The 266311-nt window shown below is 47.0% G+C and overlaps 68 protein-coding genes across 68 annotated transcripts; 39 read left to right on the plus strand and 29 right to left on the minus strand.

Moving 5' to 3' along the window:
- Nucleotides 1-542: 542 nt before the first annotated feature.
- ATNIH1004_009333 (class I SAM-dependent methyltransferase) lies at nucleotides 543-2105 on the minus strand (the record flags this gene model as incomplete). Its single annotated transcript, XM_033573925.1, has 9 exons — nucleotides 543-1228; nucleotides 1280-1305; nucleotides 1357-1475; nucleotides 1522-1557; nucleotides 1607-1651; nucleotides 1696-1702; nucleotides 1750-1803; nucleotides 1851-1885; nucleotides 1944-2105. 9 exons carry the CDS (start codon nucleotides 2103-2105, stop codon nucleotides 543-545), a joined length of 1170 nt encoding a protein of 389 aa, XP_033424477.1.
- Nucleotides 2106-8837: 6732 nt separating this feature from the next.
- Nucleotides 8838-9932, minus strand: ATNIH1004_009334 (uncharacterized protein; the record flags this gene model as incomplete). Its single annotated transcript, XM_033573926.1, has 1 exon — nucleotides 8838-9932. The coding sequence occupies one exon, from the start codon at nucleotides 9930-9932 to the stop codon at nucleotides 8838-8840; it is 1095 nt and encodes a 364-aa protein (XP_033424478.1).
- Nucleotides 9933-18333: 8401 nt separating this feature from the next.
- Nucleotides 18334-19224, plus strand: ATNIH1004_009335 (EXPERA domain-containing protein; the record flags this gene model as incomplete). The annotated part of the gene is made up of 4 exons (XM_033573927.1): nucleotides 18334-18559; nucleotides 18616-18779; nucleotides 18852-19086; nucleotides 19142-19224. 4 exons carry the CDS (start codon nucleotides 18334-18336, stop codon nucleotides 19222-19224), a joined length of 708 nt encoding a protein of 235 aa, XP_033424479.1.
- Nucleotides 19225-20987: 1763 nt separating this feature from the next.
- Nucleotides 20988-24332, minus strand: optB (small oligopeptide transporter, OPT family; the record flags this gene model as incomplete). The annotated part of the gene is made up of 20 exons (XM_033573928.1): nucleotides 20988-21125; nucleotides 21179-21431; nucleotides 21485-21514; nucleotides 21562-21712; nucleotides 21760-21824; nucleotides 21870-22000; nucleotides 22050-22074; nucleotides 22119-22221; nucleotides 22266-22308; nucleotides 22351-22394; nucleotides 22439-22824; nucleotides 22871-22993; nucleotides 23040-23124; nucleotides 23172-23221; nucleotides 23267-23425; nucleotides 23471-23576; nucleotides 23620-23675; nucleotides 23719-23729; nucleotides 23773-23935; nucleotides 23980-24332. 20 exons carry the CDS (start codon nucleotides 24330-24332, stop codon nucleotides 20988-20990), a joined length of 2475 nt encoding a protein of 824 aa, XP_033424480.1.
- A 2358-nt stretch (nucleotides 24333-26690) lies between these two features.
- Nucleotides 26691-28354, plus strand: ATNIH1004_009337 (uncharacterized protein; the record flags this gene model as incomplete). Its single annotated transcript, XM_033573929.1, has 2 exons — nucleotides 26691-27077; nucleotides 27143-28354. 2 exons carry the CDS (start codon nucleotides 26691-26693, stop codon nucleotides 28352-28354), a joined length of 1599 nt encoding a protein of 532 aa, XP_033424481.1.
- A 909-nt stretch (nucleotides 28355-29263) lies between these two features.
- ATNIH1004_009338 (putative ABC transporter) lies at nucleotides 29264-34470 on the plus strand (the record flags this gene model as incomplete). Its single annotated transcript, XM_033573930.1, has 10 exons — nucleotides 29264-30850; nucleotides 30894-31136; nucleotides 31184-31273; nucleotides 31317-32044; nucleotides 32090-32247; nucleotides 32298-32495; nucleotides 32541-32651; nucleotides 32695-32940; nucleotides 32988-33818; nucleotides 33890-34470. 10 exons carry the CDS (start codon nucleotides 29264-29266, stop codon nucleotides 34468-34470), a joined length of 4773 nt encoding a protein of 1590 aa, XP_033424482.1.
- A 5243-nt stretch (nucleotides 34471-39713) lies between these two features.
- ATNIH1004_009339 (uncharacterized protein) lies at nucleotides 39714-40160 on the plus strand (the record flags this gene model as incomplete). The annotated part of the gene is made up of 1 exon (XM_033573931.1): nucleotides 39714-40160. One exon carries the CDS (start codon nucleotides 39714-39716, stop codon nucleotides 40158-40160), a length of 447 nt encoding a protein of 148 aa, XP_033424483.1.
- A 1672-nt stretch (nucleotides 40161-41832) lies between these two features.
- On the plus strand, nucleotides 41833-43539 carry ATNIH1004_009340 (inorganic phosphate transporter; the record flags this gene model as incomplete). Its single annotated transcript, XM_033573932.1, has 1 exon — nucleotides 41833-43539. The coding sequence occupies one exon, from the start codon at nucleotides 41833-41835 to the stop codon at nucleotides 43537-43539; it is 1707 nt and encodes a 568-aa protein (XP_033424484.1).
- Nucleotides 43540-44107: 568 nt separating this feature from the next.
- ATNIH1004_009341 (flavin monoamine oxidase family protein) lies at nucleotides 44108-45814 on the plus strand (the record flags this gene model as incomplete). Its single annotated transcript, XM_033573933.1, has 1 exon — nucleotides 44108-45814. The coding sequence occupies one exon, from the start codon at nucleotides 44108-44110 to the stop codon at nucleotides 45812-45814; it is 1707 nt and encodes a 568-aa protein (XP_033424485.1).
- A 44-nt stretch (nucleotides 45815-45858) lies between these two features.
- On the minus strand, nucleotides 45859-46638 carry ATNIH1004_009342 (sulfurtransferase; the record flags this gene model as incomplete). The annotated part of the gene is made up of 1 exon (XM_033573934.1): nucleotides 45859-46638. The coding sequence occupies one exon, from the start codon at nucleotides 46636-46638 to the stop codon at nucleotides 45859-45861; it is 780 nt and encodes a 259-aa protein (XP_033424486.1).
- A 470-nt stretch (nucleotides 46639-47108) lies between these two features.
- Nucleotides 47109-53753, minus strand: ATNIH1004_009343 (uncharacterized protein; the record flags this gene model as incomplete). The annotated part of the gene is made up of 5 exons (XM_033573935.1): nucleotides 47109-48905; nucleotides 48956-51457; nucleotides 51511-52086; nucleotides 53414-53484; nucleotides 53531-53753. The coding sequence occupies 5 exons, from the start codon at nucleotides 53751-53753 to the stop codon at nucleotides 47109-47111; spliced, it is 5169 nt and encodes a 1722-aa protein (XP_033424487.1).
- Nucleotides 53754-55726: 1973 nt separating this feature from the next.
- Nucleotides 55727-56443, minus strand: ATNIH1004_009344 (uncharacterized protein; the record flags this gene model as incomplete). Its single annotated transcript, XM_033573936.1, has 1 exon — nucleotides 55727-56443. The coding sequence occupies one exon, from the start codon at nucleotides 56441-56443 to the stop codon at nucleotides 55727-55729; it is 717 nt and encodes a 238-aa protein (XP_033424488.1).
- A 1919-nt stretch (nucleotides 56444-58362) lies between these two features.
- ATNIH1004_009345 (uncharacterized protein) lies at nucleotides 58363-58929 on the minus strand (the record flags this gene model as incomplete). Its single annotated transcript, XM_033573937.1, has 1 exon — nucleotides 58363-58929. One exon carries the CDS (start codon nucleotides 58927-58929, stop codon nucleotides 58363-58365), a length of 567 nt encoding a protein of 188 aa, XP_033424489.1.
- A 1642-nt stretch (nucleotides 58930-60571) lies between these two features.
- Nucleotides 60572-66546, plus strand: MCD4_2 (GPI ethanolamine phosphate transferase 1; the record flags this gene model as incomplete). The annotated part of the gene is made up of 14 exons (XM_033573938.1): nucleotides 60572-60727; nucleotides 60885-61217; nucleotides 61295-61426; nucleotides 61489-61504; nucleotides 61551-61646; nucleotides 61736-61968; nucleotides 62996-63179; nucleotides 63259-64841; nucleotides 64898-65085; nucleotides 65144-65261; nucleotides 65336-65444; nucleotides 65519-65641; nucleotides 65710-66185; nucleotides 66397-66546. The coding sequence occupies 14 exons, from the start codon at nucleotides 60572-60574 to the stop codon at nucleotides 66544-66546; spliced, it is 3897 nt and encodes a 1298-aa protein (XP_033424490.1).
- Nucleotides 66547-70560: 4014 nt separating this feature from the next.
- ATNIH1004_009347 (putative C6 transcription factor) lies at nucleotides 70561-72502 on the plus strand (the record flags this gene model as incomplete). Its single annotated transcript, XM_033573939.1, has 3 exons — nucleotides 70561-71499; nucleotides 71560-71849; nucleotides 71896-72502. 3 exons carry the CDS (start codon nucleotides 70561-70563, stop codon nucleotides 72500-72502), a joined length of 1836 nt encoding a protein of 611 aa, XP_033424491.1.
- A 1889-nt stretch (nucleotides 72503-74391) lies between these two features.
- ATNIH1004_009348 (NADP-dependent oxidoreductase) lies at nucleotides 74392-75408 on the minus strand (the record flags this gene model as incomplete). Its single annotated transcript, XM_033573940.1, has 1 exon — nucleotides 74392-75408. The coding sequence occupies one exon, from the start codon at nucleotides 75406-75408 to the stop codon at nucleotides 74392-74394; it is 1017 nt and encodes a 338-aa protein (XP_033424492.1).
- A 506-nt stretch (nucleotides 75409-75914) lies between these two features.
- ATNIH1004_009349 (cupin domain-containing protein) lies at nucleotides 75915-76400 on the minus strand (the record flags this gene model as incomplete). The annotated part of the gene is made up of 2 exons (XM_033573941.1): nucleotides 75915-76308; nucleotides 76375-76400. The coding sequence occupies 2 exons, from the start codon at nucleotides 76398-76400 to the stop codon at nucleotides 75915-75917; spliced, it is 420 nt and encodes a 139-aa protein (XP_033424493.1).
- A 4225-nt stretch (nucleotides 76401-80625) lies between these two features.
- Nucleotides 80626-82541, minus strand: ATNIH1004_009350 (RING finger protein; the record flags this gene model as incomplete). The annotated part of the gene is made up of 5 exons (XM_033573942.1): nucleotides 80626-81059; nucleotides 81968-82123; nucleotides 82172-82300; nucleotides 82352-82394; nucleotides 82473-82541. The coding sequence occupies 5 exons, from the start codon at nucleotides 82539-82541 to the stop codon at nucleotides 80626-80628; spliced, it is 831 nt and encodes a 276-aa protein (XP_033424494.1).
- Nucleotides 82542-87030: 4489 nt separating this feature from the next.
- ATNIH1004_009351 (uncharacterized protein) lies at nucleotides 87031-88546 on the minus strand (the record flags this gene model as incomplete). The annotated part of the gene is made up of 2 exons (XM_033573943.1): nucleotides 87031-88459; nucleotides 88512-88546. 2 exons carry the CDS (start codon nucleotides 88544-88546, stop codon nucleotides 87031-87033), a joined length of 1464 nt encoding a protein of 487 aa, XP_033424495.1.
- A 481-nt stretch (nucleotides 88547-89027) lies between these two features.
- ATNIH1004_009352 (uncharacterized protein) lies at nucleotides 89028-90413 on the minus strand (the record flags this gene model as incomplete). The annotated part of the gene is made up of 1 exon (XM_033573944.1): nucleotides 89028-90413. One exon carries the CDS (start codon nucleotides 90411-90413, stop codon nucleotides 89028-89030), a length of 1386 nt encoding a protein of 461 aa, XP_033424496.1.
- A 2240-nt stretch (nucleotides 90414-92653) lies between these two features.
- Nucleotides 92654-96285, minus strand: ATNIH1004_009353 (uncharacterized protein; the record flags this gene model as incomplete). Its single annotated transcript, XM_033573945.1, has 9 exons — nucleotides 92654-92961; nucleotides 93706-93935; nucleotides 94361-94384; nucleotides 94448-94603; nucleotides 94650-94995; nucleotides 95048-95577; nucleotides 95656-95867; nucleotides 95920-96205; nucleotides 96269-96285. The coding sequence occupies 9 exons, from the start codon at nucleotides 96283-96285 to the stop codon at nucleotides 92654-92656; spliced, it is 2109 nt and encodes a 702-aa protein (XP_033424497.1).
- A 3147-nt stretch (nucleotides 96286-99432) lies between these two features.
- On the minus strand, nucleotides 99433-99859 carry ATNIH1004_009354 (uncharacterized protein; the record flags this gene model as incomplete). The annotated part of the gene is made up of 2 exons (XM_033573946.1): nucleotides 99433-99679; nucleotides 99729-99859. 2 exons carry the CDS (start codon nucleotides 99857-99859, stop codon nucleotides 99433-99435), a joined length of 378 nt encoding a protein of 125 aa, XP_033424498.1.
- A 3511-nt stretch (nucleotides 99860-103370) lies between these two features.
- Nucleotides 103371-104824, plus strand: ATNIH1004_009355 (uncharacterized protein; the record flags this gene model as incomplete). Its single annotated transcript, XM_033573947.1, has 3 exons — nucleotides 103371-103499; nucleotides 103553-103967; nucleotides 104211-104824. 3 exons carry the CDS (start codon nucleotides 103371-103373, stop codon nucleotides 104822-104824), a joined length of 1158 nt encoding a protein of 385 aa, XP_033424499.1.
- A 3054-nt stretch (nucleotides 104825-107878) lies between these two features.
- On the plus strand, nucleotides 107879-110006 carry ATNIH1004_009356 (uncharacterized protein; the record flags this gene model as incomplete). Its single annotated transcript, XM_033573948.1, has 3 exons — nucleotides 107879-108226; nucleotides 109467-109565; nucleotides 109620-110006. The coding sequence occupies 3 exons, from the start codon at nucleotides 107879-107881 to the stop codon at nucleotides 110004-110006; spliced, it is 834 nt and encodes a 277-aa protein (XP_033424500.1).
- A 562-nt stretch (nucleotides 110007-110568) lies between these two features.
- Nucleotides 110569-111921, minus strand: ATNIH1004_009357 (uncharacterized protein; the record flags this gene model as incomplete). Its single annotated transcript, XM_033573949.1, has 6 exons — nucleotides 110569-110890; nucleotides 110947-110986; nucleotides 111097-111263; nucleotides 111408-111641; nucleotides 111739-111815; nucleotides 111886-111921. 6 exons carry the CDS (start codon nucleotides 111919-111921, stop codon nucleotides 110569-110571), a joined length of 876 nt encoding a protein of 291 aa, XP_033424501.1.
- Nucleotides 111922-115821: 3900 nt separating this feature from the next.
- Nucleotides 115822-116964, plus strand: PAC1 (WD40 repeat domain-containing protein; the record flags this gene model as incomplete). Its single annotated transcript, XM_033573950.1, has 1 exon — nucleotides 115822-116964. The coding sequence occupies one exon, from the start codon at nucleotides 115822-115824 to the stop codon at nucleotides 116962-116964; it is 1143 nt and encodes a 380-aa protein (XP_033424502.1).
- Nucleotides 116965-118574: 1610 nt separating this feature from the next.
- Nucleotides 118575-119159, plus strand: ATNIH1004_009359 (uncharacterized protein; the record flags this gene model as incomplete). The annotated part of the gene is made up of 1 exon (XM_033573951.1): nucleotides 118575-119159. One exon carries the CDS (start codon nucleotides 118575-118577, stop codon nucleotides 119157-119159), a length of 585 nt encoding a protein of 194 aa, XP_033424503.1.
- A 428-nt stretch (nucleotides 119160-119587) lies between these two features.
- Nucleotides 119588-120925, minus strand: ATNIH1004_009360 (kinesin family protein; the record flags this gene model as incomplete). The annotated part of the gene is made up of 1 exon (XM_033573952.1): nucleotides 119588-120925. One exon carries the CDS (start codon nucleotides 120923-120925, stop codon nucleotides 119588-119590), a length of 1338 nt encoding a protein of 445 aa, XP_033424504.1.
- Nucleotides 120926-121175: 250 nt separating this feature from the next.
- Nucleotides 121176-122138, plus strand: ptyA (putative tyrosine/serine protein phosphatase; the record flags this gene model as incomplete). The annotated part of the gene is made up of 2 exons (XM_033573953.1): nucleotides 121176-121701; nucleotides 121819-122138. The coding sequence occupies 2 exons, from the start codon at nucleotides 121176-121178 to the stop codon at nucleotides 122136-122138; spliced, it is 846 nt and encodes a 281-aa protein (XP_033424505.1).
- Nucleotides 122139-124148: 2010 nt separating this feature from the next.
- Nucleotides 124149-125744, minus strand: ATNIH1004_009362 (ankyrin repeat domain-containing protein; the record flags this gene model as incomplete). Its single annotated transcript, XM_033573954.1, has 1 exon — nucleotides 124149-125744. One exon carries the CDS (start codon nucleotides 125742-125744, stop codon nucleotides 124149-124151), a length of 1596 nt encoding a protein of 531 aa, XP_033424506.1.
- A 1544-nt stretch (nucleotides 125745-127288) lies between these two features.
- On the plus strand, nucleotides 127289-128109 carry ATNIH1004_009363 (uncharacterized protein; the record flags this gene model as incomplete). Its single annotated transcript, XM_033573955.1, has 5 exons — nucleotides 127289-127298; nucleotides 127462-127500; nucleotides 127568-127760; nucleotides 127846-127932; nucleotides 127986-128109. 5 exons carry the CDS (start codon nucleotides 127289-127291, stop codon nucleotides 128107-128109), a joined length of 453 nt encoding a protein of 150 aa, XP_033424507.1.
- Nucleotides 128110-128716: 607 nt separating this feature from the next.
- ATNIH1004_009364 (uncharacterized protein) lies at nucleotides 128717-129094 on the plus strand (the record flags this gene model as incomplete). The annotated part of the gene is made up of 1 exon (XM_033573956.1): nucleotides 128717-129094. The coding sequence occupies one exon, from the start codon at nucleotides 128717-128719 to the stop codon at nucleotides 129092-129094; it is 378 nt and encodes a 125-aa protein (XP_033424508.1).
- A 1224-nt stretch (nucleotides 129095-130318) lies between these two features.
- ATNIH1004_009365 (ABC transporter ATP-binding protein) lies at nucleotides 130319-134399 on the plus strand (the record flags this gene model as incomplete). The annotated part of the gene is made up of 7 exons (XM_033573957.1): nucleotides 130319-130590; nucleotides 130643-130697; nucleotides 130758-131359; nucleotides 131424-131850; nucleotides 131907-132062; nucleotides 132116-132677; nucleotides 132727-134399. The coding sequence occupies 7 exons, from the start codon at nucleotides 130319-130321 to the stop codon at nucleotides 134397-134399; spliced, it is 3747 nt and encodes a 1248-aa protein (XP_033424509.1).
- Nucleotides 134400-138996: 4597 nt separating this feature from the next.
- Nucleotides 138997-139725, plus strand: ATNIH1004_009366 (uncharacterized protein; the record flags this gene model as incomplete). Its single annotated transcript, XM_033573958.1, has 1 exon — nucleotides 138997-139725. The coding sequence occupies one exon, from the start codon at nucleotides 138997-138999 to the stop codon at nucleotides 139723-139725; it is 729 nt and encodes a 242-aa protein (XP_033424510.1).
- A 617-nt stretch (nucleotides 139726-140342) lies between these two features.
- ATNIH1004_009367 (uncharacterized protein) lies at nucleotides 140343-141355 on the minus strand (the record flags this gene model as incomplete). The annotated part of the gene is made up of 3 exons (XM_033573959.1): nucleotides 140343-140438; nucleotides 140559-141040; nucleotides 141112-141355. 3 exons carry the CDS (start codon nucleotides 141353-141355, stop codon nucleotides 140343-140345), a joined length of 822 nt encoding a protein of 273 aa, XP_033424511.1.
- A 2878-nt stretch (nucleotides 141356-144233) lies between these two features.
- On the minus strand, nucleotides 144234-149385 carry ATNIH1004_009368 (uncharacterized protein; the record flags this gene model as incomplete). The annotated part of the gene is made up of 12 exons (XM_033573960.1): nucleotides 144234-144441; nucleotides 144494-144868; nucleotides 144987-145070; nucleotides 145124-145670; nucleotides 146287-146601; nucleotides 146660-146822; nucleotides 146979-147634; nucleotides 147689-147922; nucleotides 147984-148269; nucleotides 148335-148540; nucleotides 148590-149118; nucleotides 149170-149385. 12 exons carry the CDS (start codon nucleotides 149383-149385, stop codon nucleotides 144234-144236), a joined length of 3819 nt encoding a protein of 1272 aa, XP_033424512.1.
- Nucleotides 149386-154156: 4771 nt separating this feature from the next.
- ags3 (alpha-1,3-glucan synthase Ags3) lies at nucleotides 154157-161503 on the plus strand (the record flags this gene model as incomplete). The annotated part of the gene is made up of 4 exons (XM_033573961.1): nucleotides 154157-154519; nucleotides 154567-154742; nucleotides 154794-161402; nucleotides 161455-161503. The coding sequence occupies 4 exons, from the start codon at nucleotides 154157-154159 to the stop codon at nucleotides 161501-161503; spliced, it is 7197 nt and encodes a 2398-aa protein (XP_033424513.1).
- A 7039-nt stretch (nucleotides 161504-168542) lies between these two features.
- Nucleotides 168543-169051, plus strand: ATNIH1004_009370 (uncharacterized protein; the record flags this gene model as incomplete). Its single annotated transcript, XM_033573962.1, has 3 exons — nucleotides 168543-168575; nucleotides 168649-168711; nucleotides 168755-169051. The coding sequence occupies 3 exons, from the start codon at nucleotides 168543-168545 to the stop codon at nucleotides 169049-169051; spliced, it is 393 nt and encodes a 130-aa protein (XP_033424514.1).
- Nucleotides 169052-169197: 146 nt separating this feature from the next.
- Nucleotides 169198-170354, minus strand: ATNIH1004_009371 (uncharacterized protein; the record flags this gene model as incomplete). Its single annotated transcript, XM_033573963.1, has 5 exons — nucleotides 169198-169415; nucleotides 169468-169532; nucleotides 169592-169977; nucleotides 170039-170149; nucleotides 170208-170354. 5 exons carry the CDS (start codon nucleotides 170352-170354, stop codon nucleotides 169198-169200), a joined length of 927 nt encoding a protein of 308 aa, XP_033424515.1.
- A 660-nt stretch (nucleotides 170355-171014) lies between these two features.
- Nucleotides 171015-172870, minus strand: ATNIH1004_009372 (cytochrome P450; the record flags this gene model as incomplete). Its single annotated transcript, XM_033573964.1, has 5 exons — nucleotides 171015-171202; nucleotides 171265-171366; nucleotides 171426-171724; nucleotides 171793-171914; nucleotides 171965-172870. 5 exons carry the CDS (start codon nucleotides 172868-172870, stop codon nucleotides 171015-171017), a joined length of 1617 nt encoding a protein of 538 aa, XP_033424516.1.
- A 2158-nt stretch (nucleotides 172871-175028) lies between these two features.
- Nucleotides 175029-175410, plus strand: ATNIH1004_009373 (uncharacterized protein; the record flags this gene model as incomplete). The annotated part of the gene is made up of 3 exons (XM_033573965.1): nucleotides 175029-175058; nucleotides 175178-175233; nucleotides 175284-175410. The coding sequence occupies 3 exons, from the start codon at nucleotides 175029-175031 to the stop codon at nucleotides 175408-175410; spliced, it is 213 nt and encodes a 70-aa protein (XP_033424517.1).
- A 1071-nt stretch (nucleotides 175411-176481) lies between these two features.
- Nucleotides 176482-178178, plus strand: MT1 (Sphingolipid C9-methyltransferase 1; the record flags this gene model as incomplete). The annotated part of the gene is made up of 4 exons (XM_033573966.1): nucleotides 176482-176601; nucleotides 176660-177783; nucleotides 177838-177946; nucleotides 177996-178178. The coding sequence occupies 4 exons, from the start codon at nucleotides 176482-176484 to the stop codon at nucleotides 178176-178178; spliced, it is 1536 nt and encodes a 511-aa protein (XP_033424518.1).
- Nucleotides 178179-179456: 1278 nt separating this feature from the next.
- Nucleotides 179457-180150, plus strand: ATNIH1004_009375 (uncharacterized protein; the record flags this gene model as incomplete). Its single annotated transcript, XM_033573967.1, has 3 exons — nucleotides 179457-179652; nucleotides 179709-179756; nucleotides 179816-180150. 3 exons carry the CDS (start codon nucleotides 179457-179459, stop codon nucleotides 180148-180150), a joined length of 579 nt encoding a protein of 192 aa, XP_033424519.1.
- A 3295-nt stretch (nucleotides 180151-183445) lies between these two features.
- ATNIH1004_009376 (uncharacterized protein) lies at nucleotides 183446-184156 on the plus strand (the record flags this gene model as incomplete). The annotated part of the gene is made up of 1 exon (XM_033573968.1): nucleotides 183446-184156. The coding sequence occupies one exon, from the start codon at nucleotides 183446-183448 to the stop codon at nucleotides 184154-184156; it is 711 nt and encodes a 236-aa protein (XP_033424520.1).
- Nucleotides 184157-185883: 1727 nt separating this feature from the next.
- ATNIH1004_009377 (DUF895 domain membrane protein) lies at nucleotides 185884-187625 on the plus strand (the record flags this gene model as incomplete). Its single annotated transcript, XM_033573969.1, has 4 exons — nucleotides 185884-186162; nucleotides 186254-186568; nucleotides 186625-187247; nucleotides 187319-187625. 4 exons carry the CDS (start codon nucleotides 185884-185886, stop codon nucleotides 187623-187625), a joined length of 1524 nt encoding a protein of 507 aa, XP_033424521.1.
- Nucleotides 187626-189971: 2346 nt separating this feature from the next.
- ATNIH1004_009378 (uncharacterized protein) lies at nucleotides 189972-191759 on the plus strand (the record flags this gene model as incomplete). Its single annotated transcript, XM_033573970.1, has 3 exons — nucleotides 189972-190324; nucleotides 190390-190622; nucleotides 190690-191759. 3 exons carry the CDS (start codon nucleotides 189972-189974, stop codon nucleotides 191757-191759), a joined length of 1656 nt encoding a protein of 551 aa, XP_033424522.1.
- A 2419-nt stretch (nucleotides 191760-194178) lies between these two features.
- On the plus strand, nucleotides 194179-195607 carry ATNIH1004_009379 (uncharacterized protein; the record flags this gene model as incomplete). The annotated part of the gene is made up of 8 exons (XM_033573971.1): nucleotides 194179-194205; nucleotides 194266-194431; nucleotides 194490-194539; nucleotides 194597-194813; nucleotides 194864-194914; nucleotides 194974-194997; nucleotides 195050-195157; nucleotides 195219-195607. The coding sequence occupies 8 exons, from the start codon at nucleotides 194179-194181 to the stop codon at nucleotides 195605-195607; spliced, it is 1032 nt and encodes a 343-aa protein (XP_033424523.1).
- Nucleotides 195608-195815: 208 nt separating this feature from the next.
- Nucleotides 195816-196424, minus strand: ATNIH1004_009380 (GNAT family N-acetyltransferase; the record flags this gene model as incomplete). Its single annotated transcript, XM_033573972.1, has 2 exons — nucleotides 195816-196183; nucleotides 196220-196424. The coding sequence occupies 2 exons, from the start codon at nucleotides 196422-196424 to the stop codon at nucleotides 195816-195818; spliced, it is 573 nt and encodes a 190-aa protein (XP_033424524.1).
- Nucleotides 196425-196751: 327 nt separating this feature from the next.
- On the minus strand, nucleotides 196752-197498 carry NAT3_2 (N-terminal acetyltransferase; the record flags this gene model as incomplete). The annotated part of the gene is made up of 2 exons (XM_033573973.1): nucleotides 196752-197202; nucleotides 197272-197498. The coding sequence occupies 2 exons, from the start codon at nucleotides 197496-197498 to the stop codon at nucleotides 196752-196754; spliced, it is 678 nt and encodes a 225-aa protein (XP_033424525.1).
- Nucleotides 197499-197848: 350 nt separating this feature from the next.
- On the plus strand, nucleotides 197849-198408 carry ATNIH1004_009382 (E3 ubiquitin-protein ligase RNF103; the record flags this gene model as incomplete). The annotated part of the gene is made up of 2 exons (XM_033573974.1): nucleotides 197849-197919; nucleotides 197967-198408. The coding sequence occupies 2 exons, from the start codon at nucleotides 197849-197851 to the stop codon at nucleotides 198406-198408; spliced, it is 513 nt and encodes a 170-aa protein (XP_033424526.1).
- Nucleotides 198409-198722: 314 nt separating this feature from the next.
- ATNIH1004_009383 (uncharacterized protein) lies at nucleotides 198723-202816 on the minus strand (the record flags this gene model as incomplete). The annotated part of the gene is made up of 6 exons (XM_033573975.1): nucleotides 198723-200649; nucleotides 201102-201898; nucleotides 202126-202236; nucleotides 202320-202543; nucleotides 202614-202691; nucleotides 202741-202816. 6 exons carry the CDS (start codon nucleotides 202814-202816, stop codon nucleotides 198723-198725), a joined length of 3213 nt encoding a protein of 1070 aa, XP_033424527.1.
- A 1646-nt stretch (nucleotides 202817-204462) lies between these two features.
- ATNIH1004_009384 (uncharacterized protein) lies at nucleotides 204463-204921 on the minus strand (the record flags this gene model as incomplete). Its single annotated transcript, XM_033573976.1, has 3 exons — nucleotides 204463-204572; nucleotides 204614-204807; nucleotides 204872-204921. The coding sequence occupies 3 exons, from the start codon at nucleotides 204919-204921 to the stop codon at nucleotides 204463-204465; spliced, it is 354 nt and encodes a 117-aa protein (XP_033424528.1).
- Nucleotides 204922-205304: 383 nt separating this feature from the next.
- ATNIH1004_009385 (uncharacterized protein) lies at nucleotides 205305-205821 on the plus strand (the record flags this gene model as incomplete). Its single annotated transcript, XM_033573977.1, has 2 exons — nucleotides 205305-205323; nucleotides 205421-205821. 2 exons carry the CDS (start codon nucleotides 205305-205307, stop codon nucleotides 205819-205821), a joined length of 420 nt encoding a protein of 139 aa, XP_033424529.1.
- A 729-nt stretch (nucleotides 205822-206550) lies between these two features.
- Nucleotides 206551-207006, plus strand: ATNIH1004_009386 (uncharacterized protein; the record flags this gene model as incomplete). Its single annotated transcript, XM_033573978.1, has 1 exon — nucleotides 206551-207006. One exon carries the CDS (start codon nucleotides 206551-206553, stop codon nucleotides 207004-207006), a length of 456 nt encoding a protein of 151 aa, XP_033424530.1.
- A 490-nt stretch (nucleotides 207007-207496) lies between these two features.
- On the plus strand, nucleotides 207497-207801 carry ATNIH1004_009387 (uncharacterized protein; the record flags this gene model as incomplete). Its single annotated transcript, XM_033573979.1, has 2 exons — nucleotides 207497-207537; nucleotides 207609-207801. The coding sequence occupies 2 exons, from the start codon at nucleotides 207497-207499 to the stop codon at nucleotides 207799-207801; spliced, it is 234 nt and encodes a 77-aa protein (XP_033424531.1).
- A 1774-nt stretch (nucleotides 207802-209575) lies between these two features.
- On the plus strand, nucleotides 209576-210988 carry ATNIH1004_009388 (cytochrome and DOMON domain-containing protein; the record flags this gene model as incomplete). Its single annotated transcript, XM_033573980.1, has 1 exon — nucleotides 209576-210988. One exon carries the CDS (start codon nucleotides 209576-209578, stop codon nucleotides 210986-210988), a length of 1413 nt encoding a protein of 470 aa, XP_033424532.1.
- A 954-nt stretch (nucleotides 210989-211942) lies between these two features.
- ATNIH1004_009389 (uncharacterized protein) lies at nucleotides 211943-213929 on the plus strand (the record flags this gene model as incomplete). Its single annotated transcript, XM_033573981.1, has 4 exons — nucleotides 211943-211976; nucleotides 212037-212315; nucleotides 212359-212401; nucleotides 213536-213929. The coding sequence occupies 4 exons, from the start codon at nucleotides 211943-211945 to the stop codon at nucleotides 213927-213929; spliced, it is 750 nt and encodes a 249-aa protein (XP_033424533.1).
- Nucleotides 213930-215937: 2008 nt separating this feature from the next.
- ATNIH1004_009390 (uncharacterized protein) lies at nucleotides 215938-216715 on the plus strand (the record flags this gene model as incomplete). Its single annotated transcript, XM_033573982.1, has 3 exons — nucleotides 215938-215966; nucleotides 216012-216410; nucleotides 216478-216715. The coding sequence occupies 3 exons, from the start codon at nucleotides 215938-215940 to the stop codon at nucleotides 216713-216715; spliced, it is 666 nt and encodes a 221-aa protein (XP_033424534.1).
- Nucleotides 216716-217892: 1177 nt separating this feature from the next.
- On the plus strand, nucleotides 217893-221243 carry ATNIH1004_009391 (cation-translocating P-type ATPase; the record flags this gene model as incomplete). Its single annotated transcript, XM_033573983.1, has 1 exon — nucleotides 217893-221243. The coding sequence occupies one exon, from the start codon at nucleotides 217893-217895 to the stop codon at nucleotides 221241-221243; it is 3351 nt and encodes a 1116-aa protein (XP_033424535.1).
- Nucleotides 221244-223207: 1964 nt separating this feature from the next.
- ATNIH1004_009392 (uncharacterized protein) lies at nucleotides 223208-224908 on the plus strand (the record flags this gene model as incomplete). The annotated part of the gene is made up of 7 exons (XM_033573984.1): nucleotides 223208-223338; nucleotides 223383-223593; nucleotides 223643-223954; nucleotides 224030-224051; nucleotides 224120-224264; nucleotides 224348-224499; nucleotides 224553-224908. The coding sequence occupies 7 exons, from the start codon at nucleotides 223208-223210 to the stop codon at nucleotides 224906-224908; spliced, it is 1329 nt and encodes a 442-aa protein (XP_033424536.1).
- Nucleotides 224909-226271: 1363 nt separating this feature from the next.
- On the minus strand, nucleotides 226272-228801 carry ATNIH1004_009393 (glycoside hydrolase family 18 protein; the record flags this gene model as incomplete). The annotated part of the gene is made up of 8 exons (XM_033573985.1): nucleotides 226272-226496; nucleotides 226535-226593; nucleotides 226642-227247; nucleotides 227296-227565; nucleotides 227676-227712; nucleotides 228075-228131; nucleotides 228333-228429; nucleotides 228767-228801. The coding sequence occupies 8 exons, from the start codon at nucleotides 228799-228801 to the stop codon at nucleotides 226272-226274; spliced, it is 1386 nt and encodes a 461-aa protein (XP_033424537.1).
- A 3172-nt stretch (nucleotides 228802-231973) lies between these two features.
- On the plus strand, nucleotides 231974-232597 carry ATNIH1004_009394 (glycoside hydrolase family 43 protein; the record flags this gene model as incomplete). The annotated part of the gene is made up of 1 exon (XM_033573986.1): nucleotides 231974-232597. One exon carries the CDS (start codon nucleotides 231974-231976, stop codon nucleotides 232595-232597), a length of 624 nt encoding a protein of 207 aa, XP_033424538.1.
- Nucleotides 232598-234068: 1471 nt separating this feature from the next.
- On the minus strand, nucleotides 234069-234383 carry ATNIH1004_009395 (uncharacterized protein; the record flags this gene model as incomplete). The annotated part of the gene is made up of 1 exon (XM_033573987.1): nucleotides 234069-234383. The coding sequence occupies one exon, from the start codon at nucleotides 234381-234383 to the stop codon at nucleotides 234069-234071; it is 315 nt and encodes a 104-aa protein (XP_033424539.1).
- Nucleotides 234384-243663: 9280 nt separating this feature from the next.
- On the plus strand, nucleotides 243664-243904 carry ATNIH1004_009396 (uncharacterized protein; the record flags this gene model as incomplete). Its single annotated transcript, XM_033573988.1, has 2 exons — nucleotides 243664-243787; nucleotides 243846-243904. 2 exons carry the CDS (start codon nucleotides 243664-243666, stop codon nucleotides 243902-243904), a joined length of 183 nt encoding a protein of 60 aa, XP_033424540.1.
- A 7510-nt stretch (nucleotides 243905-251414) lies between these two features.
- On the minus strand, nucleotides 251415-252175 carry ATNIH1004_009397 (uncharacterized protein; the record flags this gene model as incomplete). The annotated part of the gene is made up of 2 exons (XM_033573989.1): nucleotides 251415-251969; nucleotides 252017-252175. 2 exons carry the CDS (start codon nucleotides 252173-252175, stop codon nucleotides 251415-251417), a joined length of 714 nt encoding a protein of 237 aa, XP_033424541.1.
- A 2179-nt stretch (nucleotides 252176-254354) lies between these two features.
- On the minus strand, nucleotides 254355-256848 carry ATNIH1004_009398 (uncharacterized protein; the record flags this gene model as incomplete). The annotated part of the gene is made up of 4 exons (XM_033573990.1): nucleotides 254355-255517; nucleotides 255571-256104; nucleotides 256168-256756; nucleotides 256828-256848. The coding sequence occupies 4 exons, from the start codon at nucleotides 256846-256848 to the stop codon at nucleotides 254355-254357; spliced, it is 2307 nt and encodes a 768-aa protein (XP_033424542.1).
- A 4689-nt stretch (nucleotides 256849-261537) lies between these two features.
- ATNIH1004_009399 (uncharacterized protein) lies at nucleotides 261538-261909 on the plus strand (the record flags this gene model as incomplete). The annotated part of the gene is made up of 1 exon (XM_033573991.1): nucleotides 261538-261909. The coding sequence occupies one exon, from the start codon at nucleotides 261538-261540 to the stop codon at nucleotides 261907-261909; it is 372 nt and encodes a 123-aa protein (XP_033424543.1).
- Nucleotides 261910-262940: 1031 nt separating this feature from the next.
- Nucleotides 262941-264506, plus strand: ATNIH1004_009400 (uncharacterized protein; the record flags this gene model as incomplete). Its single annotated transcript, XM_033573992.1, has 1 exon — nucleotides 262941-264506. The coding sequence occupies one exon, from the start codon at nucleotides 262941-262943 to the stop codon at nucleotides 264504-264506; it is 1566 nt and encodes a 521-aa protein (XP_033424544.1).
- Between the last annotated feature and the right edge of the window lie 1805 nt (nucleotides 264507-266311).

The raw sequence follows: 266311 nt of genomic DNA on the forward strand, positions 1-266311 counted from the left end.
CTGTGGAAAATAGTATCTGTCGGAGTCGATTTCGCTGGGCTTGGCCTGTTATCACCCGATCTGGAGAGGAGACCCTAAGGGGAGATTGAATTCGGGTGGAGTGAAGATCTACGAGGAATATTACAAGACGATCGAGTCGTTGGTGTCGGAGGAGAATCTTCTGCATTATCATGTGCGAGAAGTTTGGGGACCTATGTGTACATTCCTGAGACAGCCGGTTCCGTAAGTGCCTATGCCTAGTGGGAATACGAAGCGCGAATTGCGGTTGAGACGTGAGGGGTTTACGAAATTGGATATGAAAGAGTGTGCGATGATGGTAGGTGTTGCGGCTTATCATCTTTTGGGATGGGGTGTACAGGGTTGTGAGATCACTAATGTGGTAATAAATGTTGATTTGTGGTGCTGTGTTGTAGTAATTGTGAACATTACCACCTTGCAGAATAAATAGAATAAATAAATACAGCGAAACTGACGCTCGGTCATGACAATGCGAGGCTACTACACCCGGGATATCTACCATAAATCATTAAATTGCGTGGTCATCATGTCGATGCTGAAGCCGACTCCGGCTTCTGTCCATACACAATATGCACCTTGGAGTAAAGATGGTTGGACAAGTCGCGCAATTCATTGCGCATCCCCGCCACCAGCGCCTCAATCTCAACGCGCTCCCACCCCAACACACGCGTAAACAACGCGTAGCAGTACGGTCCAAGTGCTTCGAACATGTTGACCTGGTGGTATCGGCCGACGTCCTTGAGTTTGGGGTCTTTCGGCCAGGGACTCTGTGGCACCTGATACATTCTTAATACGTACGCCTCTGCAAATGGAAGGGACCTTACTTTGTATATGTCCTCGCGGACGTTGACAAATCCGGCTTTCTCCATCTTCTCCTTCCAGTGGACTACAGTGGTCATATCCTTGCCGTACATCTTGGATGCCGCATGCATGTTCTTGACTCCCTCGAGGAGACAAGGAGCCCGCAAATGTGTTTCGTCGTCCGAGTAGGTGTTGACTTCTAACGAGGCGATCTCGAAGTAACCGTTCGGGTTTAGATTTTCGTACGCCTGTCTGAACAGCCGGTCGTGATCGCCGATACAGCCCTCCAGCTCGCGGCCGTGGATATAGTCAAAGGGTTGACTATAGGACCAGTTCTGCTCGAAGTCGTCGATCTCGAAGCGGCAGTTAGGAGGGATCCAAGACGGTTGAATTGGGCTGAGATCATTTCCTACGGAGGGTTAGCGCAAGCAGACACTCCGTATTGCATTCCTCAGCCTACCGATCACTAGCGACTCGGGGTGTGCACTGGCGAAGTTAGAAGTGTCCTGAATTATATTGAACGGAGAGGCATCTCACTCTGCGAAATCAATAGCCCAGATGCCCGTGCCCGTACCGATATCCAACACACGTGCTGGATTGTTGACCGGCGCGCGACACAGTTCACCTTTCAGTAACATGCGGTAGATGTGATGGCTCTGGTACATTATAAGTATGAACGCTTCCCGACTGCGAAAAACTCACCAGATCGAGACGATCTTGTTCTTGCTCGTCATTCGGCTAGCAAAAATTAGACTACGATTAAACATAGACAGTTCTCAGTGCGTACCAAGAGGTATGTGCCTTCATGGTACGAATGATATCTGCGACCGTTCTACGCTCTTAGCATGATCTTCTAACACAAATCGAGGACAATACCTCATATCTAACAAGTCAGTAAAGCCCTCAAGCTATAGAGCAACAAAAACTTACTGGTAGTTCATAGCGCTCGACGTGATGCTGGTAGTGTAACTGGCATCGCCCAGTCTAGAGCTGTCAGCGCCTGATGCGGCCCAACGCACAGTCACACTTACGAGCCGGCATAGACGGAATCGCCATCGTCAAAGTCCTACAGAGAGGATGGTAAGTCCAATCCGGTGATGCCGCGGCAGAAGGATGGGACCAACTTCGGGTTCGATAAATGCCGGATCGTGTTCCTCCTGTTGATGGAGTTCTGGCTGAGGATGTTCTGGCTCAGGGCGTTCCGATTCATGGCGTTCTGGCTGAGGGCGTTCTGGCTCAGCGCGTGGCGACGCGGGAGTTCTACGTTCCTCTTCGTCGGCAGTCATTCTTGTCGGAGATCCGATATGAAGAATGGATCGAATTTGGAGAAGAGGGGAAGGGAAGTTAGAAAAGAAAAGGAAAGAAAAATACAATGTTTAAGTAAAATGGGGAGAAATTTATTATTTGAGGTATGGAGAAATTAGTTCATTAAAATCCTCGGAAAACGTAGGGAGGAACAAGGAAGGGTATATTTTTAAAGATCAACCACACAAAACCCTGCAGAAAGAACAAAAAGACTAATTCTTAATAATAATGCTGGCTGGCCGTTGAACAGATGGTGACTGCTCCGTAGAAAAGACCTGGCCCACTGCTGCTAGTCTCGGGCTCTATCGAATTGCAGTGACCTTGTTTCGGCGGATGCAGCAGCGGATGCCGCGGCGGTCGGTGATCGCTCCTCGTTGGGGCTTGGACAGGCACCGTTGGCGTTAGTCGTATGCCCTAGCATTGGCTGGTCCTGTCCGTGTGGGAATGCCTGGGTTAGAAATGGCCAGTCCTCTCGCAGGGAATCAATCTCCAGAATCAGAAGAAAGGAATTTCTAGCCATGGATGACGCAAGGGAGACTGCATCCCCCCTCTCACTCCAACTCGGCCACATCAAGCAAGAGGCTGCCAGAAGTACGGAAGCCACGATGATCTACATTACGTTTGGATGGACTATAAGTACTATCGAGCGGACCCGTCCATGCATCTGTCCATGTGGCAGTGGGGGAGGGGACTGTTCTGATACTTGTAAATTTTGGGTTTCTTCACGAAGGAACTCTGGGCATCTTTCGGGGAATCGATGGTCCATCGGGGAATCCCATCGAAACCCCGATTACACAGCAGTCAGATGTGCTTGCAGGACGTACACAGGTATGTGTTTTCGAACCAGCTTCCGAAGTTTCTCCGTCCATGCAGGACACCAATAGAAACTACCGCAAACTGGCCACGATCAAAAGTACGGATGTGGACGAGGATACACCGCCACTGGTTGGAGCGCTGCGTATGCAGGTCGTCCTCTTGAGTAACTACGGGTGGGTCGCAGCCTCGGTTATGACATGACTCGGTGAGCGGCATCTCCCTAGTCCAGCATACTCACTCTTTTCTGTTTTGCTATCTGTCTGTCATCCGAATAGCCTATGGGGCGTTTACTAGTGCTTATGAATCGACGGATTCAATGGCCTAGAACTGGAATGGTGCAGACACTATTTAGTATCTGTACTCCGTACTTTCTTTCATAGAAAAGAGTCTACATCATGCGACACATACAGAGGACTTAGTACAGAGTAGATGTATCATATCATTCAGACCGACCCACTATGCCTTCCGCATTCTTCGAGAATTTGGATACGTAAGCCCGATCGGAACTTAACAGAGGACGATCGAGCGAAAAAAAGACTTGCTCCATACGGAGTATGTACATAGTATGTTCCTATTAGCGCCTTCCAGTGCCCCCACCGCCTTCGGGATGGGGGTGCACCACACTGGTAGCCTAATTCACACCGGAAACCCAAATTTGATACTATTCGCACTATCTATCGTCTTTCCCCCTTAGTATCTATCCAAAAATTCTGATTTGCTTGTTGTGCTGCCATCGCTGAATCAGGTAATACAGAATCTATTATTGTAGAGGGTTATGGTGGTGGCTGGCTGTAACTATGGTTTTCTCTGTTGCTTATTTAACCTTTTTTTCTCAGGCCACCAATAACTTATTTGTTGTGATATGATATTATCCAACCTTGACTGGCTTGTCTAGCATCGCCATCTAGAACGGCTTAAGAGATCCTCACTACGAGCCATAACGCCATTAGTAGTAGTCTCGTAGTCTCCGTCTCCCTCCTCGTTATAACGTCAATTTTTCTTTTTCTCAGCATCCTTCTCCATCCTAGCCTTGATAGATCGATTGGCATCTTTTGTACTATGTATACCAGAATCTCCGAGCCTTGGAATCTGCCGCTTAGTGATTTGGGCTTCGGGGGGCTTGTATCTGTCTTATTTTACCGACTGTATCGCTCATCATAGAAAGCTCCTCGTGCTGCTGTTTTTCGGTAATGATAGAACGCTCGTTGTAGACTTCGCTGAAGCTTTGGAGTAAGGTTATTAGTAGTGAATATCTTTAAAAGTTTTCTCTGATTTTTTTTTAAGGTTAGGCGCTCTTCAGAGGTGTATTCTCAACGCTAGAAGAAGAGAGGCTTGTTAGTGGTGTGCACCATAAAAAATACGCGTATTCGCAAGTATCGATCCTCCATAGAATTAGGTCTCTGATTCAAAAACATCTCGCGTTTATAAAGGCAAGGTAAACAACCGAAGAACGTAAACTAACTAACATAGGAAATATAAGCGATCTGATGGTGTTGTATCATCAACAACATTTAACCAAGAAAGGTGGGTGCGTATATCAATATTACTATTTGTCGACGTGGTGTAACCTCCCCATACGGGCGAAGATCTGGTGTGGAGAGCTCTGGAACTGGTGGAAGAGTATCCTGAAACCTTTGGGATAATAGCAGATCTATCTGGAGGATATACACCACGTTCTTTAATTAAATTCCGGATGATCCGCTGGTTAAATGTCTTTTTTCGGACGGTAATAGTAATACTATCCGCCAAGTAATCTATCTGCCTTACTCCCGGGTATTTCACCCACTGAGCAATAAGGATATTTTGCTTGCGAAAATTCTGTTTATATGCAAAGAAAGGCTTGCTATTAAAAGGTTAGCAAATTATAAGTTGTAACAGGCTGAAAATAAAGAAAAATGGTAAATTCCTTGTAGAGTTATAAAAATTCGACAGTTTTATAAAACTTATAGCTGTTAAATATTAACACATGTTGTTTATCTCTTTTTATCCGATTTTTAGTTGTCCTATAAAACATTTAAAGCTATCTGATAGCAATTTTATCATTAATATATCCCTTCAGAGAAGTGGCCGTTTAATATAGTCGTAGTTCGGGATAGTTATACTAGCATTTTATAAACTTAGCCCTTATAAAGGTAAATAGTGGCTTGTTATAGCCAAGCTCAGGATCTTAACTATTCCACTGGACTAAAAGACCACTATATCTGATTCCTAAGCATCTTACATAGTGGCACACTGTAATATTAGGTGACGCACCAGACCTAACATAGCTCTATTATCCAACTATCAGCAGCAATGCGCCCGATAGCCGTGATATTTTTAGTATAATTAAATTAAGCAAGGTCAGGGTATATTCCCCTTGTTTTAATAGCCTTCCAAGATCTTCCCTGGCTAGGTTGGAAGCCACATTTATCAAAGTTATATACATGATAACTTGGGAGGTCCTTGACTATATTCGCAAGCTAATTATACCAATACTGTAGATATCTAATATTCTTAATATTAATATGCTTTTTTATGCTTTGTCTTCTAAATCACAGGGCGTAATTTTAGGTGTGCTGGTAGTCTTTTTTGAAGTAATATAGCCATATCTTGCTAACAGTGTGATCTAACCCAGACTGCAGTACAACCTAATCCGCCCACTTTGCTAGTATATTAGGATTAATAGGGAGATATAAATTACGGATACAAGCAACCTATTGGACTAAGGCTTCCTCTTAATTATTATTAAGGCCTTGATGATAGGCTTTTGAGCGCTGCGAACCTGTTTTCCCCGGCAAACCTGGCCACAAACACGCAGTGTCTCGTACGGGATGCCATATTTCCGCGTGGTCTTTGATAATTTTTTTTTCCAGCATACGCGGCTTCACAGGCCTTAATAACACGTAATCCGTCTATTTTTGAAGCTTTTGGCAAGGTGGGTGGATAGGAATAACGTCAAGAACATGGATGGTGGGAAATTTGGGTTTCTGGTGCGAATTGGACTACCAGTGTGGTGCACCCCCATCCCGAAGGCAGTGGGGGTACTGGAAGGCACTAACATACCCATATGAAATGACGGAAGCTGAAAACTGATGGGAATTGAATGATTCTTGAGCGGCAAATTGTCTGAAGCAAGTGTACATATTGCAGGCCATAATGAACAGACTGTGTATTGTGATTTCGACAAAACTGTAAGCCCACATATTCTTCTCCCATTTTACTAAATATTCTTTCCGTTATTAACATTTTTTATTTGTCCCGCTTTCTTTTTGTACTCTTCTTTTCTTTGTCATTTGCTGACCATGGGCAAATTTATGGAGCTAGGATCGGTATTTTTATTCCTGTTGCGGAAATACTATAATCCGCCCGGCTTGACCGGATCCTTGACAGGCGAATTTTACCTATGAATCTTTTGTTAATTAGTTGAGTATTTAAGAGGAACATCTTTAGTCGAGCACCCGAGATAGGAATGCAAGAGACTCATTTGGTTGAGATACTCTGATTCCTGGTGTATCTACAGATGACATATACTTCCTAATTAAGCTAATGATCGGTGTGTAGCGGATATAGCTCCCTGCACACTGCCTTCCCCTGAATTCCACAACATTGGTTATGAGCTCAGGCTTGCAGCGTCAATTTAACTACCAGCCCTCTGCACCTCGGGAGCTTATATTGGATTACAAACCCTATCTAAGCACGCAGGGTAAGCTATTAATCAACGTGTGTATCCTCAATATCCAGAACGGGTGGCTAGGACCGATCAAATTACTTACCAATTGGAGTTGGGCAATATTACCACTACGGCCGAAACGATTAGATGTTGGAGAGGGCTTGTGGTCCCCGGACAGGACGATTTATATCAAGCCCGGAGAATAATGAGGAGCTAGAGGGAGAATCAGGATTCCCACAAGAGGATTTATTGGAACTACCTGAAACCCAGAAGAACTAAGAATTCCCGATCCAGAGGAGATTCTAGAACCAGGCGAATTCTTAGAAGAAGAAGAGGGACCTGAAGAATCTATACAGACTGAGCAAGAATCTAGGATAGAAGTCAGCGAGGTTAGTTAGACCCTGCCAAAACCGCTCACTGGTAGGACCAAAACCCAAGCCGCGGGCCACCCACAACAAGCCCGTTTTTGCATAATTTTTCCAATTAGGACACTTTGGGTTGTATAAATCTGCTGATTCATTCAGATAGATTTTTTATGTACATATGTATTGGTCTGTTTGATTTTTATTGCTATGTTTGACATGGTTGACTACACGTGTGTAGTACACCACGACCTCGTACCCGCCCACGGGTAATTGGGTGAGGACCAAAGCCCGTTTCTTGGCGAGTAATTACTGGACCACGACGGGTAACCCGCGAGCGCTGTTGAGGCCTAATCCTTGTGATCAATGCAGACGGAATTAGCAGTCAGAATGGCAACTGATATAACAAGGCCTAAAGTGGCGAAAGCAGTCAAATTAGTATCATTTGATCTGCCAAAACTTACCAGAGAGAATGTCCGAACGTGGAAATCAAAGGTGCAGCGACTCTGCAAGATCCAAAGGATGTTGGACAGTGGTAGAAGAGACTCAGAAACGGTTAGATAAACCTGAGGAGTTAGGACAACTGCTTGAGAATGAGATATGGGCTTCCCAAGATGAAATTGCGCAGCATTATATCACTGAGAATATTCAGCAGAGTGATATGACTACGGTACGAGACTATCAGAGCTCAGGGGAGATATGGACTTATCTTATGGAAAAATATGAAAAGGCAGCCAAGCACGATAATATGGTGCTTCTACAGAGGATAACGACATGGAAAAAGGATCCTAAGATGGATTTGGAAACATCACTGCAAGAATTAGAGCAATGGAATGCAGATCTATATGGGTTGAGCAACAAGAAACATAAGTTTGATAAAGAATTGGTCTTAATGATGTTTCTAAATGGATTATCTCAGGAATATGGATTATCCGGGACGCTCTAATTGCAAACGCAACCGTGGAGAGAAGATAACCCTATCCCGATTGGGAATAGGGGCTATCTACTAATCAAAAATAGATAGTTGGAGTGTCTGCAAACCGGATTAAAAAAGAAAATGCCATAATTGCGGCAAGCCAGGCCATTGGAGACATGAATGCAGAGGTCCAAAGAGGGACCAAGATGCCTTAGGTAGTCATGGAATAGGTAAGAACCGTGGACGGAAGGGCTAGAAAAAGGAGTCCCAGAAAGACAAAGCAAGATCTGCAGAGGCAAAGGACTCAGATAGCGAGCTACCTAGTGAGATTGAGTCCGCAGGTGAAAAGGCTATAGGCTGCAACTGAATGAGCAGATCAGCAACCGATTTATGCATCTAATTGATCAGGACGATCAGGAGCAGGCCTACTGCATGAAGGACGAGTTATCTAGGTTTGTCAAGCACGCTACGCACCACCGCAAAGGCCGGCGGTTATTCCAACCATTATTTTACTTGCGGGATAGCTGGTTAGGCGTCCCGTCAGACTTACTTCGCCCAACAGATACCCCGGGGTCAATATCGAATCCAACGTTGAGGGGAATTTATCCCCGCGCATGACATCGAGTTCAGCCGACCGGGTTGCGAAGGACCGCCCATTGGAAAACGAATGCTCATTCTTTGGGAGACGTAACGGATTTTGTCAGTGTCTGGAAATACTGAGCTCATTAGCCTGACATGTTTTTGGGTTGCGGAGCTGGCCGCGACCTTAGATCAACATCTCCGCCTTGATGAAACCATACTGTTTTGCTTTAAATGAATTACACAGGATCTGCACAGATGGATTGCCTTAAGGCTCTATCCGTCGTACGTTCAATTAATGACAAAAATAGCAGAGTAACCTCTCTTCATCCTGTCAGGGTTTATGATAACTTGTCTGGTCATAGTTCTATGCCGCCTCCCGTGCGCATGCTTATGATCTTGGCTTCCAATCTAGGTCCCATTTTCCACCCTTGGGCTGCTCAAAGGATGCATCGCTGGGCTTCCAATCTAAGTCCCATTTTCCGCCCTCGGGCTGCTCAAAGGATGCACCGCTGGGCTTCCAGTGAGGAGTATCCCATTTTCCACCTTCACGCTGTCCGGAAGAGGATCCACCAGCTGGCTTCCAGTCCGGTGTATCCCATTTTCCACCTTCGCGCTGCCCGGATAAAGATCCACCAGCAGGCTTCCAGTCCGGAGTATCCCATTTTCCACCTTCACGCTGCTCCGATGAGGATCCACCAGCTGGCTTCCAGTCCGGAGTATCCCATTTTCCACCTTCACGCTGCTCCGATGAGGATCCACCAGCTGGCTTCCAGTCCGGAGTATCCCATTTTCCACCTTCACGCTGTCCGGATGAGGATCCACCAGCTGGCTTCCAGTCCGGAGTATCCCATTTTCCACCTTCACGCTGCTCCGATGAGGATCCACCAGCTGGCTTCCAGTCCGGAGTATCCCATTTTCCACCTTCACGCTGTCCGGAAGAGGATCCACCAGCTGGCTTCCAGTCCGGGGTATCCCATTTTCCACCCTCGCGCCGGCCAGACGAACTATCAGACGATGTCCCCTTATCTCCCTGCCATGTTCCGTCTGGCTGACGAGAGGAAGATCCATCAGCTTTCTGCCAGCGAGGGGTGTCCCAGTTTCCACCTCCCTGGCCAGAACCATCAGATGATGTCCCCTCCTCTCTTTGCCTTGTTTCACCTCGCTGACGGGAGGAAGATCCATCAGCTTTCTGCCAGCGAGGGGTGTCCCAGTTTCCACCGTCGCGCTGGCCAGAACCATCAGATGATGTCCCTTCCTCTCTTTGCCTTGTTTCACCTCGCTGACGGGAGGAAGATCCATCAGCTTTCTGCCAGCGAGGGGTGTCCCAGTTTCCACCGTCGCGCTGGCCAGAACCATCAGATGATGTCCCTTTCTCTCTCTGCCCTGTTCCGCCTCGCTGACGGGAGGAAGATCCATCAGCCGCCTCCCAGTGAGGGGTATCCCATCTTCCACCTTCGCGCTGGGCAGACGATTCGTCAGGCATGATGCAATTGTGGCCGTCAAATTCAGTCCCTACAGGACAGCATTTGACCTTTCCAGAGGTAGGGTCTGTTGCTGGAACTATGTTGTCGAGAGTGTACTTTGATTGTTGAAGGATAGCCTGACTAGGTGAATTGCCCGAAACGTGGTCAGCCTGGAAAGCTATAAACACGAGTATTAGTCCGATAGCTTGTTGTAGGGTCAGCATTATGTATAAGAAAGTAATATAACAAAATAGATACAAGGATCGCGTATGGAACATCTCGGATATTCATAGCACAAGAGGTTTACAAATGGGAATCTACTTATAGCTGGGATGAGGTAGCTCTATGAATCATCATGAATTGTACCTTCCTCTTGGTAACGTCATGTATATCATCATTGATTCTTCACCGCGATTCGAACGGGGCCTAGAATTATATTACAATCTCCGATTGCGACGATTATCTGGTCGGTCGCATCCAGCGAACTGACTGAAGCATTATTTCATTCATGATGTTATAAACTTAGTTATATTTCGCCACTTCTGTGTTATCTATAATGGAGAGTGTTATAGACAACTCCACAGGTCAATATATGTAGGACTGGATCTACGGAATCAAACAAATGATTGGATACCAGGAGAAAGACGTTCTGTACAGTATCAAGTTCAATCACTTGCTGTAAAAAATAGTTCTTGAATTTTCTCTATTAAATACGATAGTCAGCAAAACCTCCAGGGGCTCTTGCAGGAGAATGGGTTTGTCATACAAGAAATGGAGAGAGAGTGTAATGGAATCACCGTGATAAATCAAAGGAAAAGTATGCTCCATACCTTGTAGCATCACCCCTCCCAGACAACCTACTTCTTGTGAAACTCGATTAAGTTACTCTGCATACCTCCATTTCATGGTAATTATAATGTCTGTTCTTGGCAGAATACCGCCATTACGGCTAAGGTTAAAACTGAATTGGGGGGTGCCAAGGGAAAATGATCTATGACGCGCCTCCCTTTTCCGGACGACGGGAATGCATCTTAGTGACTAGCTGACAGATACATACGGACGAGAGTACTATGGTAACCATTTACTGTAAAGTCTCTTTGCGCCAACATTGCATATTTTTACAGCAGCTATATGACATGCATTCTGTATTTATTTCCGGGAAAGCAACACCACCATTTCTTCCCATTCTCCATTTCTTCAAATAACACAGAATATTCCTTGTGGACTTATCTGGCAGGACCTTTTCGGATATGAACGTCTATCAGAAGACACCCTTCTCGTCTCTGTTGGATTAATATGCTCCATAGGAGACAGATTGCCGAAAGGGCGAACATGCATCATGAGAGATACGCCGAAGTCAATTAGGAATCCCTTCAGCTATACGTCTGTGATGTTCTAGAATGGAGTCGGATTCTTCGGGTAGCTTATTGCTGCGGAGGTAAATTGGAGAACCGTGGCTACAGTCGGTGTTTGCAGTGAGCATGTTTAATCTATGACACCGGCAAATCCTGTTGCGGAAGTGAGAGGGAAGTCAATGATCCAAACGGTCCCGTTAACTCAAAACTCAACGATTCAATAGTGCTGTAAGCGAGAAAGTAAGAATATATATATAGCCTGTCCTTCAATTGATGATTGACTGTAGATACACAATCCCACTCCTTTACCCTTATAAAAGGATATTCCCTCTTCCAAATCAAGTAAATTTTCTCCAAGGACAGAGAAAAATCCAACGGTATGCCCTTCCCCTTTTCATTTTATTTTTATTTATTTATTTATTTTTTAAACAAAAATGACGAACCCCTGATAACATTGCCATTCAGAAAATGAAGGTCACTCTTGCCCCACTTGTTCTACTCCTCGCATCAGCCTCAGCCGTGAGGGTTAGTCAACAAGAAGCAAGAGACTGGACCCAATGCACCCATCGCTTGCTTGACCGGCTTGACAACGGTGAAGATGGCAATAAGCTATCTTGCTCCCACCTTCAGTGTCTACAGGACGTTGCGGAGACTTATCACCGAGGAGGCATGCTTGCCGAACTCTCCTCCGTCTTAAACGCTGTCTGTACAATTCGTGGCTTGCCGATAATTAACAGGTTCGGTTAGGCGACACACTATATAAAATTAATCCGGGTTTTTTTCTCTGCGTTACTGCAGTTTTTTCCTGGATCCGCGTTCGAGAGGAAAGGTGGTTCCGATTCACGGTTATATGTACGCTAGTCAAGATAACTTGCCTGGAATGCTGTAAGGCTTTGTTCGTGAATTAAAACGGCATATGAGATTGTTGCCATAGTTTCTACGGCATGACCCACGTATTCCGCCGGTCTTCGCATGCAAATTCCGTAGATCGCAACCTTTAGCCATCGTAGCCGTTATCGCCTCCGACTATTTGAAACTTACCGCGAGATGTGACACACTTGACATCTTGTAATGAAACAGTAGTGCGTGGTGACTACACTGACTGGTTAAAAAGTGCACAAAGCTACTCCATACTCTCAACATATGACAAGCATGGCGGGTCAGCTATCACGTGGGGACTACTGTAAAATCAGAGAGAAGCAGGCCGCTGCTTTTCGTTAACAAATACTATCACTAACCTTACGGTATTTGTCAGACCTATAAGTTGTTAACATGCCGACAGTCCCGTTCTCCTGGAGGAAAAAACATCAACCAAACTGACCGCCTTGAAGCCGGGGACGACTGAGAACTGGAATATAACCAGTATCTATGAGGTTGGATATTGTCACTGGCCAATGGGTTTTGAGCGTGGCGCCCACGAGAATGGCTTCGGTATCTATTGGAGATTCTTAGAATACTAGGAAACCTGAACTGATTGGCGGGAAGAATGACATTAACATCTAATAAGCTAGCGTTGGGATTGAAGCGCTAATTACTGAACAAAAAAGCGCTTTTTGAATGATAGACGACATCTTGTTCTACGCATTGTCTATTGCTGGGAAGGGGCATTTTAAAAATGCTGCCTCGAGAGATAGGGGCCAATCGCCATATTCCATATTCATGTGTCGCGTCTCGCGCTTCCGTTTCTGACTAGGTGAAATACCCTTAGTGGTATTCGTCGGGTTTGCAGCATTGCCGGCTCAAAGTCAATGAATATCAACTGACCATTTTCCTCGCTCTATATCATATTTCCGGGCATTGGGTCTCCATTAAGCTCGCCTGTATTGTGAATCGCCTGCGAGGAATTCTCAGCTTGTTGAACTAGTTCGCAGCGATCGAGGTCATGCCACCTTGCAAGGGTTCTTCCACCGTAACCCATGAATATCAGATAGACAATCTCGGCGATTCCGTTATAAGACTAATGGGTAGAGAAGTCACAGACTGCCAAGGAGCACTGTGACGCATGCCCTTGGATTGAGGTGAGATGCGAATGGGTACACGAGCTCTTCTGTTTCGTTCCTTCCACAAACTCGGCCGCCGCACCTTTTTCCGCAAAGGTATACTACCCATGTGCCCACATGGTTACTTTAAAAAAACGCCATACGTATCCCGTGAATGTGCAGCGATTTGCACCTCAGCTGTGAATGAAGCGGTGGATTATCGCTGAAGAGCTGCCGGTCCAGCCGTCGAAAATTGTAAGTCAATGAGACGAGTTGCTTGGTCAAGTCATTGGCTCATGGAGAGAGCCCTCTAGCGAATCAAGTAAAGCCACCGCTAAGACACAAGTACATCTTAGCCACATAGCAGGAATGCTGCCTTGGTCACTTTGTTCGTGGGACAGCGAGGCTAGACTGAGCATCAAGAGTATACGGGTACAGACGTAACTCCCACTGCATAGCAATGTCTCGCAGGTTTGGGACCACTAGTAAAGCAACAAGGCAGGGAAGAGATGCCAAAGATGCTGCTGTCCATCTGTTGTGCTTCTTCTAGGCTTCGATACGATGGTTCAACGAGCCCTTTTGTTTTTCGCTTGAAATCAATCAATCTTAGTATGGTCTATCGCTGTCTTTTACAGCCTCACACCGTTGAACAAGAAGACAAACGGTTCGCCAGGTACATAAAGGAAATTAAAAAATAGGGGGCCTTTTTTTATCTCTATTTTCAGCTCTACTTCGGTGGGCAGTGTAGTCGCCCACCATGCATATCAAGAGGAACCCACTCCCTTGGCGTTTTGATCTAGTATACTACTCCACCATATCATTATGTCACTCTGGTTTGCCCTATGAGTAACTGCGGCTGGGTCTGGTTTACTGCTTAACTCTTGTGTCGTAGACGATGCGGGTCAGAACATTCTTGAAGGAATTAATGCTAGGTAGGACTTGGAGGTGCAAGAAGAACACACGATCGTCGGGAAGGCATAAGACTGTAGAGAGAAGAGAAAGGTCTTCTCTGGAAAGGTATACAGATTAGTGATAACTAGGTCACCTATCGAATTGAAGAAATCAGCTTATCATGCTCTATATTTTAAACGTTCAATATAGGGGTTTAGATAAATTTTCTAGACTAAGAAGCCCACGATGTGAAACCCATGAACATAGGCATCGTAGAGGGGGAAGGAAAAAAAAAAAAGACAGGGTCAATCGGACTATTCCCCACCTGAAATTTCGACTCGCAGGTGCAGCAGAAGGAATAATAACCACAACTCCCTGTTCCATTGATGATGCCATCTCTTTGCTGGGGGTAAAGAAGAAGACAAAAGCGTTATGAGCAAAAATTGATACTGGTGGAACTCTAGCGTGGTGCATTTTATTGAGACTACCTTACTCAAGCTACTCAACCCTCTGCCCAGCCCCTGCTCAGTGAGCAAAAATTTGTGAAGAGTGAGTACTAAATTGGAAAGGAAAAACAGGTTTCTAGAAAATCAAGTACATACTCAAAGAGAAGTTCCTGCATTTAATTGGTAATTCACTGGTCTACAAATGAATATAATTATTATTTTCATTTCCAGATTGTTTCTGGAAATTGAGCTTATCACGGCGTCCTCCCTTTTGTCTTTGTGAATGATCCACGACTGCTTTAGTCTAAATAATATCAAATAGGGGTATTCTACATTGCTTAAGCGAATATCTACAATCTATAAATCTAATCTATATACTAACAAGTGATTACGACGCCCCGTCAGCCGCAGCTCTTATAGCACCCCCTTCGTTAATGGAAACTCATCATGTAGTCGTTCATGGCTCCACGTTGCATTCTCAGCCCCGTGTGATACCTTCTTGGCATAACTGGAGATCATTTGCATTCGATCATTCCATCTAGCGGCCTCCGAGTCCTAGTGCTCCAGTGTAACCGACAGCACAGTGTGCGCAGTAGTGGTCAGAGAGTTGGTAGATGTGCGCAGATAATACCAACACAGAGTTCGACAACCGTCCACAGTGCTGCTTCCATGACAGAGTCTGCGATGTGTTAGTTATGGCCCCAGGACGGAGTCGAATAACGTACAGGATGTATCTTGTTCCTGTACGAGTTTGAGCGTTGCGACCCGCATGATACTAGCAAAGCAGACACTTCAACTGGTAAATTTGGATCGCCTTATATTTCAAGAAGCTAAGGTAGATACTCACAATCCGCCGAGGAGGAATATACCCAGGATAGTGAGCCTGTGTGAGACGAAGCTGGAGCTGAAGAACCATCGGAATCGGCATTGTCAGGATGATCACGCCAATGAGGAGATTGGATATAGAGTTTCCGAAGAAAAATTGTTTCGCGCCAATACATGTTCCATGTTGCGTTTTATCCCAGTTCAGTGAGTTCGGATGACATTGGACCATACGGTGATAAATACTGCCACGCACCATGCGCAAGCTAGTCTACCGACGATCCAGCTAGCGATTCGGAACTTGCCTACAGCAAAGATTCGACGGTAGAAAAGGAGGGGTGGAGATTGTGATCGTTGGGACTAGGAGGGTGTAGGAGATTTCGTTGGCGAAGAAACGCTGGCTCTGTTAGATAAAATTTTGCAGTGAGAATAAAATGTTAAATAGGTATATGTTGGCTCACTTTTTGAAAAAAGATTTCTTCCTCTGTAGCCAGCTCGTCCATGTGTTTCCCTAATTCACCGTTGCCATAAGAATTTGGAATCATCTGAAGTTGCTTATATGGAAGGACAAATTAAGACAAGATTTACGTGATTCTTAACTATCCGATTGCCTATGGTTTGTTCTACCTAATCCTTCTATAATTGTACCACAACTGTATCATGATCTTATCCTATATTAAAATTCTCTTCTAGAATTTAATAAACTAACCAAATAATATGAATGATTATTATTATGCCCTACATAACTTGTATAAATACTCTGTATCTTGATGAATGATTCAACTGCACGTGGCATTCGGAAACCCACATCCACCAATCCCAACCCGGTTAGTCTCAGGCCTCCGTCTGCCCCTTTACAGCGAGAACACATTCCACAATACTCAATAGACAGATAATGAGACTCCGCATATTGCACCTAACCTTGGCCTCATCCTGCCTGTCCCTCCTAGGACTTGGTGAGTAGTCTTCCTTTCCATATATCCCTCCCCCTAACGCGACAACAGGACTCTTTCTATATTTAAGACACGACCCTCCCGACCCAAACCCGGTCGCATATTGCGCCGACTGTCTCGATTATGCCAATGGCATCAACAGAATGATTAACCGTGCTGCCAACAGTGTTGACGGTGTTCGGGGCAACAAGCAGTACTTCCGGTATGCCTGTGATTGGAACTGTCGTGATGAATTGTTGACTTCGGGCCACTGTTTGAAGTATCGCCGAGCTTTTCTGAAGCATTCGGATCGGTACATGTTCGCTGTCGAGGATCCTCCCATGGCTTGCCAGGGTATCAGGGCTTGCCCGTGACTGTCTAGCTTTTCTTTTCTTTTCTTTTCTTTTCTTTTCTTTTCTTTTCTTTCTTTCTTTCTTTCTGTTTTTTTGCTGAGCGAGCATGCATTGTGGTGAGTTCCAGCAACTCGTATTTCTTCCAATCATTGGCAGTTCTTGGATTCTTCCATCAACTCGAGCTCTTCGATCTGCAGCGCCTCGTAAGCGCGAGACCACAGTTCGAAGTCGTCGCCCAAGGGAAGAGGGGCAGAAGCCGTTGGCTGAGAGGAGGGGCCCTGGAGTGACATTTGGAGGCAATGAAGCAGACAACACAACCTGCCCAGGAGGCTATGCGAGGGTCGTTATGTTTAAGGATGTTCTAACAGTCCACAAACTGGTGGTTATGTAGTTAAAAAGGACGCTCCACCGCCCTACGGAGTGATAATAGATACGTCTAGCACAAGTTTTCATCCGAAAATGACGAAGATAATAGTATCAACGCCGTTCGATACACCTGCCTTTGTCTTTTTCTCGCCAGTCTCAGCTCGCAAAACAGGTGTCCATCATTGATTTATTAGGAAAGTCAAATCGCCGCAGGAGGGTGTCGCTGGCTGTCTGAGTGATCATCGGCCGAGGTTAACTTCGCGAGTTCTGGGAGTAAATCGTGTCGCTGAGTTGGCAATATTCAGACTTCAACACCAGGGGACCAATAGTGGAGGGAGTTCGCTAAATCCATGCATTCTGCTAGGAGAGCTTAGTGAAAGGCATCTTGCATCATAAGAAACAACACATGCAACCTGGAAATTTGCGCGGGGCAGTTGGGACAAGATTCTTCCCTGCCTCCTTGTTCCCGATGAGGAGGAGATCTTGATCAAGTGGATATGATTTTTTGCTTTCGAGGTCTCTAGTCACTTGAAACCTCAGCTGAGCCCACCAGAGGCTGCCACTTTGAGCAGCGGGACGACAGCTTCGATTTCCTCGTTGTGTTACGACTGCGGCGCAACGCGGAAATGAGGCGATCCTATTGGCAAGTCAACGCCAGTCAACGCCAGAAAACTATCTGACGTGCAGCCCAAAAGGAGGGCACACGGACCCCGCTGGATAACAGCTGTTCTGGACAGCCACCACGAACTTCCAAGAACTTGAATACGTTACGCATCTTGCTTACTTTGCCTTGGCGCAGATCTCAGCATGAAGTATAAAAATAGATGAGAAATACTAAAAACTATACCTCAGTAGCGAAAATTATGGTTCTCGCCGGAAGCTTCTAGTTATATAAAATGATATATTGCGAGTAATGTTATTCACACTCCAAAAAGTACTAGAAAATATTAATTGATCATGCAAAATCCCTCCAATAATACCCCTGTATTTTAAATTCGTGGATTGATGCAAGAGATGATCTGCAATTGAGTCTCTACTGGAATCAATAGTCTCGATCTATCGCTTCAAGAAGGGAGAGAATGAACTGATCCGGCTTGTGCGGCACCGGCAGCCGGCTGGGTCCCGCGGAGTCCGGGGTTGCTCCTCTCGGTTATCGGTAGACCAGTCGCTATGAGGCAGAATATTTAAGACGAATTAACAGACCACAGCCATATGCAGTCAACCGATCAAAATTCATATCCATTTATACGTTTTCATACCATATCTCGGTCGGCACAATGGGCAATACAGTCCAGCTCAACACATCCAATTCAATCCACAGCTACTATCCCTTGGGGACAAATCTGCCACATTATGTCGCAAACCAGGACGGCACCTTATCGCTCATTGTGCAGTTCGGCGCTCTCTGGGCAGCGGCCATCGGAATAGCATACATTATTATCCGTCGTGTGCGACCGACAGCAAGTACATCCGATCAGGGCGCGTTTCTCTGGATGTGTTTAAGTATGTTTCCCCCGCATCGCAGACGTCGGATCGTAAGCTAATGCGAGGGTAAACAGCGGGATTTATCCATCTATTCTTCGAGGCGTACTTCGTGGTGAACCATGCTACGCTTGCAGGCTCGGGGACTCTGTTCGGCCAGCTGTGGAAGGAATACTCCCTTTCTGATTCTCGCTATCTTACGTCAGATACCTTCCTTGTTTGCATGGAGGCTGTTACTGCTGTATGCCCTTTTCTCCCTACAAAACCTGATTCGTACCCATCCAAGGGGATGGTTTCACTAATGTTGGAACAGTTCGCCTGGGGCCCATTGGCTTTCTTCATTGCGTACTGCATCGCAGTACGACATCCTGCGCGCTACGCCCTACAGTTGATTATCTCCACTGGACAGATCTACGGTGCTGTGCTGTATTACACTACGAGCTTGTTGGATCTCTACGACAACGGTGTGGAGTTTTGTCGTCCGGAGGGGTATTATTTCTGGTTCTATTATTTCTTCATGAACTTCATATGGATGGCCGTCGGGTCTTGTGAGTATTTTTTTTGCCCTGGTGCGTCGTGCCGGTACTAACTTGGGTTATACAGATTTTGCAGTGGATAGTGTCCGGGAGATTACGAGGGCGTTCAGAAGTCTAGGTGAGATGGAAGGAGGTAAAAAGGGAAAGTAAATATGGGCACTAGGCGCATTGGATTGGTTGGTTAATGGATGACCCGAGCATTACCAGTTGAGATTACCGTAAACTGGCCGGTAGGGTTATCATTTTTATTGTTAGTTGGATGATATCTAGACTGCGGCAAAACCGCGGTTTTGGATATCACTTTGAAAACCACAACCACAACCGCAAGAAAACCGCACTAGCATAACTCTCGCTTCTTTAACTAATTCTGGTATATTAGGTGACACTTATGCAGCTTACATACTCTTGTTTTTAATTTGACAATACACCTGTTCTGGTTAATACAGTAAGCCCGGTTAGTGTCACGATCCTCCGAATTGGAAACATTCGACGCAGAAAACCGCTGCGCCAGGAGCAAAAGACTAGGATTCAAGGACAGCGTCCTTGAACTGTTCTTGCTTTATATAGTTAGGTCGTACAGCGCCGTCACAATGGTCTCCCACTTCCGGATATGCCAATTGAGGAGAAGACGCAGGCGCGGTTAGGGAGGGTTCGGAAGAGGCCTAAGCTACCTGAGGGATTTGAGATTGATAAGATGTAATATTAGAGACTTAGGAAAGAAATTGAATTTGGTCTAAAAGTGTATTTTCAAGGTTTTAAATTAAGAGACATAGGTATCTATTACATACTAAATACTCCAAAAAATACTGCGAAAAGTGCACAATTTATGCATTCATGGGAAAGTCACGAGTTTCAGCATGTTTGTAATGTTTACATATCCATGGATAACCGCAAAAACCGCGGTTTTCCAAAGTGAAAACCACAACCGCCCACAGTGCGGTTTGCGGTTGTGGTTTGGTTATCCGCGGTTGTCCATGGTTTTGCCGCAGTCTAATGATATCGATTTATGTACAGTATGGGCTGATGGTTGATATATAAAATATCACTGCTGGGCTATAGACCTAGATAATTTATTAAACCTAGTTTAAATGTGTAGATGTATACCAAATAGTATTTTAATTTTCTTTCAGAAATAAGACCACATACACGATTTGATCCACTGCAAGGCTTTGCCCGAGATTAGAGTTGTTTGGGACGGGTTCGGGCGGATGGGATTTAGGCTTTTATGTTTTTAGAGATATAATACTAAAAATTATAGTTAATAACAAGAATTACAATTTGCAAGGATATCCATCTATTTACTGTGTTATACAAAGATAGCATGAATTTACGCATCGAGTACGACGTGCAAATACATACTAAGTTTTACCTTTGAAGAGCTCTGCAATCCAACTAAATATAGATAGTTTGGTGCGGCTTTGGCGGGACAAACCATACTACTGAGGATGAAATTCGCCAGCGTCTATACTAACTGATCACTTTATACCATGTTGTATATGAAGATGCTTCAGGCCAGGTGGAAAACTGGGCTGGAGCTGCTGAATTAATGGAGGTTGATTATTGTCGACCAAAGTGGGCCAATATTACCCATTATTCAGCTTCCGCTCGGTCCGACTTTATTCCTTTATTTTTTCACCTTTTTTATCCAGCTCTCCCAGATAGGTTCAGATAGACAAGAGACCTTAAGAGACCTCATTCTTCAATGCAGATCCATATTATGATTATATGATCGGTGATACTAGCTCATACGCGTATTTAGCTGACCGACAATTATTAACACGTAATCAATCTGACCTCTCTGACCTCCTTGACCTTTCTAATATTTTAATAACTCTTTCCATAAGCTGCCTAATCCTACAAACCTGTTTAGCCTTCAAGCGGACTGCCTACGTCCCTCCGTCCATTCTATTCCCTTACCACCAATTAACAATTAACACAACTGTCCCAAACTGCATTGTAACATTGCTGTCGTCTTTTAGCTCAGCCCCTAGCCGCTCTAGCTGTTGCAGTGAGCTTTCCATGTCGACCTCCGCATCCTCCTCCGTGACCTTCTAGGTTGCTACTACTACCACTCGTCTGGCCCGAACTTTCCCCCCTCTCCAACCTTCTTCTTATATGCGGTAGCCTGCGAATCCATAGTCAAATACGGCGCTGTATTCCCCCACCACTTGGGAATCGACACACCCGGCAAAGTAATCGCAAAGAAAATCACAATCGTAGACAATACCAGGCCGGAATCCAGCCCCGCGGCCGTGATATAGTTATACGTATGCCACCAGCCGGACCACCGACGACGGATCCAGTAGTTGAATAGAAGACCAAAAATAGCCCACGTGGAAAAACTCAGCGGGGTCGCTCTGTCTAGTTAGTACAGTATATGTGTATGTGTAGATCGAGGTAAAAGACGTACGGAGGAAGCCAGGACATTGCCCCTAACATGCTATTGATTTATTAGATGCAGCGTAAATTGAATAGGAGAAGACCTACACAGGCGCATTTAGGAATCGAATCGGTGATCGTGGCCACACTCGCACAGCGAGGTAGAATACCACTGGGAGAAGAGCACCGACGAGCCAGAACCATTGGATGGATGTGTATAACCCCCCCGGACCGAACATGCGGTTGGGACCAATGACACCTGGATTGTCAGTAATACTAATTACAGTCGGAGAATGGTTTGCTTACCCCAGACAATACTAGATGAGAAAAAGGTTTTCCCGTTCGGACAGGTGAAATGTGCGGATTGATGACTTTCTTGTGAGATAATATAGGATATGTAAGTACAGATGACTTACGGCATGCAGACTTGATCAATGTTTCCTAGTGTCCAGTTCATCACAGCGATCTGGACAAAAGCGGCCCAGATGGTGGCGGCTACCTGGCAGGTGAAGACCACGCGGGGTGGGACTTTCATGTAGTGTGCTAGCTGGAGGGGGTCAGTATTTAGATCTATTCGGTATTGTTGGTGTACTTACCTTCAGATCCTGGCAGTAGTATTGACTATCAAGGTCAGCAGTGGTATGATCGGTAAAGGAGTGACTCACGCTTGTCCGAGAGTGATGGTGCTGAAGACTTTAAATACCATCACTCCGATAGGCCGTCCGGGGATTATGAAACCAGCCAGAAAGGGGGAGAGCACGTTGAGCGCTAGAATTATCAGAAAGAAGAAATTAATTGATGGAGTAACGTACATAATGTTACGTTGGTAATTGCCAGAATCATACATGTTGGGATCTATCTTGTTAGCCTAGCTTTGCCAATAACATGAATACTTACGATAAACACTATGGCGATAATAATCGACACGAAGAAAGCCCACCCTATCCGAATTAGTCTTGTCATCGTCTCAGTGGCGAATACATACATGGAAGCTGTGAATCGTATCCCAGAACCCCGGCTAACCCGAATGCCACCGAGACTAAAAACAGCGCTGCGTACCACCAGTCCGGTGCCTCGCGATATTTCTTCATCAGCTGCAGGTGGACATCCGGCTCTTGGTCCCGTGCGGCTCTGAATCGATACCAAATCTCCTTGTGGTGGAATAGGATGATGTGCACAAGGGCCGCTGTCAGTCCCGCGAAGGAGAGCCCGTAGTTCAAGGCGAACGAAGGAGCCAGGAACATAGGTGAGTAGTGTTTGTATTTCTGCTCGTCGAAGGTAAAGCCCGGTCCGAGGATGCGAGACACATCGTAGGGTTTTTGTCTATTGTCGTAGGTGGTCGGTGTGTTCATGGGGAGATAATCAGAGTACCTAGTTTGGTTTGTTAGACAGGTAGATTCACGGAAGATTAACGTACAGAGCTCCAGTGTAGGTGATGCCGATGATAGAAAGTATAACAAATACGATCAGCCCAATAAGCGTGTTGAGATGCGCATGCCACGGGGCCAGCAATGGGTCCATGAGATATGCAGAGACGTATCTGGCGAGTCAGTGTCCGTTAGCAATCAATGCAATATACAACTCACGTCCAGTCAAAGGTGATTGGTATCAAAGACAGCCCAGTATATCCTCCGAAGAGCTGGTTTAGGACGACATTGTTGGGTTTTATCCCTGGATGGTCAGTGTGAATCGAACGACGGATGCGAAATAATGCGTACAAGTAATAAAGGCGAAAACAGACAGTCCCTGCCATATCACCGCCGGAATCCTACATCATCAGTTTCTGATCAAGCTCAGGAGTGATGCAACATACCAATACCAGGCAAAAGCTCCCACCATCACATACAGGAAGTATCGATACCTCGAAATCTTCCATCCGTTCGTTTGCGACGCATCCGACATACTCTTATCATGTAAAGCGTAGAACAGAGACGAGTTGGAAAACATACCGGGCCAAATCATCGCCGCGGGCCTGCGAGAGTCAGAAGGTCCGTCTAGCTGGCTGCTACATACATACCAGACGAGAAATCGCCGGAACATCCCAGCGAGCGAGATGCCAATCAACTGGCTGCTCAAAGTAAAGAGAAGTTGGAATCCCCATCCAATGTCCAGATTATACAGCGCTGATCTATCAGTAAATACTTTGCAGGAGTAGCAAGGACGTACGTTTTGCTTTGAGAGCCAGCAAGGCATCGGTGCTGTATGCATAGCCAATGGACACACTGCAAGGGTTAGTATTAATCAGAGGTGGGTTTGAATCACTACTTTGCCATAATCTAAAAGGTCAGCCAACGCTATGCAATCCTCAGGTACACCTACTGTGATCACTGTATGTTCCTTGATGGTAAAAGGACCGGTGTTCAACGTCCATCGTACGCCACATGTATGAAACACTCTTGTTGGCATCACCCGCGCCCACAAGCAGCCAAAGGGATACACCAGCAACTGCACCACAATGGCGGGGAAGGAGATTGCAGGGTTCCTACTGTCGTCAGCATAGTCCAGCCCAATCGACTAAAGACACACCGCATGCTGAGAAACATATTCAATCCACTACCCAGCGTCACGAATATCATCCCGAGAACCCACGCGCGAACGGTATTGGCGACCTCTCCATTGTCGGTATTCCTCACGGCTGCACGGACGGATTCATACGGCGAGTCGTCTAGAACTGGCTTGTCTACTTCGGCGGCTTTTTCCTGGTCCTCGGATTTAGATGCCTCGATGGCGTCGATGTTCTCCTGTGGGAGGTTGGGGTCCCATCTACGGGCATTAATTTTTTGTAGATCATCAACAACTTCATCGGGGGGGTTGTTATAACTCTTGGCTATTTCGGCCTGTGGCTCAATGCCTGTGATGGATGATATTTTGGTAGCCATTCTGACGTCGCCACTGCATCTAACCGGGATCGACTGGTTGACTACTCCCTATATATATTACCGTGACCACCTTGCATTTGATCACCATTCACCACTCTATCTCTCGCGCAAAAATACCACTAAATAGTGTAACATCGGGCCGACTGCGCCAGATTCAACAAATTTCCCCGCACCGCATGGCTTGATTATCTACAATTCACCCCTCGCTAGCGTGGCACCATAAACAGATCAGCTGTTTCGCTTGATAAAATAAACCCCCTGATTCGCCCCTTGTAATCAACGACGAGATTATTCCTTTAGGATCAACGATGACTGTATGCACTACGATAGTGATATCTTTGTACCGACCTATAACTACTTATTCATCGTCACACCGAAACTTTCCGGATCCCCCAACTGTTCACAAAGGCCGACGAAGCAAGGCCTTATCCCCTCTTCGACCAAGCAGATCTATCGCGGATCTCTCAACAACACACCCGTTATCAAGCACAATCGCCTTATCATAGTCCGCAGTAATATTAAACCGATGCGCAATAGTTAACACTGTCATGCTAGTAGTGATACTCGTGCGAAGACAATTTAAATCAGCGTATCGGTTTCATGATCAATTGATACCGTTGCCTCGTCCAGAATAAGAACTTGCGATCGTCGAAGGAGAGCCAGTGCAATACACACTAGTTATTGCGACCCATGGAAAGCACGATGGCCGGATGATCCAGACCGACTAACCGGGGTGAGTCGAAGATAAAATGCCAACGCCATTAATGGCGGGCGATTTGGCCGTAATCTGCTTCCAGGCCACGAATTAGTGCCATCGATAATGTAATCTTGACTGCTCCGGTGCGTGTAACCACCGCAATACGCTCGCCACGTTCGACTTCTAATGTACTATTCTTCAGGACTAGCTACGTATGACAGATAGCTGCACGATCTATAGACAAGGTCCTGTAAAGGCTAAAAATAGGTCAGGGCGAGACTGGCAACACCAGGGCGGATAGATTCTCGCTTCCACAGGCAGACTCATTACTGCTCCTCACGCTCCCTGCAACATTAAATCACACTTAACAAAGTAATATAGCCGACAGAGGCGTGGAAGAGAGTCGACCGCGTCATGGTGGAATTCTTGGGAGAACCGCGCTGTCCTGCTCGCCATTCACACCATCAAAATCTTCCACTTGAGAGCAGTCCGGTATGCTTTCCGTATAAGGTCACTCATCCAGGAAGAGGGATAATCCATATAGAGAGTCGACTACGATGAGACCAAACAAGAGTCATATCGCACGAAAGGTGAGGACCTCCAGTCGTGCAAAGTGCCGGCTGTGCTCGTATGCATATGGGGGTTGCTCACTGTATTATCAGCCACGGCTAAAATATGCCAATTACAGTATTTTGCCAGCGGTCATTGATGGACGAAAGAAGCTGCAAAGCAAGGGAGATTGAGCTGGTCACGATGGGAATCAAAGTACTCAAATAGTCGTATTGGATACACGAGGAAACTCGGCCGTCGTCCAAGAATGGGGGCCGACCAAGACGGCTATAATGATAATAATAATAGGGAAATTATGAATAGGAAGTCGGGGTAAACTCAAGGGATTCAAGGGCGAATAATAAAGCCTTTGCTGTAGTGCTATAGTCTTTCCATTACACAGGCTGATTCATCCCTAGTTCAATGGAATCAATATTGTATCGATGTATCTACGAGGCCAGTAGTCTACTGATTTTGATTTCTTTCATTCTTTATTCCTCTGTTTTGCCTTCTCGGAGTTTATAGCTGCTCTTGGTATTGCTATTATTTCTACTATCATCCGGCCGCCCATGTAAAATTGGGCATAGAGGATGATAGGCTACTTTGGGGCCAACTAGCTCAAAGAGTCCTAAATCTAATGAACTTAGATGGTTTTAACGGATTTTAAGTGCTTTTTAATAACCTGGGGGCCTTCTTATAGCATTCTGACCCTTACTATATGCTACTTACTAACTACAGGGCACTCTGGCCGCTGATGACCCTCGAAGAGCCCCTTCAGGGAGCTATAATAAGGCATAATACAATCTCTCTCTGTTTGTTTCCCTCCTTAGTGTTGGGATACTATGGTCTGGGTGGATAGAGTAGCAAGGACTAGCGCAAGCCCAAACCTATTCCCCCCGCACCGCAAGGCTTGTTCTCTCGCAGCACGAAAAGAGACTGTCGATTTCACTTGATAAGAGAAATCCCCTGATTCGTTCTTGTAGAATCAGGATGATTCTAATGTCGCATGACCAGAGAGATTTGCTAGCACCCAATTTAATAATCGGTGCTAGTCCCCTTCACCCTTTCTTTGTCCAGAACAAGCGTACCAAAGTAACAGGAACAGATTCATCATGGTCTCTACCTACGCCCACAATTCTTCCATGCGCGATAGAATCGAGCGTGTCACTCGAGACCTAGAAGAAATCTCCAACATACTATCCATCCATGTATCGCCCCTGCGAACAGGACGTTTACGACGGTTCTTCACCGAGGAACTTGCATCTCTCCGCAGCGAGCCATTCGATGCATACGATCAAGAAAGTAAAGTGGATTACCTACTGCTTCAGAACTACCTGGAGAGACGGCTGCGCACCCTGGTCCTGAACACAGAGCGAGACGAGAGAGCACGTCCTCTTCTTCCCTTTGCCGCGGCGCTGGTCGATCTGTGTGAATCTCGCGCAGCGGTTCGTCCTCTCGTGCCGAAGGACACGGCGCAGGTTCTCTCCCAGACGCAAAAGGTAATAACGACAGTGATCAAGACTGTGCAGGAGGCCCCGAGGGATATTCCCATGGATAGATCCAGTGCGTTTCACGCGGCAAAAAAACCATCGATGCTTTGAGAGAGCATCTGAAAGAGTGGTTCGGGTTTTATAAAGGCTACGATCCCCTGTTTGACTGGTGGGTAGTACATCCATACGGAGTGGTCGATAGCAGTCTGGAGAGTCTGTCGTCTACGATTCGAGAGAAACTCGTCGGGATAAAACCAGGAGACGAAGATGCGATCGTGGGTGAGCCGATCGGACGGGGAGCTTTGCTTCTCGAGCTTCACACGGAGATGATCCCGTACACGCCAGAGGAGATCCTCGCGATCGGGGAGAGAGAATTCGACTGGTGCATCGCGGAAATGAAACACGCATCGAATGCCATGGGGTTCGGCGACGATTGGAAACAAGCCCTCGAGGAGGTCAAAAACGACTACGTCGAGCCGGGGAACCAGACGCAGCTGGTGCGGGATCTCGCCCGCGAAGCCATTGCCTTCGTGGAGAATCACAACCTCGTCACCGTCCCGTCGATCGCCAAAGAAACCTGGCAAATGTTCATGATGTCGCCGGAGAAGCAGAAAACAAACCCGTTCTTCCTTGGGGGCGACTCGATCATCGTATCCTATCCGACGGATACGATGGACCACGAGAGAAAGATGATGAGCATGCGCGGGAACAATATTCATTTCTCGCGCGCGACCGTCTTCCACGAGCTGATCCCGGGCCATCGATTGCAGTTTTATATGACTTCGAGATATCGTTCGTATCGCCAGCTATTTCACACACCTTTCTGGATCGAGGGCTGGTCCCTCTACTGGGAGATGATCCTGTGGGATGACCCCCGGTTCCAGAAGACGTCACATAACCGCATTGGGATACTCTTCTGGCGACTTCATCGCTGCGCCCGAATCATTTTCTCCGTGAACTTCCACCTGGGTCGAATGACGGCGCAGGAGTGCATCGATCTGCTCGTTGACCAGGTCGGACATGAACGCGCCACGGCAGAAGGCGAGGTGCGACGGTCGCTAGCGGGGGATTATTCCCCATTATATCAGGCGGGATACATGCTAGGAGCGTTACAGATTTCTGCACTGCGTAGGGAGATCGTGGACACTGGAGTGGTGGCGGAGATCGACTTCCACGACCGATTTCTGAAGGAAAATGGGATGCCCATTGAGCTGGTCAGGGCCCTGATGGAGGAAATTCCACTGAGCAGGGATTATTCCCCCTCCTGGAGATTCTACCAGCTATAGGCCCTGGAAATGTATCTGCCTGATATGTGAGACAGCCAAGGAGCAATACATGGTTTCCTGTCGTGTTTGTCGATCGGTACTAATATTAGCACTATTGGTTAGCTTTCCAGGGGGATTTCCCCCGCTTTCCCAACAGGCAGCCATTTCGTTCACGGAGCTTATATATGATCCGATAATTGTATTCGACACATGAAATTGCACCGACCATCTAACTAGCACTTATCTGATCGGCGTCGAACTTGTACGACAGATTAAGCTGTGTCAGCTTGGTGGGTCGAGAGGCTCAGCCACGCTTAGTACTATATGGATTTGTAATGAGGAAATGGAGAGAATATACATAAACTCCACTGGAGTAAAGGGTGCCATCCTATGTACTCCGAAGGGCGTTGAGAGGAAGGAAAAGTTTCATACTGAGAGCTTGGCAAGATCAACCTGCTGATGCTTAGCTTGGATTGTCATCTTGGCGGTTTCACATGGTTCTGACATGGGACCGTGGTGGGACAGATATTACGGGGCGCCTCTTAACATTGCATTCAGTCATAAATGACCAATAAATTGATTAGAGACAAGGATAGCCCTATCCTACACCAGAATACTCCGTACTTTATCTCCGAATCAGCGTGCACAGCCCCCGATCTTCGTTCAGGGACCAAAGAAAGGATAGGCGCTCCACTAAGAAACGGCGTCTCCACCGACAAATTAGTTCGTGGAGCCAACCATTAGCTAAAAAGTCGCTGTGATGGCCGTAGGGTCACTTGGCATGCTGCGAAGGAACGCTGCCAGCCAGTCAGGCCAGTCATTCAGGGGATCGCGTATGGAGATGTCTCAATGGGTTTCAGTTTATTTAATTGCATCAATCTCCGGGCATGGGATGGGAAGATTCATGCCTGTCCATTCAACCTCAGCAATATGGTCAGTCCTCTGCAATGGCGTCGAATCTACCATCAAACCCTAACCCTGGTTCATAAGAACCTGCTGGTGTTCTACAAATCGCCTGTAGTCACTTTGATACGGGCGTTTATCGTCCCTATTGCCATTACGATTATTTTCTGCTTTCTGAAAGAAATCAAGAACGAGAATGAAGCGTCCTACGGTATCTCCCACAAGGGACAGCCCGTCATGGATCTTCCAGACGCCGTTGCAGCCAGTTCCTCCCAGCGACTGGTGTTTGTCATGAATAACATTCAGAGCCCGGATCTGAATGGTTCGTTGAACGCCATCTTCAGAGAGCCTGGAATGGGCCAGTTCGACATCCAGGTCGTCAATGACCCGCGGTCTCTGGTGGATGTCTGTCGACAGTCCATCCACGGCACGAGCAATTGCTTCGCCTCGGTCATCTTCACCGCGTTCAATAAAACCAACGTCGAGTATTCAATCGGTCTGGACGCGGATCCCATGTACAACACTCCCTACAGCTATGCCCCCGGACAATCCATATTCTCGCAACGTCTGCTGCCGCTGCAGTGGGCTTTGGATTCACATCTCGGGGGTTTTGAATCAGCACTGAAACCCACGGAGAAGATGTGGAATGGATATTTCGAAGAAGATGGATCCAGTCCTTTTAAAACAGGCGCGGAAGTGTACTGGTTGACGATTGTTCAGTACTTTGCGGCTACACTGTTCGTCTTCATCCTCCTGGCTGCAACGCATCACATGAGCAGCGCCGTGGCAGGAGAGAGACAGAACTCAGTGGCAGAGCTGCTCATGGCACAGGGAGTCAGGACGACCCCTCGCGTGTTGTCGAATCTGATCTCTTTCTTCATCCTATACGCCCCCGGTGTCATCATCTGCTCGATCCTGCTCGGTGAGATCCTATTCAAACATACCTCGACCGGCATCATGTTCATCCTCATGCTGCTCGCCTGCTTGTCCTTCATCGTCAGCGCACATTTCATCGGTTCGTTTTTCGCAAAGGCTTCGTTAGCCGGTCTCTGCGCTTCCATCTTGACTTTCGCGCTCGGTCTGGTAACCGTCAGTCAGAACTTGACTGATTTTAAAAATCCCGCCCAAAACATCGCTCTCTCCCTTCTGTTCCCCCCCTACGCATGGGCCAGCGTGATCCATGACATCGCGACTTTAGAGAACGTCCAGCATGGCTTCCCCGATCCGATGCTGTCACGCGAAGGGGAGAGCATCGACGGAGGTCTGTTCTTCCTGTTCTTCATCCTGCAGATTCTCTTCTACGGCAGCGGCACGTTCCTCGTGGAACACTTCCGATGGGGGGTCCCGCGTCAGCGCGAATGGACAGAAAACTCGGACGAGATCGCCCTTCGTCTCGGACATCTCACAAAGACTTTTGATCGCGGGAAAAAGGTGGCTGTGGAGGATCTCAACGTCGAAGTGCGCAAGGGCTCCGTTACCTTCTTGCTGGGTCCCAATGGCAGTGGGAAAACTACCACGTTGAAGTGTATCTCGGGGATGTTGACGGTCGATCGGGGATCGAGTATTCAGTTTAGTAGTGACGGACATTCGTTTGGCTTGTGTCCGCAGAATAACGTGAGTTTTTCCTCCTTACATTCAAATTAGGCTAATGGTGTAGGTTCTCTGGGACCCTCTGAGTGTTAGTGAGCATGTTCTGATCTGGGCTAAGCTCAAGACCGCAGGGAGCGATGCGTCCGCGTCTACGGACGTCGACGACGTGATTGCTGAGTGTGGTCTAACGGGGAAAGCCCATGCAGCATCACAAACGCTCAGTGGAGGTCAGAAGCGTCGGTTGCAGTTAGCTATTGCTTTCTCGGGAGGATCGAAAGTGTGCTGTATTGACGAGGCATCCAGTGGACTGGTGAGTTGTTCCTCGTGGTTGAGGATGTCGCTAAAAAATCATAATAGGACCCTCTATCACGTCGCAATATCTGGAATATCATCCAAGAAGGACGTCAACATCGTACGACAGTTCTCACAACTCATTTTCTCGACGAGGTCAGTATTCTCCTGTGTATTGAGTCTACCACTGACCATCTAGGCCGACGTCCTTGCCGACCATATCGTGATTATGTGCAAGGGCCGCCTCGTCTGCCAGGGATCCAGCACCGCTCTGAAGGCCCAATACGGTGACAATTACAGAATCCGTGTCGGCGACGGAGAGGAAATCGCCTGGCGGGCAACGACCTCTACCGAAGCGACCAAAAAAGTTCTGGAACTGGAACGTCTCCAAGACGATCAATCCTGCCACGTCACCTTCCCCACGCTCGAACAGGTCTTTCTCAAGACAACTTCGCAGTTCGGCACTGCTGTGAACACCCTCGGCGGAGACGGTATGGTGGGTGATAGCGAACCCATCCAGGAGGACTCGACCGCGATCGAGGACAAGATTCTGGCTCTCGAAAGCGAGTATAACGGAGAGGACCTCAATCTGGACGTTCGAAGGTCCGTCGGAGTCGTCCGCCAGATCTGGGTTCTGTTCCAGAAACGATATCGCCTCCTACTGCAACCCTCTGGGATGATTGTTTATGCTGTGAACTTGCTCATTCCGATCATCGTCGCTGCCGCGTTGACCGGTTTCATGTATAAGTGGGATGCGCTGGTGACCTGCGAGCAGAGCTATCAGGCGTATATCAATCCCACCGGGCTGGCAATGCCTCCACTGGAGAATCCGACAACATACTCGATGTCCGCCGACCCTGGCGCTATCCTGGGCCCACAGACGGCGTTCTCAGGAGCCACGCAGGACGCGCTGTATGCCCAGAGCATGTAAGGAGGTCCATCACTCTTAGTGTACGGAGCTGACTGTTGCAGTGCACCGACGGGAGAGAAGAGTGTTAGGAAATTTGTCAACAGCGAGGACGCCTTTAACACTGCGATGGACAACTCCACCGGTCAGGCTGGATTTGGCCTGTACGCTCCTTCGCATGATAATGCGATTTTCTACCATTCTGCCAGTCCCTACGATTCTCGTGAGTAACTTTCCAACCCTAATTTGGATTGAACTAAGTATTTATGCTAGGATCGGTCCTGTCGGCCTTCAGTCTGATAACAAATCGTATTGCCAACTCTACGTCCAAGAATCAAGCCAGGCAGGTTTCAACAGATCTCCGACTCATGCGCCATGTTCGTCCTGTCCATGACTGGAGGAACATGCCTATTGCGATTCTCCTTGTGATTGTATTTATGGCCCCTGTGTCCACGGCCATCATCTACCCGGGTATGTCACGCGCTGACGTACTGGAACATTCCTAACGAGTGATAGTGTATGAGCGCGTGTCGAATGTTCGAGCGCTGCAGTACAGCAACGGCGTGACCCCTTTTGCGCTCTGGACTGCCTATCTCCTATTTGATGTGCAGTTTATCATTCTCCAAGGTACGTACTCCCTTCACTGCCACGTCCGTTGCTGACTGTCTAGCCCTGATCGTGTACGGACTCCTCTTTGTCCGTCCCATGCATAGCATCTGGTATCATCCGGATTGCATTTTTGGCGCCATGATCCTGTTCGGCATCGCCTCTTATCTCGGAACCTACCTCCTGTCTAACATCTTGCGGCGCGCCGGGTTTGCTGCGGCTCTGGGAATCCATATGCTGCTCTTCGTGCTATATTTCATTGCCTACGTGGCCGCGCAGTTCGGTGGTCCGGCTGATTCCCGCCAGGACAGTACGTCTCCCCTTCCCAGTTTGATCTATTCAAATTGACTCGTACAGCATTCGACTCAATCCAAGCCGGCCTTGGCCTCATCGCCCCCGCCGCCAATCTCGCCCGCGCTCTCTTCATCGGAATGAACACCTTTGACGTCCTCTGCGGCAAATACGGCGACGCGGACACCTCCTACCCCTTTACCTATCCCCTCTACGGCGGCGTCTACGCCAACCTCATCTACCAGATCGTCTTCTTGATCATTGCCTTGGCTCTATACGAATACGGCAGCGCTGACTGGTTCCAGCCCCTCTTCTTCTGGCGTCGTAACCGTCCGAAGCGATTACACCACGCAGTCGACAACGAAGGTCTAACTCTCACGTCATTCGACAGCAGACGCGACATCATGCTCGAGTCGCCAAAACATAATATCCCCCTTACCACTACCGCAGCCACGAACCCCATCCTGGAAGTCGATCGCGTAACCAAATACTTTGGTCGGTCCTTCGCCGCGCAGAACGTCTCCCTAATGATTTCTGCAAATGAGACTCTCGCTCTCCTTGGTGGGAATGGGGCCGGTAAAACTACCGTAATCAATATGATCCGAGGAGAATTAAAACCCAATTTCGGAAATGTATATGTCAACGGGGTATCCATGCTCAGACAGCCTGGTACAGCACGTTTGCATATCGGTGTTTGTCCGCAGGACGACGCGGTAGATAATCTGACGGTTAGACAGACGTTGGAGTTCTATGCCTCCGTCAAGGGTCTGAAGAGGATCAAGGATAATGTCGATCAGGTCATGAATGCGTTGGATATTTCCGCGTATGAAAATGTCAAGGCTAGGGCGTTGAGTGGGGGGACGAAGAGGAAGTTGACTGTTGCGATTGCTTTGCTAGGTACTCCCTACTACATTCTTCCTTTCGTTTGTCCCTATTTTGTAAGGGTATGTGAAAGCTAACGAGAGTAGGGAACCCACCTCTTCTCCTCCTCGATGAACCCTCCACCGCTCTCGATGCAGGCGCGAAGCGAATCCTCTGGCGCGCGTTGAAACGCATCCGTCCCAACCGAGCTATTCTTCTCACGACACATAGTATGGAAGAGGCAGAGTCACTCGCCTCAAACGTTGCAATCATGCGCACTAAGATCCTGGTCTCAGGGCCCCTCCGCACGTTGAACGAGTCCTACGGGGGTGCGTTCCGTCTACGAGGCGTTCGCTGCGCTGAGGTATCCAGTGAAGTGGCTGCCGCGCAGGTGAAGACGTCCTTTGCCCGGTTAGAGTATCAGGTCAAGAAGTATGTCGATGTGAATGGGCTGGTGCAGTTTTTCGTCCAGTACGAGAAGAGGGATCTAGGAAAGATTATGACGGTGATGGAGGCATTGAAAGGTGAAGTGGTGCGGAGGGACGGGGAGGGTGGCCCCACTGGGGGCACGGCGAGTGAGGGAACGGCAGCGATGAAGGTGTTTGAGGATTATACGTTGATTGAACCGACGCTGGAGGAGGTGTTTATGAATGTAGTCAGGGAGGCAGAGGGGTCGGAAGGACTATAACGGATGGATGGCGTATAGGGTTTGTTTGTCAGTTATAGGAGTCTATTTGGTGGATTGACGGTTTGCTTTCTGATTTGTTTGAGTATTATCTAGCTATTGTATGTTTGCTATACAGTCATTGTCTAGATCCAAATATAATAGGACATCACTATCCATTGCTGTAGTGAATCTTTATCCAGGGTGAATATGTCCATACAAAGAAGCATCATCTTCACTTATTGATCCATGGTATAAATGACACTTTGCCCCTCTTCTTCTTCGTTCCTCATCCACGAACTCCATTTCTTATTCTATCTGTCATTTCTCCTCTCTTGATCTAGAGTATACATCATCTGCTGACTTATATTATCTACTATAGAGCGCTCCTGTTATCTTCCCCATGGAAATGGAAACGAACACAAAACATCCGCTGATGCACTGAACTTCGGTCGTCATTCTTCAGCTGTTTGTATCTTACCACCACCCTACTGTTCATACCATCAGCTCTTTTATCTCTCTAGAACCTGTCTCGCTAAACATCAAATTTGCATATCGCAGAGCCGTATTCGACACTTTCACTTTAGACAGGGTTTGCACCTAGTTTACCAGATCCGAAAGAATTTCCGTTAATATTCTAGAGATTACTTGGCTAATTACAGACTTGGCCACTTTAGTTCAGTGAAATTTTATCACGACATCGTTCGTTTCATAACTTTGATCGCGAACTAGTATATATCGATTATACTGCACCGCTATGCACTATTAAGACCCATTTAGTGTTCGGAATAATATTCATTTCCAACGTATATCGTGAACAGTTTATTGGCCAGATCTGGAAGAGGTTGCGACATGAAGCTAGAGGCCCACAAACACTCGCTGAAACTGGAAGTGTACCAAATGTGGGAGATATTCTGCAATATATAGGATCAGTCATTCATACCAATTCCAGGTATACAACACAAGAATTTGGTTATACGAGGCGTCGCACAAACTACGGTGTATCTCGGAAACGCATTTCCGATAGCCGTCCCAGAAGATTTAAGCAGTTTCTACAGGATACAAACAAGACGCAGGACAGAGTTAAGACACTTAGAGCTGCTCTAAGATGACCTAAAGAACCCTCGCATCAACTCGTCCAGCGTGGCCTTCAGAAAAGGTTATGAAAAATATGCACGATAGTACCCAGATAGAGCTCACAGAGCCAACGGTGCGTTTGTGGTCGAACGGTATTTTCCTTGCTGAGGGAAAATTATCTGTTCCTGAAGAAGACAGCTGGAAAACCGGTTCGCGAGCTTCATTGCAGCCGATTTTCCTCATAGGTTGACTCTACGCCGCGACTAAACCAGAGGAGGGTTTTTAACCTCCTCGGCCCCGGGGCACATGGGATGTGATCGAGAATTTAACGGGCCGATTGAAACGACGTTCTTTATCCCTTCATGCATGTCTACATTACCATCTTTAGAATTCCCTGGATGATTCAGAGTCAACTTTTGTTACGCTTTATTTTGACAGCAGTCTAGAAGAACATAATCTCCAGGCCACATTTACCGCAGGTCCAACAGCACGGGCGTCGAGGAAGATATCTGAGTCACTCTGCTGAGAAGTCGACCCCACGGAAATAAGCGTTACATAGACTCGATGATGAAGGCAAACTGAGGCACTTCTGGTCTTGTCCTCACAATGACACATCAACATAGGCTTCTTGTTTGTATCAAGATCCCAGTTTCTTCGTCGTGATATACGAAACAGTGATTCGTCTCCATTACGCTTAGAATTATACCACGACCTCTCATTCAACTAACAACTAGTCGATAGGTACTGACTAAGAATTCAATGCATAAGAAGGGAAGAAGTTATTGCCGTGGTAACAAAGAAGTCCTAGACTTCTCGTGTCGCCTGGAATTTAGGTATCCCATCGGTGTTAGATAGTATGAGAAATTTTTTTATACTCCGAGGGGCTGCTTCAACTGTTGTTTTACTACTCGCACACTCCTTATGTTATCGTTTTGAGCTTCTCCAGTTATTATCAGATTGAGTCTCTCAAGTAGTTGAGCCATTGAATCCTGCCATCACTCGAGGAGGCCGGACGGATCTATTTGAGCTACTTAATGGGCCAGCTCGAAAGTTTGTCGATACTATTCCTGTTCCTGCAAGAACAGCCCATCTGGATTCTAGCCACCGAGGACGTCACTCTTAACATGAAATTATTTCGAAGATGTCCGCATTTAGCCTCTCTCCTTTCAACTCAGACAGGCCCAACCAAAGACATCTTCCCAGCCGGTGCGTTCTGCTGTATGGGTGTTGTTACTTATGCTGACAAGTACAGTCTAAAAAGAGGCTGATGTGACTCAATCATGGCGGCTCTGGAAAGATAGATAGATAGATTTCGACTGGAAGCCCGATCCATAACATAATTACAGCAATTAAGTTCTCGAGACATTTAAAATAGTCCCCCAAGGGTACCTTCCATATACTATCGAGTGAAAAAACGCAAAAATAAGAAAAAGAGTATGTGCATAGACTTTTTTTTTGGAATATCTTCCTTCTAGTCCAACATTAGTCAAACACCGGTCAGTGTAAAACCAGCTGGCAGATGTATTGCAATTATTACGTGAGGCAGGCAGCGAAATACATGCCCTCAGACCAACCCACAAGTCTACGCTATCCCTGCGAGTACAGAAAAGCTGTTACTAAATGTTCACGCTTACAATTATACTGGTACGGCCTCAGGCTACCGGCGATCTTCTTGGAATTGTGAATAGAGGCTTTAATGGGCAGTCAAGATAGCAAAAGAAACGTCCAGACAGGAAGCTCAGAGTCACAATTCGAGATGAGGTTGTATCCTTGTACTCGCAAAAAGTCCAAAGGACTATCAGAACTCCCGTTAATAGCTCATCGCCACGCAAAACCTCAGTCATCATAGGATAAATGCAAACAACTGATTCAAGCATTTCTACTATTTCTTACTATTTGGCCTTCGTTGTCTATACTATATATCATAAATATCAATAGTATGTATTAGATCGTTCTAAATAATCTGCTAGCTGTTTATAATCCCGGAAGGTATTGAAACATACAGGAAGCTAGATTAGGGTATAATACAAGATCCACGCAATCCATCTACAGAATAATTATAAATTCAAAAAAGTTAACATGGAAATACAAGACCACACCGTTATAGCGATATCACGGCAGTAGTAGGCTTAAATATTTCATCAGTGGATTAGTAGGGTAATAGAAAGGTGTGTTGGGGTGGAACAGAAGATCTCAATCAGTAGAGTAATAAAAATAGTATTCGACGATTCTCCAATTTGGGATCGGATAGATACAGAAGCTGAAGCTTGAGTTCCTTCTTCAAGCTGTGGTAACGCTCGTATATGTGACAGGTACAACAGAGATAGGAAAAAGCAATGTGAGTCATAAGACATTTCCACGTCAACCTTTTGCAGATCAACAACATAGGTGAGGGGTAATGTATCTTATTACAAGTAGAGAGAGAAATTCATCCTATATATGGAGCCAGTATGACTGCCTTGTAGCTTTAACAACTTATGGATGGCTTCTGAGATGTTGTATGGTTTCCTATGCCATTGTGGATACATGGTTTGATTACATGTAGATAGCCTTATATATTAGCATTGAGTACAGCATCTTGTGTGTTATTTCTGGGTCCTCATCGCTATTTGTTGACTAGTTCGGCCCGGTATCTTCGAGACCATCACATCGAAAGTAATGGGCTTACGGGCATCTTTATTTGACACCGGATAACTTAACATTTTGTACTGCACCCCGATAAGAAAGTTCATTGAAGTCTCAAAATTTTCAGATCCTGTAGTATGCAATTCAGACGTCACATAGAATGAACACTGCCCATATTCACCTAGTTTTCCTCTCGGCATATGTGATAAAACTACATTGTGTTACCCTTGCTATATAGATAGACACGAAACGAAGGCTTACAAAGTCACATCGTCTGCAAGAAGAGCCTTTAGGACAGTTCCGGTCCACTGAGCACAGATCACCGCACTTTAAAGCCTTTATATCATTTGTTAACTTGGTTGAACTAATTGTCTGAAGCTTGCTCATACTTCACTGCTTTCAGGATTCGGAATAGCCATTGTAATTGCAACGAAGGCTACGAGTGCGACAAATCTTGGCTTCATTCTGAGAAAGTCAGTAGTCTCCACGGAAGAAATATGGGCTGGTAACTTGCTTGAGTTATAGGTATATGGGGGATGTTGACTTTAACAGATTATTGCCGGGACATACGATTTCTTTATATCATGGGGTATACCAGATCGTTGGACGTAAATGCCAAGACCCATTTTTATGTACATTGGGGTGGTACTGCTTTTGGAGAACTACGCTAGTACTTCTGAAAGACTTCGGCTTATGTCTCTACTGTACCTGTGGTTGTGTAATGGTAATCTTTAAGTTGATGTAGGAGCCCGTGATTAATGATTATTAGCATGAGTTCATCTTGCCAAACAACCTTATCTATATACTGAACTAGGCTTGCTGAAATAAACATAACAACTTCAATAGATCTAGGTACTAGGTAGTCTTATTCACAGACCACACTTTTCGCAAGTCTTACTGGTATGCAAGTCTACCACATAACTTGCGCATTAGTGAAAAGTAGCTCTCTCTTATCGGCGACCTTATGGTAGTACCCGCTGGTAGGACATGCATTGTCCCGGCCTTTGGATAGTCCAATATATTGTAATCTGGGAGCTGTGTGATTGTACATATGAAACTATTTTATATTACTGTTTATAGCTTACTATAGCCTTGGCACAATAATCAAATATATTTTCGAGCTCATGAGTTGGGCTTCACTCAATATTATCCACTGGGAATGCTTAAATCCGAATCCGGCTCTCCAATCCAGCTCCAACCAATCAAGTCTATCTATTCCATTTAGCTTTCCATTTTCGGTCTAGGTCACGCCCGTATTCAGATACTGGCCAATGGAATCACCGAATTAGACCCACCATTTATTCGTCTTACCCGAACCGGCCATAGGTAATAATTGCACTTGACATATCCGTCAGTGTTGATGCATCTCCTCCTGTTGCACAAGATTGCTTCCCAGACCCTAACTTTTGCCCCGATATCCTCTGTCGCCGCCTGTCCGGCTTTTTTCATGCCCCTGAATTAGAGTACGAATAAGCCTCTTTCATGCCTAATGTATTTCTCTTGAAGTCATGTTGTTCGTTGCTCTGTTTTTCTGTCTGGGAGAGACTTTGGCTACGCCGATTGTAATGTCTGACCAGAGCACGGAATCTGCAGAAACGAATGCCCGTATCGCTTTCGATCCTATTCAGCCGAATCTTATAAATGACACTCCTCGGTTTATTCCGCATGATACCCATCATGATCCCGCGTTTCACGGATCGCAGTTCCTAGTCAAAGACTACTCCTCTCCCAATAGTTATCCCCATTCACTATTAATTTCACATCACATATGTTCGCAGAACGACCTGCATCTGAGATCCTTATTACTTGCATCAAGACCACCGTGGGCCCTTCTTGGACTCATTATCCTAGCGCTTTTACGGTGGAAATTGCATCGCAGGTTCTGTGAAACTACTCCGAAGGAGGGAACGGCGGAGGAGAATTCCAAGGGTGAAAATGCAATATGTACCGACGCTCGAGGAGACGAGGAGATAGCGGATGATTTTGATGATACTGATTACCCGATGGGGTAAAGATGGGTTATATTTATGATGGTGGGGTACAATGGCGTTGCGCGTGTTTCTTTTTGGGGCTGGTGCAGTTATAAGTATATAATTGAGGCGTTGGCGGCACAGTGCATCGGCTGTTATGTTACTCATTGTCTTGGGATGAGTACCTATGTTTGCCATGTATACATACTGGGCATATTTTTAGGATTTACCAGAATACTTTAATTTTCTAGGAATAACTACCAAAAATGTTATTACCTACTGTATTGTGCTAAGTTCCCATTCGGACTCCCGTCAAGCCACTTTTCCGTCAACATCCGCCTGCCTTCACACCAGTAGCAGGGCGATGTCCGAGAGACCTGCATAGATGACGAGAGTGAGGTTTATGGTTCTGAAGTTTCGCTTGATTTCTTCAATATTTCTAAATAATATAGAGGTGATAATGTGAAGTCTGCCGATGGACATCTAATTATAAAGCCAACTCTCCCATCGACTTCCCTGTGTCTCTCGATCGCGATATAGCCTCCTCTAACTCGAAGTGTATAGGAACAATGGGAATTGTAGGTTATTGTCTAGGAAAAGCATGATGTGAATAAAGCCCTGTTTCAAGTCGCCACATCATCTGTAGAACATACACCTGATAAGATTATGTTCTTGGACTTAAAAGATGGCTAGAGTGTTTTTCCTCCAATTGCACCGTGGGTTGGGATGGAGAGTGGTGTGGGAGTACATCAGATCGGCTAATACCAACAATTTTGGATTGCCGTCATACACATGGTTGAAATGTATTATGGGTTGGGATGGGTACTAGGGCATCATGTCAAGACCAAGATATATGGAGAGCTCAGTAGAGTCAATGGCACCTTCGCGGCTGAGTGGTATTTCTTGTTGGCCATTGGGTCGGCTAAAACTGACGATTTTGCATTGTTGTCAGACAAAGTCGGGAAATTTGCAGACGCCTCCCAGGAAATGAACTACCTATTGTGTGACATCTTCCAAGGCTCCTAAAGGGACATGGTGGATGAAAGACGCTGGTCGAATTGGACTTCCGGTCGAATCTGGGTGCAAAAATGCAAACATTCGCTGGCCTATTTTGGATTTTGGAATATCCGCGCGTGCCTCTCTTGCACTTTTCCACCAACAGCCTCGCTTCGATCTTACTTTCTCGCAGCGCCTCGCTATCCTCGATATCCCATGATAGAAGTGGCAAGTGAGCACTGCCTCGACCCACCGGCTCATTGGGGAAGGACCCACACATGCTCTTATCGCCAAGGACCTCGGCGACCATCCCAAGACTTCCCCAAGACTGTCTTGCAATGACTGACGACCTGCAACCCGGGAACGTGCTCTATACCGCCCGCTGATTGGCTGCAAACCAGCGTACCGTAGTCGAGATTCTTGGCGCCAAGTCCGCTCCTCTAGCAGGAGCTCCAGCAAGAACCAATCCATGTCAGCGCTGGATTCACGTTCTCAAGATTTCTGGTCGAGGTGAAAACTATACGATGTCTTGGCATTGTGTGAACACGGGCTCTTCCGTCGTGGCATATAGAGACTCCTATACTTAATGCTCGCGTGCTGGACATCCCCTTTCACTTCATCGTTTCGTCGTTTGTCCTATTGTCAAGCACTTCGTGGCAGTTCCTGATCGCCTATCTCTTCCTTTGCTCGAGCTTTTGCTCGACAATCTACGCTCAATATGATCCCTTCAGCTACCGCCCGCTATGACTGGATTCTGGCTTTGACCTCCATTGCCTTTGTGTTCAGCGCCTTCGGAAACGGAGCCAACGATGTCGCCAACTCCTACGCGACGTCTGTCGCTGCCCGTACCCTAGAAATGTGGCAGGCTGGTATTCTAGCTGTGATCACGGAATTCGTCGGTGCCGTCGCCCTCGGCAGTCGCGTTACAAGTACTATCAAGTCTGGTATCATCTCCCCTGACCGATTCACAGACAAGCCTGGTACCTTCATGTTGGCCATGGGTTGTGCTGAAATCGGAAGTGCCTTCTGGCTGATGTTTGCGACGAAAAATGGATGGCCTGTCTCAACCACTCAGACTATTGTCGGTGCTTTGGTGGGTGTTGGTTTTGCTTCGCAGGCAGACATCTCTTGGGGGTGGAAGAAGGGTAGCGTTTCACAGGTTGCAGCGTCCTGGGGTATCGCTCCCGCCATTGCCTGTGCTTTTTCGGCCGTCATCTTCGGCATTCTGAAATTCACCGTTCTCGAGCGCAAGGACTCCTTCAAGTGGGCGATGCGACTCATTCCCCTCTATCTCGCGTTTACGGGAGCTATTCTGGCTTTGTTTATTGTTATTGAAGCCCCTACGGCTCCCTCTCTGGAAGAGTTCGGCGCCGGGAAGGCTGTTGGCATTATTCTCGGTGTTTTCGGAGGTTGCTTGCTCTTCGCCTACGTCTTCTTCATGCCTTACTTCCACCGTCGCCTTGTCAAAGAGGATTCCCGAATTCGGTTCTACCACCTTCCTCTCGGCCCCTGGTTGCTCAAGGATGATTGCCCCTTGTACTTTCCCGGAAAGGGAGACAGCATCGTGACAAGCTACTATGAGGATTCTTTAGGGGAAGTTTGTGCCGGGCAAAAGGGGAACGAAAAAGAAGGGCAGAGTGTATCTGGAGATAAGAAGGGCACGAATGACGCGGTCGACATCGAGCAGAAGGCCACCTCAGCCGAGTCTAGCCCAGAGATTCAGCCCAAGAAAAAATTTATCGGTCCCAAGGAGCGCTTCCTTGGGCCTGTTGAGCATCTCAGCTGGCTGCATCCCACAAAGTACTGGGGTTGGATCAAGTTCATTCTCTTGCAGGGTATCTCGCGCGACGTCGTCACACACGACTCGGATCTGCTTCGCAAAATCCATGCCCGTGCCCACCGCTATGACGACCGTGTAGAGCACCTGTGGACGTACTGTCAAGTCGTGTCCGCCATCATGATGTCTATCGCTCATGGTTCCAACGACGTGGCCAATGCGGTCGGACCCTGGTCTGGGTCCTACTCGACCTATCTATCTGGTAGTGTCAACACCAAGTCCGAAACTCCTATATGGTTTTTGGTCATCGCCGGTCTGCTCCTTGGTGCCGGTTTCTGGGTATACGGATATCACATCATACGTTCCCTCGGAAACAAGATCACGCAGATGTCGCCAACCCGCGGATTTGCCACCGAACTGGGCGCAGCGATCACCGTCCTGCTGGCCTCCAGACTAGGCCTGCCCGTTTCTACGACCCAATGTCTGACTGGGGCAGCCACTGGCGTGGCCTTGATGAACTTCGATCTTGGTGCTGTGAATTGGCGGCAGCTGGTGTTTATTTTCGGTGGTTGGGTGTTGACTCTACCGTGTGCCGGTTTGGTCGCCGGATTGCTTTGCTTGATGGCTCTCAATACTCCTCATTTTTGATCAAAACGCTGAAATATAATGCTGGTCGTTATTATTGATTTCCTGTATATTTTACATTTTTGCCATAGGATATACCCTTATGTATAGAATAGATTAATTTCGCAGTCATTGATCTCTAGTTCTTTATGTCTGTTTGAGCTTAATAAATCCGCATTGGAAGAACTCCCTACTCCAATGCGGAAATTCTCGCTAATTATTATGTCTCCACTTCGCTATTTCTATAGCTTCATAGGAGGTTAGTGGCACTCGTTCTAGAGGCTGTTCAATGTTCAACTCCTCCAGAAAAAGATGCGTTATCACAACTATACAAGTGCATCTTCAATCGACAATAACAGACCACTGTGTGCAATGGGTTATTTTCGTACAACCTTTTCGGTATTCTTTTCGAAGGCTATCAAGAGAGGCGAATAAGCGATACGAGATCTACTTCCAAGCACCTTGGGGACTGAGCATCGTGATCGACAGACAAAAGTATAGGACGATCATCCCCAAGGTAGTCGCAGGGTACCCAGTCCACTCCATACAGACATATATAGATGGGCAGTGCCTTGATAGAAAGAAGCACAAAATGAAGCCATACTCTATCTTACCCGGGCTCCTCGTTCTGACATCTGCTTCTCCCAAGCTCCATGACTTTGATGCACTGGGTGCCTGGTTTGACGGAGTCAGTACCATCAATTCCAGCCAACATGCTCCCCCAGATGCGAAGAATAGCACCATTGCCATTGTTGGGGGCGGGATCTCCGGCCTCGCCACGGCATTGATGCTCGACAGCGTTGGCGTCCACAACTGGGAGATTATCGAAGCCAGCGACCGAGTAGGCGGCCGGTTCCGGACTAAATTCATGGGTGACACGCAGGAATGGGCAGAGATGGGTCCTATGCGTCTGCCTGTCCGAGTACACTATAAGGATGGCGAAACCGTGGAATATACGGATCATGCGATGGTGTTTCAGTTGGCTGCACTACTGAACAACATGAATCGCAATGCCTCCGAATGGAAGATCGACTTTATCCCCTGGATTCAGCACCATCCCAATGAGCTCCTCGCTCTGAATACCGGTCGTCATCCGGATGGACGCATCCCCACCCGCGCAGAGATTGAGCAGGATCCTAGTCTAGGCAAGACGGACCCAATGGATACAGCCGAGTACAAACAGACCAAGTTCCGCATGGACGATATCCTCACCCGCAAAGACAAGCTCAAAGGCATGCAGCGCGATGTCTGGCGCATGCACAAGCAGGCCATGGACCAGGGTCTGGATGACTGGAGTGAACAAGCCATGATGCATCATGTTTTCGGCGCCAGCGAGAACGTTTCGGATGCGATATGGACGCACACCGATTACGACGTGTTCTGGGATGAGCTGCATCATAACTCTAATCTCAAGTTGGACCGATCGCACACCTCCCCAGGCGAGACCGAATGGGCTTGCATCGACCGCGGATTCAATCGCCTTTCAGACGCTTTCCTGCCTCATGTGCGAAACCGTCTCACTCTCAACCGGAAGGTCCGTAAACTTGAATCAGTCTCCACTCCTGACAACCGCATCTCCACTCGATTATCATGGTATCCATCCACCACCAACCGAACCCACCAATCCAAGGAATACGACTACACCATCATGGCAGTCCCCTTTACCATGACCCGCTTCATGGACCTGCCGCCGTTCTCCTCCGTCCTCTCCCGCGCCATAAGCGAGGCAGGCCTCCGCTTCAAATCTGCCTGTAAAGTAGCACTGCTCTTCTCCGAACGATTCTGGGAAAAGGGTCCGCGTCCAATATTCGGCGGGTACTCGACCCCTCCCAATGCCGCCGTCGGAGCTTTATATTACCCTGTCTACGGACTCAACGAGTCGCGGCCAGGACTCATCATGCACTACCGCGGAGGAGATTGGAGTGACCGATTCGTCAGCTTCTCCGACGAAGAATACGTTCAGACCGTGCTGGACGCAGTGGTATCCCTGCATGGTGAACAAGCAAGAGAGCTGTACACGGGTGTCTATGAAAAGCTGTGCTGGCTGCAGGATGAACATACCGCTACCGCTTGGTGTCGGCCGGATATCCAGCAGCATCGATTATACATCCCTGCTTACCATCGCATGGAACATAACACTATCTTTATCGGCGAGCATACGGCGCCGACGCACGCTTGGGTCAGTAGTTCCTTGCACTCGGCTGTTAGAGGTTCGGTGCAGCTACTCCTGGAAATGGGGTTGATCGAGGAGGCAAAGAAGCTGAATAAACAGTGGATGGGACGATGGATTCATAATTAGATTTCCATCCGTACAAATATTTATATACACGGTATATAGTAATATCACCTACTACATAGAGAATAACCACTTCTGACACCCCACTCCATCCAACTCCCATCATACACCCGCATCGACATCGTATATCCGGCTTGTCTCAATGCGATCTCCAGCACAGCAGCTGTCACTCCGGAGTTACAGCTCAGTATTGTCGGTTTAGTATTAGACACCCCGACACGTTGAAACAGTGTTTTCAACTCTGTAGCAGAGCGAATCGCACCGCTCTCATCAACTAACACTCTTGTAAATGGTATATTCATTGACCCGGGGATATGTCCCCGGTTTACTTTCGGGTCCGAATACCCTTCCTTCCCTGAGAATAGTCTCTCTGCTCGAGAGTCTAGGATCTGGATGTTTGTATCCCCGCGGGATACAATATCATAGACTTCCTCATAGTCGATTATCAGGGAGGAATTTACCTCAGGAATGGGATATCGATTCTCATTCTCATCCTGACCCTGTTTCTCATTCCGATTCTGATCCTGATTCCGATTCTCATACTGAACCTCATCTCCACAATACGGTATAGAGAATATACCCCTAGTAACAGGAAACCCCAAAGTACAATACCCTCGAAAATTATTCAAAACATGCACGCATCCATGTCCAAAAACGCGAAACATCCACGCCACGCGCGGCGCATTATACGTGCCTACATCGGGAGCGTCGTAGATCACCACCGTATCTGAGGGGGTAATGCCCAGTTTACTCACTTCCGTGGAGAAGGATTCTCCACTCGGTAGCATAAATGGGTATTTCGATGTGGTGTTGCGGATTGTGTCCATGTTGAAATACCTATATTATTTATTATTATGTATTATTATTATTGATATTAATTCTTAGTTCAGTAGGAGAAGGGGGAGTACAAGGATCCCGGAATATGATGTGCCTCGAAGGATGGGACATGTGCAGTTCGGCCGGCTGCGATGGGGATTATTCGCGGTTTAGACTGCGGGTTGTCCGCTGGTTCTCGAAGGCGTTGTGATGAGTATGCAGAGTGGAAGACTTCCGGGGTGATCAACGGCGTTGAGAACATCTTGAATTGGTGCTTGTTGGTTGTGAAAAAAGTGGTGATGATTCATAAATGAACCGAGCAATTTTTGAGTTCGATTCACAATAATTACGAGCTGCCAATACTACAGATGTACTAGTCCAAACTAGAGTATATTTGGTTAGTGGGAATGATATAATTCAATCTGCGACGCAACGCTCAAACATGCAAGACTGGGAAAATTGTTAGATTCTATTTGTACAATTATTTCAAAATAATCCCCTCCACAACACTCCTCTCACCACTATTCTCTACCAAATTCCGAAACACCCCGCCCCGAATATCGAGCAGTTCACGGGGAGTCCCGAATTCCACTGCCCTGCCTGCGTCCATCACGAGAATCTTATCGAAATCGGCGATCGTGCTAAGTCGATGAGCAATCACTAGTAAAGACGAGTTGCGTCCGAACTCGGCCCGGATGGAACGCTGGATCAGTGCGTCCGTTTCCATGTCCACGGCTGAGGTGGCTTCGTCGAGGACCATGATCTTAGGCTGTGACACAATCGCCCGTGCTAGACAGAGAAGCTGCCGCTGTCCTTGTGAGAGATTTAATCCTCCTTCAGTGATGGGTGAGCATAGTGATGCGAAGGCACCGGATTTCATCTGCTCAGCTACCGAGGATGCCGAAGATGGAGGCAGAGTGTCGCTGCCACTGGGCAGGTCCTGGCTTGGCTGGGAGCCAAGCGTCGACGTATCCCCGAATGAGAGCAGGTGTACTCGTTCCAACGCGTTATATAACTCGAGATCCGTGTGTTCGTGGAATGGGTCCAGATTAGAGCGCACCGTGCCTGAAAACAGCACAGGATCTTGCGGAATGATAGCGAGACGGCCACGAAGAGCCTGCAGCTTCAATTTCGAAATATCCAGCCCGTCAATTACGATGCGTCCATGACGAGCTTCGAGAAATCGAAAAAGTGCCAGAGTTAAAGACGACTTGCCGGCTCCGGTACGTCCAACTACGCCGACGCGCTGGTTGTGCTCGATGGTAAAGCTGAGCCCTTTCAGCACTGGTGGCAGTTCAGGCGCATATCCCACTTGTAGGTCCTCCACCTCGACCTGTCCGCTTGTAGGCCACGCGGCGGGTGGTTCATGACCTCCCTGGTCTTCAGTCTCCATGGCCGAGTATTCCAGTACCCGCTCTGTGGCGTTCATGTCCATTTCCACATTGGCATAAAACCGTAGACCCATGGCCACAGCGTAGTTGTATTGCAGTGCAAAGCTCATGGCAAACCCGGCCAGCGCAGCTGAGATCGACGGCATGTACACGACAAACGCCGCGGTGGCAGTCGAGAAGATGGCTCCTACAATGCTCATCCGGAACCCGAGCCATCGATTAAACAACCATAGGTTCCATGCGGCTTGGGCATGATGATCAATGCGCTCATACATCTGGCGAATATACACCTCCACCTTGTTGAAAGCGCGAATGGTCGTGAGTCCAGCAAGACTGGAACCAAATTGTTCCATAACAGGACTTTTGGTTGTGCTTTCTAATCGTTTGAGCTCCCGCACGCCGCCCAAATACGTCCACGAGATCTGCATACAGACGATCAGCAGTACACCTGCAAATAACATGAGAATCGGTGACACCATGACGCCCGCGACTAGAATGCCTACAAGCTCTAGCACCTTGAGCACAAGGTTACCAAGGTCATAGGCAAGCCGCCAGTCCAACATGTAAACATCGCCAGTGAATCGGTTCAATACCCGACCAAGAGGCACTGTATCCAGCCAACGTAGTGGTGCCCTCAGGACAACGGCCAGAAGGTCCTCAAACATCTGGTGAGAGGAGTGTAAAGACGCAAAAGCGAGGGCTAGCGTTCGGAGAGTTCCTACGACGCAAGCGGCGATGGAGATCCCAATATACACACTGAGATAGAAGACAAGATCGGGATCGATAGAGGACTGTGTAGAAGTCATTGTGTGATGCCACAGACTGACGGTGTGCATTGGATGTGCCGAAGTATGAGAAGAGCTGGCCCACAGGCTCACCCACCAGGACTAAAAAATTAGCTCAATTTCTTCAAACTTGAGAGGCATAGGGGACTTACTCTACCAACCAGGAGAGTTGTGAATACCACATACGCCAGAAAAGTGAGCACCCAGATCGGCAGACACTTTCCCTTGCTCAGGTACGCTATGTATACTTTCGCAGGTATCGCTCCCGCCTCGCGTTTCTCGTCCTGAGTGAACTTCCGCGGGCTGCCGTGGCTATGTGCAACCGGCGGACCAACCGATGAACGCTTGCGACGTGAAGCAGTGTCCTCCTCGTCTACTTGCCTTTTCTTCACTACCGAGTCCATGACCAACCCCTGGAGTAGATCTGTGAGACCTTGGATGTTGCTTAGCTGTTCCACTGTGCCAGCATGCGCCATTGATCCATTTTCGAGCAAAACACAATAGTCGGTACGAGAAAGACAGAGTCCAACGTGATGGGTCACGAGAATCCTCGTACGACCCTGACCCAATTCGCCCGTCAATGCGTGCTCGTATACGTGCCGCCCAGTCTCTGCATCGAGGGCGCTAAATATGTCGTCCATCACCAGGATCCCTGCCCGGGAATACAGGGCGCGGGCAAATGAGACTCTCCAGCGCTGTCCACCACTCAGATTGATGCCATTTGCGCCAATGTCGGTCATTTCGCCGTCCGGCAGCACTGAAAGGTCTTTCTCCAAACCGGAAGCATACAGTACCTTGCGGTATCGGGACCAATTGTATGGCAGTCCAAATATGATATTTTCTTGGATAGTGGCATTTTCCATCCAAGGGTTCTGCGCAACGTACGCAACCGCTGAGTCGATGATCCAGTTTTCTCTCGTGGCTCGGTGATCAAATCGTTCATCCAGAGGTGGAGAATGTGGTATTGCTACAGATCCATTCAACACATCACATTCCCCCAAGATTGAGGCCAGGAGAAGGCTTTTGCCTGACCCGGTTTTACCCGCAATCACGCTAAGTCCCTTTGGGGGAAATCGCAGGGATAAATGACGCAAGACGAATCGGTCATCGCGCTCCCAGTCCTTCTGTTCCTCGCTGGTCTCATCTGCAGGCCACGCAAGTGTGGCATTCTCGAATACAATCTCCTCAACCTCACTTGTGTGAGGTGCCTTTTCGGCAGATGCAAGGAACTTATCAATACGGCCCGAACTGACCTTTGCCTCCATGGCTCGAGATAAAAGGTCTGGTAAGCTTGCGAGCGCAGATTCCAGATTGCTGAACACCGACAGTGCTGTGAATGCCACCGAGGCAGAGAGCTCACCATGAAGCAATGCATACACGGTCAGCGAGACTGCCGAGAGCATTAGCGGCCCCAGAATCCATACTGAGACCAGGCCGGTGGTGTATAAACTGGTCTTCCACAACAACCGCAGCTCCGCCGCTCGCTTGTCGGAAATATGGTCCTGCCATTTCTGTTCGAGGGCGGCAAACTTGATCTGGCGAATTCCTTGAAGAACTTCCGTAACGGCTGAGGTACGCTTATCACTCGCCTTCATAAGATCTTGCTGAACGGAGGTGTACCCTCTGGTCAGGAAGGCATTCAGAGGGGCCAGGAGAACCGCGACGGCAACTCCAGCCAGTAGACTGCGCCAACCGATCAGGTGCACCAAAAATGCACTGGAAATCCCCAGCCTCATCAGGCACGAGGGGATTAGATAGTTAAATGTGGCAAAATCGGCGATGCGCTTTGAGTCAACTGCAGCCAAATTTATGATACTTTGACGGCTCTTTTCCTGTTCACCCTGCTGCTCAATCTCTCCCTCCACGTTCGTAGATGATTTCCGGTGTTTTACATCCCTACATCGCATCGATTTGGCAAACACCAACGCAGAAAGCCCCTCGTAAATTGGGATCCAGAGCTGCGAGTAAATGAGCCACCATAGCCATGATTCAATGCCAAGAGAAAGGACGAGGAAAACGCCTAGCATCACTACCCAGAGCCAGGCTTGGGTAACTGGGCCGGAGTCGGCCGATCTTCCTTCAAGGGAAGTGAGTATTCCATAAAGCGCTACCTGCGGCCCAAATCCCAGGACGCAAGTCACCATGCTCAGTATCGTCTGTATTGTGAGCGGCCGCATATTATCCATGATTAAGGCTTTCCATAGTTTTAATGTCCCCCGTATCTGTTCCAAGCGAGTGTGTAGGGTCTGGGCGCGGGCTGCACGTGGTAGTTTTGGCAAGCTATCAATGTCCAGGTCCTTGTTTTGTCCTATATACTCCAACAGGCCGGTAACGTATCCGTAGGTGAATCGACTATAGGCATTGACCGTAAGCTCCTGGTCTACAACTTGACCATCAAAGTAGATGTCTGGTCGACGCGGAATCAGAACGGAGCAAAGGCCACGTAATGCAGCTACGACTGTCTGGCTGACAAGCAGACAGGTGCTAGCACGGCCAATATGTACGTCATCACTGGCGCACCATGGGATGAAAATGTTCAAGCAGGATACGACAATTGTCAGCGCGCTTGTCCAGAATGCGTGGAGGCCGAGGGTATACCGCTTCACGGTGGACGGCTCCGTGAAAAAGGCGGTCGACTGAACACATTGTACCATCTTAAAAGCGTCAGTTGTTGATCTTCACGTCATTTTTCAAGCGGTAAACTCACCCAACCCGCTGTCTGGAGCCAGAAAGGGACCACCAAATGCCCATGGTGTTTGGATTGGAGCGTCAGGACCGCGAGAGCTAACGACAATTCCAATCCGATCACAGACAACAATATAATAACGACCTTCTGCCACGTATCTGAGTACGCCTTGAGGGAGCTTTCAGACGCCTCACCGTCTTCATCTTCGTATCCGGGATGGACAATGGACGACGCGTCCACGCGAAAGAATTGCGAATCCCTTCTCAGCCGACGAGCAGTCTTCCATACCGCCGGAGCACTACTAACAACAATGAAAACCAGGACCAGAACGCCCGTCACCGTGGACAGAATCTCCGGGGTTGATGCCATTCCTCGAGAGCGACCGGATTTCACATCGGGGAGGTGTTGAAGGAAGAATGGCAAAGCGTGGAAGGGCAATTGGCAGGGGCAAAAGGGCCGGATTCCACGCTTAGAGAATTGCAAGGAGCAACATTCCTCCTGCATACTTGAGCTGCTTTCCGCAGCATAATTCCGCCGCCCGCCCTGATTGGCTCTGGGAGAGTTATAGAATGCGGCAGCCAATCGGCGGTCGGATACCTAAGCGTTGTTAGCCTGAGGTATCATTATCCCTTCCATCACCTGCAGCCCTTGGTGCTACCAGTCCCGACAAAATAATACTGGCTGGTAGTAAACCCCCGCAGTGTATCACCTATATCCATGGGATTGGGTAGCACCGCCGATGTGAGCGAACGTCATGCATACATCTGACTTGGCGCTATGACCTGTCATGCAGATTGGCCCACTCCCAATAAGCTTTGCGTAACTTGCGTTAGCTCCGGGCTAGTGCTCGGCGAAGTCTATATACAATGTTGCAACTGGTTAGTTGCATGGTAGTGATAGCAATGATCATAGCTGATGACCGTAAGAGTCCTCGGATCATTTGACTGGTGTGCAGGACAAGATCCCTTGCGTTGGTACAAGGTCGCTAGGACCAGACACAGTTTTGGATGTGTTCGTGTGTTGGACATACAATTGTAGATTTCCTTTTTCCCCTCCTCGTTGCCATTTCCATTGCTGTTTTGCAGGTTTATGTAGTCATTCGTAATAGAGATTAATGGGTTATTTACAGTATAAGTTTGAAGTTCTTATGAATCCTACTACACCGAATATATATCTTCCCTGTGCTCGATGCTAGCACGAACGGAAGACAAGGTTGAACCTTGCTTGTACCCGAGCCAATCCGATACTATGCAAACATCAGCAATGATATATTCTCATCTGACAGCCTGTCATACTCCTCATGGTGGTACAGGTAGTCCGACAGCCTCTGCATTTATTCCTAAACAGGCAATGTGTCCCGCTTATCATCACTTGGACACACCTCTGGATTGTCATAGGGTTATTACCCAGGAGATAGTATTGCGATAACCCAACTAATTGCTAACAATTCATGGAAATCTGCATGCAACTAGATGTATGCCCTGCTAGTAGTCTAGGGTTAATATAATGTGCGGCGCAGGAGACTCCTTAGTCAGATCTTAGTCTGGCCTGAGCGTAGGTCTCTTACTAGATAGATATTTTTGTGATATTGCACAAACAACCGTCTAGGCTCAATAAGATATATAGAGTGGTGTCAGTTCATTTTCTGTTCATATAGCTAGGCAACATACCTAATTAGGAGTGGGTGTGCCTCAGGATATCGGGGTGTCCTTATATTACCCCTACTTCAACTGATTTGATACATGCATGTCTCTATCTATAATCTGTACCATCGCTTGAACCGGCAAGCTAAGATTTTGAAGTCCGCAGGTCTTTTCACAACAGATCAATAAAATATACAATTCCGTGAGCAGCCACTGCAGCGAGGGGACCAACCAGCACATATTAGAGTAGTCTACGGTACGCCAAAATTCCAAATACTCACCCAATGAATCCAATGATAGCCAGGAAAATGCGAAGCCACATAGGCGCCAAAGTATCTCGCGGGATTTACACCTATATCGTCAGTTATGCCTTAGGTATCATAGATCGAGTAACCCACTGGCACCTATATATCCGTCTCTCGTCCACGCAGTCCCCCACCTCACCACACCCACCACAATCCCCACAAACCACGGGGACGTCGCATGGTCAAAGACCTTTGCCTGTCTCGGATCCACCGCTACGCCAAACGCCAAGAAAATCAAGATCAAACACGACATGAACTTAATAATCAACGCTTCCGACACGGGCACCAGCCCCGTATCAAAGAGGCCAACACGCATATTGGAGACTCCCTCCCACTCTTAACTTTTAAAGTCCAAACTTAATAAAGTCAAATGCAAGCACTGCCTGAGTGCTGGCAGAGCAGCAGCAATAATAACTAAATTAGCTTCGATAACACTGTTCACCTGGAGGTCAGAGTGCGCTTCAAACAGAGACGATGGCCCTGATATACGCACACTAACAATGCAACAGGTGCAATACGGTAAGTTAAATCAGTGGAACTTAGAAGAGGCACGGTAAACTTACACTCTCATCCAACTTCCGGTGGTAAACCTACCTGAAGGGCCCGACTGCTAGATTTAGTAAAGAGAAGGTGTAAATACCAAGACTGGAACCCTCTCGGGTGGCTTCAACTGTTTGATATTTTCCTTCATTTGTGGACCTGACACTCGGGGGTGAGCCTTACCCCATCCACACTCCCTTCTAATAAATTAAGAATGTGAGCCAGCTTAATTGGTCTTCTAGCTTGTTCATAATACCAATATCCTCTCTGTCATCTCTTGCACCGATGCAGTTCACAGGGGCTGAATCTCTCATCACCTATTTTCCGGATTTCAATGCCTCCCCAGGAACCTACCACAGTTCAGGGCCAGATGTTCTCCGCCAAACGCAGTGGGATTATACGAAACGGCCCAAACCGGTTACCTTTACGCGCTCAACAAGGACGTAAGCCTCAAATAACGGCGATAGGATGGAAGTAAAGTGACGGCAGATGTGACGTCGGCTAAGTGACTATTAATTTTGACAATACCCCAGCGCCTAATCTGTCCCCATGCGTGCGTTCTCGGCTGACGATCTCATGTTCCGGAACATCGCGGGCGTAAAGCTAAACAGGAACAAATAAAGCTGCTTTTTCTGGGCGGGTTGTTTTTGCCCAAACCGCGTTGCTATGAGATAACTGTGAACTGAGCGCCTGTTGACAGCGAGCCTCGTAATCCAATCGCCTAGCGCTACCTTTTCAAACGAAGGGTTTCGCCCTCAGCCGGGCCTCCCCATCACCCGGACAAAAGGATTAGCGACAAGGCTGGGATAGCGATTGGCTTGACTTATTAGCGCCGAGGATCATGTAACGAGGCAGGCATATGTCCTGCGACTCTGGCGCCCATTAGGCAACAGAGGCAGCATCTATGATACTGTGTACTTGCCGGTTGGCTGAGTATATAAGGATGGGTTCGTCTTCAGTCTCTCCACCCCTAATACAGTCATAGCAGCCATCATCACTTTCTTGCACCTCCTTTCGATCCACCGAAATTCCTACCCTGTTTATTCCACATACAGGCCTCTAAGAAACCACTGGGTGCTAGAGAGCGGGCCTAGGTCATCAAAAAGGCCCAGGAAGACGCCCTCGCTCGATTGCCCCAAAACACGCTCTTCATCGTTCTCTATATACGATCCGATCCTCCCCAGCCAAATGACTTTCACTGGGGCTACTATTTCCACACCAGCGCTCAGGGCGGGTTGAAATACCACTTGAGAAACCTGGGCGGAGGGTGGATCCCAGACCATGGCTTAACTGGAGGCGTTTTCAAGTCCAATTTCCTTTGTGTCCTTATCGAGATCGCAAGTGTCCCACAGGCAAATCATGGCCGTCTCGATCAGATTATGAGATATCGTGATGGAGACGTCAATTCAATTCCCGGTATAACTTGCCGGGTATGGCTAATGGTCATCCTGCAAGAGCTGATTCGACATGGGATAGTACGCTGCGGCAACATTGACACATTGCAGCAGGAATGTATGACTTTTGGAAACCAATATAGTGCAGGGGCAGCAGACAACAGTCAGCCACGGCCTGTCGTAAGATCTGCTTTGTGTCTTTGAAAGCAAATTATCGGGGGAACACACGCTGTTGGGCCGATATTTGTTTTGTTTTCTGCTCTTGCTTGTAACTCGTGATTATTGTACAAATTAGATCAATGCCTCCATGCTTCTTATCATTGGCATTATAAACTTACTTTGTAGAATCAATCAATTAAAGTGCTATATAAGAGTCGACTGTTAAGAGGTTCAAAGCCACATCAGAGTCCAATTCATCCCAATATTGATCTCCGCCCATCCAAGAAGCGACTTGAAACCACCAGCTATCTCTCCCAAAGCGCATAGCTGTTGTGAATTCCCAGTATCCGGGATACCAGCCTGCGGATTCCCAGTCAAGAAACCCAGATAAGTGTCCTTCATCATCGACAAGAATGTTGTGCGCTTTGAAATCCCCATGAGTGAACACAGTTCTATGCTGATAATCCTGTAATCTTCGTGCACGAGACAGAACTTTTTGATATTCGGTATTGGACTTGAAGGCGTGAGCCGAAGCCGGAGAAAAAAGATACTTGTAAAAAGCCTCTAGGCTGGAAAAAGGACCCATGATGTGCCCGGGAACTCGTGAACTCCGTAAGTGGGTTCCAATAGGAGAGCAAATAGTCTCTGATCCTGGAGGGCGCCACAGTCGCATAGAGGTAATACATAATTTCAACTCATCCAGCCAAGGCTCCTCAGCATCAACCTGTAGTTTATCTCTCGAGTTCTCAAGAGGTACACCAGGCAGCCTGGTCATCAAGATAGAAAATCTTCGGTTAAAAGGGGCATTTAGGTGTTCACCACAACTAATGACTTTGGGCACCGGTATTCCAGCAGGTTCAGCCATTTGCATTGAGACAACCTCCTCGAGGCTCGTCCGGTCCGTCCATTTCATAACAAGTCCAAATGGCAATTGGATAATATTTGCATCGAATGAAAAATCGAACCAAGAGCAGTACCATTGAGAGAAATAATAAAGTAACTTGTGAATGATGCCCCAGAAGATTCTGGTGTATCGGTTGGGCCCAACTGGTACTTGAGGGGTGGTTTGCCGGACAGCAGACTGCACCCGCCGCGGCCAAGTATATTCTGGCGTTAAGATTGATGGAATTAGAAGGCGGTCCATTAAGTCGTCTAGGAGCTTGAATTAGGAAAAAGGTAACAGGGGTGCCAGAGTTCTTTTCCTGTCGAGACTAGGAAGATAAATGATTACTCGATGATAGAATCTGATGAGAAAATTCCGCTGGTTGTGCCGAACTTGGGAGAAGGAAACGAAAGGTAAGAAGCAACGGGAACAGGGCACAACCGCAATTTCCGAGGAGAAAAGAAAGTAGGTCGAATAAGAGAATAAAAAGGGAGGGGCTCAAGTGTCGGAGTTGAAGAGATGGGTGCGACTGACTGACTGCAGAATATGAGAGTAGAATGTGGTAAGGAGTTTGGAAGAAAGAAGAGGACGGTGAGGGACGAGACATATAGTTGGGCGCTCCAGCTGGTGGACAGAAGGCAAGTTGGTACGCTAACCCAAAAATGGTAAAACTAACTGGAATGGGAAATTCACTCGTTCCCAGGTCGATAATGTCTTTTTTTCCAGATTTCCCGCTTCCAACACTATTATGAAGAGGCAAAAAGTATGGGGTTTGGGCAGATATGGGGCCGCTACGGCGGAGCGATCCAAGAGGGTATTGTATATCAGCTAGTGAACCTTGAAACTACCAGTCAGCCTGAACCATAAACAATGTGGAAAGACCGCTCAACCACAGCGCAAACGTATTCCACCAAAATTATTCACTAAGTTGACTATGTTCTTTATGAATAAACTGTGCCAGGTCTTGGCCTTGGTTACGTCCTGTACATTAAATTCTGGGTTACATGCATGAAGCCAGAGCACATTCGGACACCTGCTTGGAGAGACGCCTGGGTCCTATGTTCAAAGCGTTTTCAAAAACGCTTCTCAACGTCTACGATGAGACAGTTTCTATGACCGCTCACTGATATTATTCACGTCATGTAACAATGGCCCTTCAGAACTGTGGCCCTTGTGTCATGAATATAAACACCAACTCAAAAGTTCCGTCGACTAAGATTTCTGATTTCTCACAACCGAGATAAGCCTTCTCTTACAATTGATATCCCTCGAAAATGGCCACGAAAAAATCCCCGACCCCAATCACAAGAAAGCTGATCCGGCAGAAACGAGACCGCCGCAGAGCTAGCCTAATTAAGAAATCATACGAATATAGTAAGATGTGTGGTGCTGATGTCTTCCTTGGCCTCCGCATCAGGGAGCCCGGCCACGTGCTGCTCTTTTCTGCTGATGAGTTAGGATTCTGGGCATTTGAGGAATCACAGTTGGTATAGAGCAACCCATATCTCTCTTGCTGCGGACAATTGTTAACATTGACAGAACACGCATTACCCAGTGCCAAGGAAAATAAGTCATAAAGATACTATGGAGCGTAAGCTGGGAACAGAGGAGCGTTCTTGAAGAAAGGAGAAGAATCACAATCTTGTACGACAACTATAATGATTCGGAGACCCTCTGTCTTCACTTTGGTTCCTGAGTTTAGCATAGAGAAAAGTCGGAAGCTGGCTGCATCCGCCTTGAATTAGGTTTTTTGGCTAGCAAGTTGATTGGTCAAATATCAATGATTCATCTTAAGCGGTCTGAGGGCTTTTTGAACTACATAGATTCCAGAGAGGCCTAGGGCAAGCGGGATATTCATTTCAAGCTAAAGAGGTCAAAGCACCTAATAAGCAGAGGGTGAATTTTCAGGGAATTAACATCCAAACCCATCCACCCTACTGCATCAATGATCATTTCAGAATTATATCATAGTCCGAGATAATAACAACCTTTCTCTCTTCCGTCTCCATCTCCTTCTTTCTCCTCTCAAGTACTTCCTTATGCTCTTCCCTAAACTTCCTACCCTCCTCCTTCTGCTCCGCCGTCAAAGGTGGCGGCAGTAAACTCTTATCAGGGTGAAACCATTGCTCCCTCGGCACAAGAGTGCCATCCACGCCTCGAAATTTGTCTTCGGCTTCTTTGCTATAAGGCAAGATATCAAGCATTGCCTTGAGCAATCTAGGCGGAAGGGCGACCGCACCCAGGACGTCACGGTCTGCCGTGAGTGTTCTGACAACGCCGTCGCTCCCGACATGTAGGATTCCCTGATCATCATGAGGTAGTGACTTTAGCAGCTCGTTCAGTTCCTCGTGATCCTTGTCTAGGGGTTGTTTGATGAAAGTGGCATTCGCGTATCCTTCTGTATCCGAGCGCTCGGAGGGGTGGTTCTTATCTTCTCGGGGCTGCTTGACGTGGCAGTACTTTTCTTTAGGTGCTTGTGCTTCGATATTGGCTTCAGGGCTTGTTGTTTCGGCCATGGCATCTATACAATAGCGGTATACTGGTATAGCAATGTGAAAACGAGGGGAGGAGGCGTGAGAATAGGAAAGGGAACAGGTGTAAGAGTAATGATTGCGAGCTGAAGCTTATAAGTAATAACTCCAAGAGATAAGCATTCGGGTGGCGCATGACCTGTTGTCCAAGCCTTGCTGATCCTTGTCTCTGTCTTTAACTGGCGACCAATCATGGGTTTTTTGATCCTCTAAAGTTCGCTGCTATCATTAGGCACCAACGTTAATCCTTCATATTATATTGTCATGTATCCTGTCGTGTCCATATATTGCATTCAAGGGAAAGAGTTATTCCCAGATAAAATATTATTTAATTCATGTCTAGCACTACTATCACAGACACAGTATATCCGCATTTCAGTGCTTTCCAACAGCATATGGGATTTTTACCCACTTATGTTACACCTGCCTCACATCAAGTGCATTCCTGGAAATGAGCTTTATGGCATAACTCAATGAAATTCTAGGGTGTCTCTTTATTCCTTTACTGTGCATGATGTCCCTAGATAGTTGGTCTCATGACTTTTGTAGCAGTGCGACACTCTTGAGTCAGATGCACTTCTTCAAGTTAGTGGCTGTCAGCTGTTCTAACCCTACTAGTAGTGTCGCTGCCTGGGTTGTTTTTACGTATACCTCCGAGATCTCCGTAGGTGAAGTGGAAATGAGAACTCATCCACGACTGATCGCGGGTTTTAATGCACAATCGGCCAGTGTGGCTTTGCTGCTCAACCACCTTCCCTTTGCACCCCTCGTTGCTAGTTTGGACAAAACGAACCTTGCGTAGGACGTTGAGGCACTTATTGGGAAATAAGCCTTCCTATGACTATCTCCGAGGCGATCTCTGTTGAGCAACAACACATTTACATAGGCTCAAGGAGCATTTCCACGAGGAAGGTATGGCACCGCGTGATAGTCTAACACTAGTCTATTTTTACCTGGCGCTAATTGTAGTCCATATCAGGCCCGCCGTCTACTTTTTACAGGCAATGAAATTTTGTGCCTGCTGGCAGTGTAGTAAGGAAGCGAAGTGGGCAATAACGTTCGCCTTTAGGTAATTTTTCGCGATGTCGCGCGTTCTCGGGTGAGTTGTTGTTATGTGTGGGGGTCGGTAACGAGCTGAATGGGGCGCTACGGTGCGAAAGGGAGTGTCTATATGGGAGAGGAGATAGAACCACGTATATTGCAGAACTAATCGCTGGCCTTCAAGAGTTCAGGCCCGCGGGTGCGAATATAAACACTTCGCACCTGGCTAAGCATCTTAGCTAAGGATCTAGCTATCGCGCTTCCCAGCGCTCCTAACAGTTGTCTTGCCAGCTCACCCCGAGTGCACAGGTCGCGAGTGCACAGGTCGTGCGTAGGTGGGGCAAAGGTCGTGTCAGGTCCCTAGTCCGAGCTCAGCCCATCTATTGTGTACTCACCCAAGCTCACCCCGCGCGACCGTAAAGCCGCTCACCCGCTAACTCACCCGGGCGGCAGCCACCCGACCACTGGCCGCGTTTAAGCAACACGCCCTATGCTCACGCTCGCGATTTGTCTAGTTTAGCTCCCCGGCGGCCCGCGGTCTCCGTCTGGCAAGGACTGGTCTGCGGTCCACGAGCTGCACATCCAGATGACCAATTTCAACTGTCTGGGCAAACAAGGATGCATCGATGCATACATCAACGGTCTTAAGACCAAGCGGCCTCTGTTGGTTGTGGCGTTGAACATCTCCACGGCGCAGAATTACAACCACACCCACTGTGATAGCTGGGTCACAAGGCGGGATGTATGGAGCCATGCGCCCTGATGGTTCTATGTAGGGTACAATCAACCTAATCACAACCGCCTATGTACTCAGGAATAGGCCATTACTCTGGTCGAATACTAGGTTATGCTGACATGGACCCAATCGGGAGAAAGACGACCCTGGCTAGCCTTTCTAGGTGAAAGCCCACTACTGCCTGGTCGGCGCTGAGAGCGACATCAGCCAGCGATATGGCCTGCACTACGGAAATCAGATCTTCGCGGTGATGAGTGTATGCACGTTGCTGCAATGCTACACGATCTTCTTCGTCTGGTGGATCTCTCGCAGAAAGCCTGGCCAAAGTCAAGAAGAACGAACCATGGTGTTGATAGGTGATGTGGTCGCGGACTATTTAGACTATCCAAGTAATATGCCCAGGTCTCAGGCCGTGTGTGCGTATCCGCAGGTCCGGTGCCGCAAGAGGGGCTTTCGTGGTCCAGGACTGTCAGCGGCAGCGTTTATCCCTCATATTGTAAGTTGTGGTGCACAGCACTATGGCACCCATTCATGCACCCAAGACAGCGAGAGGGTAACGAGACAATCCCCTAGATTTCTGCTCGGGATAGCAGCTCTATTGGCTATTCCAGTCGATTCCGTAGTCTTTTGGGAGCACCGGGACTGAACATGAGCATCCCCGCCATCGTCAAGCTCGGCTTCAGCCTCAACCCCGGCTATCTCGGCGTGAACGGCGAACCAGCAACTACAGCCTGATGGAGTGCTTGTTCCTCGCTAACATGGTTCAGCTCCTTGTCACCTTTTGTGCGTGTTCTACAACATCCTGACGCACTAACTCGTTGCCGATTAGTGGGTGCGGTCCCTCCGCCTGGAGGGGAAGAAATCCCTGCGCGTGTTCATGCTGCTGAGGATGTGGTCCTACCTACTCTCCCTGCCCCTCACCATGGTAGGTTACTCGCTGCTGCCCATCGCCCTAGCCACGCTCTGTGGCGTCTTGATAGTGACGGGTTTGCTGGTCCACTCGCTGGTGTGCAGTCATCACGACGTGTCCTCCCAAGCTCCCGACTGGGGTCCAGCAGTATTCATCTCGAATTGCTGTGTTGGAGACTCCGATATGCACCTTTTACCCGTCAGCATTGATGTGGTATCTGAGTGTCTTGACGGAGGTGGCGGCCTTACCACTGGTTACCACCTCCCACAACTCGCCTTTTCATTGGACGGATGTCGAGTTACGCTCGCCTGAATATAATGGCATGGATATGTTCCCGGTAAGGACGGGAAGACGAGAAGCGATAGGGCTTATGAAACGCGGCTTCCGCCGGACCTGGGGATTCATAGTGACGCTTCTGTAGAAGCACTTCCGTGCTGTAGACACATTAAGGGCACAAAGAACAAATAGAATCCCGTTTTTCTACATTTGTTCTTCCTCTGATGCTAGAAATAGGTTACAGATTCGTCCTTTAGAGCACACATAGAACATTCTACCGGAGCACTTCGCTGATCTCAAGGTGGAAAGACCAACAGGTATGGAAAAGACAACCAGTCATAACCAGAGATGACAGTCTGGAGGTGCAGTATCAAGAGTAATGAAATCCAGCACTTGAATTCCACTGAATAATACACTCTGAGCTGCAATGCTCCGTAAGCTTAGGCAGGACGTTCTGTTCAGTAGTTCTGAGAAAATGAAATGCGACAAGAATGTTAGAACCTCGAGCGTGCCACCATGACAAGATAACCCGATTATATAAGTATGAGCTCAAGGGCTTTAGATACACTAATTGCATCGATTATCTTCCCCTAACTTAGGCAACATTCCACTATTCATACACGAAGGTGTTTCTCCGATACTGAGCACTGCGACTGACTCTAGCTATACAGGGGTATTATCGATCGACTCGCAAATATTCCACTGAATGCATGATTGTATCGGGAAATAAGATCTAGACTCGAATATGCTACGGTTACTGTTACTGTGGAATGGACTGTAACTCTCATGATAGGGCTGAAGGTAAAAGTCAATTAGTACTTGGTGCGGTTGGATCTTGTGTGGTAATAACTATGTACGTAAAGCCCGGAAGCAGGCCTCTCCATGCCGGTCCAGCCCTGTGCCCTAAAAATAGCGCTGTCAGCACTTATCACCCGCTAATGTGCGCACGCTATTCCTTTTGGCCAGTTGGCACTCTTGGCCAGTTAATCATGTGGTACCTGCATGTCGTCCACTCTCTCTTCTCCCCTATTGTTATTGAAGCATCTACCTCAATCGCTTTTGGGTCAATTAACAATCCCTGAGCATAGTTTGTGGCATACATGGCCCGGCTAAGTCGTCTACAATTTTTGGGGGTTGCCGTTACTTTTCATCTGCTCTATGTCTGTTCCATTTTCGATGTTTACTTTGTGAGCCCCGTTGTTGGGGGCATGAAGGCCCACCGCGTCCAGACTTCCGAACCTCCTCCGGCTCAACGCGTCGTGCTCTTTGTCGGTAGGCAATTACTCCTTCCGTTTCGCAGCCATTTTGTAAAGAACCCGCTGTTCTAATCTTTGTGATGGCTGTCCATTAGCTGATGGTCTTCGCGCGGATAAGACCTTCCAACAATTCCCCGACCCGTCCCCAGATGCCCCCGCGAATGAGACGGCCCAAATACTACGCCACTTGGCCCCGTTTCTGCGCTCACGAGTGTTGGAATATGGTACCTTCGGAGTCTCCCACACACGAGTGCCAACTGAGTCGCGCCCAGGCCATGTGGCCCTCCTCGCGGGCCTCTATGAGGACGTCTCCGCTGTCACCACGGGCTGGAAGCTGAATCCAGTAGGTTTTGATAGTGTACTGAATCGCAGTCGACATACATGGAGCTGGGGGAGCCCAGATATCCTACCCATGTTTGCGCACGGAGCAGAACCGGGGCGCGTGGATACATACATGTACAGCGCGGACGCAGAAGATTTCAGCAAGGATGCCATCGAATTGGACCGCTGGGTTTTCGACGGCGTCAAGCGCTTTTTTAACTCAGCAACAGAGGATATAGAATTGGAAGCAGCGCTGAGACAGGATAAAAATATCTTTTTTCTTCATCTCCTTGGCTTAGATACATCGGGCCACGCTTACCGTCCCTATTCTCGCGAATACCTGCACAATATCCAGGTCGTGGATCAAGGGGTGCGGGAGTTGACTGCCCTATTCGAGGCCTTTTTTGCGGACGATCAAACGGCCTTCGTCTTCACCGCCGACCATGGCATGAGTGACTGGGGTAGCCATGGAGACGGCCATCCGGATAATACACGAACGCCGCTCATCGCATGGGGCGCGGGCGTGCCCCGTCCGAGAACAGGGCCCATTGGCAATGTCGCGCGCGGGCACGATGATTTCTCCGCCGATTGGTATCTGGACCATGTTGAGAGGAATGATGTTGCCCAAGCTGATATTGCGGTCTTAATGGCATATCTCGCGGGAATCCCGTATCCAGTTAATTCGGTCGGTCGGCTTCCTTTGTCGTATATTGATGCGGACGAGTCTGGCCAGGCGGAGGCACTACTAGTAAATGCTCAGGAGATTTTGGAGATGTATCGAGTCAAAGAACGTCGTACAATGGCCAAGAAATTCTGGTACGTCCCTTTCGCGGGGCTAGCTGACGATCGAGACCAGACAACAAGCCAAGAAGAGAGAATTAGTCGGATACGCGCAGCAATCGACAAGGATAACCCCGAACAGGCAATCCAAGAATGTCAGGAATTTATCGATCTGACCCTCCAGGGCTTGCGCTACTTACAGACCTACGACTGGCTTTTCCTTCGAGCTCTTATTAGCATGGGTTATTTGGGGTGGATGGCATTTGCCCTCACAACCGCTCTCACTCAACATGGGCTACTAAACTCAGACAAGAATTTCCAGCTTAACCGCTCCTCTGTTAACGCATCGGTGTTGGGGATTGCCTCGATTGCTCTTCTGGCATTTCTGTATCTACAGAGTTCTCCTTATCACTATTACGCGTACGCCACCTTCCCAATTCTCTTCTGGGCGGAGGTGTTGGCGTACCGCGGGGCCTGGATCCGAGCTATTAGGACGACCTCAAAGCAATTTTCCGCCAGCAATGTGACTACAGGCACTGTCGGTGGATTGGCGTTTGGCCTTCTTCTGGAAGCGATTGTACGTTTTGACAGCCCGTCGGTGCGCAGTGCATTCCACAGACTCACTGCAAGCAGGTCCAAAGCTTTCATGATCGAACGATTTACACGCTGGTCTATGTTCTCGCCATCTTCTGGCCGTTAATGTACGGTGCAGAATTCATTCTGTCCAATTGGTTCCTATGTTTGGCATGGGCGCTCCAATGTGCCTCCATGAGCATATTCACACTTCTTCCAGCAAACAAAACGGAAGACACTACCTTGATGTATGTTCAACCCCACATCGGACGCGGTCTAAAGTCTCCCAACTAAGATATGGAACAGCACTCTTGGAGGTGTGCTTATGTTTGCCTTCGGCGTGTGGTATCTAATATTCGAGACAAAGATCCTCAACCGAGGATTCTCGGAGCGCGAAACCGTTGCGACCGACCGAATCTCGAAAGTGCTTCTGACATTGCAGGTTGTACACTCCTGTGTAAACTATTACTCTCTGATGATACTGATAATGGCGCGTAGGTTGGATTAGTGCCTCTGGCTCTTCTTGTTACACTTTCCGCAGCAGCATCATTACAGTCTAAGGAAGGACTCCCGCGTCTCACACAGTTACTGAGTTGGACAATCCTTGGTCAGTGTCCAAAATCAACCATCGAATTCTCTGGAAGACTACTACTTGAACTTACACGCAAGTCTCTTAAATAGTAAGCTCTTTTGTGCTTCCATTTCTCCATTCTCGAACTGGAATCCGCCATCACATCCACCGTCTGGTAGTGATATTTTTCACCTTTGCCCCACTATTCATCCTTCTCACCATCTCCTACGAGGGTCTGTTCTACTGCTGCATAAGCGGCACACTTTTCACTTGGGTGCAACTAGAGTCTCGAATCTTTCAGTTCCACCAACGCCCTCCTATCAGCAGCAGCGGCAAAGAAATCGATTTCTCCCTCCAAGTTCGACCCCTACATCATTCCGATGCCCGCACCGCCCTCTTCTTCCTTTACCTCTCTCCCACTCCGCTTTCTTCAGCACCGGCAACATCGCCTCCATCTCCTCCTTCTCTCTTGACGCTGTTCTCCGCCTGATCCCCGTCTTCGAGCCCTTTAGTCAATCTGCCTTGCTGATCCTCAAGATTTTGGCGCCCTTTGTCCCTGTCTCGGCCAACTTGGGCATCTTGACCCGGTCGCTGCGATTGCGGCCCGGTGCACTTTTTGTGTTAGTCGTCGCCGCGAGCGACTATCTGACGCTAAGGTTCTTCTGGCGCGTGCGGGATGAGGGCTCGTGGTTGGAGATTGGGGAGAGTATTACGGTCTTTGTACTGGCGTCTTTGCTGTGTGGGTTTGTGGCGGTGCTGGAGATGGTTGGGGAGGGGGTTGTTGGAGGTTGATCCCGGCCTCTGACCTTGAATATGCGCTTGACAACTTGGAGGACGAGAAGCGCAACCTCTGTCCATGACTTTCGATATTTCCTCGGCTCTCTCTGACAGTAAATATCTTCAGAATACTTGTTGGATAGACGTTACTAATACACTGATCCTGTAAGTCGAGTAGCTTCGCTGAATGTTATGTAGCTAATGGATCTAGTCACCTATTGCACCGGATATTTATTCACCTATTGACCTCGTTATCAATGCTTTGCCAAGCTGGGCTTGCGCCATCCGCGGATTTTGCATTATGGACACTGCCGGGTTGGTCCATCAGAAAGCATTTGTGAAGTCCAAGGAAGCACAATGAGTAAATGGGGAGTGTTGGTCCTAACATCTCCAGCTACATGTCATTTTTGATTTTAGTATTGAATATTCTAGATCTGTTCCTCTACTCAGCCAGGACTTGGTTCCGCGTCTGTACAGGCTCTCGCGTGTTGTATTTAGAGCTGGGTGGGATGGGATTGACTCGCAGTATAAACTTGCATTAGATTGTGCATTGGCTAAAATGTCCATTCACTTGCTCTGCAGACCAATCAACGCGCTCATATCCAACCATCTGCGAGCCGATATGTCAGGTTCTCTCTGCTTGCACCAATTGCATCCTAGTTAATGCACGTAACTACGCTTCCAGGCAGATACTGGAAAACCGACTGAAAGATGGATTGTCGTGGCTATGGGAAATCCATGATCTCAATCCATTCACATTCAGAAGCTGGAGGCTAAACTATCAAAGGCAATTCTAGAGCTTGAGGAAAAGAGTTAATACAAAAAAGGGAGCGACGATTACGTTCCTGGACTTGCGAACCGCAGATTTGGAGAGTTTGTATTTCAAAAGCCTGTATCTTGCTAAGCTAGCAGAAAGTGAAGATAATTTAGAGGGCCCAGCACCTCTGGCTGTTTGAGGGGCCGACTATGGTTTAAATGGAAAAATATAAGCAACGCACCTGAGGTACACCTGGCTTAGTGAAATTATGTTCTGGGCCTGGCGCTGACTCTTGTTGACATTTTGTTCTAAGTATTCGCCAAGCTTATCTCCGGTCCTCTCGCAAACGTCTTATGGACCGCCGTGAGGTCGAATAGAAACATTGCACATTAGCATCATATAGGGAGTCAACTTTATAGCCTAGCTTTTCCTCCACTTGCTCCACGGCATAAGAGGCCTGCATTTCACCATATTGATATTTTCAGCTGGCGAACTCTCATAAGTGGCAGAGGATGAGAGAAATACAAGATAGAACGTCGTTACGACGGTCTGTGGCATTCGTGGCATGCTGGCATTCGTATACTATCAGCAATACTTGCTCCACCAAGTTGGTTTTGCGTTGCGATAATATGTATGCTCCTTAAGGGAATAGTCTTAATATCTCTTACCTTAACGATATAGTAGAAGTCTGCATTCTTTCAGCAGTCTCTTATGGGCCACCTGTCTGAGTCCTTCTAGCCGATATTTTCCCAAGCTTTAAGCCCGCTAAAGGGGTCGGTACAGCCACAGCAATAATTTGGCATGCCAACTTTCATCATTGGAGTGGTTGTTCCAGAGTTGCGTTTAATTAATGTTGACCAAAAATCCTGTTTATGGAGACCCTTGTAAAATGTCCAATGGCCAGATTGACCTCAGAGTTTCGTCTTTTACTGGTTCGTCATCGTCCACGATAAAACAGCCTGCAACATCCCATCCAAGAGTTCCTTGTGTGATATTTAGTCGCTTTCCAACTATCGGGAGGTACCCAACCGTCTGATGCTGTATTTAGAAAGGCGGACAGATCAGTTCGCAAATGCTGTGACGCTTCAAAAAGCTTGTATTCCTTCTCATGTTTCACAAGTTCTTCTGGCGCGGGTAAAGGGTAAGGACATTGACCTTCAAATACTAGCTCTTTCCAAAGCCGAGTAGTTCTAACTATCTTATAGCGTAAGGCCACTGCACCATCCTTCCATGTCCTATAGCAATAACGAAATGGTCGGAAGAGGCTGTTATTTATCAGCCTTGGGCCTGAGAGTTTGGGCGCTAGGAACTGCGAAGAGAGTTTAAAAGCTTTTGTGCATGTTTTACTCCCTGTTGCAAAGTCCGGAATTGCATCTAAGTACCAAAACGCTGGTTCAACACTAGCTGCCTGCCAATCAATAATGCGCGTAATAATAAAAGGGTTGTCTTCCGAAACAAATATATTTCCTTATATATAGGTCTGGATGGAACAACACAGGCGCGGTAGAATTACAGATTCGAGGATCCATGGCCATTTGTTTTAGCACAGACCGGGCACATTCTAGGAGACCCAAATTGTTTTAGCCGATCCATAATAGATTGGTCTCTTCTCAGGCTCGGCATCCACTAGGGAGACCCGTGATAGACCGGCGCAAATAAGACCATCACAGAATTCGCCAATACTCAGCCCTATTAAGGTATGGTGTAAGTAACTTTACATAAATAATAGAAATCTCGCCGCAACTTACATGGTCTGTAATTTTTTTTTTTGCGTAGTAATAATACCTCTGTTCCCCGGCATCACAATCCCAGTATCAAGTACCCAACACAGAAACCATTACTAACAGCTGTTTACAAGCAGAGCCAAAAACGTCATCAAAGTAAATACTCCCAAAAATTGGGAATTCCAAATTAATTATTTCCTATGTCGTCCGGTAGATTGCATCTATGCACCTAACCTGCTGGTCGCCTGCCATTGTCTGCCATTTCTCGTGCAGTGAAACGCCAGTTGCATGCTCCATAATTATGTATTCGCTCCCAACAGCATTGTTTATATCACTTGCGTTATGATTCCAGTCGAGAATCTTTGGTATGGGGATACTCGTCTTTAATTATACGAAAGTATGGATTGGTCAGCACCCAGGCTAATCGGCGAGGGATTGTTATAAAATTACAGTAGCCAACCGTGGCAACTACAGAAACAGTGGTCAGCCTGGTAGGTCCTGCCAGCTGAAACGGGAGCCTCGCCACGATTTTCTTAGTGTTGTTTAATGTGAAAATAAAGACCCTATTAAAGCCTCCTTTAATTTTTCGACAAGCTGCGAGAGCATTTGCTCCTGGAAATAGCTCAATAACCTTCTGGTGTTGGGCGCTGTAGTTGAATTCGATGTAGCGCGAACCAGTCTCTAGTTTGTCACGTCACAACCAGCGACCACTCGTGTAGGCATGAGGCTCAATATCTAGGGTTGCATCAACGGGAGAATAAATATACCATAAAAACAAAAGGCTCACCCAGTCTTAATCCTACATTCGTCGTATTTGCGGTCGAAGTCTGCATGCTATGGACAGGCTGGAAAGAAACGAGAAATCAAAGGTGGAAGAAGAAAGCGTGAAGGCGAAGTTCGGCCAAGTTGGCTTCGCAACACCCAAAGAAAAGAATGTTTCACAATCCGTGGCATCTGATCTAGGTTACTAGATCCCGTCGAAAGTTCTATGGATGGAATACTACCTCAATCATATCTGCTAGGTTTGCCCGTTGTCAAAAGGCGCCAGGCTCTCGACTATCCGTAGTAGAGACGACGTACACCGCCGCTGTCCCACACCAACATGACATTTTGATTATTTACACGCGTAGGGAGCTGTCCCCATGTAAATCAATAAAAATAAGAGCGTTATTGTCCTCTCCAGCTACTGAGTTTGACGTTTCTTGTGCTAAATTATTATTTTCCTGCTTTTGTTGCTATTTTTTAGCATTTTCACGCCGTACCCTAGCCACTATAATACTGACAAACGCCACGCCACAACTACGATGGATAATGAGATTATAATTACTTTGGTACTAGTGTTTATCGTGCCAGTGATAGTCCAGACATTGGGCATAAGGCTTTGAATCCAAAATACTATTTCATGGATTTGCTTTTAGCCTGGCCTTTCTTCCATACAATGAAAAAGACTAACTTGATCTTGAAACTACCTTTAACCAGCAGGCTACCTGCCGAGTATATTACTATCCTAGCTTCATGTCTAAATCTAGCCTCCTGTAAATGCTTGGTCGTTTGAGATATTATGGCATTGAAAAGTGAAATGGAATACAGAGGCGATCTGCTCGGAGTTGTTGATCGACTCAGGTAGGGAATTGCGTCAACCACTGTGTAGTTAACTACTTATAACTTCCAAATCCCACTTATTGGCATAAAATGCGAGGCATAAAAGCAAAGGGAAGAAATAAAATGGGACGAAAGGAAGTAGATCGACGACAGCTGTGGAGAACTCTTTCACTTAAATCCTATTTGCCTATATTAGTGGGTCATCGCATAATTACCCGAATACCCGCACTTTTCAAAGGGCTCAGATGAAGGACTCCGAACTTGTTCGCCTATACATTCTTAGCGAAACCTCATGGACTCGACATCAACACCGCAGAACAAACGAGCTACACGCTCACCTCTGGCTTGTTTGCCCTGCCGCTCGCGCCACCTGAAATGTGACGGTAAGCGACCGTGTTGTGCTCGCTGCTCTGAGGCCGGCAAGCAGTGCAACTATGCTCGATCACGGCGCGGCGGGCTGAACCGCGCAGCTTTGGCTGAGCGTCGTAAACAACTGGTAGAGGCAGCAGATACTCCCCCAGTCAATAACTCGAGTCCGCAGGGGCCTACAACAGTTCAGCAGCCCCAGGAGCGTACCGCTCAACCCCTTGAGGTGGACTTTCGCCACGAGCCTGTTATGCTCGAATTTAGTAACGAAGGCACCACTAACATCTTTCTGCGAGAAGCAAACGCAACTCGTCCGAACAACATTGCAAATGATCCGTTAATACATTCATACTACAGGAACTTTCACATATGTCACCCCTTTGTCTTACCACCAAAACACCTGACAAGACTGTATCAAGATCCGAGCAGACGAGGCGGCTACGTACCACTGGTCGCTGTTCTGCGCTTTCTTGGGAATATTTACAGTGCGCGAGAATGGTCGATACCGTTAAAAGAGTGCCTCGAGGCATCCTTTTCACAGGTGCCACCATCAGATCCAATCCTGGTCCAATGCCGACTCTTATACTCCATGGCCTTATTCTGGTACGACTACAAGGTCGATGCCAAATTACAGATGGACATGGCAACTAATCTCGCTATTGATCTACAAATGTTTCGTCTCGAATTTGCGGCGGCGCAGGGAGCCGACGATCCCGTACTGAGGGAATCTTGGAGACGAACGTGGTGGATGCTGTACATCGTGGATGCGTACTACGCCGGCACCTTGGGGACGACGAACCTTCGGGTTGTAAACATTGATATAACGGTGGAATTACCATGTGACGAGTCGGACTACGAGTCAGGGGTGAGTATCAACGTCCTGTCTCCCGGCTGCTTGATGGATAGATAACTCATGAAATTACAGAACATCCCAGCCCCCCGGACCCTGCAAGAATTCAATTGCCGCGAATTCAGCCCCAAGACCATTCACTTCTCATCCTTCGCATATCTCATTGGCGCCGTACAATGCGCCGCAGCCGCAATATCCGCAACCCCCACAGTCGAAGCCGAAGAATGCTCGACGCATATAATTCAAATTGCCGACTGCAGTCTTGACGGATGGCGACTTTTACTACCCCCAGATCGCAAACAAATCATTACTGAAACTGGCGAAATCGACGAGCTTATGTTCCAGGCTCACTTGCTAATTCACGTGTAAGCTTCTCCTGATCTATCCCATGAAGCTTCGCTCACTCAATAGGTCAACAATCGGCCTGCATCGTCCATTATCAGCCCTCAAATTCAACGCCGTCGAGAGTATATCAAGCTGCGCCCGTGAGCCACCCCTCGATACACCCACACCAGATCTGGTTAACGTGCATACCGTCCGTGTGCTACGGGCTATAGAGGCCCAAATCCGCCTATTAGCCTTACCAGTCCGGCAATTTCACCACACTCCGTTTACTACCTGCATGGTGAGCGAGGGAACGCTGGCACTGCTTTCAGCTTGCAGTTCCCTCCTCAAGGGGAGGGATCTAGCCATCGCAAGAGATCAAATTCGAATGACGCTCGGATGTCTCAGGGTGCTGGGGGAAGTGTGGCCGAGAACAGCTAGGAATGTGTGCGAGATACAGAAGATTGCTCAATGCGTGTTGGGACTCGGGTATGTACCAAATAGTGGCAGCACGCCTGGTTCTAGTGATATCCCGTCTTTGAGTGTAGAAGGAGCAAGTCTGGGTTCGACTACCGGCGGTATACAGGGTAACGACATTGATCTGTTTGCTTCCCTTGGGACCATTGATCTTTGTGGTTGGCATAATCTTGGAAATCTGGATGATCTTCCGTGGCGGATGGGCAATGGGTTCTGATTTTCCATGTCATCAGTATCGTGATGATGGACAAGTCTACAAAGCTAAAATAACCGCGCTGGCAGAGCCGTAAAATGACAAGTTGATATAAATATCCGGAGACAGAATCTCACATCAATCCGACATGCAAATAGGATGATATTAATAAGTTCATATAAATATAAACAGCTACCTAGAAGACATGTAAGACTTCGAGCACGTGAGATGGTCAAGTCAGAGTAGGTCCCTCACTGTCAGAGCCCGCAGCAACAAATGTTCTGGCACGATTCGCAACAGGAGGATAAATCACGACGCAATTAATATTTTGCTTGATTAGTTTGGCCTAAGATGCTTGGAACTTGACTCCCAGTCCTCAGTAACAACAGCCCCCTACAGGCCTGGATAAAAGCACGTCCTATAATGTTTACTACTGAGAATACGTTTCTCATTGCAGGAGCATCTTCCTGGTCCCATATGCAAATAGACCCTCGAGTAGAACCCCAGAAATCAAGCAACAAGGCCAGGTAGATGACTACCACCCAAAGGATCACTGCGAGGCTCAAGAACGAGATATTAATCGTCCTTCTCGCTCCCGCTCATTATCGAGGGCTGTCTGCTGGTCCAAGTCTAACCTTTGCGTACAGACCAGATTGGATCTGTCGTAGCCACCCGCAAACTCTGCGAAAATATTCTAGGATCCGAAGAAGTCTCGAGAGGCAGGTAGGATGCTCTGGCGCTAGGCTTTGCTGACATAACTACAGTCCCGGAGAAGAAACATCCTGAAAAAGATACGTCCCCAATGGTAAGGGAGGAGCGGTGCGACTTGGTGGGGTAAGATTTCAGATGGGTCTATCACGGTCGGTCTCCGACTGGATAGGAGAAGGATACAGTTCTATGTGGTTTCCCCCGTAGGATAGTACTCGCAAGACGAGGCACATGCTCGTACGGGAACCGCACTTGAAAGGTTTGCACAGGGTTTTCGCGCGGTTCAGAGAAATCTCCTCTTAGGTGTCATGTCCAATCGTAATGGTAGAGGCCGAGCCCAAGGCCGAGTGGAAGTGATAGAAAGGAGAACATCGAACGAGCTGTCGTTGTGAGCTTCTAGGTAGTGTTTTCAAAAGGTGGAGAGCTCCATGCACAACTAAATAGTTTACCAAGATAATGTGACCCATCCCCATCCGTGCAAATCTTTCTATCCGCAGGGTCATGAATTTGGCTTAGTTTACAGCCATGCTTCCAGTAAGTTAAGTTAGTGTTCAAATAATATGGCTGTTGGTGGACCAGAATCATGTGACTAGATGGGGGTAAAATCCCCAGGGAGCTGTCTGATTATTTGGGGGGTCTGAAGTGGTTGTATTCAGAAGGATTGTCTGCCCAACCCCTCTATGAGGAGTATTGGGTATATATATTCACATGATGTCCCAATCTGGACTAGTTTATTCTGACAGGAGCACACAACAAAATAATCAATCAAGAATAACCAAGAGAATAATCAAGAAGAGCCCAACCAGCTCAATTCATTCAAATAAGACCTTTTTATCAATCGTATTCTATTTCCTCTTCGGGACTAGCCGCATATCTACTGCGGGGATGACGTGTAGTCTCCACCCAGACGGATATGCGAATGGTTTGCCATCCGTTCATAATCAGTGGAGCAATACCCGAATACCCGAGTACCCGAGTACCCTAGATCGCATCTTCAGGCTTTGGTGGAAGGCATGGGTCTTACGCAGGTCAACATAACCTAGGATAGGTTCTTATGAACAGTAGTAAATCGATCAATTCCGAGTGACAAGCGACTTGATTCCCCATGAATCTGATATTTAGACTTATTTGCACGAATGCAACGGTGGTTATTTTGGAAGCTTTCTCTATGGACAAAGCGGACACACGGCAAAGCGCCGTTATCTTCAGACGGTAAGGATGAACTTTCCATGTCCAAAATACCGTCCGTTTGCAAGGTCATACGCCTCCCGTGCCTTTGAAATGGGGTAAATGTCCACCACGAAAGACTGGAGGGCTCCCACATCCACCAATTTAGCAAGATAGTGTAACGCCTCAGTACTACCCTTCACAACGAAAAACAATGCATGCACGCCAGCCTTGCATAGACCTCGCTTTTTGTGCTCTTCCACAAAGTTGAAGCTCGCAGAATCCACAGAGACCAGTACCCCCGTCTCTGTTATGTACTCCCAGCAGTTCTCCAACACCTCACCGCCAACAACATCAATAATGATATCGAACACCCCTCGATAGCGCCCCAGCATACCGTACTCAACCGCCTCATCTGCCCCAAGACGCTGGAGAAACTCTCCATTGCGCGCATTCGAACTGGTAGCGGCTACTACCCTTGTGCCCGCCACCACCGCAAGCTGAACGAGATACACTCCCACCGCACCCGCAGCTCCGGTAATCAGCACGCGTTTGTTATTTCTGGGCACAGACCGGGACTTGACCTCCTCCACGGTAGGGAGGGGGAGCCGAGCGTGGTTGAATAAGGCCTCATAGGCGGTTTGGGCGCTGAGTGGCAATGCTGCGGCCTGGGCGAAAGTCAATGCGGTCGGTTTCAGGGCAACTTCGTCCTCTTTGACGACGGTGTATTCAGCCCACGTGGCGGCTCGGTCTACGCCTGCCATGCCGAAGACCTGGTCACCTCGCTTGAACTTGCTGTCCGGCGAAAAGACCTCGGTCACGGTTCCTGCGAGATCGTTGCCCAGGACGGCGTATTCGTGCGCGTATGTTTCGGGCCAGGTTAACATGTCGCGAACGATGGTTGTAGCTTTGACACGGACGAGAAGTTCCCCGGGTTGCGAGGGACTTGGGATGGGGACATCGCGGTCCAGCTGTAGGGCTGTGGACGGGGCGGGATTGGAGGGTGAATAGGGGAGAGATTCGGGAGAAGCGGGATGGACGCTAATGGCTTGCATATGTGCGGTGTTGTTGTTCACAAGTAAGTGCGAATAGATGAGAGGTCGATCTGAGTGATGATTGCGCCGGTGCAAGTAAATGTCCCATTTAATGAGTGATGAAGAGAGGGCATCTAGATATACGTAAGAGAAAAGCACCGTTTCCGATTCCGAAATAGGCTATCAATAGCGCTCTGTGGAGCGCGAGAATAGTATCAGACAGAGCGTAGGAGGGCCCTGTGAGTTGCCACCCGAAAGCTTGCTAGAGTTAATCGGGGAATGCTTCGAGTTTATGAAAGCAACATAAAATACGATCCAACGCGATCTGCAACCACCCATAAGCTCCACACAAGCAATACCTGCAGATCTTGGGACAACCAGGCAAAAATGTTCGTGATCTCCTTTATACAGGATCGATCACCAGTGGCAGAGGGTGAATTACGGAAACAAAGACCACCAAGGAGGAATTCATTGACATTAACTAGGAACCAATAAACAAGCGTTCCCGGAACCCTGCCAGCCCACATTTACGCCTGCATCTTCCGCGCGACAATATCCTTATATTCTGCATCATATTGCACAAGCACCGATGGGCCCTCCTGCTCCAAGATCTCCGAGTCAATCACAAAGTTCACGAAGAACGCCGCCGGCTCGGTCTGGCTCGCATTGGCACCAATCCGGTGATGACAGCCTGGTGCCTCGTACCAGGAACCGCCGGTCTTGATCGTCCTCATCGGATCATTATTCATCTTATTCAAGATGGAGCCGTGGATCACATAAGCGGAGACGGAAGCGCCCCCGTGACGATGAGGGGGTGTCGCACCGTTCGGAGGAAATTCGACGAGCATGCCGACAATGGTCTTTCCAGGGCAATTGACAAGTCTATACTGGTAAGCGATGGTGGTCGTCGCCATAGGGCACCTAGTGAAATATTAGATCATGAGCTCCATCTAGGCTTGTGGAGATTGCGGTCTTCTAGGGACCTACTCAGGGTTGTAGCTTGGTTCTTGCATGATGACAGGATGAGGGGCTGTACTGCGTGTGGACGGTTATCTTTCTTTAAGCTAGCGATGCAATTTATTGAATTGTTTTGTTGGAAAGTTGTGGTTGTATGGCCCTTATATACCCCGGATAGACCCGTTGCATAGAAACCCGACCGGCCAACCTCTGCACACTCAACAAAGTATTGCATGCTTGGGGCCCAAGTTGCTAGGCTAACCGGCCACTGTGTTTATTGGTTTATTCATTGAGCTCATTCGGGGACCCAGAGTTAATAGGCTAACCGGGTATCCGATGCCTCTGCTGGGAAAAATGCAAATAACGAACGCTGGGCACAACCGCTCCCCAGTATGTAGCAATTGAGTAGACTTGTGTCGAATCAAAAGTTGTCGCCGTCAAGATATCCGCGGGGTTCTAGGAGTTATTAAAACAGATATTAATTAACCTGATCTGTTCTATAATGTGCAAAAAATTGAAAGACTACTTACGAGCTATAAAGATTTTTTCTTTGTAACCCTGCCTGCCATGTCACCCAAAGCTAAATTAAATTAGGTTAGTATCGAAGAGATTCCGAAGAGTGTTATATATTATAAGCGGATCTCAGAGATTTTGGGGATTGTCAAACAATTGCAAGCATGGATAAAAACAGGGGTAGAGTCTAAAACTGTCGTTCCCTATTATTAGGATTTGTCTGAAGAGAGAAAGTCCCGGATCTCGAATAAATTTAGCCAGCTGGATTCGAAGCATCGAATTGTGGTAGTAATGGGAAGATGAATTAATAATCCCAATATTACAAGAGTAGTAAATTAGAAGCAGCTATTAAATCTTATACCCCTATACAACGCGCTGGCAGGCCCGCGCGTGCCCCTAATATAAACGGGGAGCTTATTTGGCTGGTTAGACCTTCCTGCTTCCATTAGACAACCTACCAAAGTTAAAGTTCGCAATCAACTCAGGAAGCAATAATCCGCAATCCAGCAGGTAGCATTATTAGATGCAGAGATTCTGTCTAATAACAGTTCTAATTACTTAGGAAATAATAGAGTATCAATCCCATCACAACAGGGCCATCTTAGGGCTAAGCAGCGTAAGGGCCTTGTTCCAGGAGTGTTGAAGCTAATTAACAGCAATTATATGTGACAGGAGATCTTACCCTTATTTCGGCAGCCTTAATCAGTCAGTCTTAGTATCTGCTGCTCTAAATGTAGCCTATACTACTCGAGAATTAAACGCCCTGATAACCTCAAACCATTAAGCTCCTCACGGAAGATGCCTAGGTGCCTACATAGAAAAAGACTCGGGTAAAAAAGACTCGGGTAAAAAAGACTCTTGCACAGTGGCGCAGGGGCGCGGCAGTCGCCTATCTCCCTGACTTTATTTTGGACCCAAGATCACTAGAGAAGACGCTAATATTGAAGGTAATGGATTGTTGGATAGATCGCTGTACCGAAATAACGACAATGGAGGGATTTCGGAAATGGGCGCCAAGGAATAGGATTGGCTGGAGTATAGTACTTTTGCCGAAGAGCTTGTAAAGGTAATCTATAATATAGTGGATCCCTCTTACTTGCGCTAATATGGCCCTCTGCAGTCTATTAACTCTAATCTTGTACCATCGAGTACTTTGTCGCCGCCTTAAAAAGGCCTCGAATTAATAAAATACCTATATAAACTAGAAGTTAGGCTTTTTACCCACATAGTCTTCGCCTTCATCCCAATTAAAAAGCTTATTAAGCGCTTCAGACTCTTTAATCATATGTACTGCATTATCCAAACCCAAAAAGTATCTTTTTATTAAAGTTTAATAATAGAATTCACCATCTTCTCGGCACCTCCGCCTGAGAGGTCCTTAGCACGGAAGGATATTTTTCCACGGCATGTAGGACGCATAGACTCCGAGATTTAAAAAGCAACAACAAGAATATTATAAGCTACAGGTTTGTCAGGATTGGTTGTGTTAATGTATATAGCTAATTGGTTATAAAGAGATTTCTGTCAAGGGCTGAACCCATAGAACCTATGAGATAGGTTATGTACAAGAAGGAATCGTTGAAGAAGGGAAGAAAGGAAGAGGAAATGAGAGGTAAACAAACAAAGTGGAAGGTCACGTGACATGTGGATCGAGGGCCCATGACCAAAGGTGCCAACAGACCAAAAGGGACAGTAGGGACAATAGGGGCAACAGGGACAACAGGGACAACAGGGACAACAGGGATAATAGGGACATTGGCCCGAGAGGTCAAATGGGCTCCAGCCCTTTACAATTTCTAAAAAAAAGGCATAAAAAGCGGAGTTTAATATATAGTAATTAAAAATATAGTCAAGATCCATATTCAGAGTACGACAACACGGTTAATCTATTTTATATTCCTCTTGTGAATTTTGACTTCCTAATTAGTTTCGAACCATTTATATCGCTGTTCTCTCTAGTTAATCAAGCTATTTGCCAAAGTTGCAAGTTGGAGCTTAGGTGTCGCGGCATCTGTACAGGTTAGCTAGAACAGATATAGAGTCTCGTACGCATATTTTCTTTGCCGAGAACCGTTAAAGTAAAAACATGACTTCGCGATGGCACGGCGAAGGAGATTAAGATCTGTGTGACGACCGTTAACCTGAGCGCGGTGACGTGATGTTTATATGGTTTTCACGTAGGCCGTATTGGGATAAGGAAGAGCTGAGGGCACAGGGTTAGGTCTGGGAAGCTTCCCACCATATCCTCGCTAGCCATGACAACGCCCTTCTTACTTCTTCCTTTCCTCGCCATCTTTAGTATTCTTGATATAGGACTCAATGTGATCTTATCCCCCTGATTTGCCTGCCGTCAAAATCTGCATGTTTAATTACATACTTCAGTGTCTGGTACGAGAGCGCTATCCGCAAGAAGTGTAAATAGTTATCGTAGGCATTATTAGTAATATTAGAAAGATGTACTCTAAACAACTAGGCCGCTGTACAGTTAATAATATTATTTAAATATTTAGGTGTTAAACTTGATAAAAGTTGGTTAAAGGGAGGTTTATTCCGCATTTTTAGTTCGCTGTGTATAGCCGCAATAGCGCGCCCTTGGAAATTGTGAATCAGAAACTCTTCCAGGTCAAAGAAAGCTAGTCTCTGACTGCTGATCTTCTTGCGATTAAGAAGGTTCCGAGTATATGCTAAAAAAAGAGGTGCAGTGCATGTGCCTGGAAGTAGGTTTTATAAGTACGACCCAGTTTATTTTAAAATAGAAGAGTGCTGACACAGATAACAACCACCGGAGAGATTTAACCATGTCCACGTCTTTAGCACGTTGAGCCTCTAGTAGTAAAATTACCTGGATTTTAACTACATCCACTTTTATTCCGGGGTAGGAACACACTCTCTCCACGGCCTTATTTCCCTAAATCCCGCTTAATATTACCCTTATGTAATAATGTCTCTTCCACACCCCCGCCTATCGCTTAGAAGTCCTATTGTCCAATCGAAAGACACCATCCCAGGCAAGGATTTAGGGCACGTTGCATGTTACCCCCGCATTTTATATAAGGGTGCAACATACACACCCGTATCTATTGTACTTCTATGTGTTCACATCTCTATTTGCCTTCTTCGGGGGCAAATTGAACACTCTGTTGGCCTGCTGAACCTTACTGATAGAATGTGGAGTCTCTTTGTCCACTGTCCGCAATTCTCGCTTAGTCAAAAAGAGTCGAATAGCTTGTCAGGATAAAAATAGTATGCGCGGATTGTTACGGAACGGAGCAACAGAAGTGCTTGGCTTATTTAATCTACCTACACCAAATGCTTGTTTTCTTTAACCAAGGGGTAGCATAGGGGGCAAGTCCAGTTACCGGAGAGACCCGCAAATATTAAATTTACATGGCGTAATAAAAATAATTCGGTAACTTGTGTAAGTGGAGAACAAGAGATCAGTGCGTCTAGTATATAGATAAAACAGGAAATTGGAGAGCGACATGCTCTCTATAATTGAAGCTGGGAGTTACGAGGTTTGTTTGTCCAAATAGCGTTTAGTTGGTTGGTGAAAAGGTGTGCACAGCTCGCTTGTAACTTTAATATTGAAGTTTATTCTCCCAGTTGTGAATGACCACTGGATCACCTTGTAGGCAACTAATGAGTGCCACCCATAGCTCTATCTTGAAAGAGGAACAATAGTGCAGAGCTGAAATAATTCTACCCATGTCTGCAGTCTGCTGTACCACCTGGTGCCTGCCTGTTGTCAATTCCTAAAGTCATAACTAATCAGCCAGCCACTTCCGGGCGTCGCATAGCCTTCCCCCCACTTGAAACTGTTCCATATCGATCAAAGACATGGAAGGCCACATCGCACGTTTCCTCGCTGGGCTCTTCCATTTTTTCCCAGAATTCATTGCGCATACCCTCTCGATGAATATACCGGGCTAGAGCGGTGGCGACAACGACGCCATCACAAGTGCATTCGGCCACAAAGTTTTTCATCCACCTGGACTGGCTCATTCCGTCATTAGACAAAAAAAGCCAAATCTTCACCGTTCGTTCCGCGTCACCGGGGGTAGTATACTCGTGCTCCTCAATGTCCTGTTCACGATCCGAATCTTCGCTCTCATCTTCCCTCCACCATTCTTCTTCCTCGGATTTATCAGATCTATTGTATTCAAGGCCATCACCTGTCGACTCATGGCCTTCGAAGTCTGCTACTAGCCGTGAATGATCTGTTAGTATTTTTCACACCTCTAAGATTACGCTCCCTCTGTGTTAGTGGAAGGGAAGGAGAGCGCACTGCTTCGCTTGAAGGGTACTCGGGCCCCGTCCATTTTCTCCCCATCGGTTTTCATTCTTGTTGTCAACCTTGCTTCCTGGCCTGGTTTTGGCGAAGCCGTTATGAGGTAGAAGAATGGCAGGTGAGAAGCCGGAGAGATAAGAGATGAGAGATGGGGTCAGTTTCCTGGTGAGAATGGGAATGTAGCTGTAGAGAATCTCTACATTAGCGGAACCTTAGTTTTGCAGATCTATCGTGCTTTTCCTTTTCGAGAAGCCCGAGTTAATTTAAATCTCGGCGGCCGAAAATAGCGGGCGATTTAGTATTGGTTGCTAAAATCAGGCCATGCTGTGCTAACGAATAGCTCAAATTATATTATGGTATAAGGACAACAAAAAATGAAATAACATATCACTGTCGGGTGTTTGATTATGTCCACTCTGTACTCGCCGAGGCCCTGACAAGCTCTATTCGCATGAGGCGGGAAAAATACGGTATGCAGAGATTGGCTGCTGAATATTTTGCGGTACCTATTATGTATTACTCCCCTGGGCGGTTAATGATTTTTGAACTGACGGCATTAATGCAGGTTGATGAAGCAGTATAAAAAAAAAGCGCAACTGGAATATAAATGCCTAACACTCCTTATAGCTCACAGTGGCCTTATTCTGATACCCTGTACAACATATTTCTTTAGGAAACATTCTTGGTGTGAACTTGGGCATCCAAGGGGAACAAGACAGCCATTCAAGTGGTGTAACTCGCCAACTCTAGCATAGCGGCCGGCAAGAGTTTTCTGACAGAATAGACAATAAGGTTCAAGTGACTGGGTTGCCAGAAGCTTACGGGCAGCTTCTTCATCATGGTCGGTAGTCCGAAGAGCAACCTCATGGAAGAATCTGTTGAAACAACTGTAGCAATATGGGTGACCACAGCCTAGAACAAGGTCGACTATTTTGCAAAAGCAAATTTTGCACTCGTAGTACTCTTCGAGAGAATGGTCTGCATGACTTTAGTAATCGGATATTGATAGACATATTTATGCCTTACCATTATTGGTGATATCACCATAGACCAAAGCATCCCCAACATTGCCAGTAGAAGAAGAACTGAGCGATCTTGTTGGATCAGATGTACAGGAGTTATCTGCTCCGCTGTCATTAAGAATGATGGGGTTCTCTGTAGTGATGTGAGGAAAAAGTCTGGGTTAGATATCGTGTTACAACATACCGATTGTATCGCCTGGGCGAGCATCACTGCTGCTCTCCAAATTCTCCAACGCGTCAACGTCAATTGGATTTTCTTAAACAAGATTAGCAAGGAAATACAATCCAAGGTATTTCAGTCTCACCAATTGCATTTCCAGCAAGAGCGACACGATCTGGAAGTCCTCCTGCTTGCCGCTGTTCGTTTTGATCATTGAGAAGAGGGAGAGCCGGTGACTCCAAGAGAATAGGAGTAAGGAAGCCAGGCTGTGCGTATGATGTATGATGACTGTACCTCAGTACAGGCAGTTGAATGTGTATGGCATGACGACGAGAGGGAAACACAAAAAGTTATCAGCTTGAATGGCCTTTCCAAAACTTAGGCATCTCAGCAAGCATTATATACTTGACCTCTACCAGAGCCATCCCCCAAAAAGCTACTTCTAAAGGCCTATTTTTATCATCTGGCCTAGGTATCCCTGTTAAATTAGAATCACTCGGTGTAAGAAGCTATTTTTGACGGCCACTTGACTGACCGTATACGATGACCAAGGTGCATATTATGAGGCATTGCTGTTTATAAGGAGAGGGGAATGCGCCCTGAGAACTATAATTGGAAAACCCATAGCGAGCCTTTGGCTGAGAGATCACCACACGATATCCTAGTTTCCCTTGGTTCATTGGAACGTTACAAAATAACCAGGAAAGTTACATCACTGATGCATGTAAGTCTCCTGGAGAGAGCTAGCCTCGTCTCCTTGCCACTATCATCTGTGATTGATATCCAATGAATACTCCTCGGCGCAGAAGCCTGGCTCTTCTAATACGGTAGCGCTGCGGCACACCTTGTTTTAGAAAGCGAAAGGGGCATTGCCCATGCCGTTTGAAAGCTGTGGGTTAAGGCGTGCTCCTCCGCTCAATCCTAACAGAATGCCTTCATTTGGGGTGACTGATTAAGAGGCTGCCGATGTTCATCCAGGCAGAACTTTGGGGTGCCATTGGTAAAGATGCCTTGTGCAGTGGCGACAGTAACTTCGCTGTTTATATTAGTAGTCTTGTCCAAGCATGGCTACTTCATTAAACACCAGCCTGGCGATATCATGGAGCCCAGAGCCATTTCTTTTCACTCTGAGGACCTCGGACTAATGTGATTTCTGTAAAATATTTTTGCGGTTCCTTCAGAGACGGTAGTCGTGTTCTGTTTACTTTGTGAGCCATACGAAACGAAAACGACTACCAGGCCCTGCCTGGATTTTGCTGACTTCGGAATTAAACTACCCCACCAATGTCAATAATTCCGCTGAACGAGCAGCAAGCGAGTTTGAAAGCATGAAAAAGAGCCAACTAGGAAAGCAGGCGAGCGGTAAATGGTTCCTTGATGATGCCCGCCAGTTCCAATGCTGACATTTGCAGATTATTGAAGTGCGAAGGCTTGGCAAGCGAGGTGACTAAGAATGGGATGGGATTGGACCACTAAAACCGATTGAATGAAGCAATTATATTGACTATATCAAACGATTGAGTTGAAGGTGTTGAAGATCTCTTTTCTCGCTATCTAAGAGGTCTATTTATATTGCTAGAATCGCTTATTTTGATCGTCTTTTATGACTTTGTTCCTAGCATTGCAAATTGTGCAATTTCCCTGATCAAGCAAGGCGATGATCGCTAACTATCCCATTGTCTTAACTAACGTAATCGGACACCGAGTGTCCGGGAACACCGAGTGTCCGATTTTTTTCCCGCAGCATCACCAAAAATTTCAAATTACTCTACACTATCCACATTATCAAATGGAGGATAATTCTTATAATAAGAGAATTATCCTGGCCCTTAATGCGCTTCAAAATGGTCAATTTTTATCTACCCCAAAGGCAGCAGCAGCATTTGATGTCAATAAACGAACCCTTCGAAGACGTCTTAAAGGTGTCTCTGCACGCGCAGATACAGGAGCAAACTGTAAAAAGCTATCAGAAACTAAGGAATCTACTTTATCAGCATGGATTCTTGATATGTACCAACGTGGCTTGCCTCCAGGGCCTAAGATTATTGAATATTTAGCAGGATTACTATTCTCTGCACGGCTATCCTCCTCCTCCGAGCCATCTCCAGCCCCCCTTGGTCAGAAATGGGTAAACCGGTTTGTTAAGCATTATCCAGAGCTTTGCTCTAAATATAATCGGAAGTATGACTATCAGCGCGCAAGATGTGAAGATCCAGAGCTTATTCGGAACTGGTTTAAGCTCTTTAATAAGACCCGACAGAAGTATGGCATTCTAGATGAAGATATCTACAACATGGATGAGACAGGCTTCCAGATGGGCATGATTTCAACTGCAAAGGTTATCTGCAGCTCAGAAACAAGAGAAAGCCGGGCAAAGGAACTACAACCAGGGAACCGGGAATGGGTGACTTCAATTGTCTGTGTTAATTCTACTGGATGGGCTTTGCCTGCACAGATTATCCTAAGTGGACAGAAACACCAAGCCCAGTGGTATTCCTCAATTCCACAAGATTTTCGGATTAGTCTAAGTGAGAATGGATGGACAACAAATGAGCTTGGTTTTAAATGGCTCCAAGAAGTTTTTGAAAAGCATACAGCTTTAAAAACTAAGGGACAATACCGGTTATTAATTCTTGATGGCCATTCTAGCCATGCAACTGCAGAATTTGATAAATTCTGTACAGAGAGAAAGATTATTCCTTTTTATATGCCTCCATATTCTTCACATCTTTTACAACCACTTGATGTGAGCTGCTTTTCTCCATTAAAGAAGATATACGGCCAGAGTATTGCAGACATGATGCAGGGAGGGGTTCACTTAATCTCCAAGAATGACTTTTTGTGTCTTTATCCCATAGCTCATCAACGTGCATTATCACTCTCTAATATCCAGAGTGGATTTACAGCAACTGGGTTAATCCCTCTTAGTCCACAGAGAGTACTCTCAAAGCTTTCTATTAAGCTACAAACAAAAACACCAACACCTCCATCTACAGCCCACAGTAATAAATCATTTGGCCCAGGGAAGACACCAGCGGATCTCTACCAACTTAAGCAGCAAAAAAAGCGAATTAAACGCCTCCAAGCTAAGCAAAATGAGATATCCCCTTCGACAATTACCCAGGCAGTTGACAAGATGATTAAAGGTGCAGAGATCAGTATGCAAAGGGAAGTTCTAGTACAGTATGAGGTACATTAGTTTCGGATATTCCAGCAAAAAAAGAAGAAAGGAAAGAAAGCACCTCGAAAATTTATTCAAGATAAAGGCAGTCTTACTGGTTTAGAAGGCCAGCAAAAACTTCAGCAGATAGAGGAGGAGTTGCTTCAGAAGGAATTATCTAAGAAGCAACGAAAGCCTTCAAAGTGCAGTAATTGTGGGCAAACTGGGCATAACTGTTTAAAATGTCCTAGCAAATAGCTTTATTTTCATTCTATATATGGAAAATATTTGGATTCATGATAATTATGCAATAGTTGTAGTATTTGTAGATTCAGGGGAGCGGAGCAAAAAATCGGACACTCGGTGTTCCCGGACACTCGGTGTTCCCGGACACTCGGTGTCCGATTACGTTAGTTAGTTACTGCCATTGCTTAGTCAATCCCGCACTGCAACACAGATCTAGTAGTTGAGCGGCTCGTCACGTGTAACACCATAAAGACTCACCGCCCGGCAGAATACATCGTTCTCTAACCTCGCCTTCAAGATCTGCGTTTTGAAGATGCATTCTGCCATGTGGATCCATAATAAAGACGGCAAATTTAATCTTGGCAATGTCGTGCTGAGTTGAGAGAAGTTTTTTAATCAGAATTGTTGATATCGACCACCATAAAGACACGATCTCCCCTTATTTCGATGGCGAGGAAATGAGTTCGACTATCATTCTCCCACTTTGGAAAGATTCCATCGATGAACTTTCCTGCTGAGACACGATAATCATGGGAATCTAGTTGGTTTGTATGCGCTTTGATCACAAGTCTTCGTGCTTCGGTATTTTTAATATCTTCTCGCGAATCTGAGCAGTATTAGACATGGTGAATGAGTCAATCATGGGGTGATGGTGAGGCCTCATGAAGTAGACCAACGAGGGTTGAACGCAAGACGTGCGGCAGGTATCCTTCTTATACTCAACGGCGATAGGCGTCTTGCGGTTTGCTTTGTTTGCAGTTTGTTTGCATCGCGCGGATCCCTTGGTCCAACTGAAAAGGCTTAAGCCAGGAGGATCATTTGTCGAAAGTGCATGCTAACCGTTGCGACTACAGCTATAGTTTGGACCTGCATATGGCTGTGGAAGCAACCATTGAGATATTCGAGTGTTAGGAAAATTGGGTTATCTTTGGTTGTATATCTTGCGATCTAGCTTTCCCCTTACCAAAAGGCCTGATCTATGAAATTGATACATCCTCATGTTTCTGGCGAACAGAAGCAACCAAGCTAGCTATGAAAGAGAGCCTGCGTACGGACAGAAAACCCGTACCCCTATCTTCGCTACAGCCTATTCTTTTGTCGCCGCGCGTTCTTATCTGCAGCCCTTTTTATATTTGCAGAGGCAGGCTGCATACTGCATACGAAGAATTATTTGATTATCACAGCTTCTAGACAATGCTTGTATGTTTAATATGCTAGCAGTATATACTATGGGAACGTATGCTGACGGCCATCAACTCCAACTAATGCAGATACACTATATGTTACATTGAATTCCTCAAGGGACAATCTTCCGACTCCACAACCCAGTCCCCAAATCATCCACAACTATGTCAAGCGTCAGGCCTGCATCCGCACACGCAGAGCGCAGCGCTTCCTCTTCCTCCTTGCGGAACTCCGTGTGATTCTGATCCCAGAGACGCATGGTGATCCGTTGCAGTTCCGGGGTGTGCGCACGCCAGTCAACAAGGAAGCGGTGTAGCAGGCTAATTTCCTCATCCTCGTCCCAGTGAAAATCGTACAAGCTCCGTAGGTCGTCTCGTAGGCACAGCTCGCGGAGTGACCTTGGTAAGAGAGGGCCGAGTTTGGCGGGGTTATCGTGATCAACGAACCAGCCGAGCAGAACGCAAAGCGGCATCTCTGCTGTTTGGAGATTGGAGAACCGATGCAGAATATGGGAAAATGGTTCCTTGATGTGATCATCGGCGTCGCCCCAGACATGATCGCCTAAACTCGCGGGGTAATATTCCACCCCGAGTGAGAGGTTCTGCACAGTTGGGCTCACGGAGACCAGGGCCTGTGCTAGCATCGGGGCGTCGCTTACTACTAGCTCGCGGCGACAAGCATAGGCCATTCCGAGGTGCAAGTTTTTGAGCTTCAATGCCCGCGAGAGCAGGAAGCTCACATCCTGATCGGAGATCGTAGCGCGAGGCAGAATGAGCGTCTCTAGATTACTAAGATCCAGATCAGGTTTCATCTCCTGCAGGTCGTCGAGATCTCGCATCCAGATGTTCAAGACGCGCAGAGATGGAAGACAGAACCAGCCCGTAAACTGGCTAGGGTTGTACGGAGGATAGCTGTCGGGATACACATCCTCATCCTCACACTCTGACTCGGCAATTGGGACATTTCCACCGTAGTCCACGACCTGAAGGTCTTTGAATGTAGAGAGGGTCCCGTTGGGGAAGAGGACGGCCTGTTTGATCATCAAGCCCGGATACCCATCCCACCAGACTAACGAGTAATCTAGACGGAGCGACTTTAGGTTGGGCAGCTGAGAGAGGAGGATCGCTGCAAAGCAGTAAATATTACCCCCGTAGATCGGCAGATGCCAGGTCTCGGCATCGGCGAATTGGGCGCGCCGAACAAGATCCATGGACTGGTCTAGCACGTCGCGGAAAGACTCTGACTCGGTTTCCCAGTCGATCTCCGGCTGGGTGTCCTCCCATTCCTCGGCATCGGGTGCAGATACTAGACTAAGATGGTGGACGCAGGATGCCAGCTCGGGGTCTTGGAAGACCAGCCGAAGCAGCTGCAGGAGCCTTTTGAGCGGCCGGGAGGTCCAGTCCAACGAGATACTGCGGTAGGCGAATGGAGTGGCCGATGCACTGAGGTCCTTGCAGGTAGATGAGATGGCCAGGGCATCATTCAGCGAGAGCTGGTCCAGGATTGTGACCAGGCAATCCTGGGGCAGCCGGGACAATGGCCTGGGGGTTGATAAGCGACAGAAGAGAATTAGTTTTGGGGGGAATATCTTACCCTTTATTTTGGGAGGGAGAATTCCTTTCATTCATGGTGCTGGATTGCATGGAGAATAGTTTTCGAGATGAAAGGCAGTCCACCTGGAGGTGCGGGTTATAAGCAAGCGATATGGAAACGGGGTGGGGGCCTAAAAGTGGAATGGAGCATCGGAGCGGAAGATGCGCCCGCCGCCCCTGAAGGAGAAATAACATTGATGGGAAGGTAGACGTTTGAAACAGAATGGCTATACCGAGTGCCGCTTTAATGGGAAGAACTCTGCCTATCACGTGTTAGGGATATACTTCTGCTAGTAAATTTCTATGGAGGATCTAGAAATAAGATATTATAAGGAGGAAAAACCACGTTGCATTGAGCAGTATCAGGCAGTATTCCACCAGCCATTTCTATATGGCCTAACATGACTAATGCACAGCTGTACAATCACAGGAAAATAGTATACAAAGTGGCAGGAAACATGGCTCTGTCACTCCTTGGCTGCTATCCCACACCCTCCAGAATAGATCTCAATCTCAATTACTTGGGGACGGGAAATGTGGGAACATCCTTCAGCACCTCGATCTGATCCTTCTTGAGATAGGTAGGCGTTTTATTGACGACTTTGAAGTTCAAGCCTTTGGGCCCAACAAACGCCTTGCAACCCCAGCCCTCGCCACATCCGTCCTCCTCCGTCAGGCTCTTACCATGATCCGGATCCTTTGGCTTAAAGAGCGTATTGTCACAAGGAGGCTTGATGCCGCCGCCCTCCTTAAACACATTCCCGGAGGGTATCTTGGGGTTCTTTTTGTCCTTTTCTGTTTTCTCCTCCCATGCCACCACGGTGGGTTTCTCCGGCAAGTTTTTCAACGACTTCGTGGGGTTGAGCAGGTAATATTCGAGGGATGCCATGACCTCTCCACAGGCGCCCTCATTCTTGTGCTTGAGGAATCCCTGGGGAATTTGGTCGATGGACCCGGTCGTACTGCTTCCACCCTGGTTGTTCGACTGTCCCTGGCCGTTGTTCGACTGCTGCTGACCAGTGCCCTTTTTCTTGTCGTTGTTTGAGCTGGTGCTTCCGCCCTGGTTGTTGCGTTGTCCCTGGCCGTTGTTCGACTGTCCCTGGCCGTTGTTCGACTGTCCCTGGCCGTTGTTCGACTGCTGCTGACCAGTGCCCTTTTTCTTGTCGTTGTTTGAGCTGGTGCTTCCGCCCTGGCTGTTGCGTTGTCCCTGGCCATTTTTCGACTGCTGCTGACCAGTGCCCGTTTTCCTGTCGTTGTTTGAGCTGGTGCTTCCGCCCCTGCGTGGTCCCTTGCCTGTCAGACCTCGTTTCTCCGGCGCGCTCGTCTGCTCTTGTTGAGTTGTCGCAATACTTCCTTCCCTGCAGCTGATGAGGGCGTTCATGACATCCGGTGCTTTTTCCTTAAGGACACTGGTAAACTCTTCGTTCTTGCCCCTCAGTTCGTCTGGAGAAGCGGCCAATTTAGCAATGCCGTCCCTGTCATAGATGTAACCTCCACCCTTGAGGCTGGATGCGAGAAAGACCTCATCCCCGACCTTAAGGGCAGTCATGACAGTTGGGAGCCCCTTTTGCTTAGCCTTATCCTTAGGCGGATTCTTGATATACAGGTCGAACATTTCCCACCAGGCGGCTTCGGCGAGGCCTGCAATATCGGCTTCAGTCACGGATGAGGAGGATTTCAGTTTAAGGTGGGCAGCATAGCCATTGAACCTATTTGGGCCGCCGAATTCCATATTTTTGACACCCAGGCTACCCAGGCCATCGAAGGACGGTCTAGCCTTGTACTTGTTGTTTGGCTTTGACTGAGAGGTTTGGCCTTGCGACGCTCCTTGTTTACCCACAGGGCCGGCCGCGACGAGGGCCACAAGGAGGCATACCACCAGATAATAGATTTTGGGTATCATGTTCGGATCAACCCAGCATAAGACTGAGGTTCAAAAAGTCCGACAGAAAAAAAAAAAAAAAAAAAGAAAGAAAAGAAAAAGGAAAGACTTGGATAAAGAAAGACTTGGATCAGAAAACGAGGGAAACTAAAAGAATGACTGTGATAGTAATGGTGAAGATGACAGCCTGAACGAAGGCACAACGACGAGGTATTTATACCCTCGACCGCTGGTTACCATCTGGATATACGGATATCAAAACATCACCGTATACTCCGTAGCGGAATAGACAAGACGCTGATCAGACACAGCGTCTGTTGGCAAGTCGGTTATCCGGAGGCTACATGACCCCTATGGGGGCTGTTCTGGGTTCGCTTAATCTTTTCCATACGGAGGTTGATGTATACACTCCTGTATACGGGCCCGATTTGATGTCCGACTGTGGACCAGAATTCCAGAAACGGCCCCGCGCCAAGACCCCTGCGAAGTTAAGAACCGTCCTCCGTTCACGACCACGGAGAATGATTCCATTTAGCGGGGCTCCTCTGAAACGGCCCCTTCCAAGGAGAATTTGCCAATTTAAACGATGAGGTGGAGGATTTATACGACTTCCTGGCGCTAAACTAGTCTACTAGCCTTAGGCTATATCGTTATAGTCTATTTTTGTACGAGGTGTCAGGTGGTAGCAACATCCCCATCAGCCAAAAAGCGCACCCCACCCGCCGTATACAGTGCCATATCGGTAATCCTTAATCTATATCAATTCTAGGGTAATCCCGGTGGTGTAAGGGGTGGAATACAACTGCCAGGCGCATTGGACCATTACCTTCCGTGATTTGGGGAGATCTACTATTAGAGAGCATAGGCGGTTTGAGTGTTATTGGAGAGATATCCATGTGTCCGTATCCAGCATCGTCCGGGGGAGCGTTGGGATTGAGCGGGTTGCCGAGCTGAGGTTACGGGCCCAGAGACCATCTTCGCCGCGACGGATGGCTTCATCAATCCACACTTTCACGCTCTTATACTGGCTACACAGAATACCCTTATCGACCGATGCAAGATACAGATCCCATGGGGTCAGAATTGCAGTGTCTTGTCAGTGGCAGTGTGAACGACCCGTTCTGGAATGCAAGAGCTGACCCACGTTGGTCCCTCACCCTTAGGGTCCGTGCTTTCCCCTCTTTCCCCTCAGCCTGAGGCAGTGCCCCTGTGTGATAGGACTACGAGCTTGATATACTCCTACTGCTTTCTCACCGAGACAAGTTTGCCAGTCCTATATGTTTCTCAGCCTTAATGCAATACTAAATGTTGTTGCCTACTCCCTACCTGAGTTGGGAGGAGGCTTATCCGTCCAAGCTAACACTTTGCAGAGACAACCTAGCCTGGTGCTCCAAACCTATATCCTTCGTCCTTTATCCCGTACCTATTCTATTCAAGCATTACATATAAATACACTATCTTCCTCCATTATGGCCGGATCACGGTGTCAAATTATCAACGCACCCTCAGACGAACTTCCCTGCGGCATTATTTCTATCTTTCTTGCTGGAACAACTAGCAAAGTCGACACAAATGACTGGCGGGAGTTATTATGTGCGTCTCTCTCCAATATACCAATTACCATTTACAACCCATATCGCGCTGATTGGGATAGCTCGTGGCGTGAGGATATTGACTTCCCACCTTACCGCCAGCAAGTGGAGTGGGAGCTGGATAAACAGGACAAAGCCGACGTTGTTGTTATCTATTTCCACCCAGCAACGCAAGCGCCTATCAGTTTGTTAGAGCTTGGGATTTGCGCACGGGTGCCGAGGAAAGCTATCGTGGTTTGTCCTGAGGGATATTGGAAGAGAGGCAATGTGCAAATTGTGTGCAAGAAATTCGGTGTCGAAATGGTGGACGATGTTGACAGACTCAGGGCAGTAATAGTGAAGCGATTGCCGGATCCTTTATAAATTACCTGACCAGCACTTCCAGATTAAGGCTAGGTGAGGAGGTGAGGAGATTAACCGCACACTGTCAGTCGTTTGACCTATTCTTTGTTGCGCTCGTTGGCTGCTTCGATGGTACCTAAGAGTATGAATCTGTACTACGCATTATGGCAATGTCTTACTATACTGTTCCTGCGAACACGTCGATATGTCAACAAGTTACATGAGATTTCAAGACACCATTGTCGTTTCTTCCGTCATTTCCACTTGCCTCAGTAATGCTAACAGTGCTCGGTCTCATGCCGAATAGCTTAAGACAGTAGGAACTTTCTATCGTTGGCTAATATGTATAAGGGAATCAAAGTCCTTCTCATGCACCTGGTCCAACGATTTTACAGAAGAGTCTGCTGGCCCATCAGATGTCGTAAACGTCTTGCTAACGATTTCGAAGTATGAAGCTTTGGCATTCGCAAGCTCAAGATCAGCTTCGGCCTCCTGTCCGTGAGCTTGACGCAGTGCCTCAGATAGCTTAAACCGGCATCGAGCGTACTTCGCAGGGTGAGTACCCTTATTCAAGACCCTAGTCCTTATGTCCTCGAAGAATCTCTCAGTGTCTTTTCGTTTTGCTTCTTGCTGGCCTATCATGCATGGTAAGTATTCACCCAAGACCTATATAAGTTGGCGAGGGGCACGTACGGATCCTTTCCGGGATAGCCTTATAGTGTGTAAGGGCTGTCTGAAGAGCTAATCACGGTAGCTTCTCTGAGATGGTGACTGAAATGAACGGAGAAATGTCAGTAAGCACAAGACGAGATTTTATACTGGTCCTGTCAGCAAAGACTCTCAGACTCACAGCGCAGCATCTTCATTCCCCTGCATCAAGGCACAACAGCCCAAATGGTATTCGATAATGCCGTTGAAGTCAAGGGCTCGAGACTTGTCTCCTTGGAGCCACATCGACTGACATTCCAACAACATTCTTTCTGCACTTTTATAATCTCCTTGAAACATCAGAAGCCGACCTATGGTAAACTTGCATCTGCGCATCGTTAGTATGACCTACTCCGATACCACCGTATCGTCCTGTATATCGCTGTGTCGGAGAGGCAACTCACGTAGCTGTTGGAGCCCAAACAAACGGCACCGCAGCCAGAAGTCCATCCATAGCCTCATTTAACAACAACTTTGCTTCATTGAGTCTTCCGGCGTATAGTAAAATCCTTCCGTGTGTCAGCTTCAAAAGTGGGGGGCACTTGAACACAACGCCCGACGACTCAGACCAGGCCCTCCACGTCTCACGGCTGTGGTCGGCCCACTTGATTGCAGTATCGAAATCCCCCAAGCAGCCATAGATTGTAGCTAAGTTGTCTTCTATCCAGCACGTGTTGGGAAGGTCACAGGATTTTCGGCTTGCTTTAGGCTGTGCGCTGTAAGCAAGCTATTCAGGGCCAGCTTGAACTGTCCCCAGAAGGCCCACATTGACGCGACATGAATTTCAGTAGACGAGAGGAGGTATATCTCCTTATCAGGCTGTGGAAGCGTCTGCATTGCTATCTTGTTGACAGACACGAGATCCTCGAGCTCGCGCCAGTTCTGCGTTTTAAGAAGATAGCTAAAGGTACATTAGCGTACATAACACTGTTTCGGCAAAGGTGCCTAATAGAAAGAAATGCTCCGTTGTTATCTATCTGTACGGATCAGATTGAAGCCCACTTACCGCTGGCACTGAACCCATGTCTCGCAAGTTTCTCTACAAGCAGAAGTTGGGGTGTCGTCTTCGCTCCTGAGAGAAACTGGACTTGAGCTGCAGTACGTGCTGCAACCAAAGTTGGCACTTATCCCACACATTGTAGAGGTTGGCTCTGGTTGCTCCAGCCTCTCTTGGCCGTTTGGGAAAGACGTACATCAAAATTGAAGCTTCAAAGAAAGCCTTCTAGGTCTTTAGGTTCCAGAAATCGCCTGAACTGTACAGAAATAAGACGATGGATAGAGAATACGCGACTGTATCTGTCTCTTTTAATTAATGCAAAAGCCAACAGTTCTTCCGTGTTTGCACTCAGCCTATTGCGCAATCACTGTTAGCAAATTCACTCGCGTTGTGCAGGTCCGACACAGAACACTAACCGATCAGGATCAAGATACCGAAGCATGCCATCCGTAAGATTTTCTGTCCTTTCATCTGTTTCGAATAAAGATTGCGGAATGCTATCTGGTGCACAAAATGTGAACACCGATAAAAGTGCAGCACAATCAGGCTGAAGGCTCTCGAAGGAGAGCCCGCTAAACAGTATCAAGTCCATCCTTGAAGTCCCTGGATCTATCATACACCTCAACGAGCTCTGATATGGACCATGAGGGACGGTGGATCAGGCCACACATGTTGGATAGCGCTAATGCATGGCCACTTAACTTCTCAGACAGGCTGTATGCGGAGTCTGTTTCATTTGCCAGAAGTTCTGCACTGATTTGTCCTGCGAGGAGATGTAACAAGAATCTGGAGCCGGTAGCCGTGTCCCAAGGGAGGACCTCAAGCCCAGCATCTGCTGGATCAAAACCAAGCGAATGATTTCTCGTTGTAATCAGGATCCGGCCAGTACTCCCACTCAAAGGCAAATAGTCCCGAAGGAGCTCTGATGTCTCTGCATTATCATAGATGACCATCCATTTACACGCTGGTGAATATCCGAGTTAGCGTTTATATGGGCCAAGACTAGATAGACATACTGGTCTGCTGGAGCCAGCCTTTCAAAATCATGCGGTTCTCATCGTGAGTGGCTGATCTAGTATCAGGTAGTTTCAGCCTAAGGGCAATCTCTGTAAAACTCTGCTGGATAGAAACGGAACTTTTAGCTTTGACCCAGAACATAGCATTGTATTCCTTAGTCGCTAGATTCTTTTCTAGGTATTTCATGGCGACGTGGCTCTTCCCAACCCCTCCCATGCCATAGAGTGCCAGCGAGCGTAGCGGCGCAGTTGAGTCACTATCTCTGAAGTGACCATCGATCTTCTCAATCACATCATTGCGGTCAAAGAATCTGGTTGTCCGTATAGGCGGGAGCACATAGCAAGGGAGCTGAGTGGTATCACGGGACACGTGAGGCGAGAGAGAAAGATATGAAAGCCATGAGCTCAGATCGCCCTGGTACTGTCTCTGGTATATTGTAGCGACTCTTTCAATCCGATTGAGGATATCGAAGATATCCTCGACCGCTGTTGCAAACTTTTCGGTTAGTTGAGACCATGTTGACGGATAACTCTCTGGAGTAGCAATATTAGTTCGCGCATACTGGAATGGTAGCTTTGGAAGTTTGGAACTGCACCGCTATTATAACTCTGAGAGATCATCCTCTGCCTTGCGTAAGAGTTGCACAGCATCCGCGAGGAACGTGACGATCCGCAGGAATATGTCAAAAGAAGACTCTTTGTCCTCCTTAGTAACAGCGGGACTCTTCCTACAGTGAAGGATGAAATCATGGCGGTTTCTGCCTTGTTTCTTGAGCATCTGGACAATTCGTCGCATAGTGTCGTCGTGCTGTAAAGCCAACTAGAACGTGCTGTTAATAATAACACCTTCGCTACAGCGCCAGATCCCTTACTGTAAGTAGTAAGCCAAGCAAACCCCAGAAGATACCTGTGTCCAGAGTCGAGAAAAGCTGTGTGGAGAAGAATTCACTGAAATTTTTCAGATCGATCAGTCGCGGCTGCAGCATTGCCAGCTCATGCAATGCGGCTTCTGATGCTTCTTCATCTTGTTCCGCAAAAACATGCTCTTGTATGTCCTGATAGGTGCGGAAGCTCCTTATGATCCCGCGATCGTATGGCTCCATACGTTCCGAACATGCCTTGATAGTCAACGTCCATTGTTTGCCGAAGTAGTCCTCCCTGGCAGCGCAAAGAAACTATGTTAGAATACCGTTCCCCGGCGACTCGGAAAATCGGACGTACAAGACAGGAGATTCCATGGTGCACCGTGTTATTCAGCAGCATGTACCGGCTGCTAAACATTAGTTAAGTCGACCACAGATTTGAACAAGACGATGTTAGTAGACCAGGCCAGGAAAAGAGAGACAAGTGCCAATCGCCGGCCCAGTGGCACATGTCATAAGATGTTGCAGAGCCGTTCCGCTTCGAGTGGAGCTGACGATTGCAGAGGTCTTTGGCCAATTGATGGGACACACGTGTAACGGTCCGGCGCGATAAGAGGGAGCGGGGTTGTGAAATCTATGGTTTTAATAAGAGTTAATACCTCTGTGGGTGCACTGCAGAATACAACGTGCTAATAAAAGACGACCTACCCTTCTTTGTGAATTGTTTGGTTAGTACAATCTGATCCAACAATCGCTCCTGGATATATCTCCACGCAAGATGTGCGCTTTTAATAACATGATATTTAGCTTTTCTGTGTTATATAGCTTGGTTTGGTCGCATGGAACACGCTAGGTATAGTGAACTAGAACTAGAACTTTATTATAGTATAGAGTCACGGCTTTCTGCGTCTCCGGGCGGCTAAAGTGGATTCAGCGGATATTGTCTGGTTTATAACTCGGGATTTATCGGCGATACACGGAGACAAAAGGTATAATTACGCATTTGTGCAGACCCTATACCTCCATTATAAATAACATGTTAGATTAATATTATTCCCTCAAATAAATTGCAATGTGAGCAGAATCGGCCTACAGTTACAATTATATACTAGTTAGCCCTATAAAGATGGACTAACCACCAATTAGTACTACTGATATTATTTGGTTACAGGCACGCCGAACATAGAGCTATCTATTACAGAACAAAGATATAGAGATTCTCCTTTAAGGACATTTTACCCGACCCCTCTTCTTTCCACGTGGTGCAGCATAGCAGTGGACATCTTTCAAGTGATATTCTAACTTGGTCAGACTGTCCAGTTCTAGAGCACAAGCGGGATGACGGCAATGGAATTTACTGTCCAGTGCTTGGGGAGAGAGATGCAAACCCACGTGTGCAAACCACACTGGTTGATCTAAGAACTGCTCCATCCTTTTTGGAGGTTTCAAAGTTATCCCCGCGGCAGAATGGGCAGTACGCGGCTTTTGCTGGGGTATTCTAAAAAAATTATTAGATCGCAACGAAGGAGATACTCTGGTTTATCCAGATAATGCTTACAGTAATAGGACTATTCCTAGACACCCTAAATCCATAGATTGCACTTAAAGTAATATTCTGTATAACTGTTTTCGCCTATTTAGGATAGCCGCTGCTTATAATATTTATAAAGATGTGTTTACTAACAATACGGCTAAAGCCTGATTTTTATAAGCGCTTGTTATAACACAGTATATAGGCACTTACATTTGTATTAACATTCCACAGACATATTTCCTATCAACAGGTTTTATCCTATATCTATATGCAACAGGGCTTCTAGAGCTTTAAGGGCCTCCCGACCAGTATCGCTCCGCAATGTCCCACCTAGGGAAAGAATTTAAGCAAGTATATCCCACTCTGGCATTACTTTTTTAGTATAATAAAAAAATATCTGCTCACGAATAGTCCCCGCTTGGACTGTAAACTGTCTCGGCTAAGCTTTTTGTATCCACCGAAGCTTTTCCAAGTAGAGACTTTGTTTTTAATTATAGATGCAGTGTTGTTCTAGCTAATCCGCTGCTACCTTAGGGCTCTGCAAGCTAATAAGTTGCTTGCTTACTTATTATATTAAATTATCAAGAGAAATTATGTTACTTTGTTCTTGGAACTTAAATTTAGCTTTTACTAGCAGGGATTACTATAGCTATAAATACCGGTACATACCTATACTTTGTTAATTTTAAATATGCTTATATTATATTAAAACTTTAAAATATATTACTAGTTTATTAACTTAGCTTAGCGTGTGCGCATACAATCTTTTAAATATATTTTAATAAATATAGCCTGCATATTTTATCCATGCGGTTACAGAATAATGCTTATTTATACTAGTATTATTAGTAGGTATTTGTATTTACTAGGTAGCATGTGTTATACCTACCTTTATTAAAGCCCAGCACTAACAAGCACAACCAGTGACATTACAGGTATATCTACTCCTGTGGCCTAGTTCTATAAACTCCTTGCTAAAGGTATTTACTCCCCAAGATCTTCCGGTGGAGAGCTTAATATCCTGTTTGTTATAAGGGCGAAAGACTGGAACATCCAAGACCTCCGGCCTGAATTTAATAGTTATAATTACCTTTTTTTTAGGCTTGTACTTTATAGATTTTATTATATTAAGGACCGCCTGAGCTGACTTATAGTTATAAAAGGTCCTGTTAGTAGAAGCCATCGGAATAAAAAATAAAAGAAAGTTAAAAAAAAGTGGGAGCTTTTTTTTAATAAATTTTATAAAATACATGGATTGGAAGCTCCAACCTTTTCTTTTTCTAGTATTCTTTTATGTTGAGAATCTCGGGGAAGAAGCTATGTCGTGAGGTGCTAGGATAGCGGTGACTGGATAGTATATTGAAACTATCGGTGCGATCTAGTATCGCATGGTGAGTATGTTCTTCTATCTAGGAGAGAGAGCGTAGATAAACGCTTCCTTATGTCTACGTGTCCTTTAGCCCCTTAGCCCCTTGCGTGTGATATGTCAGATGGCTTCAGGACTAGGATACCCGAAGGTGCCTTAGGCATCCTGGTTTTCAACATTTTATATAATTTTAAAAATATATCAGAACAAGCATTTTCACACTATCTACTAATTAAATAGGAAGGATAGAGTGCTGTATAATAATTAATATAATGTACTTAACTATTATTTTATACCTTACCCTATAGCATGCTGCTATTACATGCGCTTTAAGATACTTATCCTCCCCTTTATGTTTTTATTTCCTAAACAAGTCTTGCCAAGTGGTTAACTCATGCACTTCCCCTAACCACACTAATGTAAAACAGTAAAAAAGAATTACTGTACTTAGCTACACTCTTTTTTAATCAGGATATCTTCCCCTATACTCTTTAAAATCTCGACACCACAGTTGCGTTATAAGGATAGTAAGATTACTTGGTAAGAGGCCATCTTTTTCCATCTTTTTTTTACAAAGGTCTATCTTTTCTTTTAGCCCTTGCTTTATCCACTATAATACCAGTTACTTGTCACGAGTTAGGGATATGCTAACCTCTCGGACAGTTATAAAGATACTTTCTAGCATATTGTAACCCTGTCGGAGAAGGAGCCCAGCCTTAAAATCTCTGCGGAACCTGTTAACAGTTAACACTGTTAGCATTTCTTTACTCCCAGGTCGGCCCTTCATATTTTTAGCCACAAATTCTAGAAACCCTTTGTAGGATTGAATGTCTGGTGGAGACACCGCTGTTGGATGCAGAGCAAGGAATCTGCGAACCTGTCAGTATACGGTCTCTGGGCAGGGTGCCTCTGACTAACTTCTTAAATATCCGAAGAGCTCGATTGTACTTCCCTTCGGTGCGTAGGAGAACGGCTCGAGTTATCTCGGAGTTGTTACGGTCGTCCAGATTAATTGTCTGGTCGAACGTGGACACGCCTCGTCCTGCCATATTATCCAAGTCTCAGTATGCAGTAAATTTATAGCTTAAGAGCGGTATAGGTTTGGAGAAAGAAGACAGACTACCTAGATATCAAAATCTTCACGTTTACAGGGAGAAGGTGGTTGGTGCGGCTTCCTGGTCTTATTTGCGCAAATGTGACTTCCTTCTAGCTCGGGTGTATAGTATTCGGGTGGGTGAACAGGGGCCTGAAGTGCCCTGAAGGAAAACTGAATAGGGCGGCAAGCCTCCCACGCAGCGCTTGGTGGTCACCACCATACTTATGCTGTTGTATGTTTTGATTTTATATTTTTAGTTCATTATTTGGAGGTTGTTAGCCATATTCTCAAGTGTCTTGAACCGTTGTGAAGGGAGCGGTTGCTGGCTACACCAGAAGAAAGCCATTAGATCGCGTGAATGCCATTCTGTTGGGCGTATGATTACTAGTATGCGTACAATAAACCTCGTGGTGGCCAGAGCGTGGACGGCTTTGAGCTTCATTCTATCATTATGGATTGGACTAAAAGAGGGCATTAATGGAACAATCACAGATAGAAGTAAAAGAAAGTGTACTGGACATGTTTCACTTCTCGTTTCATGGGCATAACTAGAACTAGAACTTGCTCTTACATTTGCAAGACGACACAAGGAAAGCCCCATATCAGAGCTTGCAAAACCCCTTCTCTCGGTATCCAGCTGAAATTTCATGAAGTATAAAGTCCCTACCGAGTCCGTTAGATATACTGTTAGGCCTTCTCTTTTATTATCGCCTTTAGAAAATATACGAGGATGCAGCATTATGTTCTTTACCCATACGTGCAACCATTTGATCGAGTAGAACCCCAGGCTCTTAGTGAGCCACACTAGTGAATCAAGCCATCATAGACAAGACTAAATTATAGCCGCCATACTAGTTTAATACAGCAGGAATGCAGCAGCACTATTAGGTGAATATGAGAAGTGCTGATTCACAATAAAGAACGGCCGATAGATAGGGAGACAGGCGCTAAACTAGTACATGGCCCACGGCAAAAAATAAACCATCACACAAATGGATAGCCGCACGAGGCTATATTATGAATAGAATATAAGCGCATACATTGGTATTTTAGGGAGTGCATAACTTTTTTTACAGATATAAAGAGCTGGTTTGACAATGCGATACGCGTCTATCCGGCCGCTGCTTCCTACGGCAGCCGGGAGGATCGAAGCTCGCCTACCCAGATGGAAAGCTCCGCGAATTCCGGACTGACCAGTTCCGTTGGGGGTCGATGAAGATGCCAAGACTAAGGAGTAAGTAGAACTTTTTTATTTTTTTATAATTTCTGTAGTTGTCCCTTAGTATACAAAAAGGTTCTTGGCGTCTGCTTGGATGCTAAGGAAACATGCTGGGGTGACACTTTTTCTCTTCCAAATAAAAGGCGAATATTTAAAAAAAAACTTCCAAGTATTTCTTTACCTAATGAATAATCTATGGTTTACTCCTAGTTCAAAACCGTTGAGGGTTTCCGAAGAACTGCTAGGATTTATGCCTAGGCCATTTACTCAGACGTCCAATAGAAGAAAAAGACCATCTGGCCTTAGCCGGTTACTATCCCCGATTTCGAAGGTGTCTGGCCATCAAGAGCAAACAAAGCTAGCTAATTACAGCGATGGTTCTTGTCTATGGCGATAGTCTAGATTTGTCTCACTCCCACTTAATGCCAGGGTACAATGCTGCAATGAAACCTTTTACCAATTTGGACAGCATCAGATTATACTTGTCATCTAACAATCAAGATCAACAAGCCCTTTTTCTCCTCTAAGTAGAATTATTTAAAAGAAGGACAGTAGTATGTGTAAAAAGTATTATGCCTCAGGCCTGTGATAGATAGTGGCACAATAGGTGGTGTTTTTTCTCTTGTATCTTTTGTATTTCCTTGCTTTTCTTTGTATTCAGTACTCTGCACAGATAGGAAGATGGCTGGATTGGCAGCACACGCTGACCATGGTCAGTGCCTCGCCCAGTCCTGGCCCAGTTTTCGGTGGAGCAGCCTGCATGGATTTGATTCCCTGGAGCCTAGGCAGCATCTGGTGACCCGCAACACCTTTCTTGTTTAGTGTAGCTAAGCCAAAATATCAAACAGCCTTATCCAGTAATAGTATTAGTATGTCTCACACATACAAATAAAAGAGCGCAATATAGTTATAAGAACATTTTATTAATGATTATCTAGTTAGCAAAATGGTACAAAGCGTATTTTCCGCCATAGTGTAAAGGGCTAGAGCACGTTTGACCTCTCGTCCCTATTATCCCTGTTGTCCCTACTGTCTCCGTTGTCCCTATTGTCCCTATTGTCCCTACTGTCCCTACTGTCCCTACTGTCCCTACTGTCCATTTTGGCCCATTGGCCGTCGATCGATGTCACGTGACTCCCCATCCTGCTTATTTTCCTCTTCCTTTCTTCCTTCCTTCCCTTCTTCAACGATTCCTTCTTGAACATAACCTATCTTGTAGGTTCTATGGGTTCAGCCCTTGACACGTAGTATCTATTCAAGTTTTATACGGTCTTCTATGTATCATGAACATTCAATTAGCACCGAATAACGATTCAGTCATATAGACAAAGGCTCGTAGCAATTAGTAGGGTAAGTCTCTATGTTGAGCACCCTGAATGAGGTATAATTCAGGCCCAGTATAGCTTTACTGCCACCGATATTTTGATTCCACACTGAGTTGGCCAGATCGGCCGACAATTTTTCAACCCCCACTTGGTTGGGATTCGAAATGAGCCGATAAAAAGTAGGAATATCGCCGAGTTGAAAAGTGCCACGTCCAAGATTAAACTTAATGTGCTAGGATTAACCAAAATTCTAATTGTAATTGACTCTTTAAGTGGCCTTGAGATGTCAATGTAACCCTAATCATTCAGGTGGATATCCATTAACCAATGGCGCGAATCACTGATTATCAATCTAATCTAATCTCGGCCTACTAGTACGGCTAGTTAGGTAGTCTTAGTGCTTCGGAGAACTACGGAGTACACTGTTTCTTTTCTCTTTCTTTTACCTAATTTTATTTATTCTCGGCCAAGAGAATAGGTTTACAATCGGAAAATCGATACATAAGCCTTGGGTTTCCTTATTACCGTCTTGTTGGAGCCATTCAGCTTTGGCGTTGAGGAATTTCCAAACATGTTGAAAGTCACCACTTCAGCCAACGAGGCTCCTCCTATCACAGAGTCTCAGGAAGTATCAAAAAAACAGCAGGATGGCGTGCGCGTTGCAGAAGCTGTTACCATGTCATGGTCGAAAAGATCATTAATTCTGGTATATATCTGGTAAATACATGCGATTCATATGGCATTGCACAATAATATCTGACATACTAGTGGCATGTAGCATGTGGTTGATATACTTCGTACGTGCCCTAAACGGAAGTCTAACAAGAAATTTGTCGCCATTTATTACGAGTGATTTTCAAGGCCATTCCCTACTTACTGTAATTGGTATTGTTACCAATATTATGAGTGCTGCCTGTACCATGCCAGTTGCCAAGATTTTGAACTTATGGGATCGTACTGTCGCGCTGACTACGATGCTTGCTGTCTCTATAATTGGTCTTATCCTGATGGCATGCTGCAATGATATTACCACCTATTGTGTGGCTCAGGTATCTAGTTTCTTGAACCTGTTGCTTGCCCGCAGCACTAACTGTATACATAGGCATTTATCACCGTCGGTTTTACCGGTCTCATTTTCTGCATAGACGTCTTGACTGCCGATACATCCACTGTGCGAGACCGAGCCCTTGCGTTTGCTTTCACCTCATCTCCATACATCATCATGTCTTTTGCAGGAGCCCCGCTCTCTGACTCCTTTAACAAATCCAATTGGCGCTGGGCGTATGGCACGATTGCAATTCTTCTACCTACCGTCACTGTTCCGCTTATCGTTATTTGGAGATTCGCCAGAAAGAAAGCCCAGCAGAAAGAAGCACTGTTCCCTGTCACTGAGAAGCGCTCCTGGTTCGAGAGTATTAAGTATTATATCATTGAGTTTGATATGATTGGTATCTTGCTCCTCATCGCTGGCTTATCGCTCTTTCTATTGGCATTCGTGCTTGCAGGCTCCCAAGAAGGTACATGGCATTCCACCAGGATCATATGCATGATTGTTATTGGTGGTGTTACCATCGGAGCCTTTGTTGCCTATGAACGACTTTTTGCTGAAAGGCCCTTTATCCCTTACCATCTACTTGTTTCACGAACAATAGTTGGTGCCTGTCTTCTTAATTTCACCTACATCATTGCATACGACTGTTGGGACAGCTACTTTACATCCTACTTGCAGGTTGTATATAATACAACATTAACACAGGCAGGTTATGTAACAGCTATTGGAAACCTGATCTCTCCTCTCTGGCTGATTGGGGTTGGCTGGCTAGTCCGTATTACCGGCCATCTTAAGTGGTTACTGCTGTGTGCGATTCCAGTTTACATGCTTGCTGTTGGTTTGATGATCCATTTCCGAAGTCCTGGCCACAGTATCGGTTTTATTTGCCTGTGTGAGGTGCTTATCGGCTTGGGCAGTGGTACTATCGTTGCTCTTGAACAGACAGCAGTTCTAGCAGCCTCAGAGCATAATGACTATGCATCAATGCTAGCGCTACTAGGGCTCTGCGGAAATATTGGTGGCGCTATTGGGAACAGCATCTCCGGCGCAATCTGGACAAACACCTTGCCCAACAAACTCAGGGAATTTTTACCAGACGAGACAAGACCGAGATGGAACGAGATATATGAGTCACTAACCGTGCAGCTGAGCTTCGAGGTTGGATCAGCAACTCGTATTTCTGTTCAACGCGCATATGCCATTAGCCAGCGGAATATGCTGATTGCAGGAATCTCAATCATGGCAGTGACAATTGCGTGGGTGCTCTTGATCAAAGACATTCGGGTCAAAGGAATGAACAATATGAAAGGACGACTGTTCTGAAGGTACGGAATCCCTGCAACTTGTTTTAGCCTTTGGGATTCAAGGCACCCTTCACGCTTTTGTTATGTGTATCTTTTCATTGACCGTTGAAGATAACAGGCTGCACGCTGAGTGACTTAAATCTCGTCAGTATAAGCTTTATCATTTTTGTGGGTGGCTGGCGGAATTGGTGTTGGTAGCAAAATGACTTGAGATCCATTATAGTTAATGCCTCCTTAACAATAACTATGGTGTAAAAAGTTTTAGCAAGTTACTTAATCGGTCTAGATTACGTTCATAGACTCTGGCTTAATTCTAGAGAAAAAGACTATGGGACTAAACTTATAATACTTCGTTCTTAGTGGTTATTGGCCATAGTAGTAGTACTGTCAGGAGCTAATTTATATTATGGCTCTCGGGGTCCCTGGCTCTAACACGTCGGCAATTGCAATTGCAATTGTATGATCACAAAACAGTGTCTGTCTAAGAATCTAGAGATTCGTGTCTTACCAGCTGCAACAACGTATACTATGCCGATTCAAGAGGAGGTACATCGCAGCGCCACTTGCACTTCTGTAAACACTAGAGGCGATTCAGGTTCTATAATTATTTTATCTCCAAGATATTGATTTTCTCTCAGTGAAATTAATAGTTTGGTGCCTTATGATGGAACAAATTGATCAAGTATAATATCTGAGTATCACTAATTGGAAGATTAGAGAGAGATTTTTAATTAATTCGATTTTTTCTATGTGGCTGCTTTGCTGCACTAGTGTACTTTAGTTTACTTTTAAGAGAGCAATAAAGACAAAGAACTATGAAGTATCAGCTTGCAGAGTATCCAACATTTTCTTTTCGGTTATCCGAACATTCTTCTTCAGATCCTTACATGCCAGGCAATCTGGAGGCGGCGGAGAAACTATAGATTTATAGGTATCAAGCGCACCATTCGTGCTAGTCTCGATACGGGATGCAAACTCGGAGCTTCACGTAGCCAGAGTATTTGAGTCAGACGCCGTAGTCGAAGCAGATGAAGGTGGCCTCAGCGGTTGCAGCGCAGGGAGATGTACCGCTAGTCGGGGGGATTAATTCCGTACCTGTGATAGCGATAGACCGATACGGAAATTGCGTTGAAATAGTTGGTATAGGGGATTCAATGTATGGTTCCATGGTGGCGGTGGTGGTAGCATCCGGTCGTGGGGCTTTACAATAGATACTGGTGGAACTGCTGAAACTGTGCAGCCGTCAAAATAAAAGCTGGGTTTTTGTATTATGAAACAGTGAGAGGATCGGAGGGAGGTGAAAATTTACGAGCTATCGGATGAATAGGACCAACCCCATGTATCAGTGCCTTGGATAGCCGTTGTAGGCTCTCGAATATGGTAATCTTCGGTTTTGGTACCTTTGTTGCAGTGCAGGATGAGTGTTGTTATCGAGTTCTCTTAGTCGAATGGGGTTAGGATGGATGTTGATGCTGTTCTGGACTTCCTGTGATTGGTGAGGAAGAATGTACATGTGACTTGTACGGCGCTGAGAGGTAAGATCAAGCCTTCCATAGGGCAACGTAGGACCCGTATCTTAGTCCAGTGGAATAGTTAAGATCCTGAGCTTGTTTATAACATGTATAATCATCTCGTGCAAGGTTAAGGAGCTTTCAGCCAGAAACACAAGGCACGGCAGTGAGAGACAAATAAGAAATAACTTTAAGAGAATAAATAGAAAGGAGATTGTGGTGGTATAAAATTTATAAGAAGGATAAACAGAAAATAAAGAAGGCGTTAAAACTGAACATATTCCTATCAGTTTAGTTATATACAAGTAAGAAAACTTTCAGTGTCAAAGGATAGCAGGGATACGTAGCACAGTACTAAAGGACGTTGGACAAAAGCAAACGGCTAAGGATGTTGAAGGGAACCACTAAATAAACATAGAACTTCCTATCCAATAATTGCGGCGAGCTTAGCCACCGAATCATAAGACCATCTCTATCGAGGCATGCCGTTGAATGATGGTATTCCCTCTTCAGTGTCCGGAAGGTATTTCGGTCTGTTTCTCACAAAAACTTCCGCTTCCGGAGGTAGCAAAATAAGACTTGGTGAAGTTAGCATACACAGGTTTTGCCCGGCGTTTTGCGAATGAGAATGTATAGGTACTCACCCATTTTGTATTAAACTTGTTCGCACAATAATAATCTCACCCTCATGCTTCAGTGGTACAGTCCACAAGGTACAGCCACATCTGCTACAAAAGTGTTTCTCCTTTGGATGTCCACTCTCCGTTCCTGTTGTAATTCTGAAGATAGAGATTATATTCTGTGGATCACTGATATCAAGTTGCGAGCGCGAAAATCTTGCTACCTGTTGCACTGAATGAATCAGCATGGGTTCATTATAAACTCTGACTTGTTTGTATCTTAAAAGCATTGAAAGAAAATGCATCATACTAGGAGGGAGTGGCTATATACTCAAATTTATAGTGTAACTTACTATTTGGGAAGCTCCTCCTGCATTCATCGAGCAGTGATGGCAATAGCATATAAATGTCCCCTGTGGCGGGCCATCCACGGAGAAGCTAATGGCTCCACATAGGCAAGAGCCTTCGAGCTGCGTCATATTAAATAAATTACGAAAATTCCACAAATACTGAGCCTTAACGGGTGATGTTAATTTTGTCTGCTAACTGTGCCCTGGGGCGACGTTGGGGTTCTTATAGATCGAGTCATTGAACAACACACTATCCGATATCGGAGGCATCCGTAATATATAGGACATCTGCGGCATATCTTAAACAACAGTGCAAATCAAAGGCGGCTAGCAAATCCGAACAAAACCGGCCACGGGACCAATCAGAGGGGCTCTTGATGTAAACTCATCATGCATGATGGCATGGCCGAAAGTATGCGCTTCTCTCATTCCAAGGCACACTTCTCCTATGCCAAGCCCTGACACGAGGACATAACGTTATGCTGGAAATATAACTATAAGCCGCATCCAGTCAACCAACAATTTATTTTATTCATCAAGCAAAACTCCAATTTATGAATAATTATTATATATAATCTACTATTAGTTGAAGATGATCTTGACCGCCCTTGCAACGTTGCGCATGGCCGTGGGCTTCGGCCTAATCTCCATCCCGAGACAAGTCGGTGCAGTGTTCCTCCTCCCATACACTCCTGAAGTTGCCATCACGGCTAGAATGGCTGGTGGGCGTGATTTTACAGTCGCGGCTCTTCTTTTTGCCTGTCGGGACCAAGCTATCATTTCGGGCGAAACTGATCCGGTTTTGAAGAACGCCCGTCAGGGCCAGCGCCTCGGCTGGACTGCTACGCAGAGAGCCTTGATGGCAGGAATGGTCGTTGATGGTATTGACATACTGAATGTCGTGATTGGCTATTTGGAGGGCACTTTGTCAATTGAGGGAGTTGCTACACTTGGAGGAGGGGCGATTTTATTTCTTTCTATGGGGATTTATTGTTGGTATCGAGAGAAGAATAATCTGTAAATTACATATGGTAGTTGCCATTGGCCATGAGTTCTGATGTCCTATTTTAATGGGATAGGGTTATTAATATGCTAGCTGAGGCCTTGTGGGAATGCTGATTACTTGTTCCGTCATCAATTAAACCTGATCTGCGGTCTGCCGAAAGCTCCCTCCTTTATCCTTTGCTACCTAAGTGCCCTGTTCTTGCCGATATCCAAATCCGTAGTGAGAGAGGTTTCTACCTGGGTTGAGCTGATAGGCATAATCTAGTCATGGGCCAAGTACTGGATATGGATTTAGACTGATCCTTGTGCGGATGGAGAGATTCTTGGGCATCATTCTGTGTATTCACTAGTTATAGCCTTTTCATCTATTTGTATCCACCCACGTCACTACGTTGTATTCTTTTAACACTGGCTATGCCCTACTCCTGTGGATATTATGCATGTAGTTAACAAGCCGATAGCATATGAGCTGCTGTTGTGGATCATTTTATAACTCTCAGCGGAGTACCAGTAATTTCCAATTCCTGTGGCCCACGAGGTCTATCCCAAAACATCTTGGCTTTCATTGACCCTGGATGAGGTAAAAACAATAATTTCGACTGAGTGGGGCCACCTGAAAGGAAGAGGTTGCTTGTGAGATGGATGGAAGCTAACGTGTCACTCAAATGTCTATATCCACATGTGGTACGAAAAGTGCCTCTTCACTCTTGCTACCCAAGCCGCCCATTTTTGTTCTTACTAAAAATAAACCAGAGCCATTCTTCACCTCGGCCCGAGCCATATAATTCGCAGGGCATAAAAGAATGCTCCCCCTCTCTGGATTGCTTTCCCTATCTCTGAGGACCGTATTGAGCGTCTAACCACGGCGAGATCTCATTGGTTGATGCCATGGCAGTGGGTTTTCATTATCGAGGGTTACCATGTCCATCTTCGCCGCAATTCCAATATATTTCCTTCTGCTGATGTTTCCAGAGAGTCCAAAGCATTGTGCCCTCGCTGTAGGTTATCGGGAAGTTAAATTATATATATCATTAACACGCGACCGAAGGATATAACGCTATGAATCGGTTTGGTCAAAGAAGTTCGACAGACAGATGTGGCTTGGAATACCCAGGCAATCATTGAGTACGTGTGCCCAAATTAGGAGAGCTCTGGATGCTAATGTAATGTGATAGAATAATGACTCGTCCTTCCAGGTCTTATTCGCCAGTTATGTCTGCATCGCCATCGCAGCAGTCGCGCAGGCTACTTTCCTACCTACCATTGTGCATACGGTCTGTATCCAACCAATCATGCCGAGGATAGGGCCATCCCACTGACAATCCCAGTCGATGCATTTTTCCACTCAAAAACCAAAATTATACACCGCTATCGTCAATCTCGTCGTTGTACCCTTGTACTGGACATATCTCCTCCATTCTGGCTGGACGCGTGAACGAATGTGGCATTCTATTGTCACCTTTGCGTTCTCCATCCACTGCTACCAGTATAGACCTACTGCAGCTCTCACTCCGACCGACACCTACAACGTTAGTTATCCGGCCACGTACAGCACGGCATTCCTCGGCCAGCCACTTCTCCTCGCGCAACTGGTGTTGTTTTCTTATCGCAGTGCGACATTATACGGCGCAATAGAGCAAACAGTCGGCACATCGATCACCGTGGCTGTCTTGTCTATTGCAAGTATTATCGCCACAGATATATCCGAATCGTGATGCACCGTATGACTTGGCAGAATTTTCTGATACTGCTGCAGGTGGTTAGTATCCTGTCGTATTTGACTATTCCACTGTGGTTGCGTAGGGAGCCAAATTTGAAGATAAAGAAACAGGGCAGGCTGTGCCGTTGCAGAAATTGGATGATTTGGAGAGGGGTCGGCTCGAGGTGGTTGACGTGCAGACGAAGAATGATGTGGTTTGATGCTGGTTGCTAAGATGTTTAATATCATGTTAGAGATCTAATGTTCTGAACTGTGAAGTAGTGTGCAGTTACCTTTTAGAACTGTATGCGTTGCCTTCAGAACGATCTGAGAAAGATTTCAAGATCGCAACACTCTTAGTTACGCTAAGAAAATACCAATAATATCATATTTAGAATTAACAGTACTATATAGGACATATCAATATTAAATCCTTCCCATCGGACGATATCCAGTGGCCGCAGTCCTTGGGAGATCAACGCCTCAACAACACGACAATCTCACTGAGTGCGTTTCCCGTCGAGTAGCTTGCTGCCCTCCATGCTCAGGTGAGTGTGAACAATGGATGGAAATACAAATTATCCTGGCATTCTCTCTCCCTCGGTAATCCATCGTCTCGCGACTTCCTTTGCAACTTCATCACCATCCCTCCGAGCATCAAGAGCCAACAGAATCCCACTGACGAGCCATGCCAAAGTGAACATAATCTGCCGTCCGTCCGCAAGAATATCAGCCTGTCTATGCAGTCTTTCAGATGGGTTCAATTTGCCCGCTAATGCCTTCCATGCATCCATCAGAACCTGTCTATATGTATTCTCCTGTACCTTGTTTACGCAATCGAGAACCCATTTACCGAAAAACTGTACATTTTGTGCTCGAGTAAGATGTAGGACCGTTTCACTAGCAAGCACGTTCGTAGTACCCTCCCATACGGAGTTGCTCGCAGTGTCTCTCACCAGAGTCTACTGACGTTGAAATCCGGCTCGTCAGGCTCATCTAGGACCATTTAGCAACGTGGTGATCGTGCTCATGGTATATTATACCCATGTATCCGACTCCACCCATTGCCTCCTGACATTCCTGGAACGCTAGCGTCGCAGACTTACAGATCACGGCTTTGGACGCCGAGGTCAACGCGCGGAGAACAATGGTAGTCAATTCCGACGACGCAGCCAACATGGAGTAGTGACTCGCGGTATGCGATGGGAAGCCATGGTCATATAGCTTAACAGGGAGGTGATAAAGAACACCAACTGCATCCATCCTCGATGCTCTACCTCCAACTGTGCCAGTACACGGAGGTGCATTGGGAACGTCCACAGGGGCTGATTAATCATTGTTCGAGCTCGGCTAAATGCCTTCGCAACGTCCATGGCCAGACGAAGGCACGACAGCGCAGTGATGAAATTGTGCGTACGAGTCACATTCAAGAGTACGTGATGGTGGGAATCCACGGTCCTTGGGACCGATCATATGAGCTCGCACAGCCTTCAGCTCTAGCTCAGCAGTGGGGAGCTCCTTCATTCCCATTTTGTTCTTGAGTCGGTGGGTACGGATGCCATTCATTACTTCTTCCTCCTTTCCGTCGGTCCCCGAGATGGTCTTCACTGTTGGAGCCACGAACAGCGAGATTTGTCCGGATTCCATTTCGCTAGGATCAATGCCACGTTACGTCTGTAGCGCTCGAAAAAAATTTGAACCCCGAGAGAATGTAATCGCCTTCATCTATGCGGCCAAACTTCCCTTACTTCGATGGTAGACGCGAGTATACGGCAATTGTTTCACTGCTCTGCACGTCGCTGCCTCCGGCCCGCTCTGTCATCCACTGTGCAGACATCCAGGGGTCTTTTGTAGAGGTGGGCTTTGCATAGAGAAAATGGAATAGATGATCGTACGGAAGATTGGACAGATGGTGTCGCACAAGTCTGCATGCGCCCGAGATCGTTGGCACCGGACATGAATAGGTCCCGGATGCAGCAGACAAGATATAATTGCTAGCTTGGGTCAATCCTATCCAGATACACGATATGGGGGACTTACAATGCAGTTGGACGATTCTTCGATGCTGTCCGAATGTCTCCTCATATCCTAGTTTTACGACCCTGGTTGTTGTTAAAATGGACATTCTACAAAGTGAATGCCGATTCCCACCCATTCTGATTCGCCCATTGACCTAGCTTCTTCCACCCCTCGCTATTGACCGGACGATCACGATTGTATCGTGACCCCCATATATTCCTGGTCTTGAGATACAGTTGTTTTTCTCTGCATTGGCGATCCATGTGTTGACTCTGTTAGACACAGCTTCGTCCATAAATCGAGTGAGGTCCGGTGCAATAGAAGTCAGAGTTTCCAGTGGGAGATGCCCTAAATTGTCAGTTTACAGTTCTGTGGCCCTTTGGAGCGATGTATGTGCTGCTTACACTGGAAGAGTCTCTGGAACACTGGATCTGTCACTGCGGAGTTCTTAAGCCCACCTAGCTGCAGGAAGTAGCCTTAATCAGCCGATCATGGAGTAAGCGGGGCCATGTGGGATGAAATAAACGTCATTCTACACTGTTCGATAAAATAATCGCTATTATGGCTCTTCATTTCGGCCTACATATATCTTCCATGTCGCCGATATCCTCGGCCACGTCAATCCATAGGTTCGCCATGCAGCGCCGAAAAACGCCGGAAAACACCGCAATTGATAATCCTTGAACAAGACACTCAGTTAGCTATATTTTAGATAGCTAGCAATTGGGATAAAAAAGCATCTCTAATTCTACGCCACCTATTTGTCTTTGCCCCATTTGCGCCCGCAGAGACTCTCGTCTCAATCCTTCACATTTTTAGCAATATGCAGCCTCCAACCCGGATATGGGAACTCTGAGTCGCTGCGGAGAAAATTCCCATGAATACATACCGCGCTTAAGTAGACCATTCTCTAGAGGTGAGGCTCCACCGACGCGGGTTGGTCAGACTCGTCACCAGAGGGTATTGGCAGCTTCTTGCATGGGTCTGAGTGGTCTGCCTTTCTCTCTTCATGTCTCCCTGACAAGGGGGCATCTTGCGCTACGAAGCAATTCCCTTACTGCATATTGTGTCTCTTCAAATCCGATAATGATAAGAATGAAGACAACTCCGTTTAGAATGGCACATCACCATTCCCATCACGATCCCTAGCTGTTAATGATGTATTCTGTGGGAATTAGACTAGTCAGCTTAGAATGGATAGGGAACAGTATCCGAAACTTACGCCCATGGTCGCCATCACAGAATAAACCCCATTCATCGTCGCACGGCAGTGGACAAAAAAGAGGTCCACAATCTGAACGTATTAGACATGGCTCTGACGATAAAATGAAAACAGAAAATCTCACTGTCATTTGCGTGATAGTGTCGTTAACAGAGCCAGCTCGACCTGCCAATACCTGCAAGGCGATATACTGTGTCTTGGTCTGGAATATTGCCTGTCCCACATTGACCAGGACCACTATCAGTGAAGCACATAAATATACAGGCTTGCGCCCAATGACCACTGCGGCCGGGATAAAGAAGATACAGCTGACTGTAAGCCCAACTAGATCAGCTGCATAGTTATTATTGAAGTACTGGGTGTCGTATCCCAGTTGTTAATGCTGGCCATGTTACAGTGCCGACATCGAGGTTATATCTATGTCAATACTTTGGTCCACTCCCAACAGTGGGATATGATAGGAGGAGTACGTGGCAAATACCATCAACGTGAAGAGGCGCCCGATTGTAATATTGGCTGCATTCTGAAAAGTCGACCAGTTCGGTCGATATAATATGTATTAGATTGTACATTATCCGGTGAAGGGGCTAACTCAATTCACCAGAGGCTCATTTGTATCAGTAGACGGCTGTGGCTGAAGAACTACATGACCGTCTATATCACATTTGACGCCGTCCAAATTCGGGTGTACTGGGATGAAATCTTTCTATACACTACAATGAACGACGATATACCATCTCCAAGGTAGACAGTTCCTGGCGGTGTCTCCGAAATATGTCCCTGATCTCTAGGTTCTCCCAGTGCGTCGGGCAATGGGTTCAGAAATGAAGTATAAAAGGGCACAGGGCACACCAAAGAGCACACAGAAAATCCAGCGACGCGGTTCCTAGTATATAGTGACAACAATTATCAATTAAAAAAAAAAAAATTACAAAACCGCCAAACCTGGCGGTTGTTGACGAATGTTCAAGAGAGACCGTGTACAGACATAGCTAAATATATAGTTATTCCTATCTATAGCGGCGCGCTCATCTAACGCAAATGCCATAGGTACTTGTATCCCGCATCCCGATAGCCATTCAATATGCGGACCGCTGCTAGCGAGGAATCGAATATCTTGTCTCCAGATCTCTTTTTTCTGAAGTCAATCTCCAAGGCTTCTCCAATCTGGACGACTGGGCGCAAAATGACACGATTGGTATAATAACGTCGCCATATGGAGACATCTCGGACAGCCTGGAGTGAGATAACAACCTCGCGTATCAGGAGGAGGGACTATTGCCTCGACTCGGTGCTTCTGTTGGTAAGGTTGAGTAGTGGTATTGGTGAGAATAGTATGCATATATTGGAGACTAGAATACACGCGTGGAACTACTACATACTTCAGAGTGCGGCATGACAGCCCATTCCGGGGTACCTACACCAACAGAAAATATACTAGTTGCATTAGGCTGTAATAAATTTTAAATATGTATTATCTCGGATTCTATACTATTATTTATATGGCTGCGGAATCAACTCTGTACGAGTTGCTAGCCTGCTTATCTGGAGGTGGGTGTAGGTATTTGTAATGGCAGGGGTATAGCTCTACTCCGCTATATACATGATGTGAGTCTGATATCAGTCACTGATTGTACATACTTGAAATGATAATTTATTGGCTTTCAATGACTTTTTAAAGAGGCGTGAATGGCCAGACGAATGCGAGCCCCATCGCAGAATGGTAGCAAGGCGGCAAAGAAGCAGGGCAACAAGGTGAGGGAGAAGGAACACATGGCGACTGACTACAGAGTCAATAGGCCATAGTTATCACTGCCCAAAAAGATATTATTATTGACAGCCTAACATACACAGCCCTTGTCTTTCCATTTCTGCCGGAAAATTCTGCTATTAAAACGGGGCATTAGCAAGAGTCGTGCCTGCGAAATCAGGTGAATGCAGGGCACTAGACCGAAAACGGCAGCATGAGGTTCCCCTGATAACTGGAAGCGGAACATCCAATTTCCCGGCAGGCCTGAGGTTAAGATGTGCAGCAACAAACCGTCATTGTTGACCAAGCGCATCACCTCTCTGGATATTTCTGCCGAATCCACGATGCGCATTTTGGCACCCGAGAGGAGTGCGTTGGCTCGAGTTTTTATCTACCCATTTGATTCATGAATGATTGCCTCCCCGAAGGTCACAGCGATCGTGTCCAGACGCCTACAATTCGCCCCTTGGGACTATCAGGAGTCCCTCTCACTTCAGCATGAATGGTTTACTTACAAATCGACAAGCTGAGGAGCTGTAAGCCGAACCCATCCCAGCTTGAGAATATGCTCTTGGCTGACGTGAAATCTTTGGACAGACATAAATCAATCATCGCGTATCTAACGTCGAACAATCTACCGGACGCCGCTACTGCTCTGAGGAAAGAATTAGACCTTGGAGAAGATGTCTTGGATGCGACTACTGTGAAGAAATATGAGGGATTGTTAGCAAAAAAATGGACTAGTATTGCGCGCTTACAGAAAAAGGCATGCATGCATTTGTTCCCCGCATTTCCCCACTGCCATAACAGCGATGTCTAATCTGCATTTCCTCACAGATAATGGACCTAGAGTCTAAAAATGCGACCTTGCAATCCGAGCTCGACAGCGCGACCCCGTCTTCCCTGTTAAAACGTAACAAAGATCCGTCGTCGTGGCTTCCCACGACCCCTCGGTATTGCCTGGAATCCCATCGAAATACCGTCAACTGCGTGGCCTTCCACCCGATATACTCCTCCGTTGCCTCCGGGTCCGACGATTGCACAATAAAAATCTGGGACTGGGAACTCGGGGAACTGGAGATGACTCTTAAGGGTCACACGAGACCGGTGCTTGACGTGGATTATGGTGGTCCGCGAGGCAGTGTCCTGTTGGCGTCCTGCAGCTCTGACCTGTCCATCAGGCTATGGAACCCGGCCGACGAGTACAAAACCATTCGGACGTTGCTCGGCCACGATCACATGATCAGTGCTGTCCGTTTCACCCCCTCGGGGAATGCGCTCGTTAGTGCGAGTCGAGACCGGGATATGAGAATATGGGACGTCACAACCGGGTACTGTGTGAGAACTGTGAACGGCCATTCGGCCTGGGTGCGGGATGTCAGCTTTTCCTTTGATGGGAAGTTCCTCCTCTCGACGGGGGATGACATGACTGCTCGACTATGGGATCTCTCCGTGATATCCAACCCTGAACATAAGCTGACAATGCTTGGTCATGAGCACTTTAATGAATGCTGTGTTATTGCCCCTCCTGCCTCGTATCAGTATCTCGCTCCCTTGGCTGGTTCCAAGGAATCATCACTGAAAGGAAGCGCCGAATTCATGGCGACGGGCTCGCGGGATAAGACGATCAAGCTCTACGACAGTCGCGGGAACTGCTTCTTGACATTGGTGGGTCACGACAATTGGGTACGCGCGGTCCTGTTCCACCCAGGAGGCAAGTACCTACTCTCGGCGTCGGATGACAAGACGATACGCTGTTGGGACCTGAACCAAGACGGCAAGTGCGTGCGCACGGTCACAGATGCCCATGATAGCTTCATCACTTCGCTACGATGGGCTCCGGGCGTGGTCAAAAATACGTTGGCGGGTGGCACTACCACCGACGGATCAACGAAGAAAAATGAGGGAGACAGCAATGTGGATATCCGCTGTGTCGTTGCCACAGCGGGCTGGGATTGCAAATTGAATATCTTTGCAAACTGAGCTATGAATAACGTACAACGGGAGTCATGCCGGCAATGGAAGAACGGAACAACTAGCATTTATGCAACGCTCCTGCGGAGGATAGACGCCCATATCGCCTCGACCTGCTCGAACTGGCGTTTCAGGCGGGGTAGTGGCGCCCTGCATGGTTATAGATTTCCCGGAAGGTCGGAGCCAGGTGCCAATAGCAGAGCACAGTTGACCAGATCGGTGACCTGTTCGCTGGTTTCATATCACGCGAATTAAGATTTGATATTCTTGAATACTGCCGCTCCGATGCACTGCCAAGAGGAGTGTTTTACGCAGCCTGTAAATTCTGTTTATCATTACAATTGTGGGCATGCTGTCAGAAAGTCACCAAGGCCTGGTAGGACGTAGTATGAATACACCGCTGTCTATTTATGTGCGACAACAGCACTAGGGTTGCAGGGCGCGCACGTGGCTGGTGCCTGAGTCCGCACCTGGCGATACCCGATCGTGCCAAGCGAGACTCCACATACAGGGTGGAGACTTAGTGGCGCTGACGAGATGCTGCTTCACTTCAGACTTGACTCGACCCTGTTCTTTTTACCACCTATTTTGTCGCCCTGTTGATGGCAAGTGCTATGGAATCTGCGTCCATCCTCGTGCTTACGACCTAATTCTCATTGTTTCTACTGGCGACTACCCTAGACCCGACTACTAGCACGTGCTGTTCGGCAGTCTGCGACGCGGGGTCCAGAGTTCAGAAGTGGCCTCGCTAGATGGCGTCACTATGCCGGAGCATAAGCCGGGCAAGGAATATTGTCGACCTCGCCGGCGGCCAATGTATCTGCGGACCAAGACGGGGTGTTTGACATGTGCCTGCACACTCGCCGAGGGCTGATTGAGGCTAGACTGACTGACAGATAGCAGGCCGAAGGAGGAAAGGGTAATGCGATGAAGCCCAAGGGGCCTGTGGAAATTGCGCGCGGCAATGGCTGCCTTGTCTTTGGCCACCAGGAAAGGATGTATGTGCACAGCAAAGTCGACAAGAACATTCCCGGAATAAGCCCCCGAGGCATACAGTCCCCAGCGAGACGGACACCACCTGCGTTGGTAATACCATTTGATGCGGCGGATTGTATCTCTTCAAAGCCTGTATCATCATACACGGCGCGAAGCACAATACTGTCTTCTCCCGAGGTAATGACACCGAGTACTGGCGATGACCGAAACTCTAGTCCTTGTGATCTTACTCTCTGCCTGCCTCAATTGACGCCCGCTGCCTTGGCCTACTCCTTATTGAACCCCGAAACGCGCCATTGTTCGACTTTCTTAGGACCGTATTCCTGCCACAGCTGATTCGGCCCACAGCACAGAAAACCTGAACGAATTCTTTAGTCGCAAGTCTTTAGTCATGGCTATACACTTTCCTTACTTCATGCATGCTCTTCTTGCCTGTGCCGGCGGGGAATTTCCAATGGACGGACACTATCAACGAGTCCATTCCCAGCGACTCGCCGAAGTGCATTATGCCAAGTCTGTGGTGGGGTTGCGGGCCAGCTTGAAGACAGGCCTGATGCAGTCGCAGAGCACGGTGATCATTCATACGGCAATCGTACTATGCATCTATGATGAGAGCCCCTAGAATGCCGTGTATTACGTCTGTTAATCTGGGAACTGTTTTCGGACACAGCGGTCCAAGCCGTACCTCTCGAGGCGTCGATGCTCATCTTCTCGTGATCCCACAACTAATCCAAGTTCGGTTCCAGCGCAGTAGACCCACTAACCGCTCGACCACGGAGATTGTGGTGGACCGCGTTATTCTCGAAGCCTTTACCTTCCATGCTTCGATGAGTATCCCGTTCCAGAAACCGACTACGCGACCCATGGCCATCGAACTGGCATTGTCATTGGCGGAAAGCTGTCTCCAGGATCAATGCCACGACGAGGTCTTCTATCATTCCCGTTCTCCAGTTCTCAGCGTCTCTCTGAAACTCTTCGTCTGCATTCGTGAAATCGCACTCATGTATCAATGTTCTCTGGATGGAGTGGATCTCTCTCGATGCTATGAATTGCAAGAAACCGTCACCCAGTTAGAACAAAAAGTCTCCATGCGCATGTCGGATCGTCCGACCCCTCTATACCACAGCCCCTATATCCCGTTCCCCAACCAGACCTCCTCAGTCTCCGACTCTATCTCGTCGTATCGAGGAGCCTCCTCGAGCAAATGATCTCCCTCGCATGTGGCACAAAAGCGGATGGAATCCCGGCCCTAGTCACGGAGGGCTTTTCTCTCGTCCACCAGCTTCAACCTTCGAGCGATTACTATGCCGAGTATTATGCATGGTCGATCCAGGTCCTGAGGACGTGTATATCTCGAGCAGCGGATCGGGATTGTCTCTTAGCCCAAGCTTTGGAGTTTTGGAAATCGACTCGCAATAGCACCATGAGACGGTTGGCGGGTATGTTGGCTGGTTGGTCGGATGGAGTTAGTCTTGGATTTACGGGATTATGTTTTTTTGTTGCTTATATGGTTAGAGATATATGATTATGATGATTGATATCTTATGGTAATATATGTATGTACATCATTAATGCTAGATTGATATGCCCAACTTTATCCATCTTCCTCGTTCATATTCGGTGTAAGACTGCCCGCTCACCGTACAGACTTGGTCTTCTTCCCTGCCGCACCCACCAAATTCCCGTACTTCAACGTATTCACCGTCGCGGATAACTGCGTCGTCGACGGCGACGCTGTCAAAATCATGGCCGAGTAGCTATCCGTCCCCGCGGGCTGGAAATGCTCGCGCATCACCATCGTCAAGGGCGACGACCGAAACGGTACGCGTGCCTGCTTCAACGCGCGTGCCCGAATCACCTCCTTCAACGCCAGCAGATCGGTATTGATCTGCCGTCCCTCCTGCTGCTCTTGCGGTGTCTGCTTCGGACGGGTCTCCGCCGTCTTGGTCTTGTCGTGGTAATATTCAGACCCGGCGAGATCGACGAAGACGAATTTTCCCCCCAGACACGCATGGGGACATTCCTTGGACACCGTCGTGACGTGGTCCTCCGCTTGCTGGACGTAGGCTTCAAACTCGGCCTTCTTCGCCTCGGCTTCGTCGATCCGCGTCTGATCAATCCGGTAGTCCGGGTTCGGGGCATATTTCCCATCGCTGCTCTGGATATATCCCATGATATTCTCCTCCAGATAGATATCAGTCGCTCGCTTCGCAACGGGAACCAATTCCGACTGTCTCTCCACCACCGCCTCCCTTGCATCCAATAAGGCCTGCGTCACAATCTCCAGCTCCAGCACGGCGTGCGTCCGAGAACTCAAATCATGCACCGTCGACGTCCCCGTCGCGCGACGCGCCAGCCCCGCAAGTAGATACTCTCGTAGCTCGTCGAATGACCAGCACGCTTGCGTCAGAATCGGACGCACCCGCACCTTCCCGTCTTCCAGCATCTCCGTCTCCCCGCGGATATGTGTGCGACCATCGTAGCCTTCGCGTACATGACATTTGCAGTGTTCATTTAGTAGATCGAAGGCGATGTTCTTGCGGAGTTCGTATAGTCGGAGTCCGAGCCCGAGTCGTCCTTCCTGCGTGCCATCCGTGCTGTTTAACCGGTCCAGCTCCTCGAAGAGAACCCGTGCGGATGCCAGACATAGTCCAAATTCGTCTGTATGGTTGAATTCATACCCGATCACGGTATGCGATTTCCCGCTCCCGGAGTGTCCGTAGGCGAAGAAATTGCAGGTTTGTCCCGCCAGAACGCGGGGCAGGACTGGCGAAACAACCCGCTGGAAGACGGTCGCGTTGGTGCTCTCCGGGGAGAAAATCTCCCTGAATGCGGGCTCGCTGTTCCAGGGCCGGTCGCTGGAGATGGAAATGGAATGGGCAGCAGGGTGTTTTTCAGTGATATGGGTGATCGCCCTGGGCTCGCTGACTGATAGAGGTCGCCAGCGCACAAAGACGTCGAATTGCTGCTGCATTTGGAGAGTGGGGGAATACGTACTGCAGATGACTGTGGTAGCTCTGATTGATCAGGTCTCAGATGACAGATGCACAGGTGGAACTGGAGCTCTGGAGATAGTATTCAATCCGATGGACTCCGGGGAGCTGCTCGGGGATGTTCTCTCGTACTATTTATATATACCGCAGGGCGAATACGAGCCCCAGTTACTACCAAACCACAGTATAAATACAGCCTTCCCAGGCAACCCGCTCTCATCCTTCTCCACTATGACAACGGCATTACCATTCAATATGACTCTCACCTACGATCTTCAGACCCTTCTAACCACCGACATCCAGACGCATCTGCCGGCCGATGTCGTAGCACAAATTACATCCCAGCCACCCTTTGCCACAGTATCTGGCCTGTTCAATGTGCGCGATATCTGTGCGGCCATCCGCCCCACTCTTCGCAGAGGTTACATTTACCGCTCGGGCGCATTGAGCGGCATCACCGACGAAGGGAAGTCAACTCTAGTCAATGCACTTGGCATCACCACCATTTTTGATCTACGGAATCCCTCCGAGCGAACCAAGTCGCCTAGTCCGGACATCCCCGGAGTGGATACGGTCTGGACTCCCTACTCTGCGGACCCTGGCCAGGTCGATATGCAGGCATTTGCAACGGACCAGACTCCCGCGCCGTTCGTCCAGATGTATCGTCACATCCTGGACATTTCCGGACCCCAGTTTCGAAAAGTTTTTGAGCATATTCGTGACTGTCCGCAGAAGGCTGTTTTGTTTCACTGTACTGGTGGGTTATCTATTAGCATTTCTTACTCTTATATTTATAGACTCTCCCCCCCCTCCCTCCTCCCTCTCTCTTTCTATTGGTATGTGTGATATGCAATAGGATGGCTGACGATCCCAGCCGGGAGAGACCGGACTGGCGTCCTGGCGGCGTTGATTCTCCGACTTGTGGACGCATCCGACGAGGAGATTACGCTTGACTATATGCTTAGTCGCGTAGGAGTTGAGCCTGTTCGGGCCGTTCTCCTGGGTATTCTCAAGGGCGATGTCGGCGAGTCCGCGGCCGCTGGGATCCTGGGACTCTCCAGTTTTCGTCCTGGTGCTATCACTGCCTTCTTGGAGTCAGTTGAACGCGACTTTGGTAGTGTTCAGGGCTATCTCGCGGATTTGGGGTTTTCCTCGGATGATGTCGAGAAGATCCGTGCGAATATGAGAGCATAGATTGTAGTATTTCATTCCATGGGTATAGATAGATGTATGACTTTATGGCATACGTCTTATGCGATATAATCGAGTAGAGTGTATTCATTGCACAAAGAAGCTCTTTGTTCTTGTTATGGCGTAGAATTCATGATAGTGGCGGAAAATAGACTATTCCTCGTTCTATTCCAGGAGATATCCAAGTCGATGTCCTCTTGATACAGTTGATGTCTCCATACTCGAAGATTTTCATGTTAGTAACTGATTCTCCCGTTCGCGACCACAATAATCCTGCCAATATCCCACGAACATCTCATCCACTCTTCTATTCATCTATTCCCATTCACTATATGCTAAACCGACTGACAGCCAATAAAACAAAGAAAGAAAAGCCAGAAAAAGGAATGAAAAAAACGAAAAAATGGAGAAACATTTTGCTATGCGAACAGCCCGTATTTCCCAGAAGCACCACAAGAAGAAACTGAAATGGTAATAGAACATCCCAGCATACGTCAACAAGGATTGTGTTTAGGATGTCGTTATCGCGATCCCACAGATCCTCGAGCTTTATATGTATAATATCTTAGGGCCAGACTCCCTTAGATCCTCAGATACTTCTTGCCATACATTCCAGATAGACTTTACCTACGAAGATGTGGGCATAATGGCGGTGGATGAGTACATGTTTGAGTAGCTAGGACTATTAATTACCCCAAAACGTGAGGGTGGGAAGGGTAAGTATGCAAAGGATGAGGACATAAAGAATGAGGATACAGAGGATGAGAATAAAAAGAATAGGTTACCCTACAGCAGGGGCCTTTGTTTATCCAGCTTGTGTTTAATGACCTCTGGGGCTCTCGATCTTTTTTTCCTTTTTTTTTCCTTTCTTTTTCCCTTTTCACCTTGATTAATTTTGGTTTTTGTTTAGTTAAGTATTTTTTTAAAACAACCAAAAAATATTATATCAGGGCTAAAGTATAAACAGAGCCAAGTCGTCCTAATAACCCCATTAACATCTCGTCAGTATTCCTTCGGCATCCTGTCCTCTCATATCGTCTGGACCTCGATTAATAGGCATCTCCGAATGCAATGCCACTTCTATCCAAACCTTCGATGTAGGACCTTTCTTCAAAGAACGTGTCCACTTTGCTCCTTCGACTTCAATAATTACCTGCATGAGCTTCTGAGCCTTTGTCATTGCCTCCACGAAGGATGAGGATGAAGATGAAGATCAGAAACAGTTTCTCCTGAAGAATAGGCTTTTGTCTATCGATCGTGTTGAGCTTGGTCCTCGGAATCGTTATTTTCTCATTCTCTCTGGCTTTCTTTTCTTTTCTCGCCCTCTGTTTGATTTTAGTTGTATGGGGCATTCGAGGGGGAAAAATTTTGGTCTATTGAGGTTAGTTAGTCGTAGCAATGAAATCTCTGAAGTTGAAATTATATGCATATTCGGTAGAACGTAGAATGTAGTCGACCTGTTTATTCCTATATACTCAGCTGCGTGGTCTCTTTCTCTCATTCTCTATTGGACACTCTCGTTTCCTAGCACCTATTGGTAAATTCCTCTGAGATTCAACAGAATGTAGACTGTAGAGGCACAACAGGATATATCTAGGATTGTCCTGGAACTATCTCTCCAACTAATAGAACACGTCGTGAGATATTTTCGTTATCACCCTGTTACCGTAGCTCGCCCTGATATCGAATTGGCTTGACCAAGCTATCGTAGTCTTCGTATCCGGAGTAAATTCTTCGGCCATTCGGTGTACAAGTAGTATATTGATCCCCAGTAGCACTTTCGAGAACTCTGGAGAACTCCACTGGACCTATTTCTCAAGAAGGAGCAATATAACTATTCCGTAAACCTTCTTTGGGTGAATAGTAGGCGGATGCTGGAAGCTGGTGGGATGGAGCACTGTGTACCGCGAAGCGCAGCATATCCGTGTGGACTAAGTGTATCATTCTTCATAAACTTGTCTACGCCAGCGCTATGATTCAATGTACATGTACATTATATATACACTTAATGTGTCACTCCGCCGGCGCCTCCGCCGACACCAGGGTCATCTCATCCAGCAACTGCTCGACATCCGTGGCTCCTGCCTTGGTAGCTAGGTCTCGCGCCGTCTGTCCGTTATCATCCTTGACGTCTGCGGCTGCCCCATGGCCGAGCAAAAAATGGACATCGTTTCGTAACCCGGCAGCTGCAGCCATATGCAACACCGTCTGTCCAAACATATCTCGTGCGAAGATATCACTGTTCTTGTTCACCAGGAACCGCATCACATGGCTTTTGGAGCACACGGCCTTGTGCAATGGCGTCTGGCCGTAATCATCCGGCGCATTGACGTCGGCTTCCTTGCGGGTCAAAAAGTCTACTATCTTGCGGTGGCCATGCTCCGCTGCTTTGTGCAGCGGCGTTTCCCCCGAGTGGTTCGTCACGTTGATGTCGGTTGCGCTGTCTAGCAGTAACGCAACCAGATTCCGGTCTCCTGCCGCCGCCGCCAGATGGAGTGGGGTGTCGCCCGACTCGTCCTGCGCCTCCACGTCGGCGCTGTTAGCTAGTAGAAGTTCCACGATCCGGTCGTTTCCCATCTTGACAGCGAGGTGCAACGGTGTTGTCCCATCCTTGGCGGCAGCATCCACCTGGGCTCCCATTTTTAGAAATGCAGTTGCCAGTGCTATATCTCCCTCCTTCACGGCGACATGGAGACTCGTGTGCCCGAAAATGTCCTTCCCATTAACATCAGCTCCTTTTTGCAGTAAGAGCTGCAACATCTTCATGCGGTGTTTGCTTCGATCATACATAACCAGTGCCAGTAACAGCGGCAGCCCCATCTCCCCTGATGGTGCATTAATATCAGCTCCCTTTTTGATGAGATACTTCACCACATCCACATGTCCCTTTCGACCCGCCTGGTATAGGGCCGTGCCATGCGGCTTTTTCATACCGTCCTCTGCGCTGACGGCTGGCTGCGCGTTCATATCCGCCCCATGTCGAACTAACAGGCGCACAATGGCCAAGCTTCCACTGCGTGCGGCCCACCATAGGGGCGTACACCCGGCATCGTCTGCGTCATTGACACCCACTTTCCCCGAGCTAATGAGCAACAGAAGCACCTCTTCTTGGCCCTTCTCGGCAGCCCACACCAGTGGCGTGCGTCCATTGATGTCCTTGACGGTCGGATCGGCATTCGCCTTTAGCAGAAGAAGCACCATCGTTGGATTTCCCTTCCCTACTGCCAAGCACAGCGGCGTCTGTCCAGTTGAATCTGCAATATTGGTATCGACCCCCCCGCATCCAAGCAGCGGCACAACCACATTCTCGTGGTCGTTCTTCACGGCCCATGATAGCGGCGTGTAGCCGAGTTTCGTGTCCCTGGCGTTGGGGTCAACGCCATTGTCGAGAAGAAGCTTCACAACCTTTTCATGGCCCTCCTCCGCAGCCCAGGATAACGCACTTCGGCCGTCTTCGTCTCTGCAGTCAAGGTCTACGCCGGGAGTCGAGAGAAGTAATTGTACAATTGAATCGTAGCCTTTACTTGCCGCTAAGAATAATGCCACATCGAGTTTGCTCTTAGGACCTGGAGCCGCTGGCCCATCGGTAATATCAGTTTCCATAGCCATCGACAAAGGAAACTAGTTAGAGGTGGGATTGGTCCATGGGCGAGATAGTAGCATTAATTGACAATAGGGAACGTCTATTTTCGCTGTCGACTCAGAGAGGAAAACATACCGAAGCCCAATGCGCGGGTCACGAACTGGAGGAGGAGTCTGGCATGATATACTCAGTACCTACCGATGCGACCGTGACGAGAATCGACGAAAACGCGCGACACGTGGGACGCCGTGACTGGCCCCCCATGGCCTGAGGCAGTCCACTGCTGGGATCCCCTCACTGCGGGCGCCCATCCATCGTTATTCACATCCCAGTGCAAAGTAAAGCAAGTCATTGAGTTGTCATGTTTGCTACCCGATTGTATGTGGAACTGGTCTGGTTTCCCCGGACTTTTGAAGATTCTCTGAATGATGCGAGTTGGCCGGACTAATCTCAATGACTGTGAAGCATCAAGGAAAGTCGCTCGAACGTCGCAACGCCGAGAGATTTCTGCTAGACATTAGGAACCTCCTTGGGCATCGACGGTATATGTGTTGGTTTCGTGGGGTTGATGATGGAGCGTAAACGCATATGGCTCTGTCAAACAGGTACAACAGTGGTTCTACCAGACACAGAGTATTTCATATCCAAGAGGGTCGTTTTGAGTAGCCTGTGTTATGCACTGCAACGATATCACAAGACCTGTTGCAGCCAGATGGCTGAATTTGTTTTGCTGGCTTGGATATACATGTCATGGCAATTGCCAACCTGTGAGTCTGATGATCAACAAGAGACGTTTACGGAACATCTGTGCTCTTTTCTAATTACAGATATTCACCCAGGAATTCAGATCCCATTAGGTTATTGACACCTGACTCCTCCAGAACAATTTCTATTCGAGATGTTTATCCAGCTGTTTGAACAACACATGACAACTCCCCGACTGATATCCACGTGCTGCCAATAGTCACACTCAGATCATAATCTCGGGACTCAATACTGCAATGTTGAAATTTGGCCCTGGAATGTCACTATATGTGGGTATTTTGCTGTGTACCAACACCACATGATAAAGAAGCTGTCCTGGTTTAGTTGGCACTCATTCTGTTTCGGGTGGCTAAAATATATATTACTTAACCATGTCTGTGCGACGATGATCTGACGTGCCTATTTATGGTGTTAAATATGGCGAACTTCCAGGGAGCTAATACTGATAGCCCAAGGAGACTCAATATACCAGTCATCCCACTTGTAGTAGGGGTATGTACATTCCCTAGTTTAAAGACACGCTGGGTGACCTCCACATGAACAATCATATAGAGAATATTATGAACCGTTCTTCATGTGAGGAATGCGTCTCAAATGATTTGAATAGCTATAGAAGTGTGTAACTTTCATGCAAAGAGTCTTGGTGTTGTGCTTGGATTTATACAGGCCAGGAGGCGGCCGAAACATATCACGCCTAGCACTGTGGCACCTTGCGAGGTCTTTCCCTTGAGGGCATGCCCCTATTCCTAGAAGATGCGTGTGCGTTTATCAGGTAGTAATCAAGGCAAGATAGATACTATCAAATATGGTCGTTAGTAGGCTACGTGCGTGTAGCTGATATAGTGTTCCTCTGTACCCCTTTCCCTGAATTACAGTGATCGTGCCGAAATCGCTTCATCTTGCAAGTAGCATAGAGTATTACAACAAGCACCAATTTTCACGATGACATTCCGCTTGTCGAAATCTAGTCGACTTCAGATAAGAAGATCGGCCAGCCTGGCAATTTGGCACTCGCAAGTAGGTAGATGATGAGAACGATGTTAAGACGGATGGTTTCTGTTAGCTGATTAGGGATGTCCCACAGACTGGCCTGATGCGGTGGAAGCTATATCTCGTCTGAAGGAGAAGTTCATGGTGTCCCCGTCTCTGTTCCTATTCAGCGATATCCCGTCTGACCGCATAGTGTTGTCCTGGCCAATGGCACTACGACTCCAGCTTGATGTCATACAATCATCCGGTCTACCGTTTCATATTACTATTGTCGTCGCAGCTCTTGGGTTTGACTAAAGTGTCACACCTTCTTACTAGGATCTATGCCTGGAGACTAACCGCTCACTCGCAGCCTGATCCCACAATCTACAGAAAAGCACTTGATCTCCTGCAGGTGTCCCCGGAAATTGCGGTCATGGTCACTGCGCATGCCTATGATCTCCGAGCTGCGCAGCAGATGTAGGCTTCTCTGCGTTTCTGGGTGGAGATCCTCAATTTAACTACGATCGCAGTGGCATGAAGACAGTATATATTCACCGTGACACTGAACACCCCGACGAGGATATGGGCGTGGTTCGCAGCGAAGTGGACGTCTTTATCGAATCATTGTTCGGACAATCTAGAATTTCGAACTAGACAGTTGCGCTCGTTTCATCCACTTGCTGGTCCTTTATCCCACATCATTGTAATAATCAATCTAGAACACATTTGTGTATCGCATCTATATCCTCCGAGCCGGCTCCAGATCGAAAGTGAATATGAATCTCTTCAAAAAACCCCGCCCGCCAGTTCGCCGCAAAATTGAGAAATATCCTCCCCCAAGAGCGAGTTGAGTGGCTTGGAACGAGCTAGTGCTGTACAGATTGACGTCTTCCAGTCGGTGCAACTGCCCATAAGGTCGAAGGTAAGGGCATGAATGGGACTACCGGTTAGGGTCGTAGACATGATAATTTAGAAAGGTTAAAGGAGAGGTGAGCGACACTGTGAAGGCCTGAGCAATAAGGCATTAACTAAGGGCTGTGATCGATAAGATAAGCCGAAAAGCTCCGATACGGTGGCTGACAAACCTGCCAGCGGGGGCCAATCAAAACGTAGAAAAGTGAGTTGAGTCATGGTGAGGGACAAAGGACTGTCTCCTATCAGATACTTGAATCCTGCTGGCCAAAACTCCAGAGATATCCTCATTATCGTCTATTTGCTCTCTTCATTCTTTGCATTACTAGCTTTCTACTACCCAACCAAAATGACGTTCCAACAGCGAGAATTCTCCGACTTCCCCCTGCCCCCACCGGTCGGGACCCCTGCCAACTCCCCCAGTGCTCAGCCGTGGTATTCGATCGCGCCTGGCATCTGGGAGCTCCTTCTCAACGGCGACAAGGATTCAGATCACAAATCGGTTCTCCAATGGTTTGAACCCGGCCAGAAATCTGCGCAGACGGAGCCGATCACCCATTCGTATGTGGAGGAGGTGTGTTTCCTTCAAGGGGGGTTGCGCGATCTTACGCTTAACCGTGAATGGGGAATGGGCGCTTACGCGTATCGAAAGCCGGGTATGAAGCATGGTCCCTACCAGGCATCAACCGTCGGATGTTTGGAATTTGTGAGGATAACTCCGAAATGACTCTTGCGATATATGTATATAGAGATAGAGAGAGAGAGAGAGAGAGAGAGAGAGAGAGAGAGAGAGAGAGAGAGAGAGAGATGCATTATACTCTATTACAGCTCCCCTCTTCCAAAGTCGCCAATGGTTAAAGAGCCAAAATGACCCAGCAGGTCACATTGGCATTTGGTTACCTGTAAATACATCAATTTTCGAAAAGAAGGTTGCTTAGGCGGAAGGTTGCTTAGGCAGAAGGTTGCTTAGGCAGAAGGCTGCTTAACTAGGCAGAAGGCTGTTTAGGCAGACAACTGCTTAAGCTAGGGCAATGCGGAATAGTGGGGAACTACCCGGAAACAGTGATAACCACACCTTCTGTATTATACCTTGCCTTTCTACAGGCGCTTCGCTGGTGGGTATAGCACGAAGAAGCACTCGGCTATAGGGATAAGACGCAATATCACTGGGGCGTGTTGCGGAATTGGTGTCTTGAAAGTGTTGCTTCAAGTTGGGACGAAGTGCGTATCACAGAGAGAGTTTATAAATGAGGCGTCTAGAAATAAAGCATAGCCGTAAAGGACAGTTTCGAAAGTGCCTGGCTCCAGTCTCCCAGGCTGCTTCGTCTAGAAGAGACTAAAGACAAAGTATAGTCATATAGTATACTCTACCGCGCAGGGAAAATATCGCAGTGTTTGAAGGAACCCTTGATCTTCCAGATCTGTCTAGATTACATTAAGCCGAGGCGGTGGTGCCTGTTGCAAGGCACATGCCAAGGAGCATACCAAGGGGCATACGGGGTTTTAGGGGTTAAAAGATGCCCTAGCAGTTGTAGTAGCCACCTAGGTGTTTAACCACACTGCAGTATAAAAAGGGTCTGTAAGGGCGCGCCGGACCCTCCTCGTTGAGGCGTCTCGAAAGAGTGTAGGAAGGAGGATGTTAAAAAGGACGAGGTCTGCAATGTATCTAAAGAGGATCACTCTGCACCGGGCACCCGCGGGGGTGATTGATACGGGGCCCGCGGATCCCGAAGTCTGGAACCAAAAACGAATTTGTTCTCACCAAGCCTTGGCTTTCTCGTATTCTCAGAAATGTCTTTCCAAATGACCACTAGTATATATAGGATAGGCACTCATAGTTTGGCCGCTGTGTAGTCAAGTATATTCAACTCATGCCATCCATCCATCACAAATCACCGCAATGGTGGCTGAAGAGAAATCCTTGCCAAGCACACAAGGTTCTTTGGCATCCATGCCGGAGAGGTCGAAAGAGCTTCACGTGAAGCCCAAGGAGCCAGAGGCCTCTCAGAAGGATGGAGGGCTGAAGAGCTATCTGAGGGTCTTCGCCTATACCGACAGCTTCGGTTGGTTTCTCAACATCATGGCCTTGATTGGCACCATCGGCGCAGGCAGTGCGTTGCCCCTGATGGACCTGGTCCTGGGCAAGATGATCACCATATTCAATGATCACTCGATGGGAGCTGATTCTTCCTCAAAATTTCAGTCCAAGCTAAACAAATTCACGTAGGTGACCCAATAGGACAGATGCACTGCTGGTAGGTTAACACAAAAGTAGTCTTTATTTCGTCTATCTCTTTATAGGCAAGTTTGGCCTGGTATATATCTGGACGGTATGTAATCAACATGAGTACCTTAAGTATTATGTATTAACTCGGGCCGGTCCTTCGCAGCTGTCACTATCGATCTCATCTCTTCGGACTACGAAAGCGTTGCGAATTGCCTTCCTTACTCGCCTTCTTCAACAGGATATTGCTTATTTTGATTCCAACGAGGGTGGTTCCCCCGTCGTGCAGGTCACCACGAACACCAACCTAGTTAATCAAGGGATTTCGGAGAAACTTGGCTTTGCCATCCAAGGGACGGCGACCTTTGTGGCAGCCTTCATCGTGGCCTTCACGGTGCAGTGGAAATTAACCTTGATCACAATCTGCATTGTGCCTGTTATAATGGTGGTCACGTCGGTGTGTGCCGATCTTCTCGTTAAACAGGAGAATAAAATCCTCCGTGTCGATGCTGAAGCTGGGTCGTTAGCCGAGGAGATTTTGGCAAGTATGAAGACAGTCCATGCCTTTTCCGCTTTTGCCAAATTGACTGCCAAGTACGAGAGTATGGCTGCTGAATCGAAGCGTATGGGGTTGTCCCAGTCATTAAACATGGCAATTCTCTACTCGGCTGAATTTTTCTGTGTTTATGCGGGGTATGGACTTGCTTTCTGGCAGGGCGTTCGCATGTATGCGAGAGGAGAGATTACGGAGGCCGGAACTGTCGTTACGTATAGGCCCACCTTGTGTTGAAATCAATGGATATGGTCCGCTGATCCTCGCTTTCTTTCTTAGCGTTATTTTCGCTGTCATTGTGGCTGCCACGGCGATGACCCAGATTGCTCCTCAGATTATACAGGTAACCAAGGCCGCTTCGGCCGCCCAGGAAATCTGGGCCGTTATAGATCGCGAACCCGCCATCGACGGATTGTCGCCCGACGGCATTCGACCAAAGTCATGTGAAGGAAATATCGTGTTCTCGGACGTGTCATTTGCGTATCCCAGTCGCCCGGAGGTAACGGTGCTGGAGAAGTTTACGCTAGAGGTTCCCGCCAACAAGACTACTGCGTTGGTTGGTCCCAGCGGATCGGGCAAAAGCACGGTAACAGGGTTGCTGGAACGATGGTACAACCCCCTGGGCGGATCTATAACCCTCGATGGACGGAAAATCAAGGATCTGAATATCCAGTGGTTGCGGACTAATCTCCGAATCGTGCAGCAGGTATGCTATTGCACTCCATCCCTCTAATGGGCCTGTATCATTAACTGAAACCGTAGGAACCAACGCTCTTCAACGGAACAGTGTTTGAAAATGTGGCTTATGGTCTTGCAGGAACAGAATACTTGAATGCTTCTAGGGAGGAGCAGCTCGAACGGGTCAAGCGCGCATGCAAAGCAGCTTATGCCCATGACTTCATCGAAGGGCTGCCTGAAGTAAGTCCTAGTGACCGTACAAGCGCTTCACCGTTCCTAACGAATCTACTTAGAAATATGATACTCAGGTTGGAGAGCGGGCCACCATGTTGTCTGGGGGTCAGAAACAGCGTATTGCTATTGCCCGCAGCATTGTATCGGACCCCAAGGTTTTAATTCTCGATGAAGCAACTAGTGCCCTAGATCCGAAAGCCGAGAAGATCGTGCAGGAGGCGTTGGACAATGTCTCAGCATCCCGCACGACTATCACTATCGCACACAAGCTGTCCACAATCAAGAAGGCGGACCAAATTATTGTCTTGTCCCAAGGTCGGGTTGTTGAGAAAGGCACCCACGATGAGCTCAGTGCAGCCGGTGGAGCTTATCACCGACTGATCAAAGCGCAAGATCTTGGCAGTGTCAGATCCGGTGACAGTGCTCCCCAGGCAGAGGAGCCTATCGCCACTATCCATTCTGTACAGACGGTTAGTGAAAAGGATGCTGGGGTTGTACAGGACATTGAAGCTCCTTCACCTCGCAGCCAAAGCCTGATACGCTGTTTGTTTATCCTCTTTGTGGAGAGGCGCGATTTATGGCCTCATTTCTTTATTGTACTCGTCGCCTGCGTCATGGGAGGTGTGTACGGCATTCTTCAATTACAGTTCAGCAGCTAACAAATGCTCAGGAGCAACATACCCGGTACTCGCCTTTATCTTTTCCAGAATATTGGATGTATTTCAAGAACAATCCAAAAACGAGATGGTTAAGAAAGGCGATTTCTACGCCCTCATGTTCTTTGTGCTTGCCCTTGTTATTTTCGTCGTTTATGCGACTCTGGGATGGGTCACCAACGTTATAGCAACGTCTATCGTGTATATTTACCGTCTCCAGATGTTCAAGAGCTATCTTCGACAGGACTTGACATTCTACGATCAACCGGAACATACGACTGGGGGTTTAGTGTCTCATTTGTCCACCAAGCCCACCAGCCTTCAGGAGCTCTTGGGCTTTAATGTCAGTATTATTATCATTGCCATTGTTAATATTCTGTCCAGCTCTATTCTTGCTATCTCAGTTGGATGGAAGTTGGGGTTGGTCGTGCTGGCTGGCGCCCTGATTCCTATGGTCTTTTGCGGCTACCTCCGCATCCGCCTCGAGTTCATGTTGGAAGAAGGTGTTTCAAATCGATTTTCTCAGAGTGCTGCATTGGCCGGGGAGGCCGTCTCAGCGATTCGCACTGTGGCATCACTGGCAATCGAGCCAGTGGTCCTTGCCCGGTATACTGAGAAGCTAGCCGGGATCGAGCGCCGGTCCATAAAGACATTTATTTGGACAACATTCTGGTTGTCTCTCACACAATCCCTGTCATTTCTATCCATGGCTCTGAGCTTTTGGTACGGAGGACGCCTGTTATCTACCGGGGAGTACTCCTCGGCGCGACTGTACATTGTCGTTATCGGAGCCATCCTATCCGGAGAGGCAGCGGCATCATTTTTCATGTTCACCACTAGCTTTACCAAGGGCCAGGGAGCTTGTAACTACATTTTCTGGCTTCGGTCCCTGATACCTAATGTGCGCGACGGCGATTCTGACGCCCCGGCCTCTGGTGGCGCAGTGCAGATGGCGCTACAGAATGTGGAATTCCGCTATCCGACACGACCGAATCGGCCAGTGCTGAAGCAGTTGGATGTAGAGATCAAGCCTGGCCAAATGGTGGCTTTCGTTGGTCCTTCAGGCCATGGGAAGTCCAGCCTGATCTCCCTCCTTGAACGATACTACAATCCCACCTCTGGCTGTATCCGCTTCGACGGGTCAGACATTTCACAGATGAACCTCGCTTCGTACCGACGCCATCTGTCCCTGGTACAACAGGAGCCGGTCCTCTATCAGGGCACCATTCGCGACAACATCGCCCTCGGCCTGGAAACGGAAGCCACAGATGATCAGATCTATGAGGCCTGTCGACAAGCGAACGTGTTTGACTTTGTATCTTCCTTGCCTGATGGGTTGTCCACCGCGTGTGGCTCAAAGGGAAGTCTATTCTCTGGCGGACAACGCCAGCGCCTGGCGATTGCGCGTGCTCTTATACGACGGCCACGGTTGCTCCTCCTGGACGAAGCCACCTCGGCATTGGACACGGAAAGTGAGAAGATTGTCCAGGCCGCGTTGGATAAGGCTAAAGAAGGCCGGACGACGATTGCGATTGCTCACCGTCTGTCGACGATCAAGCACTCTGACTGCATCTTCGTACTAGTGGACGGCCGTATCCGGGAGCACGGCACTCATCACCAGCTACTGCAGCTGCGAGGGATCTACTACGAGATGTGTCTGGGACAGGCACTGGACCAGGCAACGTGAGCTAGCTCTTTCATAGTATGTTTGTGTACCGATGTGCTAGGATATCCCCCCTCTTATATAACTGTAAATAGTATTATAAAAAATGTTAGAAGAAACCCTATATTATAGGCTTTTCCAAGAGTATCAGTAGCTCTATCTTTTGGTTGATTGGCTATGAATGTGTGGCTGACTGCATTGGGGCTGCAGGAAGACTGATATGTCTATGCTAACCACCATCTACCAGAGCGACCGTCGCATACGTTGTCAGTAATGAGGCTGTTGTTTGCAGTGACTATGCAAATTGCATCGATACACTCCGTTGTTAAATTGACACTATGTACAGATAATCTGACACGTAACCTACAGTATACCAATTTAGGAAGGCGCAAGAAGGTGCCCGACCACTACCTAGTATACTGACGCATCCCTTTTACAGACCCGCCGCGCTGTGTCAGGCCATACCTAAAATAACTAGGTAGAGCCAAAGCAGTATTAGGCCGCGCATACGTACTTGATTTTCTCAACAGCTCGAGGGCTTTCTCTTTCCGTTTTAGTGCTCACTGAGTAGACCTGAGCACGCCCTGAGCGCTCTGAGCTGATCACTGAGCAGGGGCTGAGCAGGGGCTGAGCAGAAGGGTGAGTGGCCTGAGGGAGGTAACCTCAATAAAATGCACCACGCTAGAGTTTCACCCGCTTCCATTTTTTTCCCTCATGATTTTCACCGTCGTTGCCCTTTACCCTCTCAAGTAGGAGATGGCATCATCAATGTGACGGGGAATTGCGGTCATCTTCCTTCTGCCCCACCAGTGAGGCATAAGTTCAAGTGGAATAGCCTCTTTCTTTTTTTCTACATGCCCATATTTACTTTCTTACTTCATGAGCACCTGCTGGCAGGCCATCTAAACTATAGTATCAAATATTTAGACTGTACAGACCATGATAAGTTGATTTCCTCTATCAAAAGGATGATTCAGCAATCTCTAATCCGTGCACCTTCCAGAGGAGACATTTCTCCATAGTCTGATGCCTTTGGCGTTCATGCATCTGCTTGCACCACCAAGTTTTGGCTAGCTTCAATTCCGTCAGGACTGCTTTGACCCGCATGGATTAGGACAAGACAGTCGAGCAGTGAGCCAAACACAGCCACAGTCACCATTGGACAAATCAGAATGACTTGATACGTTGAACTACACATACTAGATCAAAGTGCCCAAGGGTTACATGTAGATCTACTAGTTTCTTCTTGATGTGCGCTATGGTCGACGTCACTGCTACCAGAGGTAAACGCTGGTGCGTTAGTCGATCTATGGTTATGACGACACTCCCCATAATTTCATGTCGTGGGTTATGTCAACACATTTTCCAGTAACTATCCCTTTTGGGATTAAAAACAGTCCCACTTCCAGTTTGCCGTGGAGTTGGCGAACTAGTTTATTGGATGTAGGCAGTGGTGCCTGGGTTAAGCAGGTGACCAAGGTTGCACTCATCTCTGAGTGGTCCCCGTTCTAGATTCTAACCCCTTCGGGTTATCCGTAGCTATTGATGTAGACGGTCTGTCGCGCTTTTCGCCATGTACAGTAAAAAGACAGGCTCCTCAATATCACGAGGTGGGCGTTCTGATATGACTCTACATGGAGCATACTGGCTTGACATACTCTTGTTCACTGAATAGCCTGCAATCTTGCCCTTTTTGCAATTCTCGACTAACGCATTCTGTAATGGAAATCAAAATGTTACAAAATAAACAATAAACTATAGATACCATTCGCTACGAAGAGAGTGGGGTTAACATAGATCCCATGAAGGTCCAGTCCACTCCAGAGATTATCCTTTATCCGAGGTGCGTGTTTGTAGGTCTTACAAACAGACTAGGCCATCTTAGGAGCAAGGCCAGGACTCTTAGGATTCCAGGCTACCCCAGGAGCAAGTAAATCATAGAAGTAATTGCCACAAAAGACTGCTAAGAACGACAACAGTCAATAATTCTTTACTGGCAATGTATTATAAAAACATCCCTACCCTTCGGCCGGACATGCCATTGTTTCTTTCTCCCAACCTCGTTTCGTCGGTGCTCTCATACTGTTCAAATTTTTATAAGCCAGTTGGAGTCTGTGAGTACTTATTCTTTCTGTTTATCCTGCATTGTCTGCTAACATAACAACTTATGAGTTTACAGGTCTTCCGAAGATGTCGCTGTCAGTTTCAATTCAATGCCCGAGGCCAGCAAAAAAGGTTGTGTTTTCATCGATCCAGCGGCTCCAGGAAATTTTAGTGCATGAGGGATATTACGAAATATTCTGCTCTCTATTGGCTACTCTATCGGCATCCGATGTGGGCGCACTTCTCGCAGCTGTTCGCATCCGACACATGGCATGGTTTTGGCAGCGATTTCTTCACCCATTGAGAGACATAGATCCCACAATGCGGGCCTTCGATCCTTAGATCCGTGACAAGTGCCAGATACTGCTTCTGGGGCCTGATTCCAGATTATTGAGTCAATGGATTCTAGATCCAGATGCATATTATGCAAAAAGGGGCCGTGATTCTGCTCGACTAGAATTATGGGTTATAGCAATATCGCCTCACTCTCGAAAATATGCTCTGCGAGTTTATAGATATCATGGGACAAGAATATATCTTCAGGCAGTATCCCCACGACGAACTGTGGCCGTTGGATGAAAAGGGAATACCCTTTCGCCTCAACCATAGCCGTGGGGAATCTGTGGATGTGAAGGTATTTGACTTGATGGAGTCCAGTAAGTCACGCTGGTCTTCTGACGAATTTGTTATTCGTCTCAACTTCGCAGGCTTGGAGTTCCTCTTGCCATGGGATATAAGGGGTACTGATTTAACAAGATACTGGAAGGCAATAGATTGCATTCCATTTAGTTTTGCTGCTAATCTATTCCATATCAAAAGCGGAACTCCCTGTTACTTGGACCGGCGTACAAAGGGTGGAAAACTTGTTTTCTCTTCATACCGTGATGAAGATAGTGAATCAGCCGTGTCTATTCCAACTAAGCGGGCGCACTTTCATTAAGTGATTTCATTCCCACTATTCATGTACATGTAACATAGTCATGCGATTGTTTGCGAATGAACTCTGAACTGTAGCAGGTAGACAGGGCCATTAGTTTCTATTTTTAATCTCTCCATCATCCTGCAACTAAGCTGATAGGATCACGTTGCCCTGGTATATCCTACCTACGGTCTTCATCGAGGTCATTGATGTTCTCGCCTGACTATGAGCTGTATTGAGGACAGCTTGCGGATAAATACAGCCTTGGATAATTCGATTGTACTCAGACCAATATTAATCTACGCAGTAAGATGTAGGATATGGGTAAGTCCTCCGAGGGCTGCGTAAAGGCGAGAGTTATGTGGAGTGCATAATCGAATAGTAGGAATAGCTTCTAACGACAAAAGACTTCTTTAATCAATATCCTGTCACTGTATCGTCTCATATTCCATTTCAATATGGATGGAAAATCCCATGTAGTTTAGCTAGTTTTGATCAACCAGACACCCCATGAATGCAGAGGTGGAGTATTGGCTTGCATGCGCATCGCATATCCGGACAGGCTAAGCTTCTCTATGTTAATTTAGGCCCGTATTAGGCAGTAAAATGGTATATAACGATGTGTAACTCAATTACATTGATTGATTCAGATAACTATGTAAAGGAGATGCACTAATACAGTCGGTCACATTGTGGCTGTGCACTTTTTGTTACCCCATTCGTATTATTACGTGTATGATTCAGGGAATTATATACCACCAGAAACATTTGGTGCACCGCACTAATTTTGTCCTGTTGCGGAGTGGCGGTAATGGCTTGCCATACCTCCAATCAATTTTCGAACTTCCTGCTGTCCGTACGGAGTACATCGAACGCTTGTCTGGGCAAATACATCCCCGTTCAGGCTTTGGGGTTTTTTCCTGTCTATCTAACTGGGAGACCAACTCATCGTTCTGTCCATAAACCGTGGCTGGAGTTGTGACATACCACACTCCTGCTGGTTTATCTGGGCTCCCCAACACTCAATGCCGTCACGGAGAGCACATCGCAAGTCGTACCATGGCTGTATAGACTGCAAACAAAGGCGGGTAAAGGTATGTTTAACGATAATACAAGCCCGTTGACATCGTTTCATCTTGATAATTAGACGACTTTGCCGTAGAGGATCATACTGATCTCCCATAGTGTGATGAAATACGACCAACATGCTCCAACTGCTTAAGAAGGAGCAGGCAATGCATATACACCCCGGCTATTCCATATCAACGGGCACATGGTGCTCCGTTTCGTCAGCAGTCAACAATAAGCAGTGCGGCGAGCCTCCAAGCGACTGTGCCAGTCTCAACAGAAAGCAGCAACCTATTACTCCCTACGAGATGTACCAGTTTATATGCTACCGCTCCCGTCCCCACATCTTTGAATCTCCTTGATCTGGAGCTCGTAAATTACTGGAAAGATACCACATATCGAATATTCTGCCGAAACCCGCACGCCCAGTCTATCTGGCAGTCCTGCGTCCCTCAGAAAGCCCTTACGGAACCATTCCTGATGCATGGGATATTAGCGCTCGCTGCCATCCATCTCGCGCAGACAAAGCACATGGACTCAAAGCCAACATATATAGGCGCTGCTGTAACCCACCAGAACCAAGCATTGATCACCTTTCGATCATTGATTGATAACATCAGAGAGTCCAACTCCGTGGCGATATTCGCGTATGCCAGTATTCTTATCGTGTATTCTCTTGCTTTCCCGCAAGCACCCGATTCTCCTGAACCCCGCGTCGCCGTGGACGATCTCTACCAGATAATTGTCTTTGCACACGGTCTACACCAAATCTCCACTAGTGCCGCTGGGTATCTGCAAAACAGCATGTTCAAGCAATTATTCCAGTGGGATGGCTCAGAGCAGAGGCTCACGGATGATGCTTGGCTGTCTTTTGAAGAACTACGCGACTCAGTCTCTTTCATTGGTGCGGAGGATGCACGCCCAAGCTACCTCAAGGCCATTGATTGCATACAGGATAGCCTCGCTGAAGTATCAGGCGGGTTCGACGCGGTCGCTGCCGTCACTAGAATTGCGATTAGGCTGCCGTCCTTGTATGTTACTTTGCTGCACGAGTATGACCCGCTAGCACTCGTCATCTTGAGTTACTATTGTGTTGTCTTGCATCGACTGAGGCATCACTGGTGTGTTGGGGACAGGGGCGCTCGAGCTGCTCGTGCCTTGTGGTTCATTCTCGGTGAGGAATGGAAGCATTTGATGCTTTGGGCGATGCAAGATATCTTGGGACCTGACTTCTTGACTCGAGTGCGTGAGCATGTATGAGATGTTTATCTAGGGTGTTTTTCTCTCTCTTTTGCTTACCTGCCAGAAAGCCGTTCTGTCTATGACCAGTAGTGCACAAGGGAATCTCTGACATGCAAAACTTGAGGGTGAAGAGCATGAATGTACAGTAGATCTGCTAGAACCGCACCTCAACATGAGTTTATTAGTAATTCAGGCATCTTGGCTAGCTTTTACCACTAGAATGCGTTACTGGTGAGGTTTTCTATAAAGTATGCTGGAATATCTCACTATAGGTCTCCTGAGAGATCATGCACTGGGGGGTTGTCTGACAAATTCTCAATCTTGTACATGTTATTATTATCGCACTGAGATATAACGTATATTATACGAAGTGCCAAACATTGTACAAGAATACTGTAACTACATCCTCAACATCTGAGGTCGTCCCCCATGGTGGCAAGGGGAAAGAAAGAAAATCTAATATACAATAAGCAATCTCCACTCAGCGACCCATATTCTTGTTCTCATGGCCATGAGAGACGAAGCAGCTATCGAGAAATTCCCCCAAAGTGGCAGTATAATGTCTCACGGGCAGCACAGCCTCTGCCCTCATGTAGTAGGACGCCTGGGTCAGGTGTTCCCAAGAAATGGAGTCTTCAGTTAAGAACACTCCGAAATTGCTTAACCACGTGCCCAAAAGCAGTCTCCTGAACAGTGTCAACCAATCCATAAGAAAGGTGACCGGCAGCAATCTGACAAGAGCACGCAGGGTTAGGCGCGCAAACAAGATCACCCTATATCAAGAAAAAAAAAAGGGACCCGTCAGCTAATGATAATAAGGGTACCTGCCGAGAAGGATATCTGATGCACACCTCGAGACAATAATCAAGCACTTTGCCACTCCTATCCACTTCTGTTGAGAGCTGAGGGATAGTGCTATTACTAGCGAGGGCAGGCTCTGCAAACATGCCCACAGAGACTCTTTTGTCGGGCTGAGCAGCACCATCCACATTGGACATCTTGCCTGGAATGCGGTATGGGTTTCCAACAAGAATGACTGACGTGACCGACCTCAGAGCTGAAGGACTGAGTTCGGCGAGCACATTAAGCATCAATGTTGCGCCTTGAGAATAGCCAAACAGGGCGTATTTCTGGTCCGGGCAGGAGAGTAGCCCCTCAGTTATGTTGTCAATAACAAAATCCTCTCCGCTGGTTGTATTCTGATCTGGTCCAGCTGGGTATTCCACGGGAAGGCTGACACCACCGGTCATATTGGCCAGGATGTTCTGGATCATGGGATAGAACATGGTTGAAACTCCCTGCGGTTCGGCCGTGCCACGAGCGTCAATCAGTTCTATGCAGGCAAGATTTCTTGCGTCAGCAGAATATCCTTCATTTGTTCCTGGGATGAGGAGAATAACTTACTGTAGCGAGCACAGTGCTTGGCTTCCTCAGGCGGCGTGATGTTTGCATGAGGCAAGGTTAGAAACTGCGACATCCCACAACGACACTCGAGTGGTGCATCGGTGAGGCGATGAGTGATAGCGGCGGCCCCGTCGCTTGTGTCCGGCAGCACGTTGTCGGCAGCTTTGTCAGAAGAGCCAACACAAGCCAGAGAAGCGGTAGCTGAGAAAAGGGCAAGAGCCACGATGGGCAGTGAGCGGACCATATTGACGATTATATACTGATGAAAGTAATGGTTCTACTTCCTAGCATGGGAGTATACGGTATTTACAGTCAAGTTTTCCCTTTTTCTACATATACTTCTAGTCGTCCGGAAGTTGATACCTCGTACACTAACCTCGTATACTAACCTCGTACACTAACCCAATTCGTCCATCTTCCGTCGGCGGGCCCATGGGCGGGGTAACGTATTTCACATACGAGCCGCCACCACAAACGAGCCGCCACTTGCGCTCTAATTCCTGCCTATGGGCTAAATACTAGAGTCTTTATCAACCAAATACTTGCATTTCTGATTAAAAACTAATTACTAAGTGGATTAGGACATCTAAGCCTAGTATGTCCCCGAATATGACAATTAGAACACTGCCGGGGGAGGGGGTCTCGTACGCGTGACCCAAATGCAGAAAGCGCAGGCTCTATAGGCAACGCATCTTGGCTTTCATCAACCTGATTCTCGCGCTGGAATCGCTCTGAGCCCTCCTGAAGCGATAAACCTTCTGCAATAGCTAGCTGTCTAGCAGAATTTCTGCGTTTTTGACCTTGCCATTTATTATCAACGCGATATTTGCGGATTTCTTCACGAGAAAGGATAAGCTTATTAAGAGTTAATTTATGACCTTTAATAATCTTGTCCAATCGCGCTTCTAGCAAAGGAAAAGGGCTTTGAGCGCGTTCCCTGAGCAGCTTTTTTGCTGCAGATACTTGCTTCTCCAGCTGCCTAGTCGTATAAGGCGTTTTAGCGCTGAATCGGTTGATCGACTGCCTAGTGTAGGGGTCTTTAGTTAGATATCTAACTTGCTAAGCACCCTATCTGGTTCGAATGGAACTAGGCAAGTTCCTGAAAAACTATTCTGGATGTTTTCTGCTATAAAAGCACTTTGGCGAGCCTGTGGAAAGATCTTTAGAAAATTAAGCCTATCGATATAGCTGATTCCTAGATGTATTTTCTGCTTTACTAAATCGCCGTACGCGCCTTTTAGAGACCGAAAACAGCCTACATCTAAAGGCTGGGGATTGTTGGAAGAATGCGCAGGCATATAGATAGGAATAATATTATTCTCGCTGTATATTTGATCGAATTGAGGCGTAAGATGGCTACCATGGCCGTCTAAAACAAAGAAGGCGATATCTTCCAGTCGTACGGCTAGTAGTAGTAGGAATAAAGAGATTTTTAAGCTAGCGAAGGCCTATCTTATTGGTAGTCCATCTATTAGGACTAACTTCAATCCTGCTATCACGTGGGAGATCGGAATCTTGATACTAGCCCTCTATATGGACCTTCCCTTTGAAGATAATGCATGGAGGAAGCACCTAGCCAGTAGAGTTGATACACTCGATTGAAGTAACCTATTCCTGATTTCCTGGCTGTACAAGACACGCTTTGCCATAGTAGTCAGCTCTAGTAATAACTCGAGCAGAGGCTACTAGGCCCATAGCGAAGCCAGTCTTATCGAAATTAGAGATATCTTTTTACGCGATCCTATGCTGTATTATAGTAATTTGTATTTCCCCTTTCCGTTTTAGTGCTCACCCCTCGCCGCTTTTTGCTCACTGAACAGAACTGAGCACGCCCGGAGCGGCCTGAGCTGATCACTGAGCAGGGGCTGAGCAGAGGGGTGAGTAGCCTGAGTGATGGCACTAGGTACTTCTTGTTTATCACAGATAACTGCACCCAATATACGTAGAGCGCGCGTTTCGAGAAAGAGTCACCAGCTCCTTAAAGTCTTCAAATCACTTGTTAAACTTATCCAAAATACCTACGACATCACTATTCAATGCTGTTGTCTTGACGATGAATTCGAGAATGGACATGTTGGTAGAGGGTGGGAGGCTCATTCCATCGCCCGAGAAGCCATCGAACACCGGTATGCAGTCGCAAGTGCCAATCATCTCTGGGCAGGCCTCAAAGGTTGTTTTCTAAGGAAGGCACCGAGCTCTTGCGTATCTCCAGAATTCCCAAATGTCTTGGGCTGGAACCGGTACAACATGCTCTCTTGTTGAAGAATAGAGCAGTAGAGTGTGCTCTACGCAAGAAGGGCGTGTAAATTCCGTACGAAGTCGTAAGAGGTACCAAGCCCCCCACAAGGGAGCGTATGGAGCAGCGTACATATGTTACGTATCATCAAGACCTTAGAAACAGGGGCAGAGATGACAAAATTACATAGCCCTCGAATGACGGCCATGAAACTTGATTAAATTGGCTGTCTAATCGAAAACTTCAAGCGTGGAGAGGAGGAGGGTGCGGGAACGTAAACATCAGACAAGTTAGATATAAGCAATGCAAACAGACCACGTGGTGCATTCATCACACTCGTGGCCGGTTAGCCAATTTTGTCGGATTTAGAGTGAGGCGATATATCACATTGACTCTCCAGAAAAGCAAAAGGCCTATCGGACTGGTGTTGCCAGAGTCGAGGACGATGAAGGATTAGAGGATCCCCGTGATGCACGATACTTGGAAGACAGAGTTCCTACCCCGAGTATTGATGTTCCAGATCACCTCATCTCGGAAGACGAAAAACGAGACATCTGGTGATCCTGACAGTAACTCTCGTAATTCACAGGACCCAAGGTCCTTGTTAGGGTTTTGTCCTGCGGATAAAAGAGATTTAGAAATCACAAATTCAACATTACAAGATGAGTAAGACGGTGAATTTATCTTATTCTAATTTTTTTTTTTTTTTTTTTAACTCTTGAACGAGTTACGATACGGATTTACGCTCGCCTGACAGACACATCCTAGATACAATATTGAGTGTACAACTCAGGTTCAATTTTTATAGAGCACGTTTCAGATTTCACGATTTCACGTCCACTTAGCTGCTGAGTATCATAAACAGTAGAATAAAGACTGACTCTCGCTACTGAAATATTTGAGAAAACCTCGAGTTTGGGTCACTAATAAGCGAACTAGGAGCCTCAAACTCAACAACCCGACCACTTTCAATAACAATCACTTTCTCACACTCCATGAGGCGGTCTAAGTTATGCGAAACAATAATGACTGTACGACCCATGAGGCACTCATTGATAACACTCTGGATCAAAACATCTGTCTCGCTGTCGAGGCTACATACTGTTAGTTACCAAAGAATTCACACGGCCTACGCGGAAAACTTACTTGCTAGAAATTTCGTCCATAACAACAATTCTTCCTTGTTGAACTAGCACCCGTGCCAGAGACAAGAGCTGCAGCTGTCCAGTTGACAAATGAATGTCGTTCATATCGGTGTCCAGTCCAGCTTTTGTAGAAATGTTCTCCCATAAACATACCTTTCTCAGGATATCTGTCAGCTGACAGTTGGGGAGTTTATCCCACGGATCCATGTTATTTCGTATAGTACCAGGGATAATGAACGGCTCCTGGGGTATATTCAAAATATTGCTTCTGATGTGCTGGTGTGGAACATACTTGATCTCGATACCGTCAATCAAAATCGAGCCGTGGTCAACATCTAGAATACGAGTTAAAGTGGCCAGGAGCGAGCTTTTCCCACTATATGAACAACTTTAGCTTAACGATCCTCTTAAGTGCCTATAAGCTGTATTGATGGCGTTTGTGGTGTGGGTATTGGGGGAATGGGAGGAAGGAGTGGCAAATATATTATACTAACCTGCCCGTCCGACCGCAGACACCAATCTTCTGGCCGCTTGTGATTAGGAGATCAATATCCACGAGGACGGCGCTGGCACTACCTCTTATACTGGTTAGGAGCATATTCATAAAACAAGTCATGATACAAAAGCTTACTTATAAGACGCAGAGACATTTTTGAACTCTATTTGACCACCAGAAGGCCAGTTCTCCGGTAGATGACTTTCCTCTTCAGAGTTGGACTCAGCAGAAGTATTGGCTGTAAAAGACTTGATTCGGGAGAGTGCCTGTATAGCTGTCTCCAGATCTGTCCAGCTTGTAACTAGCTCAGCAAGCTCTAGGGAAAAGCTGATGACGCTGTTGAGAGCAACTCCAAGGAAACCAGCCGTTGGGCTTCCTCTTATTCCAATGGTAATGCCGACAAGGACTATCACCATTGCCGCGACAAACAAACCTAGAACCAGTCCCAGCCAATCCTGAATGCAATATAATAGATAGAAAGGTCTCTGTGAAGCGTCGAGTAGCTTGATCAGGCGAGTCTCGAAACTCTTTCCTAAACCATAGCTTTGTATCGTAGTCTTGCCAGTAATAGTATCCATAAAATGAGAGATTAGAGGAGCTTTAGCCTCAATGTCAAGGTTACGGAGCTGGCGTGAAGTCCTTAAGTAGAACCTTTGAACCAAGTAAAGCATGGCAGCAAAAACTGGAACAGTGGTAGCAAGAAATCGCGAAGAAACACAAACAAATGCTGTTTGGATAACGCAGCTGCACATATTGAATATTGTCAAGAAAGATGCTGTCGGCAGGTCGGTATCGATTATTCCTAAATCTTGGCTAAATCTTATTCGTAGATTCATGCTGATCAGCAAGCGTCCACGACATTTTAAACTTTAAAATCGAACCTGTTCACAATATTTCCAATGTCCTGATTGGCAATAAATGATACCGGCGCTCTGATTAATATGCATTAGCGGCTTTCAAGTAGAACATATGTAAAGTGTTGTTGCCTTACTGCATAGTTGTATGCAATAGTTCACGATGCAGTAGTCGAGCTGACTTCGGCACAATCGTCATCATCATGTTCCTAGATAATTAGGAGAAAGATTCACAGCATGAAACAACAAGACCATTTAACTTACAGCCCACCAAGAAATAAGCACAGTGCTGCGAATACCCCAAATCCAACATAAACGCCTAGATAAACATTTGTTCCAAGGCCTGTGTTCGACTCATTTGCCTTGGTCCACAATGCTATCCAAATTTCTAATAAAGACTCAATAAAGATCGATGTGACTTTTCAGTTGGGTAAAATGGCTTACGAGGAAGATACATCCCAACAACGGCCCCTATACAGTACAGTATGAAGAGAGTAACATTTGTTCTTCCGGCTTTCGAGATGTAATAGCGGTAAATTTGTGCGTCACTTTGGCGGCTGCCGTCATTTTTTGGTTTCTGTTGGATGATATCTTGATGGTTTTCTTCGGAGAACCTTTCGAGGAAGTTGTTTTTGTCAATACTTCCCAAGTGATGGCCTCCAGATTCTTCGGGAGGGCTTGTTCGCGATCTCTCTGTGTTTTGTGAAGGCTGCGTATTGTGGCCAAGGTCGATAATTGTATCAACATCGCAGGAAAAGCCTTTCATTCTTGTTAATGTAAGTGAAGCAAGTGTTACAAAGGAACTGTTAAAACTTACGTCCGGTAACAGTCAGAATAACTGTTTTTTGGGTTCTGCGAAGTAGTCCCCTAGGTCCCAACAGACCTCTTGTAATTCTTTCGGTTGTCTGGGGATCCAAGCCACTGAAGACATCATCTAAGATTAAAATGTCCATCTTTGAGTAGACAGCTCTCGCTAGGGCCTGCTATTTTGTTAGACATACAAGTATCACATAGAGCTGCAGTGAGGGCTTTACTAAGCGTTTTCTTTGACCCCCACTCAGACGTGTCCCTTCACTTCCAATAATTGACTGGTCGCCTATGCACATCCTTTCAATATCCATTTTAAGACAGCATACGTCTATTACTGTCTCGTACCAGCCGGCTTCAAAATCCGATCCTGCTAAAATATTGTCCCGTATTGTTTGATTCAAGAGCCATGGGTTTTGGCTACAATAAGCAGCGTGTTTGAAGGTGGTGAAAAGTGTGCCCGAAAATACTAATGCCTGACCTAGGATTGCACTAACCAGCGTTGATTTCCCTGATCCAACACTACCAGTGATGACAGCGATCTGGGACTTCATGATATTGAAGGTAAGATCTTTGATAACCGGGTCATGGCCGGACCAACCAATATTCACACTATGCGCATATATTAGTGGCATATCACTCAAAGTCCCGCCTCCTGGTTGATTGATTAGGGAACGGTTGTGGCTGTTTTCAAGCAGGATGCCACTATCAAGATTGACAGACGAACTCTCCAGGACTTGTTTGTCTGCATGGTTATCCTGGGAGTCGCCGGCAATATGTTGTTTGAATTTGTCCACGCAATTCGCAGCAGATACTATCTCGACAAGTGCTTGTATTGTCACGCTTGTCGATTGAGCAAGCAATTCGAATATAGCGAGGGAAGTGAAAGCCTTCTTAGAGTCAAAAGTCCTTCCTTCTCTGACGCTAGGTGTTAATACATATATCCCAAAGCCAACTATAGGAGCTGCAATAATGGAAAGGTTGGCTGATTAACCCTTAGCGCATGCCGAGCCTTACAAAGGGTTGAAAATTGGCTCACCTAAGATTACCATCCCTACAACACATTCTCGAAATGTCTTGGATATATCAACTTCAGCATCGCGGAAATTTAAGATCCGAGAAGATAGAATATTGGAATAGCCTGCTAGCTTAATAGACTTAAACTGCGTAAGCATGCTTGTTGTCATGTTGATTCTTCGTTCGCTAGCGTCTACCCAGAGGATCTGTCGCCGGCCAGCAGTGACAGCCACAAAACAACCTGCTCCAATGCATACTGTACAGTATTTAGTCAAGGAACCAGCGCTTGGGTAGTAAGATAGAGAGTCATAACGTACAAATAGCAATAAGTACTGACCCAAGTACTGCTAGGTGAATTTGTTTCTCGAGCAACCAGATTGCCAGGGCAATTTCGATTTGTCCGGCCCACGTCTGATGGATTCGCTGCATGGAGTATACAACCTTTTCCATACCAATACTCACGAGTGTCACAGGTCCTGAAGGGGAAGTAGAAGTTTCCATAGTATCAGTATCAATAATGTGGCGATATAATAGCGTGGTAAGGTCCCCCCGAACCATAGCAATCAATCGGTGAGTTTGGTACTTATACCCTGCTTGACAGACCTATTTCATCAGAAGAGGAACCTTAAAAGAAAATCTGAGAGGCCTACTGCAATTGAAATATATACCGCTGCATAAGCAATAAGCAGCCATGTACCTCGAGCAGACGATTTTTCAGACCCTGCGCTGACATAGTCAAGCAAACTTTCCACTAGGAATGGTTGTGTGAACTTCAACGCAATCAGGAAAAGTCGTAGCAAAGCACCCGCGGTGAACGTATCCCAATGCTGTATCAAGACCATGGTAAATAAGGATTGCATTTTCCATTCCTTTGCTGGAATATAGTCAGTTTCCGTCTTACGGCCAAGTCATTTTCAACTGACCGCAAACCAACTTGTCTACAATTTTCGCTAGAAGAGTTTCCGCCTTCATACTCTCTCTCAAGTCAAATAGATTGTTCAACGATAGTCTTTCCTTATAACCAATCAACAACAACGAATTCAACCAGCTGAGGAAGAGAAGGCTAAAAAGCCCGTTAGTCATTTCAGGCGGTGAATCTCGAAAGGGTTCCTTCAAGGCATGTTGTTTGCTCCATGATTCAAGTATCAGAACCAATAGTCGCAATATAAGTGCTGTCGTGAAAACTATGGCAACAATTTTCGCATTGTAGATAGTCCAAAGTGTTCGTGCACGAATGATATCCAAAAGACAAATAAAGGAGAGGTAGGCGCATAGAAAATAAGAAGGGCATACTGTTCTCGTATGTTCGAGCTCCGACAGGTAGATAAAAACCGAAGTCAATAGAAAATATAGAATGGCAGTCACTAAAGATGCACGGGTCTTGGGTGTTGCGTTTATTGCAATTACGCAAATGTGAATGAGATCAAGAGCTGCAAGTAAGCTCATCGCACCCTACAGCTTAATGAATTTAGCAGGTGCAATAGACTATCATTAGACACTTACAAGTTTAAGTGCAGACAAAAATGTCCTTTCAGTCTTAGACTTTAGGCGAAATAAACTTGTAATTCTGGCTAGTGTGGCCAGAAGCGCACAACTCGCAGGAATGACTGCCATCACGACCTCCTCAAAAAGGAGGGTGAAGCTGAGGTTACCGCAAGCACCGTTGACCACAAATGGACCCCAAGCGTCCATATCCTGCATAGAGCATACAACATCCATAGCAATGAGCCGAGACGTGGTTCGTCAATAGCAAATCTCTCTAAGGTGGGTGTTGTGCAATAGCTTAAAATTTTAGCGTTTCGAAAAGCAAGAGCCAGATTTGGCGGTCAGATGATCATTAAATAATACACAAATATTTACGTGTACTTTATAAAGAGGGGCTCAAATACTAATAGGCTTGTGTGCATGTAATAGGCTCATTCTAGCTAGGATAGTACGACAGGGGTAAAATCACACGTGACCCCAGGGACTCAGCTTTTTATTCTCTGTCCTGCCGGTATCTTAACCATTAGTATATTCTCTTGCTAGCTTCTATTCTCTGTGCTATTCTCTCCGCGTTCTTCAAGTTGTGCCCGTTATTCAAGCATACTCTCACAGCGTGTGCGCGTTAGAGTCTAATATCTTGGATTTATGGATCATGAGTATATACCTTGTTTTGAATTTTCTCAATTGAGATTCTATTAAACAACTGCTATTTTCATATCGAACAAACATAGATCAACATTCAATACTTATATTAATGCGAAAGATGACTAGACCTCTAAAAACTGGCTTACGCCTTGGGAGAACACAAGATACTTAAATGAACTTGTAGTGCTAAAGTTTGCTTATGTTTGCTTATGTTTTATATGTTTGATTGTATCTTTAAAGCCTCGTGGATCGCAGGCGGTAGTATAAGCAATAATAGAGTCCATTCCCGCTCAAAAGCCGCACTCGAAGCTTTCCTTGAGAGTTAAGTATAGCATGTCATCTGCACTAGCCAAGATATTGTGTTTTCAAGCTAGGGATGATGCAATGTAATAATGCATCTATTTGCACATATTTATACAGAAGTGATAGACCCTTCATGATGACCTACCATATGCAAATACGTGGCTTACGTTCTTTTCGAATATTCTTTGAATTCTTTACTTTGGGCGAGAGGTTTTTATTTCACTTTGGATATCCATTTCTGATCCTTTGTTACTACGGATTTCAGGAACAGCCAGCTTTAATTAAGCATCCAAAATGGCATTTCATATCAAATTCCTTCTCGAAAAAAAAAGATCCGAAAATCTGTCTCGGCGATTGTTGATCATTTATCTCTGACGACTCTAACGATTATTTTGCTTCCCCTTCTAAGAAGAATGATACCTCTTAACAGTGAACGCAGAGGTATTTCCACTAATTCTTCAACTCTTTCCCCTCCTTTTCCCTAGATTTTCGCATGGGTGGTCTATCAGGTGTTTCACCATCACTTAGCAAAATATCCAGGGCCATTTAAATACTTCCAAACTTTTTAATGCAAGGGCACCATACCACGCATATCATAAAAGTGTACACGGCGATATATTGCAATGCCAACGAAAACATGGTATTGATCACCTCTCCTAGATTTGGCGATGTTAGTGTTAATCTAAGTGTTCATTAGGTGACGTTATTTGTTATATGTCTGTACAGTGCAAGCTAAGAGAGGTGTGTCATCGCTATGCATTTTTCCTCATCGCAAAACTGCTTTCACGAGCGAGACTCATGTTCCTATCTCTGATCTTGGATTTTGGCCTAGATATATATTCTCTTACAAAATTGTTCTAGAAAATACCGAGATTCATGCCCAACGCATGAGTATACTCAGCCCATTTTTCACGGCGGCGTCGCTTGACAAGTTTGAGTTTCGCATGTTAGAACATATTTCGGGCTCTCTTACAGATCTAAATTTGTCAGATATTGGACACAATAATCTGGCAAGATCACTTCTCCGTAGGAGCACCATAATGTATTTCAGGCTGGTCTACCTACTGTTATATTTGTATTTGATCAAGAGATCAAAAAGGATTCTTTGAAGAGGCACATGAAAACTTTGAAAACTCGAGAGCACGGGGCGCATGCTGCAACGATACTAGTATTTCTTGCTTACGTGGGCTTGGAAGCTATTTGAGAATATACTTACACCAATTACACCGAGAGGTAGATTGAGTACAACATTACTTCACTACCCTACACATACAAGAGTCCAGGGAGAAATAGAGTAGAGATATACATTCAACTCTACTTCAAAAGAACTCGTCCTGAATGGTAAATCGCTCAGTCGGATGGAGATTTGGGCTGAATGTGGTGTGCTTGTTCAAGCTGGTATGAGACTACACTAACATGCAAATGTACTTTATAACCTCGGCTAACTGGCACGTTATGCGCAAAATAGGGTTTGAAACTGTGTCTGGAACCCTGAGTGCCATTTTATTCTATTTAAGCCGAAACTGATTTGCCTATATCCAGCTTGCAGAAGAGATTAAAGAAGCTTTTCATGCATTCGAAGAGATCCGAACAGGCCCATGTCTCATGAACTGCCACTTTTTGACCGCCTACGTTAACGAAACTTTGAGAATCTCCCCACAAGCTCCATAGCGCTTCTGCGAGAAGTAGGTTAGGGAGGAGCTATGGTAGAAGGCCAGTTTATCCCCGCCGGCTATCGCGTTGCGACATCAGACTACGCTATACATCATAACCGGGCTACTTCCACCGGCCACATTGTTTTCTTCCTGAACGTTGGATAAGCATCTCGGATCGTAAACAAACTTTCCTGGCAGAAATTTCTGCGCTTGTTCTATTTTCCATGGGTTCTCCCTCTACTATATGCGCCTTTACGAATAAACTTGATCCTTTCCTTGCTTCAGGAAACCAACTGATCTCGTACGCGGGTGGTTACCTTTTAAATGTCAAATTAGCCCCTGCTGCATGCAATATTTTATACCGATTTAGATTGGGGTGGTCCTTATTATAATTATTGGTCAGTATCAGATTATATAGCTGTATTTAATGCAGCCTGGGAAACTTAGTTGCTGTCGCCTACTTAATAAGATAGAGATCGACTCTGTGCCTTTAAAGCCCATTGCCTCCATGTTGATAATAAACGATCTTATTAGTTCTGCAGTTATCATTAGGTGCTTAAAATATATTAATATTTGATATCACTATACACGCGAGCTTCCTGCGGACAGCCTTAATAAATTGCTTCGGTCGGAAGTATTTACAGTTTTCCTGCGCGGTATAGTTTAGATTAGCTTTCGGCTTTTGCTCTTGATGCGATTCTGTATGTAATAGCACTGGTGAGCAGCTCGGCTAAGAGGGGGTTAGAGACCTACCGTATTCGGTATGGTCACGTGGCATTATTAGTCACCCATCTAGATGAGTTAGTCAGCTCGCCCAAGCCCGTGAGATTCGTGCCTCGCGAACACGACTAGAAGTCCTGACAGGAGATATGCTTTGCATTTACCAGGCCTATATAGGATTTATACTAACTAAAGACAGATCCAATTTGCTACACATTATACTGGTCAACCTAAATTCGTTAAAATACTAATGTTTTTTAAAAAATTAAATAGTGATGTCGCGGCATGAGACTGGATCAACAACTGGATTGCATTGTGACGGAGACATCATTTGAAGAACTAGAAACAGAGCGACACGAGGTTGGAGCTACAGTATAGCATATATCGACAGGCGGTAGGGGAGGCAGAGAACCCAAGTCCTGATACTTAGTAATAAATTGTCGACGGGAAAATACGGGTTCCGCAACATTTTCGGGATACTTAAAATAGATATATAGCTTCTTTATAATATATATTTTATTACTCCAAAAGATCTCTTATAATATTTAATAGATGTGGTCATATAGCTTTATTATTTGGGGGCCGTGGCCTCGAGAAATTGGGCGTTTGGTGGTGATCAAACGGCACAGAACATTTAACCTTGATATCTTACGCAATCTCAGTGGCTCACACCGTATCTGTCTCAGAAGGCATGGAAAGACAACGTCAGAGGCAGAGTTTGCAAGGCAACGGATGGACTATGAATAATTATCATAGGGCATGTGTCAGCCGCCACTAAACGGGACCCAGATAAGAAGTGGAGGGATCCACTCTAACACCATTGCTTGTTCCAGAAGAAATATGCCGATCCACAAATTTTTTCCTTTTTGCTCATCCTCTCACCGTGACTTGATATGGACAGTGGCTAAGCCAGAAGGATGTCGGGTTCCACCTGGATTGACCTGGATGTGCACTGGACCCTCAATTTTTGGAATGGCGGCCTTCAACCATGCAACAGTCTAGATAAGCCCACATCACCCTGTTCTTAATATAACCGGCTTTGGATCGGGCTGCGGTGTATGGCCCCGCCCTAATGATTCAGTGCGAAACTCACTGTCACACTCTGGTACACCCATAGCGTACTTCCCGTCACTCGGATCGGTTCGGGAATGGGGTGGATGGCAAAAAACTTTCATAGTTGCGGCCACTTGGGTGCTGGCTGCTGCGGCTTCATACCATATGAGGTCTCTCAGTCATGGGTATCTGCACCCGATTGATGAGGAACGAACGAGGCTCTTGGGCTACAGCCTCTCGAGGTCGACGAACCGAATCAAGGCCACAGCGGTGGATAAGTAACATACGGTATCTGACCGAGAGGCACTGCTACCCCACCGCGGGTGAAGAAATTCAGTGGATGGTTCCATGTCATCTAGTTGAAGGAGTGAATCTGTAGCTGTCACAGCAGTAGGAGGAGCAGCAGTAGTCCATTTTTCACCCCCAGCCTTCCCGGCCTTATAGCATTTTCCCTGTAACTCTCCTCGGTCAAGAAAGTTTTTCTGTCGTTGTCTTGAGTCGACAAGTCACTCGTTATTTCCTTTATCTTTCTCTCGCCTTTTCCAACGCTAGGCCGTGTAGGATCTATTCCGTTCGCGATTCTCGAGAGCTTGGGTCGCGCGCAGTTATCGGTAGCAGGTCACTGCCGGATGTTCCTCACGGAGATGCAGCGCTCGGCGACCCTTATCCTATCTTTGCTGAGCATCAATGTATTCTGTTGGCCATACACCGAGTCGCTCGTTGACTATAACTTGAACGAAAACAAATCCGCAGAAGCGCCGATTAATTATTGGGGAGAATGGCCAGATCATAAATATCATCCATCGCCGGACAACTGGCGCTTCCCCGTTTACACAATCTTTTTGGACCGCATAGCGAACGGTGATCCGGCGAATGACGACATTAACGGCACCGCCTTCGAACATGTGGTGGGTTCGAATCAGATGCGCCATGGAGGTGATCTTGTCGGATTGATTGATACGCTGGACTACATCAGAGGCATGGGTTTCAGGGTGTGTTAAACCGATTCCGGACCCGTTTTCGTTGCTTATCAAGATAGGGTATCTACTTCGCTGGAACGTTCTTGATGAACCTCCCCTGGGCCTACGATGGCTACTCACCGGTTGATACCACTCTGCTAGACATGCATCACGGGACATTGGATGATTGGCGACGGACTATCACCGAGATCCATAAACGCGATATGTACGTGATTGTGGACAATACTCTGGCAACGTAAGTGCGTACTCTGGATATTTCGGAACGCAATCTTACAATATTATGCAGAATGAGCAATCTGATCGGCTTCAAAGGCCACCTCAACGACTCGGCCGATTTTCGAGCGGATGAATATGAAGTCCAGTGGATCTCAGAGAGACAGTATGCCGATTTCAAATTTGGGAATGAGTATAACGAAACCTGCGACTACCCAAAATTCTGGAACGAGACTGGCTACCCGATCACATCAGGCGAAGTCAGCGAGTTGAAGGGTTGCTATAATAGCGATTTTGATCAGTACGGAGAGCTGGAGGCGTTCGGCAACTTCCCCGACTGGAAGCGTCAACTGACCAAGTTCGCCTCAGTGCAAGATCGTCTACGTGAATGGCACAAGCCTATCCGCGATGTCATCACCAGGCATTCCTGTATCCAAATTGCTAGTCTGGATATCGACGGGTTCCGTTTTGATAAAGCCGTCCAGACAACCCTCGAGCCCCTCAGTGAGATCACCGCTGTTTACCGTGAATGTGCGAAGAAATATGGCAAGCATAACTTCTTCCTTCCCGGAGAAATCACGTCGGGAGATACCTTCGGCAGTCTGTACCTTGGCCGTGGCCGACAGCCGGATCAGCGTCCTGAGTCTGCAGGCGCTGGTGCCAAGCTAACGAATAATTCGGACGCAGTCTTTCTAAGAGATGATGGGTACCAGGCATTGGATGCAGCCGCGTTTCACTATACGATCTATCGTTCTATGACCCGTTTCTTGGGAATGGACGGCAACCTGGTTGCTGGTTTCGACTTGCCTACTGATTTCATCGAGGCCTGGAATGGGATGCTTGTTAACAACGACTTTATCAATGCCATAACGGGCGAGATAGACCCGAGGCATATGTTTGGTGTCTCTAACCAGGACAACTTCCGCTGGCCGGCAGTTAAGAATGGCACAGAGAAATATCTTTTGGGTCTTTTCATAGTCACACTGGAGCTCCCAGGAATTCCTCTGATCCTGTGGGGTGAAGAGCAGGCGATGTACGTTTTCGAATCTACTGCCTCTAATTATCTGTTCGGGCGGCAGCCCATGACTTACCAGACCGCTTGGTGGACACATGGCTGCATGACTCTGAACACATCTAAATTCTACCATTTCCCGAATGAAAAGGGACTGCATGGCTGCGAAGATATCACCGTCACGTATGACCAACGGAACCCTGCCCACCCGCTTCGCAACATCATGAAGCGTATGTTTGAAATCAGAGAGCAGTATGCGGTGGCCAATGATGGCATTTATCTTCAGACGCTCTCTCAGCTTACAAAGGATGTGTACCTTCCTGGTTCGTCGACCACTCCAACAGTGACTGGCCTGTGGTCGGTGCTGCGGAGCTACTTTCCCGGAGTTCAGAAGGAGGCATCTAAGAGCAATCAGACTCTTTGGCTCGTGTATCAAAATGATAACAAAACCGTCACTTACGGTGGCGACTGCAGTAAGAAAGATACTGCCTTGATGGCTCCCTTCAAGTCGGGGACGAAGCTAAAGAACCTCTTCTACCCTTACGATGAGCTCACTTTGGAAGATGGTCCAGGCAAGATCGAGATCCAAGGTAGCATTGAGGAGTATGGATGTATTCGCAGCATGAAATTGCTTCCATGGGAATACCGTGTCTACGTGGAGGCTGCCGACTTCGTTGAGCCCGGTCCTACCGTTACAGAGTTCGTCCCCGGCCACGATGCCCGGTTGCTGTCAACGAAGGACGGCGGGGAGACAGTGGACATCCAGCTTGGGTATTCAAAAGAGATGGAATGTGACAGCATCACTAAGGCGATTACCTTGAAGTCTACGACGGTGAAGGGGGTCACAGCCTCGCTTGATACATCCAGCGTGTCCTGCGCCAAAACTACTGCCAGGACGACTGATAATAACTTTGTCGGAGAGGTCCCCACCGTTTGGAAATGGTCTGCCAAGCTGAAAGACGTTTATCATGGAATCCACCAGCTGACCGTCAACAATGTTTCTACGACGTCTGGCGACCGTACCGATGCTGTTGACCAGTTTTTATTCCGTGTCGGGTCTCACACTAACCCCCTGATATCCCCGCTTTCTAATTACTCTACCAGCCTTGTCCACAAATCTGATAGTGGAGATATCTATATTCAGCATGATGCCGCCGGAGCTGATCAATTCCGCTACTCGACTAATTTCGGTCTAAGCTGGTCCAACTGGATCACATATAACGGTGGCAACACAACAGTCGACTTCCCTGAGTTCACCGGTACAGACGATCAGAAGTGGAAGGGATCTCATATCCGCGTACAATATTTTTCGAGGCTCACAGCTAGTAGCGATTATATTCAAGAAGGCGATTATGGCTGGGACGATGATGTGCCTCGAAGATTCCCGAACCTGTTTTGGAACGGTCCGTACAACCAATACGGTTACGATGGAGGAATGGACAACAAGATGAGATACGATACCAAGAAGAATCGCTGGTTGTACGATTTCGTCTACGAATGGCCGGCTGTCGGGCAGATGAGTGTCTGGGGAATGAATAAGGACGGCATACCAGATACTACAGAGGTTTATGGCGATGTCGATAACTCGTCTGTGGTTCAGAAGCTTCCTCCGTCCTACCTCTCATCCAACGTGATCAATATAACCATTCTGCCGCCATTCCCGCATCTCGGCTGGACTATCTCGCTCAATGATGCCAACTTGAGGTATGAATTGCTCCCCGTCGGATCTGGATGGGCTCAACTAGTGCTCTACATCCTTCTTTGGGTTTTACCGATCCTCATGGGTCTTGCCGGCGTGTTCATTTTCATTAAAACATTTTACCGCGTCAAGCTCAACACGGACGGTGACGTGGTCAAAGATGATAAGTTGCCGCTGCTGTTCTGGCGCAGGGTGAAGGAAAAGTTCGCCGGAGACAGCGACTCGGATATGGCAATATCTGATAAGGCTCTGCCGGCAGACGTGGCTATTATGGGAGCCCCTGAAAAACGGCGTACAGTGCTAATTGCCACTATGGAATACAACATCGAAGACTGGAAAGTCAAGGTTAAGATCGGTGGTCTAGGAGTCATGGCACAGCTTATGTCCCAGCATCTGAAACACCAGAACCTCATCTGGGTGGTTCCTTGCGTTGGTGATATCGAATACCCCCAGGACACGCCAACCGAACCTTTCGTAGTCAATATCCTTGAGAAGCCTTATATTATCAATGTGCAATACCACATCGTCGGCAACATCACTTATGTTCTACTCGATGCCCCAGTCTTCCGACAGCAGACTAAAGCGGAGCCTTATCCTCCCCGTATGGACGATCTCGACAGCGCCATCTACTATTCGGCATGGAATCAGTGTATCGCGGAGGCAATCAAGCGGTTCCCTTCTGTTGATCTCTACCACATCAACGATTTCCACGGATGCTTGGCGCCTCTCTACTTGCTGCCGTCGCGAACCATCCCTGTCTGTCTGTCCTTGCACAATGCCGAATTCCAGGGTCTCTGGCCACTGAGAAACCAGCAAGAGAAGAAGGAAGTTTGTTCGGTCTTCAACCTTCCTGTCGAAACTGCGACCAAATACAGTCAATTTGGAAATGTTTTCAATCTTCTTCACACCGGTGCTACTTATGTGCGATTCTACCAACGCGGCTTTGGCGCAGTAGGTGTGTCTAAGAAGTATGGAAAGCGTTCATGGGCTCGATACCCGATTTTCTGGTGTCTTGAAAAGATTGGCAGTCTTCCTAACCCAGATCCCTCCGATACTGATGCCGAGGGCGAGGCCGAAGTTGCGATTCAGTCCCACGATGAACGAATTCATGACAAGCTACAGGCGCAGAAGTGGGCAGGTTTAAATGAGGATCGCGAAGCTGACCTACTAGTGTTTGTTGGACGTTGGTCAAAGCAGAAGGGGGTGGATTTGATTGCAGATGTCATGCCGGCGATATTGTCGGCGAGACCGAAAGTGCAGTTAATCTGTATTGGCCCTATCATCGATCTTTACGGTAAGCTGGCTGCTATCAAGCTAGAGCGCATCATGGAAATGTTCCCAGGCCGTGTGTTCTCAAAACCAGAGTTCACTGTTCTCCCCCCATACGTGTTTTCTGGTGCCGACTTTGCCCTGATCCCGTCCAGAGACGAGCCATTCGGATTGATTGCTGTCGAGTTCGGTCGTAAAGGTGCTCTGGGAATCGGTTCACGTATTGGAGGTCTAGGCCAGATGCCCGGTTGGTGGTACACTGTCGAATCTGATGCAACCCGCCATCTGCTGCACCAATTGAGGACCGCTATCAAATCCGCCCTGGACTCTTCGCAGGAGACCCGCGAGGAGATGCGTGCAAACTCCATCAAGCAGCATTTCCCTGTCCTTGAATGGATTCAGAAACTTGAAAGCTTGCAACAAACAGCGATCCAGATCCACCACACGAAGAACAAGAAGACCGTGACCGGCCCGATGCCAGAGTCCCAGACCTACTGGGAGACGCAGAGCATACGGTCCTCCGCGGTGGGCCTCCCTGGACCAACTGCGTCGACGGTGGAGGGTTTGGATGCACCACAAGGAAGAATGATGGAGCACGCCCAGTCTCAACTACAAGAGCTGGAGGCAGCTAACGGCAACAGGAGCAGCAGTCTGGGTCGCCAACTCTCTCTCGGTCGGCGATCTGGACCTAGCCAGGGCAGAAAGCGTCTCGCCAAGAAGCCACTGCGCGAAAGCCAGATTGTCGTGGAGGACGACACCACCGACGGGGAGGAAGAAGGCACTGTTACACCGCAAAGAGACTATATTTCTCCCGAAGACGCGATGGCGGCAGTCAACAACGCACTCGGATCTCATGATATTGGCACGTCCCTCGGGAACAACAGTACTCACTCGCTGGGTGGCCCCCGGGGACCTTACTCTTCTGCCCCAGAGTCACCATACCACATGTCACGGGCTTCCTCTCCGGCTCCGGGGACGCCTGGGCTACCTCAATACCCATTTCAACTGGCACTTGGCTCTAGCGAGAACACGCCTTTCGCTCATTCCCGCAATGTTTCCGTTCTTTCTTTCCAATCGGTGGTCGGTGACCACCAAGAGCCCATCTACGAGTTGCAGAAAGTTGACCCGACTTTTACTGACAGCATGGGCCACTTCACTCGGCGCTTCGAAGAGCTCCTCACCAAGCTGAGCAAAAAGAACTCAACTACGGACTACTGTATTGAGACGTACTTGATGAAGAGCGAGCGGAAGTTCTACAATATGTACAACGACGCGCAGTTGAAGAAACAGCCTAAAGATGGTGTAGTGTCTACGCCGAGCTCGCCCCGTTTTGTCCAGGATGCGGAGTATAACCGTGTTTCCGGCGCCGCTGGAGATTCAGACTCGGATGAGTCCGATGCAATCGATCAATGGCTTTCTCGTCTTGGGTACAAGCGTCCGATTGCGATTCAGAGATTTATGAGACGGCGTATTGGGAAATGGCCTGTCTACACTCTGTTCCTGGGTTTGGGACAGATCATTGCGACCAACTCTGCTCAAATGACCCTGCTGGTCGGCCAGGTAGGAGAAACAGCAACTAAATTGTACATTATCGCTGCGATTTACTGCCTTTCTTCTATCGGTTGGTGGGTCCTCTTCTGCTGCTTCCCGGCAGTGATCGTCCTCACTCTCCCCTGGTTCATATATTGCATAGCATTCATCATCATTGGCGCCTCTCCATTCGGTATCACATCTCTTGGTAGAGCATGGGCACAGAACGTCGCCACGGGCGTCTATTCAGCTGCGTCGTCTAGTGGCTCATTGTTCTTTGCTCTCAACTTTGGCGACCAGGGTGCCGTCCCCATAAAGGACTGGATGTTCCGCGCAAGTCTCATCCAGGGCATTCAACAGATCTACACCGTCGCGCTGTGGTATTGGAGCTCGCGGGTCACCGAAGCTGAAGTCGGAGGCGTATCCACTGCTGCATTGAACACATGGAGACTCACAGCCGTGGTGATGCCCATCGCCGCAGTATGCTTTGTCATCGGTGTCCTCCTTGGCCTGGGCCTACCCAAGTACTACCGTCAATCTCCCGGTAAAATCCTCTTCTTCTACACATCTCTCCTCCGTCGCCGTATCGTCCTCTGGTTCTTCTTCATGGTCATCGTCCAGAACTGGTTCCTTGCCGCAGCGTTCGGTCGGAACTGGTCGTTCCTCTGGTCCTCCAAACACGCCAAGACATGGGAGGTCGTCATCCTGGTGATCTTCTTCTTCATTATCCTCTGGGTAATCATTCTCATCATCTTCCGCATTCTGTCCAAGGAACACAGCTGGATCCTACCGGTCTTTGGACTGAGTCTCGGTGCACCTCGTTGGGCGCAAACATGGTGGGGAACGTCTAATATTGGTTACTACCTCCCATGGGCAGGAAGTCTGACATCAGGTGCGCTTGTATCCCGATGTGTCTGGCTATGGCTTGGTATCCTCGATGAAATTCAACAGGTCGGCCTGGGTATGATTCTCCTGCAGACCTTGACAAGGGTTCATGTTTGCTTCGTCCTGTTGACTGCACAAGCTCTTGGGTCTATCGCCACGATGTGCGCGCGTGGATTCGCGCCGAACAAGGTTGGTCCAGCAAGTATTTCTCCGGACGTGGGCACGTCGGTAGACAAAGTTGGAAATGCGTGGTTCTGGATTGCACTTTTCTTCCAGCTTTTCGCAAGGTAAGCCACCGTATTCCCTACCCTTGCAAGATTATACTAATCACGAATATAGCTTTGGCTTCCTACTGTTCTATCGTCGGGAGCAGCTTAATAGGCCCTAAACCATGATTCTCAGAAATATCTGCTATAGGCTATGAAATCGCAACTCTTCACGATCTCTCAACAATCTAGGTAACAATATATCTCTTTCCTATTCACTCTTATTCTTTCTCCACCATCCGACTTTTAGTCAGATATCATATCTTACCTGCCAACTCATCATGGACGGGATTCTACTTCATTCCCGTTTCATATTGCATTGAATGTGTTGATTAGAAACGAAGAGCGTATATGTCATGATATGTGCTTTCTCATACTTGTTCCTTGTTAGCCTTCGTACTTATTTTCATCTAAGAAGTCTTGATGTTTAGTCGTTTAGTTATATACGATCTACATAGTGGTTAAATAATAGTAACGATTCTCTCGAGGGATCTATCTGTTAGAGGGGCCCTGGGGTCTTGTAAATAATAATCTATTACCTGGAAATGGTGTCACTGGATGACCCACTAGACAGGGGTCTGATCCTCATTACTATGTATTGTTGCCACAGAACACGGGCGACGCCGAAAAGTGTTACGCCAGCGACTCTGTCAGCCCATTGTTGGACTTCAGACCGTGCCACTTTGCCTGAAGGAGACATTTTACCTGGGTGCCCTCCTCCAGGGAAACCGGCGTTCAGCTTCCAAGACGTCCACACCATCCACGGACACAGCTATCCCACGGCTCATTTTGGCATTGCATAGCCCTGCAACGCTGCTGTTGATCCCACGTTCACAGGCTGGTCTCGTAAGACGTTCAATCACTTCCATAAAGGATAACTAAATGTAGTGAAGGGCTGGTGAAACTATCGTTTCGTTTGGATGGAGGCATGCCTCTGGTAATAAGTTTGATGATGAAACAGCGGAATATGCGTAGTACAAAAAATTGTAGTAATAATAAGAGGGAAGAACTTGAAGCGAGGATACCACGTAAAGATGAGTGGTAGAAAGAACGGAGACGTGATAAAAGGTATAGATAGGATGGAGGAGGGAAATCTGCAACATTCTCGTTGTATTGAAAGGGCTGGGTGGCCACTAGATAACGTAGTCCACGTCCGTCCCGTCCACACGATCGAGCCGTCCGCTCCATTTTGCATAGGAAATAGCACTTTTCACTAAAATGTAAAGTGAAGGACATCAAGCTGTCTAGAAAATCAAGCATGTATTGAGAGCTCCCTCCCCTATTACATTTTTTTTGTTTACACATTGAAGACCAGACAGTAACCAAACGGAACACCAAGTAAGTCGAACTCTTAGATCAAATATGCGGTCAAAAAAAGTGGCCCGTCGAGTTGCAAAGGAACGAAATGCCAACCTAAGAGACTTCTATTTCCACAATCTGTTGGACTTTGGATCATATCACTTTATATATATAGCTGAATCTGGCTGTGACAGGCGGATGGGCTCTAGGCGTACTGGTTGGTCTCCGCTTTTGCTTGGATGCTGGCTGAGTAAGGGTAAACTCACATTTGGTTTCTAACCAGAAATGTAATCAAGTCATGGAATCTGCTGGTGTTATATTACGGTGGACTAAAAAGCTCCCCTGCAGAATTTTGTATGCCATTGCAGTCCTGGCTTGCAGTCCATCGTGATAATATTGGGGGACCACGATGGAAAACTGTAGTATAAATTCACATTCACACGGCTTCCGATCATTCCAAAATAACAGCAGACTGTGGTATACCAACGGGACTCATGTCCTAGTTACAATGGCCATGCCATTACTTATTTTTGCAGCTACGATATACCGGTTTGTTATGCAACGAAGTCCGGAAAGACGCCTCGCAGCAATTCTCAAAGGACCCAGCCGCAACATCCACTTCCCAGTTGGACAAATCATATACCCCAGTATTAGGACACCTTCTCATTAGCCAAAATGAAAACGATTCAAACGAACTGGTGCAAGAGTTCCAGGAAATAGTTGGAGCTATTGTCCTTCTTGCTACACCGCTCTCAGTAAACTCACTCGCACGCCTCCTCCATATATCAACAGATGCCATCAGTGATCAATTGGATTGCTTCACTCCGTCCTCAGTGTACCAATTGATTTGGATACACCAGTTCGGATTCTGCATTTGTCATTTCCAGATTTTCTTCTTACCTCTAACAGCATATTCCAGGCGGATGAGAAAGAAACACAGAAGAAATAGCCCGTCATTGTTCTACTGTCATGCGCTGTCATCTGAAAACGAATATCTGCAAATTGCCAAGCGACCGAACGCAGCGCATGGAGATTGATACACAAACTATCAATCAGTATCTGCCATCAGAATTGTAATACTCGTGTTGTTATTGGGTCCAGCATCTGGCGAAAAGCCAAGGCACTGCTACTGAAATGGATAGTGCCTTCTTATTTCTTCGAGAGCATTTTCTCCTCTGGGTGGAAGCAATAAGCATTCTGGGTATTGTGTCTGAAGTTGTGGTCGCAATTAATATTGCAATATCGCTCATCACACGGCCGGTGAGGTAGGGGACAGGACGAGGTAGTAGGACACTATGAGCCGTAGGGACAGTCGAATATGGGAAGGCGGCCCTGGGGAGGACTGAGGGAATTCTATCGAGTCTTCTGAAGAAATGTATTGCCTAAGCTATCTGCTTGAAGTGTCTCTCCCTTGTGGTCTGCTACCTTAAGTAGCAGACCGCTATTTAACCTAGTATCTACCAAGGTCTTCCAGTGTACTGCCGTGGGATCATGTCTTCGGGGTGCCTACGTGTTGTGGCCATATTCGTCAGGCACTATACGTCTTAGTCATCCCTGGGATAAAATAACGTAACCGGTAAGCGAGCCGGACACGTAAGCGAGCCGGACACCTCTTCCGTTTCGGCTGCCTTCAAAATAATCAATTAATTCAAACACCTACCATGCCTCCAAAAGCGCGTCAGAATTCAAGAAATTTAGTTGAACAGGAGGGTAGGATCTTATTAGCATTATCAGCTTTAAAAAAGAAAGAAATCTGCAATATTCGCGAAGCTGCTCGGGTATATAATGTTCCACGCTCAACATTGCATGACCGATTCAAAGGCAGCGTGTTTCGCCATGAATCACGCGCAAATAGTCATAAAATGACTTAGAATGAAGAGGAATCGCTCGTACAGTGGATATTATCCTTGGACCGACGTGGAGCTGCTCCCCGACCGTCCCATGTCCAAGAAATGGCTAATATTCTTCTTGCTAAGCGTGGTACCACACCTATTCAAACTGTTGGTGATAAATGGGTATACAACTTTATTAAACGGCGCGATGAGCTTAAATCAAGATATTCTAGGCGCTATAATCACCAGCGTGCCAAGTGTGAGGATCCTAAGATTCTTAAAGAGTGGTTTGAGCGCTACAAATCACTATAATCAACATGGAATTGATAAGAAGATATTTATAATTTTAACGAAACTGGCTTTGCAATGGGCTTGGTAGCTACTGCTAAAGTAGTTACTAGAGCTAGTATGCATGGAAAGCCATTTCTTGTATAACTAGGTAATCGAGAATGGGTTACCTTTATTGAATGTGTTAGCTCTACTGGATGGGCACTTCCACCTTGTATTATCTTTAAGGGGAAAGTCTATAAAGAAAGCTGGTTTAAGGACTTACCAGCTAGCTGGAGGATTGAAGTTAGTGAGAATGGATGGACTACAGATCAGATTAGCTTACGGTGGCTTTAAAAACTATTTATTCCTGCGACAACAAGCCGTACTGTTGGGCAATATCGGCTGCTAATTCTTGATGGCCATAGAAGCCATTTAACTCCTCAATTTAATCAAATCTGCGGTGAAAATAATATTATACCAATTTGCATGCCAGCACACTCATCACATCTCCTTCAACCGCTTGATGTTGTTGTTTTGGGCCGTTGAAGCGCGCGTATGGAAAGCTGGTTGAAGACAAGGCACGGCATGGTTTTAACCATATTAACAAACTTGACTTTCTTAAGGCCTACCCCAAAGCCCGGACGGAGGCCTTAAAGGAGGAGAATATTAAGAGTGGCTTTTTATTAGCTGGTTTAGTGCCTTTTAATCCAGATAAAGTGCTTGAGCATCTTAATATTCAACTCCGCACTCCTACACCTCTAGGGAGTCGATCAACCAATTCTGCACCCAAAACACCATACAATACAAAGCAATTGGATAAAGAGGTATCTATAATAAAACAGCTGCTTGGAGAGCATATTAAAAGTCCTACCTCTGCTACAAGAATACGGTTGGACAAGCTTGCAAAAGGATATGCAAAAACCTACATAAAACAGCTCTTCTTCTTAAAGAGAATCAGGATTTACGGACTGGAAATGAAAAGAGGCGTCGAAAAAAAAAAAAGCTACCTAAGGGACAGATGAATTCTACAGAAGGATTTTTCTACAGAGGAGGCACAGGAGTATATTCAGCATCGAAATGGGGTTCAAGAAGCTCAAGGTACTATACCAGTAGAAAAAGGGCTATCTACGGTTGAGCGACGTGTATGGGCGCCACCACGCTGCAGTGATTGCAATATTCTGGGACATAAAAGGACTCATTGTCCTAATCGAAGTAGTAATTAGCTTTTATATAGAAATGCAGATTTTTGAGTGTTTTGAGTGGCTTCCTTTTGACGGATCGGAAGAGGTGTCCGGCTCGCTTACGTGTCCGGCTCGCTTACCGGTTACGTTATTACACTCGTACGAGTAAGTTTTCGTGAAAAGTCTTGTGTTTATCAAAACTAACTAATATAGGGTGACAAGGATTGTAAAATATCCGAATTCCTGCACGACGTAAAGCGATATATCCTTAAAAATAGAGAGGAAGCTGCTGGCGCGCCCCTCCAAATTTATTGCTCAGGTCTTGTATTTGCACCAACAATGGGAATCATCCAGAAGTGCAGAATTACAGACTCTGGAGGCCCATTCAGGCCAGTTTTGTCCATGGCATTCTCCCCTCGAAAGTCTGCCGCAAGTGTTCGTGGTGATATCCCAGATTTTGACTGTTGTACCAGTGGAGCTGGATGCCAGTAGATAGCCGTCATGGGAGAATGCTACAGACCGCACCCAATTTAAATGGCCCTCGAATGTCTACAGCATAGCGCCTGTGGTGATATCCTAGATCTTGACAGTCTTATCATGAGAGACAGGTGCTTATATTAATTGGTTCCCAAAAGTTCTTGACTATTTTCTTGATTGCACCGATGTCGAACAGGATGCCGATGACTGGTATCTGCCCATCTACGGTGGAAATATCTACTGCTTCGCGGTCATCTTCCTCTCCCAGCTTCCCAACTTAAAATTCCTTCGTCTAGACAATTCGTTGGTCTGGGGGGATGGGTTTCCCGGTATGTTGCTGAACTCACCGCGAATGGGACCCTCTCAACTTTTGGGCACCTGGTGGTCGTGGACTACGGGAGGAATGTCCCAATCTCCGAGTCTGAAGAGATGTTCAGCGATGAATTCCTCGACAGTTATCCCCCCTACAATCCCACCCAGTTTATGGCCTGGTTCTGTTTACCGACACTGCGCTATTTAAATATATGGCTGCCGGATATTGATTGGCTGCGCGAGAGTAATCCGGATCTTGATTTCAACAGTCTTGAGACATTAATTCTTCCGGCACTACTATTGCTGAAGAGGACGTAAGTTTCCTTCTTTCCCGAGCGCCCAGTCTTAAAAACTTGCACGTTGGAATGGCATACATCTATGAAGACGAACTTGCTTTAGGGGATGTGCCGATGCTGATCTCCGTCGGTCCGACTGTGCAGAATCTTTGTCTAGGGGTAGTATTATCATCCCAATTTGAGGGATCGCTCCTGGGCCAGAGCAGATGACCACTTCCAAGAGTCGTCCCATTGGGTTTTACACAGTTTTCCCAACCTCCAGACGGCGGAGATGCCACTATTCGTCCTGCTAGGCTGGTATGTCTATAGTGATAATCTCCTACAATCTCGACCCTCTCCTGCCGAGAATCCTCTGCGAGCTGTGTCTGCGAGATGACCCGCGGAATCCGTATGATTTTTTAATGGGAAGAGAATGAAGAAAGTGACCTGTTACATTGTTTCTTCGTCAACTGGCACATCTACACTCCCGAGCTGAATCAGATCACCAAGCGCAACTGGGACCAGAATCACACCGACTTTCGCAAGGACCAAGAGGAGCGGCTGCGTGTGGCATGTGCGGAGGCCGGTTGACGCTTAGCGTGGTGGTGGATAATCTGGGGACTGGGCTGTGGAATCAGAAGAATGCTCATGATGGAATCGAGCGTACGGGAAGAAGGTTGCATTTCCATGGCGCTTGCGTTGATAGCATAGATTTCCCTAATTATGAACGTGGCAGTCTTGATGGCTTTATATGGCGGTTCTACTTGGTTCAGTGTATTGCATCATGTTGCGAGACATGCATTTGGTAATCAAGCTATTATCTATGATACCCTTGCTTTTGGAATATAACTGGCAGGAAAGATGTAGTCTTTCCATGGCATACTACCAACCACACAACGGTGCCCCGCATGTCCACCCGATATTATCAACTTTCTGGATACAGACACATGATAATCGTATCCCAATCACATCGACTTGCTATCTCGGCATCGTGCCACCGGCCATCTCCTGTTTATACTCTTGTATCTAGCATCGCTTCGCGGAGTGCAAAGAACTCGGGGAAAGAGCTTTGGAGGGCAATGTCTTGGCATAGGAGGCTACATATAGGCGCACTAACTACACGCGAACCAATGGCTAGATTAGAGGAGCAATTAATGACTGACTTCGTTGTTGTTAACGACACTGTTTCTATCTCGCGTAGCTAAGCGCTTCCGGTTCGGGTCGGATTAACGTATATCCACTGACACAAATTCCTTTACACAGAGATTAACTGCCCTTGCTAAACTCCGCGTTAAACTCCGGCCTGCACATCAACAGTGCGGGCAAGATGGTCCATTGCAGTCATAGCACGAGACAAACATATCAACTGGGATGTCCTCTGTTGGCCCAGGCGACTGATTACCTTCTCACTTTCCAGTCCAACCACAATGCCAGCTAACCACAGCGTCAAAAAAGCCCTATCACGCCTCGAGAATGACAGCTCGCTCACCCTAGGTCTCAAGCTCGGGAACTACGATGTCTAGCCAGGCCAATATATCCCCAAAGCAGGTATGTCTCTCTTTTCCAAGATATAGTCCCCCAGACGGAGTCCAAGAACAGGGGCTGACGAAATCCGCACCAGACGCTCAATCCCCGCCTACGATATCCTTCGCCGCCTCCCCAGAGACAACCTACATGGTCGTTGGTCTGGATATCGACGCCCCATTCCCATCGTTTAACATCCTCAGTCCGATTCTCCATTGGATCCAATCGGGTCTGAAACTGATGGAGGTTCGTCTATCCTGGAGCTTACGGCCCCTTTCGTGGCAAATTATATCGGTCCAGCACCACCCCCCGGGAGCTCGCCGCATCGTTATGTGTTTTTCTTGTATGAGCAGCCGGACGGGTTCAATGAACAAAAATATGCGCCGCGTAATGGGCAGAATCTGGGGAATATGCATCGTATGCGATATGATCTGGACGCCTGGGAGGAGGAGGTTAAGCTAGGACCCGTTCTGGCGATGAATTATTTTATGAGTAATTGATGTCGTTTAGATCTTGACTGTTTTCTTGAATGGTCTCTCTTCGGGTCTAAATGTACGGTGTTAGAGTGGTAATCTGCGAGACTAGATATGGATCTAGAGAAAACAGTGGTGGCCTTTATGTGACATTGTAACCCATACTGGTAATCCTAGCTATAAAGCCGTTCTATGGATCTTAAACTCATCGCCCGTCCTGAAGTACCATGACTCGTCTCTTGTCGATAATACGTCCCAATCTCCTCACCACTGGTTCCCGCTGACGAACCTCGAAGGACTCGCAAGAGAGGCCGGAGTGTCATCAGACATCCGGCCGTAATGCCCAGACTGGCCTCTACGTTCGACAAAATGGAGATCTCAGTAGTCTGGTCTAGCGGATTGTCAGTTCATACTGAAGATATGTGTGCGCATGGGCTACCTACATAGAAAGTCGGCATCTCTAGCGTAGTGAAGATACGGAATACGCACGATCACTGCGGTACTTGCCCTATATGTGTATGCAATCAGTAAGTGCGACCCACACGCAACAAGGGAGTAACCACGAACAGGCATCCTATTCCAAGTATCCCTGCGACCATGGTCTTCGTGCGACGGCGCATCTTCAGCTTCCATACGATGAACACCGGGAGAATCCCAATGGTGAAGTCGCATACCGCCGAGACTACACTGTACATGTAGACAATCCCCAGTAGCAGATCCATGTCCAGACATTTCCCCTCCATGGTCATGCGGTCCCAAAGGTAATTCACGGGTTGGCACTGGAAGATCGTGAAGAAGAAGAAAAGGAGCCCCGCGACGATCGAAAGGGCGGTTATCCCGTAGAGAATCCAGATATGTAGCGGCTCAACAAAGAGACGCAGAAGGGTCATGACGATGGAGAGTCTAGCCAGCACCGCAGTGACCACGTAGAAGATCTGTCCGAGGTAGAAACACTGCAGTTGGCACCATAAGTGATCGCATCCTCGTCTGAATAGTATTATGATGGAAACTTACCAGCATAGCGCTATGATACAGGTATGGCCGACCGGCAAAGTAGGCTAAATGCTTTCCCATCCCATAGGTAGAGCCTACCATGCCGCAGATGCCAAATGCCAGGTTACAAATCTGTGCAACGTATCGCATCAGCGCCGACCATGAGGATGGAGGGGTTGCAGTGGCTTACCATTGCGACTACCATAATGTAGTCATCGGCCCCAAAGGCCTTGACGATCCGCAGGCGCACAAAACATCTCAGAATCACAGCCACCAAGGAGATGCCAAGAAACACCGCCGTGGCAGTGAGGATGGCCTCACTTCTGCCATATACCATGATCGGGGACGCGCATAAAGGATGGAGTGACTTGCCACATCGCCGGACACAAGACCTTCAGACCCTTATTAGTCGCTCCTCCGAATAACGTCAGTGCGAGATCCGGGGGAATAAATTAAAATTTTTCCCACATGTACCCCGGAAAGCTCCTGGCTGGACCCTGGGTCACTGTATTTTTGTTGGATGGTCGGATGGAGACTCCGTGTCCGTCCGAATTGGCGCGCGACGTCATGACGTCATCACTTAAAAGACAGTTCCCCTTAGGTCTGATATTAATGTTGGGGTCGTCGGTATCATAGTTCGACTCTGGCTCCATCGGAGGAGTTGGTTCGTAATAAAGCAGATCGTACTATTGTGGTTTGATCGACTGATCTATCGTGCTCAGATGAGTATAATAAAAGTATACTAATAGCGGTATTGATTTAGTACTGCCCAGTGAGGCTCTTTTCCATGCCACCAAGTATCCAGTCAATCCCCTTTGCGGAGAACAGATTGGTCCAGAACAAAGCGTCGATCCCTTCGAGAATCATTCTACCTATCTAGAGCCACGGGACCCTTTTAACTCTGCTATTCGCTTCCACAGGTACCAGTTTGCTGTGATCCGCTCTTCCTCTTCCTAGTAAGATACTCCAAAACTATACAGGTCCCATTACCAAGTCCCTAAACCCGTTGTCGGAATGAAATCATCAAATCCCCAAAGCTGAGCAAGAAGCAGTCTTTCCGGTTACCAAGGAATCCGCTTCCATCTTCGTCAGGTGCAAAATACATATCAAACAAGGTGACCAATCTCGCAATCGTGGTACGGAGTATTATCATAGCAAGGGGTTTTCCGATGCAGCCATAGGGACCTTCAGAGGGAACGGATATTAGTCCAATATCATACACAATGGTTCGACTGTATATCACCAACCAGTTGAGAATGGGGCGAACGCTGTTTTATCCTTGACCATCACGGGATGCAAGTACCAGCGTTCTGGTACGAATTGATCCGGCTTGGTATAGGCTGCTTCGTCTGGAACCAATGTCAGCGCTTCGATCGGAGGAACACGGCACAGCGTGGAAGCCACCTACTTCGTCCCACTACATATTGAGAACACCACACCAGTGTCTCTCCTGGGATGTGGACTCCTTCAACTGTGATGCCCTGCGGTGGTGTCTGGCGCTGCAAGAATGTTGGAACTGGCGGGTGCAGCCGGAGCGTCTCATTGATAACCGCATTAAGATGATCAAGATGCATGATTTGGCTGTTTAGGATCTCTTCATTAGGATCTATGACATACGGTTCAAGCTCTTGCCGCAGTTTATCGACATGTTCGGGATGCTGTAGTAACTCGTAGCAAAGCGCTGCCAGTGTGACTGCTGTCGTGTCACTAGAGTCCGTCAGACTTGCGATTGCCCAGCATATAGATTTAGGGAAATCGAAAGGTCGCAAACCCACCCGCCAGCTGCAACAATTAACTGTGAGTCCCCTCGCAGGACGCGCATCTGACATTCTGCAGGCCACTGCCCCTTTAGAGGCGCGGCCAGGGCGCTTATAATGTCAGGGATGTCGATGTTTGCCTGACACGGTTAGCACAGAGAGGTGAACCATTGAGAAGGGGGGCAAACACCTTCAATCGTTGTTCCATCTGACTTGCAGCAAAATCGATCATCGCAAACCAGCCCTTTGCTAGCCCGGGGATGGAGGCCAGAAATATAAACAACCACTCCGGAAGGCCATAGCCAAGAATTGCCATCCCGTCACCGATCAGCTTGACAGCCCAGTGTTCCTCCCCCGATTCCACCATCCGAAACGACTTCCCAAAGGCAAGGTCGCCCATAAAATCGAACCCGTACGAGGTGAACCACTTGCACACGTTCATTGGTCGGCCATCTAGCGATTTGATATGTTCCAGAAGCTGGCGTCGATACTTGTGAAGTCGCTGCTCATATCCTCGCAGCGCACGATCGCTAAACGCAGCGCTCCAAACGCGACGTCTTTCGCTATGGAGGGATTTATCACGATACGCCTGTAAGGATTCCATTGGTTTGGTTGAATCGTAAAAGGGACCTTTACTGCATGGAGAAGCGTGGCCATGGACAATCTCCACCGCACTGGGGTGCGAAATGGACAGGTGAGCTGGACCGATCCGTACGATTGGGCCATAACGGTCATGCAGCTTTTGCAGTTGGAAGCATCCGTCACGACGGCGGAACCTCCACGATAGCCAGAGACCGGATATTCTAGCTGCAAATGGCCCGGGGAATCTGTTCAATCGATGGAAGAATATCCTATACAGAACTAAGCTCGAATAGAGTCCGAGAAAGTATTCAAGTCCTATTCCAGTCGCTTGGTTCAGGGAGAGCTTGAGGCTTTGCCCATGACTGTATATCCACAGAGTGAGTGCCGAAAAGACCAGGATGAAGACGGAGAGATAGCGCACTGCGTATAGGTGGTGTTCGCCATGAACAAAGTAGGCGGTGTGCGATAATATGCCGGCCAGGAAGGGCGCCAGACTCCCTGCAGCAATACTCATTTTAAACAAGATGACGTACGTGGATTTGGTGGGAATTGAGATATACTGCGTAGTTGACTGCGAAGTCGACGGAGTGCACGCTCCAGATCCGAACGTGGACGAGGAGAGGCACAAGAAAAAGAGTCACTGATGACATGGCACTCCCCGTGCCCCTTGCTAGAAGAGAATGCATTGGCCTGTTCATTCTCTTGCATCAGCGGCTACGTGAGGGGTTCATATGCAAGGGTCTGCTGCATCGTGGGTTCATGGGAATGGGTTTGTCTTGAGATACAATGCTTACTAGTAAGAACTAGTATAGAACTCAACGCCTTTTACACACGAAGCTGTAAGGATATAAAGTATATATATTTCTAAATACATAAAAAAAAGAAGATATACAGAGTATGATTACAATTTTAAAGAACATAAAAGTTTAAAACATCGATAATTTCCTCTTAAACTGCTACGCAACCCGTATACGTATTAGCTTGCTTGGCATCTCGTACAACTAAAAAAGATTAGCGTCTTCTCTACACCAAATGAACGGAAATATGTCACAACCGAGCAGCACTGTGTTGAAAGTGCAGGGATGTTCTTCTTCTTATATTGTACATAAATATCTATGCAGATATAGGAAATTACAATGTACAAACAGCTTACATGAACTCACTCGATTAAAACTGCTACATCAGTGTTTGTCCATGTAAAGTATCTCAGAATATAAAGGCAATGGCATGTGACAGATCAGAACCCGGCGAAGGTTACACCTACTACAAATACAGCAAGGTATCCTGGCATTATGTGTCATGGATGTCTTGTTGTCACTGTCTTACATACCTTGTTATGGTCACGTGAAGCAAGATCTCGGTGCCTCTACAGCCATCAGTGGGCGACCTTCACAGCCAGCTAACTATTCATGCTCCCCTCTCCAGCTGGCCTCGTTCCAAGTGCTCTTTATCAAGCTCTCAGAAAAGGCAAGTCGATGCCCTGTACTGCCCTTGTTGTTACTCTGGGTTGGTCGACCTTAGGAGAGCTAATGAAGGCATCCAGCGACTCTCATCTACACATTTGGGCCCTTGTAAAATCCAATTTTAGAGCCGGTATTGACCTAGACTCTCCCGGTTCTTTTTCCTCCATTTAATAATCAAATAATGGTATAAAAAAATGTTATAATGAAGGTGCGTTACGGGTTCTAGGCCTAGTACGAAGCTAATACCTGATGCCATTCGGTGTATCCTAATGATTCGTCTCCGGTAGAGAAGAAAATACATCACGATTCAGGTGGATCAGACCACGCTCAATCCCACTACGTCTTTGCTTTAGCGGCCTATCAGCGTGCCGTGGGCATCTACGCCATTCCAACATCGATAGAGCCAATAGGGGAAGATTCCTCTATAGGCAAGGAGTTCCTGCCAGGCTTTAGTAATGACAAATCCAACTATCCTTCTTGGCATCTTCCATACCTTTATCAATTTCTAGCATGTGGATACACTGGACCCATAGAAGCGGTTGAGGCACTCACATGAGCTACATTATATCCAGTATCTTTCAGATGAGTTCTCCATGTGCTGCACAGTAGTAGTTCAGGCTCTTGTCGACTCAGTTCCGGAATGTCGATTCATTCTGCGGTGGCTTGGGAGGACAAAGAAAACGTTACAGATGAATCTAATTAAGAACCACAACATGTGCTTTCATTGAACCATCGTTGCTGGAGGGAATATTAAAGCTCCGCCCAGAAAGGATGCCGCCACCTTGTTAAACTAGACGTGAAACGACTGAGTCCCCTGGTGATATGTATTTATTGCTGTATTCGTCTACTTGGTGATGATGGCAGAATCTTGCTAAATCCAGAACCTCTACCCCGTCGCTTGCCGGAACATTGGCGGTCAGTATATTGTCAACGGCAGAGGTTCTATGAAATGAGAGATTCGATTTCTTGCCCACTGCCAGGGGCCGAGCAATGAAGACAGCCGTAGGGCAGACCTCATCATGTTGGTGGCGTTGCCTTCACTCATATGAATCTCCCCGATCCATTTAATCTAATTTCCGCTGCCAAGGAAGGGGCGGGAACAAGCCATCTAATGTGAGATGCGCGACGTTGTCATTTCATTCTAACTGTCGTCCTTAGCACCTCTTGAGGCCCAATCCTTCGTGGTATATCCGGATCTAATATCGCATCATGCTTGACTTTGAGAGCTTGAGTTGGGGGGTATATTAGGCTCCTGGTAGCCATACTTCCCACGTCATCAAGGAGATCCCGGAGTTGGACCGGACAACTACGTTGGCGCGCTTGTAAGGTGGAATGAGAGGACGCTAACGTGCTAACAGGTCGTTGCAAATCCCGGAACGCCTCCTAACGAGGCATACCTCAAGATGGTCGACTTGTCAGTTATTTTCGGGTCCGCATACGACAAGTTCCAATCGTCTTTTCCAGCAATGAGCTCCAGAAGATCAAGAGCACCACTGGTGTGGACCGGGCCTCCATGGTGACCAATGTCCCCGAGAATGTTGACCTGTCATCGGTTCTTTCTCAGCCCAAGGGCATCTCCAACCAAGTTTAAATCTCCCATGTGGACAATTATGCCACGTATGACTCCACTCGGGAGGTGGCCTCGACGCTGGTTTCCAAGTAAATCGCTAAATGTGATGACAGCATATGCTCTAGATCTAGTGCATAGTTCGTGAGGAAATACTAAGTGAATTAACATGACTTTTTCGCGTGTTTGTTTGTTTTGGAATCTGTACCATAGGTATATTGTGGATCGATATCTCTGTGCATAGACTCGTTTTAATCCGATGATCCACGATCCAATGGAGTTTGATGATAGGTTTCAAGCTTCAATATTGGGTCAAGGTCTGTTCCCAATGTCTTGTTTCCCGAATGGCATTATATATATTTCGACGAGTGGACCAAACGTACGAGTACAAAATATAGAGATCCGATTAACTTATTTGATCACGTGAGACAGAACAATAATTGGGATGCATCCATCCAAATCCCTATACTACGTGCTGGGTAGAAAGTAAGGTTGTGTTGTGTTTTGTTTGGCTTTCTTGAAGAGGAAGGAGATACTGTAAGGTCACGGGACCGGATCTTGGCACTATTTCGGGTTCCGCGGCGCAAGCGAGGCACGTGCACGGGAAGATCTGCGGGGGACCGAAGGGAAGCCGTGGTGGAATTACCGTACTTTACACCAGATATTTATTGCCACTGACTTTCCATCCAGTTGACACGCACCTAACAATACAACAATGGGAATGTGTCATAGGCATCCTCGACCGGTGGAACGGTAAACTTTCTGGCAGTACAATGATGCCACTATAACAAAAGATAACAACGGAAACTACTGATTGTATTCGATTCTCCGACAGTGGCATTCCGGCAACGCGGATGATATACATAGCATCTCGGAGTAGGCCATGCCCATTGTGCGTGGAAAAAGTGGCAATAGCAAATTTGACAGTATTACGGGTAGTGACGGGATGGTCCACTGTGGTCCCCAGTGGCACGTAATCAAATTCACAAACATCCCTGTCCTAAAAGCGCAGAAAGTCTCACTTCGCCGTGCTCTCTCTTCTTGTCTCTGCTCCAGCAACCAAGGGAAGCTGCCACGAGACAGCTCCAATTGACAATGAGTGCGAAAGCAACCAAGGGCCCTGAGCTCTCCGGCGATGTCGATTTTATCCAGACTCCGCCAGCCAAGCCCTCAGAGTTTGAAACCGGTGTAGACTGCGGAATCCCCTTGACCAATGTTAGTGTCTATCGTTGCCTTACCACTCGATCAATCCCTTGCTAAATGCTCCCCAAAGTCAGCGGCCATTCATAATGCCCCTTTGCCAGCTGATGGTGCTGGAAATGAGAGCTTCTCCAACCTTCTCTTAGCCAGTGTCCTCGTGGGAGTCCCTACCCTCCTCACCTTCCTCCTTGGCGGTGGACTGAAAACATTCGTCTTCCTGGCTGTGGCTTTGGTTCTCCCTATCTTGGTGGCATTCTGGACCTGGACATCCACTTACAGCCCCCGTACCAACAACAAAGTCCGATTGCCAGGCCGACCGGTTGAGCATTATATCACCTTCAAGCGGGAAGAGGACCGGGCGAGATGGCATGGAAAGAACAAGATTCCCCTTCAGACCTTCGCTGAGATGTATCTCAACGGTGCGGTGGATTTCAACGGCGACACTCTCGATGTCATGGAGTACCGGCACGATTGGGCCAACTTCTCTTTCACCTGGGATCTCTTCAAATTCATCGTCTTTACCTTCTTCGTCGACGTCATATTCCACACGAAAGCCCAGGATGAGGAGCAGATCCGTCCCAACTACGATCGTGGCAACGACCACTATTCCTGGTTCCTGGGCCCTCGTATGATCTACACCGCGGGAGTCATCTCCGACCCGGAACAGGAAGAAACCTTGGAGGAAATGCAGGATAATAAGATGGCCGTGGTCTGCGAGAAGATCGGACTGAAAGAAGGCGAGACTATGCTGGACATTGGCTGCGGCTGGGGAACACTGGCGAGGTTTGCCAGTCTTAACTATGGCGCGAAGGTCACCGGTCTCACCATTGCGGAAAACCAGACTGCATGGGGCAATGACGCTCTCCGAAAGGCCGGGATCTCTGAACAACAAAGCCGGATCCTCTGTATGGATTACCGCGACATTCCCCGTACACAGTATGATAAAATTACGCAACTGGAAATGGGTGAGCACGTTGGTATCCGCAGACTCACCAAGTTTTTCCGCCAGTGTTATGATATGCTAAAGGATGATGGGGCCATGTACGTTCAACTTTCTGGCCTCCGACAGGCTTGGCAATATGAGGATTTCATCTGGGGTCTGTATTTGAACAAGTACATTTTCCGTGGCGCCGACGCTTCGACCCCTCTGTGGTACTATGTGAAGTGCTTGGAACAAGCTGGATTCGAAATCAAGGGGTGAGTTGTGGCTGCAAACATTTTCCCAATTGAACGAACGCTGATGGTAGATAGCATCGATACCGTTGGAGTCCATTATTCGGGAACACTCTGGAGATGGTATCGTAACTGGTGCGGAAATGTCGAGGCTATTAAGGCCAAATATGGCCCTAGATGGTACAGGGTGAGTGTCCTCCATGATTCATTCTTTGTCATGATCTGATATCTGATAGATGTGGGAACTCTTCCTCGCTTGGTCCGTTATCGCTTCCCGCCAAGGCTTTGCGACCTGTTACCAGATGGTTGTCGTCAAGAATTTGAACTCCACGCACCGCATCAACGGCGTTCCAACTCAATTTGCCTTGACCGCTGCCCTCGCTTCCAGCAGGAAGGCTGGCAAGTCCAGATTGCCTTAAATGACGCTGGCATCATGATGATCTATCGAGCTTAGCATCCCTATTTCCTGTTGGGGACTTCAAGCGCAGTGATGGACTTTCATATACCTCCACTTTAGCGACTTGCCTTTGCAAGGGCACCACTTGAATAGGCTTTCCTGGCCTACTTAACGTTGGTTTATGATAATGGTGTTCAGATAGAACGTGAGGTGAAAACCGGTTGACAAATAAGAGATCAGTTTTCTGTATGAATGAAATGGTTGTCATGCGATTGTTCTCTCTAGTGTTAGCAGGTAGTAATACAAACGTCGTTACGCTTCATAAGAATGTCCGGAGTTTCTTTATGTTTCTACATTATCTACTAATATTAGCATTTGGGGCACCCAACACTACTTCTAAGTGTCACCTATCTCTTTTCATGCGTAGAAGAGAATTTTCCATTATATCAAACGCTCCACTTCCCTCTAATATTTATATATTAAATAAAGAAATAACGTACTCCACATCCAAGCTGCGCAGCGCACCTGTATTCTCATACAAAAAAGTTTTTTTAACTTGGAATATATCTACCATTTTTCCTTTATCCTGGTTCATATTAGAAAGATGTATTGTCTATAAGTATATAAATAGGGATTGTAAATATTTTATAAAAGAAATTTATTTTTTATTTTAAAGTACATTTACCAGGCTTGAAATGTAGGGTGAGTGCGGCCTACCTAAGACTGAACAGATGAGCCTCTCTTACGATTTCGATCTACAGGGTGCTACTTCATAGGGCAGCTCAGCCACAGGTGACGAGTAACCGTTCCTTTTTTGTCACGGAATACGACTTCTACCCCTGATAGATGGACGAAGCAATTCAACCGTCGCGCTAAGAATAGAAGCATGTGGAGGGCGTCCACGTTCTCTTGCGCCGATCCTCGCACTATGCTGACATCCCCGGCATCCCGGCGACGAGTCGGATCTTTGCGCTGTCCAGGCGACAGCCATTCTTACAGCACAGAAGATCCGAGTGCACTGCCCGTCAGATGGAAGGATTCGGGCCTGGACAACTGTCCCGGATTCTGCAGATATTCAAACCGATATACGAGAGCAAAGACATGTCTCATTTACCAGCCGTGATCGACACGGTGGAGGCCCACCACTTGGTTTCGTCGAGATTAATGCATTCGTCAATCCATTGATCCATCGACGCGTCAATTTGATATAAAGGCCTCCGTTCTACAGCCATCCATCCAGCCGCCCTCACTTTTCTGCTCTTATACATCCTTTCAATACTCAAACTTTCACTCATCCACAATGAAGTTTTCTTTCGCTGCCATGACTGGCCTTGTTGGCGCCATCAGTGCCTCTGCCGTCCCTTACGCCATTCCCTCCTTATCAGCGACTCCTTCCACGACTCCAACACCGACCCCAACCCCAACCCCAGGTGCTGGTCTTCCTGAAGCATTCACGTTGGTTGCTGATGGTGGTTGGACCGTAATGACTGATGGCCGTAAGTCAATCCCCGGGAACTCCAGTCCATGATCAATAACTGACTAATGTTTCCAGAGTATGCCTATTATGGTGGCAACAGCACCGACAAGGAGATCCTCATCCGTATGTGTCCTATTCCCCATAGTCACCGTCCCGACCGCGATCATTAACTCTCCCTCCAGTTCATTCCGGTCCGAACGGCGCTGTCTCCTTCACCTCCAGGAATGGCGTCCCCACGGCCTTCCAGAGCCTCTACGTCGTTGAGAACAATACCCTGCCTCTGGGCCTCACCATTCCTCACTCGGGGGCCGTCCCCACCGGCGCCAGCACTCTGAAATTTGGCGTCAATGAGCAGGGATACTTCACCCATGACGGCAAGCCCTGGTTCGCCGTCGAAAGCTACGGCACCAACACCCTCAAGACCATCTACTGGTATGGTCGTCACAGCTCCACCTACCGCGCTGCCAACCTGTGGGTGAAGGCCAACCTGTGGGTGAAGGAGTGCAAGGGCTGTTAAGTTCGGCGGTTCGGTCGTGTAATTTCTGAGCCTTAACGCACACTGGACCACGATCTCGATGTCAACTGTGGCAAGACCTTAAATCACTGGTTGTCTGTTGTCTGGTGCACGGGAATTGTATGCTACACATAGAGTCAGATATCCATCATTGTCCATATCTCTGCGTCTGCTCCTGTATGATGCAATATAGGAAACACCTGAGAAGGAACCTTTGCTCATGGAGACAGAATCAGTAGCTGATACACCCACGTGGAGCACCGGTTGAAATGGTGTTGCCTAAGGCACTGCCGCAGCGCACTTCTGTTCTCTCCCGATCTCCCCTATTATTAGTCCATAGTCCAGTCTCAGCAAGAGACGGTGATAGTTGCTTCCTCGTACTGCTTATTATTATTAAAATCTCCTGCAACACTCTTCTCTTTCGCTCTTAGCCATATCTTGTCACGTGAACAGACATAGTGCATGTATCAGCAGGTTCGCATTCCCAAAGATACCCAGCAGATGATGGATAGCATGGAGAAATACAGAAAGTATATTCCAATCACGTAAAAGACCATATATAAAAGATAAATGGCCGTCCCTGTCCTTAACTGAGAAACCCCCTCAGTTTTACGCCTCCACTTGTGGTCTCCAACCAAACATTCACTTCTTGGATGTATCCTCCATCCCACCCAAACTCGGACTGGTCCAGATCGAGTGCAGCATTTGGACTCAAATTAGGGGTCAAGAGTGCCAGGGCTGAAGATTTCCAGATTATTGATTCTTAGTCTTGATGATAGTGGCAATAAAGAAGACTAAACCCAGAACGACAAGGCCGATGCGAAGCACCATCCACAGCCGTCGGACCCGCAAAAAGTGTTCCGTCGTTCGTGTATTCTCAGAAACAGAGGCACTACACACTTGTGATCACACGTGCGTTGTGAGCGTAGAATCTAGAGAATGAAATACCGAACTGGCGACCGTGTAATTGTCATGCACGCCGTAGATAGCCTTGATGGTGTCCGAAGGCTAGTCGGGACGATTACTGATTAAATGAGTGCCATAACAGTTGAGGATGGGGCGTATTGAGTCCGCATAGCTAGCGGCTGAGCCAGTTGACGCGGTAGGTGCAGTCGTCGGTTGGTTTACGTGATGTACCATTCACATAGCATGTCTATGGAGATAGGAAGAGGTCCTCCATATCGGAAGAGGTAGAGGACCTTGATGACCTAGGTATGCGTGGACAATACCGCCGTCCCCGACCGTCGCCTTACATGTATAGACACAGTAGGACATTATGTGGCACTAACCTGCGGGGGAACTCCGTAGCCTGCTGACACTATGGGGGCGAAGTTTAGCATGGTTGGAATGCTGTGTCCACTCGAAGGAGGCTTAAATGCACAGTAGCGCTGATCAAATACATCCCTACATGGCAGCGTCGAAAACTACACGATTAGTAAGCTTGTAGTGTAAGAACTTGCGGCGCTACTGTATGGAGATGACGAAGAAAGGGAAAGCTAGTCCGTAATATTGGCATAGTGACTGCAAAACACTAGCGACTGATCATTGCTGTGGGGCTTTGAAGATGCCCGTGTAGATGGTTCCAATGCTTGAAAGAGGCGCCTGGTTCATGCCTGGCCAGCACCCTCTCCATAACTATGCAACTGTAGATAAATCACTTCCCGTAGCGCTAACATCGGTACTCAGGGGGCATTGGTTACTGTACTACCACTTCTCTGCGGGGAAGCCCGTGTGCCTGTCGCTCCATCCGTGGCCTTCCAGGTAGTTAACGCAGCCACTGAGACAAGCCTAGCGAATCCTCTGCGCTCGCGATTAGCTGACGGGGGCGTCACCAAGTAGTGGGGGAATCTGTACCAGTTCGTGGAGCGGCGCGATTCGGTTTCGGCATCCTGTTTTCTAATAGACCAGACGTACATAATCCTCCATACGCCAACTATAGCTTTTGAAGGGAGGTTAGATGGCTCAGGGAGATGGAGCCGCGGTTGTGCTTTGTATCATACTCTGTTCTTTTACCAATACTCTATCCTTTTAATCTTAAACTGAACTATTAACTTCTGGAGGCGAGAATACGAACGAGAAGCTTAGACAGTGATCTAATGTCGACATCCGTTCTGGAACACTATCAGAGGTATCTTTGTTTACCTGTTTTGGTTTTATAGAATCCATAGAAGGGGCTATTTTTTCACATTAAGATCGGGACGAATCTCGATCAAATGGACCATGCGTGAATCCTCTGCAGCCTCGCGACACAAGCATGCGTCAACCCATCAGACATGTACTAAGCACATTAAGCTCAACCAGTAGGGTAAGTGGAGAGCTCCCTCACCCGCACTAGATAGAGATGGCCGACTGCAGGTGACCGACAAAGCTTGTCATGTAAGTCCCGTCGCACAAGTAGCAGGGAAATTGGTGTAGTGGCGCAGCATCCGCAGCAACCAGTGGGAGAGTTTGGTCTCTTCGGTGGTAGTCCCGTCAATGTCATGGAGATCAGCCAGATCGAGTCGGAGTCTAGATCGCCACCCCCCATGTGATGATCGTCATAGAACTTGCGGGTATTGGCAGCTTGAAGGTGTCGCGCCAGATGCTGTCACCCAGCCATGTCTCCACGAACCCAGCAGACATGAGAGGGTGTCTTGGAGGGACAGTTCATTCATGATATTGGGATCATCAGAGAACACCTAGAGCTACAACGGGTCGATGAGGAGAGTATCGCTATAAGCTGCAGTTGGTGAGACGAGTGGCCATTGGCGTTACTGATCTGCGACGCGCCCTCGGTAATGGGGGCATCTCGATGGTAAGGTGATTGATTCATTGTCTGCTGCCGATGCATATGGAGCCAACCGTGTCCGGAAAGCCGACAGATCCTGGCCTTTGTTAGAAAGATATCGGCCCAGGGAATTCTCCAAAAGCTCGGTGCGTTCGCGTATTTACGTCCCTCCCACAGACGAATTCCCCTATGATAACTGAGTACGCTCATTCAATTCAATGAATTAGTTCGCTCCTTTATAAATGCCTTCCTGCCTATACTATAGAATCATAACAGCCTCGTCTATACCGTGAGTGTGGCAGTGGAAGGGGCCGATAGACTGCTCGTATTCGCCAAAGATATCTTGTTTGGCCGGCTAAACTCAAAGGGGCAATTTTGCCAAGCTCGTATTTGTATCGATCCACGCTGTTGATCTTCTGCTTCATTTCTGCGTCATGGAGGATTCCAGACGTGTGTATATAAACGTAGAATGGACGCAAGACAGACGATGTACAGCATCTATCATAGCGTCCTTCTATTCTGCAACCCACCATGGACGACAAACAATATCCTCTTAGTGTCCTCAGCGTCGTGTCGTCCACCGACACTCTCCTCGGTCGCCCTGAATGTAAAAGGCTGCACATCCACTCGAAAGGGATCGGTCTAATCCGATTCCCGATGCCCATGTCCCAGAATGAGATCCCTATCTACGACGCAGAGGGATCTCTTGCGTACGTTGCCACCAAAAACAAGTCCTGGTCGAGTCACTCGGTGCTCTCCTCGTCCCAGCGAGAGCCTCTAGTGGCCATTGACTATAAACTGGGCGGTCGTCCACAGCTGCGCCCTTTGACGGTCGCCTCAAGGCCCGAGATGGCTTCCATTATGCTGCAGACCAAATGCACCTCGCGGGCCATGACGTTTAGGCCCCAAGAGGGAGGATGCACCTTGGAATGGAAATATACCAGGATCCCGGGACCAGATGGGAAAGCTCACATGAATCTGTGCTTAGAGAAGAAGGAAGAAAAGGAGGGATTACTGTACAATCGACAAGTCGCCCATCTTATTCGCAGCCGGGAGACTCGATCGCCGGGTAGTACTCGTTGGGCAACGGGCCAAGGAGGCGAATTGATTCTCTTCCCCGAGGAAATGACCGGAGTAGTGGATGAGGCACTCGTGGTGGCCACATGCCTGGTCATGCTGCGGGCAGAACGCGACCAACGCCGACTCATTCAGGCCATGGTGATTGCGGGGGCAGGCAGCTGATAGGATTTTATGTAACCCAGCTGCCGATGTTAGCGTCGCACTCGAGGAGTCTGGATCGCGGTCTTCTTTTATGTCTCTTCCTCCAGTTCTTTTTCTTTCCCTTCTTCTTGGAATTCCTCCCTGTGCTATTACTTTGTGGCGTCGCAATGGAAACGGTTTATTTACATCAATATATATATATATTGGTACGTCCAATGGTAGTGCACAACAGTAGTTAGAATATCTACCTATTGGAAGCAGTCGGAAATTACGACCTGGACCCCACATTATATATTAAGTTAAAACGTACAACAGCAAGTAGGTTCTGTTGGCAGAATATTTCAGTTGTGCTACAATGGACCACATGGGTCCCTGGTAAGTTTGCCCCAATTATAGGGTGCTTGTCATTGTAAGGTTGTCTCAGTGCCCCGAAGTGGTTCCAATTCATGTCTGCTCACGGTCCTAATCTCGGTAAGCATTGGGAAAGCAACCATGCCTATCTGATTAGGTGTACACCCGCTTGGCAGTGTAACCTGGCTTCCTAGACTTGGGACATCCCTGCATCATCGTTTGAATCTACGGATCATGGACGCATTGACCGGTCCGTCCCAATGCCATCCACGTGTCGGTGGATGCATGGGTGTCATAGGATCGTATACCAGGCGACGACTGAAGTGTCATTACGACGGGAAGGTTGCACATCCCCCGATCTCGCTGACTCAACAATGCGATGCGGAGGGAATCTGGGGAACGCGTCTTCCGTAACGGCTCCCCCCGAGGGGTTGCTGACCTAAGCACCCGGTCCATTGGACCAATCAGGACGCGCCTCGCTTCGTGATCGAGGAGAAGCAATTGGGCCCACCGCCCGGGACCCGCGATGGGGAAAAAGGCGTGAGACAACAATTCCATGGGAACGGGAGGGTACCACCGTCCCATGTGCCATGCTGAGAGACTAGACACCTCAATATCGCTGCATTAGTAGCTTCTCACAGCCGAACAGAAGTAGTAGTAGTAGTAGTAGTAGTAGTTGATAGCAGTAGTGCCCAGTGCCTCCGCTAGTAATCGGTAGATGGTGTCTCATGCGTGTAGTTGACAGACCCACTCGACCGATCGGAGATACCTCTGTGCAGGTCCCTACTGGAATAGATAGCAACTGGAAAGCTATGACTTTGATTGCGGGAGACCAGCGCCGCTATATGCATGGTCGGAACTAGGTACAGGGTATAGCCGAATCTAGCCATTGGATACCAGACTCAAAATGATGATCAAAAAGTCGCGTGTTCCGTGGTCGAGGGACAAAACAAACAAACACTGATAGCGATCGCTCACTATCTCAGACTAGGTTCGCCACGATGGGAATCCCTGTCACCGTCCCCTCCGGGTTTCATCGCACCGTCACGCTGAATGGCATGGTGATATCAGCTGGTCGTCGCCCAAGCGTGGCTCCCCACAAATCAGAGCTCGCGCTGGATGGAAGCGGACTAGCGGGCAGATAAGCCTCCCTGTTCACTCGTCCAACCGGTTTGGCTAGTTCCCCTAGTAAAGTAAGTAAGTAATTAATTAGCTGAGTCCTTGCTGTGAGGATGCACTACTCCCAGTCTAGTCTCACCTGCTGCGTTCTCGTCGCCTAACAACCTCCGGCCCCAGATTTTCCTCTTAAAGCTGCTCCGTCCTTCCTGGTTCCCTCCCCTCCCTTCCGCTGCTCCCATCCCCATCCATTCCCACACCTTCGCCTTGTCGTCGCCTCAATGGAGCCCACCGATGAGAAAACCGCCGTTACGGCCACCGCGGACAATCCAGTGATAACCAAGGACTATTCCGACGCGACGCCTGCCAACAGCCCGATTCCAAGAGGATGGATGTACAAGTCCTTCCAGATCGGTCGCTGGAACACTAGCTGGTACGCCTCGCCGCGTATTCAGTTGGGCATGGTCGCCTTCGTCTGCTTTTTGTGTCCCGGCATGTTTAATGCGCTCAGTGGATTGGGCGGTGGTGGTAAGACGGACACGACCTTGGCCGACGAGATGGTATGTTTGGATTTTGCCCCCCTCCATGATTCTTGTTTGCTTCCGGGATTCATTGCGACGGTTGCCTATGCTGATATGCACACTGTCGTAGAACATCGCCCTCTACAGTACCTTCGCCGTCGTGGGATTCTTTGCTGGCACCTTCGTCAACCGGATGGGTATTCGCCCGGCGCTGGGCTTTGGCGGCATCGGATACACCCTCTACACCATCAGTCTACTTGTCTCTGAGCACAAGCACGTGCCAGGTTTCAACATCTTCGCTGGAGCCTTCCTGGGTGTGTGCGCCGGTCTCCTGTGGACCGCTCAGGGAACCATCATGATGTCCTATCCACCTGAGGAAAGCAAGGGCCGTTACTTTGCCTGGTTCTGGGGCATTTTCAATATTGGTGGCTGTTTGGGCAGTTTGGTATGCGACTCCCCCTTTCCCCCTTGCCTCCACGCCCCGCGCCACTGACCAGTTAGATCCCATTGGGTGAAAACATCAAGGTGACCAACAACAAAACCGTCAGCGACGGAACCTATATCGGCTTTATCGTGCTCATGTTTGTTGGCGCCTGTCTCGCCCTCTGCCTCTGTGATGCCGACAAGATCGTGCGCAAGGACGGGTCACGCGTCATCCTCAAGAAGTCCCCGAGCTGGACAACCGAAATTGTCGGCCTGTGGACCACCATTCGCTCTGAGCCCTACATCATCCTGTTGTTCCCTATGTTCTGGTCCTCAAACTGGTTTTATACCTACCAGCAGAATGCCATCAATGCGGCGCACTTTGACACCCGCACCAAGGCGCTGAACGGCTTCCTCTATTGGTTCGCTCAGATCGTCGCTGCCGTTCTTATGGGACCCTTGCTGGACTGGGAGCGGTTCCGCCGCAGTGTTCGCGCCAAGGCGGCTCTGATCGCCCTCTTCGTGCTGACTATGGCGATCTATGGTGGTGGATATGCTTGGCAGAAGGGGTACACGCGCGAGACGGTAACTGCGCCGGACTTCGAACCCACTGACTGGACTACCCCCGGCTACGTGGGTCCTATGTTCCTGTATTTCTTCTACGGCATGTATGATGCTGTTTGGCAGGGAATTGTTTACTGGTAGGTTGTCCTAGATTCTCCCCCTCCCCAAAGCCATGGTGTGAAGACTAATTACGTTGTCCTCTCAATAGGTACATGGGCGCTCTGGGAAACTCGGGTCGAAAGCTGGCCAACCTTGCGGGTTTCTACAAGGGCCTGCAGTCCGCGGGCGCGGCCGTCATGTGGAGCTTGGATCGTGACAAACTGTCGTACATGTCCCTGTTCGCCTCTAACTGGGGCCTGCTGTGCGGATCCATTGTGGTCGCGGCACCCGTAGTGTTCCTCAAGATCAAAGACCACGTCCCGGTTGAGGAGGATCTCAAGGGCACGGGCGAGACGCTGGAGGATGTTTTGCCGGCTGATCACCCCGAGAAGCGCGCGATGGAGGGTCATGTGTAACGCGACGACTGACGTGAGACGGATACTGTTGTTCTGTGTCGACGTGGAATGCAGATCTGCGTTGATATCGCATGATACTGGCGTCGATTTTTGCCGAGTAAATAATACCTGGTTACTAATAATGTTGAACGTTTACTACTTATAGTAATGGTAATTTCTGATAATGGCATGGTACATGTGCAACTGTGATAAAGTCTACAATCTCCGAGGCCAACCGGCCGCGATGCGTAACCATCGATGTATTATTCCATCTTTGGCAGGGGCCATTTGGCCTTTGTCACGATCGGCTTGAACAGGGGTAGTATCGTGGCTTGAATATGTCGAGGGCAGCATCGATAAGGTCCTAGTGCGGTGGTCCTCGAATCCCCGATCCCTGAACCGGCTTTCATTCCGATCGTGACGGCCATCAGCCCATAGCATGTAGGTAATATCCGAAACGGATGCCAAGGCGCCAGTGAAACCAGGATACTGATCGCTGTCGTTGATTGAGCGAGAGACGGGATACGAAGATTTATTTTAGATCCCACATCGGCAGCTTTCCCCTGATTTGATAATCCCGACAGCACCAGTGTAATCTGCACTGCATGTCTTATCCGCAGCGTTGGTTAGGTGCCACGAAGACAGAGACTGACTGTCAAGAAGGGGCTTTGCTAATTGTGAGACAATAAATAGACCGATAATCCCAAGGAGAGGGGAATTGGGCTGAGTCGTCTATCTACCAACTGATCCGCTCGTACTCTATCAAAATAAATAAATCAGTCGACCACAAAAAGGACCATCGGAGTTATGTTATCCCTAATTTAGCATTGTCATTGAAGGTCGGGAGGATTTATCTCAACATAGTTTCTTTCCCCGAGCCGTGACGTCTCGCAGGAGGGCTTGTTTGTGCGGTTGAAAAGTTGTGCTTCTCAAAGGGTGGTTTACCAGGAGCTGGTCATCCATAGGATACTAGTAAGTTTACGTTAGACAGCTTCAACCAACGTCTTGTTCTACCAGTTGGACGACGTGCATGATCATTGCAATAATGAGCCTAAGGAATGGAATTAGATGACCGGTACTCTCGCCAAAAGCACTTTAGCATTGTACAATTAAGCCCACTTTTGGAAATTGAAATGGCAGCAGAGAAGGAGATTCTGCATTACCAGGCGAAGTGATAGTGGACTAAAATTCCTGCCTGTACAAAATATTTGAAGGCTGCACCATCTTACAGCATACTATGTCCGTGCCACACGTGACAGCTGATCATGACCATGAAAGTTACAACCGAAGTAAAAAGCTCAAGACCGAAACTGGAAATGTAGACAGTAGAATTATCTCTGAGTGCGCTAAAACAGGCTCTCGCACCAACAAGGAGAGTAGTGCGACGTGGTGGAACTTTTGGGGGCGTTAAAGCAGCTCCAGTCGGCTTTAGGAACACCTGATGTTAAACAACAACACAAAGTATCAATTTCACCTGTCATGCAAAATCATTGTTTGGATGTGTGGTGGCAATTAATGTCGGTATGCTGCGCTTCTGTCTTTGCTGGTTACGAAAGAATATTATTAGCCAGCTTATCGATTCGTTTAATTTTTTTAGGCGCTGTGGTATGGACAAACCAAATCTGCCTGTATATATCGCCTCGCAACCGGCGCGGTTATCTGGATCTACGGAGTAGTAGTCCGGACAAAATCAACAGCCCCGCCCATGATTCGATTTCCATTCACTAGGTGCTTTAGTCGATTCTCTTAGTCAAATCAATACTAGCGAGACAAGGGGAAGGGGGTCTTCCAGTCCTAGCCTGAGCGAAGGGATAGGAGATGGCTATTTAGCGGCGCTTCTGTACTGCCTCTAGGACTTCTGCTGGCAGATTCTCGCAACGGTCAGAGTCGTGAGCGAGGCAAGCAGGCGAATTCTTCGGCGTGTTCATCGCAGCAGAGCTTCAGCATCCCACGTGGGCGGTGGAGAACCTCGTGGAGTGTGGTTCCTCGACCTCCACACTTGTCGCTTGTTTTTCTTGTCTTCATCCTCTTCACCGGACGCACAACAGCAAATCAGACCAACATATTCCCCCGCTCACTACTGATCGCGCCAAAATCGATAGTGGCTTGATCGGTCAAGATCCGGACCGACCGACCGATCGGGATAGCCACATGGGAGAATGTGGGCCGGAACCAAGAGTCAAGTTGCGCAGCCTACAGAGCTGGAGCAGGGCGGGGGGTTCCAAAAAAAAAAAAAAAAAAAAGAGGAACCAGTGCCGTCATCGCTGTCCATCCGGGATTCACCACTGGGTCATTAGGTTTAAATATCGTCATCTCCTCTGACTTGTTCCAGGGGTCCATTGATCAGCAGCGTCTCTTCCTTTCACCATGGGTCTCTGGAATGTTATTGACCGGGCCTTGTGCCTGACCGTCACGGCCATTGCCCTTCTGCAAGGACAGGCTGGAGCGTCCTGCAATGGAGCTCCCACTGCTTTGACGAAACAGGGACTCATCACTGGCTTCTGCCAAGGTGATGTTAACGTGTTCCTGGGAATTCCCTTTGCCCAAACGACAGGGGGAAAGAATCGGTGGAAGCCACCTATGCCCCTCAAGCAGTCGGCGACGGCACGGATTGATGCCACCTCCTATGGCCCGTCCTGCGCTCAGTCGATGTCTAACCAAAACACCATTGTTGCCCAGAGCGAAGATTGCTTGAACCTGAATGTAGGTGGACCATACGAGTGTCCTTTGAGATTACAGCGGTACTGACTTATGCTATAATGATCTGGACCCCGTCGAATGGCAGCAACCTCCCGGTCTTTGTCTACATCTACGGCGGTGCGATGGTTACCGGAGGGAATAGTAACGCGCAGTGGCAGGGGCACAACTTTGCTCGCAAGGATGTGATCTATGTCAATGTCAATTACCGCGAATCGGTCTATGCCTCACCTAATGCACCTGAGCTCGAGGGAAAATCTCAGAACTTCGGCATTCTCGACGTCCAGAGTGCGTTGAAGTGGATACACAAAAATATTGATGGTTAGTGGCCTCCATGATTGCTTTCTCATCGGTCTTTTGACTAATCGAATGTTTTGCTCCTATGTAGCATTTGGTGGCGATAAGAAGCGCATTGTCCTAGGCGGCCACTCATCTGGAGCTGTCCATGTCGACCACTATCTTTGGAATCACCCCGATACCTTTCTGGCAGGCGCCATTGAAATGTCCGCCAATGCCGTGTCGGGCCCAGCCTACGCGCCCAGCGGCGTCGCCCTGGCCCAGGTGGCTCGGGACATGAAGGATGCTGGCGTCACGCTCAACTGTGATGCGAACAGCCCGACACTGAAATGCCTGCGGGAGGTGGACACCTACGCTCTACAAACGAAGTTCTTTAACTCCACTTCAAACACCTGGTTTAGTCCAGTGGTCGACGAGATCACTCTCTTCTCCAACTATGCAGCTCGATTTGGTGCGGGTCAGTATCCTAAATCGCTGCCCCTGATAGTCGGTAATGCCGACCAGGAAGGGAAAATCTTCAGCTACGTCTATTCGAAAGAGAATGGTAACTTCTCCTCCTGGATTAATACCTTCGATGCCGATCTTGCCTGGGTCCCCGATGAAGAGCTGTTGGATGCGTATAATGCCTCCGACTATGACTCGGTCTCCCTCATGAGTGGTGCCTCGTACGGGGACGCCCGCTTCATCTGTGCGACCGACTACATGTTGGATGTGCGCGCCTCAGAGCAGCCCACCTGGGCGTATCGCTGGTTCGGTGCCTATGATAATGTGTTGGGCCTGCCTGGAATTGGACCCTCCCACGGCAGTGAAGTACCGTTCTTCCATGGTGGAAACGAGTGCTTTTCCAAGCTCAAAGATGTCACCAAGGCGCAGCAGGAGCTGGCCGACTACATGAACGACTGGTTCGTCGCCTGGATCAAGAACCCCCATGCTGGCCCCGGTTGGGACAAAGCCAAGCCTGGTAATGGACCCCTGGCGAAGCTCGGCGTTCCCAGCAAAGAGTTGGCGATTGAGATGAGACGACAGGCAAATATAATGCCCGTTGCCAGTCCGTTTTCAAACCCAATTTCCCCAAATACCCGGTCGTGCAGAACCCTGTTGCCCTCTCTTCGTGACGGGATCTTAGTTTTGATCACTTCTTCTCGGCCCCCATCAACATAGATTGGCCATATTAATTTTAAGTTTTCTGTATACAGTAAAACCCCTATATAAGCAGCACCCGATTTAAGCAAAACTCCGGTATAAGCAAATGAACACGGTGTCTAATTTGATTTTCCATATTAATATGCTTAACCCCCCGATACAAGATCTTTGCTTAATTTTTCGCCCTTTCCTATATAAATTTGCCTATATCGAAGTCACAAAATTGCTTATTCAGATATCACACTTTGCTTTAAAGATGGCTAAGAGGACGCGTCGCGCTATTTCAAATAGCCAGAAGGCTGCCCTACGCGCTCAACATCATTTAAAGCCTTATCTTTCTCTGGCATCTCTTTCTAAGTGGTTTGAAGAGACATATAAACAGCCAATTGACCGCTCCTCGATTAGCCGAATCCTCTCCTCTCGATTTGCCTTCCTTGACGACATTCAAGCGCATCAATCTGAAGATAAACGACGCCGTACAGAATCCTGGCCAGAGCTAGAAAAGGCACTCTACAACTGGATACGGAGGGCTGAGGGACAAATAACAATATCTCAGGAGATTATTCGGCAAAAGCAAGGGATTTCTGGCCGGAGGTCTATCCAGAAAGGGAGATGCCGCAGTTTAGCAACGGCTATTTCGACGCTTTCAATCACGCAGAAATATTAAGTGGAGGAGTCAGCATGGTGAAGCTGGAAGTGTATCTGAAGATGCAGCTACTGAAATGGTTATAATCCGTCACGCTCTTAGTATATATGCGCCTCAGGATATCTTTAACTGCGATGAGTCAGGTCTATACTGGAGGATGATCCCGGACCGGAGTTTATCTACCTTGCTTCCTGGCCGCAAGAAAGAAAAGGCTCGAATAACTGCGCATTTCTGTTGTAATTCAGACGCTTCAGAACTCCTTCCTATCTGGTTTATTGGGACAGCTAAACGTCCCAGAGCCTTTACTGCAGCTGGTATTATATTGAGAACCTTAACTGCACTTGGCGCTCAAATAAGAAGGCATGGATGACTGGTGATATCTTTAAAGAATGGCTGCTCTGGTTTGATAGAAGAATGCAAGGCCGAAAAGTTGCTCTTTTAATGGACAATTTTTCTGCACATGAAGCTGCATATAAAGAAGTAAACCCGCAGCTAAAGAATACACTGGTTATATGGCTTCCATCCTGCTCAACGTCACGGTATCAGCCTCTTGATCAAGGGATTATACGCACATGGAAGGCATATTGGAAAAACAGTGGGTTTTATATATGATGGCTGAGTACGACCGTGGTTTTGACCCGCTATCTACTATGACAATCTTACAAGCAATTCGATGGGCAATTTCTGCCTGGGAATTTGATTTGTCTAGAGATACAGTCAGAAACTGTTTTCAAAAGGCCCTTTCAATTGAATATGTCAATGAGCTTAATGATGAGCAACTTATTGACGATATAAAGCAAGGACTTCAACGCCTAAAACTCTCAAATAGTATCCAGGACATTATGGATATTAATCAGTTTTTGAATCCCACAGAGGAGCAGGTTGATGATAGTCTTATAGATATTGACTCCGCAGTTCTGTCTGAAATTGCACCGCCTCCAGCTTCAGATAGTGATGAGGAGGAAGATCTACAGCCTCTACCAATAATTACACCTACAGACGCTTTAGAGGGCTTATATAAACTACGACTCTATCAGGAACAGCAGGTTGATGGAGATAAGGCCCTTATTCGGCTTCTTACACACCAAGAAAGGCTCCTTCTGGAGAGAAGAGCTCAAGCTCAGCGTCAGACAGATATCCGGTCATTCTTTGCCTGACCACCCACCTCCACCTTATTAAGCTGCGGGGCCCCTGGTTGCCAAAAACATGCAGAATATAGGTTATATCTTATAGAATGATTATAATAATTAATATATGCGTTCTTTAATTCAGTATGGTGCAGTAGATTTATATAAAGCTATATAAATATATATATTTATTACCTTGTTCGGTATAAGCAAAAATCCGGTATAAGCAAACTTTTAGCCGGTCCGAATTCTTTGCTTATATAGGGGTTTTACTGTACTGTGTGTTTTTGCTAATTCAAGCGAGGGTATGTATGACCCACTATACCCACCAATCTAGCGCTTCAAGAAAGCCCAGATCATCCAATGAACTCGTCCCAACGGTGGGTCATATTTGATCCACGGTTCGGTATTTGTGACCATGTACTACGGTCCCTTAATGGACCTGACACCAGTCACCGGCTCATCCAATATGAGAAAGCACTAGGGCGGGTTCCTATCGTGCAATGGTGACTGCGTTAGAGATTTACACAGTAAAGATCAAGGTTTAGCTTGCCAGCCTTCATTAGTGTCTTCATCCCCTCGGTTCTGTGGTCAATTGTAGAGATGCCGAAGTGCCTACATCGCATCCCTGCTAGCTCCCCATATTCAGTCGAGGATCATTATCATGGCGCGCCCTGAGGTTGGCCAGGTGGTACGTATTTATCCTATATTTACCTTCTAGTAGCTGTCCTGACGTGGATATCTTGGTTAGGTGGCATGGTATATCTGCACCGTCACAGCCAGCCTCTTCCTTATAACGCGACTGGTGATCCGATGGCGGCTGTTCAAGCGATTCTACGTCGATGACTACTTGTTGGCCATAGCTAACCTGTGCCTGATTTGCGACTTGGTCATTCAGCACTACATGTTCAATCTCGGTAAGTGGGCTCATCATCTGATGGAGCCAGCACAACACTGATTAGAGTACTGTCGCAGGCATGTCCGATCCCGAGGTGAAGAAGGAGGAGATGGTGGAGATACTCAAGGTGAGAAGATCATCGCTCCGTCCACCCGGTTACGATTGCTAACATCGTTGGGATTAGATGGTCATCCCCGGCTCCACTCTCTACGTGACTTCGCTCTGGTTGATCAAGGCGGGCATGGTGATTTTTTACAAGCGTCTCGCCGACCGGACGAAATATCAAATGATATACAACATCACCCTCGGTTTTCTGGCGGCTACCTGGCTTACAATTTTCCTCAACATCATCTTCAAGTGCTTTCCTCCAAATCGCATATGGGATCTTGACCACCCTGAGCGTACGTCATCAGTTTGAGACATCCGGAGTTGCGATGTTGACTCGTCCTAGGAGCTTGCTCGCATAAGCAGTCGCGGATCAATTACTGGATCACCATCTTATGTATGAATACTGCTCCCATCCCCTGCGTGGTATACCGTGCTGACTCCCTTCCTTACCAGTCAATATTTGTAGCGATGTCTTTAGTGAGTGTCATTCGTCGGATCCAATGGAAACCAGAAACTAATGCTGCTACAGTTATTTGCCTTCCAATATCTCAGGTGCTAAAGCTGAAGCTCCCCAAGAAGCAGAAGATTGGCGTTCTCAGCATTTTCATGCTCGGGTTCCTGGTCGTGATCAGTAGCAGTATGTTACCGCTTTGCGCCGCGATTGCTGCCTCCCGTCTGCTGACCTAGATCCTTCCTAGTCATCCGTGCTATTTACGCCTGGAAAAATGAGCAGATGATCACCTGCACCGTGTCGATGGTTGAAACCACCATCGCCATCATCGCATCTTGTCTTCCCGTCATGCGCACACTGTTCTTCGGGTCGAAGTCGCGCACGGGTACCTACAGTGGCGGACGGGGATACGCACTGTCCAGCTCTGGACATATTGGGGCGGGAAAGCAGAAGAGTACCGTTTCGGCGTCGAACATCGGGGTGCGCAGCAAATCCGGGCTGTCGCGGCATGACTCGGAGGATGAGCTGGTTCGGGAGGGCGCGTCCCCAGCGTTGGATGCACCGAATTCGGGGATATCGGTGACTCGGGAGTATTTTGTGCACGAGGGGATGCGGGACACTGAGAGTTTGCGTTGAGGAAGTGAGTGCTCTAGATTTGCATCACTGGACATCCCAGCCAGGAGTTGAGACAAAAATTGTCGCGATTGCTGTAATTACACTGGTAAATTCAAACCAGAAATACTGAAGTAATGTATAACTATAGGTTACAATGGAGATACGAAGGATACATTATACCATCGTGCATACCTAATACTGGAAGAGTGACCTTGAGATGGACTGAAACCTAGTCATCCATCCCATACACTGTCAAGTCGGGATGCATCCCTGGAAGCGCATACACGGCGTTCTGTGCCCCTCCGAATAGCTTCAACTTTCTCTCTCCTCGAAACTCCAGCCCGATTTTCTCCAAAACACGACGACTGCGCATGTCTCTTCTGGAACAAAACCCAAGGACCCCCTCTACACCCAGCTGGCGCCGAGCATAGTCGATCAACCCGATCGTTGCCTCGGTGGCATATCCTTGGCCACTGGTATATCCCACGGCTGGCTGGTGTATGCATTGGGCGGCTCGCCTTTCATCAGTGAGACAATGCTGATCATCTTGCTCTCGGCTAGCGATGCCTCCGGATAGGGCTCCAAGGACACCAGCATCTGGCCAGGTTTGTTCCGGTTGTAGTCAGCTTGGACCTGGGTTGCGATAACTCAGCGGCCTTCTCGGGCGTGTCGATGCCGGTGTTGCCTTCCGTTGGATGAAATCGTCGGTGTTCCAGATGTGGTGAAGGAACGTGCTGTGGGTGGGATTGCCTGTTTGAAGGTAGGAGATGTGCAGCGTTGGGTGGGAATACTGAAGGATGGGGGAGAAATGGGCACCCAGGGTATAGTGGAAGTACATGAATATTGGAGGCCAACAAGGGAATTTTAGGGACTTTATATTATCTTAGGCAATTATGTGAGCCAGAGAAGGTCATTAAACTAATTGTTAGTTCAACAATTACCATCCAATTAGCCACGGACTTCACCATCGATGTGCGGGGTTCAAAAACAAACAAATGCTAAAAATAATACTTACTACCAATATAGGCAGTTACTATGCCTAATTATGAAGCATTCAGGAGAGAAGCCCGTTGATTCGTCTCTTTCAATAAAACTTGATGGATTTGTATATCTATATTCATAACCAGATCTATCTAAAGGAAACTGATGACTATGACGAGTACTTCTAGATCAGGCTGGTGAACTTTTTGACGACCTGGATCTTCCTCTCGCAGGCCGCGTCTCTCCATGTCTGATGCTCACGGCCCGCGAATGTAAGGCTCCCCAGCGCGGAGAAAGCGCAAGACCAGCACCGTCCAGCGATGGAGGGCGCGGTCGCTGGCGAACCAATTCTGCACCTCGAAGTTCTCCTGGAAGAACCCGATCTCGGCAAAGCTGTAGAAGGCGTTCCACGGGAGATCGGGCCCGTTGCGTACTGGTAGATCCAAGGCTTGGGGGTGTGCAGTCGCTGCTTGGGGATGTGGTCGTGCACATGTCGCAACTGCTGCGAGCCCGGGTTCTGCATCGTCTGGGTCGATCGCATGGGCAGGGGATTGATGGGACCATCGCCGCCGAACGCGACGTCCATGGCGTATCGCTCGTCGCCGGGGAGATGGATGATATTGACGATGTGCATCCTAGCAGTCAGCTCCTATACTATCTAGTCGGCGGGGATCAGAGATGTATAGATAAACATATATACATACAACCCTTGGTATTCCCCGTGGGAACCCCGTTCGTGCGCGCGGATTCCAGTCATGTAGACGTGAAAGCCGAGAACGCGCAGGATATGATGGAAGAAGATGCTGAATTCCATGAAGTAGCCACCACGACCCTTACGGCCAGGGGGTTGCCGTCCCATCAGTTTCCGGTAGAGAACAGCCAGGGATGTCGACGCGATGGGATGGAGAGTAATGCACCGAGATATTCTCATAGGGGAAGGTGGTGATCTGGGCGTGGAATAGCATATGCAGGGATTCGGGGCGTTTAGGGATGGTCGTTGGGGTCTCGAGATAGGCGGCATAGGAAGGAGGGGGGGGGGGGACATGGCTGCAGGCAGTTGGCGATCTGGTCCTTGGAACAGGCAGATTATTGATCTATGATTCTATCTACATCTGTCCTGGATAGTGAAGACTTGAGACCAAAGATAGTCTCAATTGAACCCCGGATTGATTGGGCGGCAGTGCGGAGAGACGAGGCTAACGGTTGAATTTGTCAGCGATATTATTTATATATATCTTTATATTAAGAGAGAGAGAATAGTATTATTTTCCATTTAATAAAATGGCAAACCCCGCTCTGCTGGCTTTGCTCTTCCTGGCTCCAGTCTCCCTGGTGGCCACCATCTGTCTTCTGTATAGCATCACAACTCTCTCCTCGAAAACAAATACTAACTAGATAGGGCTCGTATCCATCGTCGTCGCTATCCGACCGAGAATTATGCCCTCCGACTCATACGTCCCCCCGACCCCGAAGTTATCCATCATAAGATCCAAGCCGCAATGACGTGTGAGGAGGTCCAGCGTATATTCCCCATCGTGGAGTACAATATTTGGAAAAGTCAACGCACGCAGGATAATAAGGTAGAGGGTTCAGAGAGAAAGGAAGAATCACCAGGCTCCGAGTCCCAGACATGCGCTATCTGCGTCGACCAGTTCGACGCCAGCGAGAAGATCCGACCCCTGACCTGCGGACACATCTTCCATCCAGCCTGCATCGATCTCTGGCTCACCAAACGACAGGCCTGTTGTCCCCTCTGCAAGACCGTCTTCGTCGGACGCGACATGCCACAGATGCCTGCGACGGCCGTGATTGCAAACGAAAGGCCACCCATCCCTCCGTGAAAAACCTCTGGATAGTAGTAAGCTCACAGCGCGGAGCTGTATTACTTTTCCCGAATCAGCTCGGACTCAAATCCTCCTGGAGTCCGGTCACGCATGATATCATACCATCGCTCGTCCGTGTCAAGTGCAACTCAGGACTTGAAAGAAGTTGGTTCCGTCAATATCTCCATTGTATGCGGTTGTGGCCTGGAGCAAAGCATTACAGAGATGAACCTCGACGTAGATGACCATTCTAGTCTAGAAGTGTCGGTTGGCACTATATCAAATACAATGTATTTAATCACCGCAGCTGTTGGGTACAGATAAATCCAAGATCAATCCGCCAGTGGCAAACTGGACCAAGCATCGCGCCAGTCCTGAGTGTCCGACTGTTCGGGCCATATCCTGCTCATAATCGTGCGATCTGCAAGACGCGCCCCTTGTAACGTGCCCCATTTCTCCAGCATTTCTCTCTCCAGTCGTCTTTGCTCCTTGTCCCTGCGTTCTCTGATTTCTCGTCCGATCTCGGTAATATCCACTTCGTTCCCGTAGCCTTTCCAATCGACCTGCAGTCGGCGAGCCATGTGCGTCACCTTCTCCTCAATGGAGTAGGAGACATCGGCGCAGAACACGTGCGGATGAAGGATCAGACGCTGAAGGATCTCCCGGTGGGATGGACACGATACAATCGTCTCCCAGATGGCCCGAGCCAGTTTGGTATCGATGGCCGCATTGATCAATGCGTCGCGAATGTGAGCCGTGCACCACTCATGAGGTCGGAGGGGAGCGCCGAGGACCGGGGCATTAATTGCGCTCTTGTTCCCGCAGGCGTCGTTGTAAGACAATCGGTCGTACTCGTCCAGCGGTCCGTCGAGATTCTCGACGCTGCGGAGCGGCTCCATCGAGTAGAACAGATGAATGTACACCTCTTTCAAGGCCGGAAACTTCCCCAGAGCCTCGTAGCAGGCGGTCTCTCTTCGGTCCCCCTTGGATCGATTCATGATTAGGTCCAGTTGCTCGACGTGGGGACAGCTCTCTCCGATCCACGAGATCTCGGTAGCAGTGAGGACCATGGATTTCACCACGTTGAAAAACGTATGCATCACCGCACGAGGGTGAATCCGCAGCTCCCGTAATGACGGCCCGTGTCTCTTCAGGATTGTCTGGAGTAAGGGCATGTTAATCAGACCAAACAGACGTAGTGTCTTCAGGGGCGGAAGACTGTTGAAGAACATCTCCGCCGGAAGCCGGTCCTGCGCCGTGCTGCATGGGATGGCCAGATGTATCGCCAGCTTTTTCAGGGACCTGAAGCACCCCAGTTCCGTCGCTTTTGACAGAACGTCTGTCCGGGAAACATAGTTCAGGTTCAACGACTGCAGCGTCGACAAATCCGTCCTCCGATCCCATTCGTCCAGCGTTTGCGAATCCATCCCTACTTTCGTTCCCGACGTCGTGAGACAGGTCAGAGTCGCCTTTTCGCGGACTCCTCCGGCCGGAATGGGAGGGACGAAGCCGTTCCAACGTTTTGCCTTCGGATCAGACCTCCGTGCCTCACTTTCCTCGGTGATTAGGTGTGAGCATTGTTGAAACCGGAGCTGTTTCAAATGCGGCGCGAGTTGAACCGTCTCGATCACGGCCTCTTCGTTATAGTCTTCCTGGATGTCGTCCTCGGAGAGACTTCGTACATACCGCACGGTCAGACCATGTAAACAGGGCGAGCGGATCAGATCGCGCTCGAAAGGATCCGTCTCGGGACGCTGGAGACTGTGGAAGCGAAAGGTGTCGAGGTTCAGCTTGCATGCCGGATGATGCATGTGCAGTGCCTCCAGTAAGCAGGGAGGGAACTGATTCACGCAGGAGTAGTTCAACACGACCAGGTGCTGAAGATGGGTAATGAGCGTCGCAAGCGGTGCCCAGAATGCGCTGGTTGCGCTTTCGTAGGACTCTTGCTCATCACCGTCGTTGGTGAAGATGTCCTTGTACGTTGGTTCCAGTTCTGCTGCCGAGCAGATATCGGTTTCTTGCGTCGCGAGGCCATCCCAGTACTCGATTTCCAGCCTGGATATATTCTCCTCGTCTTCGGGACTGTTCGGCAGGCGGAAGATCTGTCCTCCTAGATTTAATTGTCGCGCGTAAGAGAGACATTGCCGTCGGAGTGGGTGATGAAATATCTCCTCGACTGTACGCTCCAGCTGCTTGCCCGTCGTAAGTCGCAACGACAGTGAGGAATAGATGAATGGGACGGCGGCATGATAGCAGCTGCTGTTCACGAGAGCCAGTACATGGACTATCCGGGGACAGTCCTCCCAGAGCTATCAGTTTATTAGACTTGACCATCCTATTGGTTGCACAACACTCACCAGGCCACAGATGGAGCTCAAGATCGGGGATGGTAGGCGATTCATTTCGATCCGGATGATTGAGTCACGGAAGAGATACTAGGAATCATCTAGCCGAATTTACGATGGCCAGAGTCCTAGTGCCCGCTAGTGCCCTTCCAGAGGGAACACGAGAAGAATACAAATACAGTACAAGTGACCCGATTCCCAGTGTTCATGGAATTCCAGTAAATGCTACACATCCTCTTCCTCCTTCTCATGTGGAACGCCTAGACCAGGAGATAGTCAGCAATATCTGGCTTCTCCCGAGCACACTCCGCCAGCAAATCTCGATCCAAGCTTGTAATGTCCGACCCACTGAATGAGATGCTTTACCGATTCCAGGTTCCCCGCGACGATGCAATCGTCAGCGGGGTTTTCTTCCCCATCATCGACCGCGGTCGCATTGGCTCCATTTCAAGAAGAGCACGAACGGTCTTTGACTCGTCCTCGATTGCGGCCGCGATATGCAGCGTCGTCTGTCCGTTCTCCGTGCGAGCCTCGGTGTCTGCCCCCTGTTGCAGGAGTGTTTCGACAAACAACCATCCGCCGACAATGTGTGCAGCGATATGAAGGGGACCATAGCCACGTAGGAAATATGTCCACCGCTCTCCCACTGTCTCCAGCTCCTCATAGGTGACGCCGTCCCGGAAGGGCCAGGCTTCAGCGGCTTGGAGGCAGGAGCCGATCGAGCAACGATGGGACGCGAATCGTAGAAACGCGCCCACGACTTTTTGCGGCTGACACAGCTCTGAGGTATACACCGGCACCATTCGCGCTGCAAGCGGAAGGAAAGGATGGGTTTGAAATCGCTGCTTCAGACCCACTGATGACAGATATGCGCCAGCCTGGAAATCCTCCTGCGACAAATAGCACATTAAAGCCTGCAGCATTGTCTCGTTGGCATTACCCTGGGGATCCTCTCGTAGATAGTTCTGCAACAGTGGCCGTCGGATTCTTATCTCCGGGGTCTGCGCGTGAAGGGAGATGAAGCCACGGCAAACGGCCTCTACATCCGCAGCCGTGTAGCAGTCGCTGTCTTTAAGTACGCCGAGTGCGGGCAGGATGTCTGCTATTGCGAATGTCGTAGGATGGTGTCCAATCTCTTCTAGCCCGGCAATCAAGCGCAGGACCTGCTGAACGACATGTCCGCGTTCTACCTTTTCATTGCAAATACACTCAGTGCTGTAAGCTTAGTCGAGGCCGGTGCGCTGGTCAGAACCTGGAATAGCTCCAGTGTCTCTGACAACGTGAAACTTTGGAGCAGGCCTGTTCGCGCAGGAAGCGGTGCATATCTTCCTGGTCAGTACGATACTATCAGATCAATGTCACATCAGGTACCTCCGTCCAGCATTCGGACAACATCCAACATGTTCTTGTCGGCGATCTCGGCCATTTCAGGCGCATCCTGCCGATCCGATTGGGGTGCTGTATCATGCAGAATGTAAGCCTTGAGGTCATCGTCCTCGCCCTTGTTGCGATGTGTTGTAGGTTGTAGGACACGAGAGATTTCAGTGCTGTATAGCGGCTTGTTATGAGAATATGTAGGCGTACGTGTTGGACATCGTCGCCGGCCAGGCCAGTCAGCATATCTTTCAATGCCGTTTCCGACGCATCGACGCCAACGAATATAATAAAGGTAGAGCTGAATGGTGCAGTGATCAGATTCCATAGTCCGCCTGAATTTCCCTTTTCAAGGGCCGGGAAACGGGAGTAGTTCTCGACCAGTTTGAGGGTCTCCGAGGGGACCTCGGGCAGCTGAGCCACGAGCTGTCGGGCTACCGAGCGAAACGTAAAGCCGAAATCAGAAACGTTATGCTAGCAATGGTGGCTGTCTAAATAGAACACTGCTGTGGCGGTTGATTAGTTTTTGTGAGCGAATATGGTCCAGAACGAGGGAGCTGATGAGCGTTTTTCCTGTTGCCGCTTGACGAATGTTAGAGAGACAACTCCATGTGCCTGATCATTTACGTACAGGGTCCATGAGTCCAGAGCAGCTGGCCAGAGCCGTTGATCCATTCCTGGGTGTGCGCTCTCTGAGAAACTAGCATCCGATAGTGCCAACTCGTTCACGGCTTAGGCGTTCCTGTGTCTCGGCTGAACTGTCACCGGGACAGAGTCGAAAGAACTCCTTGATGATTCAACGACACGTAGGGCGGGGACATGGATGTAAGTCTTGAGCCAGCCCTTGGCTGTGATTCTTGTGAGCCGATGACTTAGTATAAGCAACAACCTGTGACTTAAGCGTAAATCGTTACTAGTTAGTTACAGTTTTCCTCTTTCGAAAATGTCGATTCCACATTCAGCTTTTTCATTCTGGATAGACTCTTATACGCTATGAGCTGTAAAGCTTACCCTTGGTCGTCTATGTGCTAAGTAAAGACAGCAACCCACACTCCCATCATTCCTTAGTACATATATTGATACCACCAACCGGGTCGAATTGGCATAAAAATGAACCGGGATTCAAAGGCACGAGACAAATAACGTGCTGCATTCAACTCTGGTGGACTATCAGCACCGAGGTTGTTTCTCTGCCTTCGCTAAATACAGAACCAAGAGAGGTCTGACCGTTCTCTCTCCACTCTTCATATCCTTTCGACGTCTAACGCTTCAAATTTCTCTCTATTGGCTCTCTTCTTCCACGGACGCTCCGGTTCTTTCAGACGCCGGCCCAGGAAAGTCTGTGCGAAGAGTTCAATGGGCGTCTCATTTGGATTACTGAATTTATAAAGCTTCGAGTGACGGAAGATGAGCTTCTCACGTCCATGGAGGCGTAATGGACCCTGTCCTGCTGTTCCAACAAATAGGAAATCAGCAGGACGGGGAATCTTCTTTCATTGCGGATAAATTCTTCTCATTCACTTGGATTCAATCTATCTTGGCAAGCTGCGTCTAGCGAGCATTCCCTTCTGTCGACTATCTATGTCATCCGGTCCGTAATCACCGCCGCAGCCCAGCCTACGGCAGCAAAGGTTGCGAACGCTTTTAGCCGTGTGGAGCTTGTCTGTTTTTCCTTCGGCTTTTACGTCCTGGGGACCGTGGAGGAGGCAGTCTCGCAGAACGTATCCACATATTCCAGGGGTAGTGTTCTGTATCAAGTAGGCTCAGCATGATCGTCGGCTCGCCGCGGTCTTGTGACGGATATCACTTCCATTCTGCCCCATCTGTCTTTCAGCTATACTCCGGTGCTGTCGTCCCTCATTGCCACCTGAGTGAGTGGTAGCATCGCGGATGCGGTGCTCCAGGTGACGGATTGGCACTGGAGGCTGGGATGTGGTGTATCATCTATCCAGCCTGTGCGCTGACCCTAGTTCTCAGCCTGTGGGCAATAACCCGCCGGATCAGTAAGCAGGGAGAAAGGCAGGATCACTCTCCTTCCTCGTTCAGAAACTCGGTGTCCGTGGGTCGGTAGTAGAGCTTATCCAGATGCTAGCCATTGTGGGCACTATCCCACTGATTGCCATCTGGTCGCTGATCCCCGTTCTACTGAGCTAGCGGCGGCTTCCAACAGCAATGGCGCAGTTTTCATGTCCTCGTGCCTCTCGCCATGAGCGTAGTCTGCATTCCCATGTTCGTTGTGCGGGAACGGCGGGCCCACCGGCCTTTGCTCTCATGGCTCCGTTGAAGGACCGTTCCGTGTGGGCACCGCTGGGGATTGCCGTCTTCCGGAGCTTTTCTCTTCATGTGTAGGTATCTATACACTGTGCTGGTCGTCGCGTTCAACTTTGTTGTAGATGCGGCCACTTGGGTCCAAGGCCTTTTCTCCATAAATGTTTTGATTGGCTCGATCGTTGCTCTTCGGGTCTACAAATTGCGTCAGTTAAAACGGATATTCTGGTGGGTACAATAATCAACATGGTTGCATTTGGCTTCTTGATCCGACATCGCGGATCGCCGTCTGGTGATTGCCCGGTGGGCCTCATCGTGGGCTAGGTCCTTCTTGGAGTTGGATGTGCGTTCTTCTCGTACTCTGCGCAGGCCTCGCTGCAGGGTGGCCTCCAACACGAGCACCCGTCGGTGATGACCGGCTTCTACCTTGCTCCGATTAATATCGGGTCCGCACTGGGAAGCATGACCTCCGGCTATCCGGACCCATGCCCTACCGCATCCCCTGAGCAAGAACCTTGCGGGACGTTAACTCCACTCTGGCCATCTCGGCTAATGATAACCTATTCGGCGCTACGGCCGAGTGGCGTATAGGTACTCCGGAACGAATGGCCCATCGTTAGCTCCTACCAGCATGTTCAGTAGCTATTAACCACGACGGGAATTTGCCTGTGTTCCAATCCTGCTATTTGGGACGGCGACGCGAAATCCGAGACTGAACGACGAACAAACATTGGCGGGAGGGAGTAGGAGTTCTGTTGATGAGCAAAACAACTGTATCTCACAAATGTATCTCTTCGATCCTTGTTTAGTGAGATTATCAATGAACTGGCTACAAAGGCACCACCGCCCTAGAATAAGTATATTTCTTGATATATTTCACCGATCAAAATAGTCGTCGTTGCTAGGCAACTAGAAATGGCCCCCAAGATGACTCAATCCAAAGCTAGTTGCCTACGCTGCATTTCCCCTCTCTAGTTTCACATAATCCTTTCGTGGCTGCGTTTGTCACTTTGGGAACTAATAGAATTTATAGTACTGAATAGGGGCCCTCAAGATCCTTCTTCTCACGCGAGAGGATTTGCCCGAATGCTTCGCAGCAGCTCAAGACGCATTCGTCCGGTTCAGTCGGCTGCTCTTTCAGCCTTACCCCCTATCGGATGAGTCCACTGAGCTCATGATCAGAAGCCGGATCCAAGCCTTTGAGGACAAGCCCGATGCACGACGGCTCAAGGCTATCGACACGGAAATGAGCGTGATTATGGCGGCGGCAGAGTGGAGTGTCTACCTTGAGGCTGAGATTCTGTACAAGAGCAAGGAGGAGGTGGCTGAAGCTAGGCTGGAACCTCGCGTGCCCGAACTGCGAGAAGATATCTCGCGGGCTTATTATATCACGATGAATCAGGAGAAGCACGACGTCATAGGGAGCGAGGAAGATGGAAGGTGATGAAAATTGAAGTGTCGTGTGCAGTTGCATACCCTATTCACGCATCCAAACGACCAGAGAAAAGGCGCTGCGAAAGCTTTGTTGCAGAAGTGCATCCTAGAAGCAGATAGTCTGGGCTTGATTGTATATCTCGAAGCAACCCCGCATGGATGGCCTCTCCATGAGAAGTTTGGATTCGAACCGGTCAAATCCGCGACATTTGATGCGGCAAGAGTGGGAGGGGATGGGACACATCACTATACGGTATGCCTTGGTAGAACCGTGAAGATGTACAGTTGGCTCACTGCAGTAGTATATGGTGAAGATACCGAAGATCCCGTGGTCGAGCTTTTCGGAATGGTCGTGGTTCACATGGAGGTGACTATTCTCTGTCCCACCGTGTCAGTAATTCTGTCTTGAGTTCTCAATCCTTTCCGATATTAAAATATCTGCTTTCTTGTGGATTTGGAATGCAGTTTCATCGTTATTTCTGGAGATGGATTTGTCCATGGTAGCTTTTCCGAAGCCCTCTCACAGTATGATACCAAGAGCAATAGAGACGAATAACCACGCACTAGCTGGTAATGCAGGCATCTCTCACGAACGATAATGTAGAGTCAGTATTCTGAGTCCCACCGGTGTAAGATATTTCCGCCGCCCCAAGAGATCTGAAATTGGGCGGAACCACCGGCCGGACTTCAGCATTGGAACACCCCGCTTGTTTCACTATCCGTAAATGCAAGCTCAAAGATGGCCTGGTCGGAGAAAATCAAATCCATGCTGGCAGCTTTCGCCCCCTCGAAGAAGGCCACATCCAGACCCGAGGATCAGAGCGCTTCGGAGGCAGGCCCTCAACGTCGGCAGATAAGTTGGTTCCACGACGAGGAATGGACGGATGACGACTCCTACGATGCACTGACGGAGATTGCGGTACCAGAGCCCGTGGAGAGACATCATGCAGAGGACCTGAGGAGTCGTCCGTCCCTGGAACAGCGACTTTCGAGCATCTCCCATTCTAATCCGGATGCGGAGGCAGCCTGCGGGGCTCTGAGCGAGGTTGCAACGCCGGAGCCTGTGGAACGCCTCTCTGAAGAGGAGTTAAGACACCATCCTTCCCTGGAGAAAAGACTGTCCAGTGCCTCACATCACCATCGTCGTCGCCGATCCAGTGGAGGTTCCGCTCCTGAGACCCGCGCTGTGGAGTGAATTACGATGCTATTCTGACATCGTGCAGTTACTGTATCCTACAAGATAGAATGTACCATCCATTCCTAGCGATCTCTGCCGGCATTGAAAAAATTCTACGACGGAAGCCTGACAATACCAATACGTTCTATGTACTAGACCAAGAGAAACCCTCATATAGTAAAGGGACACCTTAACCAGAAAACTCCGTTTCTCTTTCTACATATCCTCCCTCATCTGCCCGTAGTTCATTAGTCATCGTATGTTTGTGCATTTGTTCTGTGTTTGAACCGAGATCCTATGTTCGAGGGCCAGAACCGGTAGGTGGCAAGTGACGCAAACCCCAATCTTACCGGCTCTCACGGGGGAGTGGCAAGAGCTACGTCATCAACATCACCAGATCCTCATAAGTAACTATTGAGTCCGTCCGGCGAAAAGGTTGATTCATCGAGATACACGTCCCACCTCTTACCCAGAGAATATTATGTAAAGTGAACAAGCGATCCTCGACATGGCGATAACTTTACCAACCGGGCAGCGATCTCCCATGAGGTGAGTATTCGCCGACAAGTCAATACAGATGATAGATTTGCACTCACGCATTTTGCCCTCGCAATGACTAGGCCTACAAATCCGACGACGCTCTTTAGCGTCGCCGCTGGAGCCGCTGCGGCATGGGTCCTCTACCGATGGTATTCGCCCCCGAAGCCCGACCAGGAAGGACTTCCATTTCCTTATGAAGATGCGGAGCGCGACGTCCAGAGGAAAGCAGAGACATCGAAATCGCCCTCTGGCGCCGCCAAAAATACTCAGTAATTGTACAGTAGTTTGGGTGAAACTGGGAAAACTGCATAATGCGGTGGATTCAAATGCAATCACAGTGTTTCTGCATGTGCAAATCAACGGATTTAGTAACTAAGGTTACTGAGAATACCATTATTTCTGGTTATAAGTAAAAGGAAGAGAGTAGGAAAATATCATAATGCAAGCTACTAAAGGTCTAGGATAGTGGGGAATGCAGAAATATTATAACATGCACCAGATAGAGTATTATGCAGAAGGGCCCACAAGCTAGGCAATATATGCGTGTTATATGTTGGTAGGCTAGAACTCCAGATCTTATCACTAGACGAATATGGCGGGGCAGACAAAGGGCCTTTTTTTTTGTTTTTGTTTTTGTTTTCTTTTCTTTTTGATAGGGATTATTTGCCATAGTATTAACATTGTTGGTGAAAGTTACTGCCTTGCTTCGAGGGTACAATCCTTGTCCTAGGCGTGCTTGGCTTCTTTGCTACCTTGATTCGTTAACTTATATGAGAGGGCATAAATCCGCCTAGAAAGTATTTACATACTTTATCAACGAAGCCCACCGGCCGTCACAAGGACCGTCATTCTTTATTGGCTAGATTGGCCCCGTCTTTGCGTTCGTTAGGGGTGACGCTGCGGTACATGTAAATGGGATTACACTGATTTTGATTTTAGGCTATTACTGACGGCTCGGTTTCAGATGGTAGAAGGGAGGACAGACGCGACCGTTGGCGTGCCCATGAGTCTAATGTTCACCGTAGTAATCAACGGATCCTTGGGATTCGGCATGTTGATCGCTCTATACTTTTGTCTGGGTGATATTGAAACATCTGAAAACTCCCACAGGGGTAACCGTTTCTAGTTATATCTTACCAGACAACGGGGTCTGTGGCTGGTAAAGCTGCTGCAGGTTCCTTTACCCAAGGCATGGCTTGTTGCACTACAGTCGGCATGCCCGCATCAGCGTCACGACAGTTCAGGTCCTTCTCTCGAGATCGGAGGATCCCCAGATGGCGAATATGGAGTAAGGTATGGAGATATAGTTAACTTAGTCTCTATCTTCATCATGAGGGCTAATTCATCACCAGGTAACCAAACATACGGCAATCCCAACATATACCGTTCTCGTCACTTCTACCGTCGGCTGTCTCCTCAACCTTATTGATGTCGGCTCGGGGGTTCTGCTCTGCCGCCGCTGTACAGGCGGAATCGGTGACTTTACTGGTAGCTGCGGATTGGGATGATCAATACCGCAGGTGCTAAGCTTGACTCGGGTCCTTTTCGCCTTCCGGGAATCTGGGATATCCTGGTCAATATTTTCTCCCTGGTCTACGTGCTCATCGCTACCTTTTCAGTTTTTGGCTTCCGATCAACGATGTGAACGGTGGGACCATTCTTCTGATTATGTTGTGTTATTCTTTTGCGCGACGGTGTACCTGAGTGGGGCCGGTGATCAAGATATTGTCAGTGGCGCTGACTTTAAAGTAAAACTTGCTGGATCTAGGGCTGGTAGCTCGATCTATAGGGTATCCACGCTGACTGATATTAGTAATGTTTTACGGTGCAGCGAACCTGTCATCAATGTATTTTCCCGCAGACCCGCATGCAGGATGCAGGCTAAATCTGTCTGACTTGTCACTCGCTATTTAGTCTCTGATGATTCTTCTTACCCCTCATCTTTGCCATCACCCCGCAGCAGCGTCAACGCCGAAAATTAGTAATTAGGCATTCGATTTGTGTCTGCGTGTTCTCTGGTTAGCTTTCGAACTAGAAACATCTCAAAATGCTCTACGTTGTTTCATACAGCCTAAGAGTTATTCTAGTCCCAGTCCTACTCGTGGCCAGTGTAATTACTGCTGCAGAGCCCGTGCAATACTGCCGTTTCGGCCATAATATCCAGAGCCAAGATGCGGACGTCGACTTTTGCCTGGGCGTTGCAATGCACCAGAATGCCTCGTCGAAGAATTATGACATGTACCTGACGATGACGGTCACCCGGAGCTCATCTCTTGGATGGACTGCAATTGGCACCGGATCATCCATGGCCGGCTCGCTAATGTTTATCCTCTACGGCGACCCGTACGCCAACGAGCCCCCAACTGTGAGCATCAGAACTGTTGAGGGGCATCACCAACCGCAGCTCGTCTCCCAGGCAGATATGGGAGCGGCCGACGTTCGTCTCCTACAAGCTTCCTGGGTGCCCGCTTCCATAGCAGAGAGCGAGCTCTCTACCCGAGGAGCAAGCCCAGTCTCAGTCGCCAAGTTGGCTATCGTCTGCTATTCATGTGAACAGTGGCCCGGGGCATCGATCTCCGCGAGTGCCGTTTCACAGCCCTGGATCTGGGCATGGAACGACGAACAGGAGTTCGCCGTGTACTCCCACGACGCACACCTGGATGCGCACAAGCATGATGCGGGCAATGGGGGCTGGGGTCGGTTTTATATCGATATGGCTCGATCCATCAACAAGGAAGTCTATCCACCGTCTTTGCCGCAGATTAGACCACACGTCCGTATTATAGGTGCATCCGATAGCCCTCGAGGGACCGGGTGGATGGGCTGGCTTGGTCCAATTCACGGGCTTCTCTTGGGTACTGCGTATCTAATTCTATTGCCGATAGGGGTGGTTGCTATGCGGTGTGGCTTGGCCAAGTCATTCAAGTATCACTGGATTATCCAGCTTGTCGGTTCCGTCTTTATCTGGTCTGGTGTGCTCCTCGGAATCCTGCAGAGCCGTCGGCTTGACACTACCCATCAGTGGATCGGAATCACCGTCGCCATTTGCAGTCTGGTTCAGATTTTACTCGGTTGGCGTCATCATGTTGTCTTTATGAAAACTAAACGCCGTCAATGGGCCTCCCACAGCCATATCTGGTTGGGGCGAGGATTTCTCATTTTCGGCTGGGGTAACATTATTACCGGGATAGTGCTGGCTGGACATAGCTTGAAGTGGACCGCTATAGCATCCAGTGTGGTCACGGTGGACGCTCTAGTTTTGATCGGCTGCACTTGGGTACTGAAACGGCGCATGAGAGGCGAGAGTCCGCAGGCACCGCATTTGTCTCGACTCCCTCCATGGAAATCACAAAGGGAAGAATATTTTGTTTTAACGGCTGCCGATGAGGATGAGGACGATGATAGATCAAGTCGCGATATCCAGGAGTCTCCCATGCTCACTCGCAAGGATATCGACTAATGCTACGAGGCTGGCATAGGAGATCCCGGGTTGTCCATCTCCGCAGTGGGCTCATTATCTCAGCGTGCTCTGACGCGTAGCCCCTTCTATGTACGGAGTACGAAGTAGTGTCCTACAATATGACATATGCCAATCTGTTCGTGCCTACTAAAGTACCTGTATCTAAGTCTCTAAGCCTCCAGCTGATCATAGTTGGTAGTAGATGCCTGGGCGGGGAAAAATAAAGCTGAGGAGACGTCGGGGATACGGGGTAGGCTGCCAGTAGGAGTTAGATGATTGTTGACTAGTAGATATATGTGTTGGAAGATCATTCACTCTATCCTCTTTACTAAATCTGTATTATGTAAACTATTTTTTGACTAGTTAAACATGGTTTGCTTAACTGCTCAGGCGGCGTTCCTGTAACAATTCTATTCCTTCATCGATAGGTAGACTTATTGCCAACCCGCTGTATTGAACCTACCACTCTTTACGGATCAAATGATGGTATGTTGAATCTGTGGAATTGCCGATTCCAGTCTACATCAAAAATTGTTTCCCCAAAAGGCCATCGTCGGCCTCTCTTACCTAATTCAAAAATTCGGAAAATACAGGCAAGACGGCTTAGTAGTAGTGCTGGAAGAGCCACTTGCAACTGGTGCTGTTCCAACTGACTGGCTCCTCAGGTTGATAAGAAGACGCTTTCTGGTGTCTTAGTAGTAAACAAATCAGGCCTGGGAGCTGGCGTTCGTAGCGTCCAATGCAGCCGAGATATTGATTTGCTGATTCCATATAGCGTCTACGCCTGGAGGACAAAGGAATAAAGCCATTTTCGATAGGACAAGCATATGTATGCCTAGCAGCTCTGCTCCTTCTTTCCTGTCCCTTGTACGCTCAATCGAAAAGAGTCTCCCCGGCATGAAGGAGAAACACCCGTGTCTCCCGTGCAAGGGGTAAAAACAGAAAAACTTTTCCATGACGACACGGATCCCAACCAGGACATATTTCTGTACGTACACCTGTCTCTACAGGATGGCAAACTACTAACCACCAACTCGGAACACAACAGGTGATGTGGAACGGCCCGGAAGACCCAGAAAACCCGCTCGACTGGACGAGAAGGCAGAAGTGGGGGATTACTATGATCACGTTTTTCGGTGGCTTGGTGACATTGATGAGCGGGGTATACTGGTACCGTCCCTGGAGGAGATATACATAGAGGCGAGCTCGGAAACGACCAACAAATTGCTCTCGATATTTGTCCTGGCCTTTGCGTTTGGGCCTATGGATCTGACGCCGCTCTCGAGGTGTACGGACGCCGAGCTGTGTGGATTATTGCCTCGGCCTGGTATGTGCTCTGGAACACGATCTGTGGTTTTGCGAACAACAAGGGTTTGATGCTGGCGGGACGGATTTTATCGGGTCCTGGGACCAGTGCGTAGTTTGTAGTATGTATTCTCCCTTTTGCTTCAGTTAAGGCAGTACCTGACGTGCCACAGTGATACCAGTCCCCGGGGATTGTTGGTGACCAGAGTAACGCGGATATTCCTTCTCGATTGCAACCTTTGTGCTGCTGTCGGGCCAGCACTGTGGGATCCATTCTCGGCGGCGTAATCAGACATAGCATCGGCTGGAGGTAGCTCTACTAGGTCTTGTCTATTTTTAATGGCCCTGTCGTCATCTATCCGAACTGGTTCTTGTTTTGGTTTGGTGGTTATTTATTTGGTGACAGATTAGGTTACCGAGAACTCAAAGCTAGTATAGACCGGCCGGGATAATACTCGTTCGGCTACGATTTGTATATACGCTACTTATGAACAATATTTAGTGGTATTTATATGGGGTTGCGGACAGACGAATAGTTCGCTCGAACAAGACGGTTTCTAGGGCCATATAATACCCAACAAGTGTATTTCCATAGGCACTGCTATCTTACTGCTCTCTCTTAACAGCATGGTTTCAAAGGCAGCCTGATAGTTACCAGGGGCGCCCATGACTATAACTCAACATGCATCTTATTCTGGCACTGTTAATCAGTGGTGCCGCCAACTATAATCCTCCGCCCAAATCGTCGCACTGCTCCACTCTCGTTCCAAATCTAGCGTTCAGGAAAGTGGAAGCACGGATTGGCACTTGGACCCTACCGTGGCATGGGGATGAACCCACAAGCACCCTCGATTTAGCCCAACAAGGCAGCTTATTGTGAAGAATCCTTAACAACCCCCTATTACGTCGAAAGGCGCTCTCACATGGCAAGTACGCTGGAAACTGGGATGCTAGTGCAGGTTAGACAGGCAGTTAACCAAGATTCTAAGAAAAAAATCCGCTCGAATACTAGGAAGTTGAATGTTACTTACAAAGCATATATGCACCTCTTCTATCTTCCTTCAGCCAACGGTACCCGGATGAAAAATTGTCAGAGGTGACGTAGTGCGCTCTTATGATGCCAGTTACCAACCTCGATCGCCACACGGATATGCCAAGTTCCAAGCCATTGAAGTTCCGAAGGGTACTATATAGGTTCCGTCGCGATATAACACCTTCCCTACAGTGGAGCTGATGAGATAGGCCTTCGGAATGCGTCAATCAAATGGAAGCATCTCTCGATGTGTGCAGCAGTTGGTCGATGGCCGGGGGACATCGCGAGCGTTTCTCGCACGAGGGCCATCAAGTGCTGGTCGGTGAGGGACCGCACTGTCGTGCCACTGAAGTTGAACCAGCGCAGGATGGAGTTGAGATTCGTCTGGACAGAGCTGTTCTTTTCGGGTTGGAGTCCCGTCACATAGCTGAGAGGGTAGTTGTTGCACAACCCGATTATCTCGAGAAACACACAGCCAAGAGAGAAGATATCGGCAGATCGACCGCTGGGCTCATACACGGCTACCTCCGGGACAAAGTATTTCAGAGTCCCTCGTTTGCCATTCTAGGTAACTATCTGGGAGGACTCAGGGAAGTCCGTTGACGTGCCAAAATCCGCAACCCACAGCCCCGTCACAGCAGGACGTTCGGTAGCTTTAGATCTTTGTGTCAGATAGACTGCGATTGCAGGTATGCGATTACACTGGAGATGCAGCCAATGCTCCGCTTTAGCCGAGAGACCACTGCCTGTCGTGCGAACTCCGAACTGTGGGGTCCATCAATCCCCAGCTGATCGAGATGGTGTGCGAAAGAACAATCGTCAGCCTTATTTCCCACACCAGAAGCTGCTGCATCCACTGAAACGAGGCTGTCGAAGTGCTCGAGAAAAGTTTCCAGATCGCACACGGCTACCTGCCATAGTAATAGCCTCCGCAATGGGCCATGGATATACGTCCGATCAGTTTGATTATATGGCGATGATTCAACTTCTTTACAATCTCCATTTCCTCAGATCCTTGGCCTCGATGCGCCTTCGGCAGTACCGACGTTTCCTAGCGAGCACCCATCCCAGGCACGTTGTCTCATACACCCCCCCCTGCCGCTTACCCCATGGCCGAGGAATCGGCCCTGCGCCAGTGGTACAGCATCGTCAGGACTGAATTGCACATGGAGACTCCATAGCGGGCACAGTGTAGGCCTCCATATCCGACCTCAAGGGTTGACATGCTAATTGTAGCCCAAAGAAGAAGGATACATTTATAGGCGGAGGACGTTCATACAGTGACGGTTGACAGCACCTGCACCTCCACGTCAGAGACAGAAATATATACCAGGTGTGAATCCTCTCGCACCCATACCCAATCCGATAAGCTGCATAGACCCCCATAAAAACTTCCCCGCATGGGCATCATTCTCTTCCCATGCTTTTTGTTCGGGGTTTGGTGGTACCTGACGCCTACCTATATTTATGGACACCCACAACATACATGGTCACCAATTATACGGACACTGTGTCTCTAGGTAGCTTCGGAATGGGGGGTAATTTCACTAACTTTTCAGTTATTTTCCTGATATGTAAAAGGTAAGCACGCTCCACAAGGAACCACTTATTTTAGTTCGGCGTCCATTAACAACGAGTGAATACAGTGTACAACTTTCTTTAGGCAAAGGGCATGCCAACCCAACTGCAATATCTCCATGTACGTATAAAAAAGGAGCAACACCGATTACTCACCTGTGCTGAGGTTGCAAATTCGTCAGAGCACGGCCATACAGCGTGTTCATTCTCGCAGTTAAACACAGGATTACTGCAGGAGATCCATGCACAGAAAAATTATATCCTCGCGGGCTTCTGGAAGGCCCAACACTGATATCATCAGAGTTTCATGGCGAATGAGGACTACGTCACGGATTCTCTACAGCCAACTCTGTCCTCAAACACATTCCAAGAGAGGTTCCCACGGTCCAAACGTGCTATTGAATTGAAGGCACGTAGGTTTGTGGAAGTGGCATGCAGTTACCCTAGGGCATTACGCTGGGCTGTCGTTGATAGTGAAAGGTGCGAACTCCTTGTTGTACAGCTCAGCGTGCTTAATGACTGACTTCTTGTACGAACTCCTGGATGCGAACCACAAACGCTCTCTTCACCAAGCGCATGAACAAACCATGATGCAGGTCCTGTATCTCAATACTAAAGTGGCCCACCTACTGCAAATAGTGCAGGCCAGCGGCATACCGACTTCCCTCTATGCCATTCTATCCAGAGGCTCGCGGTGTTTTCCATCGGCGTCCCAGACGTCCTCACATACGCCCCAGGGACGAGATCCCCAACATATGATGGCTATCCTCGCGCGCTTCAAAACATTGAGAATGTCGATCATTTCGGACCAATATAACACTGAAACTCTGTCCATCTTATTGCCGGAGACCAGGTCCCAGAAGTAGATCCAAGGCGTGATCCGGCACAGTGCTCCATACTTCGCTCCTCACCCACTTTCTACACAGAGGAGGTCAAACATTCTCAGTCTCTACAGTGGAGAGCCGGTCTGGATTGAATGGAAATATTACAACTCGTTTTGGGGAAGCGGCACACCTGAAGCCTCCATCCAGCAATGCATAAGGAACCTTTCTGCTCTTCTCTGTGATCCACAAAGCCGAAAGAGTTTCGCTCTCGTCGTTGTCTCAGTTACTTCAATGACCATGACCGTGACAAACGGGAGAACCGATTCGAATCGACATCCCTTTTCGCAATTCTCCTGGAATGCGACAAGTCCTCCCTGTCCAGCCGAGTCTGCCTGGTGCTTGCTCTGGCCAATGCCATCTTACATCTTCATTCTATCAGTTGGGTCCACAAGGTCATCCGCAGCCACACGGTCATCTTCTTCCGCAAGCCAGGGAATGCAGAGCTTTCCGACACATACCTTTGGGGGTTCGGCCTGTCACGCCCTGCGCAGCAGACCGAAATGACCGAGCGCCCAGACAGTAACCCTTTGTATAATCTCTATCGCCATCCTCTTGCCCATGGGGATGCCGCTACTGCGACTATCGGAGGGTTCAAGAAGGGGTTTACATCTACAGCTTTGGGGTCGTTCTTATGGACATGGCGATGTGGCAGCCTATTCACCATCTGCTAGGGATGCAAAGCCTTGAAGACCAAACATTTCGCCCCCGGCCAGGGTTTACAAAGCGCGTCAGTTCGAAGTTGCTCCAGGAGATGCAGTTCCTCGTATGGTACGCGCGTCGGCGGGGGATGCCTTTGCGGAGGTAGTTCGAGCGTGTCTGGAAGGGGCACTGGGCGTGCGGATCAAGGACGAAGAGAGTCAGGGAATGATACTTCAAGACATGTTTAAGGAGCGGGTTGTATTGCGCTTGGTCGTCATTGTAGTGTAGATTTCTAGGTACCGCTCATAGTATTCTTTCCAAGGGACATTATATTATATTCCATCTGCGAATCGAAAAGGGAGTGGTTGGTACTTGCCTAACTGGGTAAAGCGCAAGGCAAGGCCCATTTTGGGAGCCAAGCTTCTGCCAAGAGTTGTCACCTGCACTCTGCATCAAACAAAACGCGAGTTTAATTCACTCATCTATCCCCGTCGTAGCCATCGTGGTTGGTATCAACACCTCTGTTCCAGTGGCAACCCAGGGACGTATTCTTCTCCTAGGAGGGTTAACTAGTTAGTACCACTCTTTGATCACTCCCAGCTGGTGCTTCCAAGAGCAACATGGTTTGGAGGGTGGGCAACTGAGGGATTTATTCGGACCAAACAAATATGGCAAGCTCGATTCCTGTCTCTCATCGGCAAACTTCCTACCTAACTAATATTGCTCTCGCCCAAGGCGCTTAATGGCTTGCACCTGGCATCAAGCTGAGAATACATACGTGATTCCGTGGATGATTGATTCACTTTGCACAATCCGTCTAGCCTCGGCGAACTTCGCTTTGTCCAGGGCGCTCTCTCGCGATCCCTATTCCCTAAACCCACCGTCGCGAATTCCCTTGCACAGTTGCTGGGTCATCATCGGTCATGCCCGAAAGGCAACCAGGTTAAGATAGCGCGGTGACACATACCCAAATTAACCCGAGTTTCCATTTGTCAGTGCGCCCAACTAAATTACTAGTATCCACAAACTCTCCTCCACGCGACAGGACAGCGTTCCGCAGCATATATTCGCCATGTGCTCCTTAGTCGCGTCTGCGGGATTTTCTACATCCTGTTATTCTGAACCTCACGAATCGAAGGATTTTACGTGAATGACAAAGGTCAAGGATGAAAGATCTGATATCCGTTCATGGGAAATTTGAACTATATAAGGAGGGATGGACGGGCTCACATTTCAATTCTCAACGACATAGTATTACCGACCATCCTGCAGGCAAGCCGCCCGGCCTGTTTCCTTTGAGTTCTCTGCACCATCTGGGAACCCCGTCTCTCCGGAGCTCTCTACCCTGCTTACGCCCACTATTTTCTGTTCTCTCACTCTTAATCCGTGCCGTTTGACTGCCCGCGAGTAGCCCGAAGCGCCTGTCACCTGAACTATCCTTTGAATTCGGTTTTGTTTCCAAGGAATGCATACAGGGGATCACGGCAAACCATATGTCATTCGCCCTGATGAAGACGATCCAATTGGCCTCTCCCATCTTGAGGCCAACCATGGCGTCGAGCTGGGCCCGCGCACCATCACCTTTGGCCCGGAGGAGCGTGATGGTGCTGCGGAGAAGCGATCCCGACGCGGTCGTCGTTCGTCACACGGTCGACGGTCAATGTCGCGTTCTCGATCCCGCAGTCATGCTCGGTCCGCTTCCAATATACCTATCGAGTTCCACCGGATGAGTTTCCAGATCTCCCAATCCGAGATGCACGAGAAATACGCAGAAGATCTGAAGAGTGCAAAGGTACTTGCCGAAGATAAGGCAGATGATACTCGTTATTTCGAGGATCTTGACTACCACTCACTGCCTGTCGATACTATCTATCGAGATCTAGGAGTCACCGCCGAAGGACTGTCTCCCACAGAGGTCGCTGCTCGTCTTGCCCGCAATGGGATGAATAGCCTCCCTCACCGGCCTCCGAATTACGTGATGAAGCTTCTTAAGTACGTCTTTGGCGGGTTCTGCTCCGTTCTCTGGGTGGGGGTGGTTATTTTTTTTATATGTTGGCGCCCCCTTGGTGACCCGCATCCAGCTCCCTATAATCTGGGGCTCGCAATCCTGGTTTTGATTGTCATATTCCTGCAAGCCTGCTTCTCCGCTTTCCAGGACTGGTCCACAGCTCGGACCATGAGTGCCATTCTGGATCTAGTCCCTTCTGATGCCCTAGTGATCCGATCTGGTGAAACCGTGAGAGTTCCATCGACTCATCTCGTCGTAGGGGACATCGTCAAGATCAGCATCGGAAACAAAGTCCCTGCGGACTTACGCCTTGTGAACACATCCGGCGATGTTCGCTTCGATCGGTCCATCTTGACAGGTGAGTCGGAGGAGATTGACGGCTCTACTTATATGACTGAGACCAATTTCTTGGAAACACGCAACGTCGCATTGATGGGAACATTGGTCACGAATGGCAGTGCGACAGGTGTAGTCGTGCTAACGGGAAAAGACACCGTGATGGGGCATATCGCCTTATCCTCCTCATCAGTCAAGGAGCAGCCGACCCTCATCCAGCAGGAGATTACCCGCTTCGTGAAGATCATTGTATGCTTAACGGTGACTCTCGCGGCCCTTATCCTTTTCACTTGGGTGGGCTGGCTCAGAGTGGATCACCCTGGATACATGAGCGTTGTAGCCATGCTCAACAACGTGATGGGTTGTGTCGTTGCCTTTATCCCCGAGGGTATGCCAGTGGGAGTTGCCCTGACTCTGATGATGGTCGCCCGGCGCATGAAAAACAACAATATCCTACCCAAGGGCTTGTCCACCGTGGAGACGCTGGGCTGTGTCAATGTCATCTGCTCCGACAAAACGGGCACCCTGACTGAGAACCAGATGACCGTCGTCACCGCCACGTTTGTAGATGGGAGCTTGTCCGCCGAAAAGGCAATCCCCGCAGTTGCAGAAGGCCAGCTGACGCCGCTGGTGGAGTTGCACAAGGCCGCCACGCTTTGCAATGATGCGACATTTGATCCCGTTACCATGAAGGACCCTATCCCGGATCGCAAGGTCCTGGGGAATGCCACTGACAGTGCCGTGCTCAAGTTCGTGGAGCTCGCCCAGAAGGACTCGGTCAACAAATTGAACAACGCCTACCCAAGGGTCTTCACAATTCCATTCAACTCCAAGAACAAATGGATGCTCACTCTTCACGAGACGGAGCAGAGTGGGTCTAGTAGCAAGGGGGCCTACCTTCTACTTATGAAGGGCGCGTCCGACATTCTGTTGCCGCATTGTACCTCGTACTATTCCTGTGAGGGGAACAAAGTGAAGCCACTCGATGCGGCAGCTAAACAACGACTGGTTGCGGCACAAGAAATGATGTCCCGGAGCGCTCAGCGGATAATTTTGCTATGCCAACGCCCCTACACCCCCGTGGAGCCACTTGGGACCAATTGCTTCGGCGACGAGATCCAGAGCCGTGGTATCAACGACCTCACCCTCATCGGCATGTTTGGTATCATCGATCCCCCTCGGAAGGAGGCTGCAGCAACGGTGGCTGCCTGCCGACGCGCGGGAGCACGCTTTTTCATGGTTACGGGGGATCTGGGTCTTACAGGAGCTTCCATTGCCCGTGACATTGGCATTTTCAGTGGAGGCGAACCGGATACGTTCGACACCATCGTCCAGCGGCGAGACTCCAGTCACCATGGGGCTAAGCCGTCGGACGGCAACCATTGCGAATGGTCCCAGACCAGTCTGCTTCTGGAGGGCCCGTCTATTTCGCAGCTGACCGACGAGGACTGGGATGTAGTCTGCCAGTACGAGGAGATTGTATTTGGTCGCACCATGCCGGAGCAGAAGTTGCGCATCGTGAATGAGTTTCGAGCGCGCGATAATGTGGTGGCTGTCACTGGCGATGGCGTCAATGATGCACCGGCGATGCGTGCGGCGGACATCGGGGTTGCCGTGGTCACCGGGAGTGATGTGGCACTAGAAGCCGCCGATCTGATTCTGATCGATAAATTCGACTCCATCATTGAAGCTATCCGCCTCGGCCGTCTCGTATTCCAGAACCTTCAGAAAGTCATCAGCTATCTTCTTCCGGCTGGGTCATGGTCCGAAATTTGGCCTGTCCTTCTAAATGTTTTCTTTGGCGTCCCGCTTCCCCTGTCGTCCTTTCTCATGATCATCATTTGCGTGTTTACGGATCTGTTCTGCAGTCTCTCCCTGATTATGGAGCAGGAAGAATTTGACCTGCTGAGCCTACCTCCTCGAAACCACAAGAAGGATCACCTGATCAACGTCAAAGTTTATGTCCAAAGCTACCTGTTCATGGGTGTTATGGAAACCGTCTGTGCCCACGCCATGTATTTCTTATACTATTGGAAATACACCGGAATACCCATACGCTCGCTCTTCTTTGCCTACGAAAAGTACACCGACGGCTTTTATGGCTATACCCAGGACCAGCTCACCCAATTCAACACCCGGGGCCAAAGTGTCTACTTTATCTGTCTGCTCATCTTGCAATGGGGAAATATCCTCAGTGTGCGCAATAAGCGACTGTCGATCCTACAGGCGGACCCTATCCGCAAAAAGCGTCGCAATGTATGGCTCCTGGGTAGCCTGGTCATCAGTCTTTCCATCGCTGTCTTTGTCACGGAGGAGCCGGGGCTTCAGAGTATTTTTGGCACTGCCTCGGCGCCGCTGGAATTTTGGTTCATTCCCATTCCCCTTGCCTTGGGGATCCTGTGCATGGATGAGATTCGAAAATTGGTGGTGCGAGTTTGGCCGAAGGGCCCTATCGCAAGGATTGCATGGTAGACATCGTGGTAGGGGATGGTGAGGGAAATCGTGGGTTTGAGGTTGTAGACATTTTGGAGAATGGCAAATTGGGCTATTATGGGCAACTATTGTTATTGCTTTATGTGTATATACAAGGAGGTAGTGTTTTGCAGGGAAATATAGGGTCCCCATTAATATTACAGAGCTTGGTGATTCATCAATCCCCAATACACCACTGTATATATATATTAGTATTAGCACTTATCCACACGGTATAATAAAGGATGAACAGTAGTGTCCAAGCAGAAATGACTTTTTAACCCAAACAAGGTATAGGTATTCATTGTGCGAATAAAAGTAGTACCCTAGCCCTACGTTAAGGCCAAATTTCTTCTGATGCTTCTGAATGAACGGCTTCATTTCACATTCAGTTCCGCCAGTCGATTTTCTGCCTCTGGGCTAAGGCTCCCAGACCTTACCACTTCGAGGTGGTCCTATGTAGGGTCATGTCCATATTGCTAGAATTATATGCACAATTCTATGAAGAAGATAGAGCAAGTACCAAAATGTCAAGCTATAATAGCTAATTCCACATTATCGGAAAATGCAATGACTAGACTCAAGTAGCTTGCCCTCTGCATTGCCGCTGCACCTGCAGCATGTTGTCCGATTTAGGTGAAATTTTATGAGAGCTTGAACATTCTCTATTCCTTGTGATGTGTGTTGTGATTACCCCTCTTCTTTTGGAGGCAAGGCTTATATAGCCACGTCACTATATTACTTTCATATGATGGACCAATATGGACTAGCTTTCTTCTGACTTATGTCGAATACCGTCGGATGATGGATACCTCTATGGTAGGAGCACTCACCGTCCGAGAAGGCGCGGATGGCCGCGGTTGAGCTCCTCGAGTTTGATCTTATAATGAACGCGAGAGTAAGGAATCCGGAACAGAAACGGAAACGCGACGAAAAATGCCGCCGCTGCCAACCTGGGGCCAAAGGCAAAAGAGACCGCGATGCATCCGATGATGTTGAAGATTGAAACCTGTGGAACGTTTGCGTTTATACCAAACAATTCCTTGAGCTGTTTGTGAACCGTGGAAAGACTTCATATCAAGCAGCCCGAGGCACTCTAATTGTGCTTCAAAATATTGCCTCTACATATCAAACGGCGTACTCCATCAATATGCAGACCAAGCATGTCGCGTAGTTTGTCGGGGAGGAAAGTTTCCATATGAATCCATAACGCGCGTTTCGGTATATTTGGTTGGTATGACTTTCACCCATTACTTGAGCCAAATCTAGGCCTATTTTGCTGCCGTTGAGGGGGCTTAATCTTGCGCGTATTTCATATGTCGCTAAATTACTTCGGGAAAACCGTCACTTTTCTGAGTGACGCAGCTATTTTACATCCAGGGATCTGTCATCCTCTTTTGGGCTATGCTGGCCATCCAAGGCACCAGGCACATGATCGAGTGGATCCTCTTTTCAAAACTCGCGATTGACACTGCCTTGAAGTCCTATATGGGCATTACGTCTAATGTTTCTGTGTGTTGAAAGTACCATATATGCCTTAGACCAGATCAGAGTCGTGGTGGCGGAAGCTAGAGCAATGGAGTGGATATTGCATATGGAGTTACTATACAATACTTTCTCTAACTACTATAATCACATTTACTATCGATAGTTACCTTTCGGTCCAACCCAACAAAATCCAAATAAAATATTAAAAGAATAAGAAATAAAAACATACAACAGCATGTACATGTCGGTGCTCACCCACCCCAGCGTCTGTTCCCTCGCCGCTTTGCTGCCCACGTTCCGGCGGCCTTCAGGTGAACATTCAGGTACCTGAATATTTTGCACTCGACTACCAAGAAGCTGCATTTTGACAAAAGCGCACAATAGCGCCCATGTGAGAGAGAGAACTTTGTCTTAAACCACAATGCGTCCGTCTTACTCCTACACCTTCATCCGTAACTCGAAACTGATCGGACACTATGCCAAATAAGCCCCTTGCAAATTTTACGTGCGTGATCAACCTTGACGAACATGATGATAAAGAGATCAAACGAGCCGTTCTTCCACGGACGGCCGAACAGTATGAGCGGAGTCTGAAGATTTTTGACAAGTAAGTCTCTCGAATCTACAGAGGCTTGCCTCGCACCCTCTCAGATTCCTTAAGCTGCACCCCGCTGCCTGCTCTCCCCCGGATATCAAAACCTACAAAGGGTTTTTGGAATTCTACGCAAGAAACACAACGGGTCGAGTCGAGGAAAGGCCTACAATGGAGACCGTGGAGAGTTTCCGCCGGGACTTCGAAACAGCTCTTGCTCGGCTGAGGGGCTTCTGTGTCCCAAAGAACATGTCTAATACCTTGAAGGAGGTATGGATTTTCGAACCTAATATAGTCTGTATACTAATAAATCTCAAAGTACATCATATCGGATTTGAAGACCAAACTTAGTCTTCCAGATGTTGAGATGTCCAGAGATGGACTCTCTCCAAATGATTTGACCATCCTTCTGACACAGCTCTGGTGTCGGGATTTTAAGGAATACCGCGGCCAGTTTCCTGACCGGAGTAGAGTACAGCTTACCGCATCAATACTACTCTATTGCTTTTCGTCCGCCCGAACTGGAGAGGTGCATGAGTCAACAGCTCGCCGATCTCTTGCCCGGCAGAAGGACGCCGGCGACGACAATGACGCGAATCTCCGAGCCAGTGCCATGGCTGCATGCTACAAGGTCCGTATCCAGCTATATGTATTTGGCAGAAGGCTTTTGAGGCTGACCATGCACGGCATTTTATCCTCACCATAGAACTGGTCGATGGCATTCCAATGTTGGTGTTGAACTATGCTCGGGAGTTTGTAAAGGGGTACTGGAGAAAGAAAAAATAGGAACCTCCAGTGCACGCGTTCTACGAGGTGCACAAAGAGAAAGTCCCACTCTTTTTCAACTTGATTTTCTTCATGCTTCCGTTGTTTTCTGCTGACCATGCTTTCCGCCATTACAAATCGTATACCGAGATCCTTGAGAAGTGGACTCCATCAAGGTCAGCGACTTAGAGTCGCAGTCCAACCACGTTATCTCCAGGATCCATTTTCGAAAAGATCTCTTGGATACTCTGGTATTTAGGCCGTTCAGCGAGCTGGATTGTGAAACCTCCACGGGTAGGGCAAGAGGTGCCGATGCATTTGGGAAAGAGTTTGCTGTACTTGGGTGTCGGAGCGGGTATGAACTGAATGTTACTGCCCGTGCGTGTCGTCGATGGGCACTGATGGAAACCGGTAGGAAAATATGCTAATCCAGTGTTGCCGTATGAGCCACTCACGTTTTATAGATAAGAAATACTCTCAGACGGCTCAAATGAAGCATGCTTCTCACACTGAAGCACGCACTTTTGGCCGATCGTACGCTCATCCTGTGTGCGAAGTGGATTCCTACTGGAATATTGCTTCCCGCTATGAGCATATTCAAAATCGACGCAGCATGGGCGTACACCGTAACCCAAGTCTGTGGCAATCTCTACCCGCAAAGGCGGAATTTGAATTCCAGGAACGAGAAGACGTCATGGCACTTGACACAGAATTCGCACTCCTCAGCTCCCAACTTGCGAAGGCCGACAGCCAGGAAATGGCGCACGAGATTCACCTGCAACGGCGTCGAGTCCAGAGTCAAAAGGATAAGCTGTATTGAGGAACTTAAACGACAACGGGAGGTCCAACAGGGTACCCAAACAGGAAGTGTCTATAAACAAACTCTCTTCCACTACCGCCGGCGAGCTATGCCAGAGTGGGACCTCCTCGCTCAGATTTTGCCGACTAGGTCAACTATACGAAGCTCAGCAGGGCTGGAGGCTATGAAGGCACTGGAAACAATCTGCAGCCAGTACCATCCGGTTACCTATCGGTCAGGCTTACGACCCGGCAACGACGGCAAGAGCATGTGTGGTGAATCAGTCGATAGGTAAGTGTTTTCTGCTAATATACACCATTGTACTGATCTGGTAGGTTTCACTCTCATCGTCAATGGCTACATCTCTATCGGTGCTATCACAAAAGACTCAGTTAAATGAGTGTAGATAATTTTGCGGAGTTTTGCTTTAAATGCGATGTGTGGTTTAACAATTACAACAAATAGTGTCAGCACTGTCAAGATCACCTCTGCAAGCCTACTGAATTGCTTCGCTGCGATCCGATAATATTCCGGAATTGCCCAGTGAAGCCTGGTTACTGCCCTTTCTGTCTCGGTAACACGAGCTTAGGGCCCACCAGACAGATGGAGCAATATCTAGATATGAGCAAATGGTACAGTCATGTTCAATCTCACCTCAGCCACCAGGGCCTATCTGGCGAGTTTCACTGCCGGCACCCTGCATGTACACACGGATACGGGTCGTTGACCGAATTGGCATGTCACCTTGAAGATGTCCATTGCTACAAACCTCCTCGTGGAAAGAAGCGATCATTGGAAGCATAAATGGAGAAAGGACCGATATTATGCTTAAGGGTTCGTTCAATGTATTCCTCATCTGTGTGTGTATAGATCTGAGCACAAAGGATTGGCCTCACTGAACACCCAAACGCCAACTGACGAGGACGATGACAATGATGACTCTTACTATGAGGACGGCAACTACAGAATGAGAGACTTATTACAGGTTGAAAACCGAATTACACAAGGAAAAGCTTGAAAGGAGAATGGAGAACACAGCGGCAACAACTGCAAAATCAAACCCATCTATGGAGATGACGCACCCGTGTTTTGCAGCTCTTAAGAAGCCTTGTAAATGCAGGTACCCAACAGCAGGAGATGGCAAAAGCAAGAGAACTCCACCAAACGTTATGATGACCTCCGAGACCCTGTCAAGCTTGAAGAACAGTTCGATATTATCCTCTCTAGTCTTGTGCCTGCTGGCAAGATCCGCGATAAATTTCCAAACAACTCAAAAGATGGAAGACAGAAGCAGTCAACACTGCAATGTCTCAAAGTCGGCAAATTAGAAGATAGCAATAGTACGGTCATCACCACCACCACCCTAACTATGTCACCGCTTGAATCAATGACACTTGACCCCCTTCACACCCTCCTGCATGGCCTTCAAATGCTCCAAGTTCAGGGTGTCCTCACCCAGACTCCAGGCCATCACCCCACCAAGATTTTCCCCATTTACAATATCCTTGGACTTGCGCTTAATCATGGCAGGCGTGTCCCAAGTCCAGAAGAGGTTGGCCTGGTCGTCCCAGAAGTACTGTCCACCAGCCTGCTCATCCGTCTTGCCATTCTTGCAAGCGCGACGCCATGAGTCAGTGACCGAAATACCTTTGCATTCACCATAATCAGACAGACAGCCAGCTTGGCAGAAGTTCTTGTCACTACCACTGTTTGATTTTGTTAGCTTTATGAAAGGAATAAGAAAGAGCACATACCAATAGCCATACTGGCTACAGCATAAACCTGCTGGACATTTAGTCCCCTTATTAAACCCACAGGCTCCGTCTGTGGAAGTTTCAGGTTATCTGGTGCCGGCGCCATGGTGCTCTTCTCAAAGGTTAATACCCCAGATGTACCTGCATCTGTACCATCTGAATTCTCGAGAGCCACTACTGCGCATCCAAGTGGGCGATTATGACAGTCTGAATTAGGATCTGTCATAAACCACTTAGCATAGTAAGCGAAACCTAGGTTAATCTTAGTAGGGTCCAGGCTAATCTCTTCATAAGCCTTAACAGTGTTAAGTGAGTCCATAACACTTGTGTGGTGGTTTGTGGCTTTATCACGGCGGTTCATGAGATCATAAGACATAATATTCACCATGTCCACAGAGGGCCAAATCTTAGGACCTTGCTCCTTAGTAAAAGCAACCATACCAGTGCATTTACCAGGGACAGCAATTGAGAGGATCTTTTTTGGACCAATGGCTTGACGAATAGCTTGCAGAAACAGAGGATAGGTCTCAATTTCACCGGTCTTCTGGCTGTCGGGTATTTTCTTGTAATCATTTCCGTTACCACCAGGGTACTCCCAATCAATATCTACACCTCATCGTCAGCACTATGTAACACTCTTAACTTGATACGCACCGACGCCATCAAAGCCCAAGGTGTTGATCATATCTGCAACATTGCGTGCATAACGTTTGCGGGATTCTTCATCTTTCGCTCCCTCAGAGAACCCAGAGGTGTCACCCCAGCCCCCAATTGCAATCATGACCTTAGTCCCAGTTCCAAAGCGCTTGCGCATGATTTCAACCGGTTCAAATGGCTTAAACTGGGCAGGAGCATCAGAGTTAAACATAGTAGAATTCGCAAAGGCCATGATCGAGTGGGTTATATCCTGGGTCTGGTCCAAGCCTGGCAGATCAATGGTGTGGTATCTTAAACATTAGCAAATATTGCTCGTTTAGTTGCACGAACACTCTTACTCGTCAATATACATGGCAAATCTTAATCCCGCCACATACTAGATGGCAAGAAGGCCGAGGATGAGAAATCCAGGCACTGTGTGACGCATCATGTTAAGTGGAAAAGTGAAGACCTAAGCAAAGAATTCAACGGGTATAGTTGCGTGGTAGAAGTATATATACCATCACTTAGGCAAGGGGCGTTCCAAGCAAAGATACCTTCAGCAAAGTGTCAGGCCCAAATGATTGTTCAATACTTTGGCTCGTCTCTCCTTGGGAGATACCCTCGCCATTATTGAGGTTCCTTCCTTTAATTGTCATGTGGTGGGGAGCCAGGCGCAGAAGGTTTATTATACCACCCACCATAGCCAGGCAGAAGGTATAAATAATAAACGAGAAAGCTGTATCCCGGATATAATCAATCGTTTTCGACGAGTGCTACAAGGTTGCATTACGTACCTCGATCTGTCCTTCCCCAGTTGCTGTCGGCAAACGTCGTGCGGTTTTACTGGAGCACTACAGAAACAAAACATCTACAGCACCTCAAAAAAGAAAATTCATTTCTCAAAAGTCGACTTGAGATTGAAGATTGGATCCGCTCAAGAATGGTGCAGTCAGGTTCAGACTTCTGCCATAGTTGCCAGTCTACCACTCCCCAGTCCCATCTGTCGCAGACAGCGTGCTTCCACTCTCTGTGTCAAGCATGTATAGACGCACATAGGGCTGTAGATGAACATCACGGTGATCCGCCAAACGCGAACCTCGCAAAGTGCCCAATCTGCTGGAAATCGGCTGAGACGAACTCTTTGAGTGTCTAAGAGGTCAGTTATGAGGTATTATTAAGGGTTGAATCCATCTTGAGCATTGCATGTTTACATTACCGTAGGAACATGGTCACCTAGTGGGCTGTTCTGGACGTTACGCCATTGCCCCAAGTCCTAAACCATTTCTAATAGAATTTGTATGACAAGAAATTCACTATGGGTTATTATCCAAATTCTTGACCACTCCGCTGCTAAAATATGAAAGAATACATCTGGTGTAAAATCCATGGAATGACCATTCTATCACCGAGGTTCTAATCTTTGAAAAAATTCCATTATCTTCTCGATTGATTGATGCTAGACGATGTTTCTCCAAGGAGGACTTACCTTGCTACAAATTCTGCGTCTTCTTTGGTGAACATAACCAAATCAGTGACAGCCTCATGACTTTCTAAGAAGGTATCGATCCATTCATCTACTGCATTCACATCCCATCACCTATCTGGGAATCGGAGAGAAGGATAGCCACTGACAATGTGTTCGATTTTGTGCATGACAGCTGATAATGAACGTCTATATCCGCGATGGGACAGCAGACGAGACACTCTCAGAGGCTCAATGTATCTTGATGAAAAATAAAGGGCTATGATACTTTCTTCCTTTGACCAGCGGCCACATCTTCGGTGCCCGGGACTAGATGTGAGCACTGTCGTTGGAATCAGAGTCATGGTGTTTGAGATAAAGCATCCATGCTTATTTACCATTTCTTCTGTGTAGCTAGAGATCATGATTCGCCTGTTGTGTGTTCTCTTCGAGGTCAAGACCCTCGTCGGCGTGTGTTAAACCACCATGCCAAAGCGTGGTTTCAACGGTATTGTGCCGTCTCCTAGTAATATATTTCTCATTGTTAGTAAATCCTAGTACAATGAACGATACTGTACTGCGGTGTTGGATGCGCTCGGAATGTACGATTCTCATTTTCCCCAGTTGTGACACCTTGGGCAACTAGACAGTAAGTCATGGGTGATTGGAAATGGTTTAGCTGCTTTTGCATAGCTCCCGATTGGTTTCCGCATAACCCAGTCCAGTCCGCACTGGATAGAGTACGTACAGTAAATGAAATCATAAACGGCCGCCAGTGTGAATCAAGTCACGCAGTAACAACAATAGTTTAACCAGCTGATTCTCCATCAATAATCTCCACGATTTGCAAAAATAAGGACTTCTAACGCTTCTTCCACGTGGGGAATGTGTAAGATTACACCATGAGAGAAGTCCCGCTGCGTAGCAATCGTATCCCCGTCTTGTCTGGTAAAGTTTTGTGGTTGTAGAGTCCCAATGCGCCCCTCGCTGAAGAAACAATATTGCGCGTGAAGGCGTTTGTGCTCAAGAACGAAAAGCTGCTTAATGCGCCTCGTTTTAATTTCAAGCCATGCGGGCCCCCGCAAAGGTTGAGTGACATCAACTGTGATATGGCTTCCGATTTTGATCTCGCCCACATACCGGCCCTTCTGATGCGCATAACCTTGCTTCAAGCATGCAAAAAAGAGTTGTCTTAGTGTTTTACTCGGCGCCTAGTCTCTCATGAAGTTTGAGAGAAGCACCATATGGAATTTTCCAGTTTCTCCAGGGGAGGAAACGCTGCTAAGGCGAGAACCAATTAAGGCAGGCTTGCCACCCAATTCCATGACTTTATGAAGCCAGTCCATTTTTGAAAAGATGGCAGACCATGGTACTTGAATCCGTTCTTGGCGGCCGTGTAGAGGAAGCACTTCTCCAGTATTATCAAAAGAACCAGTCGAGAAGTAGCGAGTGATGGGAGCAATAATATGACAAAAAATATCGAATAGACGCATTTTCCTAGGATGTAGGAAGGAAATACGGCACGATTCTCTATGGGCAGTTGGCTTCGTGATGTACACATATAAGTGTATGCCGAGACAGGTTTAAGCGCTTCTTGAAAGAAAAAATAGAGAGTTGAATGTGCTTGGTGAAGGTCGCTTCGAAAAATAGGATCAACTTTGTGTGTCAATCCTGCTCACTAGTATTACTGCCCAGGTGCATCATCTTATCAGCTACAGTATCATTGCAGAAGGTCAACACCAACCGCAATACGTAGCACTATTAATGAAAAATGGGAGAAAAACAGTGTCTCAGTTCTGGTCTATTATCTAACTAGTTTTGATGTGACAAGGCAAGCGATCCTCTCTCAGTAGTGTAGTTTCAGAATTTGTAGGTAATCAGAATGTATGCCCATTCCCAATACAGAGAGTACTGCGCAAGTTTTGTCTATTTAACCTCGGATCCGCGCATTTAGCTGAATAATCCAAGAACTGCATACTAGCCAGATAGTCTGCCCAAAGATAGGACCAATACTCAGGATCCGTTGCCTTTAATCCCTGTTATAGCCGGGACGCTCCACTAATGGGTTCCGGCAGAGAAGCAACAACTCAATGGTCCCATGGTCTGCTCCATGGTTGTTGCACACCATTAAGTATAAGTATGTGGCCCAGAGACATGTCGTGTTCACTATTGACCCGAGATGCAGCTATATGTGCCGGCTGCCTCCCATGCTGCCTTTTTGGCCGAACGCTTTCCCGGCTCGACAATCCCGAAAAGGAAGACGGCGGGTGCTATTATGGGTGTAATGAAAATGTAGGACCCCAGTTTGCGATGTCGATAAATTGAAGAAGCTAAAATGAATATCATATCAGTGCTGTCGGTTCTTGTGCCTTGGCTTCTGTGGCTTGCATTGGATCTTGATGGCAAGGAAGAGGACCAAAATACGAGATCGCCTGAATATTACGTGCTCAACGCATGGTGATTGTCTCAAGTCTCTCTGCTGTCCTTGCTGCGTTCTGGTCCAGCAGGATAAGGAAATCCGAGAATATCAAGAACGGTTGATGAATGGATATCAGCGAAACGAGGAAATGCTGCACATATGAGTCCTTTCTTCTATAGGCTTGACATCACGAATCTTAATGTGGCAATAGAAGTACACTCCATTGGCTATTATACCGGTCGTGACGGGCTTCCATGAATTTTCTGGTTCATATATTTGTGTAATGAAACCATTACCTTGACATGGTAAATATAAAAGCAACGAGGCATCCCAAGCTCCACAGACGTAGTTCCAAACCTGTTACGTTGATCCCAGGAGATTTTCACTAAATTTGTCTATCCATTCCGCGAGCATGTGGACTCTTCAATTAACATACTAGCTCTTATATCTTACTACAATGATAGACGTCTTCACTTCTGCCATTATGGAAGCCAGAGGACCGTGGATGGTGATTAATTCGGATTTTCCAGACCCTGGTTTCGTACAGAGCACAGATGGGACATGGTATGCTTTTGGCACAAATGGCAACGGCAAGCGCATCCAGGTGGTTAGATCGACAGATTTTAAGACATGGACTCTTCTTAATAAAGAGGCCTTGCCAATTCTTGCAGGGTGGGAGACTGAAAGAGATCACTGGGCACCAGATGTAATTAGACGGGTATGTGCTCCAAGTTTCTCTACTTATCAGCCGCTAATCCACTTCTAAGAGTGATGGTCGATATGTTATGTACTATTCCGGCGAGGCTAAAGAGATGGTGAGGCATCATTGCGTGGGTGTTGCTGTCTCCGAAAATACGGATCCTACAGGACCATATGTGCCAAATGAGACACCACTATCATGCAGGCTGAACCAGGGAGGCTCAATTGACCCAGCGGGATTCGTTGACAAAGACGGTACACGCTATGTGATTTTCAAGATAGACGGGAATAGCATTGGCCATGGTGGTGACTGTAACAACGGTATCACTCCTGTGGTACCCACCCCAATTCTTCTACAGAGAGTAGAAGATGATGGCTTTACGCTAATTGGGGACGCTGTCCCAATCCTTGGCCGTGATGATAGTGACGGACCTCTGGTTGAAGCCCCTAACCTTATCCTGCATGGTGACACATACTTCCTTTTCTACTCAACCCATTGCTTCACGGACATTGAGTATGATGTGCGTTGGGCAACCTCGAAATCAATCACAGGCCCATACATCAAGTCTGGCCGGAAGTTATTCAAGTCTGGCGACTATGCACTAAGCTCACCTGGCGGAGGCACTGTCTATGCACGTGGTGATAAGATGCTCTTCCATGGATTCTGTGAGCCCAATAAGCGATGTACATATGCTGTGAACATTGCCATTGATGGTAATCAGGTTACACTTCTTTGATCGGGAATGCTATAACCTTTTCAGATCAAAAAGAGCAGTTTGCCGTCTGCAAAGTAGCTGATCCGTCGTCATTTCCTCCTCTCCTGACCTGTTAAGAAAGAAATATCGCATCTAGCTAGTTCATAACAGGGTAGATCAGACAAATTAAAGGAGTAAATCCACATGGTCAGACTGAATCAAATGTTGTTGGGCATAGGAACATCATGTCCGAGAATACCCATCTTGCTTAGTTAGTTGCAATGTTTCTTGCCCACCTCCATGAATTGCCGACTTTCCTTTCCTTATTGGGCAAGGATCTCTTCTAAGCTCTCAAAACCCAAAACAGCATTCCTTGATGGAGAATGTGTCGGTCACTTCTTCTAGTGAGGGTACAGTAGTATATACAAGAACAAAAAGGGCATGAACTCAATTGGGTCGATGACCTCAGTTGACCTGAGATGAGGGAGCTCAATATGAATCCTGACAATCCACAGGCGACTCTATGATTGCACTTAAAGCTATAGTAAACTAAGTCCTGGTCCATCTCTAAAGAAGGACTATTGCGCAAGATATCTTCATACCTACAGCGTTTCAACTTAGGCATACGGCTGAGTATATCAACATATTTGGCTGGACGAAGCAGTGATGACAATATATTGTATTTGTTGTATTTGGGGCAGCCCACTCTCCAATTATTTGTAGTATACGAGCTGCTGGTAGTGCCTTGCCTTTCAAGATCTCTGGGAAAGTATGCCAGACGATTTCCGTTCGGCGAAAGAGGCTTCTATCGGCATGGGCTCGTAGCTCATTCGATGCGTTGAATAGTGTCCACAAATCTCGTTCGGGTACACTTGATTGCAAAAATGGCGCCCGAGTCTTATACTCCTAAACTGCTTTCTGTACCACAAAGTAAACAAAACTAACCTGTATTAGGTAAAGGTCCAGGAATAATAATATCCCGTAAACATATCTAAAACCTGTATTACGATGTAAATTACATGGCGGTGTATCAACCTTTTGTTCAACGCCTGTATAACAATTATAAGTGACTGGGAGTCCGAAGGCTTCTCTGCAAACCATTCAAACTAACACCAAGCTGCCTGGCAAAATCTGGCAACCCGAACTTCTCATCATCAGCGAGTACTTCACAAGCGGCGTAGTGGATGACCAAATCTTGAACTAGAGATTTTCCACCAGACTCACCTCGCCCAGTGTGCACGTAGGTAAAGTCCAGCAAGTCAAGAGAGAGCTCAAGCACGCAGGGTATAATCTTTACCTTTTTAATCAGTATCTCTCTCTTTGCATACAATGATGAAAATTTATTAATAGCAATTAATTCTGTCTCCTATGGACGTTCACATCGAATACGGCTTTTCCCGAGCGTACATTCCCAAGCTTTGTTGAACAGCATGCACACCATTATCACTACGCCATCTATTCAGCCCTGTAGGACCTCAACAACTACCCTCCGCATATTCCAGGTGAAGCTAGTCTAGGATGTCGCGGACCAGCTTCCCTGACCCATAACATGGTAGCCCCGATCAAGCGGTGGCATAAGCTTTCCACCAAGTATCGGACCATCGTCCAGTTTAACATCCTCTATGGCCGCTCCAACCACACCATCCACGTTGTGGACGCCACTCAAAGGACCGCTGTAGGTAACTGTGGCTATTGGCACACTGAATGCTGGAACAGCGGACGAAAATCTGCCGTTTATGGTCCTTTGCGTACGGTCGGGCATGTTATAGGTTCCGGAAAAATTTCCATTCCCATCGGAAGAGAAGGTCCCATACGCGGTGTCGCTCATCTATAAGGGTGATTAGGCACAGTTTAATGAAGAGGGAAGAAGATAATTGAAAAGAAACTTACTGTAAGTCGCAGAAATATATTCAGATAAGAGGTCTGATGACTTTGGTTGAGATTTTAATTTAATGCTGAATTGCAGACCTAAAACTTCAGGAGGACAAAGAAAGGGCTGCAATTTATGCAAGTACAATACTGCGCGTAAAAATAGATTACGTCATTTAAGGTTGAGCCAGCCAAGTATTGCAAGACGCAGTTAATATGTAATTCACTGCATGCGGCAAGTAATCTATATGCCTACGTAACACATCTGCTTGCGGCAGTGAACCAGTATAAGCCTCTTTTCCAAGATTCAGCTATTTGTCATTGCAAAAGTTAAAAGGTCGGTGAGATTTGTACACATAGCAGTGCTGTGGGTAAGTGAAAGAACAGTGATGACGCTGCTCTCTTTTATCTATAGGATGGAACATGTAACTACTGTCCTTCCAATTAAGACAAAGAGGACGTCACAGTTTAAGAGGAGTTATAGAGGTCTCAGTGGATAGATTTCAGGCATTGTTTGCGCAAGGGTTCGGTAAGGTATTTTATTGCGAAAACATATCAATCTACATGGAAGAGGATATCGGAATCCAGCAAGGACAATGCTGGCTCACTGCGAAATTTCAGAAATCTCGACTCTTTCCAGAGCCGCTTATATGGATAAATAACAGTAATGTGGGCTGGAGGAGGTCCATTACTGACTTCTGAATCCCATATATTCTTCTTTTTCTTCTCGTCCCGCTAACTCTGGATTTCGCTTGTCTTCCGCTTTGCGGTCTTCTTCAACCAGCTTTCATGTTTAAGACCACGACTAATGCTGGAGTTTGTCACCTGTACGTGGAACTCGGCCCATGTAAAAGGTGCCGTCTCGTCAAGGTACAGATATGGCTTTTCAAGTAGATAATCACAAAGAGCCTGAATTATAACTGGTGTGAGATTTCATGGCCGCCCCCTTCTATTAGGAGGAGCCTTCACATTGCCAAATAGGTGCACATTGGAGCGAAGTCGTCTAATTATACACTCATTGCAGCCAGCAGCCTCAGCTATCTGGGGACTGTAAGTTCATTGCTGACGATCATATCATGGATAAATGCTAAGGTCGATGCAGCAAGATTAAGCGCGATCTCCGTCTGTTGCCCAAGGTTGATCGACCGGCTTCCGCGGGACGATCATCCACAAGGAGGTTTGGGGGAAATATTAACTAAGGCTTGAGTTGAGGTAAAGAGGGGTATTTATATATCCGTGCCTTCCGGTGCCCCCACCGCCTTTCGGCAGTGGGTGCACCACACCGATAGACCAATTCACACCGATAGACCAATTTTGAAGTTATTCCCACTATCTATGGCCTTTCCCCTTTACTATCTACAAAAAAAATTTGATTTTCCTGCTGCGCTGCCATCGCTGATTCCGGCAATATGGTTTTTATCCCCGTAGGTATTGTGGGTGGTGGTTGGCTATATACCTTTTTCCACGCCTCTCTAATCTTTTTTTCTCCTGTAGAGCCTTATTTTCCTTCCTGGCCTTGATTAATCGATTGGCATCTTTTGTACTAAGTATTCCAGAGTCACCGAGCTTTGGAATCTCTCTCTTAGTAATTTGGCGCCTCCGGGGCTCTTAAATCTGCCTTATTCGCTTAACTGTATCAGTCATCATTGCAAGGTTCTTATTCTGTATTTTCTAATACCGTAGCGCTCGCTGGAGCCCTCTCTGTAGCTTTGGAGTAAGCTCCTCTATTGTAAAGATTTTAGAGAGCTTTTTCTAGTTCTTTTCAAGCTCTTGTGCACACTTCGGAGGGGTATTTTTAATGCTGGAAGAGGAAAGATTAAAAGGCGGAGTTGTCTCTCCATACGCATGAAGATTTGGTGCTTGGAGCTCTGGTATTGGAGGTAATATATCTTAAAGTTTTTGAATAATTTAAAAGCCATTTGCAGGGTAGATTCCATGCTCTTTAAAAGCATTGCGGATTATATATTAGTTAAAAGTGGCCTTTCGCATTTTGACAATATCCTAGAGGAAATCCGCTTTCCCTGCAGGAAGCCCATCCCACTAAGTAATAAGGTTATTTTGCTTGCGGAATTGCTGCTTATATAAAAGAAAAGGCTTGCTGTTAAGAGGCTGGCATATATAAGTTGTATAAGCCTTGAATAAAAGGGAATAATATTATAAGTATTGCAGAGTTGGAGGAATTTAAGGGTTTTATAGGACTTGTGGCTATTAAATAGTAACACCTGTTTTTCCCCCTTCCGTTGATTCACACGACTAATTGTGGCCTCATGGAATTTTTGAAGCCATTAAACAGCGAGCTTACTATTTGTTACGGAAACACTATAATCCGCCCGACTTGGCGGTGCGGAGTATCTGACGATCGATTCAACCCCTGAATCCTTTAGATAGTTGAGCACCCAAGATCTAGAGTTAAGCACCTAGATAGGAATATAAGAGACTTAGTTAGTTAAGATACTATAATTCCTGGTATTTCCACTAAATAATATCTACTTCCTAATTAGGCTAGTTAGCCTGTAGTTAATAAAATAGCTCCCTATACCCTATTTCCCCCTGAGTTCCACAACATTAGTTATAAGCCCGGGTTTGCAGTGTTTGCTTAACAACCAGGCCTTTGCACCCCGGGAGCTTATATAGGCTTACAAACCCTATCTAAGCACGCAGGTGAAGCTATTTATCAACATGTATATCCTTAATATCCAGGATAGTAGCTAGGACTAATTAACCTACCTACCAATCGGAGTTGGGTAATATTACCACGCCTCCTTAGCGCCGAACGGAACGATCGACAAAAGGACAATCAAAGATTAATAAATATCAGAGAGGGCTCGGGATCCCCGGACAGGACAATTTATATTAAGCCGGGAGAATACTAAGGGACCAAGTACCGAACCGAGCGCCGTATTAAGTAAGGATCCTGTGGCGGTCTTACTACCAGGTGAATTCTTAGAAGAAGAGGAACCTAAAGAGTCTAAGTAAGAGTCTAGAATAAAAGCCAGCAGGGAAGCTAAGCGAGGGAATTCTAGTAAGCAGGAATAGACTAAGCAAGAGTCTAGAATAGAAGTTAGCAAGGTAGCTAAGTAAGGGAATTCTAATAAGCAGGAATAAACTAAGCAAGGATTTTAGATTAAAGCCAGCAGGGAAACTAAGCAAGGGAATCCTGGTGGATTTAAAAAATATAGGATTAAAGTCAGCATGGTAGCTAAATAAGGGAATCCTAGTAAATAACTGCAAGTGGAACTAGCAGTTAAAATAGCCGGACCAAGTGGAAATAGCCAGGGAGGCTAAGAAGGTTAGCAAAAAGTAATTTTAAAGCTTAAAACCACTAAAAAGGTAAAACTAGTAGCGTGTGGAATTAAAAAACTTAATTAAAATAATTATTAAAGCTAGAAGTTAGAGATAATAAACTTCCTAAAAATATAGAATTACTAGAAGATAGTAAATCTAACTAATAAATAAAGAGATAATTCTAAAGCTATTAAGAAACTGCTAGAAAATACTAATTAAAGTATTATAAATACAAAAGTATAGTATTATATTAAAATAGTACTAGAAAAAAAAAATAAACTTATAGTCTAAAATTTTAAAGATATTAGAAAGGTATAAAAATACCTAGTTAAATTTTATAATTAATAAAATAAAGTAAATAGGCTGGGAGCTTTATAAAAGGTTTTAAAATAAAAAAAAAACCTTTTTATAAACCTGGAGAAATTACTTTAACAGTTGGAAGCATGGAATATAGACCTAAAGGATATTAGTAATAATTTAATAGAATTTAATAAGTTAGTTTTATTAAATATTTTTTTAAATAATTTACTTTAGGAGTATAAGTCTATAGTGGATTCTATTATTACTAGTAAAAAAATAAATTAAGGAATAATACTATCAAGACTCTAATAAAGGGAAAGCTAGGAAAAGACTGTAAATACTAGTAAGGTAGTTAAGGAATTTACTAACTAGATTAAGTAAATAGAATATTTTAATTGCGGAAAAAAAGGCTATTTTATAAAAGATTACAAAGCTCTAAAAAAGGACCGAGAGCAAAGTAATTCCTGGGAAAAAAAAAAATCCTAAAAGGGCTGTAGTAAGGCTAAAAACCGTAGGAGCTATTAAGGATGCCCAAAGCAAAAAGGAAAGGCAAGAACTATGAATAAGAAATTAGATACTAATAGTAATTTAAGTAGGAATAAAAGTAATTCTATAAAAAATAGTGCCTGCTGAATATATGGAAGTATACACAAAGTATAATTAAATAAATAAATTAGTAATTAGTTTAAATATATGTTTAAAAAAGTATACTAAGTAAAAAAAAGCAAAAACCCTATTATTAATAGTAAAGCAACAAGAACCTGTAGTGGAAAAATTAATTTATTTAAGTTATTAGATTAGAGATATACAGGTAGCTTAGGGACAGCTAGGAAATCTATAAAGATTACTGGTAGAGGCATAATAAAAATTCCACTAAGTAGTAAAAAAATAACAAGGATTTTAAACATATTATACATGCCTGGGATAAAAAAAACCCTGCTTTTAATACAAGCTTTATATATAAACTGTATTTAAAACAAGTATACTAAAAAAAAATACTAATTTTTCTGCAAGCAAGGCACAGAGAATATTCTTGTAACTAGATATAATATTAGCCGAACAAGCTACCTAGGATAGGTAGAAAGCAAGAATATATTAGCCACAGATATAAAAGAACTTAGAGAGGGAGAATCTGCAAGATTAGTAAAGCAGGTAGATTAGGAACTATTTTACTAATAATTTAGCCACCCAGGAAAGACAAGATTTAAAAAAATAGTAAAAAAAATAGGCCTTACTACTAAAAAAAAAGCTATAAAATACTTAAAAACATGTAAAATATATATACAGGTAAAAAATATAAAAAAGTAGAACTATAAAAAGGTTTTAAAAGCTTCTAAACTGCTAAAACAAGTTTATATAGACTTTTGGGGGCTATATAGTAAAACTAAATATAATAAAAAATAAAAATACTATTTTTTACTTACTAATAACTACACACGGTATTCATAGGTATATTTAACTAAGGATTAAAAGGCAGAGACTATCCAGGAGACTTTAAAAGCATGGTTAGCTTAGGCAGAGTAGGAGAAAAAAATTAAGCTCCTAGTAATATATATAAATAATGCAAAAAATTTTATATATTAAAACTATAAGTAAGAAAGCTAGGGATTTAATTAAAGTTTATTAAGCCAGATACACCTTTACAAAATAAAGTTGCAAAGAGGTTAAATAAACTACTATTAAAAATAGTGCGGGCAATACTAATTAAAATAAATATTTTAAAAAAATATTAGCTATATATAATTTAAATAGCAAACCATCTATAAAATAGGACTATAATAGTTAGAGACACTAAAAAAAGCCTATTTAAACTTTGGAATGGCCACCTACTAGATATTTTAAAGTTTTAAACCTTATTCTATAAAGTTTAGTTTTACTAGAAGCTAAAAAATAGTAATAAGCTTAAACCAAAAGTAATAAAAAAAGTTTTTATTAGCTATAAATCAAGCAGGAGTTATTACCAGGTAATAACTAGAAAAAATTAAATAATTTATTAAGTAATAAACCCTATTTTCCTGGAAGACAAGAAAGGTTTTATCAGCAAAAAACTAGGAAGCAGAGATATTAGGGAAAAGTTAATATACTAAAAGGTAGTTAGAAAAGGGCAACTACTACTTTAACCTAGCTTAGGAAATATATAAATATCTTATATATCTGCAGGACATGCAGACAAGAATCAAGAAAAGAAGGAATCTGCAGAAAACAGTTAACAGGTTAATAACCAGGTTAATAACCAGGTTAATAATGCAGAGGTTAAAAAGGTAAAAAAGGTTAAAGATTAACAAGCAGATAAAAAAAACCACAACCTGTTATTTAACTAACCAAATAGAAAGGTTATATACAGAGAGATATTTAGTAATCCCTTTAACTACTATAACTATAACTATAACTATTACAACCAACCCCTAAAAACACTTCTGATTTGTGCAGACCAAGCAGAATTTAAAAGCCTTTGCAAGCAGTAATTAAATCTAACTAAATAAAGGTAATATATGGGCAAAAACCACGTGCCTAAAAATATAAAAAAAAAAGGAAAATAGTAAAAAAACCTTTTTTATATATATTTACTATAAAACTGTAGTAAATTTATAAAGTTTTAAATCTAGCTGTAGTATTAAAGCTTTATCTTGGTAATAATAATAAGTTTGCTTTTAAAACCAAGGCTAATAGTAAGTTTAATAAACAGATTTTAATTTTAAAAACCTACTAAAAAGTAATATCTGATCCTGTCCATAGACCCCAATAAAAAGAAGTAATCTGGACTAAATTAAATAACCTAATTTGCTTTAAAACATGGAGATATGTTAAGAAACTAGTTAATTAAAAAATTATTTTTATTAAATAGGTATTTAATATTAAATACTTTATAAATAAATATATAGATTAATTTAAGGCATGCCTTGTTACTTAAGGCTTTTTTTAATAAAAAGGATTAGATTTTAAAAAGATTTTTACACTAATAGTATAATTAAAAAACTTGTAGATTTTATTTACACTAGCTGTAATATATAATCTAAAAGCTTACTTACTAGATACTATAAATACCTTTATTAAATTAAAGATCGACAAGGAACTCTATATAAAGATCCTAGAAGGAATTAATCCAAAATCCTATAATCTAAATAATATTTACAAGCTTTTATAATTTTTATACAGGCTAAAGCAATCTGCATACCTTTAGAACCAAAAGGTTAAAGAATTTGTTATATTTATTAGATTTAAGCAAAGCACAGCAGACCCAGGAGTCTTTATTAATAACCGTGGGGTTATTATAGCCTTATATATGGATAATATCTTAGTCTTTAGTAAAAATTTAAATAATCTAGATATTACTAAAAAAAAATTAAAGGAGTTTTATTTTATAAAAGACTTTAGTTTAGTATAAAAAATATTAGGGATTTAGATAACCTAGGAAAAAAACTTTATCTAGCTTAACTAGGAGTTCTATGCATACTTTATTTTAAAGGAATTTAGAATACTAGATTTAAGAGATCAAGATTTTTTATTAAGTCCCAGTATTAATTTAAATAATAAAAATTCCTGTAAACTAACCTGGGATCTATATAAAAAATATAGGAAAATTATTAGATACTTAATATACTTAGCTGGTGGAACCAGAGCTGATATTTAATTCCATGTTAACTAATTAAGCCAATATCTTACAGAACCTAGAGATATTTATTTTCGAGTATTAAAATATATTCTCTAATATGTAAAGAAGACTATAAGCTATAATATTAAATATAATTTAAAGGGGAGTAAAGGAATAATAGAATTAATTAAATACTCTAATTTATTATATAAAAATATAATAAAATATTGCTTAACCAGTATATATATATTTTATATAGCCGGAGGACTAATTAGCTGGTATAGTAAAAAGCAGCTAATAACTACTATTTTTACTACTAAAGCTAAATATATTACTACTGCAGAAGCTGCTAAGCATATAATCTAGATTAGATATTTTTTTATAGCTATTTGCAAGCCATGCGGAGCAGTTAGATTAGGTATTAATAACCAGGGAGCTTTGGCACTTATAAATAACCTAGTTAATTACCTGCGGAGCAAGCATATTCGCATCTAATACCATGCAATCAGGGATTTTATTAAACATAGTAATATTAAGGCAATTTATATTCCTATATCTAAAATACTTGCGGATGGACTTACAAAGGCTGTACAGGTTAAAAAATTAAAGCAAATAGTTAAAAAGTTGCAACTAAATAGGTTAGAGAACTAAGATCCTATAAATGCAACATCTAGGACCTTTAAATTAATTATTAGAGGCGTTCAACACCCCTCTGTAATTGTTTTGTTTATTTCCTATTTTAGAAGTCTGTATGGCTTCATTTCATTTATTTATAAAAAGGCTACGGGGTATTAAACAAAGGGGAGTGTTACGGAAATACTATAATCCGCCCGACTTGGCGGTGTGGAGTATCTGACAATCGATTTAACCCCTGAATCCTTTAGATAGTTAAGCACCCAAGATCTAGAGTTGAGCACCTAGATAGGAATACAAGAGACTCAGTTGGTTAAGATACTGCGATTCCTGGTGTTTCCACTGAATGACATCTACTTCCTAATTAGGCTAGTTGGCCTGTAGTTGATAGAATAGCTCCCTACGCCCCATTTCCCCCTGAGTTCCACAACACTATTAATATATCCTTTTGGGGATATTGCTGTCCAAAACTAAGGCAGATTAGAACAGTTGTACCAGCTTTCTCCTAATACTCATTAAGGGCCTTATTCTGGGGTGTGTGGGTGTTGCGAGCCTGTTTTCCCTGGCAGACACAACCACGCAGTGTGTTGTATAACACGCCATATTCCCGGGCAATCTTTGCAAAATTTGGTTTTTTTTCCTTACTGGCGGCTTTACAGGCCTGCAATACGCGTTTTTCAAGTTCTCCGGTTGATCTAGGCATATTGTGTGGATAAGAATAGCCTCAAGAAGATGGGAGGATGGAAAATTGGTCTATCGGTGTGAATTGGTCTATCGGTGTGGTGCACCCACTGCCGAAAGGCGGTGGGGGCACTGGAAGGAACGGATACATGATTAAAATACAATACGGCCCTGTGGAACAGGCATCTTCGGAAAAATTACAAAAGTGGCTTAACAGTTTTTGGCATTGGGGTACAGGAAATATTTGAGGAGTATAAGGACCCGGGCGCCGTTTTTGCAATCAACTGTAACTGAATGGTCCAATGTCAAAATAATATAGTCCACAACTTAGTCTGAAGTTACCTTCGCAAAAATGTTTTGCAATATTTCCGGAGAACTTTCCGACATATAGGTAACGTTGTTCACCTCTCACTGTCATATGAGAAGGAGGAACCTGAAGTAATGATAAGGGATCTAAGGAATCCTCTGCTTGCTTCTCAGGTATTTGTAGCTGATCCTCCTGCTGCCTGAAGGGGAAAAAAAGGTGCAGATTAATGACCTAATTATCGGTATCCATGCCTCATGTTCTGTAGTCATTAGACTAAAAATGTTATTTAAGTCTAGTGTCCAGGACACAAAAGAGAATGTGATGCTATCTTCTTACAGTACAGCACAGTGATCACAACATTTATATATCATCTCCTAAAGAAGAATTTCTTTTACAGATACTTACGCGGCTACTCCGTGGAACGGTTTAGGAATAGTCAAAATGAAATTTTTCTTATGCAGAAGCAGGAACTCCGACAATCTCGCTACTATTCACGCCGAATTTCAACGCATGAAAGACATTCCCGAGATCAAGCTAGCTGACGATATCACGGCTTTCCTGGAAGGTGTGCATTCTTCATTTGATTTAAAGACCACATCAAACCCACGAGGACCCTTAAAAAGATCTCTTATCCACTACGCAGCAATGGGAGATTGCTCTGAGCTTCTTCGTTTCCTCCTAGAAAATGGTGCAGCAAAAGATGATCGTGATCAGAATAATCGTACCCCTCTCTCCTGAGCTGCGGAATATGGATCCTTAGCCTCCGTGAAGCTTCTTTTGAAACATGGAGCAGAAATCAATTCTATAGATAACATGAATTCGACACCTTTGTCTTGGCTGATTCATGCTGGTGCTTCTACGGCCCAAACGGAAGCCACAGAAGCCTTTCTGAGGAAGAAGGGTGCGAAGGAAAGGTGCTAAGCGTCGTCGGAGCTTCTGGAAGATTGGTATTAAACGGCCCCATTGCCCACTGGAAGTTTTATTGGCGAGAATCCATTACACTTTACTTGTCTTACTTTTGTCAGTTGAATACTGTACTACTGTACTCTGAACGAGCTAGCCTCAGAATTAAGACTCTCTCCGACTTGAGCGATGTCCTTATAAGCTTCACAATTGTGGATATACAGTCAACGAGGATAGATTTATACCCTGACCACTCGGCTAGGAGATATGCAGGATCCCAGAGCGATCTTGTAAAAAGGCGACTGACTGGACCCAATCAGAATAGCCCTCCAAAGTATGCTTGCAGGCGCCAGTGTTAGGATCCCAGAGCTTAATAGTTCCGTTATAAGAACCAGATGCTAGAAGCTCGCCATCTTGCGAGAAGGCGACTGACCGAACCTAATCAGAATGGCCCTCTAGAGTATACTTGAGGGCGCCAGAGGTAGGATCCCAGAACTTGATAGTTTTGTCATCAAAGCCAGATGCTAGAAGCTGGCCATCTTGCAAGGAGGTGATAGGCCGAACCCGATGAAAATAGCACTCCAAGATTCGCAATTCTAGACTCCGGTCCTCTTCCACTTTTAGGTCTGTAGATAACCAATCAGGAAGCTCTCTCACAAAATTTCCCTTAATCAGTGTTTTTTGTAGTGCGAAAATCAGGCCGGAGCTGTAAAGCTGGAGCAGTGCCATATTAACAATGTTTACAATATTTAAAATAAGTCTGCAAGCATCCGAAAGAAATCAAGCAATTGCATTATTAAATGTGTCCTATGCAAGATTAGTAGTTAGCTGCCAACAAACCAAAGGTCTTAAGAGCTTCCCTGGATCGGCTGGTCAAGTCTCACAATACCCAAGTGCCCGGTGCCTTTAGTTCATATTAATGGTTGATATGTAGCCGGATATAAATAAAAAGTTGCACAGGTTCTTCAACCTTGACCACTCATATTAGTATTCACTCTTATTTGTCTCTACACCTTATACAAGGCGATGTCAAAGTCCGAGGATGGCTAAGGCTTCGTTAAGCTTTTAGCAAGCGACGCAGGATTAGAGAGCGCTCGCACTAATATAGCCTCTCTGTGCAGTACACTACTAGGTCTCCTTGCCCTCGCTATAGCTTCAATATTGTGTGTGTTGCTCGGCGGAGGTTATTTCGCTGGGCTGGCTTGTCCTTGGTTGTTACCGCAGCGGCTAGGTAAATGTTCCTAACTTGCCATTTTAAAACCCCGGCTAATAAATTGACAGAGCAGGACGCTTGGTACGGGTTCTACTGTTGGAAATGCTTTATGGTTGTGTCAAGTGATAGATAGGGCTGTTGCATTTCGTAACCAGCCATGAAGCCCTATGGATCGCTGAAGAATGTATTTTATACTATAGGTATTAACATTAGTATAGCGATACTGCCTCCTCACTATTGAAGACCGTATATACCTGCTGTACCATGTTTAATACCCCTCGAATATGCCCTTCATTTCCAAGAAGAACCTGGTGTAGCCACTCCGCTCTCCTTGTTTGCATTCGCAGGGCTCTCTCTAGCTGCCTTTTTTCTTCCTCTAGTTTGATCTGATAATTCGTAGCCTCCTCCAATTCCTTCCTAAGCTTTTGTAAATCTGCACGTAGCTCTTCCGCGTTCTGATCAGGGCGCATTCGGGAGATCTCAAGATCAGGGTTATCCTATATTCGATCGTTGGTCCCATCATTTGGAACGGCCCAGATCTCTCCTTTGCTTAATGCCATTCTTATCTCGATATACAAGTTTGTCGACAGGTCACTCAGGTGTCTCGCAAATAGGTATCGCCTATTTTGGTGGCATTGCCATCTATACTTATCACCTTGTAACGGGTGTAGTCGCACTTCAGACGGAGCGACTGATAGTGACAGCTCTGTGTCTGTATTCTGTTAGAGGAAGGGCTTCACAGTCCTTGGCGCTCTGCTTACGTAGATACTTGGAAAGTGCTTCCCGGCATTTAACACGCTCAAAGCGGCGTTTCCTATTAGCAGGATTGGACATAGTTTGTCTGCAGAGCAATCAGCCAATCTTCTCTAGGTCGCCGATGACATTTAGTTATCCGTCTTCGGAATAAACAAGCATATGAAGATATCTGGAACTTACATAGACGCTCCGGCCTTGGTTGTAAAATATATTTACCCGTTAATCAAGGCTACTAATGCTGCGGCCTACTCTTTATAATTAAGCCTGGAAGCATTGATATTCTGGAACTTCTGGCGAGAGTATCAGATTTATTAGTAAGTGGAACCGCAGACCCGTTGCCCTTCCCCCTTTCTTTAAGTTGCGTTCATCTCAGCGTCAAAAGCTCTCTCAAGACGACTAAATAATTAATTATTGTAGACAAGGAACAGAGCACTGGAAATAAAAGCAAATGTCCCGGTCACAGCAGCTGTCACAGTGGCTGTTACAGACCATGATCTTCCTCGCGCTGTATACACATTAATCAATGTATTAAAAAGCCCAGTCGCTGAATTTATAAAAACAGGTCTATGCATCTGCACGTTAGTTCTATCACCTTTGTAGATTATAGCCAGAAACTTACAAGAACACTTTGCGAGCGAGCCATACATAGTTGCTCTGATTTCAGTAACACAGCCAAGCAGCACCCACCAAGCCAAGGAAGCAAAACACTGCAGCTATGGCGAGAAGTGATATGTTCTGTACAACTTGATATGCGGACCTGCCAGCCTGACTATTACTGGCTGTTTCCTTGAACAACGCAGACTTGCGGAGGGACATGAACGTCCCAGGGAAAACCAGGTATCCTGCCAAAAGGATCCAGGAAAATCCAGCAGCCAAGATATGATTAATTATAGGGATCTTCTCCATATCAAGCAGCATCCTGACATACTTGGTTGGTGAATCAGACCGGCTGCGATAATTATATTCAGAAGTGTTCCAGCTCTGAGGCACCTAAGACTTTAAGCTTCTACTCTGGGAGGAGGTCCACCTCATTTGGATCGTATGACTCAACTGATCTTATTAGTGGCTGTTGAACTTCGGAAGGCACATCTTATTTATAATTTTCAGGAGATCAGTTGCACTCCCCAGTTTGAGTTCCAGGCCGCAGATGCTGGTTAGGTGACAGTGGGCACCACTGCTCTTGGAGCGAGAGGCTTAGCGTGGAGTGGCCTAGGGCTTCACCAGCTATAGGAGCTAGAATGTTGAATGATGATTTCAAGGGTAAACATGAACCCTCCCATATACTGTACTTCCGCTTCTTTGGGCGGCTGATTGAAAATTGTTATTGACAACAAAGTAACAGGACAGTTTGTTTCGACTTTTATTTCTGGGTATAGACATGCCTCAAAGGTAAATCATCTCCCTCAGGTTATTATCCTATTCTGTGCCCTGCTCATCTAGGTTTTTTCATACGGTATGGGATCATTAATTGGACCAAACCCAGCTGTCAGGGGATTGCAGCCTTCGAACATGGTTTGAAGAACAGCCCTCTCCCGACTAAGAACATGAACATTACTAACACTCAATACACAACAAGGTGCGTAGTACCTACTTGTTCACCATGGAAACCCGTCTCCGTCTCCGTAGTATGGCGCAAATTTGCTAGTGCGAGCCAGCTCCTCCTGTCTTATGTCCTTAGTAATTTGCGCCCACCAGCCTCGACGCTAAAACAAATCAACGTCCAAGTATGACCCTCCTGTCTTTTTATGCCTAAATTCATATTCATAGCCACGTTTGGTCTGAATCCCAAGAATTAACACTTCCCATCCCGGCCTCAGGGTCCAGTCTGGATAGAAAATTCTCTGGTCTATATCTGACTGCAGGGTTCCAGGGGGAAGATCTATTCGGAAATTCTGAGAGCACTTTTGTGTAACCCCAGCAGCAGGGATTTTTTTGGAGGATCTTTCTGGGTAATTCGCTTCTCACGGCTTTTGGATTTAGCCCCATAGTGCCAGGCTATGCTTATTAGTGCAACTCCTGTATAGACATAGAAGGGCTACTCACGCATTAATACTTTTGAGAATCTCCTCATAATGGTATTTGCAGTGAGAATCCAAAGTATATTAGGTTACGAAACCCTGTTCCTCTCTTATATTAAAACTGCCAATGTGATTTGATATATTGCAGATAACTTTGCGGCAGGAAAAGGTGAGGACTGCTCCCTAGTGCAGCAGAGCCATAAACAGGAGACAAGGATGAAGGAAATAAATGTTAGACCTGCTATTTCAAGAGTAAATATGGCATGTAAGTTGAGATTTTCTCTTTATACCACCATAAGGATAACTAAAAGATTACAATACAGTACACCTCAGAGTCTCCGACTTTAGGGTTTCCTATTCCTGATAGAAAGTATATAACCTCCACTGCTAGAGATCTCTTAACTTGTGCTGTGTCTGTTACCTATCAGTATGTATGATGCTGAAACCATTGTCTGTGGCTCTAGTCCTCCTTATGCTAAGGTATGTCACTGTATCCTTACTAGTTGTCTTATATCTTATAATGGAGAAGACCAGTGAAGGGGGCAGTTCAAGCACAGTCTACATGCCTTATGTCTCCCGCATATGCATATCCTACCGCGAGCTCTAACCCAGCACTGTCGGCCTATTGTCCAACAGCTGTTCCTTTCTTAACACCATCCAGAATGGCGTCTGAGGCTGCGGTCTCTACAGCAACAAGCTGCACAGGGTCTAAAATAACTCAGATTACGTTTAACCAAACAATGCCAAGTTCAACCCCCTCTACTCCGGGCCTTGTATCGACGGGACAGGCTTTACAAGTGCTACAGAAACAGACCATGACAATACTCCTTTTCTGTTTCATTATGTCCATGTTCTTGGAATGAGTAATATAGCTGGATGGTAGCTGCTTGTTAGGAAGCATAGAGAAGCTAGTAACTGTTAGAAAACTTATAACATGCACGGACGCATTAACTTAAGTAACCTAGCATTGCTCGCCCTACCTACTCTATTCAAGTATTGATTTCCCCAGCCTTTTGTTGGCACGTAAATAATTCAATACGCCTGTTTGGAGGCTCAATCAGGGAGATTAATTCGGACAAGATACTAAGCTGGAACGGAATGTAGCGTTTGTTGTGTTTAACACCAGACGTGGCTTGGAAGATATCTTTATGCATAAAAAGACGATGCCGTTCGTAGCTTAGTATAGAAGTTTGGTGAAAGCTTGCTTAGTTGCTTTGTAAATAGGTGACGTATGGTGTCTTTAAAGGCAATCCCATCTGTACTTGGTCGTGTTGGATGTAATCGCACCTCGAATGGGGCAAAAAGAATGGGTAGCTCCGTCTCTTTATTCTATAAGAATCAAGGACTTGCAAACAATATATGCTCCACTTTTATTGGAAAGGGCTTCGCGGCTGGTCCGCCATCACCACGCGTTATAGATGTTTATATTCTCCTTTCCAGGGTGCTATCATGCTTTTCGAAAGTTTGGAAAAGCATTGGCAGATTTTCGAAGAAATAATTGATTTAGATACCGTAACCACAACTGCGACAGTCGCTCCAGCGGCATTCCTAAGTTACTTAAGAACAATAAAACACAACAACAAATAAATTAAAGTCTTAGCAACAAATAGGATTCCATGCATCTCTTCTGTTCAACCTTAAAAGCTTCTCAAGGACCGCATCCTTTCTTCCCTCTGTCGAAAGGAACTTGTCTTGGACTCCGGCAACTGCTTTTCAGGCAGCCATAGCTGTAGTCGATAACAGACCCCAGCACTGGTTTTCCGAATCTCCATGTTCATGACACTTATGTGGGCTACCCGGTGGAGCTCATCTTGCCACAGCCAAATGCAAATACAGTAATGGGTTTGTCCGTCTCTGGTCCGTACATCATCGATAAACCACTGTCTCCTAGAAGGCAGGCTTATGTTTGTGGAGCGGGGGGCATAGTCGGCCCTAGGCGGCCTTCTATACATCGGCCGATCTGTGGTTTGCAGTATAACTCTTGGGCGGTTTTCTGGGGCCCGACTATTCCAAATTCGCCACTGAGAAGGCATCTCGAAAGCCTTCCCTGCTCTGTTGCAGAGGTTTCTTAAACCGATCAGTTACCAGAAATGAGACGGGGGTCAACAGGGCGCCGGTTTGTGGAGGTTAAGTGTAGTAAGATGTTGATTTCTTATACCTTCCCAGTGGGCCAAATAAATAAAGGCATACCAGACTTAAGAATTTAGCGCGCCTTCGTATCAAACAAGGTATCGAATTGTTGCCATGTGCAGTGCAACTGTGGGCACTATATATAATCTCTGCTGGTCCGGAGCTCTCTTTGCTGATGCTAAGTCTACGCCCTAGCCATCTTATAATGGTCCCAAGGCTTTCCACCATCGTCTTGGTTGGCATCATGTTCAGGTACTTTTAACATTGCCTTATTTGTTGGATGTAACTCGGGCAAAAGGGCGAAGAAGAGACCGCTGTGCAACACAGAGGAGGCAATACCACTTAAACGATCCCGGATTTTATCTACGGAATAGATCTAGGAATAAGTCAATAGCCTTCCACTCCATTTTGTCCAATACAGAGGCAAAGATGCCTGAATGACTCCGTGTTTTATACAGAGAATAGATTCAGTAATGATTGTTCTATACAGAGAATAGATCAGTAATGAGTCAAAGAATCGCCCAGACCGACTTCTTCAGGTTTCGAGGGCATGCCAAGACGACCAGCCCGAATTGTTTTATACCTTTGCGTTGGATCAGTGGAAGGGCTGCTATAGTTACTTGTCTATTGCGACTGAGAATAAGATGAGCTCAATCAGGATATATATCCCGGATCCTGTCAAGAATCGCTCGAGGATCTTCGTTCCGGAAGAGCAACCGGCCTCTCTCCTTCTGCGCCCACGTCACATTCCTATACCACTCCCACTTTGAAACCAAGTCTGACTGACTCTCGCCCGCCACTGTTTCTTCAGTCTGGACTAATCGACGCAGTTTATTTTCCACACCCTTTCCCCATATTGACACCGGAAACACGGCCTCCTCAAAGCAAACCTGGTCACCATGTTCCACAACCCCATCTCGGGTGTCAAAAAACCCCAATCGACGTAGGTATGTAGGGCGGTCGACTTTCCATGTATAATTCAACGACCAGGTTGAGAGAATTAAAAGCTCAAGTATATAAGGTGGTTGTAAGAACTCTAAGACGGACTGAATAAAATATTGCCAGTCTTCTGTCTCGTCTCCAAGGCGGTAATCCCGGATGACTTCTTCTCTTTGGCCCTGCAGCCAAATAGAAAAAAAAGGGAGATCAAAATTTTTGCGCGCTAGAAAGCCCTACACGAAGTCAACAACCTTAACAATATCTATCTTCTCCTGCAATGATCGCGTTATGTTGGTGAACAGATCCCATATTCGTGCGTGAGCCTCATCCCGAAGGTCCGGTGAATAATAGGCAGCTACTCTTGCAACCCACAGTATTTCCACCATGGCCCAATGAGCGGTCAGAGCCTTGTAGAACCGTTGATAGGAGCGCTGTCTCTCTGTTGCATTCAGCTCTTGGAAAACGTCACACGTACATCTAACGGGTGGTGGAAGAGGGTCCTCTCCCTCCCATCTTTCCTCGCTTGCTTGCCAGCGTGCAAGGGAGTACGATGTCTGTATGGATGTGTCGCAGTAGAAATCGAAAAGAAGGCGCATTGCATGCCACCGACATACAACCTCCCAGATCGCTGCAGCAGACAGATTTCGGACAGCGAGGTGCTGTTGGAAGAACTCCTTACGATAGGAGAGCCCACGTGGAACTGGTGATTCGTCATACAGCGCTAATCGTTCATTAAGTCCAACCAGGAGAAATAAATCCGGTTCAAGTGCATGATGGTCCGCATTCCTCTAGTCCATTTGTTAGAATTGAGTGCCTAATGGTGATGAAGACGTACGATAATAGACCGGAAGATTCTCAATCGGGTGTTTGACGGGTTAAAAGTCCTGTAGACCCTCCTGCAGCAGCGTGCAAGGCGCAAAGCGTCATCCAGGTCATCTAGCAGTTCGAAAATATAGACGAGAATTTCAGGAGGGAGGCGGAGTAGATGACACATTATCGCTCTGACAGGGCGCTACAGAAGGTGCAGCGGCGTCGAGCGTCGGTTATGAAAGGATGGAAACTGAGCTGCGCAACATCAAAAGCAGCGGGTGCTTTTGCGGCCCGCATCTCCACCTTCGGTCAAAATTGTGTTCCGAAAACTGATAGTCTGGTCTACGATGTAGGCCGATGTTCGTGTGTGTTTAGCCCTATTCACAATAATCGTAGCTCTGTTGGAAGTCTTAGCGATCGGTAACAATGCATAATGGGACCGGACTGCTAAGCTACATGCGAATATCATACCAGTATAGTGCCGTTGAAAGAGGATACGTCAGCAGGACAAGGGTTGAGCGGGGTCACTGGGTGTGCAGTATTGAGGTTCAGGCGGTTCAGCTGAGCTTCAGGTTAACAAGGCTGAAGAGGGCGAAGAGAAAGTGGCGAGGGCGCTAAACCCAACAAATCAAAAAAAAAAGGTGAACTCCGACATACAACAGCCGGGATTCGCTGGTGGTCACCCACCCAACTACTAACCGGCCGGCGTGTGGTTTAAGTACGGCTGAGCGGACGGGAAGCCCTGTTTTCCACACCCTATGGTCGTATGTGTTATGACAAACCATAAAATTGGAATAAGACTGAAATAGACCAATGTTCTTTGGGCTGAACATTGGTCACGGTGTTGTCGAGTGTGTATAGGGAAAAAAACAAGAGCAGTGCAACGACCACCAGCGCCCACTGTGCATGCACAGTTAGCCAAATATTAATAAAAATAGGTCGTGGGATGTCTTATAGTAACACCATGCAAATCTCTCAGAGACTGCAGTTCTGTAGTGGGGACCTCTAAAAGGGTTTTAGGTAACAAGGAGCGCAGAGAATTACAGGAAGTTTCCACAGTTATTGTGGCAAGTATTAAAGAAATATTAGTTTATAATATGCGAAGCAGAAGATATAGGGTTTTATACTATTAGATTACTTTCTAATCTTGTACAGTTGATTGCGCTCGTGTTAAGTGTGATTATAAATCCTATTCCCAGAGGTAGTAGTTACTTGTTATACCCCTATTAATTTGTCTTTTAACGATATCTATTATTAAAGGCTCAAAGTTTCGTTTAGGAAACGGAATTGCTTAATTATAGTAGTCGTGTTGGCAGGTAAACAAATTTAGCCCGAATACTAGCTTTCCTTCTTAATAGTTGCTGCATTGTACTTTCAAAGCACGTTCTCTAATCCCGGAATCAAAGTCAATCTCGTAACTGTTTATAGTGCGGGCGAAGATGCCTAGATAGCCTAAGTATAGAATAGGCCTATTAATACCTAATCTTTAAGTATTTCTTTGGCTGTGATCGCGGCTTCTTTCTTAACGCGGTTGCGGAGGCACTAATCCTCCAGCACCGCCCCCTCAGTCGCTGTCGATCCATGAAAAGCTTGGTTAAGCTCAAGTCCCCGGAACAGAGGCTATCGGTGTGCATCGGTATAGCCGAAGGCACAGGCCACTGGCTCATTAATATCCCATTCGTACGTCGCGTCGAGGAGGGATGCGGTGTGCAAGACGACTAGTTGCCAATCCTTCGAGTGCAAGCTGCGCTCGAAGGACCAGGTACAAGTCAGGGGCTTCATCAAAGTCGGAAAAAAGGTGGGGGAATTGGGAATCAGCTATATGATGGCACTTGGCTTATTAGTAGCACTTAGCCTAGCGTTCTCCCACCACTCCATAAACATAGTGCGTTGTCACAAATTATAGTAATTAGGTAAATTTTCGTCGTCTCTAGGAGTCTCTTATAACCTTCTAGATACTTATGTCAAAATTTTACTATCTTGCGTCAATTATATTGTGCCCTAGTTGAGAGAACAAGCGAGCTTACCTGATGTGATATACTTACACGAATTATGTGTCAAATCAATCCTGGATAGACGTAGAATTATGGCTACGTTGCTCGCAATTGGCATTCAGAAGACTTGAGTGCTGTAGAAAGCCGTCAAAAGACTCCACGAAATCCCTGGATGCTGACACCAAATCCATCCGTACGCATGACGCACAGTATCTGTCATTGACAGCTATTACTTGGTCTTGCTGTTGGAAATCTTGCTGAGTTAGTAAAGGCGGGCTGGAAATACTAATGCCACCTGCGAACAAAGTTTCTTGCTGCATGGGGGATAGGAGGCTTTCTCCTGTCGACGTATGTATCATGTCCGCGATGTCAACATTCATACTCTGCACTGTGCCGTCTGCCTCCATTCTCAGCTGTGATACGATCAAAACAAAGCTTTGGCATACCTGTGATGTCGCATCCCAGTTGAAGTAGGTCGAGCTGCTCGTGGAACTCAGCCGCAAGATGTTCTCGTACCTGTCGGACATGCCCAAGGGCTGTAGTGCTGTCTCGCCCCAGTATCAGATTGCGTTCCTGGATAACTTTCGGGTCCCTCCATTGCCTTCGACCTAGAGTTGCTTCACCCACAGCACTGAGACTCCCTATCCTGCAGTGGTCTTCCAGTCCATGCCGGAAAGTACCGGAGTCCTGCCAGCCTTCGTTGGCTCCCAGGTACTGGTCGCTTAACTTATGGTAATTGCCCGCTATAGCCAGTCGTGTCCATGTCCCATCGCAGCCACCGTCAAGGGTTTCAAAATTGTCATCCAAGCCACTTTGGGATATATTAAGAAGATTGTTAGCCGAAAATGTTTTGGACCATCGTAGAATTTGCGGCAGAGTTAGGATCAAGTCACCATGATGTAGAATAATATCACGATGACAGCCAAATCTGTATTCGCTCGATTCATCATACGTTAGGTTCGTGGAGTACTGTTGTCTATAGGAGTCGTTCGTTGGCTGTTCTATTCTCTCCGCCAGCCATTCGAGCAGGTGGCGATGAAAACCAGGAACGAGCCGAACGGTTTGATGGCAGCTATTTGCAGGCAATGAAATCGTGCTTCGAAGATCACTGACGCCCTTCCCTTTGGTTAGAAGCCCAACTTTATCAGAAGGAGCACTGATAGTGACATCATCATCATTCGGGATGCAGCATGGTCGACTTCGTCTGGGGCGATGAAGAAATTTCCAATTCTTATCGGGACGGCATGCAACGAGAACTGCGTAGTAAGCCGGGTCTTGTTGCACCATTTGTGTTATTAGATCATGGCAGATCTGGACTGCAGAACTACTATCGTCCGTCGCCTTGCCTTCATATGGTGTAAGTATCCTTCGAATACGCCCAAAGATACCCAGGTCTTCCATATAGCTAAAGAACCCAGGGATATGTAGTATCCCATCCCGTGTCCAGTCCGACCAAGCATCGGCTGACCCAGTATACCGACATAGTAGATCTACAGGATCCGTTGTGTCGACAGGTGTTGCTGTGTCGCCAACTGTGACTGTGAGCATGGAAGCCTGATGTTATAGGACAATGATATAAGCTTACTGTTTTGAATCATCTGGCTATGCTCACATGTATACTGGCACACACTCTCAAGCGTTCCAATCAGATCAATTCTGTCCTTGTTGATGATATCAATTCCTGTGGCAAGGACTGCAAGGCGCTGGAGATGACTGCTACAAAAACTTCCCCATGATACAGATCGCGCCCAGTGTACTAGTGCTGTAGTGAGCTGCTGTGAAATGGCGTTTTTCACACTCGATAGAAATGCAACAAGAGGTAGACAGATTGGGGCACAGTCACAATGTAGTACCTCTGTGGCCTTCCAGGAAACGACCGGTGGTGAGGCTTCCAGCAATTCGGTGTCGATACTCGCAGACTCTGAAGGTGATAATTCGGGTGTTAAAGGCGCAATCGGATACGATGAACTCAGCTGCATATCGGATATATGGGAAGATTCTGCGATACAAGACATGCTGTCTCCATCGTTCACGTTGCTTTGGTGGCTCTGGTTGTTATCGCAGGAGTAGCTGGGAGGAGTGAGAACCTCTCTTGCCCCATTTCGCTGGGAATTGATGCCTTGATAACATTAGCGCTATAGTCGCATATGACACATCCCCAGGGGTCTAAAACAGTGCATACCAGTATATTTTCCACTTCGACCTATCTCCAGCTGATCTAGAACCCGTTGCACATCGCTCGCAATGATCTGGCTTCGGCTTCTTCCTCGCTGGGGCCTATGTCTCACGCTTTCTTGAAGCAATGCCCTGGATTCATCAAGGCTCTTTTTCTTACTTAGTTTAGCCAGCAACGTAAGCAAATGTTTGCTCCAGAACGTGGGTCGCAAATCGCGAGGTGTGACCGAGGTAGGAGAGGTCTTCCAATTCCGCAATATGGTCTGTAAGCTCAGGTGCTTAGCACGGTCTGACCTCCTATGCTTTTGTATGATGGGTCGCACGATATCAACGTAATTTATGGCTTTGCGGTAGTCGTTCAGGTTATCATACTTAAACGACCAAAGAGAGTTGCGGCAGGTATAGTCCCAAGCAGCAGTAATAAACGCCCCGACGCGCTCATCGACCTCTGAGCCGACTGTTAGGATGTCGGTAAGGATATCTAGGTGCTGAGACTCTGCAGTAGACTCCAATATAGAGTCAAGAACGCTTGCAGGGCTGAGGTCCCCTTCATTGAGCAGATTCACGCACATAAGATCCATGTCAAGTAGTATTTCCTGGGCCAGGGAGGGACGTTTTGAGCGTTTAGCAGCCGGCTGGCAACCTTTTTTTGATGGCTAAAACGTACTGTATGGTATGTAATCTGCATATGCGATAAATAATCGACTGTACCCATGAGGTTCTATTAATATCTTGGTCTGTTCTCTATAGCTATTATAGTTATGCAAGATCTTCAGTTTAACTTTACACACTACATCATTAATTACGGTGTAAAAGCTGGCTTAGAAGTACTATAGCCAAGTCTCATGAAGATTTGCAATTCCTGTAGAGCCGGGGCAAGCCAAGAACCGGCAGACTCCACGCCATAAATTCTAAACAGTCCTACTAACTATAGCATACAAAAATATCAGGATTTGTCGCATCAAGTATAACCTCTACACCTGTTCTTATATATACGCGTATATATATCTTTGCCCTGTTTTTCCTGGTAACTTTGGCCCTCCTCCATGGCTTTTGGTACTCTTTTTTCGTCCAGTTTTTGCCCTCCATATATGTACAAGCATGCTGCTATAACAAAGGCCCTGGGGTGGAGGGCTTACAGTTTACAAAGCTCGCAGGTTAAAGGTCCGGAGGTACACAAGCTACCAAGGTAGGCGGGATTAGGCAAGTATTTCAGCGAGGATATCCCTTCCTCTTCCTATGGGCATTGAGCTGTCTGTTATTTAAATGATGGAAACCTTGTTTTGAACGTAAGGTTCGACTTCCCTATGTCCGTATATGGGCAAATACTATTATGTATGCTCTCTAATATGACTCCCTTTTTTTTTTTTTTTTGTCTAGAAATGCTGCTGCCTCAGTTTCGGAGCTTTGGGTCATGGTACGGCACCGTTGTTTCTCAGTCGAAAACTTGTGCCTTCCAAGTTCTTGGGGAAGTGAGATACAGCCATCAACATGCCATAGTTCTGGTTTTCAGTATGGCTCTTTCCATAAATGGAGAGTGATACTCAAGTAAGGAATAGCCTATTTATTCGTCATTATAACATTTAACTACGGAAGTTCATGCTTCCTGGAGAATGTTGAAGGCTCAGTTGGACACACTAGGTCGCAGTTTATTGTGTAAATGGTAATATTTTTCGTCCTGCGAACTCTGACTTTATGCAAAGGCCTACAAGAGTCCTCTGAGGAGATATTACTTTGGTGGCCAAAGCTCCTCCTAGAATAGCTGGATTTTAAAATACCCTAACCCCCAATATCAAAACATCTGAGTGTGTTTATCATAGCAGCAAAAGCAAGGTCACTTCATGTAATATAGAATCGCTAAGGAACCAATACTTTATCGAATTTGCTCTTCGTTGGCATTTATGTCAGCCTAACAAAGGCTGGCTGGAAACAATCACACACAGCTCCTTGCTCTGCACAGTGCAGAAAACTGGTAAGAGATAAGGGCCAGAGACAACTGTCGACGGCATTACCTCTAGCTTATCGGGGTCCTGCAAGACTGTAAAATGTAATGGTACTACGGATGGATTATGTCGGATTGTCTGTTCAGTGCTAGAGAGGACGTCGGACGCACAGCTCAAGATTATTATTTCCGGAGGGGGAATTGCTGGTCTTTCAGCACCAGTTGCATTGACACAGCTTCCGTATATCAATGTTGAGTTGTTCGAACAAGCGACGGAGCTGCGAGAGGTTGGTGTTTGATATTACACCATGTCCCTCGTTGTAATGTTATAACTTAATGTATGTGTGCATGTTGGCGGATCGCTTGCCATATACAAGGGGCTTCGCGCGCTCGAACGGCTCGGTGTACTCAATGTTCTTGACGAGGATGTTGCTTCCGCAGTCCGTCCGCTGTTCTCATGACCTAGAGGTATCAACTGAGACAATTCTTTGTCCCTCTCATCGCAGATAATAACCTTGACTCTACGACGTGTAAAATCAAAAAATATCATTCGTCAACATCATTTCGTCGACGTCCCATTGCGTCAACACCAGACCGCTAGGTTCCATCGAGGCCACCAGTATGCGGCACGATTGGAGCACGTTCTAGAGAAGTATTTATTAAACAAGATGACAATTTCTGGGGAAGCCTCCAACGGCCAGGTAATCATTCACTTTGCAGATAGGACGTCAGCGAAAGGCGACGTTCTAATCGGTAGGATGGAATCCACTCGGTACGTTGTTCCAACTCCCAAAAGGGCGAATAGCTAAACTAGTAGTAGAAAGTGAAGAAGTTATTTGTTCCAAGTCATCGATTATTTGCTACCGCGGGCATCTTCCTCCGCTCTACGCTAGTCTTGCCACAGATATACTAGGTTTGCCGCTGGACACCACGCATTGGTATAATCCTACTGAGTTTCCAAGACTCGTGTCTGATAGCATGATTGTAGTGGGGACCAAAGGAGAACTTCTTTGCCTCTCGACTAGGTACTATATAACCCTAGAAGTATACGTAGCTGACAGCGAAGTAGGGAAAAACCAATATACAACTGTCGCCAATTTTGATATTCCCGTGGATGGATGGAGAGGGAAAGCCGAAGACATCCAGTGGGATCAAGAGGGGAATGTCAATTACCTCCGGCAGTGACACATGGTAAGTATTCATTTCGCACAGAATCCACCCATATCTTCTTAACCAAACTTAGGACTGGAATCAGGTTGCCCAGCCCAGATCGACAAAACCCCCTCACAAACGGGCATACCTCAATTTCGTGAGCGAGCCTTTTTCGACCTTCGTCCTTATCTCACGAGTGGCATTGCTCGGTGATGTCGCACATTCTCAAGGAGGTAACTTCCCCTTTGCTGCTGGAGGGCCATTAGCCATCGAGGACGGTTACTCCCTACTTCTTGCGTTTCGGCAGGGTTTTAGGGTCGTCGATGACAGAGAAGCCAATGGCGAAAGATATTCAGGATGCTCTTATAGTGTATGACAAGAAGAGACGCCCACGTACGGAGAAGTTATTGAAGGTTGTTGTTGAAGGCATTGGCTCACAACCGACGAACACAGAGTCAGATGCGGCTTTGGTAGAAGAGTGAGGAATGTACCAAATACAACATGGCTATCGGAGCATGATGTGAAGAGGGCATTTTACGATTTCGTTCCACGGCCAGGCTTTAACCGAGGAAAGGGACACAGCATCCGCTGCAAGTAAACCTTGGCAAAATCTGTCCGCGGGTTGCAAGGTGCTGCCCCAAAACCAAAACCCGTGAACCCGCTGGTTTGGGACGGGCAGGCATAACCGCGGTCCTCCAAGAACCCATTTTGCATAAATTTCCTAAAACGGATGGATAAAATTCTGACTCAGTAAAATTAATACGGGTATATGTTATAGATATTACGGGAATTGATAAAGCCATTCAACCGCAATCCTAATGAAATTTAGAAAACCTTTCTTGTATCTTAACTAAGATACGAAAATGTCTGTTTATTCAGAATAGTAAGGCTCGAATACGTTTGGTATTTGGTTATCAAGTGTCAGGGGTTGAACCCGTAGGATCTATAGGATAGGTTATATATATAAAGGCGACTTTTATATTACATATACACTAGTTTATATCTTTATCTGTTTACATGGTTAGGCTAATTCTCTCATCTGAGCTGTGAAAGTGGAAATTTGTCACAGATACGATCTTGAACGTATATAGTACGTTGAGCTGGATGAGCAGATAGTCATCGATTTGCGCCTTTTTGTCTGTCGGGTAGTGGTAAAGCTCAGCATCTTCACGCAGCCGGACCTAGGTCCTCACAAAATTCCTATAGAAATAAGGGGATGCCTAACATCCCGTGGAAACAGACAGCCCGCGGTCTGTTATCAAAATAAGCCACTAGTAATAGAGAAACGAGAGATTGTGGGTTGCTTTTTGATGTTTCAAATCTGCTTGTTCATTATTCCGGGTAGCGAAGCATTCCATATTTATTGCCTAAGTTTCTCGGTCGCGAGAGGTAAGTCTCTTACTCTGCTCCTCTAAAGGTGTATTATCACCTTTACTTCAATCATGTCTCAATAATCCGATCTATATTTGTCATCGATATATGAGGGCGATGCCCCAGATAACCTACCCTACCTTTAATCTGACGACCTAACACTATTCACCCTAGAGCTATCCAGCAGCCAACAGACCTTTACATCAGCTCTAGATCTTGAATTTATTCAACCACCTGCTATCTCATCGTCACTCCAGTGCGTTGGCCCAGACCAGAGAAAGCCCCGTATCCTTTACCCCGATATGACACTGTAGCGGTGGTATATCTGACCCGATTCCAAATTATAACACGCCAGTGCCAATTTTCATAAGACAACTTGGGGAACGATCAAGTGGCTTGGGTTTAGGAACGAAACGAGGCAGTGAGTAGCCTGGGTAAGCAGAAGGAGCGCATCACACCAAATTGGGCTTTGCCGGTTAACTGCCGAGTTGAAAGACCGTGTTTCGGCGAGAACAGCGGCAACAGTCCAAAATTTTGGGGTCCAGATGACTCTAGAGTATTTGTTGGACCCGTGCTAGTTCCACGCCAAAGCGGATGCACTCTCCTAAGGCTTCCTTGTGACAATCGTGGTAGTTAACTTTATTCTTGACGGTATCGTAGTCCTCTGACTGGGCCATCTGAATTATTATTATATTCAAGTTCAGCGTCCTTATCAAGTATCTACTATGTGGAACTCACACCATATGTACTGTACTTTGCTACGCACTGAATTTCTTGGCCAATGCTTTGGCCAGCCAATCTGTTCTGTGCCGTGAGAGCTTCAGTAGCTCGTGTCCTTGTCTCGCCAGACTGGCCGGGTCCGGGTCCCAGTGTCGTAGTCTATGGAGTGCGGACTGCAAGTCGAGGAGAACAATGACAGTCCTCGTCCTCGAATCCGCTTGGCCAACTCTGGAGCTCCGCAAGGTCCTATCAGTTCCGCGTCAAAACCTCCTTTCCCTTGCCGAGAGAAATCCCCCGTATCTGCCGCTCGCCTCGTGGGTTCTGACATGCAATACCCTCTCCGCTGTGCCCATTCTCGAGCCGAGTGCCGTCGGACCAGTGCATGAATCTAGGTCTCGTGGTCTTCGCCGCATGGAGAGCCTCTTCGACCGGGAGGATAGTGATTTCGCCTGGAAAGCGCGTCCAATGTCGTCACACTTTCTTCGAATCCACCAGAAGGATCCGTCGGCAGGATCTGGCCAAGTTGTCGAGCTAGATTATATTCCTGTATATATGCTATATTAACCTACTGCTGGTGGTAAAATTTTATAATTAGATAGGCAGTGTGCTTGGGGTAAATGTGGTGTTAGAGGTAATAGAGATAATGTAGTATAGGCGTATAGGCATAGTAGCATCAAATATAGGGGTTCCAGTCAATGGTGGATGAGATATATAGTTTAGGGCAACACAGGTGTTGTAGTATTCTAAATATAATATAAATCAGAGCTGTCAGTACGAGAAGACATTTCTCTGTCAAACATTCCTAATTATTTCTTAGAACAGATTTCGTTCAATAGATATTATATGTTATGTAAATTTAGTATCTGTATCTATGAGGTGCATAGAGGGACTAAAGAATCGCCAGATATATAGGTAAGTTTTAGTATGGTTGAAATTAAATATACACGTTTGGAATATGTTGTCCCTGTTGATTTCTGATTTTGTGATCCTTCGAGTACATTTAATATTGAACTGCTTATGAAAAATAGCCAATTAAAAACAAAAGGTAATAAAAGAGAAATATTGTTTGTTAAAGAGAGAAGTATATATTCTGTGGAAAGCCTTCTGGGTTCGCCCGCAATGCAGGCCCTCATATTGGAGTGTATGATCTGGGAAGTACTTCTATATTGAACATGTTATTCAGCTGATGCAGTTACTTTGAGATATTTTCATAGCATCTCCCATTCAATTTCCATATATATGATGGTAAAAAAGTAATGATCTGCGTATAGTGTCTCAGACATCGCCCCGCTGGACAAGCTCCTAGCCCTAACACAAGTCAAGTCGGACGGTATATATTCCCGACGTCCGACTCACCTTAAACCCCTTCCAGCAGATACCTACCAGCCATTCACTATGGACATTACACGGCAAGTGAGACAGATCCATCCTAGGGGACCTGTCTCGGTCCTCTAACACAGCACAATCGTCATCATGGAGGAGAGAGCCTTTCCATTGGAGAATGACGAACCATTGAAGTCAGGATTAATACTTATAGTCCAACGTACACGTCCTGCGCATTCATCTGACATACAATACCTCATCCTATCCAGACCATGAAGTGTTTATCCTTAATCACGCTGACCTTGGGTCTGGTGCCTCTGGTTGCCTCCTATCCCGCGTATAACTTCTCCGTGCCCGTGGACCATTTCCACAACGAGTCGCGATACGAGCCACACACCAACGACTTCTTTAACCTCCGCTACTGGTTCGACGCCAGCCATTATAAAGAGGGTGGTCCTATCTTTCTTCTTGCTGGGGGGGAGGATGATGCCTCACTGCTGCTCCCTATACTTTCCCACGGAATTTTCTCTAAGCTGGTAAAGACGTACAATGGTATTGGAGTGATCCTCGAGCATCGATACTATGGCACCAGCTTCCCTGTGAATGAGATTACCCCAGAGAGTCTCCGCTTCCTGACCACAGAGCAGGCCATGGCCGACTATGCATATTTCGCGTCGCACATCACCCTCCCGGGACTGGAACAGGTCAACCTGACAGCTCAGAGCGGAACTCCCTGGATCGCATATGGCGTCTCCTATGCAGGGGGCTTTGTGTCCTTTCTTCGCAAACTGTATCCGGACATCTATTATGGGGCTATCTCATCTTCTGGCACCACCGCTGCTGTCGTGGACTACTGGAAATATTACGAGCCAATCCGCCATTACGGCCCCCCTAACTGCATTAAAGCCACGCAGGATTTCGTCGATATTATCGACCACATCCTCATTAATCACGAAGACAACCAGACCCTTAGCCAACAACTCAAGACATCCATCGGCGCCTCTCCCGACCTACCCAGTCGCACTTTTGCCCTCCAGGTATCCGGAGTCGTTGGCTCATTCCAGAACCGTAACTGGGACCCGGCCATTGGGGCACCCATTTTCCGTGAATATTGTGATAATATCACCAGTTCCGATCTACTTTATCCTGAAACAAGTCTGGCTGAGGCCTCTATAAAGGAAATCATCACCATAGCGGGGTATAACGCATCCGACGACCGCTTTGTGACCGGCATGTTGAACCAAGCTGGCTATTACAACCATACTATATTCAAGTTTGATTCTTCTTCTTCATCTACCACACCATCTCCAAGCTCTGGTACCACACACAATAAAGGAGATCTCCATCTATCTAAAGGGTACAGCTGGTTCTACCAACTCTGCACGGAATGGGGCAATTACTACACAGGAGCAGGAACCCCCAGTCACATACGGCCACTAGTCTCACGCCTCATCGACGTAGCCACGCAGGCAAGCACCTGCCCGTTACTCGGCATCAAGTCCCCTCCCGACGTAGAGCGCATCAACAGATACGGTGGCTTGCACTTCTCGTACCCTCGTGTGGCTATGATCGGCGGGTTGGCGGATCCCTGGCGCGACGTGACACCTCTCGCGGAGGGGTTGCCCCTTCGACCCTCGACAGATGATGAGCCGGTTATCTTGATTGATCTGTCTGCAGATGAGGTATGGGATGGTATCCGCGGTGCTGTTCACCACTGGGAGCTGAATGGGGCAACGACAGATAATTATCCGCCTGGTCTTCCGCCAAAGGGTATTGTCGAGGCATGGGATGAGATCGTCAGGTTTGTTGGGGTTTGGTTACATGGAGAGGGTCATTGATCGAGTATAGCCAGTGTTGTGAAAACCTTGACAGGGTTCACGGTGCACAGGGGAAATAGGGAATAGGGTAGGAGAAGCTATACCAGCTACACGCACGTAGCCTACTAAGGAGCGTATATATTCAACTAGATATATGTTCAACGTCTCATCTAGATGCCACACTTTCTATTCTTCTCTGGTATAGAGGATTCGGGGGGTTGACACCATTGTGCGTAGCCAAGGCGCTAGGGAGGAATCGGTCCGAATACCACTTCTTCAACAGCCAGGATATAGTGTAGCCTTTACGGTGGAAGTGTTAGCCTATATTGGGGGGGGTCTGAAGTGATTGTATTCAGAGGGATTGTCGGCCCAACCCCTCTATGAGGAGTGTAGACAATCAGTTACCGGTATGTGCTAATATTAAGTACTAAATGAAATCCCTCCTCTGGTCTCTAGTTTACTCCTCAAGCATGATCTGTCTAGCCCTCCATGCAGCTTACTCATTCTCCGCCATGCTCACCTTCCCCTTCCGTCAACAGAGGGATCACACTACCCTTTAGTCGAAACATGGACGCATCTTTCTGGGGCCGGACCAAACAAGCCACACTTTGTGTGGCACCCGCGCCTATGCTCCCGGCGCTGTCATCACGTGATGCAACGGGCCTGTTCGCGAGGCACAATTCTCTTCAATTCAGGAGATCGGGTGAGCTGACTAACTTATTTAGATGGGTGACTAAGTGAGGCCACGTGACCATACCGAATATGGTAGGTCCCTAACAGGGCCTCTTCGCGACGCATGATTCGGACCTACCGTATTCGGTATGATCACGTGGTCTCACTTAGTCACCCATCTGGATAACTGTTCGTTTTCTGCGGGGTCTGAAGTGATTGTATTCAGAAGGATTGTCTGCCCAACCCCTCTATGAGAGATATTGGGTATATATTTCACATGATGTCCCAATATGGACTAGTTTATTCTGACAATAACTAGTCTGCTCCCTGAACCTGGAGCCCCCTGAATTGAAAAGAGTTGTCCTCGCGGACAAGCTCTAAGTACCACGTGATGTCCGCTAACCTATTCGGGAATTGGGTTTTGGAACGGAGTCAAGTACATATCATCACAGGAAGATTAAGTTGTTATTAGCTTATTACTCTTGTCTGTAGATCTGAATATACAAGATGATATACAAGATGAATATCAGATTGATTGGAAACAATCTGATTCTATACGGAATTTATTTCGTAATATGAAGCTCTATAGTTACCTGATTTGAGCCTCGATACTGAAATGTAAGATAACAATGTACTGTATGGCACCTGTGTATCATTCGGCGCTATACGCGGCGTGGGATGATGAAGTGCTGTTTTTAAGAGGCCAATCAACGATTCATCTGTCCACTGCCACACGGTTTCACATCACATGTTCTGCGAATATTACGATCTGATTGGCCAGTGAATAAGTAATCTGCTCAAACGTGCTCTGGATGCTGAACTTCAAATCTGCAATCTTCCCTGCCGCAACATATATGTCCAAGATGAGTCCTGAGTGCCTGTGGCAAAACTATTAAGGTCCTTGAAAAGAAAGCTTCTGGATAGGAAATCAAATTTGGTGAACTGTCAGGTAGTATAGACTTATTTACCGATACTCATTCGTGCTTAAACCTGATACGCAGCTCGTTGAGTCACTGCGAAATAGCTCTCTCGAAAATGAAGTCTACACCGAGTTCGGAAACCTGTGTCAATACATTCCTAATTTCAAATCTTCACTGCCAGTCTTGCATATCGACTATCGAGAGGACATTTTCCATACTCTCCCCGAGACCATC

This window comes from Aspergillus tanneri, assembly GCF_003426965.1.
Source record: "Aspergillus tanneri strain NIH1004 chromosome Unknown AapTan_6_pilon_pilon_pilon, whole genome shotgun sequence".
Lineage (NCBI taxonomy): Eukaryota > Fungi > Ascomycota > Eurotiomycetes > Eurotiales > Aspergillaceae > Aspergillus > Aspergillus tanneri.